At 38.7% G+C, this 288358-nt stretch overlaps 5 protein-coding genes across 7 annotated transcripts; all 5 read left to right on the top strand.

The window, feature by feature from the left end:
- Positions 1 to 48759: 48759 nt before the first annotated feature.
- Positions 48760 to 50534, top strand: LOC129771760 (probable cytochrome P450 9f2). The gene is made up of 2 exons (XM_055775770.1): positions 48760 to 49043; positions 49103 to 50534. The coding sequence occupies exons 1-2, from the start codon at positions 48826 to 48828 to the stop codon at positions 50502 to 50504; spliced, it is 1620 nt and encodes a 539-aa protein (XP_055631745.1). The 5' UTR covers positions 48760 to 48825; the 3' UTR covers positions 50505 to 50534.
- Positions 50535 to 89000: 38466 nt separating this feature from the next.
- LOC129771761 (paired mesoderm homeobox protein 2A-like) lies at positions 89001 to 197746 on the top strand. 3 transcript variants are annotated; one of them, XM_055775772.1, is made up of 6 exons: positions 89001 to 89030; positions 89399 to 90246; positions 127272 to 127468; positions 172002 to 172284; positions 187429 to 187587; positions 196164 to 197746. In XM_055775772.1, the coding sequence occupies exons 2-6, from the start codon at positions 89901 to 89903 to the stop codon at positions 196544 to 196546; spliced, it is 1368 nt and encodes a 455-aa protein (XP_055631747.1). In that variant the 5' UTR covers positions 89001 to 89030; positions 89399 to 89900; the 3' UTR covers positions 196547 to 197746. The 3 variants fall into 3 exon arrangements, with proteins under 3 accessions (XP_055631747.1, XP_055631746.1, XP_055631749.1); XM_055775771.1 differs by lacking the exon at positions 89001 to 89030 and having other exon boundaries at positions 89138 to 90246; XM_055775774.1 differs by lacking the exons at positions 89001 to 89030; positions 187429 to 187587 and having other exon boundaries at positions 89138 to 90246.
- Positions 197747 to 226202: 28456 nt separating this feature from the next.
- On the top strand, positions 226203 to 227798 carry LOC129765573 (uncharacterized). The gene has a single exon (XM_055765980.1). The coding sequence runs from the start codon at positions 226203 to 226205 to the stop codon at positions 227796 to 227798; it is 1596 nt and encodes a 531-aa protein (XP_055621955.1).
- Positions 227799 to 227943: 145 nt separating this feature from the next.
- LOC129765574 (uncharacterized) lies at positions 227944 to 229934 on the top strand. The gene is made up of 2 exons (XM_055765981.1): positions 227944 to 228532; positions 228655 to 229934. Exons 1-2 carry the CDS (start codon positions 227944 to 227946, stop codon positions 229932 to 229934), a joined length of 1869 nt encoding a protein of 622 aa, XP_055621956.1.
- A 7937-nt stretch (positions 229935 to 237871) lies between these two features.
- LOC129767740 (muscle-specific protein 20) lies at positions 237872 to 239379 on the top strand. The gene is made up of 3 exons (XM_055768900.1): positions 237872 to 238031; positions 238120 to 238452; positions 238857 to 239379. The coding sequence occupies exons 1-3, from the start codon at positions 238002 to 238004 to the stop codon at positions 239046 to 239048; spliced, it is 555 nt and encodes a 184-aa protein (XP_055624875.1). The 5' UTR covers positions 237872 to 238001; the 3' UTR covers positions 239049 to 239379.
- The last annotated feature ends 48979 nt before the right edge of the window (positions 239380 to 288358 follow it).

Here is a 288358-nt window from a genome sequence, read left to right on the forward strand (position 1 = left end):
CTTCATACAAAAATGACTCATATACCAAAAACTATGAAAGATAGAAAGTTGATGTCTTCGACAAAAGTTCATATTTTAATAAGATCTAAAACTTTGTCGAATACACTATATCGCTATCTTTTTTTTTATTTAAATCGTTTATTTTTACAGGCTCAGTTACATAGGTTTAAAGGAGCCGAACTCCTTACTGTATTGTTACTAGTATATATACATTTTTCCTTAATTCTAATGTTAATAATATAGGAAACCGATTACTCGCGGTCGACTCGAGTTTAGAAGGGTGACATATTTTCTTCAGGAAAAGGAGGGGATATGAGGATATATTGACAATGATCACACTCACACACTCAATCACACTCATCACACTCAATTCTTAAACCTATCTTATATCTAATATGTATTTACATTTCATCTTATTCTTAAGAAGGGATCCGATCTCTCACAAAGGAAAAGGAAAAGGAAAAACTAAGGGTATAAGGACAATCACACACGAAGATCGATAGCTTTAAGGAATACATATATTTGGGACATGTAATCAAGGTCTAACCGAGCCAACACGTCTCTCACCGGCACCATGGGCTGCCTTCCTCGGGCCCGAAGGGTGACTACTAAATTCGATCTGGCGACAAGATACAGCTCGCACGACCAAACAACGTGCTCGATGTCGTGGTAACCTTGGCCACAAACACAAAGATTGTTGTCGGCAAGATTAATACGAAAGAGTAGCGCATCTAACGAACAGGGATTGGACATGAGTCGGGAGAAGGTGCGAATAAAGTCCCGACTCAAGTCCAGACTTTTGAACCATGGTTTGAGGCTAACCTTAGGGATAATCGAGTGGAGCCACCGGCCCAATTCATCTTCGTTCCATTTGCGTTGCCAGTTAACTATGGTATTTTTGCGGACTAAAGAATAAAATTCATTGAAGGCGATTTGACGCTGATAAATATCGCCTTCAATTGCACCTACCTTTGCTAATGAGTCAGCCCTCTCATTACCCAGAATTGAGCAATGTGAAGGGACCCAGACAAAGGTAATGACATAACAGCGTCTGGATAAAGCACTCAAAATTTCTCGTATTCTCTCAAGGAAGTACGGCCTCATTGTATCCTATCCGTTACAATGTAATAGTGTTCAACAGGTCGTGAGGCGACGCTGTCCAGCGCCCAGTGTATTGCTGCCAATTCAGCAATATACACTGAGCAAGGATTCTGAAGACTGTGGGAGGTGCTAAAAAATTCGTTGAACACTCCAAATCCTGTGGACTCATTCATAGAGGACCCATCAGTAAAGTACATATTATCGCAATTGATACGCCCATACTTTGCATTAAAGATCGTAGGAACGATCCCCGATAGAAGATAATCTGGAATTCCATGGATTTTCTCCTTCATGAACAGATCAAAATGCACAGAGGAATTGATGTAGTCAGGAAAACAAACACGGTTGGGAATATACGAAGAAGGATCAACCTGCATGGAGATGAATTCATGATATGGACTCATGAACCCAGATTGAAAATTTAGCTCGATCAGCTGTTCAAAATTTCCGATCACCAATGGGTTCATAACCTTACACCGGATGAGGAACCGAAGAGATAATAAATTGAAGCGATCTTTTAGTGGGAGTACGCCTACCAAAACCTCGAGACTCATGGTATGCGTTGAGGGCATACATCCCAGAGCAATACGGAGACAAAGATACTGAATTCGCTCGAGTTTAATGAAGTGTGTTTTGGCAGCTGATTGAAAACAGAAACTGCCGTACTCCATCACTGAGAGAATAGTTGTTCTATACAACATTATAAGATCTTCGGGATGGGCTCCCCACCAGGTGCCGGTAATTGTACGGAGAAAGTTTATTCTTTGTTGGCATTTTTTACTCAGATACCTAATATGGGCCCCCCAAGTGCATTTGGAGTCGAACCAGACCCCAAGATACTTGAATGAAATAGCATGAGTGATCGGTTTACCCAAAAGTTGAAGCTTTGGTTTTGCTGGTTTATGCTTCCTAGAAAAAACCACCATCTCTGTTTTCTCCGTGGAGAATTCGATCCCTAGCCCAATGGCCCAGGTTGAAAAATTGTTCAATGTATCTTGTAAGGGTTCTTGCAGGTCGGATTCGTTTGATCCTACGACAGACACCACTCCATCATCTGCAAGTTGTCTTAGGCTGCAATTTTGTGTAAGGCAATTGTCAATGTCGCTTACGTAGAAGTTGTACAAAAGGGGGCTTAAATATGAGCCCTGGGGGAAGCCCATGTAAGAGACCCGACTTACTGCCGAATCTCCGTGAGAAAAGTTCAAATGTTTCTCAAAAGCAAGTTATATAACATATTATTCAATAGAGGCGGCAGACCCCGAGAGTGTAATTTGTCAGACAAAACCTCTATTGAAACAGAATCAAAGGCTCCCTTTATGTCCAAGAATACTGAAGCCATTTGTTTTTTTTCGACGTAAGCCATTTGTATTTCTGAAGAAAGCAACGCAAGACAATCATTCGTCCCCTTGCCCCTGCGGAACCCATATTGTGTATCTGAGAGTAGGCCATTCGTTTCAACCCATCGATCAAGGCGAAACAAGATCATTTTCTCCAACAATTTCCGTATACAAGACAGCATTGCTATTGGGCGGTACGAATTGAAATCGGACGCGGGTTTTCCGGGTTTTTGAATAGCTATAACTCGTACTTGTCTCCAATCATCCGGAACAATATTATGTTCCAGAAACCGATTGAATGAATTCAACAAGCGATGTTTCGCCACATCAGGGAGGTTTTTCAACAAGTTGAATTTAATTCTATCCGTTCCCGGAGCCGAATTGTTATAAGAAAGGAGAGCAAGAGAGAATTCTACCATCGAAAACCCGGAATCAAGATCGCACCTATCTTGTGGTATAACTCGAACAATTTTTTGCACGGGAGCGGAATCGGGACAAACCTTTCGTGCAAAATTAAAAATCCATCGATGTGAATATTCTTCGCTTTCATTCGTTGAAGAGCGATTTCTCATGTTTCGAGCCACTTTCCATAATTTTTTCATTGACGTTTCTCGTGACAAACCTTCCACGAAATTTCGCCAATAAGCACGTTTTTTCCCTTTGATCAAGTTTTTAAATTGATTTTCAAGGTCCAAATACGACTGAAAATTTTCAATGGTTCCACGTTTCCGAAAAGCTTTGAATGCGTTCGATTTATCCTGATAAAGCTTGGAACATTGGCTATCCCACCATGGATTGGGAGACCTTCGGCGAAGAGTGGAACCTGGGATGGGTTTCGTTTGAGCGCGAACCGCGCTGTCATTGATTAAACGAGAAAGGAAGTTATACTCCTCCAATGGAGGTAAACCATCTCTGGAATTGATGGCTAGAGCAATCGCGTCCGCATATTTTTTCCAGTCAATGTGTCTTGTGAGGTCATATGCCATGTTTATAGATTCAGAAGAATTCGACCCAATTGTGATAGAAATTTTGATTGGCAAGTGATCACTACCGTTGGGATCCTGTATTACATTCCACTTGCAATCTAACGATAGTGAATTCGAGCAAAGTGAGAGGTCAAGAGCACTTGGGTTAGCAGGAGGTTTAGGTACACGTGTTGTTACCCAGTGTTCAAAACGGTCATATTGAAGCTGTTACAAAGGTCATATATCAACGATGAACGATTGTCGTCGTACTGTTCCCCCCAGGCAGTTCCGTGAGAGTTGAAGTCTCCCAAGATTAATCGTGGCTCAGGAAGGAGTGAGCACATGTCAACAAGTTGCTTGCGGCTAACCGCAGCTCTCGGAGGCCAATACAAGCTGACTATACAGAGGTCTTTGCCTCTGATGTTTGCCTGACAAGCAACAGCTTCGATCCCTCCAATAGGTGGAAGGTCAATTCTAAAAAATGAGTGACACTTATTGATCCCCAATAGTACCCCTCCGTATCTGTCATCGCGGTCCAAGCGTATTATATTAAAATCGTGGAAAGAGAGATCATTTTGAGAAGAGAGCCAGGTTTCGGACAGAGCAAAAACATCACAATTGAATTTATGAATTAGAAATTTGAAAGTATCCAATTTAGGGATAAGACTACGACAATTCCACTGTAAAACAGTGATATCTCCGACCTCTCTATTTAAATTAGACATCAAGAGAGATAATCATTGCAAGGAGGGGCCATGTTTGCATCAATTGCTGCAAAATTGTCTTTAGTACTGGAAGCATTGCGGTGACAATGGTTCTGATGGAGTCGGAAACATTAAAACACGTGAAGATTTGATCCACAAGGTCAGACAACTTTATAAATCCCGATTGGGAAGTTGAACTGGACGGAAAAACAGGGACAGTTGGGGTTTTTGATGTCCCCTCGAGTGCTGGGTTGTTCGAAGGTGAACTATTACCACGGAGGCCAGGAGGGACCTGATTTTGCTTATCCGCTGCACTCGATTTTTTGGGCAAGCTAACAGGGGGTATCACCGGAGGGACTTGTCCTTGAACTTTGGGAGTGGTCACATTTTTGCGCCGGGGATTCCCTTGAGAAATGAACGGCGTGCCCCCGTTAGCTGTATCCGCTTCCATTTCGTCAACTGGCAACGTAGCGAAGACATTGTGTGTATTGATTGGTTGTTGTTCTTGAGCCAATGGAGAAGCGCCCTTCAAAATTTCTGCGAAAGTGCGTTTAGAGCGTTCCCTCAAAGAGCGATTCTGTTTCTCCCAGCGAATCTTGTATGTTTCACAAGCTGAGAGCACGTGTGGGGATCCCCCGCAATATGGACACTTATGCTCAGTCGCACTGCAGGATTTCCCCTCATGTTGTTCTCCGCAAGTGGCACATCGTTCTTTATTGGCACAATAAGCAGCCGTGTGACCAACTGACTTGCACTTTAGACAAGCCATTGGCTTTGGAATAAAAAGTCGCACGGCTAACCTCAATTTATCTACCATCACGTAGTCAGGTAGAGCTGAACCAGCGAAGGTGACTCGAAACGAGTTGGACGGAGTAAATTTAGTGTCATTTCGTTCATGGGAGACTGTTCCGAGCTGGCGGCAACCCAAGATCTTAACAGTCATCGAGGGCAGTTTTTTAAAACGGCCAGTACCTTCACTCGTAATGTATTCGCACGTCAAGCCCGTTTCGGTTATCACACCCTCAATTTCGACTATGTGAGAGGGAATGTAAACCCGATACTCAATTGTAAAATGCTGATCGACAACAATCTTGTTTGCGTCTTTCCGGTCAGTCACGACAACTCGTAATTTGTTTGGTCTAACCTTCGAAATTTCCGAAACGGAGGTATACCTTGCCAGATCTTTCGCGATCTGCATGACTCTCAACGCTTTTCCATTAGGCTTAGGCCTGAAGAAAACAACCCAGGGACCAATTCCGGGCGCATCTTCTGGATAGACCTTCACACGCGGGGTGGGAATAACAGGAGAGGAAGGCGAAGACGAGGATTGAGAGGGATCAGGGACAGTAGGGTGGGAAGGTGAAGGTTGAGAAGGAGCGAGGAGAACAGAGGGAGAAGACGAGGTTGAAGGTAAAGTGGGATCGTTAAGGGCAGATGGGAGATTTGCTAGTTTTTTGGAGGGAGGCTTGGTAGGGTTAGCTGACTCGTCCCCAGAAGAAGTATCTTCCGTATTTGGTACGCGTTTGAGTGACTTTTTTTTATCACTTAGGAGGGAACTGGAGTCAGAGACCTCCATATCCGAAGGTCCCCCACTCTCTGCCATTTTAAAATTTGCACTTATATTCTAAGTATTTTTTGTTTTTTGAACAATATTTCACAATAAAATAATTCACAAAAACAAAAAAAAACTTATAATTAATAAATATTTTCTCTGAGTATATTTAATCTTATTCACCTATGAACGCACTCCAGTGCAGATGAACGGGAGCGCGCTGAAAGCTCGTTGGTGGTGAGAATGTGCTTACGACACCACTACACACAGTCGTCGGTAAAAGCTTACCCGCACTGGTACTGTTGGCACGATGATTCGGCGAAAACTCCAATGTCGGCGAAGCAGCGACAAAATAAAAACCAATCCTTGGTTTTCCGATGATGAAAGCCTCTATCCGCTTTCATTCAGGGTACTCCACTCACTATCCAGATAGCGAAATGAACTCTTCAGCGGCGAAAAAAACAACAATCACGCGGTAACGGATAACGAAACTTAGACGCGACTTTCCTTCGTCTGGTTACTTCGGGCAATCGGCGAAGAATGATCGCTATCTTGACTTTGAACAAAATTAGGATTAGTTGTATTTTTTTCAAATAAAACATGAAAAAGTTGTTGTTGGAACAACTTTTTCCCTTTAAAAGTGCCCATCTTCCGATGTATGGACGAATTGTTGGAAATTGTAAGAGTTATTCATATATATATTTTTGGGAATTTAAAAAAAATGCGTTTATGAGAAAAATGATTTTTTATTTTTAAAATAACTTTTTTTTCAGCGCAATTTTTTTCCAAAAAATTATTCAATTGTTTAAATTTTTTTGTGAAAACAATTTCTTACATTTTATCCTTTGACAAGAATGTTGTAGATTTTTAAGTTATAAATTTTTGTAAAAAATTTAGAAAAAGGTTTTGGCTTTTTTAAAAAAGTAGTCTAATTCTATGTATGCAAAGTTGCTTAAATGACCCATGTCTTTACACCCACAACGTTATAAACTCGCTACTATCTGACATGGTGTTGCCAACTCCTAAGACGAGTTGGCATGAAATTCGTCAATTATTTCGATTTTTTTTCTCTACTTACGTTCTCGTTTATAATTTCGGTTACACGAACTTGGATATAAATTCCGTTATTTACTCTCAACCATCAACAGTTTACGACTTGTCGTATAGAATTAGGATCATATTTTCATAATGACAAGTTGGTTTGGCTGAATTCCTATCGACTCCAGTTAACAGTCATGTCTCATCTGTACCTTATAATTCATGAATAATTAACAACATCAATGATATTGAAACCCTAAGCTTAAACATGCGGGAGCAAAGGCAGTGCAACGAAGTTAATACTCCCATGTGGAACTAAACTATCTCCAAACAACTCCGCTCGAAGCATATAACGTTAATGCTCATAAGTGCCCGCTAGCATAAGTAGAATTCAATGCACAAAGTTTTGTTTCGTAAGACAATCTGCACCATCTTCAAACTGGTTGAAACGCAGAGTACAAAACAGTTGAGCGAACTGTTATGTGTTATGCTTGTTTTGTGAACAAACTTTTCGCTCTGTCGTAACGGACTATTTGGTTGCAAACCACGGCTATAAATCACACCAAAAGTAGCATCCGTTCGCTGGGATTGGATTAGAAATGGCGTGTTTGTTATCATCGAAAGTGGAAATCGAACCTCGCGCCGCAGCATCCTGTCGAACGTCGCGTCTCGAATCGGCAAGGAAATTCATTAGCCTACAAATTATTCATCATGGCAAACACCATTTTATTATTCAATCTTCATTCTATATTTATTGCCACGCTCCGAAATCGTAAAAATCGTGTTCGTCGTTCCGTTCCGATATTGATCCAAGCCTTCCTTCCCATCCGCATGCATAGTGCTGCGTTATGGTGGTTGTGTGTAGTTTCCTTTTTTCGATCGTTGGTTTCGTTCGTCCACCCATTGGCCATCGTACCGTCCGAATTCCCACTCCCTTTTCTGGTTCCACCTGCTCAGACTTGGTTTCTGCTGGATTAGATAGCCAATGGAAGAGTGGTATCCTTTCGCTGATGTAGGATTTTGGAAAGAGGGGCAAAGTCGAATCCATGACATATGGAACGCTTCTGGTCGCACAAGTCGATGATTACATATCGTTTCTCGTTGCCCCGGATCGGAATATTTATCCTTAGACACCGAAAAGTATGTTAAAATAACACTCTCGTGACAAACGTTGAATTCAGATAGGAGACAATTTTGACACAGCAAATCAATTCCAAACTACCTGTGATTAGGAGATCAACGTTTTTCCTGAATTATTCCTACTAGTTTCGAATCGTCAAACTCAAAATCCTTCCCATTCGTCAGTCAGAGCGCACTCTTTTCATCCGACAAACTATCCCTCGTCAAATGTTTGCACGTTTCCATAAAGGGCCGTCATTGCCAACAGAGACGTCCTTCGATTGATTCGCCACCTGGAAAAAGCAAGGCCGTGTGTGTGTATGCGCTATGTCCATAGACACCGAGAAAAGCAAGTGTCAGTCTATTGAAGTTCCTTTTCACGGATTTGACAGTGGACCAAAACTAGTCACTATAGCTATCGTTGCGTCGAACGCTGCTGGTCGGCGTGCATTTAGGAACGGTTCAAAATGTTCAGAAGACCGGTCCATTTTTTTTTGTTCACAGACGAAACGATACGATACGGCGGTGGTTCTGGTTTCTCCGGCTTCTGAGAGGTGTGTATTAGCAAATAACATAAAATCCTGAATCTGTCGTTTGCGGGAGTGATTTTTGATCGGAGGACGGGTAGTTTTTTCGTGAAACGATGGTAGATAGTTTGGGTGAATTCGATCGAAAAATTGAAAGGTGTCTGTTTCGGGACCGTCTCTGTGAACGACAACCCGTTGCAGAAAGTGGAAAGGACCAGGAACAGACTGTTGATCAGAAAAGCACCTTTGGAGAGGGAAATTTCGGAAACGTAGAACGACTCATTAGCTCTTCAAATATGTATTTTGGGACAATTCCGATGTGTCCTGAGCCAAATGTTGGAAGCGAATTCAGTTTGTGTTTGTGTGTATATATATGGGACAGTCACGTATTGGATAATGAACGAAATTTTATCAAATCGACGAACCAGAAACTTGTGGAGTGATGAGAAGAGAATCATCAAAACAGGAAATTGTCTTTTCGGAATTCGTATAAAATCTACCGGCAAAATCGCGAGCCTGACAATTAATTCATCAAATTCAAGTCTTCCAATTATGATTTAATATCGTTCGAACTGTGTGAATGGTATTCAAATTGAATTTCCGAGTACGTATTCGAGAATTCCAATAGAAATATGAATATGAAATTATGAAATATGAAATATGAACTCCAAAAAGCAACGTCAATTTAGTAAGTAATCGGAGTTTTATCAACTCATCATTCCAAGAAAATGGTTGTTCAGATTTAAGTTGTCTTTATTTCGTTGCGTTCGTCTCCGCTCAAATTAGAATGATAAAATAAATTGGAAAATATTGAAGGAGATTCGTTATTCGGATAGGTTTTAAGGCAGAAACGCAATTTGATAACAACTTAAATTCAACTTGGCGGTGATTCAAACTGAGCGCATTTTAAAATAAATAAACTAGCACAAAATTCAAATCTTGTCGCTACACGTTCTCAACTTTCCCTGTTCTGGGTCACATTTTGAGTGAAGTTAGCGGATAACTTTCCCCTTGACGTATGCGATGAAAAACAGGGTCTTACGGAATTTACTCAACTGTCAAACGAGACTGCCCTGTAGTTTCGTAACAATAGTGAAATTCTAAAAAATCTATTACCCATATGATAGGTGGTTAAACATTTTCTACAGGTGTGCTAGATTTCTTGTAAGATAAATGATGTTGGTTTGTCCATATTTTGTGTGCTGAAAGTTCAGCGCGCCTGTGTCAAATGATGTATTCTAATGTTTCAAAACATATAAATAAAATTGTCATTCCCATGATTTACAATAGTTTTATAGGATAGTTTTACGGATTCACATGTTTTGAAGGTTCATTAAATTCTTTTTCTGTTGGTGTCAATGCGCCCCTCATTCTAGTTGACTTTTAATCAATCACAAGATGATGATTTGATACGTATTCAAACCTTTTCAGGATTGTAACACTTACAAATATTGTAAACATTATACATGCACACAATTTGTATCAGATTTATGTATCTAAATAATGGTATTAATGCATTCCGATGGCCTCAATTCTGATCATGGTTTGTTCAATTGACTGATGTTGGTTTGTCCATATCCACATGTTTCTATGGCAACAACAAAACAACAGTTTGTTTGTTTTGTTGTCCTTCGCGAGTAGCAGAAATAAAGTTTCTCGGTGTTGAGTGATATTCTGAAGAAAGTCTAAACTATGTATGGATCAATGTGATGACAGTAAATTCATACAATGAGAAATGTAACATCTACTTGAAAATTTTTTGACGTAGAACTACGTCTTTCATTAAGGGTGCCAAATCAGAAAACAGGACACGTTTTTATGAAATAAAGTTAACGTTAATAACTATTTTCACTGTGAACGAATTCTCATGATTTGCATACCAATCGAATCGGAAATTCTCTAAGATTTGTTTGATATGCTATACATTACAATTCGCTAATCTCTAAACGTTTTAAATTCATGAAAACTGGAAGAACTTTCTTTTTAAATGGTTTTATTTAGCTTGCCCTGTAATCTGTTTGTATGTTTGTATGTTTGTATGTTTGTAACATGTTTGTCTTTAGCGTCCACATTAATAGAAATTTGACCCCCTCTCTGTTGACCGATTGATCTGAAATTTGGAACACACCTTTATCTCTGTAGTCATTATAAAAGCGCGTATGGTAGTGCCAGCCATCTTGGACCCAATGAAGACCTTGAAGCCATCATGAAGACCTTGAAAACCCAAGATGGCGGCCGCTACAAAATGAAGGATCACATATTTTCTCAAAACCTCATCGATATGTCCAAAACACCATCGATATGGGTATCAAATGAAAGGGCTTGACTAGTAGAACATAGTTATTTATGAAAAATGTAAATCCAAGATGGCTGCCACTACAAAATGGCGGACTATATGTTTTCTCAAAACCATATTAATATGGGTATCAAATGAATAGGACTTGACTAGTAAAATACGGTTATTTATAAAAAAAATGCAAATCCAAGATGGCTGCCACTATTAAATTATGTCAAAACCCCGTTAATATGAGTATCAAATGAAAGGGCTTGACTAGTAGAACACAGTTATTCATGAAAAAATGCAAATCCAAGATGGCTGCCACTACCAAATGGCGGACTACATATTATGTCAAAACCCCGTTAATATGGGTATCTAATGAAAGGGCTTCACTAGTAGAACACAGTTATTTATGAAAAATACAAACCCAAGGTGGCTATCACTACAAAATGGTGGACTATATATTTTCTCAGAACTCTATTATTATGAGTATCAAATGAGAGGGCTTGACTAGTATAACACAGTTATTTATGAAAAATGCAAATTCAAGATGGCTTCAACTACAAAATGGCGGACTACATATTTTCTTAAAACCCTATTATTATGAGTATCAAATTAACGCTATTATTATGGGTGTCAAATCACGTTGGATTTCCATTATTCACATTTAGCGACTTCATCATATGTCCCACGATTTTATTTTAGTCTTATCAATGCCCTAGACTAATGAAGGAGAGGTGTGATAACTGCTAACTGCTACTTGCTTAATTATTTTCTAGCTTTTAGTACATTATTATGTTTAATCACAATTAAACCGTTTAACTTAAAAAGTTTTTTTACTTATTTTTTTCCCATACATTTGTTCTGCCGATTTGTGTCCTAACCATACCCGTATTTCTAATGCTTATAACTCGAGCATTTCTTAATAATAACAGATCGGAAAGTTTGATAGGAAATATTTCTACGTGTCTATCACAATTAATAAAATGTTTTTTGACGTGGGACTACGTCTAACCGGAGTATATGGGGGGGTAAAATGAAAACCTAAGCACAGAGAATGCAGGGAGAAATGAAAGATTCCGAATGCTTATAACTCGAACATTTCTTACTGGATGGGAAAGATGTTTGCATCAATTGATAGTGAATATTTCTACGCTGTTATCGCAATTAATAAAATGTTATTTTTTATTAGATAAACAATTGAATAACTGTAAAATGTTAAGCGTTATCAAAACACCCTAACTGTCTCGTTTTGATTGGCCCGATTTGCGGTTTCCCCAACACAGCCATCAAAATTAAGTAGCCTTGGAGAAATCGGCATTGCAAATACATGAAAGTCGGGGATATTTTTGTTCCGACTTAAACACAGACTTCAATTCCATGGAGTGTGGGGAAATTGGCATTGCAAATACATGCAAGTTGGGGGTATTTTTATTTCGATTGAAATGTGTTTCTCTAACACAGACTTCAAATCCATGGAGCGTGGGGAAACTGGCATTGCAAATTCATGCGAGTCGGAAATTGTTTCATCCAATCAAAAATTTAATCAACACGAACAAATGATTGCTAAGCTGAGATAGTCCCACGTCAACCTTGCGGTTATATCATATATATAACCTACCCATTTTTTTCATGAGATGAACAATTGAATAACTGTAAATGTCAAGCGTTATCTAAACGTCCAAACTGCCAAGTTTTGATTTGCCCGATTTACGGGTTCCCCGACACAGACTTCCAAATTGATGTACCTGTCGAAATACGCTTTGCACCGAGCTGTGTTTCCCTAACACGGACTTCTAAATCAATGTGCCTGGGGGAATCCGTTTTGCACAAACATGCAAGTCGGGGGTATTTTTTGGTGTTGAGTGCTCGCTTGTCGTTGTGCAGATCGGAATATGTTTCTCTAAACACGTACTTTTAAACTGAGAAGCCTGGGAAAACAGTCATTTCAGATACTAGAGGTGAATGAACTTTCACAGTTCGAGAACTACATAAATATGAGGTGTGCAATAATTGCAGAGGGAAAATACAATGATTGTTTAATGATTCTTCCGTTCACGTATTTTGCTAGGTATCATATCAAACATAAAAGGACGTTCATTAAATTTATTTGTAACGAAGAACATAATCTATTTAAAACATTTCGATGTATTCTAAAATAATATTCGAAGTGGTAAACAAGTGGATTGCATAATGTAATTGCGTAGTTCTACGTCGAAAATATGCGGGCGTGTCCTAGATACAACCCCTTACATTTTTTTCATTCAAAAATTGTGATTTACAAAACCGGACAAACCATGGTTATTTTTCGGACAAATTATTATCAGAGGTGGACAAACCACGATCATAATTTCTCTTTGATAAAAATCGTTAAAAAACATAACAAAATGTTCAAATTGGACGCCTTATGGTATTATTAGCAAATAGAGACATGGGGCTTTTCAACAAACCCAAACTCGTCTTGAGTACATGTGATTTCATGGAGAAAAATCGATTTGGGAAATCACCCAAAATCGAACAAACCAACACAATTTACCTTATCAATTGCATCATTTGTATTTGTGTTTTCATTTCATTCCTTCGCCGAGTTCAATTTTGCGTAAAAAAATTCAGAAAAAGGCGTTGCAATTAACATAATTAAAAATTTTACAAATCCTGAATAAAACATCGTAATTCTGCACGTGACGACTTTCAGCCATCTCGACTAGCCATTCACAGGACCATCTCAGATTATCGTGAAACTTTGTGGGTCTAAAACAGAGCATAATTGAAATATATAAAAAGAACTAGAAGTGGGTTATATCTTTGATGTAACCGCAAGATGGACGTAGGACTAACGTTGACTTAGCAATACATAAGTAACAAGCCTATAAATCTTGGACATTTCATCTTTCGAATAAAGTGATTATCATACCACTTCGTTTAGTCGGAAAAGAATTATTAACGCTTAGAGGGGGAATCGATTCCTCCTCGGAAATACCCAGCGCAAATATCATCGATACCTCGGTTTTCGCTAAATGCTCCGTTAGGTCCGACTGCAGAGGAGAAATGGAATTGAAAACGACAAACGGGAAAAAAGAGATGTTGGAGATTGAAAGGGGATTGGCAGAAAACTTTCGCATTTGATCGTTCGAATAATGTGATTATCATACCACTTTGTTTTGCCGGAAAGAGATTATTAATGCTCAAAGGAGGAATCGAGTCCTCCGAGGAAATACCCATCGCAAATTAAAATCGACTATCGATTGCGGCATTCGTACACAAATAATTTTATAACGCAGCTTCCATCAAAGTGATTCCTTCGATATGGTGAAATATCCACTATCATATATTTCGTATTCTTTTTTATGAAATCCATAGTCAATGGCACCCATCGGTATCGAATTATCATCGACACCAGGATTTTCGCTAAATTCTTCTTCCAGCATGGCCTGTAAAAATTTTTCTGTACTCTAATCCATAATATTTGGTGTCCCTGAAAAGGGCCGTTTATTATATGCTAACGCAATAGCACGCTCTCCTCCGATACGACGGGCCAGCTGGGTGTCCTTGGGCATGGTGTTGCGTGGATAGCACACAAATTGGAAGCGCAAGTCGGCTTTGAAGTCCTGGACAATTCCACGAACCAAACGCTGCAATGGTAGCTTGCGGATAAGCAATTTGGTCGACTTCTAATAGCGACGAATTTCACGCAAAGCGATGTTTCTCGGTCGATAGCGATGTGGCTTCTTCACACTTCCTGTGGCTGGTGCGCTTTTCCGAGCTGCTTGCTTTACCACCGGTAGATTTACGAGCTGTCTGCTTGGTCCCAATGAAACGAGTACTCACGGTGCGAGAGTAAAGGTAGAAATGAACGAAAGCAAAGGAAGCGTGATGTTTTATATCCGTTCGGTTCAACTGAAGAAGAGAAATGAAATTTGAAAAGAAGACCATAATGCTCCCGTGGTCGAGTGGTTAGCGTCACACATTATCATGCCGGGGGTTCGGGTTCGATTCCCGTTCTGGTCGGGAGAATTTTTCGTCAAAGAAATTTTCTCCGACTTGCACTGTGGTCACGCGTATTCTACAGCTTGCCACTCAGAATACATTCAAGGAGTGTTATTCGGCATAGAAATCTCAACTAAGTACTAATAAAAATGACGCAAGAAATACTACGTTGAGACGGCGAAGTTCCTCTAGGAACGTTAGAGCCATTTAAGAAGAAGAAGACCATAATGCATAGGCATCTGAGTGCGAGTCCTGATCTCACATCGCCGCATTAACTGAATGGATTTCCAACGTATGCGAGTTTATATAAGGTTTCAATAACCTATTTTGTAAGCAATTTTAAAGCTATTGAAACAAGTTTTCGGGTCAATAATTAAGAACCATATAACTCGTGGACATTTTGTTTTTCGAATGAAATGATTATCATACCACTCCGTTCAGCCGGAAAAGAGGTATAAACGTTCAAAACCTTGCAGTCCAGCGTTACTCTTTCGTTTTCGAAACTTTGAACTTACACCCCGGTACAGAAATGAAAGACGTAGTCCTACCTCAAAACTAATTTTATGAAAAGGATCATCATTTTTTTCTTAATTATGTATAACAAAATCTAACTTTTGTTATGATTATCGAACGAAATGTACGATTTTTTTCACATTTAGGATTGAAAAATATAAAAAATACGCTAAAAAAAATATTTTCAAAATTTCTCAAAAAACATACTTTTGTTCTAATTCTGGAAAAAGAATATATGAATAGCACATACAAAAATGATGAGTTATCCATACATGGGAAGATTCTGTAGGGGAATAGTTTTTCTAACGACATCTTTTTCATATTTTCTTTGAAAAATGTAACTAATCCTAATTTTGTTTAAAGTCAATATAGCGGTGAAGTGTATTCGGGAAAGTTTGAGAGAATATTAAAATATAGACTTTTGACGTACAAGTCAACTTTCTATTTTTCTAGTATCTGAAATGTCCACACTGTATTTACAATTATATACAGTCTCCGTTTGCTTTTCACTGTATATAATCGATATAAATATATTTTGTTTGTTTGTTGTTTATCCATATATTTTTGGTTTTTTGAATATAAAAAAAAAGAAATTAATTTTTAATCAAAGTCAGAAAACAGCTTCCTCACATGACAAAAATAAATTCACCCAGAATCTCTAAGGAGGTGATAGACGATCATATTTGATGAATAAAAAAATTATGCGCATGGTCGAATTTCGGGAATGACAGAGTTATTGAACTTTTTATTTTCCCGGGATCTGTTTGCCTTAAACTGACTCTACCTAAAAAAGCACGCTACGTAGGACGATTCTATTGCTTCAATTTGAAAGATTATAAAATCTAAAATCAAAAACATCTGAATTAGTGGATTCTAATAAAATTTTGGAAGTGAAAAAATTAAAACATAGTGGTTTTGAAGGTGTTATTGTTATTTCTAACCCAAATATTCTTAATAAACTTGATTGTTTCTATCAAACAAATAAAAGTTCTCTAACCGCTCTACAGTTTGTTCTTTGACACCAACTTCTATCTATCTTAATTTAATAATATTGTAATATCATTATGAATAATTTCTGGTGAGAATTCAATAAAAATCTCCAAAAACCACGATATTTTCTCCACTGTACGTTAAAATATTACGTTTTTCCTTGAAATAAGTCATATTTGAAATAAAAAAAAACTTTCTATCTGTTTATAATCGAGTCCAAAACTGTATATAATCGAATCGTATATAGGGTTGGGGAAAAAGAAATGTTGTATTTCTGATCGAAATTTGACGCTTTATTTAACATATTTAAAATTATACAATTTAAGTCAAATATGTGCCGTTTTGCTCGCAAACTTGTTGCCATTTAGAAGGCAACTTCATTATCCCCCCCTTATAAAACCCCCCTCCTTATTTGCAAAAAACTCAGACAGCCAGTTTTCGCAAGCCTCTTTTGAGGCCAACTTAGTATCACCAAGAGCGTTTTGCATGGACCGGAAGAGATGATAATCACTTGGAGCCAGGTCGGATTATACGGTGGGTGCAATAGGACATGCCATCCGAGCTCCCGTAGCTTCTGGCGGGTCATCAAAGATGTGTGAGGCCGAGCGTTGTCCTAGAGGAAAACAACACCATTCCTATTGATCATTTCTGGCCGCTTCTGGTCAATCGCCTGCTTCAAACGGTCAAGCTGCTCACAGTAGAGAACCGAGTTGAGGGTCTGACCATAGTTGAGCAGCTCATAGTGGATGATTCCCTTCCAATCCCACCAAACACACAGCAAAACCTTCCTGGCCGTCAATCCGTTCATGGCGATGGTTTGGGCCGGCTCACCGCGCTTTAACCACGACTTTTTTCGCTTTAGGTTGTCGTACGTGATCCACCTTTCATCATCAGTCACCATCTTCTTCAAAAATGCTCACATGCCGGTCTACTTGGATGATTCCAACGATTTTATCGGTTTCCACGACGATTGGCCTACCAGTACGGGGTGTATCTTCGACAGCCACTACACCAGAACGAAATCGATCAAACCAACGCTGTGCTGTGCGAATCGTTAGGGCGATTACACATTATCCGGTTTCTGCCGGACCGGTTTGAAACCCAAATGGCAAATTTCGACCGTACCAACCTATTTACGGCGCCGTGATGCAGCCGTCTACTGCGACTACAATGTCCGGTGACCGGACAAGCATTAAATGCGATGACAGTAGTATTGTGTCGACATCTTGTGGAGATACCAGTTTGGGAAAGCAAATGATTCTCTATAAGATTATCAGACCTTAACACAGTTTCGAATTGTTCAAACTTTGAATGAAAATTTTTACTTCATATTATGTGATTGTTCAAAACACGTAATACTGACTCTTAATTAATCATTTTTGTATAATTTTGCTGATATTTTCACCAAGACTCATCATTATAATATGAAATTATTATCAAACACAATTCTTGCTTAAGAACTTTTCACAACTTGCAAAAGAATGCGTTACTCTATTACACAAAAGACATATTTCTTAAGAAAAATTTAATTTTCATTAATAATTTTTATTTTGATTATGTGTTAATTGCACCTGAAAATTTATTTTTACTATCACTTCCCAAAAGCGTAGCACGAAGCCCAATGCCATCAACGCGCATTGACAGATGTTTGTCATGTCTGTTAGTATTGGTGCGATTCATGCAATTTTTCGTCCCATGTATTAGCATGTGTGTGCTATTGACGTTTGTTTGTTGATTTTGAAATCATTCCAGAAGCTGCAAATGATATGGATGCCGAAAATTTTATTTCGCTACTGTGGAACAAGTGAAGTGATGCAAATTTCTGCTCAAAGCGAACCAATGGTCACATGCGCACGAGGTTTCATGAAGTGTTTTGCCATGGATTGTGTTCAACGGTGGGTAGTGTTATTATTCATAATTCATTAATTAACTTTTGTTTTTGTTTTGCTTACAGAAAATTTCCCTCATTTGAAATCGATACTGAACAAGTTTTAGGATGTCAACCAAATTTTCAACTGTTTCATCAAGGGGCAGATTTCAAGAAACTTCATCCAGCTGAATGTGAAGGTGAGTTTTTGTTAATTTGAACACACCAAAATCTTCTAATATTCTTATTCGGTATTTCATACAGTTCAACCTGACCCGGAACGTGATCGACGAAGAGGTGGTTAAGGCTCGGCTCGAGGAATTCAAGACCAAACTGTCCGATTAGTGCTTGGTGATCGAGATGTTTCCCTGCCCGACTCTGTCAGAACGCAATCACCCAGCTATCGGTCATTCTTCGCCCAGGATCCGCTGTGCGTTGATGCAAAACGCGCTCAAGAAGCTGCTTCTGCCCCAGGAGTACGTCCTCGAGAAATTACGGCTGAGTGCGTTTCTGGACGAGGATCTGCAGAAGCAGCAATTAGATAGTGTTTGAAAGAAAAGTATGATGTAATTTTAATCACAAAGCATTATTACTGCAATGCTGAAATAAAAAAAAACACTCTAGAATGAATGAATAGGCACACATTATCTTGTAGGCAGATTTCAAGATGATCACAGGAAGTGAACAGACAATACACATAAATAAGTAGTGCCCCTAGCTTGTTAGAAATTGTTATTATTATTGCTTCATAAAATTTTACACTTTTATATAACCGTGTTTCTGGGACTGTTAAAAAATATGTGGCAACGGAGCGTGTGAAATAAATCATGCTGTTTGTGTGTTTAGAAATAAAATAAATTAGTGAGTGGATGAGTACACAGCAACTGGACAAAAGTTAGTTTTTGTAATACTGTTGATGACAGCCATGTTTTTTGTCCAGTAAGTTTTTCATGTTAATTTATCATTGCAAATTTACGTTGCCGTCGTTGTGGGAACTTTTGTAGAACCATATGCGCCTAACATAAACGTGTGCGCTCTGAGAATTACCGAAAAGGTTTGCGAACGTATTTTGAAATGGGGCGGAAAGGTTTATACCTCTGACCGCTCTGATCGCACTTATCGGTAAGTTGAACTTATCGGTAAGAACACCGTCCTGATGTGCGCGTAATGTCTGCGAGGCCTGCACTCACTTTGGCCGTGCTCATGGCGTGCCACACTTTAACATTCGTCCGTATGTACTCTCAAAGGAACGCAAATTTGAGCAGGTTCGTCGTTGCAACCCCAAAAGGCATATCATGAGAGGGTGAATGCCCTAAGCTGCTCAAAAACAATAGTGGAAATTCAAAAAACACGGGCTCGATCAGCTAGGTGCAGCTATACCAAGAACAAGGTACAGATGCTTGATCTTCGCTCACTCATATGCGATCGGAAAAGATGCGCAAGGGAATTGGGGAATTCACCGCTGCCGATAGCGATCGGGAACATCGCACAGAGATGCGATCAACAAAGCGTAAGCGGAAATTCTGCGGAGCAGATACGTCCGACATCGTCCACCATGGAATCAACAATAAATTAAATATTTTATCGGATGTTTTGCTAAATAAATACAGATTGTAATTTTGTGAAACTGTACATTGTGAATATATGTTTTATATAACTAGTGTTTTCATATGAATATAAGTAGTTCTACCAGAACTGTATTTTGTTTGTTGATGTGATGCCGGGTGTTTCTCCGTTTTGTATTTACTGTCGGCATTGCGTGGATAGCAGTTCGAACTTTTGTTCGCCGACAGCAATTTGCGGAAAAGGATTTCCCCATACAATGTTGGGAGCTGGAAATTGTGGGCTGTCGAATTGAGCCAGCCACCCAACAGCAATCAGTTGTATGTAGCAGAAATATTTGCAGCAATATTTACCTGTAAAACCACTGTATAAACAAAGACTGAAAAGGACAATCACAACACTGTCAAAACGACACTTGTAGCACAGATTGTCGTCTTTAAATATAACCGACTCAGTATATAATCGAGTCCGATCTGTATAAGGTAAAGGATGTTGGTTTGCACGATTTTGGGTGTTTTCACGCAATTAATAAATGCAAATCGATTTTTCTTCGTGAAAATCACATGTAATCAAGACGAGTTTAGGTTTGTTGAAAAGATCCAAGTCTTTAGTTGCTAATAATACTATAAGGCGTTCAAATTGTTCAATTTTTTATATTTTTTTACGATTTTCTTCAAAGAGAAATTATGATCATGGTATGTTCGAAAAATGTTCATTATTCGTCCGGTTTTAGAAATCACTATTTTCGAATGAAGAAAATTGAATTTTCAAGTAGATGTTGCCTTTCTCATTGCTTGAGATTACTATCTACATATCTATTCATAATTTAGGCTTTTTCAGAATATTGCCTTTTCTGTGGCATTTTAAAGGTGAATGACACTCAACACAGAGAAACTTTATTTCTGCTCCGCGCGAAGGACAACAAAACAAAACAAACTGCAGCGCGCCAAGCGAATGCCATAGTAATCTTGCGGACAAACCAACATCAGTCAATCGGACAAACCATGATCAGAATTGTGGTCATCGAAATGCATTAATAACAATGATTTAGATATATTAATCTGATACATATGGTGTGCAAGCATCTGGTGATTGATTAAAAGTTAGCTCAAATGAGGGGCGCATTGACACCATTAGAAGGTGGATTTTATAAACCTTTAAAACCTGTGAATCCGTAAAAGTATCCTTTAAAACTACTGTAAATCATGAAAAAGATAAAAAAATTTTTTTTTGAATCATTTGATTACCTGATTTGACAGAGGTGCGTTGAACTAGAGCATCCAAAAAGTGGACAAATCAAGATCACATTTTCGACATTCCTTACACTTCCGATTCTCCTTACACTCTACGATTTATTTGATTCGCATTTCATAGCCATACTCTGGCCATGATGCACAATATGATGATCACGAAACAATCGACCCAATCAAAGTTTAGTTTCCAGCAAAGCAACTCAAGGCGTTCACCCAAACAACCAGGCGACACGTGGCCACGTGGTCACGTGCCTCGCCAGTTGCACCAGCACTCGAGAACTCGCCGCCACCGAATCTGTTTGTAATCCGGAGGGAAAGCTGGTGTTTTTCTCTGTAACCTCATCCACTTGTTATCCCATTACGCGCGACCAGACAAAGCAAACGAAGGAAGTGCGACAACAAATTATCGGATCTCCGGCGGATCATCCCTTGAACCACGGTCGCACCGGGCTGGGAGGGAAAAGTCCCGTTCGATCATCAGATGGATTACATGAATAATTTATCACCGGGGCTGGTGGGACAGCCTGTGTGTGTGTGTGTGTTGAGTAGGCTGTGTGACTGTTGCTCTTTTTTTCTCCTTCACTGTGGGCGGTGGAGGATATGTATGCGTCACAGCATGCGGCGTCTTCTTCGCTTGCCACTTGGCAGAGGGAAAGAGAGAAAAAACATGCGGTTGATCGATTCAGGAGGAAGTCATCCTGAAACACTTACTGCGATAGTATTGAACGCTGCCTGAGGGGAAAATATCGGCTAATAGCTTCCTCTATCCTATGCGAACACTTGTTTTTTCCACTCGAGCCAGAGGGGGATGAGTTGTGAATTGAGGATGAATTAAAAGCGAAGCAGCAGGATGACAATCGTGAAATAATAATAATCAATCAGAGGAGAATGCTGCGCACTTGTTTGCTGGTGCTTCGTGGCAAACGCGTGCGATATATCCTGAACGCACATGTCGCTTTTCATCGGAACTGAAAAGGGAAATTTTGCCCGCTTTATGGCGATCGTAAAACGCTATTTAGGAACTTTTCCCCCGAAATGATGCCGAAGGAAATGGTGATTAAAAAGTGCTTTCTTCCAATGGGTATCGGTTCCACTTGCGGCAGAACCGTCGGGGCGAAGGAATTAATTAAATCTCAACGACTTCATGGGACCTTCATTACGGGACGCTCTTGTCGCATCTTCTTACCTGGCTGCGGGAGAATGGGGTCAAGTAGATGGAGCTTGCCATATCTTCCTTTGTCTGAAAGCAGCAGCGGTGGGAAAAGTCAATGGCAAGGTGACAAGATATTTCATACATTGGTTGCGTCAGTGGTTTGGTTAGGTTGGATAAACTTGTTATTAATAGCCTTCCTTCATAAAAAGGAAGATGAATTCCTGCATAATTAACAGGCGATCGATTAATTCGGATCTAACATATGATCATATAATTCAATGATTTCTATTGACTGCTTTCATTACTACTGTTTTACTGCTTTACGTTGTTATTCGTTTTTGTCGTCTATGAGCTAAAAACTTATTACATATACAGGTCGGACTCGATTATCCGGAGTATTGTTTTTTTTTCACTCCGGATAACCGAATCCTCCGGATAATCGAGTCAAAACAATTTTTTTTCTTTACTTGTTTAAAAGAGGAATTTGATTTTTGATTCATCCCCTCAATGTCAGAAAACACATTTCTCAAAAGAATAATGAAAAAAAAAAATTATCCAGATTCTCTCAGGAGGTGATAGACGATCATATTTGATGAAAAAAATCCACCTACGCATATGTTCGAGTTTCAACAATGACAGAGTTACAGAACTTTTTTTCTACATTAAAAAGTACGCTACGGAAGACAATTCTGATGCTTTGAAAGATGAGAAAATTTAGTACAGTAAATAGTAGTGGAACAATTAGTGAATTTTAATGACATTTTGGAAGTGGAACACACAAAAGTTAATAATTTTTAATGTATTATTATTAATTTTATCCTAAAAATTTATATTAAACTAGATTATTTCTATCAGTTAAAATGAAGTTCATTAACCGCTCCACAATTCGTTCTTTGACGCACAAATTCTATCTTTCTTAATTTGGCTGCAATATCGATACAGGTAAACTTCGATATAACGTACATTTCACTTTCAAAATTGAACGTTGTATCGAATTGTACATTATATCGAAGCATAATAAAGTACTCACAAACGTAGTCTATAATACATTATTGTGTTGCTGTTTTAGTAAAGTTAACGAATAACTTCAATCAGAAGACGAATCCAGCCTTTCTCATGATGTTTTCCTTCTTTGTGTTGATTAAAGCTTGATTCATTTAGAATCCGGAATCACAAAATCAGCTGTATTTCGGGATTGATTGAAGGTACAAAACTTGTTTTAGCATCACAATACATATAATTCATTGTTCTATCAGGAAAAAAATATTGAATTTTTTTTCCTTTACACTTTGGAAATATGTACGTTATATCGAAGTAAAATGTACGTTATATCGAGTGACGTTATAACGAGGGTACGTTATATCGAAGTTTCCCTGTATAAACAATTCCTGGTGAAAATTCAAGCAAAATCTTCAAAAATCACGATTTTTACCCCATCGTACAAGTAATAGCCACTTAAACTTCACCTTAACGTTGAAAGTTTACATTTCTTCATGAAATAAGCCATATTTGAAATATAAAAAAAATATTTGTTTCCAAACTGAATATAATCGAGTCCAAAATTGTATATAATCGAGTCCGACCTGTATTGTATTCTATTAGTCAAATCATTTCATTTGATACCAATATTGAGGGGATTGCAAAAAATACTTAGTCGACCATTTAGTGGTGGCGACCTTTTCGAATTTATGTTGTTCGTAGTGTAGTGTATTCTCCAAATCAAGCCATTCAGCCATTTTTTGCGGCGGCCAAATTGAAATTTTTCAAGATCATGGAATACGCAGTTTTATAATGACAGTAGAATTAAATGTATGTTCCAAATTTCAGATCAATCATTCAACAGGAACGGGGTCAATTTTCTATTAATGTGGGACAACCCAACATTCAAACATACATAGAAATAGGATTTTTCATTATCAGCTATGTTCTACTAGTCGAGAACTTTCTTTTGATATATTTTTAGGCATTTTTTATGAATAACTGTGTTCTACTAGTCAAGCCTTTTCATTTGATACCCATATTGATGGGGTTCTGAGAAAATAGATAATCTGCCATTTTGTAGTGGCCGCCATCTTGGATTTGCATTTTTCATAAATAACTGTATTCTATTAGTCAAGCTCTTTCATTTGATACCCATATTGATGGGATTGTGAAAAAAATATATATGGCACCATTTTGTGGTGGTGACCATTTTGGATTTGCATTTTTCATAAATAACTGTGTTCCACTAGTCAAGCCCTTTCATATGATACCCATATTGATGGAGTTCTGAGAGAATATGCAATCCGCCATTTTTTAGTGGCCGCCATCTTGGATTTGCATTTTTCATAAATAACAGCATCCTACTAGTCAAGCCCTTTCTTTTGATACCCATATTAGCTATTCAATATGGAATTATTATACAAATTATTCAAAATTTCCGAAGATCAAAAATAAAATACTCCGGATAATCGAGTTTAAAATTTCGGATAATCGAGTCTCGGGATAATCGAGTCCGACCTGTATATACTTATCAGCTTGAAAGTGTGAGCTTTTATGTTCGGATTTCGTGTTACTTCTAATGATCAGTTTTGTGCATTCTAATGATTGTATCCAAGACACGACCACATCGTTGACGTAGAACTACGTTGTTATTTTGTTCAAGTCCTCGCCTTGCGCTCTTCTCTATAGAAGCCCTTTCTATTGATATTTCCGATCTCGATTAGCTTAGCTGCCATCCTCGATGGAGATAGTTTTGTTACTATCATGCGAACCCAAATCACATACAAAATTCCTTAACAAATATTTTTCTGGTGAGTCGATGATGGCCTAGTTTGATGATTCCCCACACAATTGTGTAGTTCAGATCCTTAATGGAATGGCGTCAGTTTGATTTAATGATTGCAATGAGAGAGACATCAGCGAGTAAGTAATTTGGTCACCCTCAGCTCAATCCGAAACGAAGACATGTGATGACGCAAAACAAGAAAGAATAAGAGATGTTCATTGCTTCGTATCTACAACGATACAGAAAGTTTGCCTCAGCGAGATCTAATATTTATGCTCTAGGCAAATATTCCCCTTCGTTCTTCTTCTTCTCTTCTTTGTGCACGGAGACTTTAAATCATTCCTCTTCGTCAATCTCCGATAAGTTGCTGGTTATTGACGGCATGGGTAAAAAAGCTCACAAATGACAAATGTATGGGAAAATGGGAACGCTTCTAGCTGTCATCAATTTAAACTGTTTACATACCAGGGAATTTTAATATATATCATAGAAAACAAATCTCAGGGAATTTCCGATTCGTTTGGTATGTAAATCGTCAAAATCCGTTAGCGGCAAAAATAGTTATTAACATTATAACTTACTGAACTTGATGGTGCCGGTTGTTACAAAAATGCTGCTCTTCTCTCCACACGAGCATATCGCCTACCAAACCAGATATGTTTTGCGAATTTCGATAATTTAATGTTTTTAAATATCTCTGACACCTTGCCCCTTCCCGTCGCCGTGTAGAGTTCTTATCCCGGAAGCAGATTAAAGTCGGTTTTGACGTATGTCTCGTCATCCATAACGATACAGTCGAATTTGGTCAACATCGTCGTGTACAACTCCCGTGTCCTCGTTTTGGCCGATTTGTTTTACTTTTCGTCGGGGTTTGGGGTCTTCACCTTTTTGTACGTTGACAGCCCAGCTCTTTTCTTGACGGGTGTGGGACACTCCGACTTTATCTGCCACATCTCGAATCGATAAGTTTGAATTCCTCGTGTATGTCCTCTTCACCGCTTTGGTCGTCTGTTCGACCGTCGGGAAGCGGTTTCCCCCACTTCCAGGCTTCCGAGTTGTGGACAACCTCTCCCCAAACACTCTTATCATTTCATACACCGTCGTTTGAGGTGAATTGAGCTTTTTCGCTAACTAATTATGCAACGAAAGCAAAAATTTTTGGTGCGCGTGCAGAATTTTGAAACGCCCTTCCTCTTGCGTGGAGGCCATTTTGACAACTGAAGAGCGTACGCCGAAGACAAAGTAGGCGCATCATTCTACACACTAGTGCCAGCAAAAATAGGGGTTCCCATTTTTTTTTCAAATAATCGATTATGGGATTAATGCTACGTTGAAGTTAAGCACTTTTTGGTCGTTCCACCCTTTAGTATAAGTACAGTGGAGTAAAAATCGTGAATTGCGAAGATTTTGATTGAATTCTTACCCGGAATCGTTCATAACGAAATTGCAACGAAATTAAGAAAGATAGAAGTTGGATGTCAAAGAACAAATTGTAGAGCGGATGGAATGTTTTAATTTGGTTGATTGAAAATAATCAAGTTTATCATGAAATTTTGGGTTAAAATTAATAATAACAGCTTCAAAACCATTATCTTTTAAGCTCTTTACTTCCAAAATGTTATTTAAATCCACTAATTAAGATGCTTCACAACTACATACTGTACTAAATCTTCTCAACATTCAAATGGAAGCAATATAATTTCCCTGTGTAGTGTACTTTTTGAAGTAGAGCCAGTTCAAGGCAAGCAGATCCCGGAAATTCGACCAAATCTGTAGAAGGATTTTTTCATCAAATATAATCGTCTATCAACTCTTGAGAGATTCTATGGAAAATATTGTATAGGGTACCAAATCAGAAAATTAGGTATTTTTTATGAATCCCTATATGACTACCTATAATAGCTATGGTTAAAAACGTTATTTGTCTTTTTTCTCAATAGCTTGAAAACATGGAAAAAATATTCAAAGTGCATCTTACTATGATGTACCAGCATATCGAAAATTCAAGGAATTACCTTCGAATTTATTCGAAATTGGATAATTCTACAAATAGATCAGATGTAAAAATCATCGATTTCATGAAAATAAAAAAATACAGACGGTGTAAATTAGGGAGAGAAAGTATGTTCAATCCTCGAATCTATTATAAAAAAATATGAATATAAAAAACACGTACGATCATATTTCAAAGTAGTACTGTACCTCAAAACATTATTTGAAAATTAAAATATTTCGAATTATCAAAAAAAATTGTACTGAACAACGCTAAAATTATGGAAAATTATACAAACATTTTTTTTACATTTCAATGGAAATAATGTTTCAATGAATCTAAAAATTAAAAAAAAATCCAAAATTTTATTTTCGGTAGATATCTTTTTACAATTTGTCGCGATACAGTATAGTAGACACACTTCGAGTATTGAGAATGAGGGGAAAAAGAAGAAAAACAACGTTTTTAACTACAGCTCTTATAGTAAACTGTATAGGGATTCAGAAAAAAATACATTATTTTCTAATGTGGTATCCTATACAATATTTTCCATAGCTCTTGTGACAATTATAGATTTCAGGAAAATTAAAAAATATGTTACAAAATTTGTGCTCCCGTGACCGTGTGGTTAGCGTGACACATTATCATGCCGGGTGTTCGGGTTCGATTCCCGTTCTGACTAGAGGATTTTTCGTCAAAGAAATTTCTTCTGATTTGCAACGCGTATTCTAGAGCTTGTCACTCCAGAATACATTCAAGGCGTGTTATTCGGCATAGATATCTCGACTAAGTAGTTCAGCGCGGACTCGATTATATATAGTTTCTGATTTCTTCTCACTGTATATAATCGAGTCAAAAAAAAAATTATGTGTTTTTTTTGCTTGTATTTTTCGTTTTTTGAAAATAAAAGAGGAATTTGATTTTTGATTCATCCCCTTAAAGTCAGAAAACACCTTTCTCACATGAAACAAATTAATTTATCTAGATTCTCTCATGAGGTGATAGATATCATATTTGATGAAAAAAATCCTCCTATGCAAATGTTCGAATTTCAACAATGGCAGAAATATAAAACTTTTTTTTTGTTTCGGACTCTGTTGCCTCAAATTGGCTCTACATTAAAAAGTACGCTACGGAAGACGATTCTGATGCTTTCATTTGAAAGATGAGAAAAATTAGTACAGGATATTGTAGTGGAACATATAAATTAGTAGATTTTAATAACATTTTGCTAGTAAAAAACTTAAAAGTTAATAATTTTCAATGTGTTATTATAAATTGTATCCTGAAAATTTATTTCAAACTAGATTGTTTCTATCAATCAAATAGAAGTTCTTTAACCGCTCCATAATTTGTTTTTTGACGCCCAACTTCTATCTTTCTTGATTTGGCTGCAATATCGATATAAACAATTCCTGGTGAAAATTCAAGCAAAATCTTCAAAAATCACGATTTTTACCCCACTGTACATGTAGTAGCCACTTAAACTTCACCTTAACGTTGAAAGGTTACATTTCTTCTTGAAATAAGCCATATTTAAATTATTAAAAAAAAATTTTTTTTCAAACTGTGTATAATCGAATCCAAAATTGTATATAATCGAATCACATATAATCGAGTCTGTATATAATCGAGTCCGACCTGTACCAATAAAAATGACGCAAGTAATCCTTAACTTGAGAAGGCAAAAGTTCCACTGTGAACGGTAATGTCATCCAAGAAGAAGAAGATTACAAAATTTAAAAAAAATTCAAATTGGAAAAATATTTTTTGATTTTTTTTAATTTCCGTATTGCATTGTTCTTGAAATTTTCTGAAAAATAATTATAATTACCATAAAAACACATATGAACATATTTAAATTCAAATTGAACCAGTCTTAACCAGGTCTTAAAAAAATAATCAAAATTTGGGAATATATTTTTGTATTGCGCAACACTGCTAAAATTTTGAAAATTCTGATTCACACATATCTATAAAAGGTGTAGGAACACATTTAAATATGAATTAGAGTAGTACTGAGTCTCGTAATTTTTTTTTAATATTTCCAGTTTTTTTAGTACTATTTTTGATGAAAATTTTGTTTGACAATATTTCTCGCGTAAGATACATTTTTAGTAGTTTTTTTTTAAATTATTATTTCGAAGCTATTGGAAATTGGAAAAAACGTTTTCACCATAGATAGGCGAACCATTTAGGGGTTCAAAAAAATAGTCAAAACTTCTTTTTTGGTACCTTATACACTATTTTCCATAGACCTGGTGATTTGGTTTGAAGGCATTTTTTCCTTCCTTACCCAGGCAGGTCCTTTAGGTTTATGTTAAGAGACCGTCATCCTTCTGTGCTTGTTCGTCCCAGAACGTAAAATTGATGCATTTATGAAGACTGTACATTTGCTTATTGAAGTGACTTTGAATTCGCAATATGTTTGTACTTGCAAAAAAAAAAGTTCGGGTTGCGGACAATGTTCGATTTTTCGAACAGTCATTTCCCAGAAAATGGAAGATGAGAAATAAATAATTTTGGAACATTTGGGGTTTCTTTAGCGACAATAATCGAAATTACACCAATGGCTTTCGTTCGAAAATATTTGTTTTGTACAGCTTGGACGTTAGTTAGTTAACGAATGTCGACGGGGTTTCTTCGATAAAGCGAATCGTTTCGGAACAGATGGCAAGAAGGCTATCATGACAATTTTCATTTCAAACCAGGAAACCTTTGAATATTTATAAGGGATGATTTTCATTCTAAAAAAGTAAAAAGTACAAAAATCAGGTAAAATCAGTTTCATTTCAGAAAAATTGAAATGAACGTTTGTCAATATATCAGGAAACATGTCGAAAATTCTGAGAAAGCTTGAAAAATCAGGTTGGCATCTCTGGTAAGAGTAGATATTTCTTCATTCAAGATTCCGTTTTAATATTTTCTTTCAGATAGTTAGTTTTTTTTTATTTTTATCTGTATTATAGTGACTTTCAACTCATTTGGCTGGTTCGTCACTTTTACTTCCATTTTTGGAAGAATGTCGGGAGTGAGAATTGAACTCGTGACCTTTAGCGTGAGAGGCATGGATGTTACCACTACGCCAGATCGCCTCCAACACAGTTAGTTATTTGATATTAACACATCCAGTTGTTCGACCATAACTTGTAATAAAGCAAAAAAAAAAATCACTAGGAATAATTTCAACAATATTTTCTCCAGGCATATCATTTGTTAAATGACCAATTGAAAATGCTTGAAACATCCGGCATACGGTTTTAAAAATCAATAAAAACTAATTTTTTGGAGAAAACTTCGCCTTTGAAGACTGCGAATGCGAGTTTTAATGAAGTGTTGTTATTTTAATTTCAAAACTATGATGTGAATGTGAATTAATTGTGCAGATTCCTTTCAATAAATATACTCATGAATAGAGCAAGAGTGTGTAACGATGATACACTTCTTCTTCTTCTTCTTCTTCTTCTTCTTCTTCTTCTTCTTCAATGGCACTAACGTTCCTAGAGGAACTTCGCCGTCTCAACGTAGTATTACTTGCGTCATTTTTATTAGTACTTAGTTAAGATTTCTATGCCAAATAACACACCTTGAATGCATTCTGAGTGGCAAGCTCTAGAATACGCGTGATCACAGTGCAAGTCGGAGGAAATTTCTTTGACGAAAAATTCCCCCGACCAGAACGGGAATCGAACCCGAACACCCGGCATGTTAGTTATGACGCTAACCACTCGGCCACGGGTGCACAACGATGATACACACTCTCTATAATTTAAACGGTTTAAAAAACTCAACCGTAGACTAACATCAAAGCTTGGATACAACATTCAAGAGGTACTAGTTCGCGGTCTCTATCCTGTCGTACCGAAAGACGCCATAAGGGTTTTTGTCAGCGATTTAAATCCACGGTTGTCTGTGTAATCGCTGACGAAAAGGTTGTTGTGATCGGACACAAAATAAACGACGGAAGATGAATTTAACTACTTGAAAAACGTTAATTTCATCAGGAAAATAATGATTCGCGTGCTGCTGTGTGTGGCGTTAACTAAACAACGACAGCTTGTTTTTTTCTCTCTCTCTCTCTCAAAGCCAACACCAGGTTGACCAGTGTTGCCGGGAATACCACAAGGTATTCTCGGGCCGATCGCCATGGCTCAAATTGGCGGATTGAAAGGTTTCTTTCAGTTCGACCAGCATGCAGAACGGATCTAGTGATATTAGTGAGAGAAACAATAGAAGTACGTACAACAGGAAGTGAAGAAAATAAGTGATAAAAATGTTGTAACTTGAGACCATTGTTTTAATTTAAAAATTTAAAATTTAGATCGATATTGAATTTAAGAAATAAAAAACCTGTGGAAAATCTGAAATTTTGTAAAGAGGAAAGTTTTGTTTTTGAGTGGTGTGAGACAAAGAGGTAGTCTGACAAGAAATCTCAAAAATATTGTTCAAGCCTAATTCAGTTCTCGCTTGATAGATTTCCTTCGGGCGAAGGTGCAACTCTGGGAGGAGTTAAAACCAGATAGGTTGGCCGGTTCGACATTTTTTGCCCCAGTGCATCAGGCCATCCGGATTGTGTCGCACGATGCGCGAGAAGTAACGCGACCACCGGAAAACGCACACACCACGACGTGCGTTACGCTCAGCCAGAAAACCAATCAGCAAGTGCACTTTTCTCGACCATCGAGGGATCCACAATACTTGCAAGTAGTAGAATTAAGGAAATTTTGTGAACAGGAATACTTGAATTTAATAGACAAACAAATGTTTGTAATTTATTTAATTTGAGAATTTGTGTTGGATATGTCTCCGGCTACTTAGAGGCCCTTCAGTTGTTCGGTATCGGGTTCGTTGTAGTATAGGCTCTGCAAAGGAAAACCTTCAAAGGAAACCTTTCCATCCTTAATTTTGTTGAAATAGTTTTTTTTAATTCTATTCATTGGTGAGCGCCAAGACGATTCAAGTGTGGGTTGAAGATCGTAGGCAGGAACTCGCCCTGATGTCTCACGGTCGGGCACGGGAAACTGTAGAGACGAATCTCGCTCCTTCACGGCAAGAATATATCATTGCTTGGCGCTTAAGTGAAGGTTGTATCGCCACCTTGTCCTCGATATCCTTCCTCCCGTTTCAAGTGATGAATGAGAAATTAGAAATTTCTAAAATTAAATATTGTTGAACTGAACTTTGCTGATTAGCTCTATTTTGGTGTTATAGATGCAGTCGGGTGGAAGCTGTCGGCATAAATTTTTGAGCTGTTTGGTTTGCTTGTTGCATTTCCGGTGTTTTGTTTTGGGAAACATTTCGGCAAGGTTTCAAAATATGCAATTCACCAACGTTCGAGAAAGAACTCGATTCGATAAGTTTCTATCTATTTACAAAATACGAAAATTTATTCGGTGTGATAGTTGAGAGGATCGAATCGACCGTTCGATTCAATTTACATAATAGGGTAGTTCCGATAGAGGGTCCTTATCCCGCTAGGTAATTGAGTAATATAATAATTATCTTGGGTGATGTTTCATGGGAAATAAATGCTTTGTATGTTTATCAATTATAATTTTTCTTAAAAGAAATCAACGATATTGATTGATGAGATTTTACAAAAAATATATAAAAATATTTTTTTAAAATATATAAATATATATATATATATATATATATATATATATATATATATATATATATATATATATATATTTATATATATATATATATATATATATATATATATATAAATGTTCTGTTCGTTTGTGTACGCGTCAAAAACTCGAAAAGTACGGAACCGATTGATTGTGGTTGCATGCAATGAGGTACATATGGTGGTGGAGCAGTAGGCGAAGTGTATCTGTATTGGCAAGCAAAATATCATGTCGTAATTATTTGCATTCAATATGGAATGTATATGGAAGAAACAAAACAATGTTGAGTGTACTCACGGTTACATGATAATTTGAGCCAAAATTCACATGAAATCATTCAACTGGTTGTTTTTAACAGATGACAATTATATCGTGGCTTATTTCGATTATTCATGTGGTAAAAAGGTCCAGAGAGCAGTTGTATGTTTAGTTTCCGAAAGCAGTACCATTTTCGGTGAAATTTTGATTAATTGGCGATTATTTTCTCACAATATACACACCGACACTGAGAGGCTTCAAAACATCAATTTCATAACGGTAAAATGAAACTTCGTATGTTTCTATGAACGTAGGGGAGTGAAAATGGCACACGAAATCACGTCGTCATTTTTGACGTGATTTCACAAATATTCACTCCACGCTATCACATTAGCCTCATATTCAGAGGGAGCTCTACAAAAATGTACGTTTTTAATTGATAAATTACTTTCTGAAAATAGCATTTTTACATGGATGCGGTGGGAAATCAAAGATAAACACAACGACTGACGTCACTATTTGAGAAATAGTTATGGCAGCGCATGCTATGTCGCTCGAAACTCGACCATATTCATTACCTTTTTTCCAGGGCATTGGGTTGCATGGATCAACTCAGCCATGCAACCACAATGTGCCACAGCAAAGCGTGGCAGGGTACAGCTAGTTGAATATATTTTTCTATATTTTTCCTTTTATTGACCCTGTATAGAGTATAGAATCGAGCATATGGTCTCACAGACCGAGAATCAAAAATTTTGTTTCGAGGAGACCATTAAACTAAATTAAGTTGAAGTAAAAGTATTTTCTGGAGTTTTTTTTATTAATTTATATCATTCATCACTTTGAATAAATACAAACATCGCCTAAAATACACAATACCAAAAGACAAGCACTGTCTGTGACACCGTACAGAAGGAGTACAGGAGGCTTAAAACTTTGTTCTATTCTCCTGTATTACATTCATTTTCTAATGACTTTTTGACGTAGGATTACGTCTTTCGGGAACATTTTGGGGTACAAATTGAAAATCGAAAATCGAGCACATCGTGAAAATTGTCCAATTTTAAACGCTTATTTCTCAGTCAGTTCATGATGGATTGATGAAATTTTTGCTTCAATCGTTTTCAGTGCTTCATAACAATTTTTTATATTGGAAAAAAATAATATATGTCATGAAACTAACTATCGAACAATTGAAAAATCTCAACCCCTACCCTAACGGAAATACCCACTTCTGATTGGTCGAAATTGACGACACATGCGGCGATTCCCTAACAGAGACATCAAAACCAAGCTGCCAGGGGGAAATCGGCATTGCAAATAAATAATAGTAGGGGGAGCTTTTGTTCCTACCGAAATGTGTTCCCTAACAGAGATATCAAAACCAAGGTGCCCGGGGGAAAACGGTATTGCAAATAACGGGTGTTAAATAAAAAATGAGAATTTTTTCAATACCTTTCAGTAACTCAAATAAAGAGCGTAAAATTTTCTTTCTCCAAGAAAATTGCTCTTTGGGCTCCTTAGAAACAGTAGGCGTGTTTGGTTTTGCTAGTTTGAATTTAGTCAAAGCAAAGATGGCGTCGAAACAGCACGTGCTCCGCGAACGCATTGTACGGTTCTACGAAACGCATTTCCACCAAGGAAAAAAGTTCACGGTGGCACATTTTAAGGAAGAAAATATACCTGTCAGTACGGTATATCGTATCCTGGGTTCCCTAAACGTAGAGCGGAAGGTCGAAAGTGGTCGTCCGGACCCTCAAGATGAAGGAATCGTCTGCAGGAAGAAGACGAGGTCGCCGGAGTACACGGAGGAGCAGATTGAGACGGTTAAATCACAGTGTCGGTGGATGACCAAAAAATACCGCGGGACGTCTTTCGTTCTGGACGACGAAAGCTATTTTCCGCTGTCCAAAACGCATATTCCAGGAAATGATAATTACTACTCCAGCGACAAGTCATTCACACCGCCTGAAGGGAAATACAAGTTCAAGCACAAGTTTGAAAAAAAGGTTATGTTGTACATCGCCATTTCCGACCGGGGCATTTCAAAGTCTTGGTTTAAGCCGAGTGGTCTGGCAATCAACCAACAAATCTATCGAGAAGAGTGCCTCGATAAAATCCTGCTGCCGTTCCTGAACGAGCATCACGCGGATGGGAAGTACGTCTTCTGGCCGGACAAGGCGTCTACCCATTACGCCAAGAAGACGCTGGCGTATCTTGAGGAGAAAAAGATACCGTTCGTGCCGAAAGATCGTAACCCATCAAACTTGCCCCAGTGCCACCCAATAGAGGGTTTCTTTGGCTCACTCAGTGCCCTAGTGTATAAAAACAATTGGAGGGCCAAGGACTGCAACTGACTACAAGAATCTGGAATTGTATCCGGAAAATGGACGTAAGTGCCGTACAACGTTCTTGTGAGAGCATCGCGACAAAGTTGCGTCGAACAGCAGACCACGGCCCTTACTCAAACATTCACTGTCATTTTTTTGAAGAAAATACATTATGTTATCAATAAAAATACTGAAAACGATGAAAAAAAAAATTTTGTTTTATATGTGATTGAAAAAATTCTCATTTTTTATTTAACACACGTTATATGCAAGTCGGGGGCATTTTTATATTGCAAGTAAGGATAGTGATACGATTAATTCTAGCAAATAAAATTTAAATTTGGAACATGGTTGCTTCGTGAAATTTTATATCAATGACCAATCGTGTACAGTGAAAAATTTAGCATAAGCACACTCAGAAAGTAAAACTTATAAAAGAAAATTACCTTTTCCATTTCAAATATGTTTTCTCTATATTAAAGTAATATGTTTTTACTGATGAGAAAAATTGATAATTGTGTTCGGTATTTCGGTATTTCGTTCCACTTCGGTATCTTTTATCTGATACGCACCATCCAACGACTGTTTACCATCCTTCTGTCATCATCACTCGGTAAAAACTGGTGGAGTGATCAAACAATACCCAACAACCAAACAAAACGGCCTTTTTCAGGACCACCAAATCATTATCAAAGAGTTTAACGAGATTTGATCACCTCTGTTATATTCAGTGAAAATAAATCAGAGTCTGTATTTAATCGGGTCCACCATGTATATCGTTTGCAATAAGTATTTTATAATATTTAATCTGTGCGAAATAAATAATAAACAAGTTTGTCAAGGGAAGTATTCAAAAATTAACAAAACGAAAGCAATAACTCATATAAAAACATAAAAAAACACTTATTTGTAGCAGTAGTGGAGCTTTTAAATATACTGTATAATGTCCCGAATCGTTATCAAAGATTTTGGAAAGATCGAAGTGCAATGTAGGTCATCTCAATCAATATGTTTCTTCGTTTTGGATATTCTATGGATATTCTATTGGGAATCATCATATAGGAGACGGCGAGACCACCCCTAGTGTTCACTGACTATCTTGAATACCATATTAAATTAATTCCAAAGTTACTCCCCTTCCCGGGCCAAAAATGACACTGATTTATCTAGTCATTTCGAAATTACACTAAACAAATGCCTTCCTCACGCTTGCGAACCACCTTGCACAGCGTGAGAATTTTCCGCCGTCAAAAAACTCACGCTGAGCCGAGAGTGGAATTAATCGGACGAGTCCTCCCAAAGGACCAACAAAAAGAACAAAAAATATCTATCTATACCCCGAAAAATACGTGTCGAACATTTTCTCCGGTACTCCTCAAATCGCGTGTGTTACAATGCCAACATATTTCCGAGGAAAACCCCTCTTCGCCACCAGCATACAGTCAGTCAGTCAGTCATAGATTCAGAGCACCATCAATATTCTCCGTTCGTAACAGGCATATAATGGGCGGCTTTGTTGCTACACTCACAGCCTCCGCAAGTGAGTGAGCAAGGATTCGCTAGTTTTCCCCCTCTCCAAGGCGACGGTTGTTTTATGATATTGTCATGCTGTTGAGTGGGTATATGAATATAGAATATATTTATGACACCGAGTGTGCGATTTGATCGCTAAACAATGTTTTATTGGACGAGTAATGCATTCGAGATGGGTAAGGACCGTGTTGCTAGATTGCAACATAACAGACGGCATTCGAACTTTCAATCACAATCGAAATATGGCAACCCTTCATTCTTTAGCAACCACCCCATCCCTTCCGAAGCATGCTTTGGAAAATCGACCCTTCTGTTACGAAACGTGCCACACTATCATATTTCGGCGGCAAGACGCGTGAGACGGATTTTCCCGCGAATAAAAAGCGCCGTCGATTGTCTCCCGTTTCGTATCATTTACTTCAGGTCAAATACATCACCGAGTCGAGGGAAGTATCGAGGGAACAAGTGCAGAATGCCAAAACGATGCGACCGAAGCGTCGCGTTCTCATGCCGTAATTCGAGTCGTCATTTTTCCGGAATCAAGTGCTAAATAATAGATGAGTGCTAGTTATTCCATTTTTTTTTGCTAGTGCCAGGACAATCGCTAATGTCGCGTATCTGGTGGGAAAAATCTTTCTCCGCTGGAAATTATGCCCTCTCCGGGGATTCACTTGTTCCGATGGGCGATGATAACGAAATTGAAATGGTCCCACGATTGAATTAAATGTAGCAAATCTGCAGGTCGCGTCGGTTTCAGTTCAGAGACAGAGCTACACACAATGGGAGTTTAGCAAATTTACGATTTCATTAGGGTGAGGGCCACTTTCAATTTCTTCTGGCACTAACACTGGGTGGCAGCAATGGTGCGTGGGTGCGCTCACCGAAATTGACAGTAAACTCTGAGGAGTAACGCTGGAGCGCAATGGAAGGACATCGAGAGATGGTTCGCTAGTTGTCCTCCGCTCTCAATGTACGATAATCTAGCAAAGAAGGGTGTAATTGAATTTGGTAGATATACACATTTAATAACAAAAGTATCATCTAATTGAGTAAATTGAGTGCTTCAAGTTTATTGTGTATAGCCGCTCGCGAAGTTCTGGATTCTAACAGTATGATTGTTATTATTAAAATGCTTTAATTGCTTACGGTAACACGATACCATTGCACTGATAATGTAATGTAATTATAGTATATATTAAGTTCTGCGGAGGTTTTGAACATACATTAAAATGGAAATTTATCTACTTATATAAGCAAAGCTCAGTATAATGACATTGACATTTTGGCACTTTTTCAGAATTGAAAAAAAATCAAATAATTATTTTTTCGCCAAAGCCAAAGAAATATTGATAATCAAAGACCAAAGGGCATTCTTCGCCGATTGCCCGAAGTAACCAGACGAAGGAAAGTCGCGTCCAAGTTCCGTTATCGGTTACCGCGTGATTGTTGTTTTTTGCCGCTGAAGAGTTCATTTCACTATCTGGATAGTGAGTGAAGTGCCCTGCCTGCAAGTGGATAAAGGCTTTCATCCTCGGAAAGCCAAGCATTGGTTTTTGTTTTGTCGCTGCTTCGCCGACATTGGAGATTTCGCCGAGTCATCGTGCCAACAGTGACAGTGCGGGTAAGCTTTCACCGACGACTGTGTGTAGTGGTGTCGTAGGCACATTCCCACCACCAACGAGCTTTCAGCACGCTCCCGTTCATCTGCACTGGAGTGCGTTCATAGGTGAATAAGATTGAATATACTGAGAGAAAATATTTAATAATTATAAGTTTTTTTTTTTTTGTTTTTGTGAATTATTTTATTGTGAAATATTGTTTAAAAAAATACTTAGAATATAAGTGAAAATTTAAAATGGCAGAGAGTGGGGGACCTTCGGATATGGAGGTCTCTGACTCTAGTTCCCTCCTAACGGATAAAAAAAAGTCACTCAAACGTGTTCCAAATACGGAAGATACTTCTTCTGGGGACGAGTCAGCTAACCCTACCAAGCCTCCCTCCAAAAAACTAGCAAATCTCCCATCTGCCCTTAACGATCCCACTCTACCTTCAACCTCGTCTTCTCCCTCTGTTCTTCCCGCTCCTTCTCAACCTTCGCCTTCCCACTCTCAATCCCCGTCCTCGCCTTCCCCCCCTGTTATTCCCACTCCCCGTGTAAAGGTCTATCCAGAAGATGCGCCCGGAACTGGTCCCTGGGTTGTTTTCTTCAGGCCTAAGCCAAATGGAAAGGCGTTGAGAGTCATGCAGATCGCGAAAGATCTGGCAAGGTATACCTCCGTTTCGGAAATTTCGAAGGTTAGACCAAACAAATTGCGAGTTGTCGTGAATGATCGAAAAGACGCAAACAAGATTGTTGTCGATCAGCATTTTACAATTGAGTATCGGGTCTACATACCCTCTCACATAGTCGAAATTGAGGGTGTGATAACCGAAACGGGCTTGACGTGCGAATACATTACGAGTGAAGGTACCGGCCGTTTTAAAAAACTGCCCTCGACGACTGTTAAGATCTTGGGTTGCCGCCAGCTCGGAACAGTCTCCCATGAAGGAGAAGAAAAGAAATTTACGCCGTCCAACTCGTTTCGAGTCACCTTCGCTGGTTCAGCTCTCCCTGACTACGTGATGGTAGATAAATTGAGGTTAGCCGTGCGACTTTTTATTCCAAAGCCAATGACTTGTCTAAAGTGCAAGTCAGTTGGTCACACGGCTGCTTATTGTGCCAATAAAGAACGATGTGCCACTTGCGGAGAACAACATGAGGGGAAATCCTGCAGTGCGACTGAGCATAAGTGTCCATATTGCGGGGGATCCCCACACGTGCTCTCAGCTTGTGAAACATACAAGGCTCGCTGGGAGAAACAGAAGCGCTCTTTGAGGGAACGCTCTAAACGCACTTTCGCAGAAATTTTGAAGGGCGCTTCTCCACTGGCTCAAGAACAACAACCAATCAATACACACAATGTCTTCGCTACGTTGCCAGTTGACGAAATGGAAGCGGATACAGCTAACGGGGGCACGCCGTTTATTTCTCAAGGGAATCCCCGGCGCAAAAATGTGACCACTCCCAAAGTTCAAGGACAAGTCCCTCCAGTGATACCCCCTGTTAGCTTGCCCAAAAAATCGAGTGCAGCGGATAAGCAAAATCAGGTCCCTCCTGGCCTCCGTGGTAATAGTTCACCTTCGAACGACCCAGCACTCGAGGGGACATCAAAAACCCCAACTGTCCCTGTTTTTCCGTCAAGTTCAACTTCCCAATCGGGATTTATAAAGTTGTCTGACCTTGTGGATCAAATCTTCACGTGTTTTAATGTTTCCGACTCCATCAGAACCATTGTCACCGCAATGCTTCCAGTACTAAAGACAATTTTGCAGCAATTGATGCAAACATGGCCCCTCCTTGCAATGATTATCTCTCTTGATGTCTAATTTAAATAGAGAGGTCGGAGATATCACTGTTTTACAGTGGAATTGTCGTAGTCTTATCCCTAAATTGGATACATTCAAATTTCTAATTCATAAACTCAATTGTGATGTTTTTGCTCTATCCGAAACCTGGCTCTCTTCTCAAAATGATCTCTCTTTCCACGATTTTAATATAATACGCTTGGACCGCGATGACAGATACGGAGGGGTACTATTGGGGATCAATAAGTGCCACTCATTTTTTCGAATTGACCTTCCATCTATTGGAGGGATCGAAGCTGTTGCTTGTCATGCAAACATCAGAGGCAAAGACCTCTGTATTGTCAGCTTGTATTGGCCTCCGAGAGCTGCGGTTAGCCGCAAGCAACTTGTTGACATGTGCTCACTCCTTCCTGAGCCACGATTAATCTTGGGAGACTTCAACTCTCACGGAACTGCCTGGGGGGAACAGTACGACGACAATCGTTCACTGTTGATATATGATCTTTGTAACAGCTTCAATATGACCGTTTTGAACACTGGGGAAACAACACGTGTACCTAAACCTCCTGCTAAACCAAGTGCTCTTGACCTCTCGCTTTGCTCGAATTCACTATCGTTAGATTGCAAGTGGAATGTAATCCAGGATCCCAACGGTAGTGACCACTTGCCAATCAAAATTTCTATCACCAATGGGTTGAATTCTTCTGAATCAATAAACATGGCATACGACCTCACAAGACACATTGACTGGAAAAAATATGCGGACGCGATTGCTCTAGCCATCAATTCCAGAGATGGTTTGCCTCCATTGGAGGAGTACAACTTCATTTCTCGTTTGATATATGACAGCGCGGTTCGCGCTCAAACGAAACCCATCCCAGGTTCCACTATTCGTCGAAGGCCTCCCAATCCATGGTGGGATGGCCAGTGTTCCAAGCTTTATGGAGATAAATCGAATGCATTTAAAGCTTTTCGGAAACGTGGAACCCCTGAAAATTTTCAGAAGTATTTGGACCTTGAAAATCAATTTAAAAACTTGATCAAAGGGAAAAAACGTGCTTATTGGCGAAATTTCGTGGGAGGTTTGTCACGAGAAACGTCAATGAAAAAATTATGGAAAGTGGCTCGAAACATGAGAAATCGCTCTTCATCCAATGAAAGCGAGGAATATTCACATCGATGGATTTTTAATTTTGCACGAAAGGTTTGTCCCGATTCCGCTCCAGTGCAAAGAATTATTCGAGATATACCACAAGATAGGTGCGATCTTGATTCCGAGTTTTCGATGGTAGAATTCTCTCTTGCTCTCCTTTCATGTAACAATTCTGCTCCGGGATCGGATAGAATTAAGTTCAACTTGCTGAAAAATCTCCCTGATGTGGCGAAACATCGCTTGTTGAACTTATTCAATCGGTTTCTGGAGCATAATATTGTTCCAGATGATTGGAGACAAGTACGAGTTATAGCTATTCAAAAACCCGGAAAACCCGCGTCCGACTTCAATTCGTACCGCCCAATAGCAATGCTGTCTTGTATACGGAAATTGTTGGAGAAAATTATCTTGTTTCGCCTTGATCGATGGGTTGAAACGAATGGCCTACTCTCAGATACACAATATGGGTTCCGCAGGGGCAAGGGGACGAATGATTGTCTTGCGTTGCTTTCTTCAGAAATTCAACTGGCTTACGCCGAAAAAAAACAAATGGCTTCAGTATTCTTGGACATAAAGGGGGCCTTTGATTCTGTTTCAATAGAGGTTTTGTCAGACAAATTACAATCTCGGGGTCTGCCGCCTCTATTGAATAATATGTTATATAACTTGCTTTGTGAGAAACATTTGAACTTTTCTCACGGAGATTCGGCAGTAAGTCGGGTCTCTTACATGGGGCTCCCCCAGGGCTCATGTTTAAGCCCCCTTTTGTACAACTTCTACGTAAGCGACATTGACAATTGCCTTACACAAAATTGCAGCCTAAGACAACTTGCAGATGATGGAGTGGTGTCTGTCGTAGGATCAAACGAATCCGACCTGCAAGAATCCTTACAAGATACTTTGAACAATTTTTCAACCTGGGCCATTGGGCTAGGGATCGAATTCTCCACGGAGAAAACAGAGATGGTGGTTTTTTCTAGGAAGCATAAACCAGCAAAACCAAAGCTTCAACTTTTGGGTAAACCGATCACTCATGCTATGTCATTCAAGTATCTTGGGGTCTGGTTCGACTCTAAATGTACTTGGGGGGCCCATATTAGGTATCTGAGTAAAAAATGTCAACAAAGAATAAACTTTCTCCGTACAATTACCGGCACCTGGTGGGGAGCCCATCCCGAAGATCTTATAATGTTGTATCGAACAACTATTCTCTCAGTGATGGAGTATGGCAGTTTCTGTTTTCAATCAGCTGCCAAAACACACCTCATTAAACTCGAGCGAATTCAGTATCTTTGTCTCCGTATCGCGTTGGGATGTATGCCCTCAACGCATACCATGAGTCTCGAGGTTTTGGCAGGCCTACTCCCACTAAAAGATCGCTTCAATTTATTATCTCTTCGGTTCCTCATCCGGTGTAAGGTTATGAACCCATTGGTGATCGGAAATTTTGAGCAGCTGATCGAGCTAAATTTTCATTCTGGATTCATGAGCTCATATCATGAATTCGTCTCCATGCAGGTTGATCCTTCTTCGTATATTCCCAACCGTGTTTGTTTTCCTGACTACATCAATTCCTCTGTGCATTTTGATCTGTCCATGAAGCAGGATATCCATGGAACATCAGATTATCTTCGATCGAGGATCGTTCCAACGATCTTCGATGCAAAGTATGGGGATATCAATTGTGATAATATGTACTTTACTGATGGGTCCTCTATGAATGAGTCCACAGGATTTGGAGTGTTCAACGAATTTTTTAGCACCTCACACAGTCTTCAGAATCCTTGCTCAGTGTATATTGCTGAATTGGCAGCGATACACTGGGCGCTGGACAGCGTCGCCTCACGACCTGTTGAACACTATTACATTGTAACGGATAGTCTTAGCTCTGTCGAAGCTATCCGTTCAGTGAGGCCGGAAAAGCACTCGCCGTACTTCCTTGAGAGAATACGAGAAATTTTGAGTGCTTTATCCAGACGCTGTTATGTCATTACCTTTGTCTGGGTCCCTTCACATTGCTCAATTCTGGGTAATGAGAGGGCTGACTCATTAGCAAAGGTAGGTGCAATTGAAGGCGATATTTATCAGCGTCAAATCGCCTTCAATGAATTTTATTCTTTAGTCCGCAAAAATACCATAGTTAACTGGCAACGCAAATGGAACGAAGATGAATTGGGCCGGTGGCTCCACTCGATTATCCCTAAGGTTAGCCTCAAACCATGGTTCAAAAGTCTGGACTTGAGCCGGGACTTTATTCGCACCTTCTCCCGACTCATGTCCAATCACTGTTCGTTAGATGCGCTACTCTTTCGTATTAATCTTGCCGACAACAATCTTTGTGTTTGTGGCCAAGGTTACCACGACATCGAGCACGTTGTTTGGTCGTGCGAGCTGTATCTTGTCGCCAGATCGAATTTAGTAGTCACCCTTCGGGCCCGAGGAAGGCAGCCCAATGTGCCGGTGAGAGACGTGTTGGCTCGGTTAGACCTTGATTACATGTCCCAAATATATGTATTCCTTAAAGCTATCGATCTTCGTGTGTGATTGTCCTTATACCCTTAGTTTTTCCTTTTCCTTTTCCTTTGTGAGACATCGGATCCCTTCTTAAGAATAAGATGAAATGTAAATACATATTAGATATAAGATAGGTTTAAGAATTGAGTGTGATGAGTGTGATTGAGAGTGTGATTGAGAGTGTGAGTGTGATCAATGTCAACATATCCTCATATCCCCTCCTTTTCCTGAAGAAAATATGTCACTTTTCTAAACTCGAGTTGACCGCGAGTAATCGGTTTCCTATATTATTAACATTAGAATTAAGGAAAAATGTATATATACTAGTAACAATACAGTAAGGAGTTCGGCTCCTTTAAACCTATGTAACTGAGCCTGTAAAAATAAACGATTTAAATAAAAAAAAAAAAAAAAAAGACCAAAGGGCGATTTTCTATTCAATCCTATATATATTTCAACAATAATAGTATTTTTACGAAGCAAAAGAAATGCGAATGATAAGGCTAATTGCTTTTGGTATTATTTTATTTCATGGACAATATTCTATTTACTCTCAAAAAGCTATATAAAAATAGATTACATCGTTTACACACCATTGAAAAATTACGAAAAATAAAACTTAATATTGGGGGTCTCCGTAGCCACATTGGTTGGGCGTTCGCTTAGTAAGCGATCGATCATGAGTTCAAAACTCAGTGCCCTCATTGACCATCTTTATGCTTACATCGAGCTGCTGTTCTATAAATAACTCAACAATGATCAATCAACTGTCTCCGCTGTCCGGTCTGACTGGATAATGGAAGAACAGAAGGAAAACTCTTACGCCTAAATGGCAACTGTGTAATGTGCTAATTATAGATATGATAAACATGTGACATGTACACGATTGAAATTCGGCTCTGTTACAGCTAAAACGGAGCTACCTGCTCCCCATCTCAATCCCAATATGTCTAAAATTTGAGCTGTGCAAGCTATCAGAAAGAGACACTACGTAGATGACTATTTAGAAAGCGTGGACACACCAGATGAATCTGTTAAAATAGCTTTGGAAGTCAGTTACATACACGCCAAAGCTAGATTCTTAATCCGTAATTGGATTTCTGACGATCGATCGGTATTGAGAAGAATTGGGAAATTGAATCCAGCAGCTGTTAAACACTTTGTCCCTGACAAGAAGAGCACATTCCCATCCGAACGTCTCCTTGGAATGGTCTGGTTACCGGAATTTTTTATTCGTTTCTGCTCGTTTTCAACTTATTTGGTATAAATACGCAATGCGCGAATTGAAATCACAGTCGCGAGCGAGTTCGCAACCACAGCACAACGAGCGGATGTCATTTGTTCCTAATGCTAATATCACACACATATACACATATACAGCTCGATATAAGAATAAAAGGAATGGAATGACATGACACGTCGCATCAAAGAAAGATATAAATCACGTGACTGCGACATATTTTGGTAGACTTTAGAGACGAATTAACTGAAAAGTTCAAAGCCTCTTTAATTCAACATTAGTTAGTTAGTTATTTTGTTAGTGGTGCCCTTAATAGCGTTTAGTCAACGTCATATGTTGAAGCAAAGAGTACATTTGAAAATATTCCTGCTTTGATGGTCGCTCGTGAAGCTCAGTATAATCATTCGGTGCAATGAATTATGCGTTTGAGGAATAGATAAAGATGTTGCTAGAAGTACACTGCGTTTCACAACTATAGAACCACTCATTTTTTCTGAGTTTCCAGAGATATGTAAGAAGTTGGTTGAATTAATGTATATCAGAATCAGAAACTTATTGTAATTAATGTGAAATTGACGTTAATTTTCCAAAGGACTGAGAGTTTTCCCATCTGGTTTTATAGTTATGAAACACTGGAATTTTTGTTTTTTGAATGTTTCGCGCCTGGATACAACAATAAAGTTCAAATGGCCAGTCTTTTAAATGAAGATAGTTGTTACATCATACACTATATACTTCAATTAAACCGACTTCTTACATATCTCTGGAAACTCAGAAAAAAAATGAGTGGTTCTATAGTTGAGAAACGCAGTGTATACATTTGGTTCATTTACCAATTTGGAAGACCAAAACCAGGGCCCGAAATCATAGATGATAAAAAATGAAAATCGACTCTTTTCTCAGTAGCTTCGCTTCGACTAGCAAATGGTTATTCTAATTGACGTGACTAATGAATACAAATCTGCCTCTTCATTCAACCTGACTTCAATCCACACTACTACTCCCTCTGACACGAATCTTGTTGCCCGCAACAAAATCTTATTTTGTCGTCCATATAAAGTGAAACGAAAACATGATTTCTGAGGCAAAAAAGTAGTTACACCATTCATTGTTCGCCCACTGTGAACTCAAACCAACGAACTTAGATAGTTACCCGGTATGCCATAAAGGTTCTCGCTTTAGTATTAACAAACAAACAAAACAAAATTTTAATTCAGTTTGTCTCCGAGTTCAATTTTGTGAAAAAAACATACAGAAAACGGGTTTATATCAACAACATTCACAAATTTTTCAGTGTTTCTGAACACAGCACTGCACGCTATTTTATATGTGTGAGTAATTTTTGTGTACGATACAAACAAATCTAGCTCGCTTGTAGTACAGGGTGGGCCATTTAAAGTGGAAGCATCTGGCAACCCCATAACTTTTGACAGAGATGTCAGATTAACAAATGTCATACCGCGTTGGAAGCGTCATTTCAGTACAATTTTAACGTGCATACGTGATACATGAGAGAGAGAAACGAATCCATTTTGGGGGAGGAGACACTTCAAAATCCATTCGTCCATTTGGCGGGGAAAAATGAAATGAGATAGTCGAGTCGTAGGGCAGAATAGCCACAAAACACCCGAATGACTGTTGAGTCATGTCGACGGAGAAACTGCTGGAAGAAGCCAAAACTCATTTGCAATTGAATACGAAGGCGAGTTTCTTCATAGTCCTCAGTTGAATATAAATATATTAAAACTATAAATAAAATACAAAAAGCCCTGTTCGCAACTATTGTTCATTCTGGTCACTAGTTGTATGACCGATCGTGTCTCGTGTTCGAAGTATGCGTTTCATCACCTTGGTTGAAACTATTTAAATCACAAAAAGTTATCAAAATGGGTACTTGCTTGAAGTTGATCTCAGTCATAATCGGTTAGGGATTGGATGCATGTCCACTGGCTGCGAAAGCAAAGTTTGTTGTTTGCTTTGCGTTTACTCGTCGCCCAAATTTGCATTGTTGCATTGTTGACTTTAATTTGCATGCAATTAGCTAGTATAGCGTTTTGTTTGTCATAAAACACAATTCCACTCGCAATATTCTAAAATATCTGTTCATCCATTCATTAGGGATTGATTTAGATGCAGCCTCAAACAAATTATTACTAAGCTAACGGTAGTCCTACGTCAACTTTGCGGTTATATCACCCATAGTTTTTATATTTTTTTTTGAAAGCTGAGGTTTTTTCACATAATGTATCCAATAATCAGAGAGGCGTTTTTTTCATTTTTGTGTTATGATTTTTCAAAGTAAACTGATGGTCCGAAAAATAATGTTTTCCCCTTTTATCCAAAAATGACTGTTTTCAAAAATTCATAACTTTTGAACTTCTGGTCCAATTCAGATGATCGATATATTAAATTGAAGCCAATTTGCTAGTCTCCTTCAAAAAAATATTACACTTGCAGAAAAATTGGATTCTTGTCACATAGATCTATTCTAATCGCATAGGAATAGTGAACTGAAAACATGTTAACTTTGAAAAACCATAACATTTTTTGATATATTATGTAACCTCAGCTTTTAAGAAAAAATATAAAAAATATAGCGTCCTCTATTCCAAAGCCATGCGAACAGTAAAAAACAAATACAATCAGTATTTACAAAAACAATATCCAAATCTTTTGTAAGTGTAATATTTTTCTAAGAAAGACTGGCGGCCATTTGCCATTTTTGTAAAAAAGGGGAAACACTTGATTTTACGGTTCACCCTAAATGAGGAAATGAATTCTGTAATAAAAAAAAAATATTAAAAAATACGGGTCTTATATTTTACGACACCTACCACTACCACTTTTCACGATAATCTTAGAACCAGTGTGTCGGTTTGGTATGGCTGATATATGAATGATGTGCATATGCTATTGTGTTATGATTTATTTTGTGCAGATGAGATTTTTTTTCCTTTCTAATACTCGGTATCCGGCCCAATAATGCGTCACTATCCGGTATCCGGCAGGTTAGCAAATATTGGTCGGATAGATTGGACAACGGATAGCTATCGGATATCCGTTTTATCTCTCGTTAAAATCAAGTCCGTGTCCTTAATCATCCGACATATTTCGATTTTTCGTTTCTCAAAAAATTTAGATTACATTTAGAGGAATTTATATGACATTTGAATCATTCGAACGATTCCAACTGAAGTATTGAACGTCACATTTAAATCGCTGTTAAACCGATATAAAATTTCATTGATGCTGGAGGAAACTGCTTTGAATAAATGCATCAACAAATGTTGGAAACAAAAACTTGTTTCATAGATTATTTTCATTACTAGTCTTGATACCTAATTAACACATTGTGTCCAACCAAGAAGCTGGCGTCTTTTTTTTAACAATTACTAGTAGTACTAGAATGTCCTTGAATGTATTCTGAGTGTTCTAGAATACGAGTGATCCCAGTGCAAGTCGGAAGAATCCATTTCTATCATGGGCAAATATATTTTTCTGGGTTAAAAAATCGAAAGTAAGAAAAGATAAAATATTTCGTTACAAGATATTATACTTCACCACGTAATTAGTTTAGTACCAAAAGGTACATATTTCGTCTTCGTACGATAATTTTACTCGAAGCGACAGCTTCTGATAGATCGCAAGGCATTCTTCAAACTGCCCGCTACTAAGTCTCTTTGGTAAAAAACTAGCATCGGGTAATTCATCTCGGCTGGTTTGACAAAAATTAATCGTTACAATTTTCACGCTCAAAAACAACATGACAAATATTAGTTTCATGTATGAATCTGTATTTGTGTTTCAACTTTCAACTGTATAGAACTGCTTTGCATGAATCCAAATCAAATTGCGTAAGCATGTTGTATTCATTCACATGTATTCTTTTATCTCGTGCAACGATGTGCAACATTCAGTGAATCAATCACAATTAAATGCCCGGCTATTTAAGCCCAGTCGCTATCTGTGCGAGTGCCATAGCACAAGATAAGCGCACATCATGTGCCAATTTGCTTCAGTCGTATAGTAATCATCACCGCGCACAGGTATGACACAGATGGATCTATTCACGGTAAGCGCCATCGGCGCTTTCATTTTGCTACTGATTCACTATGTACGGAAGAAGCACGAATACTTCCTAACTAAACCGGTACCATGCGTGAAACCATCTTCATTCCTACTGGGGAGTATCGCCCCGTTACTTTTCCGCAAAATGGACATAGCCTCCTTCCTGGCAACACTTTACAAGACCTTTCCCGGATCCAAGTAAGTATCTCAGATTCATCTAGCTGGTGCAAGCTGTTCATCGAGCGATTTCATCGCAGGATAATTGGCTTCTACGATTTTCTGCTGCCGACCTACCTGATATGTGATGCTGATGTGATTAAACAGATCGCTGTGAAGGACTTCGACCACTTTATGAACCACACGGCGAGCCCCAGCTCGGAACAAAACGACGATCGGGACAGTTTGTTCCAGAACACGCTGTTTGCGCTGCGCGGCCAGAAGTGGAAAGATATGCGCGTGACGCTGAGTCCGGCATTCACCGGAAGCAAGATGAGGTTGATGTTTGAGCTGGTGAGGGACTGCGGTAAATCGATGGCGGCATTTGTGAAGGCGGAGTCTGTCGCTGGAAAAAGGTTGCAGTATGAAATGAAGGACATCTTCACACGGTATGCGAACGATGTGATCGCAACGGTTGCGTTTGGAATCGAAGTGGATTCTCTGCGCCATCCGGACAATGATTTCTACACTCGATGCAAGAAGATGATAAACTTTCAGAGGCTGTCGGTGGTGTGTAAAATTTTTCTGCTCAGATCTGTTCCATCGTTAGCGCAGAAGTTAAAGCTACAGCTCGCGGACGCTGAAGCGGCAGAATATTTTAAGGCGGTGATTACCGACAATATGAGACAGAGAGAAGCGAACAGCATTATGCGCAACGATATGATTCATATGCTAATGGAGGTGCGTAAAGGAGCGTTGAAACATCAGATGGGGGAGCACCAGATGAAGGATGCTGGCTTCGCCACAGCGGAAGAATCTGTCCTTGAAGACATTACACGCTCCAGAGTGTGGTCGGAGAATGAACTTCTGGCACAGTGTTTCATGTTTTTCCTAGCAGGTTTCGAGACCGTTTCATCATGTTTATCTTTCACGACGTACGAACTCGCTATCAATCCGAAAATTCAGCACAGGATGTTCGAGGAGGTTCAGGAAACTGAACGTACGCTCAAAGGATCACAGCTGACGTACGAAGTGCTCCAAAAAATGGAATACATGGATATGGTTGTGTCGGAAGCGCTGCGTTTGCGTCCTCCGGTTTCCATCTCAAAGCGCGTTTGCAATAAAGACTATCTGTACGATGTTGGCGATGGAACAAGCTTCATCATCGAGAAAGGTCACGTCCTTTGGATACCAATGATAAGCGTCCTCAGAGATCCAAAGTACTTTCCCAATCCGGAGAAATTCGACCCAGAGCGATTTGGCAAGGATAACAGAGCAAACATCCACACAGGAGCATACTTACCGTTCGGAATTGGTCCGAGGAACTGCATCGGATCACGGTTGGCGTTAATGGAGGTCAAATGTATTCTCTACTTTCTGCTGAAGGACTTCAGCATTGAGCCATACGAAAAAACGCAGATTCCGCTGCAGATGGCGAAGAGTTTGTTCACTGTAGGGGCGGAGAAAGGCATCTGGTTGGAGTTTAAACCCCGTGTGCTTTAAAATAAAAACAATATTTTTTCATTAATCAAATTCTTGTGTGTGTTTATTTCGACTGTCTCGAAATCCTTAAATCAGGACACATTCAAAACTGGGCTAATCAATCAATTAACACGTCTCGAAACTGAGCCATGTTTCTTCATCGCCCATATCTCACTGTCACAATGTTCTGTCAATCAATGCCGGGAGGAACCGAACCAGTGTCGGAGCACAGCACCTACAAAACAAAATCAAAAACAACACTATTCGGCTTCAACCAAAGTCTAATCTAATCCGTACGACAATTAACGTCAATTAGAACCAGGTCTAAATCATCTCAATCAACGGTGCTGGTGCTTGTTGGGAAGTGTGGCTCAACCAGCAGGCGTACGGATTGGACCATTCAAACTGGGATACGTTTCGCAACAAAATATTTTTCGGCCCGCCAAAGCCTACAAGCTGGGACATGAATCTGAAGGGGTTTGGGGATGTGCCGATTCTCATATTGGCAATTTTTCCTCCGAAGCCAGAGCCCAAGGCAATTAGTCAAGCTCCTCCGTTCGGTTCTTCTCTGAGTGGGCGCACATATGCAACACACGTATGAGATTTGGATAAGGCAGTAGCATCCAAATGTGGGAGCGCATATGTAGTCACAATGCAATCACACGCAGCCGACAGCGCACATATTTCAAAGTGGAGGCACACTCGCAACAAAGGCTTGATTTTTTTCCGACGATGGTATAATCCGAGTGGGAAATTTGTAGGGGACATTGAAAAATTCTCCCCCAAATTTGATTTCCCGTGGAATTTTTGGGAGGCTAATATTAAGACGAAATATTGCACCTTGCTGTGGAAGCATTGCATGGAGCGTTGGTTCCTCATGGTCTGAATTGAAAATTGGTACGATAAGAAATGACGTGCTGATTGTTAATCCAGCTTTAGTCCTTGTCGGTTTTCAATACTTACAGTCTTTTGGCGTAATTTCAATTTTTTTTTCTTAATACGGCCGCCATCTTGTCAAAAAAACATGTTTTTGACTTTTCCGACGTTCATGCGATAGCGGGATCTTTACTGATTCAGAATCTGTTTGATTTTTTAGTTTCAGATAATCAGAAAGGTTGGAATCGTGTACGCTATGGTACAACTCCCTCACGTCATAGCTTGTAACTATTCTAAAAATGATTATATTTTTCCTTTCAATTTTTGTTTTGTTATTAAAAGATAGATAAACAAATAATGATTTAATGGATAGTGAAAATATTCTTTTTTTTATTTTTTTGGAGCTCGAAAGAACGTTCAAAATTCGTGCTTCTACACTAGAATACCCCCTTTAATAACTGCTCCTAGATATTTGATTTCTGTAACCCATTCAGTTGTCTCACCATCAGTTTCAAAATGACTTTCGAGTTTCAATTGTTTAAATTTCAACTACCGAGCGAGAGAATGAAGAACTTCGCTAAAATGTACCGCGGTTTCATCTAACTCCATAGATGCGATGAACAGTATCATCCGTAAACAAATTAACATCACAAAAACGTAAAAATCGCAGCATATCATTGATATATAAAATGAATACAATGTGCCCTGTGGTACCCCAAGCGTGTTACCGATAGAAGCAGGAATAAAATCGTTGAAACGAGTCCATTGAGTTCGATCACACAAATAGCTTTCAAATAATTTGTATGAAGTCCCTACAAATTCAATGTTTGTAACAATAAGGCCCTAGAAATTGTTTCAAAATCGCGTTTCAAATCCAAGAACAACCTATCACAAGATAGATTAGGATAATTTTAATAGGGTTCCAATTTAACCTGTTGATAACTGATAATTAATAAATAAATGGATGAAAAGTATCGATGGTTCCATTAGATATTTTGTATTCTTAAAACATTTTAACACTAACCGATGATGCAGATTTCTACATATTTTCGCTTTAGATCGAACATGAGAAGCAGGACATCGCGCTTTATATGAATATCAAAAATGAATATCAAATGAATGACTCTCATTCAGACTGATTCGAATACAATATGAATAAAATAGATAAGATGGTACAAAATATTATTGTCATCAAACTGTACTAATATCGAAGTGTTATTTTTTAAAATCTGTAAATTCTGTATAAAACTCAACAAATTCTTAATATGTAACTACAGATTCTTGGTTTCAGAAAGTCTGAAAAATCTGTAAAAAATACAGATTATTCTGTGGATATGGAAACCCTGTCTTCTGAACCCGCCTATTCAGCGTTACGTAATTTGTTTACCATGCCTAATGGAAATGGGCACCTTAATGAAAAATTAAAACCAAAACCATGCGAATTTCCAATGAAATAATCTGTCCAGTTGATGGATATTATCGGTAAAAAATTGATGGGTCTGAGCCTAGGGACACGGACGGTATCTTGACATAGGACTGTGATTGTGTGTAGTAATTGCATTTAAATTGAGTTTTTCATCGTTCAAAATCTGGATTTTTTTCTCTTTTGATTCATCAAATGGATGCCCTGGAAAAATCGTTTCCTGTATGTACTTGTATCCTTTAAACGGGTTAGATGACATAACGTGGTATAATTCGGTACCGCATTCCGTTCAAAAATGTACCCAAAAATACCATTAAAACCATTACTATCCTTTTCTTCTGTTAATTCAATCATGCAGAAGAAGACAAAGAGTCATCATATATCATTTTTCAACACAAGTCTAAATAGTTAGGACCTACATAAATATAAGCCTGAGTCAAATCAATCTATGACTACAAAAATATTTTATAGATAAAAATAGCATTATCTCCTTCGTGGTAAACGTTGTCCGGAACATTGTTTGTAATAACTTTATAGCCCTGTGAGATCGCGACTACTAAGGCTATCATAATCTGATTTACGTGGGTTAACCTTTTCGATCTACTAAATCAGCAGCCATTTAAATTCATTTAATGCATTTTTACATAACCAAACAGCATACTCGATATTATGACATCCTGGACCACAATTACACAAATTGTTAGTAGTGAGACCTACACGATAAAAACATGAATTGAGCACAAATTGATTAGACAACATACAATATAATATAAAATCAATGCCTATTATCGGTAAATGGAGAATAATTCATTTTACGCATCAACTCACATTATGAACTAACGCCCGAATTCATGCAAAAAGATAGCTCGTTGCGTCGGGGAGGAAGCGAGCGGATAGTGCAATCGAAAGAAAACATACCCAATTAAATCGTCAGATTGTTAACTTTTTTTACTATATTCACTGTTCATGTTTCAAGCAAAAAAATTGTGGATAAATTTCCTGTCTAATGATATACAACACAACATATGTCGCAATAACCATTTTGAGTAATATGCGTTTGAAAACTATTAATAAATCGTTACATTTTTCGTAGAGTCACCCCCCTATATAGAAATCAAAGACATCGTCCTATGTCAAAAGGGGACCTAGGAGATTTTGCGGATTAAAACATATTTTTTCCATTTGGAAAACGCTTGCTATTTATGCGGACAATCAATCGTTTCAATGAACATTTGTTCGCATAGCTAGACGTAATCACCAGGTTGCTCTGTATGTTGCGTTAGTATTTACATTTTCTAAAATAGTCAATACGTCTTCGTCGGTAGTTTCAGTTGTTATCGGATAAAGTCAGAAAGGTTTGGAAGAAATTTATTAAAATTAATGGAAAAGACGCTCTGGATTTATTGCGAGTCTATGATAATATTTTTTCCTGAATACTCTGGGATATGATAAGAACAGCAGGTTCGTGTTTTTTCAATTAACTGAATTTGCAAAAGCAAACTGCAATGTTGGTAATTTTAGCAACATGATTTACCGATATCACGATCAATCGCAAAAAGATGGTGGAGTGACTTACTACGGTATGAGTAAATGAGCTGAGTATGTGGAATAATTCGATTCCGAGGAGTTATAATGCTAAGAACCAATGTTATTTTTATTTTACTACTGATCTGATTGTTTCATTATCTACTTGAAGAATCAAATGCAGAAATTTAGGTAATTATAACATTAAAAAACACAATTGTTTCTTTTGCTCATCGCAGTGCAGTGTAGAGAAGAAAGTAAATATCTGAGCAGCGTTCTAATGGTTTTATAGAACACAAAGTAATAAGACACCATCATGACAGGCATATTTGGACTCTACAAAGAATGTGATTCAAATGTAGATTTAGCTTATAGCACATAATACTTACAATTGTTGATTTTCGAACAATGTATGAAAACTGTATGGAACTACATCTGTTATGCGGACAAACAGTTATTTTTCGGGAACTTTTTTATTCAAAATTGCTCAAATGTTTTAGAACAAAAAATGTTTGTTTGCATGTTGAGCAAACGTATTACATTGCGTAGAATGCATAACGGCGAAAATTCGAATTTGTTCATTTTGTCGCTTACGTCTCCTATACAAAACATGGGCAGTACATCGGTTTGGCATGGAATGGTTGTTAGGCTGGTCCGAACATATCGTTCCAAAATTTCTTTACTTTATAATCATACCCATTATAAGTTGATTTTATTCACATGAAACCTTCTGAGTGGAAATATGGTGAACAAAAAAAATTGGAAATAATATGTTTCATCGTCATATAATAAAACTGTGTTATCTATTTAAAAAAATCACGGTACATCACATATCAAATTTATCTTTCAATTTTAAATTAAGGTCACATAATGGGACACAAACAACGATGTTTATACTTCAAGTTAAACTTTATGACTTATTAAGAATATGACGTTTTTATATTCCTTGCCAAAAAACATTACTATCAGCATTGTATTACATTATCCTTCGTGCAGTTCGATTTCCACAAAATCTGTTCCTTCCTAACAGCTTCCAATTTCGAGCAGTAAATCTGTTCCCTTTTGTTTGTTCGAATGGAAGGCAATAACAAACAAAGCGTGTGTTGCATTTCGTTGCCATTTCAGCCAGTTTTCAGCTAACCCAAGTGTGGGCTACTCGTGGCGGGTGTTGTGCACGTGCAATTTAATTACTTAAGTGTTTTTGTATGCAGACAAGTGAGTAACGGTGCGTACGTCAGTGTTGGTAAATGGTTCAAAAAAGAAAAGACGATATATCCGAGCCTGCCACGAAACCTGCCTTCGTCTCTTGAGTGAAATATGTGCCACCTCGGCGTGTTCGAGCGCTCTTATACCAGATGATGTTTGGCTTTTTCAGAGATATGTAGGTACAACAACACAATAGCGGAGGCAGCAACTGTTGCGACACAATAAAAGCAGAAGGGAGTGGTTATGCGAACTAATGGATTACAATCAACTCTCGTCGGTGATAATGTCCGGATAGGGATGTGTCGTCCTCGTAGCGGCACGCTACAGTTGCTGATGATGTGCTATGTTCCGCTCATCCCTAGCACCGGTAACCACAGGAAGCAGCAACAGTCGTGTGCATAACAACAGAAGCTGTGTGACACCGCCAGTGATAATCCCGAGACCCGAATCGCATTCCCTCCAGTGCTCATTGGTAGTCCATAGCCTTGCTGGATTCCAACCGATAGCGTAATTTGATTAAATTGCATGCTTTAAATCTTATGCCTTTTTTGTGCCCTAACTGAGGTCGGAGTAAACAGTGGACTTGCCAGTCGAATGTACTTCGAAGATATCTAACGAACATAAAAAAAAGAACATTTCCAAACAAGGAGCCAGAGTAACGACTGGAAATCACGTCCGCCAAATTAGCCCAATAAATTTCCATTAATCCGGAGAAAACCGCGCGCAGTGCTTCATTGTGGAATCTTCGGTACTCTCTTCCTGCCTGATGTAAACCACAACATACATTGCCACACAGGGCAAATAGTTGCTTCTTTATTTGGTGGCAAAAGTGCATTCCTCCAGGAACTCTTCGAGGACAGGGGAAAAGAATTACGAGCATCGTAAAAATCTTGCCACCGCTCATTATATGCATAATTACTTCCACTTTGTGTCGGCGGGAAGAAGGATGGCGTTCGGATCCCGAATCGGGCGAACGGGAACGCTAACAATAAGATGTTTTCCAAACAGAAGCATTCACACATTCCTTCCCCGACCATAAACGGGGTTGTTTTGATTGATTATTAAACAATTTCGGTCGAAATCAGGTGTTGGCGGGTTTCGAAATTCGTCACTTTCCGCAAAAATATGATTGATCATCGAATCGCCCACTCCACCCTAGGCTTCCTCCTGTTTATTCAGATCAGCGAAGCTATTATCAAATTATCACCGACATCATTGTTGATTATCGAAAATCCACTTCTGCCCCATTTCCCAGCGCGATAAAATTTGAAACTGATGACAACAGGCTGCTGGAGTGTTGGGATGGAAGGAACATTTTCCAATATTTTCAACTTCTCTATTGACTCTGCCGGGGATCGTGGCCCATCTCGAGAGTCCAAGTGTCCATTCATCGCAAAACGGATGTCACGGAACGTGAACCATAATCGTAAAACTGGCGAAGAAATGAGAGGAATCAGAATGCGCTATTTATGGAGAAGAAAATAGGGTCCGAGTCGGTCAGTCTTGGCTGTCTGCTTGAGGGAAAACCAAAGAAACAAGATAGGACAGTAAAAGATGGCCGATGTGGGTTCTGGAATTGAAAGGCAAATTGTTAGTTATGCTTCCGAATTGTTATTTACCAGCACAAAATTGAATGGCCGACACATTAATCTGTTATGTTGTCCGACAACTTATGCCGATTTTCAAGAAAAAAATAAAGCATAATTTTATTCAATTATATATTTACCATTTAGTTCCACAATTTGTATACATATTTCACGAAGTTTGAAAATTCTTTCCAGAATTTGCTGGGTTTCTCTTCGAAAACCTGTTCAAAGAGCTTTTTTATGCTGATCAAGGGATTGAAGAATAGCTTAAGATGCTCTTAAATGCTCTTAAAACCCCTAAACCCAGCGACCTGAACAAATGATATTTGTGTGTATCGTAGAACTATGAAATCATTTCATCTTATTTGTTTGTGTATCACTTGGGATACTATTTCAAAATGCTCTGAAGTTTAGAAATAACTTCATACACCCCAACTAGCACCACATTTTCCAAATTTCCTTTACACCAACTACACGTGAAGATTCAGTTGATTTTGGCGATCACGACCTCACAGGAGACCTACAATACAATGGAGCTACGTTCACGGAGAATTGATAGAATGCGATCGTCAGAGGAGGGTCTCCTAACTGGAGCTGGTCATGCAACGAACGGAAGAGCGAGTGGCCCGCGGCAGGACGACGAAGTGCAAGAGCGGCCCGCCAGTCGAATTCAACCCGAACAGCTGCTGCCACACGGAAACAGCAGGCATCAATATTACCTAGGAAACGCTGCGCCTACGAGACGTGTTGCGACTGCTAGACGACAGTTTTCCATACTTGGTACCACTAGGCGACTAATCATGTGTACACCAGACATGAAGCAAATTCTTCCGCTGCACTTGGTTGATGCTCAGAACATAGAGGAGCCGCAACTGACAGTTTAGCGTGCTGCTGTGGCGACCGCCAAGAGACGGACTGCTCCAACATTTCCGCGAAAGACGTGAGCCTTCATGGCAAAGGAGATTGAAGCAGCGGATCCAGAACAATCGGCCGCAATTAGAAGGCTGATGGCGTACAAAAGAGCCATCAGATCGGCGAAATTATGTCGCCAAGTTGCTGAGGTCCTGCGGCCTACTGAACTTCGCCAGCTAGGAGCTCACCAGCTGACGGAAAAACTCTACACACTAGTACAGCAATTGAGCGTCCTATCAAAACGGCTGAACGTTACTCTGCAAAGCACCAAGAACAAAATCGGATGTTCAGAGATAACGATAAATCGTTCACGGCCACATAAACGAAGAAAATATTAACAATGTGACGAGCTTCTGGACTGGTATTTGGGAGACGCGAAGGGCAAATGTGGTTAAGACGGAAGGAGGAAATTTTCGGTGAAATTGGAGGGATACCAGCTATCATTGTCGGAAATAACGATGTCTGCGAAGCCTAGCGATACCTGAGGAATTGAGCAGCACCGGCTGGGTGCTTCAAGAAGGTGCTAAGTGATTCCAAAAGACAGCAATATATTGAACCCATCAAAGTACAGATCGATAATGTGCCTAACGAGTCTGTACAAAATACTAAGCAGCATCATAATCGCTAATGTTATGACGTAGGACTACGTCTTTCATTTCTATACCGGGGTGTGAAATCAAAGTTTCGAAAACGAAAGCGTTACGCCGGAGACCGAGATTTTCAGCTTTAATAGCTCCTAAACAACTGAACGAAATGGTATGATAAACACTTCATTCGAAAGATAAAATGTCAACGCGTTCTATACTTTTTACTTTCTGATCCAAAAACTTGTTTCAATAGTCTTAAAATTGCTTTCAAAACAGGCTATTGAAATCACCAATCGGTATATAAGCGAGCGCCGCTCGGAAATCCACTCAGTTCTAATTGAACAGCGATTGGAGCATGTTGTCGCTGTTGTGGTGAAGCTCTTCGTTTATCATGAAAGCGCGGATGAACGGTGTCACCAAGAGCCTGTTTGTGCACCTTAGGCCAGAAGGGAATCCATCAGGAGGAGAGTGATGCCACAAACGGTTCCCCGGGAAGATCTCGAAGCAGCCGCTACACACACACACACATACACTCGTGGAATTCTTTCCGTTTGGATGCCATTCAGCATCGAGAAAGATCCGGAAAATAATCTGCCAGTTCCCCTGGGAATTTAAAAATATATTCATGTGAAAGAGTATATTTGAATGTTTTCTATCCATGTAACACTGTGACCAAATATGTTTCAATCAAGTGCTATTAACAGATGGTTATCGAGTTAGCATTAACCACTGGTGGGCTTCCAGTATCGAGGAAAATGTGGAAATATCTAATCGTTACTGAAAATAATCTGCCAGTTCCTCTGGGAATGTAAAATTACATATGAAAGAGTTTGTTTTAACGATTTCTATCCATGCAACACTGTGACCAAATACATTTGGTTTTGTGATTTTTCAATCAATCGCAATTAACAGAATAGCTTCTGAAGATTATTCTTCCCCATCAGTAGGATATTTCCGTATCAAATATTGTATGCGCCCGCAATCGAATATTGCTCAGTCGCCGAAAGTTCCGAGCTCAGAGAGTTCATTCCCCTCTAGTTTGCCTTCCAAATTGCCATCGTAAACCACGCCTTCTCTCGATTCAATCACGCACAAAAAGCATACTTATGCGATATTCTGGTGGTGAGATGCATTCATTTTTCGTGAGGACATCGACAAGACAACATCGTTGCTGAGGGTGCTGGACGGCGAAGGATCGAGATCTGCCCTGAAACGCAAGCAGTTTGTTTGAAACTGTGAGGAAGCACAGAGAAGCCGATCCTTCAGGAGAAAAGAAGGTGACCATCGAAGCAGCCGCTACACACACACACATACACGCACGGAATTCTTTCCGTTTGGATGCCATTCAGCATCGAGAAAGATCCGGAAAATAATCTTCTAGTTCCTCTGGGAATTTTAAAATACATTCATTTGGAAGAGTTTATTTTAATGTTTTCTATCCATGTAACACTGTGACCAAATACATTTGGTTTTGTGATTTTTCAATCAATCGCAATTAACAGGATAGCTTCTGAAGATTATTCTTCCCCATCAGTAGGATATTTCCGTATCCAATATTGGATGCATAAAAGCTTGTGCCTCCAACGTAACGCTCTCGTTTTCGAAGTCCCCCCAATATTCATTCATTCAGAATGAATTCAGATTCAACTTCAAACAAATGATCTCTAAATCAACGATAGTCCTACGCCACCCTTGCGGTTATACCATAGATATAACCCACCTCCTGTTTTTGCTCACTGCGAACAACACCTCATCCTCGCAGAAGAGCAGAAAGGATGCAAGAGAAATACGCATGGCCGCAAAGGTCAAGGCATCGTCGACACGGAAAACAAGGTATACGCGATCAATACATTCGTGGTTGCCCTGCTGACCTTCAGTTCTGGAGTACTGACCTAGAAGACCACTATGCACTATCCACAATCGGAATTGGAGAAAATAACACTACCACGCAAAGAAAGGGTACATGGAATCGTTGACATATCTGCGCTGTGTGTTGCCCAGTTACGGCACCTGTGCGAATACTTCACGGAACGCGTCAATATTGGGCTGTCTGCGCCGGTAATAGAGGATACAGCTCTCTGCACTTAGCGCAAACGGAGTACCAGCTCAAATGCAATGTGCAGACAATGGAGGAGAAGATTGCAGCTTGGAAACAGAAGGAAGTGCGAGGTGCCTATCTCCATCAATTGGAGTGGCCACACGTCGACAAGGTCGCATCTAATCTGTAACTAACGCGTGGTGAACTCTCTTCAGTAGTATTGACGTGGGACTACGTCTAACCGGAATATATGGAGGGTAAAATGAAAACCTAAACACAGAACATGCAGGAAAAAAATGAAAGATTTCGAATGCTTATAGCTCGAACATTTCGTACTGGATAGGAGAGATGTTTGCATCACTTGATAGGGAATATTTCTACGCATCTATCGCAACTAACAAAATGTTGTTTTTCATTAGATAAACAATTGAATAACTGTAAAATATTAGGCGTTATCTAAACGCCCTAACTGTATCGTTTTGATTGGCCCGATTTACTGTTTCCCTAACACAGCCATCAAAACCAAGCAGCCTTGGGGAAATCGGCATTGCAAATACATGAAAGTAGGGGGACTTTTGTTCTCATCGAAAAATGTTCCCTAACACAGACTTTAAAACCAAGCAGCGAAATCGGCATTGCAAGCACACGAAAGAGCCTAGAGGCGAGTGAACTGAAAAGTTCAAACCCTCTTAAAGCCAAAAAGAAGAAAAAGAACACACGAAAGTAGGGGGAGCTTTTGTTCCCACCGAAATGTGTTCCCTAATAGAGATTTCTAAACCAAGGTGCCTGGAGAAATCGGTATTTCAAATTCTTGCAAGTCGGGGGTATTTTTGTTCCGACTGGAATGTGTTTCCCTAACACAGACTTCAAATCCATGAAGCGTGGGGAAATCGGCATTGCGAATTCATACAAATCGGGGGTATTTTTGTTCCGATTGAAATGTGTTTCCCTAACACAGACTTCAAAACCGAAATTTCTGGGGAAATCGGCTCTGCAAATAAATGCAAACTGCGAGTACTTTTGTCCTCGCTTGCCTTTGTGCAGAGTGGAATATGTCTGTCCTGACATGATCTTCTAAACTTAGGAACCTGGGAAAATCGTGCAGCCACTAGAAGCGAATGAACTTCCCAGTTTCAAGCAAATTCGAGATTCGAGAAGTATGTACACTTTTGGGATGTAAACTTCAGAGGGAAATGTAAAATAAAATAATCGTTTGATAATTTTTTTTTGTCTTTATTGGAAAGATTTTCAGCCTTAGGCTGGTTCATCAAACGTTTGATAATTCTTCCGTACATATATTTTGTTCTAGTCATCATACCAAACGTAAAAGGTTCGTCATTAAATTTACTTGTAACGAAGAACAATCAATCACAATAAATGAATTGACTTTACACGGCATTTGTTCATTTTTTTTCACTCACAGAGCAAATATATTGAACTCAATTGAATTTGGAAACTGTTTCATTCAATCAAGAATTTAATCAATACAAACGAATGATTGCTAAGCTAAGGTAGTTCCACGTGAACCTTGCGGTTATATCATAGATATAACCCACTAATTTTTTTTTATTTATTTCTATAAAAATTAATACTACAAATAGCCTTCTAATGGCTCTCAAAGTATGTATTACTTTCCTTTTTTATGGTGAACTCAATTACATAAATGCTTTTTGCAATCTCTTCTGAATGTAGCTAGTGAAGTTGTTGCTTTAATCGCACGTGGTAGACTGTTCCATAGCGTTATTGCTCGATATTCGAAAGAAACTCTTAAAATATTTGTTTCGCACCTTGAAAATAGCAAATTATGAGTTCGTGGAAGAGATGACGTAATGAGAAAGTTTCCCGCGTATTTTGGGGCGTTTTTTTAGAATTTTTGAATATGTCATTGTACACGTTCGAAGATCTAAATATTCGCTATAACTACAGTTGAGTATTAATTTAGAAAATTCTGTGATATGGTCAAATCTATTAAGTCCATACACAAATCTGGTAATGGAATTAAAAGTTAATTGTAGTTTTCGAGAATTTTCATTCATTGATTTAGCGTAAAGTATATCACCCTATTGAAATAGTGGAATAATCAATGATCGAACATGTTTTAATTTGATATGTTGAGGGGTGAATTGTTTGAGTGCCACCAAGGCCTGCATCGCATAGTAAACTTTTTGACAAACTGTATTAGTCTGAGCTTTCCAGTTTAAGCTACGGTCCATTAAAATGCCAAGAGTAAGTAATTTCCTCGTTGTCCATTTTGATAAACGGTGCTCCGTGTATATTCATGTGTCTAGATTTAAAGATTATAGCTTGAGTCTTACGAGCATTGAGAATCAAGCCATTGTTATTGCTACAAGATATTATATTTTGAATATCAATGTTGATCATGTCTACAATATTTGTGAAATCATTAGGCTTCCCTGATAGGTATAACTGACAGTCATCGGCATACAGGTGAACCATGCAGTAGTTCATTTGATTTGGTAGGTGATTTATGAACATTGATAGAGGGCCTAAGATAGACCCTTGCGATACGCCACTTTCAATCTGGACAATATCAGATTTCGTAGCGTCGAAATCAACATATTGAGAGCGGTTCGTCAAATAGCGTAACATCAACGCAACAGCAGATTCATGCAGCATAAAACAGCGTTCAAGTTTTTTACAAAGTAAAAGATGATTTATTGAATCAAATGCTTTACTAAAGTCGAGCAACACTAGCACAGTTAATTTTTTTTTGTCAAGAGCGCGTCGAATGTCATTATCAATTTTAACGACAGCAGTTGTGGTGCTGCAATTTTTGCGATATCCTGATTGAAAGCGACAGAGTAGTTCATGCCTATTCAAGAATACGTTCAACTGGTTCGAGAGAAGCTTTTCCAAAATTTTAGAGAGTGCTGGAAGTATGCTGATTGGTCGGTATTCTGACTCCTTTACAGGATTATCAACCTTTCCAATCGGAACGACTGGAGCAAATTTCCACAACCTTGGAAAAGTTGATGTAGTGATACAAAAATTCAAAAGATCTGTAATAAATGGTAGTGTTATTGAGATAGACATTTTCAAGGGGATTTCATCATTTCCAAGCGAGTTACACGTAGCAGAAGAAATCTCTGTAAGAACCTCATCTGTGGTAATACAGCGGAAAGAAAATTTTGTTGTATAACTATTTTCCAAGGGCAACTCGGTAAAACTACGCGGAATGTAGTGAGAGACGAAAAAGTTATTCAAACTAGTTGCTGATACGTCACCGCCATTGGCTTTAGTTGGAGTTCGTTTGAGGCCAAGTCGTTTTATATTGTGTCATAATTTATTTGCTGAAAGGTTTGCATTCAGCTGAGAAGTGAAAAATTCTCGCTTAGATGAACGAATTTCACGATTTGTTGTATTTCTTAATCGAGCAAAAGTGTTCCATTTTGTCTCATTTCCGTTATCTTGCTTCCAACATTCGTAAGCATCAGATCTGTTTTTAAATAATTGTCGAATTTGGGAATTAATCCATGGGGCACCAGGATCAGAAATTACTTTTTTCCTAATTGGTGTATGTCCTTGAATCACTGCCAGTAATAAATCATTGAAAACAACCAATTTATTATCCACATTATTGCAGCAATACATTAAATTAAAGTTCGAGTGGCTCAGATCACGTGTGAAGACATGGAGATCAATTTTGTTATAGTCTCGATACCGATGTTCTTCAGGCGGGAGTTTTTTGTTTTTTAATCCACGATACATTTCGTAGTTTTTTAAAAACCGAAAAATCACCGAAAATCGGGGTTTAAAAAAAAAAAGGATACCAAATGTCTTAAAATTGCATGACACGTCGAGATTCATAGTCCCAGAATGCCGATTTTTGACAAAAAAAATTCTTCGAGATGACAATAGATCTCGACGTTTCATGCAATTTTAGGACATTTGACATTCAAACCCCGATTTCCTTTACTCCCTTGGGTGATTTTTCGATTTTCAAAAAACTCAAACTTTGCGCTTTGCGCCACTTTCCCTTAAGTCCGGCATAGGGTGTTTTTTCGATGTGGTGAACATTCTTTATGTGGTAACTTTTTGAAATTCGAGATGACCATTTCCATTCGATCCCTAATATACAGCCATTCCATGCCAAACCGATATAGTGATTCTCAGATTCTAGTCAAAAGTAATTCTGTTCTTTATTGCAAGAGATTAGACCCGTATTTTTATTTTTTTTTGGGTGACCATTTTTATTTTAGGGTGGTCCGAAAAATATGTTTCACTTAAAAAAAAAATCTATTCAAAAATTTATGACTTTTGATCTACTGAACCGATTTAGAATATCGATATATCTAATTGAAGCCAATAAGCTAGCCTTTCAGTTAAAAAAATATTGAACATGCGAAAAAAAATGGATTTTATTTTCGTAATTATTGATTGTAGTCGTTTTTTATTGTTTTCATGGCTTTGGACTAGAGGGCGCTAGTTTTTAAAATATTTTTTCTTGAAAGCTCAGGATTTTTTACATAACATATCTCGATATCAGAGATGCATTGTTTTCGTTTTTGAGATATAATTTTTCAAAGTATCGGTTCTAAAAAACAATTTTTTCCTCCTTTTTTCCACTATAAAAATTCATACATTCATTTTGTGATTTTTTGGATTTTCGTTCTTATAATTATTGATTGAGTTAGTTTTTTTTTCAGCAAAAACGAATCGAGGAGCAGCATGAGAGAATTAATTTGATTGACCAGAACACAATAATGACCATTATCACTTGATATCGCTTACTTTATAGAAAAGGTCCTTGAAGCTTTTCCTGATGCCGCACAAAATTTTCGACATCGACGAAACTGAATGAAGTAACAATGCCTGATAATTCCCACAAAAAAAAACCACAAATCACCTGGATTTCCCTTTCTTTTTCGTTATTTTCTACGCGCTGCAAACTTTTTTGTAACGCTTTGAAGGTAAATAACGAAAAGCCAATAAGTTATAAGATAATGTGACTAATGTTTAGTAGATAATTCTCTCAGTTTTCGAAAAGGATTATTACAATTTAACTAAGTAACGTTTTTTTTCTATTTAGAACGAGCATAAGACCTGCATAGTCCGAGTACAACAAAAGTACAGCCATTTGTTACCTCTCTCTCAATAGATCAGCCAGAAGGGTTAAACCCAAATGCCCTCAATCCCTGGTCTAAGCCGCGGGACCATTGAGGGTGAGTTCTCGAGAGCTCTTTTCGCTAGCTAGCTCGAGCTTGAAACGGGGGGCCTCAAGATCGGCTTATTTCACATCCGTGCACAAATCAAGGGATCAGTTCGCAATTGAATACACACTAGAATGTTTTTTTTTTAAATTTTCTTATTAACTTACAGGGTGTGTGAGTTTGTAGGGTGTCCTTTCCGAGGCCGGCCGACAAGAGTCGAGCGAAGGGTGCTTTTTCTACGGTTGTCGCTAGCTGAGCTGCGCTGAGAGTCTCTAGCGCGTTGACGACTCAAGTTGGTCGAGTCCAAGTATTTCGTCGACTCCTGACTTAGCGATGACACCAATTTTTGCTGTGCTAATCATTTAGCGGATAATATTGGATCCTGAATTATCGGTTCGTTCAGTTCGAACTGCAGTTCCAAAGTCTGACGCGCATTCAGCTGTGATCTTCATCGATCCACGAGCCGAGTTATCCCCTACCCTAGGCAGTTCCAATTGTTTTCGTCGATAATTATTCTAAATTTTTTAAATCTTGACAATGATTTAATTCTAGCTCCAGTTAACGCATTTTTGTAATCGAAACGTTTATTGCGCCAGATAATTTAAAATTTGCTCCTTTCTGATACTAATATTGTCATTGATTGGAAAAGCTTTTGCATGTCATGCAAATTTCTCCCCGCGCGATTGTCTGCGATTGGTTGCTTGAATTTCAATCTGAAAATCTAATTCTGGTGGTAAAAAGTCCCGCCATTCGTTACCTCTCTCTAAATAGATGAAGTATGATGTGATCTTTTCATCAAATATTATTTTCTATTCCATCCTAATAGATTCTCGATAAGCTACCCAACATACGGCGTATAATACTAGAGAATTTAATTATTCTGCAACATAATATTGTTTTAAAATGCCGACTTACGCAAACTTGGATGTTCGTAAAACGAAATGTATATGTCTATCAGCTGTTTTATGTCTTTTTCATAATGAATAATAGGAAATATATATTGCAGATAAGCATTACGAATAAGATTTCGAAATTGTGCAAAGCGGCCGAATAATTTGGCGTCACATTGCTCTATCACAGAAATCATTGATGAACTTGCTTTGGCGTTTTATTCATCCTGAAGGAATGAATGATGATTAATTTAGTTGGCAAAAAATGTGTTTGTTCACAAAATCTTCGAAAAAACAGAAAGAAATCGTTTTTTATATCTTCTCGATATTTAATTCCACTACATCTACACAAACCATGAAATAAATTTGCTCGTAAAATATTACACTACTTGAAAGTTTAAGCTTTAACATGCGTCCCATCTTTATGCGTTCATTCTATGTACAAAAAAATGTATTTTATGCGTAATGACAAAATTGGCAATTGCTTTTCGGGAAAACCAATATTAAAAATAAAGAGAAAATTTGTTGTACAATATTTGAAGGGTGAAGTGAAGAGAATAATACGGGCATTCAAAATGAGTAAATGAAAAGAAATAGCGCTTCCTACTTCAGACCTGTACATCTCATCATATCATTTCGTAAACAACAACTCCGGATTGAACTTAACACGTTGAGTGCCACGGTTTTATAGCGACTCTATGGAAATTTTTAAACGTAAAGGGTGTGTCACATCAAATTGCATCACGGAAAAAACGCTGTAGAAATTCGCCCAGTAGACCGATCCTTTTGAAAATTTTAGACAGTAAAATAAAAACTATTAAACAACTTTTGGCATTTTCTTTTTATTCATACTTCGAGCCCAAGCCCGTATGCTCGCACCTTCCTCTTTACCCCGTCCATAAGGTTCTGTACAACGTCAGGTTGTAGTTTTTTTTGAACAGAAATCCATTTTCTCTTGAAGTTTGGGTTTGGGTTCTTCCGGAGGGCCTGCTTCATAATCGCCCAATATTTCTCTATTGGGCGAAGCTCCGGCGCGTTGGGCGGGTTCATTTCCTTTGGCCCGAAAGTGACCCCGTTGGCCACTCCAACACGTCCTTTGAATAGTGGCACGAAGCGAGATCCGGTCAGAAGATGGTCGGGCCCTCGTGCTGCTTCAATAGTGGTAGTAAGCGCTTCTGTAGGCACTTCTTAAGGTAAACCTGCCCGTTTACCGTGCCGGTCATCACGAAGGGGGCGCTCCGCTTTCCGCAAGAGCAGATCGCTTGCCACACCATGTACTTTTTGGCAAACTTGGATAGTTTCTGCTTGCGAATCTCCTCCGGAACGCTGAATTTGTCCTCTGCGGAGAAGAACAACAGGCCCGGCAGCTGACGAAAGTCCGCTTTGACGTAGGTTTCGTCGTCCATTACCAGGCAATTCGGCTTCGTCAGCATTTCGGTGTACAGCTTCCGGGCTCGCGCCTTCCCCACCATGTTTTGCCTTTCGTCGCGGTTAGGAGCCTTCTGAACCTTGTATGTACGCAGGCCCTCCCGCTGCTTGGTCCGCTGGACGAATGAACTTGACAAATTCAGCTTATTGGCGACATCCCGGACCGAACTTCTCGGATCACGTCTAAACTGCTTAACTACGCGCTTGTGATCTTTTTCACTGACGGAGCATCCATTGATGCCGTTCTTCACCTTCCGGTCGATGGTTAGGTTCTCGAAGTATCGTTTTAGTACTCTGCTGACCTGTGTTTAGTACTCTGCTGACCTGTGGATTGGACGATTTCCAGCATCTTACCGATGTCCCGATGTGACAACTCTGGATTCTCGAAATGAGTGCACAGGATATATTCACGACACTCTTTTTCGTTCGACGACATTTTTCCAAATTTACGAAAAATTGACAGTGATGCATGGCCAACGTGATCTATACACTCTTATCTGATTATAAGCGAAAGCTGAAGATATAATTCCTAAAAATAAAATTTCTACAGCGTTTCTTCCGTGATGCAATTTTATGTGACACACCCTTTATTAGGACCAATGTTTCTTATCTTAGTGGAAGGTATTTTTGTTCGAAAGGAAATGCTTATAAATTTATATGCTTACATTAGTTACCTATGTTATCATAGTCACCGGTGACTGACGCAGCCTGAGCGAAAATTCGGTGTCTGTCACCGGTGACTGACGCGGCAGTCAACGTGTTAATCCTGTATCCTACAACATCCCGTGTACACAAAAATAGACGTTTGTTACCTACAAAAAAACTTTCGTAATAGGGCTGCGCTATTGGAGACTCACATCACTCTATTTTTACTAACCTATAAATTGTATCGAAACACCCCGCACTCGGAAGTTAGTCGGTGCACAACTCGATGCTGAAAATTTCGGTCTCCTTTTGATCCCCTCTTCAAATGAAGCGAGCGCTCCATCGAATGGTATGATGTGGCATGTCTCTCCCAACGGGCGCCCAGCTGCAGTGGTTTGTGACCATTTTGACTCCACCACCGATGCTTCCGGTGGTAAGAGCGCGTGGGGGTCAGAAAAAGTTTTCTTGAGTTGTCTTGCTGCATCCACACAAGAAGATGCTCAAGAGAATCTCGGTAGAATGGGATGTTTTATGTGTTGTGATAGTTGTAGTGTTTGGCGCTGTGCGGTCCCGGAAAAATGTCCGACAGACAAGCACACACACGGGATGTGCGGGAGGATGCAATCTCATGAGGACGTAATGAAATGGAAATGACGATAATGATAATGGTGATTTCACTTATGGTCCTTGATATGTTTGTGCTGCTGCTGTTTATGTTTTGTGGAAACAATTTTGTACGCATTTTGCATTCGCGTTGGCTTTCCGCTTGTGTCTGAAGAAATTGATTTCGAGTCCAATCCGCAGCAATGTTTCGAAGAAACTTGGCCCGTGTTCACCTGACACGTCCGACTTCGATCCCCGTTAAGTGTAATCTATAATTCATTGTCAACAAGCCATAAATCGGGATTTCGACAGCTATGGAGTGTTCGATCGGCGCTATTCTACTCGGTGGCGACCACAGTTTCGGCGCGTTCCGTAGGGTCGCGTGAAAAACAAATAAATTCATTTAATTTGCTTAATTATTTTCAACTGTGAGATTTCGGGAAGAGCTGGATACTCGTGTTCGAACCGTGTGTCGCGGACTCGCTGTCGAACTCAATAAAACGGCAGATTTTGGCAGCGGTTCTCCAAATGCTATCGGATGCAATTTGTCGAACTGCAACGTGCAATCGGACCGCGGATTGTATGAGCTGCAGCGCGGTAAATAGGGTATAATCGAACGCGACGTTTATCCGCTTGCAATGAATCATTCGGTGACACCACGCGGAATTTAGTCCCATCGGTAAGTTCCGAGGTTCAGAATGGTGCCAGTGTTGGCAAAGCTTGCCCGGGGAACAATTGGAGGCACTTCGGGACACTAGCAACACTTCATCCGGGGTCAATTCCACAACCTGATTCACCTTGGCGGATCGAGAACAGAGCCCAAAATCTATTTCATAAATTATGACTCCCAACAAATCCGTGCATCTCGTTGGAGGTGTAAACAGCAATCGTGATAGCGTCAGTGCATTCAACTAATAAATTTGTAAATATGTGACCAAGCCACTTGCTGCCACCCAGCTGCACACCGGCCATCGGTATTGGACCGATGTGAGTCATGCACAACCGCGTGGCGTAAACTGAACATAATCAACATCCACAACTCGGACACATTGGGCTTCAAATTGGGTACAAAATATTATGCAAATTGTAATTGACGTTAATCGAATTTTTCACGCCGAGAGACATCCGTCGCATGGTCGACGTCGACGACGAGATTGGAGACAGCGTCCGGCAAGAAGAAACCGGATGCAGAGACACACGCCCACGTGGGTAAACAATTGTCTACATTGATCGGTGCGCACCAGTCTCCAACGCAGGAGCAATTATGAGTGAGTGCAAATAAAAATAGTAACAATTGTTGCAGTTCTTCGTTCGGACAATAGCAACGGCCTCTACTGTGGGGTACACGGATTGGTGAAAGTTTACCGAGAATATCCCAACCGGAAAGAGTCCAGTGCAGGCGTGCTAATTGCTTTATCAACGCAACACTGACATCCAATTTGTTCGCCATTTGGGTGCGCGTGACTGCGCATCGCTGGCTGAGTAATTTTGTTAATTTCACCTGCGAGCAAGCACGGCGCGAGCTACCAGGATGCAAAAGCCTACAATGCAATGACGATCCTGTCAATAGGAGCATAGAGGACGAGAAACGCCATGCCACCAGCGCCACCAACGCTAACAAAAACAACTTGGATTTAGTGAGCAATAAATCAGTTTACGTTCACTGTGGCGTGACAGTTGTGCAAATATTGGGAAAGAATGGTGTGCAGTGGACGTGTTAGTTGCGCGGAATGTAGGAGTAGCAAAGGGGGTGAATTTCGATCTTTTAATTCTTGAATGTCAAACAATTAGCGGTGCTGTTTGACATCGCCAGTACGAGAGTGTTATGAAAATTTGATACATGATTTGTTCAATATTAGTGAAAAGACCACCAAGTAAAAGTACAAAAAAAATCAAATACAAAGACCTATAGATAGCTAAAGCTGAATTCAACAGGTATGATTTCCGAAAATAAATTGACAAATGTTGACAAGTCTTTCTTTTCTCGACACAGAACACAATATCCAACTATCCGATGAAATTTTTTTTTTCATCAAGATCAAAAGGTGAATCGAAAGAATAACAGGTGGCTTGCACCAGATCGTAATCAGGTTCCTTTCGCCATTAGTGGTAGGAGAACCGTGGGTAAGACGGGCAGTGGGGGTATAATGGACATGTGGTTGATTTATATAGTTGCATTATGAATTTCATATTTCTGTTGATGGGAACCCCTTCTACATGCTATTCTATAATATTTAAACCATCCTATGACAATGAATACTGATCAAAAGTGGAATAGAGAAACAAAAACCGAAAATCAAACATGATTCCGCGTGTAGGGTAGAAGTACCTATCCACGCAATAGTACCAATTATGGTAATGCGAGTGAGTTTTTTGTTAGTTTGGGAAGCATATCTTATTTTTAGAAGCTCTAATACGATTTTTAAACATAAATAATCTCTTCTTTGTCGATTTTGGTACTTGATTCCATGCGAAACATTGTTCTTTCGTTGAAAAATTTAGTTTGAAAATAGTGTGTCCCATTGGTGCTTGCTTCTTAGCATTTTGCTAAGGAATATGTGATCAAAATAATGAGATTTTTATGCTGTGAAGTGACTGTTATGATGCATTATTACCATTACAACCTTCTTGATGTTGTGATTCGACCAGTTTATAGGATTTTATCCTATAAACTATAGGTACAAATTTACATCTAGGGGGAAAGGGAGAATTTGGACCACCAAAGCAAATCGCCTAATATTTCCAAACCAATGCAGTCTAAATAGCAAATGTCACCTTGAACTCTGGGCTACACTTGTTTTCTCTCAATCAATAATGTTTAATCTTTATAAGAAACTTCAAACTACCAAATCTGTCTATCTATCTTCTATCTTCTATCTTCTATATATATAAAAATGGAGTGATGTCTGTCTGTCTGTCTGATTCTTATAGACTCGGAAACTACTGAACCGATCGACATGAAAATTGGTATGTAGGGGTTTTTGGGGCCGGGGAAGGTTTTCGTGATATTTTGAGACCCCTCCCCCCCTCTCTAAGGGGGGGCTGTCATACAAATGAAACACAAATTTCTGCATTACTCGGAAATTAACCAAGCAAACGAAACCAAAGTTGGCATGTAAAAGTTTTAGGGTGCAATAAATGTTTCTATGATGGTTAGACAGTCCTTCCCCCACTCAAAGGGGGGGCTGCCATACAAATGAAACACAAATTTCTGCATTACTCGAGAATTAATCAAGCAAATGAAACCAAATTTGGCATGTGGAGGTTTTAGGATGCAATAAATGTTTCTATGGTGTTAAGATACTCCTTCCCCCTCTCTTAGAGGGGGCTGCCATACAAATGAAACACAATTTTTTGCATTACTCGGAAATTAATCAATCAAACGAAACCAAAGTTGGCATGTGAAAGTTTTAGGATGCAATAAATGTTTCTATGATGGTTAGACAGTCCTTCCCCCACTCTAAGGGGGGGCTGCCATACAAATGAAACACAAATTTCTGCATTACTCGAGAATTAATCAAGCAAATGAAACCAAATTTGGCATGAGGAGGTTTTAGGATGCAATAAATGTTTCTATGGTGTTAAGATACTCCTTCCCCCTCTCTTAGAGGGGCTGCCATACAAATGAAACACAATTTTTTGCATTACTCGGAAATTAATCAATCAAATGAAACCAAAGTTGGCATGTGAAAGTTTTAGGGTGGGCTGCCGTACAAATGAAACACAAATTTTTGCATTACCCGAGAATTAATCAAGCAAATTAAACCAAATTAGGCATATGGAAACTTTAGGGTGCAATGAATGTTTCTATGGTGGTTAGATATCCCCTCCCCCCTCTCTTAGGGGTGACTGCCATACAAATAAAACACAAATTTCTGCATTACTCGAGAATTAATCAAGTAAATGGGCGGGACGAAGTTTGCCGGGTTAGCTAGTATATCATAAAATAAATAAAAATAATGTCAATAATGTTTAATCATTATTAGAACCTTCAAACTACCAAATATATCATAGAATAAAAATGATGTATTTTAGACATTAAAACTTGATGCGGGGTGATTTGGACCGTCTGTAGGGTGATTTGGACCACTGTGTGTTTCATCGAAAAAACATACTTATGTTTATGTAAAGTATTTTGGGATAATGCTACAATCAGTAACAGTGTTCTGGGATCGATACCAGGTGTCTTGGACAGATTCCAGACCAGAAAACTTGGATTAAAACCACCTCGAATTCTGTATGGATTTTTTCACTGTTGTTCGAGCATTTTCAAACCCTTTCGATGCTTGGTCAAAGAAAATCTGCTCTTGATGGCATGCGTTGCACTTTCAAACTTCTCCTTCTTCCAACGTTGTCTGCCCATCCTCTTTTTGTAATTCAGCGGCATCTGGAATCTATTAGACCAAAGAAAATCCTCAAACCTGTAGGACCAATTCACCCCACAGAAACGTGTCCATGTTACCCCACACAACATGCAAATATTAAAATGCATTTTTTTTTTCATTTATTGTTATCAAAATTACAGTTTCGCTGCATCAAATTGTTACTCTTCTGTAGACGAACAGAACATTACTGCACAATACACGAAAAGTTTGTTTAATCAGCGGGAAAAACCTTAAAACCACGATCGGAAAACTCACATTATTTGGCAATCAATGTGCTTACCGTGTTCATGCTACCGTTTCCTTCCACCCGTCGAATTTTACCAAAGTTTTTTTTACGTTAGGTACATACAGTTCAACCATAAAAGGAGATGACATTATAGAAAATCTAAGTTGAGTCGTACTTTTTGAGATAAAGGGGTGGTCCAACTCACCCCGTGTTACCCTACGTGCCATTTATAGCAGCAGTGAATGTTACCTTGTTCCTATTATAATTGTAGGAAATCACTGCAAAGCTGAAAAGCAGAGCTGCTATGCTCCTATTATGGTTGTACGTTGTTATGTTATGGTTGTTCTGCTATTATGGTTGTACCTCACGTTTTCACGCTGTGCAATTGCTCAGTAGTGTTGTGAAATAGCACTATGTGTGTCCTACCGAAGCATATTTGCTAGATTCACTCTGTTGAAAATTAAATCTTAGGTGAATGTGCTAATATCCTTCGTTTAGTTCCTGAAGAGAAGCGAAAACTGCATCACAACCTCACGCCTTTGGGATTCTCTTGTCAGCTAGCAAAGAGACCTGGCAACGAGGAGCAGGCAGTTATTTTACAACTTGGAAGCACATAACAACAGTCTAATCTAGAGATGAGACGGATATTCGGTATCGGTATTTGATATCCGGCCGGATATCGGATATTAGAAAAAAAAAATCTCATTAACAGAAGATAAATCGTAACCGGAGCTTGTAATGCTTGTTAATTCTTTTTTGATTTGTAGTTAATTAAGTGTACTCTCTCTCAGATTATCATCCCGGAAGTTCTTAGTTTTTTTTTAAATTTTGAATACAAATAATTGGTTGATGTTCTTGCATATTGAAATTATGTGGCACAAAATCTGTCTGGAAAGCCATGGTTATCGTAAGAGAGAGTCAATTAAGAGAATCGATCAAAGCAAAAGCAAAAATTAGGCACAAATTGCGAATAATGAATAATAAATAATTAGCCTTGTACAGAATTTATAGGAATTTTCAAAACTGAATTGTGATTTGGGAATAACCGTATTATTGAAAAAGTATTCATTAGAAAAAGGGAAATTTTTCATTCTATCAAAACTTTTTCTTGTAGTAAAATAACCTACAGGAGATTTCTCGGAATCAAATGAATGCTGATTGATAAGGATTTTTTTTATTGGATTTTCTATTGACTTGGTTAATAAAACACTGCGGTAATCTACAAAATCGATTTTTTTTCTTTCCTCTATTGTTATCCACTACACCTGCACACAAAAAGATAGAAGCATTCAAGTATCACACCTCGAAACTTGAAGCTTCAAATGAAACTTTAAAATGATGTACATCCCATCTTCATGCGTTGGTTTTTCACAAAGTTACAGGGTTTCTAGAATCACTCAAAAATCAACGACATATTATTGTACCTAAAATTTATATAATATATATAGACGGCTAAATTTATAAGTGCTGGGTCCCGATCATGATTTTCGGAAAACGCCTTTTACATTTTCCGTCTGCCATGGATTGTGATAAAAGATTTAGATCACCACGTAGGCAATGAACCATGTTTGTGGTAACAATATCGAACTGTAACCCATATTCCGGAATCCTTTGAATCTCGATCGGATCTCGAATCGTATTTTGCATTCTGTAATCCGATCGACCTCAATTCATTCATGCTATGAAATGTGGCAATCTTGCCTTGGTCCAAAATAAACATCAAAATAATTAATCAGTATTCGTAGAGCAATTTACTCTCTAACAGCTTAGCAGAAACGAAAGCAATTCTAAATTGCTAAAATTTGAATGAAAATCATTACTCGATGTTGTTTAAATACTTTGTTTAAAAATATTAATTCAAAATGAGTAATGATGTTCCCAATGATTGAAGTAGCTGTGGCGCATTGGATCTAGAAACGTGTTCTCCATGTTTTTTTTTATCAGGATTGACCACAATAGCGTGATTGTTACTTCGAATTCCGAACATTTGTGTGTTTAGAATAATTTTAATAATTCATTGTACTCATTCAAAAAGAGTTTCAGCTTCGCTGGCGATACGCCTAGCTTTAGTCGAATTGAGGTTACTTGGGTATGTATAGGGTGAAAGCTCGATGAAGAGGACGAAGTGGCATCTGACATTTAACAACATAAATAAATTCTTCCTGTTTAAAAAACTAACGACGGATCATTTATTTGGTATCGTGTATATAAAAATACAAATATTGCGATTAAAAATAGGAGATAGGGGTGAAAATTGGTTAGATATGTAATTTTTCAAACCAAATTTATACAAAAAATACAAAAAAACAAAATTGTTCAAAAAAAAAATTCTTGCATAGGACCACCTAAATCGATTTTATATATACCGTAATCGGTATCCTATCGGTATCATATATAGCTTACGACCTATTCTAATGCTTACCAAGTTTTTTGAGTACATCGTGACACGAGATTTTTATATATATGGGGATAATCACATCCAACACATGATGGAAAGTGAAGGGAAGAATATTCAACTCTTTTTTATATTGCTTTCTCCTTTTGTTCTTTTTCAGTTACTGGACACACCAACACTGAGAGAGAGCGAAATTATTCCTCTCGCGAGCGATAAACTTCTACGCTTCGTATATTATTAACCTGTCCATATTCCCCCCACTACATGTCCATTATACCCGCATCGATAACAATGTTCTACTTTTCGGCTTGTTTTAATTCCAGTAAAAAACATGGAAAACATCTTTTTATAAATCATTTGGCTAATCATTTCGAAAACCAGTATATTGAACTGTAAGAAACTGCTATTTAGTTTTGGAGAACATGAGTTTCCCAAGATACAATTGAGGTTCTTCTTAACATGTCCGTCTTACCCCCATTTCCCCTAATGGATAAGAAAAATCAGGCTTCACTGTGGTGACTGATGTGATTAGGGGTCTATTCATTTTTTCTTTGCATAATAACCTTGGATAACAACTATTTACTTCTAGACACTTCTGCTCTGATTTCAAATAGTTTCAGATCCTGTTTTGGACATGCTACCATAGAGATTCGACATTCGCAAGCGGAGTTTCTTTGTAGTTTTAGAAATTGAAAAAAATGCGCTACATAACACAATTCCAATACTTCCGCTATAAAAATTGATATTATAGAGAAAATTGAGCACAATCGAAAAAAAAATCCTATTCATAAACACAAGTCATTACTACAGCGTTTGTGACGAATTTTTGCAGTAAACGACATGTATCAGAAAATTAACGCCAGCTAGTCATATATGCGATAAATGTTTTGTGGTATATTTTCATTCATAACATATGGGAATTATAAATTATTTCGTTCAAAAAAATCGCCTCCTTTTTCGATGGCTCTTGATAGAGCCTTCCGGAAACGGCCGCATGTACGTTTTACCATGTTTCGATTCATAGATGTCATCATCTCCATGATCTCAGCTTTGAACGACCTAAGTGTGATGTGAGGCGTTCTATTGGCGTCCTGCTCGATGACGCCCCACACAAAATAATCCAAAGGATTGATTTCGAGACTACCGAATTTCCTTCTCCCAAAACTCTCGAACTTTTTCAGCAAGCCATTTCTGTGTTTTCTTGGCATTATGGGCAGGTGCTCCGTCTTGTTGGAAGATTAAATTACGGAGAGCGTTCTTCATTCACAGGACAACAACATCGTGCAGAACAAAAAATACATTGACTGTTACATTTAGACCTTGATTAAAGACATACGGGGGCACTACTACTACCCCTCGCTGGAGACACATGGGTCACATGGGTCTGAAACATCGTTGATACAGTTTTTTCTTCAGTGATAATCACTTTAGAGGCGACCCTTCTGGCTGCGAATATCATACTAACATTCCTTCCCTTCCTCTGGTGACTATAAGGACGTGGCTGGCGTCGTTATTGACTATTAAAAGCTCGAATAACCGAAACATGCACAATGAGAATGATTTGGTACTCCCAAGCATCATTCAGTGTGTTCTTTGTGCAATCTCGCTGGTGCAGGTCAATCAAGAAAAGCAATTTCGAAGTGTACAGTCTACCGAAGCTCAAGCAAAAACTCATGGTCTAAAACTACAAAAGTGCGATGATTCTGTGATGGTTGAGATTTCATGATAAATCACACCCTAAGGTGTTCTCCGAAGTGAAGTTTATTTGACACACCAAGTTCCCAAAGAAGTTGCTGCTGTTTGCTGGGGTTTAGAGATTCAGTACTTCTCTAATTCATATTGAAATGCGTTTCTATGGCTTTTCTAGTTATATGTGATTTTTTTCATATTTTTTTTTAGTGTTGCGCGGCACAAAAAATATTTTTTATTATATTTCCAAAGGGCCTGGCTGGGTACGGGAGTGAAAAGTGCCCCTGGACCAAATCACCAGCTGTATGGGAAATATTGTATTGTAATTCTGACAGTAGTACCATATATTTGAGTTTTTATATGGTACAACATAGGATCTATGGTGAAAAACAGGAAGTGGGTTATATCTATGGTATAACCGCAAGGGTGACGTAGGACTATCGTTGATTTAGAGATCATTTGTTTGAAGTTGAATCTAAATCCATCCTGAATGAATGAATAAATAAATATTTGGGTGGCTTAAAAAACGAGAGTGTTACGTTGGAGACTCAAGGTTTTATGCATCCAATATTGGATACAAAAAACCTTGTTCTGAAGAATAATCTTCAGAAGCTTTCCTGCTAACTGCACTTGATTGACAAATCACAAAACCAAATGTATGTGGTCGCAGTATTATATGGATAGAAAACATTAAAATAAACTCGCTTGAATGTAATTTTCAATTCCAAGGGGAACTGGCAGATTATTTTTCAGCAACGATCATTTCTTTCCAGGTTTCCTCTCGATAACCAGCAAATGAAAAGAGTTGCGCGCGTGTATGTGTGTGGGTGTGGCGGCTGCTTCTATGTCTTCCCGAGGAACCGTATTTCGATGCTGATACTCTCTTGGTCACGAGAGTATCAGCATCGGCTTTTCTGCGCTCCCTCACAGTTAAAACAAACTGATTGCATTTCAGGTCAGGTCAGGCCAGGTAATGAATCCCTCGATCCCTCGCCGTTCAGCTCGTTCAGTAACGATGTTGAATATCATTTCAGTATGCTTTTCGTGCGTGATTGAATCGAGAGAAGGTGTGGTTTACGATGGCAATTTGGAAGGCAAACTAGAGGAGAATGAACTCTCTGAGTATGAAAATTTCGGCGACTGAGCAATAATCGATTGAAAATTATATAATTTTCGCGATACGAAACATTTTCCGTTTTTCATGTTATGCATCCAATATTGGATACGAAAATATCCTACTGATGGGAAAGAATAATCTTCAGAAGCTTTCCAGCTAATTACACTTGATTGAAAAATTACGAAATCAAATGTATTTGGTCGCTGTGTTCGCCATATAATTTGAAAACATTAAAATAAACTCTTTCGCATGGATGTATTCTTCAATTCCCAGGGAACTGGCAGATTATTTTTCAGCAACGATTAGATCTTTCCGGAATTTTCTCGATGCTGTATGGCATCCAAACGAAAATTCTCGTTTTAGTTTGGCCTGTAAAAAACTTTTCTAAACTCTAATCCATCAAATTTGGAGCCCTGAAAAGGGCCGTTGATTATATGCTAAGCTAATATAGCACCCTTTCCTTGGATTCGATGGGCCAGCTGAATGTCCTTGGGCATGATGTGACGCGTTTTGCGTGGATAGCACACAAATTGGTATCTTCGAATGAGCCTCCTGCAGCGTCATAACCGCGGAACTTTGGAAGCGCAAGTCTGTTTTGTAGTCCTGAGCAATTCCACGATCCAAGCTGCAAAGGTAGCTTGCGGATTAGCAATTCGGTCGACTTCCGATAGCGATGAATTTCACGCAAAGTTCCCGGTCGATAGCGATGTGGCTTCTTCACCTATCCTGCGGCTGGTGCGCTTATCCGAGCTGCTTTCATGTGCCTTACCACTGAAAGACTAACTAGCTATCTGCTTGGTCCCAAACAAACGGGTCGTCACGGTGCGAGAGTAGAGTAAGAAATGAACGAAAGCAAAGGAAGCGTCATTTTATAAACCATAAAAGTATAGAATCTAAACCCCACCCTTCGTTGCTTACCCTGAGAGAGAAACGAATAACATCGAAGTAAGTATACAGTAATGTATTTGAATCCGGACACTTTGCGTTACATTTAATACCATACCGCAGCCACAACATTTTCTGCATGTTGAATTAATGCGATTGTTTAGTAACTATCAAGAAACTATCAGTAACTATATTAGCAACTATTAATCGCATAAATTCTACATGAAAAAAATGTTATGGCTGTGGTATGATATTGAATGTAATGCAAAGTGTCCGGATTCAAAAGCATTACTGTAAAAAAGAGTTAACTCGACTGAATTTTTTTCGGTTCGGCCTGCAAAAACGAAATTAAGAGCCCTCGCCGACTGCAGACTGACTTGTCGACCGATAGTTCGGTCGGCTTCTTAATCAGTACGGAAAAAAAGTCTGTAGTGTACAGCATAATGCATAGACGTAAGTATGAGCTTCCCCATCTTACATTCCAATAAGATTAATGGGTTTCCAAGTGGGCGCGCTACATACGGATACGAATGATTTCAATAACCTGTTTCGAAGCTATCATTAAGCTATTGAAACAATTTTTCGACTCAATAAATAGCAATCATATAACTCTTGGACATTTTATCTTTTGTACGAAATGATTATCATACTGTTCCGTTGATCCGAAGCAGAATGAATCACGCTTAAAGAAGGAATGGATTTTTTCTTGGAATTTAGTCAGCAGAAATAATGCCCTTTCCCAACAATTAAAAACGACAAACGGTAAACAGTTTCATCAAAGTGATTTCTTCGATATGGGGATATATTCACTACATCATGTCATATATTTCATATTTTTCATTATGAAATCCATATCCATGGCACCTATCGGTATCGAATTATCATCGACACCACGATTTTCGCTAAATACTCCTTTCAGTTCGGCCTGTAAAAAACTTTTCTGAACTCTAATCCATCAAATTTGGAGCCCTGAAAAGGGCTGTTGATTATATGCTAAGCTAATATAGCACGCTCTCCTCGGATACGATGGGCCAGCTGGATGTCCTTGGGCATGATGTGACGCGTTTTGCATGGATAGCACACAAATTGGTATCTTCTAATAAGCCTCCTGCAGCGTCATAACCGCGGAACTTTGGAAGCGCAAGTCGGTTTTGAAGTCCTGAGCAATTCCACGAACCAAATGCTGCAAAGGTAGCTTGCGGATCAGCAATTCGGTCGACTTCTGATAGCGACGAATTCCATGCGAAGTTCCCGGTCGATAGCGATGTGGCTTCTTCACGCTTCCTGCGGCTGATGCGCTTATCCGAGCTGCTTTCGTGGTGCCTAACCACCGAAGGACTAACGAGCTGTCTGCTTAGTCCCGATGAAACGAGTCCTCACGGTGCGAGAGTAGAGTAAGAAATGAACGAAAGCAAGGGAAGTGTCATTTTATAAAACATAAAAGAATCGAATGTAAACCCCATCCTCTTTATTGTATAAGCTTACTGTATACTCACGAATATAATAAGGGTGGGATTTAGATTCTATACTTTTATGGTTTATAAAATGACGCTTCCTTTGCTTTCGTTCATTTCTTACTCTACTCTCGCACCGTGAGGACTCGAGCTCGTTAGTCTTTCGCAGACAGCTCGTTAGTCATTCGGTGGTAAGGCACACGAAGTCAGCTCGGATAAGCGCACCAGCAGCAGGATAGGTGGAGAAGCCACATCGCTATCGACCGGGAACTTTGCGTGAAATTCATCGCTATCGGAAGTCGACCGAATTGCTGATCCGCAAGCTACCTTTGCAGCATTTGGTTCGTGGAATTGCTCAGGACTTCAAAACCGACTTGCGCTTCCAAAGTTCCGCGGCTATGACGCTGCAGGAGGCTTATTCGAAGATACCAATTTGTGTGCTATCCATGCAAAACGCGTCACATCATGCCCAAGGACATCTAGCTGGCCCATCGTATCCGAGGAGAGCTTGCTATATTAGCTTAGCATATAATCAACGGCCCTTTTCAGGGCTCCAAATTTGATGGATTAGAGTTTAGAAAAGTTTTTTACAGGCCGAACTAAAAGGAGCATTTAGCGAAAATCGTGGTTTCGATAATAATTCGTTACCGATAGGTGCCATGGATATGGATTTCTTAATGAAGAATATGAAATACATGACATGATGTAGTGAATATATCCGAAGAAATCACTTTGGTGAAACTGCATTATAAAATTATTTGTGTACGAATGCCGTAATCGATAGTCGACTCTAATTTGCGCTGGGTAATTTCCTCGGAGGACTCGATTCCTCCTTTGAGCATTAATAATCTCTTTCTGGCAAAACGATGTGGTATGAATCACATTATTTGAATGATAGAATGAAGAAGTTTTCTGCCAATTTCCTTCAACCTCCAAACGTATCTTTCTCCCGTTTGTCGTTTTCGCGTTCGCTAATCCTTTCTCACAACACCCATTTCTAGTTTGAGAAATTGTTGAGTAAACATTGTTTGCCAGTGCGCGTAGAGCGGGAATTCCTAAATATTCATTGCACCTCTAATAAATTGCCGAAAGACGTGGTCTTACGTTGATCGCACTTGATTGAAAAAATCCAAAACGAAATGTATTTGGTCGCAGCATTATATGAGTAGAAAGCAAATAATCGCTCGAAAATGACTTGATTTTCGCGATGTAAAACATTTTCCGTTTTTCATGTTATGCATCCAACATTGAATACGAAAATTTCCACTGATGGGGAAAAAAATATTCAGAAGCTTTCCTGTTAATTGCGATTGATTGAAAAATATCAAAACCAAATGTATTTGGTTGCAGTGTTATATGGATAGAAAACATTAAAATAAACTATTTCGCATGAATGTATTTTTCAATTCCCAGGGGAACTGGCAGATTATTTTTCAGCAACGAGAATTCCGCGCGTGTATGTGTGTGTGTGTGTGGCGGCTGCTCCGATGTTTCAAGCGGAACCGTGGCATCACTCTCCTCCTAATGGATTCCCTTTTGGCCTTAAGTGCACAAACAGGCTCTTGGTGACACCGTTCATCAGCGCTTTCATGATAAACGAAATTAGCTTCACAACAACAGCGACAACATGCTCCAATCGCTGTTCAATCATAACTGAGTGGGTTTACGAGCGGCGCTCGCTTATATACCGATTGGTGATTTCAATAGCCTGTTTTGAAAGCAATTTTAAGACTATTGAAACAAGTTTTTGGATGAAAAAGTAACAAGTATATGACGCGTAGACATTTTATCTTTCAAATGAAGTGTTTATCATACCATTTCGTTCAGTTGTTTAAGAGCTATTAACGCTCAAAATCTCGGTCTCCGGCGTAACGCTTTCGTTCTCGAAACTTTGGTTTTACACCCCGGTATAGAAATGAAAGACGTAGTCCTACGTCAAAACGCACCTTTTCGTTTTTTTTCACGCCATTCTCAATAGCTTTAAGACAAACATATGAAGAAAAAATGAGAATACATCTTGCTAAGGTGTATCGATTAATATTTTCAAACAATTTTTGCATAAAAAAATGAAATACTGAAACATTTTTAAATTAATATTTATTTTAATTTTAAAATCAATTTTATTTTTTTTAATTTTGAGATTCAGTACTACTCTAGTTTGTATTCAAATTTCTTCCTACGTCTATTTTAGATATATGTGTTTTTTTTTCAGAGTGTTTAGAGTGTTTTTCGCGGTACAAAAAAATGATATATATTTTCAGGCATTCCGAAATTTGAGAAAAAATATATATCTCTTTGAGACCCAGTTTTGCTCTAATTTTTATTTAAATGCGTTCGTATGTGTTTTTCTCCACTTGTAGCGTTTTTTTTTTAATTTTTAAGAGCTTTAACCACCACAGCAAATTAGTATACTAATATTATAATTTATGCAACAATATACCAGTTTACAATTTTTCTAAATAAATTTTAATGTCTTGTGACTTTATTTTCGAACTAAAACGTTGCTTCTATGAATAATAGATAACGGTACGCAGTATAAACAAAAAATATCATTCCTGCTTGAGGAAAGGATCAATGGAAAACTCTATGTATTGCGGCACTGTGTAGTTGTAACGAGCATTGTTCTGTATGTTCAAACAGAAAAATAAAAGGCAAAAGACGGTAAACTAATTATTTTTGTGATATATGCGAAAGATATCACACGAAGAAGAATTATGGAAATTGTTCAGTAAATACTTATCAGAAGTTTACAAAAAATTAATTGAATCTTATTCATCTTTCATAATCTTGCAAAGTTATATATCATGTAAAAAAATGGGACTAGTATGACACACATGTCGTAATTTAATACAACCGCAAAGGGTTATATTTACAAGTTCAATTTTGAAGCATAATCTTAGCTTTAGTATCATTTATTGGCATAGTTATTATGAATTTGACGAATGAATGATTGTTGAATGTTTACGTGGATACCATCAACCACATAACCATTCGTATTCACTATGCTTTAGTAGGAAAAAAGTAAACAGTGAAATTTATTTATTGTAAAGCTAGCTAATGACGCAGACTTTTGCATCTTTTCGCCTTAGATTGAGCAAGAGAAAGCAGTACTATAGTACCATATCGTTATTTTGAAAAATCTGCAAATCTGTATTAAAACCAAAAAAACTGTAATCTGTATCTACAGATTCTTGGTTTCAAAAAGACTGAAAAATCTGTATAAATACAGATTATTCTGTAGATATGGTAACCGTGCCCAGTAATGCTCTAATATTTATTTAAATTTTGTTGTTTATATGTCTAAATTTTGTCGGTATATTTGGAGCATTGCGCTGTACAAATATTTTTGTTTCGTATCCTAAAATATATGAACTTATCTTTACATTGAATTTAGATGGTTTACCAAATTCATAGGAGTCAGAAGTACGATAGAGCTCTGTGAGAAAAAATAAAAATAAAAGATCATCAATGAGAAGAACACTTTAAAAAATCCAAATTATTATATATTTTTTTAAATTTAATCTTCAAAACCACGAATACAATAAAATAATCGATTTCATGGAAATAAAAATAATAATGCAGACGATGAAGAACATTATTTTTGTGTCGTTGTGCAACGCTCTTAAAAATTCAGGAAAAAAATACGCCACATATAGGAAAAAAAGACACATACGAACGCATTTAAATAAAAATTAGAGGAGAAGTGGGTTATTTTCTTTTCAAAATTTTGAAATGCCAGAAAATATTTTTTTTTGTACCGCGTATTTAAAACTTTTTTTCATTATTAGATTTGTTGATGCAAAAATTTTTTGAAGATATTTATCGATACAGTTTTCCATTATCATACAGTTCTATTATTTTGGAAAAAATATCGATACAGTTGTAAGTAAGATGCACTTTCAGTATTTTTTCTTATTTTTGTCTCAAAGCAACTGAGAATGGCATGAAAATACGAAATGGTGCGTTTTTCACCATAGATCCTATGTTGTACCATATAAAAACTCAAATATATGGTACTATTGTCAAAATTACAATACAATATTTCCCATACAGCTGGTGATTTGGTCCAGGGGCACTTTTCACTCCCGTACCCAGCCTGGCCCTTTGGAAATATAAAGAAAAATTGTTGTATCGCGCAACACTGAAAAAAATCACAAATATCTAGAAAAGCCATAGGAACACATTTAAATATGAAGTAGAGTACTACTTTTAGATAATTTTTTTTGTATTTTTTTTTATACAAAGCAGTAAGATGCACATTCAATATTTTTTTCAATTTTTCATCTCGAAGCTTTTGAGGAAGGCGTGAAATAAACGAAAAAGTTCGTTTTTCACCAGAGATCCTATGTTAAATCACATAGGGTTTCAAAAAAACCGCCAAAATTTCTTATTTGATATCCTATACAATATTTGCCAAACAGCTAGTGATTTTGTTTGGGGGTTCTTTTTACTCCCTTACCCGGCCAGGCCCTTTATAGTACGAAGTGCCTGCAAGAAGTTGCGTCGTTCATCAAGAAATACCATGAGGACAGAGACGCGATGTTCTGGCCGGATCTGGCGTCGGCCCACTACTCGAAGCGATCGTTAGAGGAGATGGAGTGGCTGAATATCGAGAATTTCTGGGCAAACTTGAAGCGTGAGATCTACTCCAACAATTTTGTCGCGAAAACTGAGAAGGTATTGATACTTGAAAGAACTCAAAAACATGCTTACACACATGTTTTCGCCCGCCATGGCGAATGTTCTGGTTAACTGCCGGAAGGCCGCTCGCAAGTGCGTTGAATTTTTTTGCAAGTTAATTTTTTTTAATGCAAACGTTAATACGACCTTGACACAAAACTTCAAACTCGTTTTTCTCGAAACTACGTTTTCCAAACTGGCATACGTGACATCTTAAGTTTTACTGAGCCGATTTATTGCTAATTTAATGTGAATTTTTTGTAAAATTTTGTTTTCGAAGGGCCACCATTTTGTGAAACAAAATTGTTTCACTCGTTTCAGGTTCAAACCATAGCGGCACATTTACTAATTCAGGATCTGTACGATTTTTTTTTGTTTCTGATAACCAGAAAGGCTGGAATGGCACAACATTTTTCGAAACCCCTCACTTCACCAGCTTGTAACTATTCTAATTTTGAAAAAAAAATCCCGTTGTTATATTGTTAAAACATAAACAAACAAATAATAGATCAGCCATTCCATGCCAAACCGATATAGTGGTTCTGAGATTTTCGTGAAAATTGGTAGTTTTGTTCTTTAGCGCAAAACATTAGACCCGTATTTTTTATTTTTATATTAGGGTGACCATTTCTATTTTAGGGTTGTCTGAAAAATCAACTTTTTCCTCTTTTTTTCCACAAATGATTTTTTTTAATTCATAACTTTTGAACTACTAAACCGATTCGGATAATCGATATATTAAATTAAAGCCAATCACCTGGTATTTTTTGAAAAAAAAATACTATGCCTGCAAAAGATTCGAATCCTGCCATCGATACTATTGATTGTATTCGTTTTTTATTGTTTTCATAGTCTCACGCATAAAAAAATATTAGACTTGCGAAAAAAAAAGGATTTTGATTTCGTAATTATTGATTGTATTGGTTTTTTATAGTTCACATGGTTTCGGGACCAAGGATTCTATATATTTTTATATTTTTTCTTGAAGGATGAGGTTTTTTACATAACATATCCAAAAATCGCAGATGTGTTTTTTTTTCGTTTTCAAGTTATGATTTTTCAAAGTTAACATGTTTTCAGTTTTCGTTTAATATTCCTATGCGACTAGACTGGATGTATTCGACTAGAATTCAATTAATTGGTAAATGTGTCATTTTTTTAAAAAGGCTAGCTAATTGACTTTAATTTCATATATCGATCTTCTGAATCGGTCTAGTAGTTCAAAAGTAATAAATTTTTGAAAAAGGCATTTTTGGAAAGAAAGTGAAAAATAATTTTTGGACCATCGGTTAACTTTGAAAAATCATAGCTCAAAAACGAAAAAACGCCTCTCTGGTTTCGACATATGTGATGTGAAAAATCCTCAGCTGTTCAGAAAAAAATATAAAAATCAGTGCCCTATGAAACCAATGAAAACAATAAAAAACGAATACAATCAATAATAACGAGAACAGAATTCGAATTTTCTGCAGGTGTAGTATTTTTCTTAAAAAGACCAGGTGATTGGCTTTAATTCAATATGTCGGTCATCTGAATCGGTTTATTAGTTCAAAAGTAATAAATTTAAAAAAAGTCATTTTTGGAAAAAAAAAAAAGAAAAAAAAAGAGGAAAAAGTTGATTTTTCGGACAACCCTAAAATGGAAATGGTCACCCTACTGAAAAAATAAAAACAAATACGGGTCTAATGTTTTGCGATAAAGAACAAAACTACCACTTTACACGAAAATCTGAGAACCACTATATTGGTTTGGCATGGAATGGCTGAGATAGTAAAACTATTCTTTGTTTTATTTGTTCAGAGCTCGAAAAAGCGTCCAAAATTTTTGCCTATACACTAGAATACTACCTTAATCCACAACTGCAGTAAATGACTTTGTTTCAACTAAAAAATACTATTCCATTGATCATAGGCATCAATTGCAAATATTCTGTACGGTGACGTAGATTAATTCAATATTTCCTCCTCATACTACTAATTTTATTTTCCAAGTTATTCTGTATTAATTTTTTTTCGGCTTTTTTCGCCGTCTTTTCACCACTCAGCAATAATTTATTGATTGAAAAGTCCGCATGCCGAAAGATAGGTCACATGCAAAATTACTCCTCTCACTCAAGAATCCTTTGAATCCACCGGTCACCAACATAACGAAAGTAAAGATCTTATTTCATCCAAACAATCGATGGCAATTGGCGAAAACAGAAAAAAAACAAAAACAACAAACCAACTGTGTCAGTGACAGCGCGGCGACTGCAAGCGAAAAAGCAACACCGCGAGATCAAATGCAAAGCAGAAAAACCCAACCAAGATAACCATAAAAATCTGAAAACGTGTCAAAAAATAAAACTGCACTTTTGCGCCATGCGAGATTTCCTCTTGTACTTGGTGTTGTTTTTGTGCCCTCCGCTGTTTCGTCATCGATGAGGGAGGGAAATGCGTGAATCGTCCTCGTCGTCCAGAGCCTGCTGCATGAGGGCTCTGCATGTTGTTTTTGCAGAGTTCTTCTGCCATCGTTTGTATGGGTGGTGTTGAATAGCAACAAGGACGACTCGAACGAATTGTCGCCACCAACACAGCGATGTTTCGTGACGTCATCGATCGGATTCCTTTTTCGCTCGCCGCTCATTGGCCGGTGTGCTTCGCGATGGCCACGCCCAACCAAACGGAATTTGCCTGTAGAATGGGAAAAGCTGCTAGGGATGCTGCAGGGTTTGTGCTGCTACCACGGATGTGTTGTTGTTCTTCGCAAGGGGTGAAAACAACCCCGGTTATCGCTGCTAAACGGAGGCAGCACTTCAAGCAAGCAAGCAAGAAAGCAGTAGCAGCAGGTTTTGAGTTCACGTTATTGAATTAGGCTTATCATTTGATTTTGGCTACGGAAAGCAACCGGTCGCGTGCTGTGCTTTTGTGGGTGCGTTCCATTTCCAAAAATCTCACCAAGTTCCGAAGGATCTGATTTGAGGCGAGGGTTCTGTTTTGTGGTTTGTGAAAGTTTTCTTCGTCCTAAAACACCCATAACTGGATGGAAGGCTAAGTCTGAGTTGTGATCAAAAATAACATTCGAAAAGAATTCCGTCTTAGTGTTTGCGAATGACAGGTGCGTGTGTGTTTGTGTGACGGAAAGGAACCGAAAGATATGGTATAATTCGATTCCGATCTCCGCAAGACTAATAATCGATTCCTGATACGATAACAGTAACGATGATTTCGATCTGATTGAAACGATTTCCGCCGATTCAGCAGGTGAGATATTGAAAAAATCATTCGACGTATAAAACTTGAATTGCGCGTAGAAGTGAGTGTTGAAAGCTTATTGCACATTGGTGCGAGAGAAGAGCAAAAAAAACAGTGTTGTGATACATCCAGCTTCATAAAAAAGGCATGAACCCCAGCGGAGGTGTTGAGCGATAAACTCATGGATAATAAAAATAAATAACCCGAAATATAGAAAAAAAAACCTTGGTGAGAATCGGAAGCTGCCGAGAGCACAAGTGAAAATTAATATTTAATTTCATTTTTGGCAGTTTCCCTGCGTTGCCATATCCGCAGAGGTAAAAACGGGCCGAAAAACGCAGCCCGAAAACCCATCACCAATCAGCATTATCGTAATCGAACTCCCGGAACGAGGAAATTGTTGATTTTTGTGTGAAGCAGCGGACTATCGCGCTAAAAAAGCCGCCAAAATTTATCCCCACGAGATGGACTACTCATACCTGAACCAGGCGGCGGCTGGATTCGATTCCAGCTGCCTCCAGGGTGGGATGGATCCGACGGGTCTCGGCAACATGCCCTGTTCGTACGGCGACCTAACGTCGTGCAGTCAGATGTCCCAGGCGGCCTACCGATACACGGCTGCGGCGGCCTCGATGGCTCGGTCCTACAACCCCGTTGGAACTGGCGTGGGTCCGGGAAATGTGAGCATGAGTGCGCTACATCACGCGGCCGCAGCGGCCGGCCCGGGCAGCCAGTGCTCGGTGATGGGCGGCCGGACCCATCAGGATGTGCACCGGGCGTCCATGTTCCAGACGTCGATGAATTTGCAGAGTGAGTAGTACTAATTTGCGGTGGGGCTTAGGAGCTCGGGTTTAATGTATTTTAGTACGATTTGGAGATTATTTCGAAAGATTTCCTGAATACAATTCGTCTCAATTGATTCCTATGATTTGAATGAAATATAAAAATCGAACAGACAGATTTCCATCTAGATTGTATATCTGGAAATGAAAACGTTTTCAATCCTGTTTTTTTTTATATTTTACTTATACGGCTACGGGTTATTTTAGCGAATTGATTAGAAAATAAAAAGTAAACCTAATATCACAATCGTAGCATTCATTGTTAAAAATACAACTAGCGGTAAGCAATATGGTTGATGGAAATGAAATATTGCCATTGACATCGGGATATTTTCGAAATATGAATAATTTAAATTTAAATTGTCCCATTGCCGGATACACTCGCTTACAATAGAGTTGGTTTTATTCTAATAATGCTATATGGATTATGTTCAACCCTTCGTTGCATTGGTCATTTTCACAACAATGTTTCTAAAAAGTTGGATGTGTTTGTCGTTGTTATGGATCAACTTTTTATGTTGGTTATGTTTTGACATGTTCTTTTTTCATTATTTTGTGTTCATTGTTATGTCAATTAACACAATGCAGGAAATTTGCGGGAGCGTTTTTCACATAATTCATTTAGATGTTTTCACTGGAGAACGTTTGCTTTATAAATGTAAATTTTGAGACCAGAATGATTCCTAGGTCTCTATTTTACATTTTTCCACAATTTCGTTTACGTTATTCAGCAGTATTTTCTGACATTCAATTGAGATAAAAGAATCTTAACAACATGTATTTCGATTTGGAATACTTCAATAACCTTATGATTTCCAAATTCCAAATTCCAAAGAGCTTCGTGCGTTCAAACGATGTCATTCACTTTAAAAAATAAAAGAAGAGGGCCAAAATGGGATCTTGAAAGATTCCTAAATTGATTTCTTTTGGATTCGAGAGCATGTTTGAGGATTTTCATTATTTTATACATAACAATAAAGTCAAATCTAAAGTCTATGTTTAATTACATTTTTGCAATTTGAAGAATAATATTGGAATGTAGTTAAGATCAAACGTTTTATTGAAGTCAGTGTAAAGAGCATCTACGTATTTACAATTTTCCATTGCATTTTTTTTCATCAGTTACAATTCATTACCTGTCTTCTGAACTAGCATTTTCGCTTGCTAAAAAGAGTAGAAAACCTTAACCTAACTTAACCTACCTTAACCTAATCGAAACCTAAGGTTAGCAATACCGATTACCCGCGGCAACTCGGGGTTAGTTATGAAAAGTATTACGAACCAGTGAAACCCAATTTCTCCAAGCAAAACCTAACCGACCTTAGTAGATATTGGAAAATCCTTTGATTTTTTATTTCATGACTAACATATAACGAACTAGCGAAACCCTATTACTCCAAGCAAAGCCTAATCGACCTCAGCAGATATTCAGAAACCCTTTGAATTGTTTTTAAAATTTTATCTTATTGTTCCATCGTACTTCTTGTATTCCATCTTTGAACGCTATGAAATAATCATTGCGAGTCTTACCAAAATTATCTGTAACATTTTTCAGAAATTTGTGACGCAATCAACTCCTCTGGATCACTGATTTGTAATTTCATTCGCGAATGTATTATAGACTTGATCCACGACCATACCGTCAAAGCTGAAGTACAAAGTTTTATCCTGTGTTTCAGCGTGTCGAGACTACCACAAATGCTGCAAAAAGAAGAATCTATTCCTGCTATTCGGTGTTTGAACATTTTGCTACGCGTAGGAACTAAGTCGTTATGCATCACAAATAAGGTCGTTTTTTTATCAGTTGAGAGGAAGGTTTACTGAAATTTTCGTACAGAATTTCCCGTTGTACGTTGGGCAGTTCCGTTTGCAAACGAGGTTTAATATTCATCGCGTTTTGAAGGTGGTGATATATATCCCTACTTGTATTCAAATTGGAATCCCCTTCTAAACGTCTAGCAATAACCAGCCATTACCTAGCGTTTCTTGTTAAGTATCTATTGTTAACGTTATTCAACATAAATTCATCGAGGTGATCGCGGTATGCGTGTGGAATGTTTTCTATAAAAAGACTTTTAGATTTGGTTTCCACATATTCCAATCCTAATGAACCCTTGAACGATGGCAGGTATAATTCATTTTTCGCTACACTATACATTTGTTGCACAATTTTTTTATCTCTGCAATATGTTTGTTCGCTGGTGGAAATATTTGAACAATATACCATTATTTAGAGAGAATGTAAATATTCAAGATAAACACTTTTTGAATAAGATTAAGTTTTCTCTGTGCATGCAGGGAGATTATAAATTTCAAGTTGGACACTAAGTTGGTACAGTTGATTCCAACAGTTTGCTTAGTTTGTTTTTATGCAAATCTATTCCAAAAATTTTTTAATTATCAACTTTCTTAATCATATGAGGCCCAGAACGACAGTTTTTAAATCGTAAAAAGTGCGATTCAGAGAAAATCATTCTATTTTTACCATAAATACTAAAATAATGAACTCGATCAAATTCGTGATTGTTACGTATGAGAATGTTGATATCGTCCGCATAAGCAATTATTCTTACGAAATCATTTCCAATCAGACAGCCAAAACAGAGCCTCACTCAAAAGGCAGTCTTGCCATACCGACGAATTGATTGCAAGAGCGTGTGTTCGAAAACCATTGAATAAAACTCTAGAGTCCAGAGAGCGTGCATAAAACTCTAGAACTCTAGAGAGCGTATTTATGTAACCTTTTCAAACAATCAATAAACATAATTGGAAATTGGAATTTTTCTAGAATAGCCCACAAAAAATCGTGATCAACTCGATCGAAGGCTTTTTCCAGATCCATACTAAGAAGAATTCCTTTGAAATGACGTGTTTGTTATGATTTTAACAGCGTATTTCAAAGAGTGCGCAGATTGTCATTCAGGAGAAAAGTCAAAATTTTTGTGCCCGATAAAAAATGTAGTACATGTCGGACCTGATTATCGATTAATGGACCCTATTTTATACAGTTTGATTTTTTTTTTATATTTCAAATAAGACTCATTTCAAGTAAAAATAAATTTTTCAACGTTAAGGTGAAAGTTAATTCGAATAATAGTGGAATCAAAACAGTGATTTTTTGGATTCTCACCAGAAATTGTTTAAAAAGATATTGCAACGAAATTAGAAAAAAAAATGCGTTGGGCGTCAAATTGAGAAACGATGAGAGTGCTTCAATTTAATTGATGGACACAATAAAGTTTATTATGCCTTTTAGAATAAAATTAATGATAACCACTTAAAAATCACTAACTAGTAAGTTTTTTACATTGAAAATGTTACTTAAATCCACCAATTTAGATGTTTCACAACTGTATCCTGTATACAATTTTCTCATCTTTCAAAAACGAGCAACAGAATCATCTTACGGAGCGTACTTTTTGAAGTACAGTCAGATTGAGAAAAACAGAGCCCGATACAAAGAAAATAGTTCTATAACTCTATCATTGTTGAAACCAATGTGCATAGAAAGATTGTTTACATCAAATATGATCTTCTATCATCGCCTGAGAGATTCCAGATACATGTATTCTTTTAAAAGGGAAAGATGGTTTCTGGCTTTTAGGGGAGTTAATGAAAAATTAAATTCTTCTTTTATATTCTGAAAACGAAATACACATGCATGAAAAACGAACGTAATTTTTTTATGACTCGATTACCGCTCCGAATCATATTTCGGACGCTAAAGGCATATGATGCAGAAAACCGATCTAAACTTTATGCACATGTATTATTTGGAAGATATTTTTAATAAATTAGTTCAATATGCTTTCAAGCTTTCTACTTTGCTACTTATTTGATTGAAAACATAATAAAATCATCGAATAAAATGCATTTCAAAATAAGCGAATTAGAATCAAACTTCGGACACTAAATCAAATTTCGGACAGAAATTTGAAATTTCGGACACTTTATTTTGTAATTTTATGGACGAAAATTACATTACACTTCATTATATTTTATAGTCAACTGCGAAACACTTACCAAGCAATCACAGTAAACTGTTAAAGATGATGAGAACTGATGAAACACCGGAGAAATTTGAACATTTATGAACGGGTAAATTCTACGTGCTCACGCGAAACAAACATCAAACACAAACGATAATGAGTGGTGCTGTTGATTTTTTTCCTACTATGTGATAATTCAAATGTTATTCTCAAACGAAGTGATAGTGAAACCAAGGGATCACTCAGAAGAAGCAATTGTGATATTAAATTTATAGTTATATCATCAGTGCATGAAGCATTTTAAGATATTAGAACAAAGTGTCCGAAATATGATTCAGAACGGTATATACAGGGTCCGATTTAACACAGTGGGCAAAATTGGAGACTGTATATAATCGAGTCCTCCTTGTGTATACCTCTTAGATAAAATAGTAATGATCGATGATTTCCGCACAATTCCATCGAGATGTGCTTACGATGGAATGTTATCGATAATTTTTATCAAATTGCTTCAAAAACTTCTATTGAAAAAAAAGGTTTTTGATTTGTTACTGGAATTCACTGCTTACATGACTGTTGGATACTGAACAAAAAGGAAGTTTTACGTTTGTCACCAATATTCAATGTTATGATGATTTGCGCGAAAATTCTCATAAAATCTTGCAATCCTTTGTTTTTAAACAGTTGACAATTGCATCGTGACTCATTTCCATTGTTTAGGTGGTAAAAAGGTCCAGAAAGCAGTCGCATTCTGAATCCTTGAAAGAAGTGGCATTATCGGTAAAAGGCTGCTTAATGGAAGACTACTTTCCCATATAACAAAGACCGACACAGTGAACCTTCAAATATCAACTTGGTATCGATAAAATAATGAAAGTGCATTTGTTTCTACACCCAAACTAGCGTTGCCAGAAAACAGTTCATCTTCGACAGAAAAAATTCCGTCAAAAAAAGCGTCAAATGAGCAAATAAAATCATCTGGCTCAGAAACTATAAAATGTTTGTATGTTAGGGAGCAGACATCTAGTTCTTTTTTCTTCTTTCATCTCTTTTGGGATTGCACAAAAAATCCGAACGATGTTAGCGGGGCTCGAACCAAGGAAGGCTGGAATGCAAAAAGCTGTTTTACACGACCACGCAATCCACATAGCTACTGGAGCTGTTGGGTAAATGTGTGATGATATTATCCCTCTTTATAAAATGAAGTTGGAAAGTGTTTCTAAGAGTAAAAAAGAGAGCATAAAGGAGATCTATACCAATCTCGGTTTGGGACGTGTATTTGGCAAACTATCTTCTTCTTGAATGGCGTTAACGTTCCCTGTGGAACTTTTGCCGTTTCAACGTATGCATTAACTAGCGTCATTTATTAATACTTAGTTGAGATTTCTTAAGCCAAATAACACGTTTTGAATGTATTCCGAGGGGCAAGCTCTAGAATACGGGTGAGTCGTGCAGTGCAAGTCGAAGGAAATTTCTCCGACGGAAAATTCCACGGTCAGAACGGGAATCGAACCCGAACACCCGGCATAATAATGTGTGACGCTCGGCCACGGTCGTACTTAATTGGCAAACTATACGAAAAGCTTATTTGCAATGTGTCTCGTGTTTCGCTCGATTAAATTGATCTTATATTGAAATAGCATAAATATAATACAAATGTTATACAAGTATTAGAGAGTAGCACATTTTCTGTTATTTCAGGTTTATTTAATGTAACAAATCGATATGCTAAACATGTGCTAAAAATTAATTTTTGGTGTACGAACAAGGGGAAGTGAAAATGACGCGCAAAAATAATACTTTTATGCATCTTTTTCGACATGATTTGCACGTTGTCACATTGTACTTGTAAGAGTGAGAACTCCAATAAAGTGTATGTTTTTAATTGATAAAACACTTTCATTGTGAGTGTGTGCATGAAAATGGTATTTTCTAAAAAAAAATGATGCAGGGAGATTATAAATTTCAAGTTGGACACTAAGTTGGTATAATTGATTTCAACAGTTTGGTCAAATTTTTTTGCAAATCTATTCCTAAAATTATGAAAATTATCAATTTCCTCAATCATATGAGGACCAGAACGACAGTTATTAAATCGTAAAAAGTGCGATGTAGAGAAATTCATTTTAATTTTACCATAAACACTAACATAATGAACTAGTTCTAAGACTCGATCAAATTCGTGATTGTTAGGTATGAGAATATTGATATCGTCCACATAAGCAATTATTCTTACGAAATCATTTCCAATCAGACAGCCAACAATAAATCAATAAATCGAATAAATCATTCTAATCAAAGGCCCGATATAAAGACAAAACAGAGTCATACTCAGAGGGCAGCCTTGCCGTACCGACAAATTGATTGCGAAAGCGTGTGTTCGAAAACCATTGAATAAAACTCTAGAGTTAGCGTATTTATGTAACCTTTTTAAACAATCAATAAACATAATTATAAAGTGGATTTTTTTCTAGAATGGTCCACAAAAAATCGTGATCAACTCGATCGAAGGCTTTTTCCAGATCCATACTAAGAAGAACTCCTTTGAATTTGTCTTAAAATTGCATGAACGTTGGAGATCTATCCCGACTCCAACGATTTATCCCGAGAATCGACTTTCTGGGAATTGGTCTTTTCATCGTAAAACGAGGCAAAATGTAAGGTTTAGGGTGCCGATTAAAATCGTCATCACGATTTTTCATATGGAACTTTGCGCGGAATTTTGATTTGCACGATGTTGATTTGCACGCACGAAATGTTAATTTGCACGATATCGTAGACGTTAAACTTTGAGTTCGTATTTAAAAATACGATAAACTTTGTATTATCGTATTTAAAAAAACGATTACGATTATGTTATACAAGCAATCGGAGTTTTTTTTATAACAAATGTCTTAAAAGTACATAAAACGTCGAAATTTATTGTTTTCTAGAAAATTTTTTTTTGTTCAAAATCTACTTTTCAGACGGAAAAACAACCGAGTGCCAAATAGTTCGTTTTTGACAATAAAAAAAATCGAGATAACAGTAAATCTCAACGTTTCCTACAATTATAATATATTTGACATAAAAAAAATTGAAAACCCCGATTATCTGTACACCTCCCTTGGGTTATTTTTCAATTTCCAAAAAACTCAAACCGCTTTGCGCCACTCTCCCTTAAGAACGCTTGAGCTAAAAATTTTCATAGGATGTTTTTTCGAGGTGATGAACGGGACATGTACATAAGAGTGCCAATGAAAATGGCCATCTCGAATTTTCAAACGGGACTTGATAAATGTGGATTACCACAAAATTTCTATGCAAAATATCAACTCAATCGGACTTCATACACTAGTGTCGCACAGTCGTCAAAGTTTAAGTTTTTTTTTTTGAAAAATAGAAAAATAACCAAAGATGAGAGTAAAAAAAATCAGGGTTTTCGAAAAAAAAATTGACGCCAAACGTCTTCGAATTGCATGAAATTTTGAGATCTACTGTGAGTTTTTTTGGTCAAAAATCGACACTCTGGGTTTTTCTGAATACGAAGCAGAACGTGGATTAGTACAGGGTTGCCACATATGCAGAATATTCTGTATTTTACAGATTTTTTGCTAAATTTCAGATACACAATCTGTAAATACAGAATTAAAAATTTTCAGCAAAGATACAGATTTTACAGATTTTTTAAAATTCATTTTGGCAGTACGAAAACAAAGAGAAACAATGACTTTATAGGAGATGATCTACCGACCAAAGCAGTCAGAAAACTCCGACCGTAGTGGTCAGGATGATGGACAAAGAATATGTGTCTTCAAAAGATGTTTTTTATACTGCTATTGAGGTGGCTGATCCCGTTACCCGTCACTTTGCTATTATCGAGCAATTTGTGAAAGCTTTTTATTTATTTATTTTGGCTTAACGTCTTTACAACATGGCCTGATTCACAATTTTTCTCCAATTTACTCGGTTCGTGGCTATCTCTTTCCAATTCCGCGGGCACCCCGTGCTCACCATGTCATGCTCCACTTGGTCTAACCACCTTGCTCGTTGTGCTCCTCGTCGTCTCATACCAGCCGGATGAACCCCATTTTTGCAGGATAGTTGTTCGACATTCTTGCAACATGTCCTGCCCAGCGTATCCTTCCAGCTTTGATCACTTTCTAGATACTGGGTTCGCCGGTGAGCTGCATGAGCTCGTGGTTCATCCTTCGCCTCCATACGCCAAACTCCTGTACACAGCCGAAGATGGTTCTTAACACCTGTCGTTCAAAGACTCCGAGTGCTCGCAGGTCCTCTTCGAGTATCGGCTCTTAATCCTTAATCTGTACATTCTTGGGTTGATTGGCCACCAATCAATCACTCGCTTCTGCATATTGCCCATCACGATGAAAGCTGTACCTAGCTCGTTAGTGTTGCCGCAGCTCTGGTAGATGGTATGACCATCGTGAAATGTTCGTACTGTAGATCCTCTCCAACATACTTCCTGCAGCGCTATGATGTCAAACTTGCGGGTTTTCAATAGTTCGGAAAGCACACGAGTACTTCCGATGAAATTGAAAGATCGACAATTCCAGGTCCCGAGTTTCCAATCGTTAGTCCGTTTTCGTCGCCTGGGTCTGTGTTGATTAGTCCGGTTCAAATCTTCTTGTGTATTGTTCGTTGCTTGGTGTTTTTAGTGGTGCGGTTTGCAAGGCTTGCGACAAACCCCACTATTTCGCAGGAAGACCATCGTGATACTGCTGCTTCACGTCCCGAGTACCACCAGAACTGGGCAAAGACGCTTATAATAGCGGCGTCAATTCGCTTAGAGGAGCTGTTTCCGGGTTTTTGTGGCTTTTCTTGGGTACTGGCAATGTCCAATGCTCATCCCACCACACCCTAGACAGTTCTCGTTTACCAGTGCATGCCAGAAAAACGATCTATGACAATAGAATTTCTGACCAGAACGGGAATCGAACCCGAAGCCCCCATCTTGGCAAGCGCAACGCTTACTAAAGGGTGTGTCACATCAAATTGCATTACGGAAAAAACGCTGTAGAAATTTAATTTTTAGGAATTATATCTTCAGCTTTCGCGTATAATCAGATAAGAGTGTATAGATCACGTTGGCCATGCTTCACTGTCAATTTTTCGTAAATTTGGAAAAATGTCGTCGAACGAAAAATAGCGTCGTGAATTAAACCTGTGCACTCATTTCGAGAATCCGGAGTTGTCACATCGGGACATCGGTAAGATGCTGGGAATCGTCCAATCCACGGTCAGCAGAGTACTAAAACGATACTTCGAGAACCTAACCATCGACCGGAAGGTGAAGAACGGCAAAAATGGATGCTCCGTCAGTGAAAAAGATCACAAGCGCGTAGTTAAGCAGTTTAGACGTGATCCGAGAAGTTCGATCCGGGATGTCGCCAATAAGCTGAATTTGTCAAGTTCATTCGTCCTGCGGACCAAGCAGCGGGAGGGCCTGCGTACATACAAGGTTCAGAAGGCTCCTAACCGCGACAAAAGGCAAAAAAGGGAAGACGCGAGCCCGGAAACTGTACACCGAAATGCTGACGAAGCTGCATTGCCTGGTAATGGACGACGAAACCTACGTCAAAGCGGACTTTCGTCAGCTGCCGGGCCTGTTGTTCTTCTCCGCAGAGGACAACTTCAGCGTTCCGGAGGAGATTCGCAAGCAGAAACTATCCAAGTTTGCCAAAAAGTACATGGTGTGGCAAGCGATCTGCTCTTGCGGAAAGCGGAGCGCCCCCTTCGTGATGACCGGCACGGTAAACGGGCAGGTTTACCTTAAGGAGTGCCTACAGAAGCGCTTACTACCACTATTGAAGCAGCAAGAGGGCCCGACCATCTTCTGGCCGGATCTCGCTTCGTGCCACTATTCAAAGAACGTGTTGGAGTGGTACGAAGCCAACGGGGTCACCTTCGTGCCAAAGGAAATGAACCCGCCCAACGCGCCGGAGCTTCGCCCAATAGAGAAATATTGGGCGATTATGAATCAAGCCCTCCGAAAGAACCCAAAAGTTGTCAAATCGGAGGCGGACTTCAAGAGAAAATGGATTTCTGTTCAAAAAAAACTACAACCTGACGTTGTACAGAACCTTATGGACGGGGTAAAGAGGAAGGTGCGAGCATACGGGCTTGGGCTCGAAGTATGAATAAAAAGAAAATGCCAAAAGTTGTTTAATAGTTTTTATTTTACTGTCTAAAATTTTCAAAAGGATCTATACTGGGCGAATTTCTACAGCGTATTTTCCGTGATGCAATTTGATGTGACACACCCTTTACTAGGCCATGGGGACCAGAAAGATATAATATATAATAATCGTATAATAATGAAAGATATAATCGTTTATAAGAAACGAATAAAGGAATTTGGCTTTGATAGGGCATCGGTTGTGATGGGGCATATCAAACTCGGTAATGTTATTGCCATAGAAATGAAATAAAAATTTCTGCATAACTCGAGAACTAATCAAGCAAATCGAGCCAAATTTGGCATGTGGCATGTTAGGGGACACAAAACGTTTCAATGGTTAATTGACACTCCTCCCCCTCTCTAAAGGGGGCTGCCATACGAATTAAACGCAAATTTCTATATACCGTTCTGAATCATATTTCGGACGCTAAAGGCATATGATGCAGAAAACAGATCTAAACTTTATGCACAGATATTATTTGGTTGATATTTTGAATAAATTAGTTCAATTTGCTTTTAAGCTTTCTACTTTGGTACCTATTCGATTGAAAAAATAAAAAAATCATCGAATAATGTGCTTTTCAAATGAAGCGAATAAAAATCAAAATTTCGGACACTAAATCAAGTTTCGGACAGATTGAATTCAAATTTCGGACACTTTATTTTGCAAGTTTTTGGACGAAAATTACATTACACATGATTATATTTTATAGTCAACTGCGAAACGCTTACCAAGCAATCACAGTAAGCTGTTAACGATTATGAGAACTCATGAAACACGGGAGAAATTTGAATATTTATGAACGGGTAAATTTTACGTGCTCACGCTAGGGAAACGTCAAACACAAACGATAATGAGGAGTATTGTAAGATTTCTGCCGATTATGTTATAATTCAAATGTAGTTCTCATGTGAAATGATAGTGAAACCAAGGGATTACTCTAAAGAAGCAATTGGGATAATAATTTGATAGTTATATCATCAGTGCATTAAGCATTTCAACATATTAGAACAAAGTGTCCGAAATATGATTCAGAACGGTAACTCGAAAACTAATCAAACAAATGGAACCAAATTTGACATATGTAGGTTTTAGGGAGCAATAAATAGTTTTATGGTGTTTTGACACTCCTTTCTTCTCTCTCAAGAGGGGGAGGGGAGGGTGCTGAACAACTCGAGAACTAGTCAAACAAATGGAATTAAACTTAGCATATACAGGTTTTAGGGATCGATAAACGTTTCTATGGTAGTTTGACACTCCTCCCCCCTCTCTAAAAGGGGGCTCGCAAACAAATCGAACACAAATTTCTGCATAACTCGAGAACTAATCAAGCAAATCGAGGTTACCATCATGGTTACTTTCCAACCTTCTTTTACTAATAGCTCCCAATTGCTAGTAAAGGTCGCACGTTTTTTCTGTCACTCAGTCGACCGTAGCTTTGGTTCGAATTGACCATTTGAGTAGTCATGAGTATGAAGTAATGCATTACACACCATAATACTATTTTTTAAATTAAATTTGCACTTGAAAATGATTATTCACGAACTCAATATAAAACTCAAAAGTTCCTAACCGGTGGTCCGCGGACGACAAAGTCTTCTCAAAGTTAGGATTGGGTGATTCTTAAAAGAAGATCGATCTTGACGGATCGATTGTCTAAACGGTGTAAAGATCGATTCACTGATTAAATCGAAACCAGAGAATCGACCTTTGCCGAATCGAGCTTTGAAAAATCGAATGCCTTTTATCAATTTATTTACTTATTATATAGTAACTAAAGTTACGAAGATAGTAAAACTTGAAAACACTTGACTCGGTCATCAACTTTGTCACGACTTCTTCTGTTCTAACAGGAGATTCAGAAACATTTTTAATGTATTAGAGAACCAAAATATAAATTTTGCCCACAGCTTGTCATTTCATGTCGTTTGTTTCGTTCAAACTTATAATTATTAGTAATATCAAATGATAAAGTCAATTTTTTGAACCTGGTATCGGTATAAACAATGGAGAATACTAATTTTTTTCGAAAATCTCCACCCATTATTGTTGGGCTTAGGCTGTTTCCGTAGAACATACGGTATTTTTCCGATCTTTGTACACAGTTTCAGTGTGTTAGTTTGGAGACACGAAGTTCTCCAGAAATTATAAGAAATGCAAAAGTACCAAAAATAGAGTGCGGGTTGAGCATAGAGATGGGCAAATCAGCTCATCATGGTGAGCGGCTCAGAGCCGTTCAGCTCATACAAGTGAGCTGCTCATTTGGAACAGCTCTTCAGCTCAGTTGAATTTGTCCACACAATCGCATATGAAACGTAATCACCATGGGACATTGCATAGTGTGCATTTTTTTAATAGACGGAAAGCAAAAAATAAACGAATTTAATTCGTAATTGTACAAAAACTAAAACTGATATGAATTCTAATAATATAATATACAACAAATACTGAATGCTGAAATCCAACATAGAAGATGCTTAGGATATGCTGAACTTAAACAACAGAAAAACCAGCAGTAGCCAAATAGAATGCCTCCAGGAATATTGGCCGAGACAACGTTTTTTGAAAAAAAAACCATCGAGATTTTTTTTTTGCATCCGAGGATATAAAAATAAATCCACTAATAGGCAACGAGAAATAATTATTCGCGATCACAAAGGTAACAAAAGGACCAGTATCAATCATCAACATTAATGCCGGGTGGTTTTCTGAATTGTTTTGATTCAGCACGCGGAAATAAATGTATGTGTTTCCATAGTAATGTTTAAATAACAATGTAATATATTAAATTTATTTACAAGCATATAATAATGTGTATTATTTATATAAGAAAAATTTAATGAAGTAACGAACGATTGAATATCTTCAAAACAAAAACCTTTTTTCCTATCTGGCATCTCTGCTAAAGCTAAAGTACGAAGAGAGATACACGAAAACAAACTGACGTCATGCCATGAAGCGCGGGAGACGAAAAATCCTTTCGCGTCTCGCAATTCACACTCTCTGTAGCTTTTGCGCTCCACAGTTATGCAGCTCAACAGCTCAACAGCTCAGCAGCTCAACAGCTCAACAGCTCAACAGCTCTTCAGCTCAACAGCTCAACAGCTCATCACCTCAACAGCTCAACATCTCATCAGCTCAGCAGCTCATCAGCTCAACAGCTCAACAGCGCATCAGCTCAGCAGCTCATCAGCTCAACAGCTCATCAGCTCCAGCTCCGTAATGAGCTGATGAGCTGCGTTTTTTTTATTGCGAGCCGATCCGAATCCGCTCACTATGATGAAGCGATTCGAATGAACAGCTCATGAGCGGATGGCACCTCTCTAGTTGAGCAGCGCACTGGAGTGGACGCGTTCTTTTTCGCTCTGTGTTGTGCCCTTTTGGTGCTTGAATTTTCTGTGGTTTGAGTTTTTTATAATTCGCGAAACTAATGAAAATGTTCTATCTATTCAGCTAAATTGAAAACCAGTGGAATTTGATTGAATTAATTGAAGTGGTCGTGAATTTGTGATGAAATACATTGATGTGACTCATCAAATCAGGTGAAGCCATCTTTTTTTAGCTCGCCTTCTCTCCGATTATGGTGCTCTTGGTGCTCTCGCTCTCAGTGTGCTCCTAATCGGCGCGCTCTCGGTATCGCATAATGCTTTTGGTCCTTTTGGTCGCTGCGCCTCGGTATCGCGATGTGACGTTTCTCTTTTCGACCGGTGTTTACATTTAGGATTTGTTCGCCGTTATCTTCAATTAAAAATGCTAATAGCAGTAGAGAAAAAAGAAAGTCTTTTTTTTATATGCTGTGTGTTGAAAAATATATTGTACACCCAGTGTTAATCACATAAAACAATTGTGTGGTATTTCATCATTATGTTTGAAGTGCCTTCCCTAGTTTTGTTTTCGAATGAGATTCTGTCCTGTGCCTGCAGTCGGCATGAAAAACTCTCGAAGTGCAAAACATAAAAAGAAGAAAAGTGCCCATTCAACGTTATTTCGCGTCCCGGGACGCATATCTATGTATGTGAGTGTGTGTTACACAGTTTTGTAAGCGAGCACCGGGAGAGAACGCGCTACGCAAGTGGAACAAAAAAAGGAAGCTAAGTTGATAATCTCTAACATTTTTATTTGTACTCGATTCTCTCCAGTGGATTGTTTTCTATTCTCTTCTTCTTCTTTTATGCCAACATTAAAAAATACAATAAGAAAGATAGGTGAAAAAAATAACGAGGCTTTATTAGTTTTCTTGTAATTTCGTGAAGACATATTAATTTTTAATGAATTCGAGATAAGTGAGACGAATGAAGGCAGTGCCCTCTCGATTATGAACAGGTAGTTTGTGTGTAGATATGTGACGTCATTATAATGTCCGACGTGATTCTTTAATTCTTTAAATTTTTAATGCTTTCTTTCTTTAATACTTTGATAAATTAATCATTTAATTCTTGAATATATTATTAACTTTAACTAATCCAATTGTGACGACGGGTGGTTGTCTTCGGGGTGGCCTGGAGGGGGTGGGTCGCTGAGGGAGCTCGTCTTGGATAAATAGGGGCGATGGTTTTCCTGTTGCTTAGCGCGCGTGCTCTTTGGATGTGTCTGGTCGAGGGAGCGGAGGGCTGTCTTTGGGTAAAAATTTTAGGAGAGTTCTCTCTGTGACCTTCTCAGGTTGCCTAAAGATAGACTTTTTTCGCCGTGATTGGAGTTATACGAGGGGTACACACGTTGAATAAGATATCGTTGCTCCGATTCATTTTAGAGAAGCCCTCTCGGACCTTCCCAGATTGCCCAAGAATGGCTCTCCTTTGTCGCGATTGGAATTATATAGTGAGTGCGCGCGTTGGATGAATCAAAATTAATGGATGATTTTCGGAATTCCATTTCATCGAATGGTCAAGAGTTCGCGCTTAGATAATCACATCACTTACCGCAGTGAATCCTGATTTCTCTTAACCATTCCCACTAACAACTATCCCTTCCATGATAAACGCTAGGGAACCACGCTATAGACCCTTCTGGTCTTCGGGCGGCGAATATCATACTAACATTCCTTTCCTTCCTCTGGTGACTGTAAGAACGTGGCCGGCGTCGTTATTGACCATTTAAAGCTTGAATCGCCGAAAATTGCACAACGAGAATGATTTGCTAGTCCCAAGCGTCATTCTGTGTGTTCTTTGTGCAATTTGGTTGGTTCAGGTCAATCACGGAGAGCAACTACGAATTGTACAGTCTACCCAAGCTCAAGCTCAAATGCAAAAGTACTAAAAATAGATCGGTAAGATTTTTCTAATGCCTAATGAATTACTGAATCAACTGTTCGTGATCTCACGCTCTTCGGACGTAGTCCAGTGGCTGATTGAAAATCCATTATCCTAATTAATCGTCCATGAAGTCAAACTGCGGCGAACCGTATCTCCGTCGTCTTAGTGCGTATCGGCCGGGAAACTCTTCGTTTACAAACCGATTACAGCCAGCAAGCAAGACAACAGATGGGCCGAATCCAAATGCTCCGTTCAATCGACCAGAAGAAACACAACAGTTGCCCAGCAGCCACAACGCTGCCAGTAACCGACGGTCTAATCGACACTATTTGAGCATTCCGCAAACACCTTCCGACGCGGTGCCGTGATTTAAAGTTCAGCTGAGAAGTAGTTTGCCGCCACTCGAGGGAACATACGAGAAATGAATCATTCATCGCCTAGACCACGCGAACCGAAACTTCCGCAATTAAGCTGCATTAGCTTTCTAAAACGGCGTCTAATTGTGTTAATAACACAAAGCATTAAATTTCGCACCCTCCCACCCTCGGGATTCACACATACACACGCACAGTTTGGGCCCATCTTGGATGGTTTGCTGGTTGCCAGAGCATGGCAATATAGGCGCAGCATCAGTAGCAGCAACGAAAGCAGGAGATTATCAGGCAATGGTGCTTATGCATGCCGGTCAGGTATATGGTTTGAGGCTGTTTTTGCCGTTTTCTGGAATAATTGAGCCCCCCGAGGAATGGGACCGGTTGAGTAAGCAAGTGCGAATGAAATAGTCACTCATAAATAATTCCTCCGGCAGGATATCTTGGCGAACAGTTTCCAGGCGACACATGGTGTTTCGGTAGTGGGAGACGGAGGAGAGCACAAAGTGGTTCCACATGTGGAGAATGAACACTTTGTTATTTTGTTCCAGCGAGGGGTCAGAGGATGAGGCTTCGGTGGGTTTACTAGGGTTGACTTCGAACGTTTGATGTCAAAATTTCGCTCGTTATGGCAACAATCCGAAAACAACTGCTGGTGCAAAACCCTATTGCCTGAGGATTAAACTATCGTGCACATATGTACGATCCTAAACTCCGTAGGGATGACGATGATTATCACTGACGCCATAATTGCTAGTGTAATAATAAATTAACAGCCTAGACCATAATTTTATACTACATAAGTCACCTCCAATCCTTGGTTTATGTGGTTCTGCGTTCCATCTATTCGCTCATCGAAGGTCCTGGCGTGGTTCAGGATGTGAATCTTGAAATCGTTTACCACCGGACCACAATGTTGCTATCGGAGAAGGATGTTCGGGACGTTTTGACGCAGCCTTCCTTCGCATTCGCCAGCCTATAAAGCAGATCACAGACGAACCGAGCTTCCAACGGAATAGACTATTTGGTGCACACTATAATCCTCCCATATACACCCACTTGGGCCGGAGTGTGACTATCGCTATTGCCAAGTCATAATAAATTCAACAGCTACCGCATACACACTCCAACATACCCACATACATACCTTAAACCGAAACACGGCGTCGGGATTTTCAAGATTCAAATCTGGTTCTAATTCGATTGCTTCTGGCGGTAATTGTTGATAATTGAGAATGATTTCCGAAATTGGATTACCCGGCAATTAGTAGCCACTTAATTGGATATCATATTTCATTATCCCCAGCTGGATTCGGATGGGTCCGAAAGGACGAACCACATCCGCCACCACCAGCACTATATAGTGAATATATCGCAGAGGCTGTTCCGTAGGAGATTGATTCGCATGCAGATGTAGCAATGGTTGCGGTTTGATATGCCTTTTTTTGCAGACGAAAACAGACAGCTCAAGATGAATAGTTTGGTAAGGCGAGGAGAGGTGTTTTCCCTCGATGATCGGAAGCATCAGTTTTTTTGGGATTGTCATTTTGAGATGACAGTAAACAGTTCAATTATTGATGCTCGTATGAATAAATGCAGACATCTTATTCGGCATGCATTATATTACAGCCACATGAGAGATGAGATAATTGTTCATACTTAGTAAACTATCAATCAAGATCCTTCATAGCGATGAATTTATATGGCTTTTCATAAAATACATAATCAATTACAGGTGTCAAATATCACTATACAGAGTGTGAGTGGCTGACCCGGAATCATTCAAGGGGGAATAGATGATCATTTTTGATGAAATAAAAATCCTTCTTGACATATGGTCAAACGTCAACTAAAACTATTGAAATTTTCCTGTCTTGGGCTCTGCTTGTTTTAAGCTGGATTCAATTTATATAGTACGCTACTTAGAACGATTTTGTTGTTTTCATTTGGTCGGTGTTAAGTCAGTCCGGACCATGTGACATTTTTATGATTTCGAGAAAAACGAACATAAAGTTTATTGCTCTGCAATTTTTCAAAAAAATTATTTTTTTCGTTCAATATTGTTTTCAGAAATGTTAGCAGCTACTCTCTGGCAATACTTTGACGTATGATAGTTGTAAAGAAATATCAAGTATCATTCCAAAAGAGGCAGTTATTTGGCTGCCTATACGTAAATAAAGGGTGTGTCACATCAAATTGCATCACGGAAAAAACGCTGTAGAAATTCGCCCAGTAGACCGATCCTTTTGAAAATTATAGACAGTAAAATAAAAACTATTAAACAACTTTTGGCATTTTCTTTTTATTCATACTTCGAGCCCAAGCCCGTATGCTCGCACCTTCCTCTTTACCCCGTCCATAAAGTTCTGTACAACGTCAGGTTGCAGTTTTTTTTTGAACAGAAATCCATTTCCTCTTGAAGTCCGCCTCCGATTTGACAACTTTTGGGTTCTTCCGGAGGGCCTGCTTCATAATCGCCCAATATTTCTCTATTGGGCGAAGCTCCGGCGCGTTGGGCGGGTTCATTTCCTTTGGCACGAAGGTGACCTCGTTGGCTTCGTACCACTCCAACACGTCCTTTGAATAGTGGCACGAAGCGAGATCCGGCCAGAAGATGGTCGGGCCCTCGTGCTGCTTCAATAGTGGTAGTAAGCGCTTCTGTAGGCACTCCTTAAGGTAAACCTGCCCGTTTACCGTGCCGGTCATCACGAAGGGGGCGCTCCGCTTTCCGCAAGAGCAGATCGCTTGCCACACCATGTACTTTTTGGCAAACTTGGATAGTTTCTGCTTGCAAATCTCCTCCGGAACGCTGAATTTGTCCTCTGCGGAGAAGAACAACAGGCCCGGCAGCTGACGAAAGTCCGCTTTGACGTAGGTTTCGTCGTCCATTACCAGGCAATGCGGCTTCGTCAGCATTTCGGTGTACAGCTTCCGGGCTCGCGTCTTCCCCACCATGTTTTGCCTTTCGTCGCGGTTAGGAGCCTTCTGAACCTTGTATGTACGCAGGCCCTCCCGCTGCTTGGTCCGCTGGACGAATGAACTTGACAAATTCAGCTTATTGGCGACATCCCGGACCGAACTTCTCGGATCACGTCTAAACTGTCTCACTACGCGCTTGTGATCTTTTTCACTGACGGAGCATCCATTTTTGCCGTTCTTCACCTTCCGGTCGATGGTTAGGTTCTCGAAGTATCGTTTTAGTACTCTGCTGACCGTGGATTGGACGATTCCCAGCATCTTACCGATGTCCCGATGTGACAACTCCGGATTCTCGAAATGAGTGCACAGGATTAATTCACGACGCTCTTTTTCGTTCGACGAAATTTTTCCAAATTTACGAAAAATTGACAGTGAAGCATGGCCAACGTGATCTATACACTCTTATCTGATTATAAGCGAAAGCTGAAGATATAATTCCTAAAAATTTAATTTCTACAGCGTTTTTTCCGTGATGCAATTTGATGTGACACACCCTTTAGTCCAATCTGACTGAACCAAATGAAGCATTTTTAAGAGTTGGTTCACTATGACTGAACAATTTCGAAATATTTCTCAATTAATTAACAGTTGTGAGTCAAAGTGTGCCATTCTGCTATGCAAATTAGAGCGAGAAAGATTGTGAGTTTGGAACTGCATAAATATTTATTTGTATTCAACATACTAGTCTCTGTCATCTACTGCTGGCATGAATATGATCACATGGCAAACATGTTAAGCATAAACTTCCCATTTGCAATCATCTTAGACAGTATTCATCAATATAATCCTCAAATTTGAATTCATTGTCATCGCTACAGCCTAAATCGCACTCTGAAACAGTACATTTTGCGATCATTCACACTGAAGACCAGCATTTTTCACTGATCCGTTCAGTCAGAGTGGACCAAGTTTTGTTTTTAATATACTTAGAATATGCACATTTTACACTAACGGGTTCAAGCACATTTCGACAAGGTACCTATTAGCTTCAAGAAAATGTTTTGTTGGTTCGAATTCGGCGGTTGGATATTGTATAAATTTAATATACAAATTATTGTCACATGGTGCAGACAGAGTGGCACATGATATAGATCCATTTTGCCAGAGCGGACCATGTACCATTCACACATGGTCCGCTCTGACGGCATACTATGAAGGGTTGTCGTAGATCAATCATAACAATTTTGATACGTTATTCCTGCTGTATGCGTGATTTTCCAAATTTGATGAATGGGGTATGTAGCTTACATAATGCTTAACCAAATGTAATCAATAACTCAAAATTTTCAATTTTGCGACCCTCTGAATTAACACCGACCATTTGAAAGATGAGAAAATTTGGTACAATAACTTTTCTTGCTAATCCTCGGTTAATCGGGGTTCTACTGTAATTTTTTTTTCTAGAAATTTGTGTTTTCTTTGGCACTTTTGTTTGTTTTCTCCCAAAAAATACCTGAAGATATTGTTTGTTTGGAGGATTTGGCGATCTTGAGTCGATATTTGAAAGATCGTTTTCTTCCATTCTGATTTCTATTTTTTTATCGATTCGTTTTACTCGAAAAAATCTCGAAAATCGTTCCGTTGTTTAGATTTAAGAAAAACTTTAGAAATATTAAGACTGCTTAATTATAACCAATCTACATTTGGTAACGTATAAAAATCGATAACAATGTGTGCATTTGATGCAAAAATACACAAGAACTCTCCGCTCGACGGCATGAAAACCGTCGCATTGTATCATTCAATCGAAAGTCACCTTTGATTTGAAGTTAGGAACAAAATCGCACCGCGATTTGAAGTTGATTGCTAGCTCTTGGGAGCAAGATAGGGCAATAGAAAATGGCAAGAGCTTTGCTTTTACGCTCTGAAAAAGTTGCCATCGGGTGGGGCTTAAATTGCAAATGTTCCTGCACATTTTTTTTATCCAAAATATATATTTTTATTAAGGCTCATATGGCATCAGCCTAACGGGGCCGGGAGTTCAATATTTCGACAATGTTTGCTTACAACTATGTTAGTAATATGTAACCGATTACTCGCGGTTGGCTCGAGGTTAGTATTACGAGTGTACCATTAACCATTAATCAGCAACGCCCCCTGGTTTGTACCCAGACAGAGAAATTGCAAAAGTATGGGAAGCAAACTTGATTGGAGATGCCCGGTGAAGGGTGCACTTCATGGGTAAGGTACTCATGGTATAAAGACATAAAACTTGACTGAGGAGTCAGTTGGAGTAGATTTTTGAAGTTATCAATCACCAATGGATTAATGGTCTTGCAATGAATGAGAAATCTGTAGGATAATTCTGTGTATTCTGAGTAAGCGGAGATACTCCTGCCAAGACTTCGAGACTCATCGTATGTATCGAATGCAAACACCCCATGGCTATACGCAAGCAACGGTATTGTATCCTCTCCAGCTTGAGAATATGAATCCTGGCAGCTGATCGGAAGCAAAAACTGCCATATTCTAACACTGATAATATCGTTGTTTTGTACAACTGAATGAGGTCTCCTGGATGGGCACCCCACCATGTTCCGGTTATTGTTTAGAGAAAATTGATTCTTTGCTGGCATTTCTGTTTCAAATACGCAATATGTCTCCCCCAGGTACATTTAGAATCAAAATATACACCTAGGTATTCGAAAAACTTACAGTGCATGATCGTTTTGCCGGATAGGTGAAGCTGGAATTGGGCGGGTTCGTGCTTCCTAGAAAAAATAACTATTTCAGTTTTCTCCGTAGAGAATTCGATATCCAGCTTAAGGGCCCACGTGAACAGATTATTCAGGGTATCTTGCAACGACTTTTGTAGAACGATGGGATTAGTACCCGTGATGGAAATAATTCCATCGTCTGCAAGTTGTCTCAGCGTGCAGGCTTTAGTTAGACAATCATCCATATCATTGACGTAAAAACTGTACAAGAGGGGGCTTAGGCAGGAACCTTGCGGTAGGTAACAGTATCGAGAAGATTTCGAGATGCCATGAGAGAAAATCATGTGCTTTTCTGGCAGTAAATTGTACAGGAAATTATTCAGAATTGGTGAAAGTCCACGATTATGCAGCATCTCTGAGAGAATTTCCATGGAAACTGAATCAAATGCCCCTTTGATATCGAGAAAAACGGAAGCCATTTGTTCTTTGCGAGCAAATGCTATTTGGATTTCAGAAGATAGCAGCGCGAGACCTGCACATGTTATAGTGTTCGTCCTCTGCATGTGTAATTCGGGCAACCGATTTACATGCGATTCATTACAACGGTATCGGTGTTGGCTATTTACAGACTAGATTCTATTTTGTATTGTCTGTATTATAGTGATTTTCAACACTTTCGGCTGGTTCGTCACTTTTACCTTCCATTTCGGAAGAATGTCGGGAGTGAGAATTGAACTCGTGACCTTTAGCGTGAGTGGTATGGATGTTACCACTACGCCAGATCGCCTCCAACTAGATTATAAAACCGATTCGATTGAGTTTGGATAACCATCATAATCAGTTCGTAGCAAAATAATATTAACGTTTACATTATTCCGAAAGAGCGTGATTTTGTTTTTCTGATATGGCACTCTTATTGGAAGACGTATTCCTACGTCAAAACCGAGAGATATATGAGACCTATACCTTTGCTTACGTTTTGTGGGATTTTACACTGTGAAAAAAGTCTCAGTCTCAAAAACTCAAAAACTTTAATATATGTAATTTTGTTTCCATTTATTAAGATCAAAATATGTCCCCACAACTGGCGTACTATGCGTAAAACGGCAGTTTAATTGCATAAAATAGTAAACACAATTGATGTCGTAGTAAGTAGCATCGGTATGTAGTACACTGCGTTTCATAACTATAGGACCACTCTATTTTTCTGAGTTCAGAGATATTTAAGAAGTCGGTTGAATTGGTATTTAGCGGTAGAATACAATAACTATCTTCATTTATAAGACTACCCATTTGAACTTTTTTGTTTTTGGCAGTGTTATAAATGATGATAGTTATTGTATTCTACACTATATACCTCAATTCAACCGACTTCTTGCATGTCTCGGGAAACCCGTAAAAATGAAGTAGTTCTGTAGTTATTAAACGCAGTGTATATGGTAGTGATATCGCTTGTGAATCGCACAGGGGTGCTAGCGCAGTGAGGGAGCTCCAACACCTTTGCAGAATATTAATCTCATTGTTATTAGGTATTCGCTAACAAGATGTACAGGTGTTCTATTTTGTTTGTTTGAGGAATTAGATCGTTCTTCCAAACCTGAAAGGATTGCATTAGCCTGGCTGGACATAAATGACATAAAATTCTTGTACTTTAACCGATTCACCGATACATGGTGGGATAGTTATGCCTAGAATACCAACATGGGACAATTTAGCTCGATGTTGTTTCCTCAAACACTGGGAATAAATAATAAGTTTTTCTTGTGTTTTCCGGAAGATTATGGATGAAAACATCGGTTTATAAAGAAAAGTGGAAATTAGAACCCTCATTAGTGCTAGAGACCTGAGCAGTTCTCGGTTACATTTAGATTTAATAGATATAATTTTATATGCAAACAAATATCCATATGTGACTTGTTTTTGGAAAAATGCTCGCAACTGTATCAAGAATAACGAAGATTTCAGAAACTTTCTGGATGACCTCATTTATTCTACCTTACGCAACGGTTAGCGCTTACTTGTAGAACTATATTTTTACGAATAGTTTTGAATCCATTTGCTTTTTGCAACGGAAAACACATTCATAGCACTTACGTGGGGAAGATGAACACGACTTGAAAACGTTTCGTGCAAAAGATTCAGAACCAATTTCCTGGATGTCCTCCTAATATTCTACACTGTGACTATTTTTTATAGCCGCGCACATATTTCAGACATTACTCGAGAATCAAGTATAAGATTGTAGAAATTAATGTCTCACAATTTATTTCATATATATTTGAATATACAACTCATGAAATAATTCACAACATGATCGAATGATACATTTATTTACGCTTTTCATGAAGTTCAGTAGCTATATACCATAACCGCATTTGAGCCTTGAATTATTTATTTGTTATTTTATTCGAATTTTTAAATATTTCTAGATTTTAAATAATCAGTTGAATTAGGTTCCACCTGATTATTTAATATCTAGAAATGAAAGTTTCATAAAAAACTTAATTTACAGTAGGAAAACATCAAAACGATTGAAAAATGAATATAATTTAATCTAGTATAACCTTGATTCTAGATGGTGAAATAGTGAAATTGCTGACAACTTTGATTCTTTTGACTTTCGTTTGATCGTAGTATTATTTTCTCGATTTCTCGAATTGATACACCATCCTTCTTACAGGCTTTAAACATTTATTTTTCTTTCTCGTTCAAAACTCTTCTTTTTGGCATCATAAGTTGTTTGATTGAGTGAACTTTTAATAACCAACATAACCAGACGAAAAAGTTGCAAAACACACCGTACGGCTATAGCAAATGGACACCCAATTTATTTAAAACACGTGTTGATAGGTAAATTCCCTCAGTAACCCATGGAAAATGTTGTATGTTGTAGTAATACTATCGTAGATCAATGGTTATTCATATTGATTCCTTTGCAAACATCGTTATGACTGGAGAATGACTTGCGGTTATAGAAAATAGTGGACTTTAGGACAGGGGACTCATTTGTTCGGATGAAGAGGAAAGTTTGTGGGAGTCTCAAATCAATTTGTCTGAATCACAGATTTCTTCAAACTGAGATAGAAGGTGGATTTTAGAATCCTTTAAAACATGTCAATCCATAAAAATATACTATAAAACTACTGTACATCATAAAAAAGACACTTTCATTTATATGTTTTGAAACATTCGAATATCTGATTTGACACAGGTGCGCTGAATTATAGCATTCAAAAAAGTGGACAAGCCATGATCATATTTCCGACTAGACAAACCAAAATCATTTACCTTATTTGAGTCGCAGTTTATTGTCAGATGGAACCACATCATGCTGGTTGTTGGATAATATTTCTACGGTTTTTTTCCAAAAACCCATCCACAATGATTGCCTTGCCTTTTATGAAAATTGAGGACATTCGCAACTATTTGAGCGGAAACGCGCTTTATTCTCGATACTATGACATGCCGCAACAGCATGAAATGGGACTTGAAACATAGAATGTCTAAGGACTAACTTTCTTCAACTTAAGGTATAGTTTTCAAACATATTTTCCTCCTATTCAACCGTGTTAACTCCGATTGATAAACGACCAGAGTGAGAGGAACTTAGAACGCCTTTCAAGCGGCTTCAGATTATCAACCCCCGGTACTTTTTCGACAGAATATACATTCGAAAATGTGATACATTTTCATTATCATATCAGAAATCCCAATTGTTAGTATGCTCCTATGTTTTGGCTTCTGGCATTCAAAATAAAGCTAAAATAAAACAGGGGGATCGGAGTCTAGGATTGGCTTTTTGAATTCATAATATGTGCACAAATAAAAACCTATCAGTCAGAAAAGAAAGCAAATTAATTCTTTTACAAATCCTCTAAATAATAAAGAGTTTTTTTTTCTCCCCAGGCCATCTATATATATATATATATATATATATATATATATATATATATATATATATATATATATATATATATATATATATATATATATATATATATATATATATATATATATATATATATATATATATATATATATATATATATATATATATATATAAATGGAGTGATGTCTGTCTGTCTGTCTGATTCTTATAGACTCGGAAACTACTGAACCGATCGACATGAAAATTGGTATGTAGGGATTTTTGGGGCCGGAGGAGAGTTTTCGTGATATTTTGAGACCCCTCCCCCCCTTCTAAGGGGGGGGGCTGCCATACAAATGAAACACAAATTTCTGCATTACTCGGAAATTAACCAAGCAAACGAAACCAAAATTGGCATGTGAATGTTTTAGGGTGCAATAAATGTTTCTATGATGGTTAGACAGTCCTTCCCCCACTCAAAGGGGGGGCTGCCATACAAATGAAACACAAATTTCTGCATTACTCGAGAAATAATCAAGCAAATGAAACCAAATTTGGCATGTGAAGGTTTTAGGATGCAATAAATTTTTCTATGGTGATAAGATACTCCTTCCCCCTCTCTTAGAGGGGGCTGCCATACAAATGAAACACAATTTTTTGCATTACTCGGAAATTAATCAATCAAACGAAACCAAAGTTGGCATGTGAAAGTTTTAGGGTGCAATAAATGTTTCTATGATGGTTAGACAGTCCTTCCCCCACTCAAAGGGGGGGCTGCCATACAAATGAAACACAAATTTCTGCATTACTCGAGAATTAATCAAGCAAATGAAACCAAATTTGGCATGTGGAGGTTTTAGGATGCAATAAATGTTTCTATGGTATCAAGATACTCCTTCCCCCTCTCTTAGAGGGGGCTGCCGAACAAATGAAACACAAATTTTTGCATTACCCGAGAATTAATCAAGCAAATTAAACCAAATTAGGCATATGGAAACTTTAGGGTGCAATGAATGTTTCTATGGAGGTTAGATACCCCTCCCCCCTCTCTTAGGGGTGGCTGCCATACAAATAAAACACAAATTTCTGCATTGCTCGAGAATTAATCAAGTAAATGGGCGGGACGAAGTTTGCCGGGTTAGCTAGTCTAAAATAAAACAGGGGGATCGGAGTCTAGGATTGGCTTTTTGAATTCATAATATGTGCATAAATAAAAACCTATCAGTCAGAAAAGAAAGCAAATTCATTCTTTTACAAATCCTCTAAATAATAAAGAGTTTTTTTTCTCCACAGGCCATAGTCCATAAATCAAAGGTTTTCCACTTTCCACAGATTTTCCATTTTTCACAATTGAAAAACAATCAGATTCAGTGTACCGTTATGTCTCATATTCCGAACACTTAAGCTTTGATGGCCATTAAACAGTGTCTCATTACTCAAAATGGTACTCTATCGCGAAATTAGTTTGATTTTTGTATACAATAGAGCTTTCTTTTTCACTTGACTACAATAAAATTGATTTACAAATACATATTCATGGTGAAAAACTAAAAATATGTTCAATCACTTTTGTCCCAAATTCCGAACACCTTTTTCGTCACTGACTCATAATCCGAACACTTTTGTCTCAAATTCCGAACAGCAAAAATGCTATTTTTTAAAAATCATTACTTTTAATCTACTGGACCGATTTATATGATCGATATATCTTATTGAAGTCAGTTAGCTAGTCTTTTTTGGAAAAATGTTATGCTTGCAAAAAAAAATGGATTTTGCTTTTGTAATTATTGATTGTATTTGTTTGTTATAGTTTGTTATACATGGTTTCAAGACCAATGGCGCAATATCGGTATCGATACCTGTATATTATGTTAAAATGAAGTCTATAACCCAAAGAATGTCAGGATTATGGATATTAAATTATTTATAACATTAAAATTCAGTAAATTCACATTTAAAAAAGAGTTCGTAATTTGAATCATGCGTAGAAACTTGATTCATATTCGGAACACTAATTTTCATGAAGATTTTTGCAGAAAATATCATTATATTTCATCTATTTATTGTAGATTCTTATCATTTCTAGCACATAACATGAAAACTACAAACAAAATAGTTGAAAAAACTACAAAAACTGAAAAATTAACGATGCTTGTTTTTTACAGAATTTGCTAACATTTTATCATTGGTTTCGACTGTCACTTTTTTGCAAATGCTTAATATTATAATTTATAGGCTGTATACCTGTACATGTAAATCATGTTGAAATGAAGGCTATAACCCAAAGGATTTCAGGGTTTTGATTATTCAATTATTTATAACATCAAAGTTCAGTAAAATTACATTTGAAAATGAAGTGTTCGGAATTTGAATCATGCGTAGAAACTTGATTCATATTCCGAACACTACTTCAATATTAATTTTAATTAAGATTTCTGCATAAAACATCATTTTATTCCACCCATTTATTGTAGGTTCATTCATTCTCTTGCACTTAACATGAAAACAACAAACAAAATAGTTGAAACAACTACAAAATCTGAAAAATGAACGATGCTCGTTTTTTACGGAATTTGCTAACGCAAACATTCTATCATTGGTTTTGACTGTCACTTTTTCGCAAATTTCTAATATTATAAATTATAGGCTGTATCGATACCTGTAAATGATGTCAATATGAAGACTATACCTCAAAGAATGTCTGTGTTTTCAGTATTCAATTATTTATAACATAAAAGTTTAGTAAATTTACATTTAAAAATGAATTGTTCGTTGTTGTTGAAATTTGAGACTGTTCGGAATATGAGACAAAACGGTACGTATCCGGATTGTACACGAGAAGTCACACAAAATTGACCATATGATATGTAAATATTCATCCAGTATGCTCTCCAACAATATTGTTTCTCAACAATAAAATCGAATTCGAAAAATCAACTATCACAATTTTCCATGCCACATAAATTATTTTCCAAATAAGCATTCTTTACCCGAGTCTGCCTTCATCCTGTACCATTTTATTCACAACCGCTCAACGACAGAAAAAAAACCCGGCAGAACACCACCATCTTATTTTTATGAATTATTTACAAAGTATTATTGTCTTTATTATTAAGTGAATGGAATTTATCTTCTGTCCAGATTTCGCTCATCCCAAACTATAACGCTCACCGACACGGCAAGAGTGGAGCGGATGGTACGAAGCAAAAGACCCCTTCGCAAGCGAAGGGACATAACTGTCGCTTCATTTTACGATTCCATGTCATTTTTTCGTCCCGCCACTAGTTTTCCTCGGAAGCCTTTCCAGTCCCCCACCCTCACAATTGACAGGCAAAAAAATGGACGAAAAGTTTATCCAAGTCATGTCCTTTTCCCTATCCGGCTTATTGCGGTCCCAGCTCGTATAGTCTCTCTCTCGCTCTCACTCTCCGTCGTATCACCCCAGCATATTCTTTTTGAAGGTTATTGCCAGATTCGAAGGACTCTCTGAAAGCTTCGATTCTAATTTCGGTCCGGCACATCGAACGTCGGAAGATGATGAAGATGGCAGAAAGTCTGCTGCGTTGTGCGCGGATTATGGGGGCGGCACAGTCATTGATTGATATTGGATGGGACGGGGGCGCAGCTCCCTATTTCTGGCATGGTTTCTTCGTTCGGGTCCGGGACTTCGGACTAAACAAACAAGCGCCAGAGATGCTAAGCTTGGGAAAACATTCACGTAATCCCGCAAGGATTTGGAAGCCCGGAATCGATCGATAGAGATGAGATGGAGGAAGAAATGAAACAATGCAACAACAAAAAACGAGCAGCATAACCAGCGGAGGACGTCTGTCGGGTTTAATTTGGCTGACAATCGTTCATATACTATGAGGGGCAGTAGTTGAAATATGATACTCAAAAAACAGGCAGGGATCGTGCTACAATTGCCATATAAACCAAGTGATTGAGAACCGAAGAAACGGAGCGCATGGTAATTTGTTCATTTTGCTCACCTTGCCACAGCTTTCTGAACACGAGCGGTGATTTGCTCGGGTCTTTTCTGCACAACAGACACGTGACACGTGAGAAACGACTCCAATTTAAGCTTTCAACACATCTGGTTGAAGGTGAAAAGTTATCTTGCATTTTTTTGTCGAAAAAAAAATGAGTGATATGTGCTGGGAGCAGCGAATTTCTCCTTTGCTCTCTAAACAGTTTATATATTATTCTGACGTTGAAAATGTGGAAAAATTTATATCACTGTTTCCACTGAAGGCACAGCTTTAAAAATGTACCAGTGTGAGTCGGCTTGAATAGAGTGAGAATTATGATTTTTTTCAAACGTAGATAAATAATGTTGTTATCAATCTATGTCAAAACTAATTTACAATTTTACAATATCATATCAGTATTGAACGAATATAATGCATGATTGTAAGAAACATACTGACAAATTTAAACAAATTTGAAATTAATGATAAGACTATATAGATTGAATTTGATTTTTTTTTCCAAAAACTCAATCTTTGCAGAATATACTCCGGTTCTCTTCAAACCTTCTATCTTTATTTTTTATTTATAAATTTCATACCTGTATTTTTATTTGGTCCTTAGGGTGCATCTTCCGGAATCAGATTTTTTTACTTAACCTATCAAAAATTTCAAAACATATGGGAAAAGATGAACAAACAAGCTTTTTTTTTTGTATGGAGTTCAAAGTTTTCAATAGAAAGCTCATTTGAATACCTTTCATTTACTGTAAAAGAATCCACAATCGATCCCTAATCTTTTATGTACTGCAAGGTGCATGCGTAAGTGAATGTTATGTTTTTTAAGCGAGCACATTTCTTTGCCCAATGTTAACACATCTGATAGACAATTTAGTCATTAGAATGCACATTTTCTAGTTTAAGTCCCAAACTCAGATATTGAAAACAAGCTCTGAATATATATTTAAACTCCAGATATCGAACGAACAATTCTTATGAATGTTTAGTTTAAGATGATGCACCTTGAACTAAAAATAATAGCGAGCGTGTGATTTTCTTAGTCTGAACTAAATATAACTATAATATGTACACAAAAAATGTCGTTTTCTCGTCTTTGATTAAGTACAAGGCGCAAACAGTCATAAAATAGAATGAGGAAGTAATATCCGAAATTATTAATCACTAGCTGACTCGGCTAGCTTCGTCCCGATCAAAATTTATTTTTTGTTATCAACACCTTAAAACATTCACGTTTACTTACTAAGCGCACGTTCATGGGTCCAATCACAGAACTGTTCATTGATTAATCTCCTAATCGACCCTTTGAAATTACCTTTTACTATTCAATTCCTACCACTTCTACCAAAACTCGTCCTTATAATGTCAGATTATTTTCAGACACGATTCTCGTTCAAGATTTTTCAACCACCTGCAAATAACATGTTTCTCCGTCACATGGAATAAATGTTTGATACAGAAAATATGATAGAATAAAGACAGCCCTAAATCGGTCAATTCCTTTCTCGAGCTTTGCTCTTATTAACACATTCGGCGATCCATTTTTATTTATATGGATAGAAGGAGATATAGAAGTGCATTTTATCACACTAAAATCTATGTTCGCTTTCGAACAAAGATCAATTGCGCTAACACAAACATCAAATGGGGTAACAATGCTTGTCACTATGTAATTGTAGAACATATGGGAATTTAATTTTCCGAATTTTCCCATTTTACTTCAAAGTTTTTCGAAAATTTCCAATAGTCATGTTTGGTTGAAATATGTGTAATATTTTTATGGGACCCCCTCTCCATTCCAGAGAAGGGAGGGGTTTCATACCATGATACAAACATATCTCGTTCCCAAAAACCCTCACATCCCAAATTTGCTTGATTAGTTCTCGAGTTATGCAACCCCCTCCTCCTTTACAAACACATAAAGACACATTTCGTGCCCTCTAAAACCTCCACATGCCAAATTTGGTTTCGTTTGCTTGAATGTTTCTCGAAATATGCAACCCGCCTTTAGGAAAGGAGGCGGAGTGTCAAACCACCATAGGAACATTTATTGCCCCCTAAAACCTCCATATACCAAAATTGGCTCCATTTGCTTGATTAGTTCTTAAGTTACGTAGAAAGGGCCTGGGCGGGTATGGAAGTAAAAAGTGCCTCCAAACCATATGAGCCGCTCTATGGAAAATATTGTCTAGGTTAATTAATAAGAAAGTTTGACTATTTTTTAAACCCCTATGAGGTTTAACAAAGGATCTATGGTAGAAAACGTACTTTTTAATTTTTTTTAATTGAAATTTGAATAAAAAATCTGAAAGTGCATCTTATAATGATGTATCGAGAAATATCATCAGACAAAAATTTAAGTACCGTTTTTCTCAAATTCCGAAGAATTAAGCTTTGATGGCATTTAAACAGTGTCTCATTACTCAATATGGTACTTTTTCGCGAAATTCATTTGATTTTTGGATACAATAGAGCCTTCTTCTTCATTTCACTACATAAAAATTGATTTACAAATATGTTTTCATGGCGAAAAACTTAGAATTACACGAATCGCATTTGTCTCAAATTCCGAACACCATTGTTGTCACTGACTCATACTCCGAACACTTTTGTCTCAAATTCCGAACAGCAAAAATGATTTTTTTAAATCATTACTTTTAAATTACTTATAGTTTACATCGGTATCGATACCTGTAAATGAAGTCTATAACTTAAAGAATGTCAGGGTTTTGAATATTAAATTATTTATAACTGAACTTTAACAGTAAATTCACATTTAAAAATGAAGTGTTCGCAATTTGTATCATGCGTAGAAACTTCATTCATATTCCGAACACTAATTTTAATGAAGATTTCCGTAAAAAATTGTTGAAAAACTACCAAAACTAGTAAATTTTTCATACTATGCTTGTTTTTTACGAAATTTGCAAACGCAAACATTTTATCGTTGCTTTTGATTATCAATTTTTGCAAATGCTTGATAATATAGATACTAGGCTGCATCGATACCTGTAAATGATGTTAAAATGAAGCCTATAACCCAAAGAATGTTAAGGCTTTCATTATTCAATTATTTATAATATTGAAGTTCAGTAAATTTACACTTAAAATGAAGTGTTTGAAATTTGAATCATGCTTGAACTTGAACTTGATTCAAATTCCGAATTTTAATGAGTATTTCTTTCATCCATTTATTATAGCATCATACCTTTTCTAGCACTTAAAATGGAAAAAGACAAACAAAATAGTTGAAGTAAGTAAAAAAAACTGAAACATTAACGATGCTTGTTTTCTACGGAATTCGCTAACGCTAACATTTTATCTTTGGTTTTGACTGTCACTTTTTTGCAAATGTTAAATATTATAAATTATAGGCTGTATCGATACCTGTGAATGATGTTAAAATCTAGCCAATACCTCAAATAATGTCTGGCCTTTATTATTCAGTTATTTATAACATTGAAGTATAGTATACTTACATTTAAAAATGGAGTGTTCGGAATTTGAGACTGTTCGGAATATGAAACAAAACGGTACAAAAAATTGTTTCTAAATATTGGATTTTTTAGGGGATTTAGAGATTCACTACTACTTTTATTCGTACTTAAATTTGATTCTGCACCTTTTCTAGATATGTGCGATTTTTTTAAAGAATTTTAACAGTGTTGCGCGATACAAAAAAAATTATATATCTATGCTTTCTAAATTTTGATTTTTTTTAGAATTTTGAGACCCATTACAGGTTTAATTTACAGGCAAACCTTTTTTTGTGCGGTAGATAGAGACCGCATAAAAAAGTTTCCTCCAAGAAAATAACTCAAATCCACGACATTCACGATTCAATTTTTGGCAACAGTTTGAGGCAACAGAGTCCGAAACAAACAAAAAAAGTTGTATAACTCTGTCATTGTTGAAATTCGAACATATGCGTAGAAGGATTTTTTTTCATCAAATATGATCGTCTATCACCTCCTGAGAGAATCTGTATAAAATTATTTTTTTCATATGAGAAAGGTGTTTTCTGACTTTAAGAGGATTTTTATTTCTTTTTTATAGAGACTTTTAGCCGTACTTTAAGGGGATGAATCAAAAATGAAATTCTTCTTTTTTATTCAAAAAAACCAAAAATACATGCAAAAAAAACTATTAAAAAAATTCTTTTTGACTCGATTATATACAGTGAAAAGAAATCGAAAACTGTATATAATGGAGTCCGCCCTGTATTAACAAAATATTAGAAAATGAAAAAAAAAAGTTTTTTTTTAATTATTGGATGTTTTCAATAACAAATATCAAATATCACATACGAACATATTTAAATAGAAATTAAATCAGTACTAAGTACTCAAAATTCTAAAAAAAGCCAAGTTTGATTCCATTTGCTTGATTAGTTCTCGAGTTATTCAGCCCTCCTCCCCTTCAGAGAGAGAGGAGTGTGGATAGTGGAAACGTTGTGATATAGAAAGAAAGACGTATCTGTCTCATCATGACTGTGACTGTCGTATTTTTTACAAGTGTCCGCTTAAATACTAGTTTACATTTACTTTCCTTAACTCTACACAAAACAGCTAATGTATATTACTGGGCGGAGCATCACGGCGGTAAAAATGGAAAGAGAAAGAATGAGGATGAGTGGAAGTTATTACGCTTTGCCTTCAGGCTTCCGCCTTGCTTGGGCAAGCGCAACTTAAGTGGGTCATGAATAAAAACGACCGACTCTTGCAACTTGTGAAGAAGCGTACACATGTTGGTACAAGTGTGGTGTTTGGTTACAACATGGGCAATGTTTTCCGGATAAGTCATAAAGCGGGTGATTCATACTTTATGACATGCATATGGATATGAATTTGGGATGTTTGTTAACTGCATTTCACTGAGTGAGAAATGAGATAATTTGAATTGTGATAATAGGTTTGAATGTGGGAAAGGAATAAGGGATTCACGCTACAGGCGGAATGTCAAACCACCATAGAAACATTTATTGCACCCTAAAACCTCCACATGCCAAATTTGGTTCCATTTGCTTGATTAACTCTGGAGATGTGCAGAGAACTTGTGTATGATTGTGTATGGCAGCCATCCCCCCTTAGAGAGGGAAGGGGTCTCGAACTATCAAAAGGGACTTTTCTGACCCCAAAAACCCACACATACAATTTTCATCTTAGATTTTGTTTACTTCCTTACATGACTTCTTTAAAGTGTGTAAATATTCGATGACAAAACTAAAAGCCCGTCCCTCATAAAATAATATTCTTTGTTTATATCACTTTATTAATATCGCTTCAATATCGATTGCTAACAATGACGCACAGCTCTAGCTGTCATAACATGAAGAAACGAGGGGTTACCCAAAGGTTTCGAGTGAATTTAATATTATTTTTTGGAGGTGGGCTTTTATTTTTGTCAACGCATAATTGTACACATAAAAGAAGTCGGGTAAGGAAGTAAACAAAATCTAACAAAAATAACAAAACTTGTTAATTACTTGAAAGGGTAATAGTGAACAAACAATACTATAAAATTAGGGTAGTAGTCTTTGATAAAGTAGTCCAAAAATAGAGAAAAAAATTCTAGACTAACAAGGTAGTGAGAGAGCACTGTATGTAACGTTATACTACCACCTAACATGATGAATGTATCATGAAATTACAAATTTGATATTGAAAATAAAGGTCAATTGACGATTCTCAAAATACAAAAAGCAATATTACAAGTTAATTTTGTGTCAATTGACACATAATCCCCGGCAAGACTAAAAAATCCCTGAGCCCAAATCCAACGAAACAAAAATTAAATCCGCTTTAAAGGCGGCGAGCGCTTCACCGTATAAAACACCAACCAACCCATCCAGTATAACATCGGCTTAAGTACGTGCAGACATTTTTATCAGCTCGTTGAAAATCCCACCTTCTGTTCGCGAGATCTATCGTACCCTCGTGTCGTTTGGTGAAGGCAGTCAAATAGTACACCCAAACACCCACACACATAACACACACCCACGCACCATCTACAAGCTGCCATTTTCCGTGGAAAAAATCCCCCCCCCCCTTTAACTCTTGTTTTCTGTTGGGTTTTGTTTTTTTTGTCTTCTTCTCGGTTCGGCCATTATTCATTTGAGCATAAGATAAATGACGACATCGTTTCGTTTTCCCCCTCAAACTGGGTTCTGTGCCAACCCCACACAAAGCGAGGAAGCGGAGTTTTCCTTCGATGTCGCTTTGCTCTGTTCGTGAGGATTTTTCTCATTTTCATCGCGCCACCCCACGCTAAACCCAAACTGTTTGTTGTTGTTGTTTTTGTTCTTCGTCCTTTGCTGGAGCGTGTTTGCGTCTGTCCGTTTTCTGTTTGAATGTATATGTGTCTGTTGGTGTGTAAAGGGAAATATTTTATGGCTTTCGGCGCATGATCTTAAATTTTTTGACAGAAAAACTTCATTGATGATTTTTAACTGGGAAAAGCATAAAGTTTTTAAAATAATCACGGTGAAGCCGAATTGCAATTATCCTGTTTTCAACATTTGAAAGGCGGTTTTCTTGTCTGCCCTTCATTCAATTGCGTTAAATCCACATTTTACTGACAACCAACCAAAGCAGGCCGCATGAAACGGCGCATAATAACAAAGCTCATGACCATTGGATGCTGACGGAAACATTGATTAAAATTAGAAGCGCTAATAAAATAAAAATTACCGTATTATAGGGGGAAGTCTGCGGCAAGATCTGGCGGCGGAACAAGGCAGCAGCACAAAATAAAACTTTATCGCGTCTCGACCCCTCGGGGGCTTATGTTTACTGCCCAAAATGGGTCATATACTTTTATGGGTACTTTTCACTTTGTTTTCTGTTTACATCTGGCTTTTCAAGGACTGCTTGGACGCTTGTGTGGCTCGAAACGGCACTCTGGACCGGAAATGTCGCAATTATTGCTTCAAATTAGCTTCAATTATCATTTGATTTAATGTATAATTAGGTTGAGAGTGCTGGCTTTTTTCGATTCAATATTTTTCCCGCACAAAAACCGCACGATCAGACAGCGATTTAACAATTCAAATATCCCACTTTCTTCCCTCTTCTTACGATTGCACTGGTAGCGGAAAGACAAACATTGCCACATTCAGGAAGGTGGAGAAAAATGTCTTCAACAAGCGAACGTGAAGCCCGGAAACCTGTTGAAAAATCAATAAAGCGCAAACGGAGTCACGATTGGGGCAACGCTTATCTACTCTTGCTGCATTCGTTTGCGGAGGATGAAGGAAAAAAAAGAGTTTGGGGAAAAATAAACCACAAAAGAGTAAACGCGAGCATCCAGTCGGATAAAATCTGTACAAAATGGATCCGAGAAAGTTGCATCGGGGCTTCCTCACTTCCGGTGCACCGCTGAGGAAATGTTTAATTTCCAACCGCCGTCGGCGTTGTTTTTCCACCTGAATAGGTAGCGAACATTTTCCTTGAGTTTGCTAACATCCACCGGCGGTGTTTGCCATTTTGTTAACCGAAGAGGATGCGGATAATTCAAAAGTTTGCATTCGTACTGACAGTGGGAGGTTCTGTTTTCATTAGAGTTCGTTTGCACAAGAACACATGAATTCCCTGTTCAAGTTTTTCTATTTTTATGGATCCTACAACTTTAAATGAATGTTAGATTTTGATCTTCATCATTAGAAGCCCTCTTCATTCTAGTCTAATAATCCTTTTTTCTCTCATGCACAGCTGGCCTGCCGTACAAGGTCTACTCGGGACACGACTCGGTCCTGGCGGAGAAGCGAAAGCAGCGGCGGATACGAACCACCTTCACGTCGGCTCAGCTCAAGGAGCTCGAGCGAGCCTTCCAGGAGACACACTACCCGGACATTTACACCCGCGAGGAGATCGCCATGAAAATCGATCTCACCGAGGCGAGGGTTCAGGTAAGCTTCCATATTGTTGCCTTTTTCCTTCAAGCAGTCCGAACCAAACAAACGAAGCAATCGTCCCTCTACCGAGAATCCATCATGTGTAATCCATTTGCCATCCTTTATCCACCCCCACAACAAACGGTCTCACAGAAGAGAAGAAGACAGAAGACAACCGAAAAAAAAACACTGGAAGACTTGATTGATTAAATTCGCTTCACCAGTTGCGCTGCCAGCCCTGTCTCTCGGTTGGGTGCCTTTTTGTCATGGCCTACTCGTGCCATGTTCTCCCCCGGGCTCTCTCAAGTCTCCTCCCGAGGAGGATGGACGAGACGCGACGGAAAATCAACCGGTCTGAGCACGCATCCGAGACGGGTTCTCCTCCCGCTCCCGCAGAACCCGAAGGCCGAAGGATGCTGCGTGCGTGAGAATGGGCAGGAAAACACGAATAAAAATTCATTATTTATGACACGTGCCCTATTCAATATTTCATAGCTATGGCACCTCGTTTCGAGTCTTCCTAGCTCCAGAAAGCGAAGTGGGTGGGAAGGGGCGCACCATATGAGTCAGGTGTCCTCGGATTGTAATCTAGGCTCGCAGCAAAATTGAAACGGCAACGGAACATCGACTTGATTGCCTGTTTTGGGGACAATATGTGTGGTCCATAAAAAATACGACTGCAACCGATGGAGGGTCGCAAATTTGTCACCCTCCCCCTCTCTCTCTCTCTCTCTCTCTCTCTCTCTCTCGCAGGCGTATGAAGTCACGAATGATGAAAAGATGGGCCATTTTGGGGGACAATCACGAACAGATGACTTGGCGTTCGCCGGGATGAGCAGCAGTAGAGCTGTCATTCGTTTTCTCGGGCAGGGACGACGGAAGACATGATTTTGATGGGTAGGGCAATAAAAATCATGTCATATGAGGGTGCGAAAGGATCAGGTGTTTTTTTTACTGTTTGTGTGCCACTGCTACCTTTCGTGTTATTGGGTTGAACGTTCCGCATGAGTGATTCTCGTGATTCCATTGGAGACCCGTAGAGCAGAGAGATGAAATTGGGTGTTTTATTTTAAGTGGTGTGCTATAAAACCAGGATGTGAGACCATCAAAGGGCGGTGATTGTGACATTTTTTGTGTGACGAAGGCATTTTGCATTTTTTCTGCCGCAGCTATTGAAATTGGTATGAAGGAAACTAAACTTATTATTATATCTCTGGAAATATTTAACTAAGAATCAGTTTGGCATTATCATGAACTTTACCAACAAAACAATTGTAATATACTCAACAGGTTTCGTTATGCCAAAACTGAGAAACTTATCGTATAAAATTAAAAAAAAATAAAAAAAAAATTTTTTTCAATGAAATCAATAACATAAATTTGGAGCAACAGCTATTTTATTTATATACAAAAGAAATCTCAATTTTTTTTCATTACCAAACAATTACTTCTGTTCATTCGGTACATCAATTTTCTGTGCTCAATTTTCACTATCACTAGCGATCGTTTTTTAAGAAAACATCAAACTAAAATGAAAAGTTATTGTTCCAATTGTTTGATAGTTAGTTTCGTGAAATAGATAATCATCTACATTGTAATAAATTGTTAGAGAGTACCTAAACCAACTGATGCAAATATTTCGTGAATTCATCGATAAACAACTGAGCAATAACCGCTTGAAATTGGACAATTTCAGCTGTGCGATCGGTTTTCCGTTTTTCAATTTGTACACCCAATTAGTTCCCAAGAGACGTAATCCTACGACGTATTTTTGGTTGAATGTGGAAAGCAATATTTGTAAATTGCGATAGCGATAATAACACAAATGTACTCACCAACTGTTCAGCTGAATAGAGCTACAAATATAAACATAATAAACGAACAAGAAATAGCAATTCTTCTTTAATGAAGGATTTCAATGATTTCTACCGGAGAGCTAACTTATTTGATAACTGAACTTGCTTGTCTTCCGACGATAATTTATGTTAGAAATACTTTACACCAGCATGATAAATAATCATACTAAAAAAAATTTTTGAATGATAACTATACTATGGGAAAAACACGATACTTAATCGAATATGATGATGATCCGTAATATTGGAAATATACTTTTTATGAACATTTTGGAGGTTCTAAAAAGAATCTTTGGCATTGTTATTGGTGTTGATTAATCATAACTGTGCTGTGGATAGTTTTAATTATATTTCTACACAATTTATCAATTCCTTATCACCTTCTTTTGGATTATTTTTTTATTATTTTTCTTTTTCTTCTTCTTTCTCTTTTTCTTTTTCTTTTTCTTTTTGGCAGACTTATCTCACTTCTTAACTACGCGAACCTAGCCAGAATTTTCACCTGCCCCCGGGCTTCTGAATGCCAAAGGGGGACTAGGCTCTGCGGAATGCACGTATCTGCATGCTTGTGCTGTTTCAGTCCTGACCGAGAAATTGTCGGACAATCGCGCAGGTGCTAAGGATGACCGACTTTTGGATGCCGGCCAATTCCTTCTCCATATTCAACACCTTTAGCGCTTCCAGAAGTGTCTTCGGGACAATTCCAGTTCCAGAGAGAACGACTGGAACAATTCTTGGGACCTCCCTTAGCCCCCATAGTTCCTTGAGCTCCACGGCCAATGGTCGGTACTTGCAGATTTTGCGACCGTGGGTCTGCTCCAGATTCTGGTTCAGTGGAATAGCGACATCAATGATGGTGACTTTGCGGTCGCTCTTGTCGTAAATCATTATATCTGGGCGGTTGTGGTGGATCGAGTGGTCGGTCAGAACAGTGCGATCCCAGAACAGCTTGAAAGGTCATTTTCCAGGACAGGTGCAGGCAGGTACCGGTAGTTTGGTACGTTGTCTTCCAGTAGAGCACATTGGAGCGCCAGTTGTCGATGAACAATACGGGCCACGTTGTTGTGGCGCTCGGTGTAGGCTGCGTTGGCCAAAACGGGACAGCCTCCCATAATGTGCTCTATGTTTTCACCTGGTTGATGGCACATCCGGCAAATGTCATCAACGTCTTGATGCCAGACGTACCGCCTGCAGTTTCTCGTCGGCATTATCCTGTCCTGGATGGCTATCATGTCGGATTCTACTACTGAAGAGAGTTCACCACGCGTTAGCCACAGATTAGATGCGGCCTTGTCGACGTGTGGCCGGTCCAGTTGATGGGGGTGGGCACCATGCACTGCCTTCTGCTTCCAAGCTGCAATCTTCTCCTCCACTGTCTGCAGATTGCAGTTGAGTTGGTACTCCGCTTGCGCCAAGTGCAGAGCGCTGTATCCTCTGTCGGCGGCGCAGACAGCCCGGTATAGCGCGTTTTGGTTGGCGCGTTCTGCGAAGTACTCGCGCAATTGTCGTACCTGGGCAACACACAGTGCAGATATGTCGACTGTTCCAAGTCCCCCTTCTTTGCGTGGTAGTGAAACTCTCTCCAGTGCCGATTGAGGATGGTGCATTCCGGCCTCTTTGAATGCTTTCCTCATCCTCCTCTTAAGGTCCTCTATGTCAGTTTTGCTCCATTTGACTACACCAAAACTGAAGGTCAGCAGGGGAACCGCGAATGTGTTGATCGCGCGTACCTTGTTCCCCGCATTGAGGAAAGTCCTCAGGACACAGTTCACTCGACTCAAGAACTTGTCTCGCAGCTCCGTCTTGATGTTGGAGTGGCGAATCCCGGTGAGCTGTCGGAATCCAAGATATTTATAGGATTCGCCACGAACCATGTCTCTTATAAACTCGCCGTCATAGACCTCGTAGCCTCCGGATTCGGTAAGTTGTCCTTTCAGCAGGTGGACACAGCGGCACTTGTCGAGGCCGAACTCCATGCAGATGACCCTGCTTATTTCTTCGACAACCCGTTTAGCTACACCTAGACGCTGACGTGAATCAGCGTAAACCTTGAGATCGTCCATGTAAAAGGTATGGATCATTTCTTGGTGGGCGCCGTCGCCATACCTTATTTTACAGCCATTACCGTCTCTATTGAGCGTCCTACTGAGGGGGTTCAGTGCCAGACAAAACCAAAGCGGGCTGAAAGAATCGCCTTGGAATAACCCCCTCTTTATCTGCAGCGTTCTAGACTGCAACACATTTTCCCCATCACTAAGGTGCACAGACGTACTCCACTGCCTCATCGCATGCTGCAGGAACCTAACGACGACGGGATCAATTTTGTAGAGTTCTTTTTCTTTTCCTTTTTCTTTTTCGTTTACTTTTTCTTTTTCTTTGTCAATCAATTAGAAAAATAATGATGACACATTATGACACAATTTCTTAGAAATTGTGACTTTTTGTACAACTTATTAATACTTATTAATCTTATTAACCCATTTCAAATTGAAAAGCAGTCGAAATGACTTATTTGAGCAATTTGGTGTTAAGGGGGTATTCTAGTGTAGAGACACGAATTTCCGACGCTTTTTCAAGCTCTAAAAGAATAACAAAGAAAATTGGTACTATCCATTATACCATTATTCGTTCATCTAAACAATAAAAAAAAATTGAACAAAAAAAATATTTATAATTAGAATAGTTATAAGCCCATAAAGTGATTGGGTTCAAATTTGCCATGCCGTACACGATTCCAGCCCATCTGATTATCTGGAACAAAAAAAAAACCGTACCGCTACCACATGAACCTCGGACAAGTCAAAAACATGTTTGTTGACAAAATGGGGGTCGTTTAAAGAAAAAGATACTAAATTCGACATAACGGTTCAGTATAACTTGAGATTTCGTGTACGCCAGTTTGAAAAAGTAGATAAACTCGATAAATCGGGGGTTTTCCGGAAAGTATTTTCTAGGGTATGTCTGAAGTACAGAAATATGAAGAATTTTTGTATTTTTTTCAAATTTCTAGACTAGAATACACCCTTAAAATGTTTCAGATCATTCGCTTTTACCCGTGAAAAAGGACAGTTTAGAAAACATAACCTAAACTCCCTACCTTGAGAAAGGGCATTTTGGACGCCCTCGTCGCTGCCGAAAGTTTGCTAACTGGATGATTGCCGAATTGTAATCGAAGTTTTGTTGATTGATTGATTTTTTCTATCAAAGAGGCTTTAACACGTCGAGCCCCGCGTCGGTCCCTGAGGATTGACACTGAATTTTCCGTCTTTTTCGCACCATTCTCATCGGACCGACAGTGGACTTTTCTTTTGGAGACCAAAAATTCGTCGGTTCCGTAATTCGGTCGGCGCTCAACGTGTTATACTACAATGTTCTAGCCTTGGAAAAGGCCTATTAGAAGATCGATTAACAGAGAAAATTGAACGTTTTTCGTGAAGGTATCGAAGTTATGTTCTGTCCAGAAAGACGCGATCGAACGCCAGAAAGAGCGTCTCGATCTAGCAGACGTTTCCTTTTTAGGATACCTAAAGATAATCTCTGCAGCGTGTATTGACATATAAGATATTCGGAATTTCGCTTCGTTGAGTGGTTGATAATTCGCATCAATGTTTGCCGATTGATCCATTCGCTGAATAATTCGCTTTCGTTCGCTCAAATATGATCTTACAGAAATCATTTCCCCCTGCGGTTTTCTTTTGTTGTTACGTGCTACAAACCACGACACAAAAGAGAACATGACCTACGAGCCAACTAACCAAAACCGTTAGTTGGCTCGTATGTCATGCAGTGCGAAGCGAAGCGAGTTGTTACGATCTCTTTTTTTTCTAATCAAAACCGTTTAATTCAGATAAGTTCGGTACAATTGTATTGGATTCCTGGCCATTGCGGTATAGAGGGCAACGAACGAGCAGATGAACTTGCCAGGAACGGCTCAAACCCACCATTCACTGGTCCAGAACCATTCTGTGGACTCTCCGACTGTGTGTTGAAAAGCGAGTTGAAAAAATGGAAAGACTGGGAAGTGACAGCCACTTGGATGGCGGCAACACTTAAACAGGCGAAAAAAATTATTACGCCGAGTATTAAAATTACTCAACAGCTGCTAAGCCTTAATAAGAAAGACTTAAGCACATTCACTGGTCTTGTAACAGGACACTGCCCGAGTAAATACCATCTTAAGAACATAGGTTTAGCACAAGATGATATTTGTCGCTTTTGTAATGCCGAAAGCGAAACCTCAGAACATTTGCTCTGTAACTGCGGAGCTCTAACTAGACGCAGACTTCAACACCTTGATAAAGCTATTCTGGAGCCCAAGGAATTTGGTCTGCGTCGCCGATCAGGATTTTAAATTTTATCAAACAAATTATTCCTGATTGGCACCTGTCACGCTATAGCTTTCAGTCTACTGATTCATCAATAAGTAATAGATAAGCTTGAAGTCTAGTATAAAAAAGGGGTATACCACAATAGTTCAAAATAATGGACGCAGTGGTTCACACCCAACAGGGGAAAAAAAACAAAACCGTCATGTACGGTTTCGGTGCAGAAAGTTTATTCAAAAGTCTCATAGAGTGCCAATTATATGATTATTTTGCCGGATAGAAGCTCAAGGAAGGGTAGTCAGATTATGTTTTTTTATTTTTAATGTTGCTATCGCTCGTAATATATATATATATATATATATATATATATATATATATATATATATATATATATATATATATATATATATATATATATATATATATATATATATTGATATAGACCGATATAGACCGCATAGTTTCACTAGCAACACCGCTCCAGTGAGAAACAAAAATCCTCTCGTTTTAGCTCTTTTCTCATTCGCTGCTCTCCGCAATTTTTTTCTTTTATATTTCTAGCTCAGCACTTGTCTGTGCAGCGGTTTTCGGTAGCACGGGACGATATATGCGGTTCAAACTCGTATGCAGGGTTCGAAAATGGTGTGCGATGTTTGGTACAGTCCGGATATGCAATCAACAGTCTTCGTTCTTCTATTTGTTTAATCATTTAGTGTAACACAAGTGATTACTGTCATTCATACAAGTATTTGAATGGATCCACTCATGTTTGGTTATATGTTCGTTAGAGGTTACTTACATGACACATTGTGTATCATTCGATATTGATCGATATCCAGAACACTGTTTCGCGTTTACATAATCATATCACTTACCTCAGTGAATCCTGATTCTTACCTCCCCCATTAAGAACTATCCCTTCCATGATAATCGCTAGGGAACCACGCTATAGAGGCGACCCTTCTTACCTTTGGGCGGCGAGTATCATACTAACATTCCTTTCCTTCCTGTAAGGAAGCTGTAAGAACGTGGACGTGACTGTAAGGACGTGACTATTTAAAGTTCGAATCAACGAAACTTGCACAATGAGAATGTATTGCTACTTCCAAGTGTCATTCAGTGTGTTCTTCGTGCAATTTCGTTGGTTCAGGTCAATCACGGAGATCAACTACGAAGTGTACAGTCTTCCCAAGCTCAAGCTCAAGAAAGACGCGATCGAATGGCTAAATATATATATATATATATATATATATATATATATATATATATATATATATATATATATATATATATATATATATATATATATATATATATTTGTTACAGTGAAGTGATAGAGGCGCGTAGAAACCAATCAATTGATACAAGTATTTCTACGATCTATCAAGAAGTTGTCGAGTTATAAGCGTTCGAAATCATTCATTATCATCTTACATGATCAATTTTCATATTTACATTTATTAACCCGATACATCTCTGTCAGGCATAGTGCTACGTAAAAAAAACAGTAGCCGATATAAGAGCTGTCAGAAATTTCTTGGTTTTCAGCCGATCAAAACACAGCAGTTCCAAGCAGATTATTAAATGAACCTGGTGGAAGGTTATAGGTAATAGTGGCCAATGTATACTTGAATAAATTGAATAAAATGATCATCCAAAATTGAACAATTGCGAGAAAGCTAGATGAATTCATCACATTTGATGTGGTTCAGTGCAGCCAGGATAAATGAATCTTTTTTTCATATACAGCGGCTTTATATGCTAACTGGGCGCTAGCTAGGCTAACTTTTCAAAAGTCAAGAAACACTGAAGGGTACGTCAATGGATGCATTCAAAAAATATTAATTGTAATATGGACATATAGTAGGGAGGATATGGGCAGGTTTGTAATAACGAAGCGTAGAGGTTCATCGATCGTATTGAAGAAAACGGTGAATAAAAGATATAAATTTTTGATAAATGATTTGCAGAAAAACACATATTTTAGTCCGTCGAAAAAGTAGATATCAGTGGAAAATGGCATGTCGAAAACCTAGCATTAAAGCAAATGAAACGATGTGAAGAACAGGCATTCTCGACATCCACAAGAGTGAAACACTACAACTACATTTGCGTATATCGAAGAAATGGAAAAAAAATCAACTACGATAGGTATTTGAATGATCAACGCACTGGTAGCAAAAAAAATACATTTTTTCGTATTTCAACAATACTTGTTAAAGAACTTTAAGTTTGTGAATTTTAAAAAAATCCAACGCAATTTATTTAAAGTCGTTCTCCTCAACGCACGCTATATTCGATAGGTATTCTGACCACGCTATATTCGATAAGTATCCTGACCACATTTTCAAATTCATTAAAACTACGAATTAATTTGTGCAGTCGGTGAAAATTGATCATAGTTGTGTTCCAACAGTGAAGGAACGAAAACATGTTGCATAAAACGTAAAATCTTTCTATCTACATTTGAATACAAACATTTCAATGTACATCACACAATCTTCGCAAACAAACAAAAAAAGCTAATAGAAAGTCCCCTCGAGGACACTCTCCAATCATCCCAAAAAGTTGAAAAACACATCGATCGTGCTAGCACTTCACCTCCCCATATTTTGTAAAATTCCACTAAAAATCAGCCAGCAATTGAATTGAAATTTCAATTCAATTACGCTACATTATATCGGAGGCTGGAAGTGACTATCCGAAGTGAGCACCGTTAATCAATACGCATTATTGTTTGTCAACAGCGAGCAGCGAATCGCGACCGTATTGCGGAGAGATGAGGTGTGGGAGGTATTGGGTGCCGGGGGCTCTATCCCGCGCAGAGCCTCTGCCGGGCTTCTGCCAGTTTGGATGAGTTATGATGCGCTGATGCGAATCGATTATTGATATTAAAATTTTCGGTGCAGTGCACTGTGCTCGACACGCATACAGACAGGAGGGAGGCTCTAAGGCCCACCTGATCCGAAAATATATTTCCATTTGGGAAATTAAATTGGAACTTTGGGAAAACAATTCAACAGTTTTTTGTTTGTTTCGATGCCTGTCTGGGCTGGCGGGATTGCCGATTGCGCCGAAAAGTGCATTCAATTTGTGGGTGTTGACGCGGGGAAGGTCGGGTGGTGTCACCACTAGTTGCATTTGTGTGTAGTTTGTTGAAGCGGACATGTTGCGAGCCGAGCGTCCAATAAGTTGACGGCGAGTCAATCACACTTATTCATTCGTGTGTCCTTTCTCGTTGTCACGCTTTTTCAATTGGTACGGTAATAATTATTTGTGAGTGCACTTTGGTGAGCACATTGTCACATTTGATCGGAAAGTTTTGCGGAACTGTTGATGTTCGATTCCGAACTGCACTGTGTGAATGAATATTTAAAATCAAATCTGTGTTTATTTGCGGAGTGTGGTTGAATAACCACTCCAAGGGAACAGATTGGTGCTGGGAAAATATGACAATTGATATAAATCAAAATCGAATGAATGGCGGTGCGCTTGGAATAACTTTGGTGATTTTTACCGCATGCAGTATATTTAGAAGTATTTAAAAGTAGACATTGTTACTTTTGCAATGATCCGACTTGCACTCGTACTCAATTTTCTTGAAACCAATTGTCCAAACCTAGATAAAGATAATTCTTACGGAGCAATAAACAACTCTGGAATCTAGTTTCGACTATTCCATCCCAACTTTGAAATGTAAGTGATATGAACTCCCACGGTACTAGTGAATCGATCTCCTTGTCTTTCTATTTTTCTCGGTCTCGGAAAAAGACTAATACCTAAATCATCCTTTTCTCTCCGTCCCACAATGCAAGTCCCTCGTCGAAAGCCTCTCTCGAACGATGGGATAATCGTCTGCATTCAGTTCACACGCATCTCATCTATCAAACGCCACCAAGTACCTCACGCCAAGTGCCTCACGAATCGATTTGCAGCACTTGTTGTTCGTCCGATCATCATCACCCCCTTTTTTATCGCCCATCTATCGATGTGCAGAAAGAACATCAAGGGTGTCGTCCTGAAGTCCGTATTGAATCGAAATCGGATACACTTGTTGGCACGAGGAGCTTCCTCTAGGCCTTTCAAGTGACATATTGACATCATAATAATTGCACCTAAGAGAGAGAGAGTGGACCGAGGGATGGGATGGGATGAAGTGGCTTACAATGATATCGCAGCGAAGCGATGTGAGATAAGATCTGCAAGCTACGACCGGTGGAAGGATTCCTGCATTTCACTGTGGGATAGTGGCAAAAGTGATCAGGAAAAACTGGTCGTGCGACCAAAGTGGGCGGGAGTGGAAAGACCCGAAACAAAGCGTCCAATTTGCTGCGGTGAAATATTACCCCAAGAGAAGTAGGCTGAAAAGTTGCCGGCAATCAATCATTTTTCCTTCCAACGCAGAGAGGAAGGAACTCGTCTATGTTTGTTTTTTTGACGTAGAACTACGTCTTTCATTAATGGTGTCAAATCAGAAAACAGGTCACGTTTTTATGAAATAAAGTTGACGTTAAAAACTATTTTTGGCGCGAACGGATTTTGGCGATTTACATACTAAACGAAACGGAAATTCCGTAAGATTTGTTTAATATGCCATACAATAGAATCCCCTGGTTAGTAAATGGTTCAAATTCATGAAAACTTTAAGTGTTTCTATTTTCCCATACATTTGTTCCGTCCATTTGAGTGCTTTCCCGAACAGAGATATCAATAACGAGCAACTTATCGACGACCAACGGAGGGGAAATCGTAGGATTTAAAGTCTCCGTGAACAAAGGAAAAGAGGAAAAATGAAGTGGAATACTTGCCTAGAGTATAAACAGTGGATCTCGCTGAGGCAAACTTTCATTCGGCATCGGACTGTTGAGCAATTCAGTTCACTTTGCTTTCGCTGCGCTTCGATCTAAGATTGGACCCCACCAGTGGTAATTCAACTTGGAAATCGTCGTTTGATTTTTCTGTTCGTTTTTCGCGTTATTTGTATCGTGTGTTCTTCTTTCCGCGTCATAAATTGGACGCTTCGCGTAGTGTGCGATGAGCAAGAAGAAGCGGAAGGCAGGCTCTAGCCCTGCAAAAAACGAACGCATTGCCAGGGGCAATAAAATTTCGAGGTAAGCGTCATCTAATGATGCAGGCGGTGTTGGTGCAGTGAAAAGCGCTCGCACTGAACCGAGCCTTCGCAAATGTGACACCGCACCGAACAACAGCGAAATAGGCGATTTCGGCGCGTCGGTCGAAAATGTAAACGCCCAGGCAGCAACCAAAATCAAGCTCCCCCCGTTGGTGGTGAAGGCGGTCGCTCTTGACAAACTCATCAGCGAATTCGCATCGATGGGTGTTACAGCAGAGTACAAGCTGTGTGGCATAATTCAGTCTTTCTCCAAGCACTTAACATTGTTTATTTTCCGTCTTCATAAGGGCTTTGTTGGTGCCTTTGAGAATGCATCAATGCATTAAACTGACGTCATGGCGAAGCAGACGTTAAGGTTGTGCACCAAAAAATTATTTGGGAATACCAAGCATCTTGAATGTCTTACTGGAATGTTATAAGTTATTTGGGTTTGCATGCCAGTCGCAAAACTGCCTTCAACTAGGATTGCATTTGCGCTAATATTGATCATAATGAAGCATTGCTACTGTTTTCGAGGTTGTTATTAAAAAAAGAGTTTATTTCTCTTGTTTAGTCATCAAGAAAGTAAATATTCTGGAATTTTTTATGTGATTAGGTTTTGCTTGCCAGTAGCAAAACTTCCTCCACTAAGGGTGACAGCTGCGCTTCTCTAGCATGAGAAAGTAATGCAACTTTTTCGAGGCCAGTCATATTAACAGAAGCGTTTCTTTTGAGAATAGCGCAAAATGATGAGAAATGTTTATATTGCTAGTAGTTTCAAGCCACCAATGTATGGCTCTGTATGCATGCTATGGTGAACGCTTGTTTGGCGCTTGGTTTACGCTTAGTTTGTACGAACGATATCTAGAGGTGCGATTCCTTTGAGGCAATACTAAATAACATGTAGCATGATATTTGATACTTGCAAGTGTTGTAATTGTTGTTGTTTACATGCGGTGCCAAAGATATATTGATGTAGTTATGAGATATGGAATAATGGTGCTGGTGCAACATGTATATAATCAACTGTAGTCTATATCAATTTCGAAAAAGGCCACCGGAATAGTCTTCGAGGTAAATTTTCAATGCATTGACATGAAATAAATTGCGACATACGATTGTTTTGCGAGGGCAAGAATGAATCACCAATCAATTATCGTCAACTTGATTATTCTACTAAGCTGTTGTTTCTATAATTTCACAGCATTATAGAATAATATCCGAAGGTAAAAACAAGCGACTTATATGAAAAAACAGCGTAGTTCTACGTCAATAATGCGGTCGTATCTTGGACACAACCTCCTATAATTTTTTGTGTGCTTCTGATGATATTTGATGAAGTGTGAATGCAAGTCAGTGTTCATTTGACAGAAAAGTTCAAAAATTCTAGATTCAGGGATAACAATGAAAATCGTATCTCTACAAACAAATACGTTTCCCGTAACATCCGAAATCCGTTCTATTCGAGAGAATTGGCTGCCGCTCGGAAAAGGAAGAGTCACCAAACGATTCACTGTCGCTGTTGTCCAGTGTCCTCTTATGATGCGACTGATGGCGACCAGAAAACGAGACGACCACTGTGAACCGATTCTCTTACAGTTCAATCAATTATTCATTTCATTAGGAAATGAATTTTGATTTCCACCGCCTCCGTGCTCGTTGCAAAAAAAGGGACCAAACTTTTTTTTGTCATGAATTCTCATTGGGAACCCAAACGCTGCCGCGGGTATCGGCTTTAAGAATCGAGTCTCTTTAACTCCGAGAGAAACGATTTTTCTTCCCTTTACGGGGTAAGCGAGAGGAGGTAGCAGTGGATGAGGGAAGCGTAGACGTCGTCGTTACAGACGTCTTCCATGATGAATTAAATTGTTCCAATGTTCTGACATTCGCTGGGGCGTCGTATTTTGGATTGTTGTTTGGTATATGCTTGGGTGGCAGGAGAAGTAGTTGCCATAATGAAGCGTCTCGCACAAACAATCCTATCGTTTGGAAAGATAAACAAACATTAGTGCCGATTGTCCGTTGAAGAACTATTGCAAATTTATTGAGAAAATCTTAATGTTGCTGAAGATGAAAATGAAAGAAAAGTCACAGTATGCTGTGGCTTTTTCTCACTATAGTGGAATGTGGGACCAAATATACAGTGACTCAAATCCGTAATCGTACTCTACTATGCAGATCTCTTTTCCCTTATTTTGTAAGACGAAAACAAGCTTTCGAAACATTCTATTTAGATAAAATTATAGTGTCATGTGAGAGTTAAAAGGTTTGCTATCTGTTTTCAGAATAATGGTTTTTATTTCTCTAAAAATGGCGAATGTATGTGCTAATGTATGAAAATTGACTCAAACTCATAATCGCACACTGGTTGAAATCTCTACTCGATTTCGAAGACGTTGGGCAATTTCCTAATTCCATCATTAGTATGGTATCCCTTGTTCATTGCAACTATCTTTAGCTGACTTTAGATTTGTCTACAAGTTTTTTGGTGTATTCGGAAGGTATATTTATCAATTTGTTCATTAAGTGGTTTTTCAAAATCGATAAAAACCAAAAGTTTGTAATGTGCCTAGGAAGGGCTGCTTGAATGCCCGAGCACAGAGAGACAAACCGTTTCTCAGCGAAAAAAACAGGGACTCCAATATGATTATTCCAAACAGCATCAATGTCTTACTGGTAAGATGGTATTTCCACAAATGGGTCCTAATTTGATATATTTGGCTCCGATGGTTATCGTTTCGTATGGAGGAAGCCAACGATGAATTAAACTTAAAAAAAACTGGAAGCGACGTTTAAACATGGTGGTGGTGGAGGGATGGTATGAGGGTGCATGTAGGGGCAATTCGATTTTTATTGGTGGTGTATTCGATCAGAATGTTTACTCGATCATCCTGAAGGGAAATATGAAGCCAATCGTCAACAAAATGGGATGGAATCGAGGATTCAAGTTTTGACAATGACTCAGAGCTCAAGAGATATAAAGTTCGCCCATGGTTACATTCCAATTACTCTAAAGTTAATGATATTCCTCCACAATTTTCCGACATCAAGCCCAGTGAAAAACTAAGGAAGTTATCTTTGTAGGAAATTTAGAAACCATTAAATTTCTAAAAATAACGATTTTGAAAACCACTTAATAAAAAAATTGATGAATATACCTTCCGAATACACCAAAAAAACTCGTGGATAAATCTAAAGACAGCTAAAGATAAATAGTTGCAATGAACAAGGGATACCATAATAATGATGGATTTAGGAAATTGGCCAACGCCTTCGAAATCGAGTAGAGATTTCAACCAGTGTGCGATTATCAGTTTGAGTCAATTTTCATACATTAGCACTTACATTCGCCATTTTTAGAGAAATAACATATTCTGAAACAGATAGCAAACTTTTTAACTCTCATATGACACTATAATTTTATCTAGATAGAATGTTCCGAAAGCTTGTTTTCGACTTCAAAAGAAGGGAAAAGAAATCTGCATGGTGGAGTACGATTACGGATTTGAGTCACTGTAAATACATAAATACATTGCAAGCTGGGCATGTGCCTCAAGTATGGGAAGAATCTTAAGTTGTTCCGATCCAAAACGTTGCTGGAACGATTAAAACCGAGGAGTTTCGTCCCATCAACATGTTACACACAGAGAAAATATTGGAACTTGTTGTTAACGGCCAGCTGTTGGAATATTTAGATTGTAATTCTTTGTAATACCAGAACAATCGGGAAGGTTATTCCTGTGAAACCGCATTGAACTTGGTACAGTGATAGACATTCGTTTAGCCACACTTGAAAAAATACTTGAAACACTTGAAAACAACTAGGAATGTTCTTTTTATCGGGTTTGATTTTGCTGTAGTGATAGCATATATAAGTCATTTTTATTGAAAGGACGTGCGTCACAATCACATACACAAGGCGGCATCGGTGGATATAAACATTCAAACGTCGTTTTTTCTCGAGACATACGTTTAGCCGCAGGGCATAAAAATCGAGTTTTCGCATAATCACCAAGCCTTTATCTGTGTTTTTTGAAAAAATACTTGGGAATGTTCAATTTACAAGATAAATATTAGAGGTGCAACGTAAGAAGTTGGTCAGATTAGTGATTTACGTAGAATTTAAAGGAATGAAGAAAGGTATTCTATTGACGGAAGGGGGGCGGAAAATAATAAAGATATTCAGTGAACAAAAGTTTTCTAATCGTTCGATCGTAACAAAAATTGGTCTATCTGAGCAAGTGGTACGGAATTTCTTTAAATAGTACCAGAAATATGGGATATAACGACCAACAAATTTGAACACCAAAGTTACTTTGCGTCTTAAAGGTCGAATAAGACACGAAGCAACCAGGAAACGATGTCTTGCTCATACATTAAGGCAGAATCGGTTGTTCCAGTATCGAACAGGTATATTGCGCGCATCTTGAATGAGTCACCAAACATCATGTGGAAGAAATCTCAAGGGAAGCCGAAACTGACCGCCACCCATAAGCAGAACCATCTCATTTTCGCCCGGCAATATATGGAATGGAAACTAGAATGGACAAATGTTGTATTTTCCGGCGAAAAAAGTTCAATTTGGATGGTCCGGACTGTTACAGTTGCTATTGGTACAATTTAAGTCAACGGCATGTCATGAGATCGAAGCGAAACTTTGGGGGCGGAAGTTTGATGGTGTGGGGAGCCGTTTCCTATCACAGCAAGCTTCTCATTTGTTTCATTTTCACCCGAATGAACTCCGAAAAGTATCTTCAATTACTGGAGCACGTTTTGATTGGCCATATTGAGAATAACGCTACCAAGGATGTCGTTTTTTCAGTAGGATTATGCATAGATTCACGTTTCCAAGCAATCGAAGGCATAATTTGCCGAGAAGGACATTCCGCTTCTTGAATGACCTGCTGGCAGTCGATTGCAATCCCATAGAGAACCTATGGAGAATCTTGGCCGAGATGTTCTATGCAAACGGATGACAATTTGACAACATTTCCAGTCTGAAGGCAGTAATTCAGGAATGTTGGGCTATAATCAATATGGCAACACTTTGAAAGCTGTCTGACTCGATGCCAAATCGAGTTTTCAAAGTGATCCGAAATGGAGGTGGACATACTAAATATTAGCTACCGGTTGGTCTCGAAATTTGCCGCACAAATTATCTTTTATTGAAGTTTTAGGATGCGGCTAAACGAATATCCACCCAGATTCCACATGTTTGAATTACTTAGAAGACAAAAAGTGAATTTATACTTTTTTTTAGAATGAATTCGATGAAAATAAACAATAATCGTCTCTTACGAGTAAAACTGTACAAAGAATTGACTTATTTAGAAAAATATTGATGAAAAATAGGGTGCGGATAAACGAATGTCTACCACTGTACCAGAAAAATCGAGATATCGGGAAGGTTATTCCTGTGGAACCGCATTGAACTTGGTATTCGCAAAATGGAATGAAAAATTAGAAGATATAGAAACCATTGCTGCTGTTTTCTTGGATCTAAAACGCGCTTTCGAGACGATTTCTAGGCCCTTGTTGTTGAACACGATTAAGCGCTTTGGAATCAAGAGTACATAAGAGTGCATATAAATTGTTTGAAAGCTATTTGTATGACAGAACTCAACGGACAGCTTTTAACGATTTCATTTCCAGTCCTGTAGAGAATAATCTTGGAGTACCTCAGGGCAGTGTATTAGGGGCTCTTTTGTTTATTATGTATATCAATGACATGCGGAGAGTTTTACGATTTTGCGATATTAATCTTTTCGCAGATGCCACTATGTTATTCATTGCAGCTAAAGATGTATATAATGGGGGGGGGTCTCCGTGGCCACATTGGTTGCGCGTTCGCTTAGTATGCGATCGATCGTGAGTTCAAAACTCAGGACCCTCATTGACCATCTTTGTGTTGCTACAGAATAACTACGTCCACGCAACAATCATCAGCGATGGAGATCGATCCACGGTCGAAATAAGATCGAATTCATCCATACAACTGCTCTGCTCTGCAAGACACATCGGGCTGCTGTTCTAAAAATAACTCAACAAAGATGATCTATCAACTGTCTCCGCTGTCCGGTCTAACTTGTGGATAATGGAAGAACAGAAGGAGAAAACTCTTACGCCTAAATGGCTACTGTGTAAATGTGTACCATATGCAATGGTATAGAAGGGCATACTCTAACGCCGAAAAATGGCAACTGTGTAATGTGCTAATTATAGATATGATAAACATGTGACATGTACACGATTAAAATTCGGCTCTGTTACAGCTAAAATGCTAATGAGCCTAAAATAAACAAAAGGGATTAAAAAAAGATGTATAACAGGCCGTTTTGAACTTGAATGAAGATTTGTGTTTTCTAAGTAGATGAATGAAGTATAAACAATTGAAATTGAACATAAGTAAAACAAAATACATGATAATCTCGCGAAATCGAATAAATGAGAACGTCTCTATTGTTATTGATTATGAGACTATTGCCCGCGTTCGGGAGATTAAATATCTTGGCGTGATTATTGATGACAAATTTAAGTTCAACATTCATTTCACATTGACAATGTCAACGAGAAAATTGTCAAGAAGTATGGAATCTTATGCCGATTGAAAAACGATTTAACTATTTGCAGCAAAATACAGCTATGCGAATCAATCATCTCTCCTCATTTGGACTTTCGTTCTTCCATTCAGTTTCTAGCCAATGGAACACAAATTTCGAGAATACAGCGTTTGCAGAATAAAATAATGCGATTAATACTAAAATGTAATAGGTTCTCTTATCTTTGATGCTAGACGCTTTGCTATGGTTATCCGTGAAGCAAAGAATTGTTTATTTAACTATGGTGTTCATTTTTAAAGTAATTAACGGTTTGCTACCTCGATGTTTGTGTGATCGAGTTGAAAGAGGAAGTGACTTTCATAGTTATAACACTAGAAACGCGAATGAATTAAGAACACCCGATTTTTTGACATGTGCTTCACAAAATTCGTTGTATTTCAAAGGAGTAAATGTTTTCAACTCGATGCCAAGACACATGAAACGTGCAACAACATTGGCAGAATTTAAGAGAAGCTGTATTTCACACGTGAATGCTGTGTTTTCATAACAGCTGAATGATTTTTTTTTTACTTTATGACAAAAATTTTAACTGACGAAGTTTCTATTGAACGGATTATAATGTGTAGACGATTTAATTTTTTTACATTATTTTTTTCTCTATTTTGTATTTATCTGAATGGACTATTTTTATTTTTATTTTGATGTTTTTATATTGTAGTAGTTGAAAAAAAAAAAGTTTGAGCATCGCGTGGTGCAGATATGAAGGATAAAAATTTAAAAGTTTTGTAAGAGCCGGACTAGACATTTTTCGTGAAGGAAAATTTCTCGATTTCTCTGGATGGGGATATTCGTGTTAACCCAAAACAAGGCTAGCGGTTGGACTTGTGTATTGGGGAGCCATTTGGCTGCAAGGACCTTGTCGGGACCGTATCGGACAAGACTGAGTATTGGCTTGTCTTTTGACATCGCAATTTTTAGAATTTATATCTGTAAACAAAATCAGTTCGTTTTTTTTGCTAAACTGATTTCAATGCTGAGAAAAAAATATATCTTTTAGATAACTCGTCTTGCCCAAATCTCTGTAGGGGAAGGAGGCGGGATCATCATCATCATCATCATACTGTTATAGATGCGTAAAAATATTTCCTATTGATGCAAACATCTCCTCTTCGATCTATCAACCCATTCGCTGCCAAGGACGAGTATACTCGTCCTACTTTAAATATATTATAACATGCAGGCTTTTTGGCAATTTTTTTGTGGTCACAAACATAAATATAAATATGTAAAAAACTTTTAAATATACTACAAATAATTTTTTTTACAAAAATAGAGAATGGTCAAGACATACCATGGTTTTGGTAAACAGTAACACTCAAAATATAAATGGCAATGGGGATGACTCAATATAATTTAGGCTTGGCAGCGAATGGATTAAGAAATGGTCCAGCTATAAATGTTCGAAATCTTTCATAATTTTGGTACTTTTATTATTAATTTTTTATTTCCATTTGAAACCCAGTCAAACGTAAACATGTTCAGTGTGAGAATATTAATCCATGCAGAATATAACGATCCAAACCACTTATTAATGATCTTTAGACACAGTGTAAAGTATTCCCTAAAGACAGAATCTATTTGACAAATATTGCCTTTCAATTGTTTTCGACGAATGTGTAACTCGCGAATTGCGTTAATTTGTTTGGATATAAATTGCAAACCACTTCAAATTTCCACCACGAAAATTACCATTGTTTTCCCCGCAAAGAAGGCTCCAATGTCGTCCTCTATTTTGGTTGATTCGGAAAGAGCCTTCTTGGACCGAATCGGCTTGTGTCGCGAAGAAAGCTATAATTGGAAATAACATTATTTCAGTGTAATTAAAGATAACAGTGCATCGATATTGTTCAAACAGTGCTGACTGTGTGCCGAATGGAAATAGGCCTTGCCAAATGTGGCGGTTGGTTTATTCTGCTCTTTATTGAATGTTGGAACGCCCAAACCCTCTCAAACACAGTGAGTATTTTTCATACGAATAGAAAATTAAACCGCAAATCATACGCCAGCAGTTTTTGGAACCGCAACAAAAAATACCGACAGTTTCCCATCACACCACATAATGGACCAACGAACAGACCATCCGCTGGAGCGAATGTGCGATTTGTGTGATTATTAAAATTTATTTCCACAAGCACGGAAAACCACCGGTGGAAAATTATAATTTCTACAATGGCGAGAGATGATGATGTTGAGTTTGCTGATGTCGGTGAGGGTTTTTTTTCCAAGTGCACCGTTGTTTTGCATCCGTTTAGAGGCGAACGGTCAAATAATCGTAACTTTTCGGAGCATATGTGCAAAACGGCACTCCAGATGCTCCCGCTAGTGAGAGTGCTCCTCTGAAAGTAATGAGTGTAATTTTACAGCAATAACAGTTCAACCCGCGAGGGTGCAGACAGCGGACAGAAACCAAACTCATAAACTTTAATGTGGTGCCGGCAAATTGACCACCGCGAGTGCAATCCGGCAGTCCGGGCTAGAGGTAAAGCTCTCTAAAATTCATATTCAATTATTTATCGAATCCAACCTATGGAGGGGTAAAACATGGCGTCTGGTCCTGTTTCTACATCGTGACCACAGAGCCCGTAATCCTCCGGATCAATAAATTATGGAACCACAAGTCGGACGACACACCATCCTCTCTGATCCTAAGCACCATCCAGACCAACTCCAGCGCCAGCGCTCGGCCGGAAAACATTGACATCAAATAATCTCTGAAACAATTTAAATAATTAGTTTATCCACTGGGAGCTGAAAATTTGTATAGAAAATGACACACGTCCCGAGGATAGAATTTTTTTCCTGTTGTTGTGTTGCACAGCAATGCGGTGCACAGAATCTCAAACAGGGCGGCCAATTGGAGAAGGGATGAGAGGTGTTAGAAATGAAGTGGACCCGGATTATGGGGTGCCACCGGAATTGGCAATAAATTTACCACCGACCGACGGATCGACAGTGGATTTTGTTGTAGTGCAAAAAAGGGGGAAGGACTTTCAGGCTAGACTAAATCGGACACGTGAAAACTAAGCGAAACCAATTCGGTGTTCGGCTCGGTTAGGCAGACAGAGAAGGCGAGAGAGTAAGTGTGACAGCGAGTGTTGCATAAATAATGACGAGCATCAGCTCCAATGAAGCTTTAAAATTCATGCACTTGTGTGATGAAAAAGCGTATAATTTTCATACTGAAACATTGATTAATGTCAATTTGTTGGACGACCCTATTGCTAGGTAAGCTATCTTCTTGCTACCAAAACAGAAACTATCCCCTAAAAACAACTCCGGAGTGATTTTCCGATCCTCATCTTGATTAGCTTGATGCTTGCGCGAAAGCCGAACAACAAACAACATATGAAGGAAATTTAGTCCCTGCGACTGGTAAATGGAATTGAATAGTCTCTTCCGCCGGTGCTGTTTGCTGTTAATCGTCAAATAATACAGTTACTCACCACCCCAGCTGGTTTCGCTGACAATGGACTCGAATCCAACCCCGGGCCTAGCAGGGGGAACAGGTTGGTTGGCACTATTAAGTCGTTACGGCAAAATGAGCGTTGCAAATCCGACACGGCCCCGAGAGAGGGCGAGGGTTTAGAACATCATTCACCCCGAGCGATGCTTTTCGATGTTTATTCAATTAACTTCGGGCGCACTCAGAGTAAACGCTAAAGGTAGGGGATGAACACCATGATTATACATTTGAGGACCAGCAAAAAAAAACAGACAACAACAAAACCATTACCCAAGTGTGAAAGATCATTAAAACTATGTTTTTTATTCATTGCCGGTCGTGTTTACAAGCAGATTTTCGGACGATTAATGTCAACAGCAAGGTGCCGACAGGGGTGGTTAGTGCTTTTGTTTGACATCTGACACCATCCATCGCCGGAAGGTGGTGCACCCATATGGCGCAAATTGGTGGATGTCCAATTCCGATAACGCTAGAATGGATGTAAATTAGAAATTCATAACAACGCATTGCAAAACATGAAACTCTTATTGATTTTCATTATCTATACCAAGTTTTTTTTCGGTTCCCGTCGCCGGGTGTTATTTTACAAATACTGTTCAATTTCCGTTCTGATAGTGTTTTGACGTAGGATGACGTCTTTCGGGAACTTATGGAGAGTACAAATTGAAAAATTAAATATCGGTTCAATGGGATTATCCCATTTTGAACGCTTGTTGTTCAGTCCTTTCTTGATGGTTTTACGAGATTTCCGTAGCAGTCGATTGGATGACAATTTATTAAAATATAGATGATTAAAAAATTTTCGATGGGTAATATGCTAAAAAGGGGTGACATAAAAGCTTCAAAATTTCCAAAAAATTGTGTAGACCGCTAGAAGTCAACGTAACACGTGGTTGACTGCGATTGCATCACGTTAGAATATTATTAAAATCAACTTGCAACAAATCATGGGCCTCCCTCAGGGCTCATGTTCAAGTCCCCTTTTGTACAACTTCTACGTAAGCGACATTGACAATTGCCTTACACAAAATTGCAGCTTAAGACAACTTGCAGATGGTGGAGTGGTGTCTATCATAGGATCAAAAGAATCCGACCTGCAAGAACCATTACAAAATACTTTGAACAATTTTTCAACCTGGGCCATTGGGCTAGGGATCGAATTCTCCACGGAGAAAACAGAGATGGTGGTTTTTTCTAGGAAGCATAGACCAGCAAAACCAAGCTTCAACTTTTGGGTAAACCGATCACTCATGCTATGTCATTCAAGTATCTTGGGGTCTGGTTCGACTCTAAATGTACTTGGGGGGCCCATATTAGGTATCTGAGTCAAAAATGTCAACAAAGAATAAACTTTCTCCGTACAATTACCGGCACTTGGTGGGGAGCCCATCCCGAAGATCTTATAATGTTGTATCGAACAACTATTCTCTCAGTGATGGAGTATGGCAGTTTCTGTTTTCAATCAGCTGCCAAAACACACCTCATTAAACTCGAGCGAATTCAGTATCTTTGTCTCCGTATTGCGTTGGGATGTATGCCCTCAACGCATACCATGAGTCTCGAGGTTTTGGCAGGCGTACTCCCACTAAAAGATCGCTTCAATTTATTATCTCTTCGGTTCCTCATCCGGTGTAAGGTTATGAATCCATTGGTGATCGGAAATTATGAACAGCTTATCGAGCTAAATTTTCGTTCCGGATTCATGAGTACATATCATGAATTCAACTCCATGCAGGTTGTTCCTTCTTCGTATATTCACAACCGTGTTTGTTTTCCAGACTACATCAATTCCTCTGTACATTTTGTTCTGTTCATGAAGGATAAAATCCATGAAATTCCAGATTATCTTCGATCGGGGATCGTTCCTACGATCTTCAATGCAAAGTATGGGGGTATCAATTGTGATAATATGTACTTTACTGATGGGTCCTCTATGAATGAGTCCATAGGATTTGGAGTGTTCAACGAAATTTTCAGCACCTCCCACAGTCTTCAGTTTCCTTGCTCAGTGTATATTGCTGAATTGGCAGCAATTAATTGGGCGCTGGACATCGTCGCCTCACGACCTGTTGAACACTATTACATTGTAACGGATTGTCTTAGCTCTGTCGAAGCTATCCGTTCAGTGAGGCCGGAAAAGCACTAGCCGTACTTCCTTGAGAGAATACGAGAAATTTTGAGTGCTTTATCCAGACGCTGTTATGTCATCACCTGTGTCTGGGTGGGTGCGATTGAATGCGACATTTATCAGCGTCAAATCGCCTTCAATGAATTTTATTCTTTAGTTCGTAAAAATACCATCGCTAACTGGCAACGTAAGTGGAACGAAGATGAATTAGACCGGTGGCTTCACTCGATTATCCCTAAGGTTAGCGCCTCAAACCATGGTTAAAAAGTGTGGACTTTATTCGCATCTTTTTCCGACTCATGTCCAATCACTATTCGTTAGACGCGCTACTCTTTCGTTTTAATCTTGTCGATGGCAATATCTGTGCTTGTGGCCAAGGTTACCACGACATCGAACACGTTGTTTGGTCGTGTGAGGTGTATCTTGTTGCCAGATCGAATTTAGAAAACTCTCTTCGGACTAGAGGAAGGCAGCCCAATGTGCCGGTGAGAGATGTGTTGGCTAGGTTAGACCTTGACTACATGTCCCAAATATATGTCTTCCTAAAAGTTATCGATCTTCGTGTCTGATTGTCCTTATACCCTTATATTCTCCTTCTCCTTTACCTTCGCGAGAAATCAAATTCCTTCTTACTAACAATAGAATAAGGTGAAATGTAAATACATATTAGATATAAGATAGGCTTAAGAATTGAGTATGATGAATGTGAATGTGATTGTGAGTGTGAAGGTTAGTGTGAAGGTTAGTGTGAACATTATCAACATATCCTTATATCCCTTCCTTTTCCTGAAGAAAATATGTCACCCTTCTAAACTCGAGTAGACCACGAGTAAACGGGTTTCTACATCACTAACATTAGAATTAAGAAAACATATTTATATATACTTGTAACAATACAGTGAGGAGTTTGGCTCCTTTTAACTTATGTAACTGAGCCTGTAAAAATAAACGATTAAAAAAAAGAAGAGCACTATCGCGCTCCCCTCACTTTTCGCATACAACCCTGTATTCAAACGGTTAAATATGGCCATGACTGTTTGACCGTAGGTATTTGAATAACACGAAGTAATAATTTTCATTCATATTTCAACAATTTAAAACTGCATTGGGGCATGTCAATGTGATAGAGAGTAATTAGAATGCAGAAGTCAATCTCGTTCGGGTTGCAAAATTAAAAGTCGCTCTTGATCGAATTGAGAAATTTCAAAACTCGTTCGGATTGCGGAATACAGGAGAATGTAAGAGCACCACAAGCTATTTTAGCCATAGGGCAATGAAAAAGAGTAAAAAGCCAGTTGTCAGATTTTGTTTTTGGTGTTTTTGAACGACGTGTTGTAAGTGTTACCATCGGTCAAAAGTTCGAGTTTGAATACTTCTTCGTTTCCAAAGATGCCAATCGATACATCTTCTCACCCAATTCGGGCAGTTGCAGAAACTCGTACCCCGAATGCCATCCTCCGGGTAGCTGACCCTATTTCCGCACATCCGCCGCCCAAATCAAACACCGAAATGATGAAGTAAAAATATTGGCACAAGTGCTTCGTTATTCCCGGCTAAGAGGATAAACATTGCTTGCTAACTTCTGTATTTAGTTTATTGCTTCCAGTTTCTCTCCCCCTTCGAACGCTTCCTTCATTGATTATGACATCGCATCGCACCGCATCCAGAGTATGGTATTTATTTTTTCCCCGTCTTCTAATGAGCGAGGGGTGTCAAGGGTAACTAGCTGCTGACATTTATTGTTGGTGCTGCGGCTACAACACCACCTTTGGGTGTGTGTGTGTGTGTGTGTGTGTGTGTGTGTGTGTGTGTGTGTGTGTGTGTGTTTGCACTCGCGCTTACGCTTGCAACATCTGTCAACTTTTTGGTGACACTTGCTGAATCGGTCCATTCCATACAAAGTTTGAAACGGGTGAATGGCAACTCAATAAATAACAAAAGCAAGCAGGATCGGATCGTTTCCGCGCGGTACGGCTCCTTTTTATTACCACGCGTACGTGTGTGAATTTTAATGGTCGTAAAAATATTTACTGCCACTTTGACGATTCACCACACGATCACACATGAGGGGACGGGAAGGCGATATGCCGAATATTTTAAACATCCGAAGGGCAGCTTTTGACGGTTGAAAGATAGAAACTTTTTTCCCTCGGCCAATAATTCAATCAGCTTTCCCCGAGACCAAAAAAGAAAAGCTATAAACTATAAAAATCGGTGTGGTTTTTCTTTACGACTTGCTTCGGATTTCAGTTGGAGTTGGATCCAACTTTGCAGCAGTCCCCGTCTCGATTGGGATCCCTAGCGTCTCTGCTGAATGCAAATCAAATTACGATCGAATTAGTACGATTGGGAGAGTTTGCTACAACCCACCCACCATTATCCCCACCGTTCGGGAGGGTAGAAAGCTGCAAGTGAGGGTTCGGTATTAATTATTTATTTGGGTTACGGATAAACGGTCGCGGTCGAAAAGATTTGCACATTCGAGACAGCCGTGGAAATGTAGAATCGAGTATTCTCGATAGCGATTAAGCGCTTTGATGTGTCTCTCTTATTGGAGAGGTGGGAGGAACAGGCTTTGGAAAAAAATAATTTGTATGCGCTTGAGGAAGTTTGTTTTTTATTGCTTTCGAGGTCATAAAAATTGATCCAATAAATCGTTTGGCACAGTTTTGGAATTAAATTAAAATTTTTACCCAACTAATCGTATCAGAGGGAGAGATCGATTCACCCTTCGGAAATCGCGTTGCTGTCAAAACAAACAACAAAACAAATCCGGTCAGCCAATAAGAAACAGTGAAATTTAAGTGGTCTAGTCAGAACAAATTGTAGAATTCAACCCCTTTTTGTGAGCTTTTTGTGTTGAATCTTAGATAATCTTAGGTCATTCAGTGTTCAGTGTATTCTGTGAGAAAGTAGATGATTTTGCTGCCTAAACTTTGTTTGCTTAAGCTTTGTTTTGAAATTTCAAGTCCATTTTACCCCAAATTGGCACATTCAGTTAGGGTAAAACCGATACCATTTGGAGGCGATCTGGCGTAGTGGTAACATCCATGCCTCTCACGCTAAAGGTCACGAGTTCAATTCTCACTCCCGACATTCTTCCAAAAATGGAAGTTGAAGTGACGAACCAGCCAAATGAGTTGAAAGTCACTATAATACAGATAAAAAAAACGATACCTGGTTTGTATCATTGACAAGAAAACTGCGTCCTTATTTCTTGTAGATGTATCGTGTTTATATTTGGAAGACAAAACGGCAGAGCTGGACTGATATGCAGCACAAAACAGCCGAAATCAAAGTTGAGAAACTCATGTCAACAAAAAAAGCCAGCCAGAGCTTATGATATCCTTCCATCAACGTACATCAGCCATATCTCCGATGGATACTCACTGGAGTGCCAATCGATGTATGGGAAAAAAGTGACCTTCGAATATTCAAACGGAACTTTCTTAACACGTTGAGTCCCGATTTTTTCTTGCTGCGCTTTCCATTCAGCCCGCTTCAAAAGCGTTTGCACAATATCAGTGTCGGTCTCAGCTCCCGTAGATACTTATTGTTTACATAGAAAATAGCCATAAATTCAACTAGAAAGTAGTCACGTTTGGTAAAATACCCGAAAACAAACCATATATATTTTAATTTTCATATTTTGTAACTGTCAGCCCCAGTCAGTCAGCACTTTTCTACCAAAAAGCTCAATGTCGGCCCCTAGGGACCAACGCGGGGCTCAACGTGTTAGAAACGTCCATTCCCACGAAAAACTACCCTATGCAAAATATCAACCATTTTCATTGGCACTCTAATGCTTACACAAACTGGAATCAAAATTCCCATTACTCCAGACAAGGAACAGAAGTTTGTTCGTCTCCTACTTGATCTTGCGAACCGTTTTTTGTGAGTTCCATATTACCGATATCCGTCATCTGACTTATGGATTGGCAAAATAACGGGAAATATTCTTTTAATATGAACAAGATTGCTGGCTGAGATTTCTAGACCGGAATCCGAAAAAGTTCAATGCACTCCAGAAACGATATCATTATAGCATTTTCAAAACAATAATTGGAGAGTGTGAAGTGAATGTACACCCAACCTAGCGTTGTCAGAAAGCATTTCATTTTCGACAGAAAACATGCCATTTCCTGCCTTGAAGCGTCAAATAGGCAAGTAATGCCATCTGTCCCCCAACGCAACGCTTTAAAATGTTTGTATTATATGTATGGAAGCAGACATTTCTTTCTTTTTTCTTGTTTCATCTTTTTTAAACTTCCTCCAGTCCCCTGCAGTTCCCCCCACCTCTTTTTCGGTATACCCTTCAAAATCGACCGGTATTCCTCAAAACGCCTTAGCTCCGGTGAATTGGCTGGCTTCCACTACTTGAGAACCATAGTCACACCATTGTCGGTGTACCAATCGATACATGTCGATACTGACTGCTTGTCAGATCGGGTCAGGAAAGGCTGCTGCCCAATAAAACGTAATGAACCTCTTCTGAAGGCAGTTCATTTGAAAAAAAAAATTCTAGTTAATAGTTCCAGAAGTTACGAAAGCGTCACTTCTCAGTCTGCGACTACAGATAACATGTCCAACGAAGACCTTTATTATATTTAGTAAATCTTCCGGGTACTCTGTTGATCGAATAGAGTGTAAATTATTGTCTAAGAATTTGTCCGAAAACGGCTTTATACGTAGTTTCATCAACCATAATGGCGTTTTTTGATTTCGTCAGAAAATTTCCGTCGAGCTTTCTTGAGCGTTTCTTTGTCTCCGGACGTTGCTTCGCGTTACGATCCGTTGTAACTTGTACCATGAAACTCAAACCAGCCCTCTGGATGTAGGATTATTCTACTCGTCGCGGCTTTTTAAACCTGTTGAAACTTTCACGTTCTTCAAATAGTTTCAGGTCAACCGTCAACCGTGGGTTCAGAATAATTCTACATTTCAGCCACCGCAAGAATGCATAGTTTTTGCGAGCGTGCGAAATCGGCACGCTTGTTGTGATAATGCCATGGTCAGTGTTGTAAACGGTCGACATTTCTCTCAACCATCACATACTGCCCTTGCGCGAGAGTTACAGCTCAATATGTATTGCGAATGTGACCAAAAGAGGTGAAAATGTGCTTTTTCCACTCTACTAATCGTACTCATAACCATCCTTCAACCCCGGCTAATATGACTATAGTTTTAATTCTCTCTTGATTGATTGATTCTTTGTTTTTGAGAGGCTTTAAACTATGCAACTCATTCGCCTTTATATTTCTCTCTTCATTCTGCATTCAAGCGTAGCTGCACACATACATTCACCTCCTCACTCACACATCCATACACGATGGATGATATTTAGACGGATTGCTTATATCAAAGCAACCGTAAAACTCTCGCCTATCAAGTGCGAATGTGTTGAATGAACGTTTTAAGCGGTGAGCGTTCCCCGTGAACACTGTTGCCTAATTACAGGACGATGAATATCTAATGAATAAAACGAAAAAAGGCGAAATGTCATATGACATTTTTAGTTCGACGGTTGTTTGACTGTTCATTTAATGATGTTTATTAATGACACAGCTCATACGTTTCCATAAATAGTCATACGATGGTGACCATCAGCGAGACTGGCCATCGTGTCCACAAATGAACTCATCTCGACAACAAATATATACTGTGACTCTGTACAATCTTCACGTAATTCAGTGAAATTAAAAAAAAAATCATACTCCCGATATTCCTCCATAAATGGAAAAAAAAAATCATGTCATAAATAAATGGCAGTTCTTTTGTGTGTCAGGATTATTTCATTTGCAAACCTATATTTGAGACTAGCGATGTTTAACGATATTGTCACAAATGTCGACGAAAAACTATCCATTCACGCTTTATTTCATATATAGAAAGTCCTCTCGCCATTTATGCGGGATAATAAATATTAGAGTTCTCCTTGGAAATGCCTCTCACTTCTACCGACATCCACGAATCACGATCCACTACATATTTTCTCCATCAAATAGATAAAAATATTCATTTTTATCAGTGTTTGATTGAGAAGAAATTAAGTAAAGGAGTTTCTTCTTTGTTCATTTATATTGTAGTTTCGTGTCAGTTTGGAATGCATAAACTTTCATCGATGATTGAAACCAGGATTGCCAACTATAATTCTCAACTATCAGGAAGAATGGAAATGACAATCAAGAAGAAATCAAGATAGTTCATATTGTGTTGTCCAGAAAGTTCGTGCCATTTTTCTGGGGGAACAAAAGCATCATTTTCAGAAGACAGGCATACATTTTATAATTATATATTACATTTTAGAAGAGCATTCATATAAGATTTCAGTTGCACAGTTTCGCCATCTTTGAGCACAGTTTCGCCATCTTTGAAACTCAATCCTCCCGAATGTCTTTGAAAGCATCGTGATTGAAATAGGATTCTAGAGTGAGAGAAGAAAATATTTCGCAACACTAACCTCAATGTTCATTTATCGTTTTGTCTCAAATTCTGAACACTAAAGCATTATTGGCCAACTCCAACTCAAACTCACATTACTCAAAATAGTACTGTTTCGCGGAATTAATTTGATTTTTCAATACAATAGAGCCCTTTTTTCACTCGACTACAATACAAATCATTTACAAAAACATATTCATAGTAAAAAACGGAAAATATGTTTAATTACGTTTGTCTCAAATTCCAAACACCATTTTTATCATCAACTCAAATTCCGAACACTTTTGTCTCAAATTCGATACAACAAGAATGCAAATGATATGTTCTTCGTATCTCCCTTTAAAAACAAAATCATAACTTTTGAACTACTGAACCGATTCAGTCGACTGATATATCAAATTAAAGCCAATTAGCTAGTCTTTTTTAGAAAAATATATATCACACTCGGCAAAAAAAAATGGAATTAGTTTTCGTAATTATTGGTTGTATTTGTTTTTTATAGTTTACATGGCTTCGGAATTAAAGGGGCTATATTTTTTAATATCTTTTCTTCAAATCTGATATTCTTTTACTAGTGATATCTATTTTTGGATTTTTCCGTATTTTCCATCGTTTTTGAGTTATGATTTTCCAATGTTAAGATGTTTTGGTTGCGGTAATTTATTGGACAACAAAAAGGAACATGGAAATTTTTTACAAGTGTAATATTTTTCCAAAGAAGACATTTTTTTTCAAAAAAAAAGAACAAATGGCTCTAATTTGATATATCGATCATCTGAACCGGTCCAGTAGATAAAAAGTTTTGAGTTTTTCAAAAAAGACATTTTTGGAAAAAGGGGAGAATTTGATTTTTTGGGTAATCTCTTAGTTTTGCAAAATCTTAAATCCAAACGATAAAAATCACATATCTAATTTTGGGTGTATCGTGTGAGATACATCAGCTTGTAAACTCAAGCCTATGCAAAATAAATACAATCAAAAATTACGAAACAATAAAAAATTACGAAAGTTTTTGAGTGTAATATTTTTTCCAAAGAAGATAAGCTGATTGGATTTGATATTTCGATCATCTGAACCGGTCCAGTAGTTCAAAAGTTATGAATTTAAAAAAAAAATTGTGAAAGAAAAAGATTTTTCGGACCACCCTAAAATATAAATGGGCACCTCATGAAAAAACAAAAAAATACGGGTCAATTATTTTGCGATAAGGAACAAAACTACCACTTTTCACGAAAATCTGAGAACCACTATATCGGTTTGGCATGGAATGGTTGTATATTTTTCGTTTTTTTTTAATATGAATCAGAACTCATTTCAACAATGATAGAGTTATAGAACATTTCTTTTGTTTCAGGCCCTGTTTGTCTGAAATTGGCTCTACTTCAAAAATTACGCTACGTAAAACGATTCTGTTGCTTCCGTTTTAAAGATGACAAAATTTTATGCTTTATATTTATATATTTTATATTTTTCTATTTCATATGAAACATCTAAATTGTTAGATTTAAGTAACATTTTGAGAGTAAAAAACATAAAAGTTAGTGGTTTTTAAGTAGGTGTTATCCAATCTATCCCAAAAAATGCATTATAAACTTGATTGTTTGCTTGAATCAAATTGAAGCCCTCTGAACGCTCTAAAATTTGTTCTTCATCATTCTACCTAGACTGCAATATAATTTAGACAATCCCTGGTGAGCCTTCAATTAGAATCTTCAAAAATCGCGATTTTTACTCCATTGTACTTATCATTGCCAATTAACTTTCACCTTACCGTTGGAATATTACTTTTTTCTTGAAATAAGTCATAGGGTAAATCATCTTGATCTGTCCTATTTAGTTCTCACGCAACTAGTAAATGCAAATCTATTTTTCTTCAAGAAAATCACATATAAAGGGTGTGTCACAACAAATTGCATCACGGAAAAAACGCTGTAGAAATTCGCCCAGTAAACTGATCCTTTTCAAAATTCTAGACAGTAAAATAAAAACTATTAAACAACTTTTGGCATTTTCTTTTTATTCATACTTCGAGCCCAAGCCCGTATGCTCGCACCTTCCTATTTACCCCGTCCATAAGGTTCTGTACAACGTCAGGTTGTAGTTTTTTGACGTAGGACTACGTCTTTCATTTCTATACCGGGGTGTAAAATCAAAGTTTCGAAAACGAAAGCGATACGCCGGAGACCGAGATTTTGAACGTTAATAGCTCCTAAACAACTGAACGAAATGGTATGATAAACACTTCATTCGAAAGATAAAATGTCTACGCGTTATATACTTGTTACTTTTTGATCCAAAAACTTGTTTCAATAGTCTTAAAATTGCTTTCAAAACAGGCTATTGAAATCACCAATCGGTATATAAGCGAGCGCCGCTCAGAAATCCACTCAGTTCTAATTGAACAGCGATTGGAGCATGTTGTCGCTGTTGCGGTGAAGCTCTTTATTTATCATGAAAGCGCGGATGAACGGTGTCACCAAGAGCCTGTTTGTGCACCCTAGGCCAGAAGGGAATCTATCAGAAGGAGAGTGATGCCACAAACGGTTCCCTGGGAAGACATCGCTACACACACATACACGCGCGGCTATTAACAGGTGGTTATCGAGTTGGCATTAACCACTGGTGGGCTTCCAGTATCGAGGAAAATGTGGAAATAACTAATCGTTACTGAAAATAATCTGCCAGTTCCTCTGGGAATTTTCAAAATATATTCATGTGAAAGAGTTTAATTGAATGTTTTCTATCCATGTAACACTGTTACCAAATATGTTTCAATCAAGTGCTATTAACAGGTGGTTATCGAGTTGGTATTAACTACTGGTGGGCTTCCAGTATCGAGTAAAATGTGGAAATATCTAATCGTTACTGAAAATAATCTGCCAGTTCCTCTGGGAATTTTCAAAATATATTCATGTGAAAGAGTTTAATTGAATGTTTTCTATCCATAAAATATCCATATAATACATTTGGGTTTGTGATTTGTCAATCAAGTACAGTTAGCAGGTTAGCTTCCGAAGATTATTCTTCAGAACAAAGTTTTTCGTATCCTATATTGGATGCATAAAACTTTGTGCCTCCAACGTAACGCTCTCGTTTTCGAAGTCTCCCAAATATTCATTTATTCATTCATTCAGAATGGATTTAGATTCAACTTCAAACAAATGATCTCTAAATCAACGATAGTCCTACGTCACCCTTGCGGTTATACCATAGATATAACCCACTTCCTGTTTTTTGAACAGAAATCCATTTTCTCTTGAAGTCCGCCTCCGATTTGACAACTTTTGGGTTCTTCTGGAGGGCCTGCTTCATAATCGCCCAATATTTCTCTATTGGGCGAAGCTCCGGAGCGTTGGGCGGGTTCATTTCCTTTGGCACGAAGGTGACCCCGTTGGCTTCGTACCACTCCAACACGTCCTTTGAATAGTGGCACGAAGCGAGATCCGGCCAGAAGATGGTCGGGCCCTCGTGCTGCTTCAATAGTGGTAGTAAGCGCTTCTGTAGGCACTCCTTAAGGTAAACCTGCCCGTTTACCGTGCCGGTCATCACGAAGGGGGCGCTCCGCTTTCCGCAAGAGCAGATCACTTGCCACACCATGTACTTTTTGGCAAACTTGGATAGTTTCTGCTTGCGAATCTCCTCCGGAACGCTGAATTTGTCCTCTGCGGAGAAGAACAACAGTCCCGGCAGATGACGAAAGTCCGCTTTGACGTAGGTTTCGTCGTCCATTACCAGGCAATGCGGCTTCGTCAGCATTTCGGTGTACAGCTTCCGGGCTCGCGTCTTCCCCACCATGTTTTGCCATTCGTCGCGGTTAGGAGCCTTTTGAACCTTGTATGTACGCAGGCCCTCCCGCTGCTTGGTCCGCTGGACGAATGAACTTGACAAATTCAGCTTATTGGCGACATCCCGGACCGAACTTCTCGGATCACGTCTAAACTGCTTAACTACGCGCTTGTGATCTTTTTCACTGACGGAGCATCCATTTTTGCCTTTCTTCACCTTCCGGTCGATGGTTAGGTTCTCGAAGTATCGTTTTAGTACTCTGCTGACCGTGGATTGGACGATTCCCAGCATCTTACCGATGTCCCGATGTGACAACTCCGGATTCTCGAAATGAGTGTACAAGATTAATTCACGACGCTCTTTTTCGTTCGACGACATTTTTCCAAACTTACGTAAAATTGACAGTGAAGCATGGCCAACGTGATCTATACACTCTTATCTGATTATAAAACCAAAGCTGATAATATAATTCCTAAAAAATAAATTTCTACAGCGTTTTTTCCGTGATGCAATTTGATGTGACACACCCTTTAATCAAGACGAGTTTGGGCTTGTTGAAAAGCCCTAAATCTCTAGATTCTAATTTCAAATTTATTATTCAAAAATTTTTAGGTTTTTGAATGATTTTCCTTAAAGAGAAATTTTGATCATAGTCATGGATCATGGTGAATTGTTCATAAAAATGATCATGGTTTGTCCAGTTTTAGAAATCACTATTTTTGAATGAAAAAAAATCGAATTTAAAAGTAGATGTTGTATTTCTCATTGGTTGAGTTTACTATCATCTTATTCATCCATTCATAATTAACGCTTTCTTCAGAATATTGCCTTTTCTTGGGCCTTTTGAAAGCGTTCACCTCAACACACTAAACACAGAGAAACTTAATTTCTGCTATGCGCGAAGGACACAATAAATATACTGCAGCGCGCCAAGCGGTTTCCATAGAAATCATGTGGACAAAACAACATTGAATTGGACAACTCATGATCAGAATTGAGTTCATCAAAATGGGTTAATTTAATGGTTTAGCTATGTAAATCTGATACAAATGGTGTGCAAGCATGATGTTTACAATATTTGCAAGTGTTATAATCCAGAAAAGGTCTGAATACGTGCCAAATAATCATCTGGTGATTGATTAAAAGTTAGCTCAAGTAGGGGCGCATTGAAACCAATAAAATGTGTATTTTATAATCCGAAAAAAAAATATATAGGAGGTTGGGTTCAAGACACGACCGTATTGTTGACGTAGAACTACGCTGTAGTTTGATTCAAGTCGCTTGTTGATAACTACGGATATTAATAGTAAAATCATTTGACGATAATTGTCTGATGATTCATTCTTGTGCTCACAGAACAATACATGCTCGAGATAAGAGCAGCTGTCATCCCTAGTGCAGAAAGTTTTGCTACTGGCAGGCGAAACCAAATCACATAAAAAATTTCAGAACGAAATTTACTTTTTTGGTGATTAAATAAACTCTATCTGTTAATCTCAACAGCCTAGAAAAGAGTAACACTGCTTCATTATAATCAAGATTAGCGCCAATGCAATCCTAGTTGAAAGCAGTTTTGCGACTGGCACGCGAGCCCAAATAAATTAAATACTTAATATAACTTATTGAATAACACGGTACTCCCCGAATAATTTTCGGGTGCACAACCTTAACACCTGCTTCACCATAGCGTCAGTTCATTGCATTGATGACAGAAAACAAACAATTTTAACTGCTTGGAAAAGAGGCTGAATATTTCCCTCAGCAGAGATTCATTACTAATACTCTAGCCTAAATATTTCCCTCCCACTATCTCCCCTCCTCGCTTATATTTATCATTACGACTGCATAATTTGCAGCACTAAACAATCGTCAATCATAGCATAAAAAAATTATGCGGGCGCTACACTCGTTTCACTCGAACGTTGGACTCAAACATTTGACTCGATGAATCGACAAATGTTGTAACGAATGTGCTGCTACACGGTGAAGTAAATGTTCGATTCAATGCAATCGGTTCAAAAAATCGAAGAGTATTTGGATCGAATGTTTATTGTTTTTATTTACCATCAAAAACGGTAGGAAAATGTATGACGATGCGAGTATTGAAATTGCTGCCGTAACAATTGTACTGATATCGGGCTGTAAACTAAAAATGCTTGAAATCAACATTATTAAACTGCAATATTTTGCCGAATATTTATGAATCAATTTCATAGTTCCTTCATCTAAAACTTGTAAACAAACCAATCTGTCAAAGATAGATTCGGACGAATTGTGTGGCGGTGTATCGAATGTCATCGAGTGTCGAGTCAGCGAATGATAAAAATCCTTTGAATCGTGCCACTCGCGTTGGAAGGTAATCCATAACGAACGGATTACCTTCCAACGCGAATGTTCGACGCTCGACATTGGAGGTTCGTAGCTCGTCAGTCGACTACACGATGCGTCGAATCATCGAGCGTCCAGCATTCGGGGGTGTTCGTAGCATCGTGTAGCGCCAGCATTAAGCGCACTATTTTTACGATGCACTATTTTTACGTACGGGTTAGGGTAAGGTTACATTGGCTCGGAGCACGCACGAAAACTTGATTGTGCGATAACTGACGAAAAGAAACAAACAATTTTGTTCAATAAAAGCTGACGAATTTGAACGAAGCAAGTGGGGATCAATGTAACCACACCAATACAATTCTATGTGGTTGTTTACTTCTCACGATTGTATGCGTTTCGTGCAGCCTTATTTTCTTAATAAGCTGCAGGCAGTATCATCGTGGCCTTATGAATCACGCACGTATGCGTACAAATATCCATATATCGATGACTTGAAGCAACTAAATATACACACACTTATCTCCATTTTACGCTCTTCTCAACAGAAGCCCTTTCTGTTAATATTACCGGTCTAAATTAGCTTAGCTGCCATCCTTTGTAGAGAGAGTTTTCCTACCGCCATTCCTAGCTTGATGATTCCCCACACAATTGTGTATCTCAGAACCTTAATGCATAGCGTCAGTTTGATGCAATGATTGCAATGCCAAAGACATCAGCGAGTGAGTAAGTTGGTCGCGTCCACAGCTCAATCCGAAACGAAGACATGTGATGACGCAAAACAAGGAAGTGATATTCATTGCTTTGAATACAGAACGATACTGAAAGTTTACCATTGTTCCTTGCTTGAGACTTTAAACTTCTTCAGTTCATTCATTTCTAACCTCCAAAAAGATCCTTGAAAAACTTTACTTTATCCATAATATTACTCCTCCACCCCCATTGCCTTGAGAAAGACATTCGATCCCTCGCCGTCCAGCTCACCCTGCAACGATGTTGTTCAATCGATTTCCTCCCGATGAATGAAAGTTTGCCTCAGCGAGATCCACTGTTTATACTCTAGGCAAATATTCCCCTTCGTACTTTTTCTTTTACTTTGTTCACGGAAATTTAACATCTTATGATTTCCCCTTTGTTGCTGGTCGATAAGTTGCTCGTTACTGACAGCTCTGTTCGGAAAAGCACACAAGTGGATAGAACTACCGGATTATAATGTATAGCATATCAAACAAATCTTAGGGAATTTCCGATTCGTTTGGTATGCAAATCGCCAAAATCCGTTCGCGGCAAAAATAGTTATTAACGTTAACTTTATTTCATAAAAACGTGACTCTGATTGTGTTTTCTGATTTGGCACCCTTAATGAAAGACGTAGTTCTACGTCAAAATATACTATAACACTACTGTATATCATGAAGAAGACAATATTATTTATGTGTTTTGAAATATTCGAATGCCTAATTTGAGATAGGTGCGCTGAACTAGAGCATTCAAGAAAGTGGCCAAACCATGATCATATTTTCGGCTGGACAAACCAAAATCATTTACCTTATTTGAAATAAAAAAACAAAATTCAATTCAGATTCGCAGCATTGGGCTTCGTGTTATGTCGTTGTGAAACGAAAATCATAATGAATTTTTCAAGTTTCAACGTACTTTTAAAATAAAAATTATGAATGAAACTTCACTTTTCCGTATCCGAATGTGTATTTTACGTAATAGAAAAATTGTGAAAGGAAATTAAACGAATAAACCGTATGTGACAACTATACCGACGAGTTTTAATTAAGATATTATTTAGCAAAATCAGGCAAAATTGAGTGTTTGTCAGGATACCAGGGAACGCGTCAAGAAGCCTGATAAATACTGAAAAATCAGCAAGGTTGGCATCTCTGATTGAAACTGATGTATTCATGGTCATTAGGGTGGCAATGGATGTATGGAAAAAATTTCATTATCAAATTTCAAAAACCGACTATGTACATTTTGTTTATTGGCCCAAAAAAATGATCTGTGCACAGTTTCAGCTCAATGATTTAGGGGTACCTCGAAGCGCTAAAAGTTTTTTTTTGATTCTCGAAAATCTTCCAAGGGGGGAGTAAAGGAAATTTGGAAAATCGAATTTTTTTTCGATTCCAAATGACTTAAAAATGCATGAAACGTCGAGATTGACCATTTTCGAGATTTGACCATTTTCGCTGCCACCCTAATGGCCATCGTCGAAGAGTTTCGATTCGCACGCGAAACGAAACTAGCAAATTGAATGTTTCATTGCACTGAAATAGATTGGCCTAGACCAGGGTTTCTCAAAGTGGTCGATATCGACCCCTTGGGGTCGATTTCGGTTTCCAAGGGGTCGACACAAACAAAAATTGATTTTGGGGGTCGACGAGGTCTAAAAATCGACCCCTATTCATTAACACTAGTTCTTATTTGAAACTTTCATGATACTATATAAGTTGTATCACGTAAAGCAATTTGTTACAATAATATTTTAGTAAAACGAATGAAGTCATGATCAAATTCAAGTCCAAACAAACATAACAAGCTTGCATTTAGGTTTAGGTTGGTTTATTTGCGTTCTAAAATTCGTTGAATGATCAGGGTGACAACTTGATTTGTGTTTTGAAATTCCTGTTTTTTTTCCTGGTTTTCCTGGTAATTTTCTCACAAAATGTCCAAACGTTCTTCTTTTCAACGATAGTTTTTTAGCATATCGAACGAACCCGAAGTATCACAAAATTCGAGGAATTCCTGTTTACTTTTGTCCGCCACTGATTCTATTTTTCTCGACGAAATGTTCGAGAGTGAAATTCATGCGCTTTTTTGCAAACTATTTACGAAACTATCGATGCGAAATCGATTAATTTCGATTTCTTGTATCCAGCGATAAAGAAATATACAAGAAATATATTGTGTCGTGTCTTTGTCATGGATACGACAAAGGCGATCGTTTCCTCATTTTTCGAAGAAATTAAATGTAGTACTCTTTACAGTTCTGTCAAAAATCAAGATATTTTTCTCAGAAACTTTATTTTTTTCCACCACACTATTGTTTGCGACTTTTACAGCGAATCCTAATTCAATTTTAGCTATAGACAGAAACGAATCAGCCTCTGCAACTACTCTAAAGGTTCTGGCTGTGAAAACAGCAGCAAAGCTCCTACGGAAATCTGGACGTTTACTATTTATGCCACCGATTGATTTTCGATCCATCTTTCTTCGCAAAACTTCAGGGGGAACATTGCCGATCCAATAGTTTGAGAATACTCCGCACATCTTAACGGAACGTTCTCTAACAGGCTGTACAAGCACTGGAGGAATTCATAAATTGTTCAAACAATCTTTCTCATTCCTTCTTTGAATGAATTGTGAAAACAAGCAAATCGCAACTACCTATATTCGTGAGCTCGTAGTTTTGGCTGCTTCGGATTTCATGAATTTCTTCATTCAACTGCTTCACTACTCTCTAATTAACATGGGGACCGTCAATGCTGAGTTGACTTACTTCAAACTAGGTTTAGCTTCAAGATATTTCTTCAATCTGTTGAACAAGTCCAGTGCGCGCGTCGAGCTTAGAAAAGCTGAGCCAATGTACCTGAATTCCACCGTTCCCTTCGTTACATTCCAGTAACGGACGTTAACTTCCATCTGTTGCTTTTGAGAAATCTTATTTAACGTTTCGAGGAATCCGATAACGATATCCTTGCAAATTTCGAGTAAACGAAAAGTAAAAGTAAAATGTAAAAAAGTAAGGCGCAAACCGTATGTGATCAGGTAGTTCTTCATTTTAGTTCTGCTGAGCTGCATCTTTGGTGCCATTCCACTGTCCGGAAACATATGCGGAAAAAGCTTAGCAATAGAGTTTCTTGGGATCAGATTTGGCACTTGCTGAGGAAGATTGCCCAAATGAGCTCACGACCTGACTCGTGTGTGTATTCTGCGTTTCAGTGGAAATGGACAAATCACAGCTGTCTTGAATTGTATCCACGACTGCGATTTTCATTGCATCTTTGGCAGCACCTATTTGCATTTTTATTATTTTTACTATTTTCAGTGATTGATTTCTCAATACTCACGTTTCTCAGCAGCCTGAATTATAAATCAATCGAAAGAAATTGTTTTATGGTTGTGTTTATTGGAAGATGAAAAATCAATCTTGCGCCGACTAGAGACTCTGATTCTAGACGGGACTTAAGTGTCGACGAAAACTCCGTTGATTCTCTGATTGAAGTACAATGTATATAAAACATACAAGTGCACTACATTTAAATAATAATTGAAAACATTAATCCATCTGATTTTTCCTGGTTTTTAATGAAAATTCCTGGCGAAACAAAATTCTTGCCTATTTCCTGGTTTTCCTGGTTGAGTTGCCACTCAGAATGATAATACACTCATCGACTAATTTGATTCAAGAGATTACAACGTGATTACACATTGAAAGTGAACCTAAATGAAGTGATTAAAAAATAATTTCAAATATATTTAGTTACCTACGCGCGTAGCGTTTTTTTTTATTACTTCAGGATACTTGCTACCGAAAATTATGGACCTTCGGATTTCTTGGTTTCGTTTTTACGCTGATTGATGCCTTATGCAAATTTTCTATACAATAGTGACTATATCCAAGTTTATCAATGAGTAGCCTCGTGAGCATACCTAAAACATCCAGTACTTAAACTCACTAAAATGCGTGGTAAAATAAGCTACAAAATTTTTGGTAAGTACTTTCTACTAAAATTACTTTGAGCAATGACATCGTTCAGAGACGAAATGACGAGATGTTATTACAGACCAACAGATCCTCTCTCTCCAGTTGGACGAGTCTGCATTACCTGGCAATGGAGCTCTGTTGGCAGGGTATTTTTTTATCCCATTTATTTACTAGGCTCATTAGCATTTAGCTGTAACAGAGCCGGGTTTAATCGTGTACATGTACATATGTTTAAGTTTCTATAAATTGAGAATTACACAGTAGTTAGTAGTAGCCATTTAGGCGTTAAGTTTTCTGTTCCATTACATTATGGTAAATTACACAGTAGTAGCCATTTAGGCGTAAGGGTATTCTTTCTGTTCTTCCATTGTTCAGCAGACCGGACAGCGGAGACAGTTGATATTGATCATTGTTGAGTTATTTATAGAACAGCAGCCCGATATTTCTTGCAGAGCAGAGCAGTTGTATGGATGAATCGATCTTTGTTCCACCGTGGATCGATTTCCATCGCTGATGATGGTTGCGTGGACGTAGTTATTCTATAACAACACAAAGATGGTCAATTGAGGGCCCTGAGTTTGAACTCACGATCGATCGCTTGGTAAGCGAACGCGTAACCAAGCGGCTACGAAGACCCCCTGTTGGCAGGGTATGTTCGATACATAAAAGATGAACAATGAAACCGTTCGAATGCGGAGATTTAATTTTTCAACTCACCAATATTGAATCGGATTTAGATAGATTGGTAGAAAGTCACCAGGTTCATTCACCACATTAATTTGATGCAAGGTGAGGCCACTTGATGAGTTTCCCCAACACAGATTCCAGAACCAATGAGCTTGGAGAAATCGGCATTGCGAAATAGATGCAAGATGCGGGTACTTCTGTACTCGCATGCGTTTCTGCAGACCGGAATGAGTTCCCCAACACAGACTTCAAACCAAGGAATCTGGAAAAATCGGCATTGCAAATACAGTAGAACCCCGATTATCCGCGAAACAGTTGGGCTAGCTCACCGCGGATCACGAAAATCGCGGATAACACAACAAATGAATAAAAATGAGGTGCAAACACAAAAAAATAGATTTTTCAGCATGAAAACAATGTTTTATCAATACAGGAATCATTGAACTGTCCACCTGTAAGGTTGTGTATACCAGTCGTCAAGTAATGTGAATGTCATGACCAAAACAAAAGAACAAAAATTTACCACTCATTGACAAATTTAGGGTAGGTTCATAGAATTACTATGGAAATCGCTTTCGCGGATAAACTGCACCGCGGATCATCCGCTCGCGGATAATGGGGGTTCTACTGTATATGCACGGTGCGGGTACTTTTGTACCCGCATGCATTTTTACACTCGGGAATATGTGCAGACTTCAAAATCGGTATGAACACAATGGTTAGGCTCTATTATTCAAGACTGCATTAGAAGATGTCTTCAGCTAACTGAACTTCTACCTATACCGTTTGACAAAATTCTGATAACATATTTTGATGCGATAACGTCGCTAACGTCGATTGAACAGTATGCGTTCAACTTACATGTCAAAATCAAAATTGACTGCTTGAAGTTTTTGCTATGGGGGTCTATGGTATCACTTCATTCTGGAAAAGGGGTCTCTTGCCCAAAAGAGTTTGAGAACCCCTGGCCTAGACTGTCTTCCAAAAAAGTGGTAATAGAAAAGATCGCTTTATAAGATAGTTACATTAATCACATTCGAACAAATTCGTCGTTGGAATCAATGGAAATTGCTCTCCGTTTCAGAGAAAACTTAATCGCAACTCGTTTTTAACCCAAGATAAAACTTATTGAGTGTAATTAGTTCTTGATTCCTCATTATTCATTGATCTAGGCTGTCTGTACGGAAGATTTCCACGAGCATCTTGCTTAAAACACACACACAATAGAATGAGGGGGAAGTATAGCTCACACCCTCACAACATCCCCAACAAATTGTTCGGCGGAGTGGCGGTGCGAATATTTTGTTTACTTATCTAAAGTTGTAGCCAACACAGGTTGTTTAATTTTCCCCGCTTGGTTGCAGTCATTTTTCTTGTGCCATTCTGTCAGTCGCTCGCAATATCAACAGAAGGGACATCAGCCGATCTGCTTCCTGAATTTTGCGAGGCATCGTCGTCAGTAAATGAAAAATCATTGGCGTAACATTTGTCAAGCTCGGACCGGCTTCACCCTCCTCACATGCTTTTGGGGGGAAGCAACCCATCAGATCTAGGGCTAGGAAGCACTTTGTTGCCGACGGCAGAATCATTCCATTCATTGTTGTTTGCGCTGTGAAAATAAAACAAAGTCAAACACGACACACAGCCTCCCAGCGTCTCTGCCTCATTTTTCCACCATATTCCGGCTCTCTCGTTGATGCCATGTGGCGGCTTTGGATGGCAGCCCCGAGTCAGTGTGAGGGCGTGTGATTGTTGACACTCGAAAGCTACTGTCATTTTCGCTTTGTTTGTACTCCTAAATGAAGCTGCCTGCCAACAATTTCAGCCGTTATCATCGTTGATTTGAGCAATTATTGATTGTTTTACAATTTTTGTTGTTGTTTTCCCTGTTTTGTTGCTGTCGTTGCCGTCGCAGTCTTGCCCCGGAAATCCAATAGGTTTAGATGATTCCGTTCTCCCCAAACGAGGGGATCGTTAAACATGCCAACAAACGAACTACTTGACCCGAATCCAGCTGAATTTTAATGCAATTAGCAGCCAATCGTTGTCGCAGGAAGCGAAGCAGAGGATGTCCACTCACTTTTTTTTTCTTAAATTTTTTTCCACCCGATGATGGTGTGCTTTTCCTCCGGTTGCGATCGTTGCGTCGGGGTGGAAAAACTTTCCGGGTAGAGAAAGAAACTTTTGCCTCAGCTGCTGTCGTCTTCCAAGATGGCGTCTTAAACAACTGTCAACTGTCATACACACAGCAGAGCGAATGGATTCAACCGCTCCCCCTCACCGCTGCGAATGTGAGTACGTTCGTATGTATGTTCTCGGTCTGATTTCGGGGAGAACACAGAAGAAAAGAATCTCAAAATAAAATGGTCAGATACGAAACGAGTTCAACTTTCTTAATTCATTATTTGATTATAAATGATTAAAATAAACAATTCATTCGAAGACCCGAACAGGGGAAGGAAAAAATAGAGGTTTGGAAGCGAATGTATTTGCAGGCAAAGAGAACGTCGCATGAAAATGGACATCTCAAAGTGACCAAACCCTTCGGTCAGTCCCTCCCTGGACGTCCGGGATGCTTTCTTTGGGATTGTTTGGCTCCCAAGTATTTTGTTTTTCTTTCCAATTGCAGTTAAATAGATATTTACGGTCAACAATGTGCACCGGAGCGGACCGATTGAGGCAACACACATTCACATTCGGGGAATTTCTCCGGTTGGTAAAGCTTGAGCGTTGTGTGGCTTAAAGGTTGGCCCTCTGTATTGCCTGAAACCAATTAAATCTGAATTTCCCGCAACTCATTGTCGTTTTACTAATCTGAACGTGAATTTTGGCTAATTAATTTGAAAGTTCCATTCTCCGCGTTCGCTTCGGTGGAATTGCTTCCCCTTGCTGCCTACTCGGCGGCGGAGAAGTTCGAAGGCGAAAGAACCTGGTATCTTCAGTGCCACCAACAAACAGACGCCTAACCGCAATCGAAGGAACGAGCGAACTGCGATTTGAACTGAAATTATAATTAGTTGTTATGAAAGTTGGGAGATTGTAAAACAATCAAGATAACTAACGATTCCCTTGTTCGTTCCATTCCAGGTGTGGTTCCAGAACCGACGGGCAAAATTTCGCAAACAGGAGCGGATCGCCCAGCAGAAAGTGTCCAGCAATAACAATAACAACAACAACAACAACAGCAGTGCCAGTAATAACAACAATAACAATCCGGATTCGTCATCGGTGAAGAGTGAACAAAAGTCCAGCGCCGGAAGTACGACACCAAAGGATATCAAACCTGGTTCTCCGCTATCGACGGTTTCCACCACGCCCAACTCCAGCGCTTCCTCGCATCAATCCAACGGAGACATAAAACCCATCAATGGTGAGTTTTGGCAGCTTAAAATATTCGTGCGTTGATTGTGTGCAAATGTAGCGGAAAATATCCAAACATATTCTCTTTAAGTTCTCGTGGAAGAGACGGGGAAGCTCACGTATTAAATTGTTTAATCAAGGAAATTGCTTGTTACGTCGTTCATTTATACGAATTAGTGTCACGCTATTTCGGGGAAATGTCGCGCCTCGAGCCGTCACCATATCGCTTACGAGCGCAAGAACCATCGACCCACCCCAAACGCAGGGCATCATTCCCCTCCCGAATGCGAACACATCGTTCCTTCCCCTCAGAGTGCGTGTGTGTGTGTCGAGCAAAATGAAAGAAACGAGAAAAGAAGTGCCGTCCCCCATCGTAGTAGACTGAGAAAAAGCTCTATCAGATGCACATTAAATAGGGTGTACGTATCCGGGCGCCTGTATATGTAATGGGAAAAATGGGGCACAATACGTTTTTCTCCGGGATTTTTCTGGATTGTTCCTGTACGCCAAAAATAAGGAAGAAGGACAAAATAGTATAAAATGAAACGACTGCTTACTAAGAAAATATGTGCCCTGTTAGCGTGCTTTTCTCTCTGATAGTTTTTCGTATGTCTTTGAAATGAAAAATTTATGTCCGTTACTATCCTCTTGTTGATACCAAATGTGACCGTTTGGTTTGGTCGCCGTCATCTAGTTGTTCGTGATCTCAAGAGTTTTTTTTTTAAAATTGTGCATTTTGAAAATTTTATCAAATAGCTCGCAATAAAGTACGAGTAATCATTGCTAAAGGGTGTGTCACATCAAATTGCATCACGGAAAAAACGCTGTAGAAATTTATTTTTTAGGAATTATATCTTCAGCTTTGGTTTTATAATCAGATAAGAGTGTATAGATCACGTTGGCCATGCTTCACTGTCAATTTTTCGTAAATTTGGAAAAATGTCGTCGAACGAAAAAGAGCGTCGTGAATTAATCTTGTACACTCATTTCGAGAATCCGGAGTTGTCACATCGGGACATCGGTAAGATGCTGAGAATCGTCCAATCCACGGTCAGCAGAGTACTAAAACGATACTTCGAGAACCTAACCATCGACCGGAAGGTGAAGAAAGGCAAAAATGGATGCTCCGTCAGTGAAAAAGATCACAAGCGCGTAGTTAAGCAGTTTAGACGTGATCCGAGAAGTTCGGTACGGGATGTCGCCAATAAGCTGAATTTGTCAAGTTCATTCGTCCAGCGGACCAAGCAGCGGGAGGGCCTGCGTACATACAAGGTTCAGAAGGCTCCTAACCGCGACGAAAAGCAAAACATGGTGGGGAAGACGCGAGCCCGGAAGCTGTACACCGAAATGCTGACGAAGCCGCATTGCCTGGTAATGGACGACGAAACCTACGCCAAAGCGGACTTTCGTCAGCTGCCGGGCCTGTTGTTCTTCTCCGCAGAGGACAAATTCAGCGTTCCGGAGGAGATTCGCAAGCAGAAACTATCCAAGTTTGCCAAAAAGTACATGGTGTGGCAAGCGATCTGCTCTTGCGGAAAGCGGAGCGCCCCCTTCGTGATGACCGGCACGGTAAACGGGCAGGTTTACCTTAAGGAGTGCCTACAGAAGCGCTTACTACCACTATTGAAGCAGCACGAGAGCCCGACCATATTCTAGCCGGATCTCGCTTCGTGCCACTATTCAAAGGACGTGTTGAAGTGGTACGAAGCCAACGGGGTCACCTTCGTGCCAAAGGAAATGAACCCGCCCAACGCGCCGGAGCTTCGCCCAATAGAGAAATATTGGGCGATTATGAAGCAGGTCCTCCGGAAGAACCCAAAAGTTGTCAAATCGGAGGCGGACTTCAAGAGAAAATGGATTTCTGTTCAAAAAAAACTACAACCTGACGTTGTACAGAACCTTATGGACGGGGTAAAGAGAAAGGTGCGAGCATACGGGCTTGGGCTCGAAGTATGATTAAAAAGAAAATGCCAAAAGTTGTTTAATAGTTTTTATTTTACTGTCTAAAATTTTCAAAAGGATCGGTCTACTGGGCGAATTTCTGCAGCGTTTTTTCCGTGATGCAATTTGATGTGACACACCCTTTAGTTGTTGCTGAATTCTGTATTCAATTCTGAATTATATTGGCTCATTTGTTCGTATTTTTATATTATTCAACATTGCTTTACAACAGCTTTACCCTACGTCTTATAGGATAGAAAATGTATTAGAATATAATGATCACGAAAGATATCTCTATTTTTTCTATATCGGAAATGAAAAAAAGTGGGTTATATCTGTGGTATAACCGCAAGGGTGACGTAGGACTATCGTTTGTTTAGTGACCATTTGTTTAAAGTTGCATCTGAATCAATTCTCAATGAATGGATGAATGAATAAATTGCAAGATTGGTGAAAGTTCTTCTTGTAAATCTGTGAGCGGTGAGTATATGTATGAAATTATCATATATATTCAGAAAACTTCAATTCAACTCTTACAAAGTTGTGAAGTGGTCATGAAAAGAATCGGTTTGGTGTTATGTGGACCTGAAATGAGTGATTTCCGGATGGTTTGAATGGTGAGCCCATGTGCTGATCTGAAAAGAAACAATTGGTATAAATAAAGTCATAACAAGATCTATATAAAATGTGTGTGTGTGTGTGTGTGTGGCGGCTGCTTCGATGCATCCAGTTGATGTTCTCACGAAGAATAATGCGTTTCCGGTTAGTTTAGGTTTTGTATTATAGAGACTTTAAACTATTTCAGTTCATTCGTCTCTAGCCTTGAGAAAGACCCTTGGAAAACTCTACTCTACTCCTGCACTACACCTCCACCCTCATTGCCTTGAGAAAGGCACTCGATCCCTCGTCATCCAGCTCGTCCAGCAACGATGTTGTTCGGTCACTGTTCACACAAAAAATGATGCGTTTCACCACCAGAATATCACTTAAGTATGCTTTTTGTCCGTGATTTAATCGAGAGAAGGTGTGGTTTACGATGGCAATTTGGAAGGCAAACTAGAGGCGAATGAATTCTCTTAGTTTGAAACTATCGGCAACTGAGCAATAATCGATTGAAAATTATATGATTTTCGCGATGCGAAACATTTTCCGTTGCCCGCGAAATGGCAGATTATTTTTCAGCAACGGTAACATCTTCTCGATGCTGGATAGCAACCAAATGAAAAGAATTCTGCGCGTGTATGTGTGTGTGATTGGCGGCTGTTCCGATGCCTCAAGCGGAACCGTTTTTCGATGCTGATACTCTCTTAGTCGCCTTTTCAGTGGCATCTCACTCTCCTCCTGATAGATAGATTCTGGCCTAAGATGCACAAACAGGCCCATCAGCGCTTTCATGTTGAACGAAGTTAGCTCCACCACAACAGCGACAACATGCTCCAATCGCTGTTCAATCATAACTGAGTGGGTTTCCGAGCGGCGCTTGGTTAAATACCGATTGGTGATTTCAATAGCCTGTTTTGAAAGCAATTTAAGGCTATTGAAACAAGTTTTTGGATCAAAAAGTAACAAGTATATAACGCGTAGACATTTTATGTTTCGAATGAAGTGTTTATCATACCATTTCGTTCAGTTGTTTAGGAGCTATTAACGCTCAAAATCTCAGTCTCCGGCGTAACGCTTTTGTTTTCGAAACTTTGATTTTACACCCCGGTATAGAAATGAAGGACGTAGTCCTACGTCAAAAATTCTCGGATTATCTGTGAACTATTGCACATGAAATTATTAGGTTGAAGGTTCAGGTTCAGCTTGGTTGTAATGAACCAATTCAGTTCAAATATGCTTGATTGGCTCTTGTAGCGTAAAACAATCAACTCTATTCACATTTACAGGTGCCTGGCTTACGTTTTTATCTTTATCGACGTGAAACTGTGAAATATAGCGCAAATAAGCCAAGCAATAATCAAATTTTCCAAGTTGTCGAAATAAAACCTTTTGTTTACGGTATTTCATGGATGGTTTTGTGTAATTCCTCATAAATACAGCTTTTTGTGGGATTTTATTACTAAAATCATACAAACCAATAACACAAATAATAAAATCGCACAAAATGGATCGCACCAATGAGGAATCGCACGAAAACAGTTTTTTATTGAAATTATTTTATTGGAATATTGTTTGAGAATGAATCGAATCGAAATATCAAAATCAACTATTTATTAGACAAACCAAAACTATTAAGGGCAACCAAAAATTTGTCCTGAATGGAGCCGATGGTTTCCGTGTTTTTGCACAAACAACTGAACGAATTCATGATTCATTGAATACACATCTCTCTTCTCCTTCTTCTCCTTATCCTTCTTTTTTGTAGTCTACAGAGCAGCGGTACTCAACCTTTTCTTCATAAGGGCCACGAGGGTTTGTCATGGTGTCGCGGGCTGCAAAAGACAAAAAAAATAAAGAAGGAAGATGTCCAAGACACGACCGAGTTGTTAACATAGAACTACGAAATTATTGTCGGCGAGAAATTTAATAATACAACTCTTTGATACAAATATTTCATAGCAATCAAAGGGCCGATAAATGAATGCTTTCACTGAGTGATGAGCGCGAACGTTTCGCGAATTTCGTCAAATTCATCCTAAGCATTAACATGTACTGTTGGTTGCTCGCTGTCTAGAGCACTTAAACTGAAATACAGATCTTTTTAAATATCAAAGTAGTTTTCAGTATCTTTTAGCAAACTTACATCTCCAACGCAGATTGTCGCCAATTGTCGGCGAGAAATTTAATAATAGAACTCTTTGATACAAATATTTCATAGCAATCAAAGGGCTGATAAATGAATGCTTTCACTGAGTGATGAGCGCGAACGTTTCGCGAATTTCGTCAAATTCATCCTAAGCATTAACATGTACTGTTGGTTGCTCGCTGTCTAGAGCACTCAAACTGAAATACCGATATTTTTAAATATCAAAGTAGTTTTCAGTATCTTTTAGCAAACTTACATCTCCAACGCAGAAAGAAACATCTCAGAAGACGCAAAAGGGCAACGAAAAACCCGAACAGAATCTGTTGAGTGGCGCCGGCGTAGATGTAAAGAATAACTTCGAAACAAATTTTCATCTTCAGTCATCAATCAAAAAACACAACTCTCAACGCAGAAAATACTTTACATTTAACCAGAAAGCAATGATTGAAATCACGAAAATTTAATTATCGATTGAAAAAAAAATCCCAAATAAGTCATTAGCGATTTATCAGTAATCCAGCTATCGACCGGACGGCAACAAAGCTTTTTAAATAGCATTTCTCAAGGCCGAGTTGCTTAGTTTATTTTTACAAATTGGATTTTTCTTCAATGCTAGAGACGAATGAACTGAGAAAGCTTGATGCCTCTATAATTCAAAACAACACCATTACACCAATAAATCCAACACACTCCTGAATTTACAGAAGCTCCCTTTAGCCAAAAATAATCAAAAATACATTTTTGGATTTTGACCAATGCTGATAATGGTTGATTCATGATTCATTCTTGTTCTCGCGAGAACAATACACGCTCTCAGAACAATACACGTAACGCACTCATCGCGACATTCTTCTCGTATTACACACAGTGCGGCTCTAGGTGATTATTTGTTCCCGCACTAACGTTAGCTATTTGATAGCGCATAAAATCAAGAATTCGTACAACCACCACGGTATGAAAACCGACAACGTACATCCTATTCAATATTTTTTTTTTCTCTATTATAGTGACTTTCAACACATTTCGGCTGGTTCGTCACTTTCACTTCCATTTTTGGAAGAATGTAAGCGCAAAACCCGAGAAAGGAAAGGTTCAATTTGAGTCATCTATATTTCGTTGTATTCGTCTCTTCCCGTAGATCAATATAGCGGAGAGAAAAATCGGAAAATTCGGAAAATTGAATTCCCATATGTTCTACAATTAGCTAAGCGTTGTTAGTCCATTTGATGTTGGCCCTAACGAAATTGATTTTTGTTCGAAAGTTGAAAAGGATTTTCAGACGGAATAACGCATTCCTATATCTTCTATCTATATAAACAAAAACGGAAGGCCAAATGTGTTGGTGTGCCCTAAACCCGAGGAAGAAATGGTCCGATTTGAACTGTCTTTATTTTGTAATATTCTCTGTATCAAACATGTATTCCATGCAACGGAGAAACATGTTATTTCCAAATGCGTGAAGAATCTTGAACGAGAATTGTGTCTGAAAATAATTTTATATTATAAGGGCGAATTTTTGTAGAAGTACTAGACAATTTATAGTAAAAGGAAATTGTAAAGGGCCAAAGTGTAATCAATCAATTAAGAGTTCAGTGATTGGACTCACTAACTTTCACTTAGTAAGAAAACGTGGATGTTTGAAAGTATTCGAATCAAAAAATTTATTTTGGGCGGGATGAAGTTCGTCGGGTCAGCTAGTTTATAATAGAAAGTACGCTTTTTTCTGTAAGGCATTTATACCCATCATGTTTTTTTTCCGCACCACAATATTTCTAACCTACAACACTTTTTCTGAGCGGTTTTCTCTATTGCAGTTGTTTTTTGTTGCGATTCATTCCGGTCACGGGTTCACTGTTGTCTCCTTTGCACGTATCCTTACACTCGTCCTCTCATCGTCCCTCCACCCTCCACCATCCTGTCGATCATCCATTCAGTGCGCTGCGCTCAACAGTGCCCTGTTTAGACAAATATTCTACAGAAATTGAATTGTTTGTAAACTGGATAACTGGATAACCATTAAAAAATGGGTGAGTTATATATATGACATAACCGCAAGGTTGACGTGGGACTACCGTTGGCTAATCAAGTAATCATTTGTTTGTATTGATTAAATTATTGATTGAATAAAACAATTTTCGAATTCAATTGAATTCAACACATTTGCTGTGTCAGTAAAGAATTTGAACACACGCCATGTAATGTAAGGCACCTATGTTTTGTTGGCTGTGTTAGGGAACATACTTCGATGGGAACAAAACTTTTGAATTGATATGAATCTTATCAACATTACTCAATCGCTATATTCAATGCTATTTTCCTCAAATTATGGCAACAATCTAATGTTTCTGACTGTTCAAGAAAGAGCAAAACACACTTTTGAAAAATTACCGCGGAATCGCTTGTTTATGTGTCATCTCTAAACTCCTCGAGATAATCGTTCTTAATTTAATCCACCACGCATGTACGAATTACATAGTTGAAGAATAACATGGATTCATGCCTAAACGCTCCACTTCAAAAAACATTATGCCTTATACTTTATTTATTTCTAAAGTATGTAAACTTAAATACTAAGTCAACACAAAATACCCACATTTCGATTACCTTTACGGATTACGGATTGTGTCTACTATAGCTGAAATTTGTTTGAATATAGGTTAACTTTATGATTCCACCATCCGAAGTTACATATGGTATTACACAGGGAAGTCATCCTGTGCCGTTAATTTTTCTGCTGTGGCTCAACGACCTTTATCCTAATTCTAGAATATAAGAAGCCTACGGAGATGCCACATTTAATCGGAGATAATTGACACTACCAACTCTCTTTGCAGCTCTGTTAGCTTCTTTTCTGGGAAACGATTAACGGTAAAATTCGAGAAAAAGATCTGTAGATCTTTGCTGAATAGAACTACCAATATTATAAACCTGCAAAACCTTCTGGATTCCAAGTTATATAGGCAGTTCCCAAAGCATCTAAAGCTTTTGGTTTCACCGTTTATGTCATCAAAAATTCACGACACAGAGTGCCCCAGTGATCAATACTGTTCTAGTGCTCACGATCTTGAAGTAATCTTTCGTAATTTGTGACCATATCAGTCTTGAAAATTGTCACCATCATACGATTATTTATGGAGATGTATGTGTACACTTCCACAATTGTTTTTTTTAAATTCATATTCATATTTGAATCATATTTCGGAAACAGATCTCAACTTTATGCACAGGTAGAATTTGGTTAATATTTTTAAAAAATTAGGTCAATATTTTTTTAAACTTTCTGCTTTGGTACCTATTTGATTGAAAACATAGAAAAATCATCGAATAAAATGCTTTTCAAATCAAGCGAATAACAATCAACTTCGGACAATTCGAATTCAAAATTCGGACACTTTATTTTGTAATTTTTTGAACTAAAATTACATTACACTTGATTATATTTTATAGCCAAATGCGAAACACTTACCAAGCAATCACAGTAACCTGATAACAATGATGAGAACTGATGAAACACGAGGGAAATTTTAATATTGATTTTTTTTTTCCAAAATATATATTTTTATCAAGGCTCATATGGCGTTAGTCTCACGGGGCCGGGAGCCCAATACTTTGACAATTTTTCTTATTATCTATGTTAGTAATATGTAACCGATTACTCGCGGTTGGCTCGAGGTTAATATTACAAGTGTTTTCGTAATTCGGATGTTGCTGTCTCCAATGCTCTGTACGTGTGCCCGACACGGTATACTTCCTATTGGGATGCAGCTGACCATTAATCAGCAACGCCCCCCTAGTCTGTACCTCATATCTAGCGTGGTGCGTCTTTCTCGACTCGAGGAATCCAGGATAGAATGGTCACTAGCCGGCGCAATCATCAGTTCGTGTAAAGTTGTCATGAGCGATACAACCTTTGGCTCTTGTTGCATGATCAGTGGACTGCACAACCTTTGGCCCGTGCATCTGTAAAGAGTGTGTGTATGTATTGCCGCGACTAAGTAAAAGTTTATCGATCGGATAGGAGGGATATGAAACGGGGACACAACGAAGGAAACATCATTAAACGTTGACATCGGCGTTTCTGAGGAACAGGTATAGATGAAGCAGAAGATCAGGATCACGGCTACCTAAGATATCCCGGACGGGGATATCCGATTGTCTGCCTTGTGCTCTCAGTGCTCTAGAGAGCTGAGAGCGAGCAGCATGGAACCGGATACACGACCAGACAACATGCTCGATGTCGTGGTAGCCATCGCCACAATCACAAAGATTGTTTGCTGCGAGCCCAATGCGATAGAGATGCGCGTTTAGGTTGTAGTGATTGGACATAAGCCGAGATATCACGCGAATGAAATCACGACCTACATTCAATCCCTTGAACCATGCACTCGTCGAGACCTTAGGGATAATCGTGTGTAACCAACGACCGAACTCATCTTCGCTCCACATACGCTGCCAACTTACGAGCGTGTGCTGACGAGGAATGTGAAAAAATTCGTTATAAGCAATTTGCCTTTCAAAAAGTGTGCCTTCTGAAGCGCCCACCTTAGCTAGCGAGTCCGCCTACTCATTCCCCGGAATCGAGCAATGAGAGGGAACCCATGCTAAGGTAATCTTGAATAATTTTTCGACCAAAACACTCAATAGTTGTCTTATACTTGTTAGGAAATAAGATTGAGCGGATTGCCTCTATTGAGCTGAGACTGTCTGAAAAAATAAAATAGTGGTCGATGGGCAATGTTTCAATGATCCCTAATGCGTAATATATCGTACCCAGTTCAGCGACATACACGGAACAAGGATCTTTGAGTTTGAAAGAGGCACTGGAATTTTCATTGAAGATGCCGAAGCCAGTGGACCCGTTTATGAATGAACCGTCAGTAAAGAACATTTTATCAGATCTAACTTTACCCCCATATTCTGCCGAAAATATCGGCGGAATAGAATCTGAGCGTAGATGATCTGGGATTCCATGGATTTTTTGTCGCATGGACAGATCAAAAATGACAGAGGAACTGCAAAAGTATGGGAAGCAAACTTGGTTGGAGATGCCTTGTGAAGGGTGCACGTCGTGGGTAAGGTACTCATGGTATAAAGACATAAAACTTGACTGAGGAGTCAGCTGGAGTAGATTTTTGAAGTTATCAATCACCAATGTATTCATGATCTTGCAACGGATGAGAAATCTGTAGGATAATTCTGTGAACCGAAGAGTAAGCGGGGGTACTCCTGCCAAAACTTCGAGACTCATCGTATGTATCGAATGCAAACACCCCATGGCTATACGCAAGCAACGATATTGTATTCTCTCCAGCTTGAGAATATGAATCCTGGCAGCTGATCGGAAGCAAAAACTGCCATATTCTAACACTGATAATATCGTTGTTTTGTACAACTGAATGAGGTCTCCTGGATGGGCACCCCACCATGTTCCGGTTATTGTTTGGAGAAAATTGATTCTTTGCTGGCATTTCTTTTTCAAATACGCAATGTGTCTCCCCCAGGTACATTTAGAATCAAAATATACACCCAGGTATTTGAAAAACATAGAGTGTTGGATCGTTTTGCCGGATAGGTGAAGCTGGAATTGGGCGGGTTCGTGCTTCCTTGAAAAAACGACCATTTCAGTTTTCTCCGTAGAGAATTCGATACCCAGCTTGAGGGCCCACATGAACAGATTGTTCAGGGTATCTTGCAACGACTTTTGCAGAACGACGGGATTAGTACCCGTGATGGAAACAACTCCATCGTCTGCAAGTTGTCTCAGCGTGCAGTCTCTAGTTAGACAATCATCTATATCATTGACGTAAAAACTGTACAAGAGGGGGCTTAGGCAGGAGCCTTGTGGTAGGCCCATAAAACTGTATCGAGAAGATTTCAAGCTGCCATGATTGAAAAACATGTGCTTTTCTGACAGTAAATTGTACAGGAAATTATTCAGAATTGGTGAAAGTCCACGATTATGAAGTTTCTCTGAGAGAATTTCCATGGAAACTGAATCAAATGCCCCTTTGATATCGAGAAAAACGGAAGCCATTTGTTCTTTGCGAGCAAATGCGATTTGGATTTCAGAAGATAGCAGCGCGAGACAATCGTTCGTCCCTTTACCTCGGCGGAAGCCAAACTGCGTATTTGACAGCAAATTGTTCGCTTCAACCCACTTGTCTAAACGAAGTGGAATCATTTTCTCTAACAATTTACGAATACAGGATAACATTGCAATCGGCCTATACGAATTGTGATCGCAAGCCGGCTTGTTGGGTTTTCGTATGGCTATCACTCTCACTTGCCTCCAATCATGTGGGACAATATTCAGCTCCAGAAACTTGTTGAACAAGTTCAGCAAACGCTGTTTCGCCAAGTCTGGAAGATTCTTCAACAAGTTGAGTTTATTCTTGTCCGACCCCGGAGCTGAATTGTTACATGAGAGGAGAGCAATTGAGAATTCTACCATCGAAAAATTCTCATTGTCGCATTGGAGCGGAATGTCGCGTACGACGTTTTGTGCAGGAACGGAATCGGGACAAACCTTCCTTGCAAATTTGAAAATCCAACGGTCAAAGTATTCCTCACTTTCATTTGTATGGTTCCAGCCACGCATTCTCCTAGCCGTATTCCAAAGAGTGCTCATAGCGGTCTCCCTTGACAAACCATTGACGAACTTCCGCCAATATCCACGCTTTTTTGCTTTAATCAGACCTTTTAGTTTGGCTTCTAGAGCTTGGTACTTTCGAAACCATTCCACTAGTCCAGTTTTCCGGAATTTTTTGAAAGCGGATGATTTTTCAAGGTAGACCTTTGAACACTCCTTGTCCCACCAAAGTGATGGAGGACGACGTCGGAAAGTAGTGGCAGGTACACGTTTCCTTTGAGCTTGAAGTGCGCTTTCGTAAATCAAACTCGATATAAAATTATACTCTTCGCGTGGAGGAAGTTCATGCATTGAAGTGCTTCAGATATTATTTCTGCAAATTTTCTCCAGTCAATATTTTTCGTGAGGTCATACGCAATATCAACTGACTCACGAGAACCTGATACATTGGCGATCGATAAAATTAATGGCAGGTGATCACTACCGTGGGGATCTTGGATTACCTTCCACGTGCAATCCAGGGATAACGAAGAATAGCAAAGTGATATGTCTAGCATGGTTCCCGGAATAAATCGCCACAGAAAACGACTGCAACAGAAACCACCGCTTATAAAATGTGTAGTAGGCTATAAATATTGTGGCGCGGTATTGTATTTCAAAACAAGAATTAACCGGGCAAACGTATCGCCCCAGGCAAACGTAACGCCCCGGGCAGACGTATACCGTCCGACGCTCGCTAGAGCTCGGTCGGACATTGCTAAAGGATCGTATCCTATGTTTCAAACTAACCGGGCAATCAGTGGATCCCAGGTTTGCGTGCGAGACACCGCCGCTTCCGACGGCGGGTCGGCGGTGGACTCGGATTGCGTCATCTTGGCGGCATGGGCCGCCTCGATTCCTTATCCTCGCCAAATGGGGACTTCGTCCCCATTACATTGTCCTCAGAATAAATTTCGAAAAACGAGAACAAGAGAATAAATTTATAATAGAAATGTGAGGCACATGATGTTTTTCCCGCGCCAAATATTTCTAGCCTACTACACTTTTTCTAAGCGGTTGTTTCTGTTGCAGTTGTTTACTGTGGCGATTTATTCCGGTCACCGTCTAGCATGCTTGCCCGTGCAGGAGGGTTGGCTATTCTAGTTGCTTCCCCAGTATTTAAAACTGTCAATTTGAAGTTGTCGCACAGATCATAAATCAAAGTGGCACGGTTGTCATCGTAGAGTGATCCCCATGCTGTTCCATGTGAGTTGAGGTCACCTAAGATTAGCCGCGGCTCCGGCAATGCCTCGATGATATCAAAAAACTGATGGCGGCCAACCATAGTTCTTGGAGGAATATATATCGAGGCAATGCAGAGGTCTTTGCCATTGAATTGTGTTTGACAAGCGACAACTTCAATGCCTGTCATCGATGGGAGAGTGACTCTATAGAAGGAGTGACATTTTTTGATCCCCAATAGTACGCCACCAAACGAGTCATTTCGATCGAGGCGAATAATGTTGAAATCGTTGAAATTCAGCTCGCCGGCTGAAGAAAGCCATGTTTCACAGAGGGAAAATACATCACAGTTAGAACTATGAACTAAAAATTTAAATTGATCTAGTTTAGGGATGATGCTTCTGCAATTCCACTGTATTACAGTGGTCAAATCCTTGACCTCTTGCACTGAATTAGGCATCGAGGGAAATGAACGCTGCTAAAAAACCACATTTTTCTTTCAAAAATGTTCTCACAATCGGAAGCAAACATAATACTATGCTTTTAAGAGGGTCATTTATATTCAAAGCATTTAAAATGTTGTCCACCAGGTCAGAAAGCGCAAGCAAGCCAGATTGTGACTGTTGCCTCGACCGCGAAAAAGGAACAGACGTGTTGGATTCTGCTCCGGGGAGTGCTGAGGACCCCTGGTGCGTAGAAGAACCGCTTAAACCAGGAGGTACTTCCTTCGGTCTATTCTCAGCACGTTTGATACGAGGTTTCATTCCAACTTGGGAAGTTTCGGTCTTCTTTCTGGGGAGTGATGGAAAAGAAGTAATTTTTCTTTTCCTGATGGCACCCTGCGATGTACCGGAACTTCCTGCATTGGGAGCGTCAGCAACAGGCTCGTCGTTCTGCAGAATGGAGTAGGGATTGTCTTGAGTCGTTGGAACGGAACTCTTAGGCATTTCTGCATAAGTCCGCTTGGAACGTTCATTTAAGGAACGCTTGATTTTTTCCCCTCGTTGTATGTACACCGGGCATTGAGAAAGATCATGGGGGCCCCCGTCGCAATGAAGACACTTGCGCTCTTTCGCGCATGGATTCTCATCATGACTCTCTCCACAATCTGCGTTGTTTATTGCAACAAAAGGCGGCCGTGTGACCGAGTTGCATACATTTGTTGCATTTCATTACCCGGGGTACAAACAACCGAACAGGTAAACGAAGTGCACCTATTGCAACGTAGTTTGGAAGGGCGGAACCCTCAAATGTCACACGAAAAGAGTTTGTCCGATTGAGAACTCGTTTGTCATTTTTAAGTGACACAGATTTCAGTCGATCGCATTCAAGAATCTTCACATTTTTAAGTGAGGAGTTCTTGAAGCGACCGACACCATCGAGTATCTCTTTTCGAGTCAAACCCTTTTCGTTTATTACACCGTCTATTTCAACATTGCAACAGGGTACGTATACGCGATACTCGATCGCAAAGAGATCACAGCGCGTTATTTCATTCGCTTGGGTTCTGCTGAAGACGACAACTCGTAATTTGTCTGGCCCCATCCGAGTAATTTCAGTAACATTGGAAAATTTCTGCGTTAGTTCTTTTGAGATGCGAATGACATTAAGAGGTTTTGATTTTCGTCTAAAGTATACAATGAATGGACCTTTGAATCCCTCCGGGTATTCCTTTAGACGAAAATCGTGTTTTTCATCAATTTCCTCATCTTCAGAACTTTTTACTTCATACACAGAATTTTCCTCCTCATCGTCTACTTCATCCTCCTGCTCTTCAGGAGGTGGGTCAGCATCAGAAATGTGAACAGTATAGAATAATAATAAAAAAATTTAAAAAAAGAGTAAACAAATAATATTTCTATTCAAGGTATATATGAATTATATTTATTTCAATTTTTTATTGCATAAAATTCAAAAATGAAAAAAAGTTTCAACAAAAGTTCAACGGTAATGTAAGAAAAATGTACACCCCTAATGCCAACGCTTGCCGATTCGGTAAATACAATGTTGGACAATGGTGTAAATCGTACACAGGAGGTTGAAGGAATGATATATGGAACAATAGAAAAATAAACTTCTACTTGCCGCTGCTGTGTAGCGTGTGATGAATGTGTGTACTGAACTGGATCCTCAGCGTCTCGATCGTGCACCACTTTTTATTGTGCTCGCTTCACTCGCAAGCGCTGATGAAAAAAACACAATATAAATCTGAGTGAAAAAAAAACACCGTTATCGGATCGATTCTCAGACTTGTCCGATCAGCTCGCGATCAGCTTCACGGAAACACGGGAGAACTAGAACACTTGGAAACAATGAAACAGAATTGCGAAGGTTAGGCAGCTTTTAGGCTGTTTTACAAATCCAAAAATAAAGGGGAATCAAAAATCTGACTGAAATAATCTGATTTATAGTGTAAATTTGTAGAAATTGTGTAAAATTCATCGAGCATCTAACTTGTTTTAATAGAATCATCTTGTGTTTAAATTGTTTAAATTTTCATTATTAACAATTGTTAGAATTTAATGAAAAAAGTCCGCTCTATTAGTCTATTCGACGGACTGATCCAACCATATCATGCGCTTCATGCGTGCATTTCCTGGCGAGACCTATCATCAAAGATTATGCTGAACCACTCTAATGCTTTCATCCGCCAGATATGCCCTGCGTGCTTCCAACTTTGCGAGTGGCTGCTTACCACGAGCGTTTCCAGTACCATCCTGGCCATCCGGGAATGTTCGGGCTAGTTCCTCTGCGGATGACTGAAGACCCCTCGCAGCAAGGAACAAGCACTAGCGTGCCGGCAGAATTGGCAGGTATGGAATCATCACTGCGTTCATTTCGTTTTGTTTCCGGGTACACTAATTGTGAAACCATGGAAAAGTGGTGCGTTGAATAGTCCACGTAAACCAGTTTTTACGTAAGATTGTATTAAAAATCGCGTCTTGTTTATATGAAATGAATTTAACGTTATTAACTATTTCTACTGCGTACAGATTTTTATGCATAGCAATCGAATCAAAAATTTTCTAGGATTTGTTCGATATGTTATACATTATACTTCCCTAGTTCTCTCATTCTACCTTACATTTGTTTATTTATTTTCGTACATTTACCTAACCGTGCTTTCAATAACAAGCATCTAATGTAGGAGCGATTCACAATTTTAATTCAGTCAATCGTTTCCCTGCATCACTTGCATCACTAGGTTTGTTTACATAGTGTCTCTGAATTTGTGGTGATACCGTTTATCACTGATCTTCTAACAGAAAATTTATCGGTAAGCGACAATTCTCTTTTCGTTTACTTTGTTCGAAAGTAACATATTTATATTGATAACCCGGTGGGTTAATTAACTCAGCCGTCAATATGGCGGCAAAAAGCAGTGGTGGTTCTATGCCACCTGATATACACAAACAAAGTTTAATTTAGTAAGTACTGCTCCAAGATGGATGGTGAGTTCGGGCAGACACAATTCCTTTCGCTTCAAGCAGAAGAAGGTTGCACTCTCCCAAAGAACCCGTTTATCGTGGGAAAATCCATACAGGGTGCTATCAAGGGAGAAATTGAGAATGCACGTACGGAGAACAATCGTTCTAGATATGTTCTAAAAGTACGAAATCCGGAACATGTTGACATACTTCTATCCCGCAAAATATTGGTTGGCGGAACAAAAATTAAAATTGATCTCCACCCAACACTTAACATTACCAAACGTGTTGTGACATGCTGGGAAGCCATCAAGCCGACATGTCTGAAAAAGACCTCATGGTTAAGCGAACAAAATGTCATTAAAAATTTTCCGTATGACAAGAAAGAATGGTAAAGATGGAACAATAACCTCTCTACCAACTTTGATAATAACTGTAATGGGAGCAGTAGCACCTGAATTCCTCAAATTTGGACCGATTAGAGTACCAACTCGACCATTTACTCCATTTATTCTGTCACTCACAACGTATAATTTTTAGAAATGGCTACTAATATAAATTTCATAACTCTAATATAAATTTCAAAGATTTCAATAATCTAGCCATCCAATAGAATGTTAGAGGTCTTAGAAGCAGACTTACTGACTTGAACCTTTTAACTTCAGAAATAAATCCCATTGTTTCATGCATTCGGCAAACAATGACTACTGGTAATTTTTCTTCAGGTTACAAAAAAATTATGTAACTTAAATTAAGGAAGGCCCCACCCCCTCTTCAAATGGGGTTGCAATTGCAATTAAAACCGGGACCCCCACAAACTTCTTAAACTTGATACTCCATTGCAAGCAATAGGAATTTTAGTTAAATTCCCAATTCATTCATTCATTCATTTCATCACCCCGTTTATAATTGAGGGGCTTAGAATGAAAGGGGTGTAAGTGATTTGATTGATTTCTCTACATCGACTCTCTCTTCGGGTCATAACTTAGCTGCAAATACATTCCCAGCTGTATTTACCAACGTGCAAAAAAAGGTCAGAACTTCATCTATCGGATTCTATAGCAAACATAAATTGGAACGTTTTTACAGTTGAGTTATTAACTAAATAAAAAGTTGATGAAGAGCCCCTTACACCCCTTGCATTCTGAGCCCCTCAATTATAGTTGACCTTAACGCTCACTCCCATACTAGGGGTAGCACATACCTTGATAGAAGAGGAGCAACAATTGAAGATTTCACTTCAGATCACTCTCTTCACATTTTGAATAATGGCCAACATACCAGATAACATTCTTCCACTGGACTTACTACCGCCATTGATTTGACTATTATTTCTAGTCAACTTGTTTCGAAGCTATTATGGAATGTCTATGTCTGTCTATAGTGATCACTTCCCCATTATTATTTCCCTTGGCCAATCTTGTCATGAAGTCCCTGCTAGACCAAGCTGAAAATTTGAATTTGCAGATTGGACTAGCTATCAGTTAGAGACTCAAAACCGCCTCTTAGCCAGACAGGATTGGTCTGTAGAAAACTTTTCTCAGCCAATCCTTGAAATTGCTTTACAACAAAGTGCGTCCCTTGGTGGACCCCTGAGGTAAAAACTGCTATTAAATGCAGAAGAAAGGCACTACGAAAATTAAGGAACACCAACTCGAATAGTCCGCTCAAGCCCATTCTGTTGAAGGAATTCCAGAAGGCGCGTAGCGAAGCTAGGTCTGCCATATTTAAAGCCAAACAAGACAATAGGACCAAGTTTGTTTAGGATATCAATCTTCAAACGTCATCAAAAGACTTATGGAATAAAATTGGTAGGCTAAATGGTAAAAAGAGAACAAACCAATATAATCTCTTTATTGACGGACAATACACTATTGACCATAAAACAATAGCAGAAGCTTTTGGGGAACATTTGGTCAAAGCCTCATCCAACCATAACTACAAAATCAATTTCCAAACCAGAAAATCGGAATACGAAAATGAGCCCATTGATTTCAACTCCGATTCTGAATTTGATTACAACAGGGACTTTTCCATTATTGATCTTAAATGGGCACTTAGTAGAGTCAACCAAGGCTCTGCAGGACCAGATGAGATTTGCTATCCTATGCTAAGCAACCTGACCTACCTTGGAAAAAAGTTTTATTGAAACTTTACAATTAGGTATGGTCCAGCGGGAATATCCCCATTTGCTGGAAAGAAGGTTTGATAGTTTCACTCTCGAAACCAGACAAAAGCCAACATCTTCTAGACAATTTCCGACCTATAACTCTTTTGATCAAAAGTGTTGGAAAAGTTCTAGAAAGGATAGTAAATCGACGCTTAAAGACCATCTTAGAGTCTAATAAGCTGCTCGATCCAAGATAGTTCGCTTTTCGTGAGGGAAAATACACAGAAGATCACCTCGAAGAATTAGACGCTATTGTACATGACGTTATTGAGAAAGATCACCACGCAGATGTGGCATCACTTGAATTAAGTAAGGCATTTGATCGAGCATGGAGATATCCAGTATTGAAGAGTCTCTTCTACTGGGGGATCAGTGGAAGACTAGCTTTTTATGTGAAAAGTTTCCTAGAAAATATAACTTTCTGAACCATAATCAACAACACAAAATCTTATCGAACTCAAAGATCCTTGTTCCGTGTATATCGCTGAACTGGGTGCGATATACTACGCACTGGGGATCATTGAAACATTGCCCATCGACCACTATTTTATTTTTTCAGACAGTCTCAGCTCAATAGAGGCAATCCGCTCAATGAAGGTTGATAAACGCTCATCTTATTTCTTAACTAGAATAAGACAACTATTGAGTGTTTTGGCCGAAAAATTATTCAAGATTACCTTAGCATGGGTTCCCTCTCATTGTTCGATTCCGGGGAATGAGAAGGCGGACTCGCTAGCTAAGGTGGGCGCTTTAGAAGGCACACTTTTTGAAAGGCAAATTGCTTATAATGAATTTTTCCACATTCCTCGTCAGTACACGCTCGTTAGTTGGCAGCGCATGTGGAGTGGAGATGAGTTCGGTCGTTGGTTACACACGATTATCCCTAAGGTCTCGACGAGTGCATGGTTCAAGGGATTGAATGTAGGTCGTGATTTCATTTGCGTGATATCTCGGCTTATGTCCAATCACTACAACCTAAACGCGCATCTCTATCGCATTGGGCTCGCAGCAAACAATCTTTGTGATTGTGGCGATGGCTACCACGACATCGAGCATGTTGTCTGGTCGTGTATCCGGTTCCATACTGCTCGCTCTCAGCTCTCTAGAGCACTGAGAGCACAAGGCAGACAATCGGAGATCCCCGTCCGGGATATCTTAGGTAGCCGTGATCCTGATCTTCTGCTTCATCTATACCTGTTCCTCAGAAACGCCGATGTCAACGTTTAATGATGTTTCCTTCGTTGTGTCCCCGTTTTATATCCCTCCTATCCGATCGATAAACTTTAACTTAGTCGCGGCAATACATACACACACTCTTTACAGATACACGGGCCAAAGGTTGTGCAGTCCACTGATCATTCAACAAGAGCCAAAGGTTGTACCGCTCATGACAACTTTACACGAACTGATGATTGCGCCGGCTAGTGACCATTCTATCCACGCACCACGCTAGATATGAGGTACAGTCTAGGGGGGCGTTGCTGATTAAGGGTCAGCTGCATCCCAATAGGAAGTATCCCGTGTCGGGCACACGTACAGAGCATTGGAGACAGCAACATCCGAATTACGAAAACACTTGTAATACTAACCTCGAGCCGACCGCGAGTAATCGGTTACATATTAATAACATAGATAATAAGAAACATTGTCAAAGTATTGAACTCCCGGCCCCGTAAGGCTAACGCCATATGAGCCTTGATAAAAATATATATTTTGGAAAAAAAACACAAAATCTTCATTAAAAATCCAAGAAAATGGAATTCCCCAAGGCTTGGTTGTATCGCCAACCCTCTTCATAATTATTATGCAGTCCCTTTTTGCCAAAATTCCAGAAAATGTAAAAATCCTTCTATATGCAGATGACATTGTGCTAGTTTCAGCGAGCGTCGCTGCATCAGCAATTTTCGAAAACCTTTGTCAAAACTCTCAAAATACTTGGAGTAACTTTTGACAAGAGACTGAGTTTTATACCACATGCTCAGACGGACAAAAAAGATGCCCGCAATAGATTAAATCTACTGATGGCGATTTCTGGTAACCTAGCTTCCGGTCATAGGGAATCTCTTTTACGGATAGTAAATGCTTGGTTAATACCAAAAATCCTCTATGGAGTTAGCATCTTCAGCCGAGGTGACGAAAAACCACTAAAAACGATTGAACCAGTATATAACAAGGCAATAAAGATCGGTGCCTTTGTTACAAGTCCGACCGTCGCTGTTATGGCAGAGAGTGGGCAACTAAAGGGTGTGTCACATCAAATTGCATCACGGAAAAAACGCTGTAGAAATTCGCCCAGTAGACCTATCCTTTTGAAAATTTTAGACAGTAAAATAAAAACTATTAAACAACTTTTGGCATTTTCTTTTTATTCATACTTCGAGCCCAAGCCCGTATGCTCGCACCTTCCTCTTTACCGCGTCCATAAGGTTCTGTACAACGTCAGGTTGTAGCTTTTTTTAACAGAAATCCATTTTCTCTTGAAGTCCGCCTCCGATTTGACAACTTTTGGGTTCTTCCGGAGGGCCTGCTTCATAATCGCCCAATATTTCTCTATTGGGCGAAGCTCCGGCGCGTTGGGCGGGTTTTGGCACGAAGGTGACCCCGTTGGCTTCGTACCACTCCAACACGTCCTTTGAATAGTGACACGAAACGAGATCCGGCCAAAAAATGGTCGGGCCCTCGTGCTGCTTCAATAGTGATAGTAAGCGCTTCTGTAGGCACTCCTTAAGGTAAACCTGCCCGTTTACCGTGCCGGTCATCACGAAGGGGGCGCTCCGCTTTCCGTAAGAGCAGATCGCTTGCCACAACATGTACTTTTTGGCAAACTTGGATAGTTTCTGCTTGCGAATCTCCTACGGAACGCTGAAAATTTGTCGTCTGCGGAGAAGAACAACAGGCCCGGCAGCTGACGAAAGTCCGCTTTGACTTAGGTTTCGTCGTCCATTACCAGACAATGCGGCTTCGTCAGCATTTCGGTGTACAGCTTCCGGGCTCGCGTCTTCCCCGCTGGACGAATGAACTTGACAAATTCAGCTTATTGGCGACATCCCGGACCGAACTTCTCGGATCACGTCTAAACTGCTTAACTACGCGCTTGTGATCTTTTTTACTGACGGAGCATCCATTTTTGCCGTTCTTCACCTTCCGGTCGATGGTTAGGTTCTCGAAGTATCGTTTTAGTACTCTGCTGACCGTGGATTGGACGATTCCCAGCATCTTACCGATGTCCCGATGTGACAACTCCGGATTCTCAAAATGAGTGCACAGGATTAATTCACGACGCTCTTTTTCGTTCGACGACATTTTTCCAAATTTACGAAAAATTGACAGTGAAGCATGGCCAACGTGATCTATACACTCTTATCTGATTATAAGCGAAAGCTGAAGATATAATTCCTAAAAAATAAATTTCTACAGCGTTTTTTCCGTGATGCAATTTGATGTGACACACCCTTTACCATTTGATCGCCTGGAAGATTGTAACAAATATAACTGTTCGTTACCTATCAATTCCTGGCCGTGACCATGATGTCCCATTAATATCTCGAACAAAGGACCGATTCAAAGAACACACGAATCAAGATCTCGGATTTTCTTTGACCAAGCATCGAAAGTGTTTGAAAATTTTTCTGGTCTGGAATCTGGCCAAGACACCTGGTATCGATCCCAGAACACTGTTACTGATTGTAACATTACCCCAAAATACTTTAAATAAACATAAGTATGTTTTTTTCGATGAAACACACACTGGACCAAATCATCCCACAGACGGTCGAAATCATCCCGCATCAAATTTTAATGTCCAAAAATCATCTCTTTTATTTTATGATATATTTGGTAATTTGAAGCTTGATATAATGATTAAACATTTTTGATTGAGAGAAAACAAGTGTAGCTCAGTATACAATGTGACATTTTTTATTTAGACCGTATTGGTTTGGAAATATTAGGCGATTTGCTTAGGTGGTCCAAATTCCCCCCTTTTCCCCTACTACTGGATTGCCAACGTACGAAGAATGCTAGAATTAGGAATACAGGTCGGACTTGATTATATACAGACTCGATTATATGTGATTCGATTATATACAATATTGGACTCGATTATATACAGTTTGAAAAAAATATTCTTATTTATATTTCAAATATGGCTTATTTCAAGAAGTAATGTAACCTTTCAGCGTTGAGGTGAAGTTTACATGTACAGTGGCTTAAAAATCGTGATTTTTGAAGATTTTGCTTGAATTTTCACCAGGAATTGTTCATATCGATATTGCAGCCAAATTAAAAAAGATAGAAGTTGGGCGTCAAAGAACAAGTTGTAGAACTTCAATTTAATCGATAGAAACAATCTAGTTTAATATAAGTTTTAAGGATAAAATTAATTTTATCCTAAAAACTATAAGTTGAACACATTGAAAATTATAAACTTTTAAGTTTTTCACTTCCAAAACCTTGTTAAAATCCATTAATTTAGTTGTTCCACTACTATATCCAGTACTAATTTTTTTCATCTTTCAAATGAAAGCATCAGAATCGTCTTCCGTAGCGTACTTTTTAATGTAGAGCCACTTTAAGGCAACAGAGTCCGAATCAAAAAAAAAAAAGTTCTATAACTCTGTCATTGTTGAAATTCGAACATATGCGTAGGAGGATTTTTTCATCAAATATGATATCTATCACCTCCTGAGATAATCTGGATATTTTTTTTATGTGAGAAAAGTGTTTTCTAACTTTAAGGGGATGAATCAAAAATCAAATTCTTCTTTTATTTTCAAAAATCGAAAAATACATGAAAAAAAAGAAATCAAAAAAAAATTTATTTACTCAAATATATATAGGATTCGATTATATACAGTGAAAAGAAATCAAAAACTGTATATAATCGAGTCCGCGCTGTAATATTGGACAGAAGCTAAGGGACATATTAAGTAATTATGAAACTCAGGAGAATAACCTAATTGATTTTTTGAAAGAAACAGAACTTTACAAGAAAATATAGAACATTTAAAAATAGAATAATAGTAGTAGAATAGTAAAAAAGAAAATCGGAGACGAATGAATCGAATAATTTAAAGTCTCCGTAAACAAAGGAAAAGAAGAAGAAGAAGAAGAAGAATTTAACCGGAGACGAATGAATCATTAGATTTAAAGTATCCGTAAACAAAGGAAAAGAAGAAGAAGAATAATTTAATCAATACAAACAAATAATTACTAGGCCAACGATAGTCCCACGTCAACCATGCGGTTATATCATAGATATAACCCACCCATTTTGTTACTTCATTTCGTATGATAGGAAGGAAATGCGAAGCGGAAATATATGTAATCGAATATGACCGAATGTTTGCCAACTATCAAAAGAATTCCGCCATAACTGTTATATGAAATAAATAGCTGTGACATCAAAAACGTTCCTTTTTTCATTCTGTGATAATTGTTAATAATTAAAAACCGCTTAGAGTACAATGATACCCGAAATAGAGTCCATAAATTTAAAAACAACAGTTTGAGCAGAAAATATAAATCGTTCACAAACAAATTGTCGTAACTTTCTGCGTCCGGAAAGCGATAAATTACGATAATATGAACTCGCCCACTAGTCGATATAAATTATGAGTTATGATACATGCTGAACACACTCACTCGTACGAGAACCCAAAACGACGGTCGTCATCTACGCTCCCAAACATCATCCATATCTGTCGCATCATCTTCCCAATGCCACTAATATTTTCGATTCCCTTCTCATGATTTTTTTTTCTGCTTGTCCTTTCTCTCTCTGCTCTTGCAGGCAAACTCACCGACTCGGATCTGAATGGCACCGTCACCGGCAGTGGTGCTGGCCTTCTTGGCAGTCACGTTGGCAGCATCGGAAATGGCAGCAGTCTTAGCGCCACCAACAGCAACAGCAGCCACAGCCACAGCAACAACAACAACAACAGTTCCAACAAGTGGAACACGTCCTGCAATCCGTTGCTGCAGAGCCAGAAAGGAGCGGCCAACCATTTGAGCATGAATCACAATCTGCAGAATCACCATCACCACCATCACGCCGTTGCCGCGCTGTCTTCGCCGTTCTCTTCGCTGCTGGGAGCCGGCGGTGGAGCCGCTGGATACTTGCTGGATCCGTTGGGAGGACTCAACAAAACTACCGCCGCCAATCATTTGTTCTAATTCGCGGCAGGTTACATCAGGACAACGGGAAAGTGGAAAGGCGGTGGGTTTCTTTCCACAGTTTAGAAGGATTAGGAAAGATAAGTTAAGAGTGTTAGGCTTTGTAAATATGATAGAGATGGAACTATTCGATGCTTGTAGCAGCAAAGGTTTCGAGAAAACGCAACTGAAATTTAGTTCTCTCGGCAAATTCTTGGTCGCATGGCGACCTCAATTAGATGGTTGATCAAATATTCTGTCCGACACTTATGAATTCCATTTTCGCATCTGGATATTTGGAGACGGGTGACGTTAATTAACTTGAAACGCTCTGCGAAAAAAAAATCCCAAAAATCGAGCTGTCAGCAGCAAGCTTGTCTATCAATCATCGGCGAACACGTGGCTGTATGCGTGAATATTTTGAGTTGAATGTTTAAATATACACTAATTAGCCATGACTAGCAGAATTATAAAAATAACTTTCTCATCGTGCGAAAATTTTGTAACAAAACCAAATAAAGCAAAAACACACGTAACGCTCCAGTGGTGCTGCTGACGAAATCATAAATGTCACCCACTTTTACATGCGCTCCAATGCCTGATCAGGTCCGAAAGTTTGTTAATTTGAGCAAGGTGACAAATACAGGATGCAGACTAATTAAGCAGTCACTCAGGGCCGTAATAAGTGGTACAATTTTTCCCGCAGAAGCTCCCACATCCACACGAATGCACACCTAATTAAAACCAGAATTCAGTTGCAACCAAAAACGTCCATCACCGAGCCGAGTTTTGAGTAACTATTGGCTAGGTTCCGTTGCAGTTAATTGGGGAGAGGTGTTTCACTCGTCCCACCTACGCAGCACACGTTTTATAGAGACGCGAGACGCGAGAGAGAAAAAAAAAACACAAGATTATTATAAACCAATTGAGTGGAAAGAGTCGCTATGTGATGTGATTTGTTTCCGATTCCGGGCGAATCGAAACACTACAGTATACGGAACGATTATCGTCCAAAATATCAAACGAATCAGTAAACGATATAATGAAAAGATACAATAAAGAAGTATATAACGGAACAAAAGTAATAATAATAAAACCGCATTTTTCCAATCAAATCGCGCTAGTCAAAAGTAAAATGTAGACAGAAAAAAAAGGAAGAAGCCAAATAATATGATTAATACTTTATATGATTGTGAAGCTAACAGCTCAACCGAATCTAATACGACAGATGTTATTCTGCATTAATTGTAACTGTAAATACTATCCCATATTCGAGCATTTTAGGTCGTGTATATAGGAGAAATTGAATAAATTTTCGTATAATGGCACGTTTCCGATCATGTTCTCTGTGTGTGAAACATTTTTATTACCACATAATATACCCACGGAAATTTGGTCCAGCTGATGGACACGCTAAATTCGTCGGTGAATGATCGCTCGGAAGATCACGCCGCTTTCTTATGGCTGTCGGATGGTTATTTTTAAAGTCATCTCATCATTTCTGCGTCCTCCGTGCCGGTTGGTACCGACATGTTTTTTTTTTTTGCTGTAATTATTCATATACATGGAAGTGCTCTGTTTGAGGCAATTTTTAAAGAATTGTCTATGCGTTGCTCGTTATGGCCAGACAAATAGCTCGTTAACTCAACAACAAATGAGAATATTTGGTTACTCTCTTGCTCTGACATAAAATACACATACAGAATTGATTTCGTTTTAGATTTTTCTTAGATATTGAATAACTTGATAGAAACCTTTTTGCGTTCCCTTTAATACAGCACATAGGCTGGTCTTATTGTTTGCCTTTTAATGTCTTCAGTGGAATTACGTCAAAATAAAACAATTATCTTAATTTCATTGTTTCGAATTATTTAAAATATTTCCTATTGTATTATCTTTTACTAGCTGACCCGATAAATTTCGTCTCGCCCAAAATTCATTTTTCGTTATCACATTCACGTTTTCTTTCAAAGCGCACGTTCGCGGGTCCATTCGCAAAACTGTTCATTGATTGATCTTCTAGTCTACTCTTTAAAATAACCTTTTACTATAAAATTCCTAGTACTTCTACCAAAATATTGCACGAGAATTGTGCCTGAAAATAATCTGATATTATTATATCAGATTATTTTCAGGCACAATTCTCGTGCAAGATTTTTCAATCACTTGCAAATAACAGGTTTCTCCGTTACATGGAATAAATGTTTGATACAGAAATATGATATATTAAAGACAGCACTGAATCGGACAATTTCTTTCTCGAGTTTTGCTCTTATCAACACATTCGGCGATCCATTTTTATTTGTATAGATAGAAAAAGATATGACAGTGCGTTTCATCACATTAAAATCCATTTTCATCTTCGAACAAAGATCAATTTCGTTAGCACAAACATCAAATGGACTAACAACGCTTGTAATTGTAGAACATATGCGAATTGAATTTTCCGAATTTTCCCATTTTTCTTCAGATTTTTCCGAAATTTTCAATTGTCATGTCAGAATATATTTGGTTCAAATATATGTATTATTTTTATGGGACTCCCTCTCCATTCCTTGATTAGTTCTCAAGTTATGCAGAAATTTGTGTTTCATTTGTATGGCAGCCTCCCCTTAGGGAGGGAGGCGGAGTGTCGAACCACCATAGAAACATTGATTGCCCCCTTAAACCTCCATATGCCACATTTAGTTCCATTTGTTTGATTAGTTCTCGAATTATGCAGAAATTTGTGTTTCACTCGTATGACAGCCCCCCCCCCCTTAGAGAGGGGGGAGGAGTCTCGTACTATCATAAGAACCTTCCCCGGCCCCGAAAACCCATACATACCAATTTTCATGTCAATCAGCTCAATATATATATATGTATATGTATATATATATATATATATATATATATATATATATATATATATATACATACATATACATATATATATATATATATACATATATATATATATATATATATATGTATATATATATATATATATATATATATATGTATATATATATGTATATATATATATACATATATATATACAAGCTAACCCGGCAAACTTCGTCCCGCCCATTTACTTGATTAATTCTCGAGTAATGTTTTATTTGTGTTTTATTTGTATGGCAGCCACCCCTAAGAGAGGGGGGAGGGGTATCTAACCACCATATGCCTAATTTGGTTTAATTTGCTTGATTAATTCTCGGGTAATGCAAAAATTTGTGTTTCATTTGCATGGCAGCCCCCCCTTTGAGTGGGGGAAGGACTGTCTAACCATCATAGAAACATTTATTGCACCCTAAAACTTTCACATGCCAACTTTGGTTTCGTTTGATTGATTAATTTCCGAGTAATGCAAAAAATTGTGTTTCATTTGTATGGCAGCCCCCTCTAAGAGAGGGGGAAGGAGTATCTTATCACCATAGAAACATTTATTGCATCCTAAAACCTCCACATGCCAAATTTGGTTTCATTTGCTTGATAAATTCTCGAGTAATGCAGAAATTTGTGTTTCATTTGTATGGCAGCCCCCCCTTTGAGTGGGGGAAGGACTGTCTAACCATCATAGAAACATTTATTGCACCCTAAAACTTTCACATGCCAACTTTGGTTTCGTTTGATTGATTAATTTCCGAGTAATGCAAAAAATTGTGTTTCATTTGTATGGCAGCCCCCTCTAAGAGAGGGGGAGGGAGTATCTTATCACCATAGAAACATTTATTGCATCCTAAAACCTCCACATGCCAAATTTGGTTTCATTTGCTTGATAAATTCTCGAGTAATGCAAAAATTTGTGTTTCATTTGCATGGCAGCCCCCCCTTTGAGTGGGGGAAGGACTGTCTAACCATCATAGAAACATTTATTGCACCCTAAAACTTTCACATGCCAACTTTGGTTTCGTTTGATTGATTAATTTCCGAGTAATGCAAAAAATTGTGTTTCATTTGTATGGCAGCCCCCTCTAAGAGAGGGGGAAGGAGTATCTTATCACCATAGAAACATTTATTGCATCCTAAAACCTCCACATGCCAAATTTGGTTTCATTTGCTTGATAAATTCTCGAGTAATGCAGAAATTTGTGTTTCATTTGTATGGCAGCCCCCCCTTTGAGTGGGGGAAGGACTGTCTAACCATCATAGAAACATTTATTTCACCCTAAAACTTTCACATGCCAACTTTGGCATGTGAAAGCTATATATATATATATATATATATATATATATATATATATATATATATATATATATATATATATATATATATATATATATATATATATATATATATATATATATATATATATATATATATATATATATATATATATATATATAAGTGACCCAATTATGGAGCAGATATGTCACGAACTAGCAGAAATTTGCGAATAAATACTCTATTTTTGTTTAAAAGTATGCAAAAGTATATTTTTTCTAGCAGTTTGAACTCTGTTCTTAAATATTCTCACTGATATTTGATGATTAATTGACTAAATTCTATAAAAAAAAACTTGTTTGAAAATGCCACCTCCATGTACCTATTATGGTAATAATGTTCCTGGAGCTTCGTAAAAAGTGTACCTATTATGGTAATAGTCGGTGTCACATGGAAACAGTATTTCTAGAATTCAAATAATACTTCGATAATAATTTTTAAATAAAACTATGGCTCCAAATCTTATTCCTTGTATGCAATACTATGTCGTTGATTCTACACTCGACAAAAATTGTGGGAACGGAGCGCGAAGTCGAAGTTTTTAAGTGATTCTAGAAACGCTGTAACTTTGTGAAAAACCAACGCATGAAGATGGGACATGCATCATTTTGAAGCTTCATGTTTTGAAGTGTGATACTTGAATGTTTCTATCTTTTTGTGTGTAGGTGTAGTGGATAACAATACTGGAAAGAAAAAAATCGATTTTTTCTGCTTTTTAAAGATTTAGCAGATTAACGCAGTGTTTTATTAACCAAGTCAAAAGAAAATCCAATTAACCTTATCCATCAGCATTTATTTGATTCCAAGAATTCTCCTGTATGTTTTGATAGAATTAAAAATTTCCCTTTTTCTTATGAATACTTTTTCAATAATACGATTATTCCCATATCAGAATGCAGTTTTGAAAATTCAATAAATTCTGCACAAGGCTAATTATTTATTATTCATTATTCAACATCAACCAATTATTTGTATTCATAATAAAAAAAAACTAACAACTTCCGGGATGATAATCTGAGAGACGGTACACTTAATTAACTACAAATCAAAAAAGAATTAACAAGCATTACAAGTTCCGGCTATGATTTATCTTCTGTTAATGAGAAATTATTGATTTTTTCTAATATCCGGTATCCAGCCGGATATCAAATATCGACCGGATAGGCAGGATACCGAATATCCGTTTCATCTCTAGATTAGACTGTTGTTAAGTGCTTCCCGGTTGTAAAATAACTGCCTGCTCGTCGTTGCTAGGCTTTTCTGCTAGTTGGAAGAAAAATTACAATGGCGTGAGGGTTGTTATGCAGATTTCGCTTCTCTTCAGGACCTGAACAAAGGATATTAAGACATTCACTTAAGATTTAATTATATGCTTCGGTCGGACACGCATAGTGCTATTTGACAACACTATTGAGCATTTAAAAACGGCCTATGATATGCAATTGCACAGCGTGAAAACGTCAGGTACAACCATAATAGCATAACAACCATAACAGAACAACGTACAACCATAATAGGAACATACCGTTCTGAATCATATTTCGGACGCTTAAGGCATATGATGCAGAAAACAGATCTAAACTTTATGCACAGGTATTATTCGGTTGATATTTTTGAAAAATTAGTTCAATATGCTTTTAAGCTTTCTACTTTGGTACCCATTTGATTGAAAACATAAAAAAAATCATCGAATAAAATGCTTTTCAAATAAAGCGAATAAGAATCAACCTTCGGACACTAAATCAAATTTCGGACAGATTGAATTCAAATTTTGGACATTAATTTTATGGTTATATCATCAGTGCATTAAGTATTTCAAGATATTAAAAAAAAGTGTCCGAAATATGATTCAGAACGGTATAGCAGCTCTACTATTCAGCTTTGCAGTAATTTCCTACAACCATAATCGGTACAGGCAGCTTTCGATATTGCGATAATGTGCACGTAGATGTGAAATTGTACCAATTATGGTAATACAAAAATACATGTTTAAATAAATAAATTGGTCGAATCACGACATCAAGAAGGTTGTAATGTATGCGTCAACACTGTGTTTGCATCAAAACAACCATTTCACAACATAAAAATCTCATTATTTCGATCGCAAATTTCTTAGCAAAATGTTAAGAAGCAAGCATCAATGGGGCACACTATTTTCAAACTAATTTTTTCAACGAAAGAACAACGTTTCGCATGGAATCAAGTACCACAATCGACAAAGAAGAGATTTCTGATATCGTAAAAAGCATTGAAGTCTTTAAAAATAAGATATGCTTTCCAAACTAACAAAAAAAACTCACTCGTATTACCATAATTGGTACTATTGCGATGATAGGTACCTCTACCCTAAAGGGTATTTCAATAGGGACGCTACGAAAGTAGACCGATAGGGACAGCAAACCACGCCATATTTTTTCCCGCTCTCTTGACATTTCTCTTCAGTAAGGTTTGCCATTTCATAATGGAAAGATATACGATCCATCAACGAGTCACGATAATTAAAATTCACTACCGAAATTCGGAGTCAATGACCTCAACTTTGAGAGCGCTTCGTCATAATTGTCCTGCCAGATCAACAATTGAGCATCTAGTGGAAAAATTAGAATACACAGGCACAGTACAAAATGTTCTCGCGCCAGTGAGACAAATAAATGCCCGTAGTGTCGAGAATATTGCTGCCACTAGCGCATCAATTGAGGAAGACCCAAATCAGTCCCTTACATGTCGTTCTCAAGCGTTGGGCATCTCTGTGACGACGTTGAGTCGAATTTTACAAAAATATCTTGGTCTACATCCTTACAGGATCAAATTGACTCAAGAACTGAAGTCGCTTGACTACCAGAAGCGTCGAATGTTCGTGAATTGGGCTGAGCAACAACTTGAAAATGATCCGGATTTTCATCGAAAAATCATCTTCAGCGATGAGGCTCATTTCTGACTGAATGGCTTCGTCAATAGGCAAAATATGCCTTATTGGTCAGGCAGCAATCCACACATACTTCATGGGTCACCATTGCATCCCGAAAAAATTACGGTTTGGTGCGGTTTATGGTCCGGTGGCGTCATTGAGCCGTACTTGTTCCGTGATGATCAAGACCGGCACGTTAATGTGAATGTGAATCGCTACTGCTCAATGAGAACCGAATATTTTTGGCCCAAATTAGATGATATGGACTTTGACAATATGTGGTTTCAACAGGACGGTGCCACAATCCACACAGCGAATTTCACAATCGATTTATTGAAAACCAAGTTTGTGAGCTTGTTATCTCACAAAACGGCTCAGTCCATTGGCCGCTACGGTCGTGCAATTTGACGCCGTTAGGCTATTTTCTGTGGGGCTACGTCAAGTCTTTGGTCTATGCCAACAAGCCAACGACGATTGATGAACTTCGTACAAATATCAAACCTCGAAAACCGTCAAAAATTGGGCTTAGCGTCTGGACTTCTGCAAGCGTGCTCGTGGTGGCCATGCAAAAGAAATCGAGTTCCATACATAATGGCATCAAATGTACTTTCACATGAATCAAGAATTTCATTCATATCCAAAACCGTTTTTGTTTTATTTAAAAAAATTTTTTGTAACGCCCTTATACAAAAACCCTTTATTGAAAGATATCGACAGACGTTCATAAATTCCATTGTATTAGAAAACACTTTACATAAACATAAGTATGTTTTTTCCGTGAAACACACACTGGACCAAATCACCCCGCATCAAATTTTAATGTCCAAAAATCATCTCTTTTATTTTATGATATATTTGGTAGTTTAAAGCTTGATAGAATAATTTTTTTTTATTAATTCGTTTATTTTTACAGGCTCAGTTACTTAAGTTTAAAGGAGCCGAATTCTTAAATATAATTTTAAAACTATATATATAAACAATTTTCTTACATCTATGGTTAGTAAGGTGGAAAACCGATTACTCGCGGTGTACTCAAGTTTAGGAGGGTGACATATTTTTAGGAGAAGGATGAGATATAAGGAAATTGTAACAATGTTGATGAACACTCATTTGTTAAATCTATTCGTATATCTATAGTGTATTTACATTTCAACTTATTCTACTATTTATAGCAAGGGGACGAATTACCCGCAAAGGAAGGAAAGGAGGGTACAAGGATGTAGGGACAATCACACACGAAGATCTATAGCTTTAAGGAAAACATATATATGGGACATGTAATCAAGGTCTAACCGAGCCAACACATCTCTCACCGGCACATTGGGCTGTCTTCCTCGGGCCCGAAGGGAGTTTTCTAAATTCGATCTGGCGGCCAAATACACCTCGCACGACCAAACAATGTGCTCGATGTCGTGATAACCTTGGCCACAAACGCAGAGATTGCTGCTGGCAAGATTGAAACGAAAGAGTAGTGCATCTAACGAACAGTGATTGGACATGAGTCGGGAGATCGATAGAATAATTGAACATTATAGATTGAGAGAAAACAAGTGCAGCTTAGTATACAATGTGACATTTTTTATTTGGACCGTATTTGTTTGGAAATATTAGGCGATTTGCTTAGGTGGTCCAAATTCCCCCCTTTTCCCCTAATTTGAATTTCGGAAATAGGAAGAAGTCACACGGGATCACATCTGGAGAGTTCTTGTTCGACCACATTCGTGCCATTTTTGGTCAAGAATTCATTCATAATGATCGATCGATGGGCAGTAGCAAGCGGGCTTCATTTGGGGCCCGCGCCACTACGGACCAGATTTTTGCCCTTCGACAAATCCTCCAGAAATGTAGGAAGTAGAACGTGACCACTCATCACATTTTCATAGACTTTAAGGCAGTTTATTATACAGTCGATCGAGAACAGCTATGGCAGGTCATGCACGACTACAGTTTTCCGGACAAACTGACACGGCTGATCAAAGCTACCTTGGAGCGAGTTATGTGCTACGTTCGTGTTTCGGGGGCACTCTCGAGCCCTTTTTAAATCACGCAGAGGTTTGAGGCAAGGGGATGGACTATCCTGTATGCTATTTAATATAGCCCTTGAGGGTGTAATCGGACGTGCGGGCATCGAAACGAGGGGCACGATTTTCAACAAAAGTACTCAACTCCTGGGCTTCGCAGTTGGTATTGACTCAATAACAAGAAACCCAGCGACGGCTGAGGCAAACTACTGTAGCACGGTACTGATTTCAACTTTTGGAAGCCCCTCGTTTCGTTGTTTTGGAATTCAGATCCAACACAATCTCATCTGTGTGGATCTGAGATTCTCTTTTCTTTTTCATGTATTGGATGTTTGGCAACGCGAGTGTCGCTCCGGATTTGAGATTTAAGCAACTAGCCATAATGGGTGCTGGATGTGACTGGGCGGCTGTTTTAGCTAAGACACCCACATACCAACACTCCGAAAGGCTCATGCTTTCTTTTTTGCTATTTTTTCATTTGGATATTTCCCCCAAATAGCAGAGTCTTTCGGCGGGGTTTTCTTGTTCTTCAAATATCAAAACCCGGCGAGTGCTTCGACTTGAACTCTGCTCGGGAGGTTAAAGGGTATCGCCCGCGAATGCTTGAATGCGCGACCAATGAAAGCGCAGGGGAATTTCAGTGTGAATACGGAATAGTTAACTTCGTTAACTATTACGTAATTCCGGTTCCAATGAATGTCTCGCTAATCTGAGGATCTTGAAACATGCTCCTCCATTCCGTCTTCGACCGTAGAAGAGGCAGGGCGGACCAGTTTTTTTTTGCATCGCGAGTGGACGGTAAGAAGGTACCGTTGGTGAAAGGCTACACGTGCTAGTCAGTGTGCTAAAGTTTTTTTGTTCTTTTTTTCTGTGTTTTTGTTCCTTGTTTAGTTAAATTAAATTATTTAAAGTTTTCCCAAGGAATCGAGAGAAACTAATTTCCCGCTTGTGTCCCCCTTAAGAGAAATCAAAGGTGAGCTTCAAGATTCATGTGGCGGATAATAAATTAATTGTGGCAAATGTGTGTTGTTTTCAATCTTTGTTGGATGTAGGAAGGAGCCGCATCCTGACCCCACGATCAGAGATTGGAGCTTCGCCACTACGACCGTCAAATCCAAGTTGCCGCGAGAAGCGCGAATCGTCACTCGCGCATCAAAGGAAGACGCAGCACGGCACCACTACACGTCGTATGCGCGAGTTAACGATTGAACCCTAGACACAACCAGCCCATCGTCAGCATAATCGCGTATCGCATGAGAAGCAATATGAGCCGCCGCAGTTAAACAAACATCATTTCTGCTGAGTGGACAACCACCGCGGGACTGTCATCAGTTAGTTTACATATAGCCTGGAGAGATGAAATAAAATAGTCTTAACTTCATCACCGACAAGTGCAGTCGAACTTTTATTTTTAAAAAGAAAACCCTAGAAAATATTTAACTGGCGCCCGAATAGGGACCTCGCCAGTGTGGGAAGAGTATAAGGTTTTGTGTTGTGAATTCGTAAAAAAGTGAAGAAATCAAATTCAACAATTAGGTTCAACGAGCCTTCATCACGAAACCGAAGCGGAACCAGGACACCGAGTTTGTTAAACTCAATCGCTATTAGGACCCCGAGTAGCAGCCCATCAAGGACGGCAAAAGGATTTACCCCGACGTAGCTGCCTGGTTTTCCCCCCACCAAGCGAGGTTAGCGAGGAATCAACACAAAAAGTCCAACTCTTGTTTCGACATGTTGGCATTTATACTGTTACTGACGCAAATCTCTGGACCTGTCACAACGATTTCGGTACATAAGGCAGACAACCTACCTCTTTTCATATACGACAAAGGATTCGGCCGAATACAAATCAACTATCATTACTACATCCATCATTTTAAATTAGAGCCGTTCAAAGTTCACGTAAAAGATTTAAAGTCGAAATTCAATGAAATAGAAGCAAATCAGTTTACTAATCTTATACTAGATAAATTCAATGAGTTAGATACAAACATAAAAAATCTTTTGCCAATAAAGAGAAGAAAACGATGGAATCAATTAGGAACAGCATGGAAAAACCTAGCAGGAAGCCCCGATGCTAACGATCTCAAGATTATCAATAGTTCTATCAACGGCCTTATCAACAATAACAATGAGCAGGTTAGAATCAACAGAGAAATTTCACTACAAATGAAAGAAGCCGTGTTTATTGTGATGTTTTTGCTCTGTCCGAAACTTGGCTTTCTTCGCGAGATGATATCTCTTTCCACGATTTTAATATTATACGCTTGGACCGTGATGACAGATACGGAGGGGTGCTATTGGGTATCAATAAGTGCCACTCATTTTTTAGAATTGACCTTCCACCTATTGGAGGGATCGAAGCTGTTGCTTGTCATGCAAACATCAGAGGCAAAGACCTCTGTATTGTCAGCTTGTATTGGCCTCCGAGAGCTGTGGTTAGCCGCAAACAACTTGTTGACATGTGCTCACTCCTTCCTGAGCCACGATTGATCTTGGGAGACTTCAACTCTCACGGAACTGCCTGGGGGGAACAGTACGACGACAATCGTTCATCGTTGATATATGACCTTTGTAACAGCTTCAATATGACCGTTTTGAACACTGGGGAAACAACACGTGTACCTAAACCTCCTGCTAACCCAAGTGCTCTTGACCTCTCGCCCTTCTCGAATTCACTATCGTTAGATTGCAAGTGGAATGTAATCCAGGACCCCAACGGTAGTGATCACTTGCCAATCAAAATTTCTATCACCATTGGGTCGAATTCTTCTGAATCTATAAACATGGCATATGACCTCACAAGACACATTGACTGGAAAAAATATGCGGACGCGATTGCTCTAGCCATCAATTCCAGAGATGGTTTACCTCCATTGGAGGAGTATAACTTCCTTTCTCGTTTGATCTATGACAGCGCGGTTCGCGCTCAAACGAAACCCATCCCAGGTTCCACTATTCGTCGAAGGCCTCCCAATCCATGGTGGGATAGCCAGTGTTCCAAGCTTTATGGAGATAAATCGAATGCATTTAAAGCTTTTCGGAAACGTGGAACCCCTGAAAATTTTCAAACGTATGTAGCCCTTGAAGATCAATTTAAAAACTTAATCAAAGGGAAAAAACGTGCTTATTGGCGAAATTTCGTGGGAGGTTTGTCACGAGAAACGTCAATGAAAAAATTATGGAAAGTGGCTCGAAACATGAGAAATCGCTCTTCAACGAATGAAAGCGAAGAATATTTACATCGATGGATTTTTAATTTTGCACGGAAGGTTTGTCCTGATTCCGCTCCTGTGCAAAAAATTGTTCGAGATATACCACAAGGTAGGTGCGATCTTGATTCCGAGTTTTCGATTGTAGAATTCTCTCTTGCTCTGCTTTCATGTAACAATTCTGCTCCGGGATCGGATAGAATTAAGTTCAACTTGCTTTCTTCAGAAATTCAAATGGCTTACGCCGAAAAAAAAACAAATGGCTTCAGTATTCTTGGACATAAAGGGGGCCTTCGATTCTGTTTCAATAGAGGTTTTGTCGGACAAATTACACTCTCGGGGTCTGCCGCCTCTATTGAATAATATGTTATATAACTTGCTTTGTGAGAAACATTTGAACTTTTCTCACGGAGATTCGGCAGTAAGTCGGGTCTCTTACATGGGCCTCCCCCAGGGCTCATGTTTAAGCCCCCTTTTGTACAACTTCTATGTAAGCGACATCGACAATTGCCTTACACAAAATTGCAGCCTAAGACAACTTGCAGATGATGGAGTGGTGTCTGTCGTAGGATCAAACGAATCCGACCTGCAAGGACCCTTACAAGATACTTTGAACAATTTTTCAACCTGGGCCATTGGGCTAGGGATCGAATTCTCCACGGAGAAGACAGAGATGGTGGTTTTTTCTAGGAAGCATAGACCAGCAAAACCAAAGCTTCAACTTTTGGGTAAACCGATCACTCATGCTATGTCATTCAAGTATCTTGGGGTCTGGTTCGACTCTAAATGTACTTGGGGGGCCCATATTAGGTATCTGAGTAAAAAATGTCAACAAAGAATAAACTTTCTCCGTACAATTACCGGCACCTGGTGGGGAGCCCACCCAGAAGATCTTATAATGTTGTATCGAACAACTATTCTCTCAGTGATGGAGTATGGCAGTTTCTGTTTTCAATCAGCTGCCAAAACACACCTCATTAAATCCGAGCGAATTCAGTATCTTTGTCTCCGTATCGCGTTGGGATGTATGCCCTCAACGCATACCATGAGTCTCGAGGTTTTGGCAGGCGTACTCCCACTAAAAGATCGCTTCAATTTATTATCTCTTCGGTTCCTCATACGGTGTAAGGTTATGAACCCATTGGTGATCGGAAATTTTGAGCAGCTTATTGAGTTAAATTTTCATTCTGGATTCATGAGCTCATATCATGAATTCATCTCCATGCAGGTTGATCCTTCTTCGTATATTCCCAACCGTGTTTGTTTTCCTGACTACATCAATTCCTCTGTACATTTTGATCTGTTCAGGAAGGAGAAAATCCATGGAATTCCAGATTATCTTCTATCGGGGATCGTTCCTACGATCTTTAATGCAAAGTATGGGCGTATCAATTGCGATAATATGTACTTTACTGATGGGTCCTCTATGAATGAATCCACAGGATTTGGAGTGTTCAACGTATTTTTTAGCACCTCACACAGTCTTCAGTATCCTTGCTCAGTGTATATTGCTGAATTTGCAGCAATACACTGGGCGCTGGACAGCGTCGCCTCACGACCTGTTGAACACTATTACATTGTAACGGATAGTCTGAGCTCTGTCGAAGCTATCCGTTCAGTGAGGCCGGAAAAGCACTCGCCGTACTTCCTTGAGAGAATACGAGAAATTTTGAGTGCTTTAACCAGACGCTGTTATGTCATTACCTTTGTCTGGGTCCCTTCACATTGCTCAATTCCGGGTAATGAGAAGGTTGATTCGTTAGCAAAGGTAGGTGCAATTGAAGGCGTTATTTATCAGCGTCAAATCGCCTTCAATAAATTTTATTCTGTAGTTCGCAAAAATACCATCGCTAACTGGCAACGCAAGTGGAATGAAGATGAATTGGGCCGGTGGTTTCACTCGATTATCCCTAAGGTTAACCTCAAACCGTGGTTCAAAAGTCTGGACTTGAGTCGGGACTTTATTCGCACCTTCTCCCGACTCATGTCCAATCATTGTGCGTTAGATGCACTACTCTTTCGTTTCAATCTTGCCAGCAGCAATCTCTGCGTTTGTGGCCAAGGTTATCACGACATCGAGCACATTGTTTGGTCGTGCGAGGTGTATTTGGCCGCCAGATCGAATTTAGAAAACTCCCTTCGGGCCCGAGGAAGACAGCCCAATGTGCCGGTGAGAGATGTGTTGGCTCGGTTAGACCTTGATTACATGTCCCATATATATGTTTTCCTTAAAGCTATAGATCTTCGTGTGTGATTGTCCCTACATCCTTATACTCTCCTTTCCTTCCTTCGCGGGTAATTCGTCCCCTTGCTATAATTATTTGAATAAGTTGAAATGTAAATACACTATAGATATACGAATAGATTTAACAAATGAGTGTTCATCAACATTGTTACAATTTCCTTATATCTCATCCTTCTCCTAAAAATATGTCACCCTCCTAAACTCGAGTACACCGCGAGTAATCGGTTTTCCACCTTACTAACCATAGATGTAAGAAAAATTGTTTATATATATAGTTTTAAATTATATTTACGAATTCGGCTCCTTTAAACTTAAGTAACTGAGCCTGTAAAAATAAACGAATTTATAAAAAAAAAGAAGCCGTGTTTAAAACAAAAGAATCTATTCAACTGCTTAATCTTGAGTCATCTGAATTGTATTCTGTAAACATACTCTTGAACTTAAAATTCCTGAATGACAAATTAAATCAAATTATACAAACAATAACGCTATCAAAAGTAGGGATGCTTAATGAACAAGTACTGAGCCAGAATGAAATAGAGTTAATTATTGAAGATCTAAGTAAAGAAAATGTAACTGTTTGGAACACCGCTGAAGCATTAACTTATGTCACTACATCTATTGTAACCAACGAACATGAAATAGCACTTTTACTCAAACTACCAAAGCTAGACCCGAGAATCTTCAGAAAAATCTTCATTCTACCAACATGGTTCAATCGTCAACAAATCCACATCTCCAACCATAATTATCTTAATCATGAAGACCAGTACTATATTGTGAGCAGCCTGCAGCCAAGAATTTTCGATGCCAAAGACATTCACCTGACTCAACAGTATGCGTACCATACCTGCTTAACGGAAAACCAGCAAAATGCGATTATCTAGCCAACCCAGCGGAAGAAATCATTTCAATTGACAGCCAACATCTCATCACGAATGTGTTAGACAATTTCACCCTGCACACCAACTGTGGCTTATCCGAGAGGAACCTGTCGGGTACTTACTTTCATTCAACAACTGTGAGGTAACAGTTAACAACCAAACGTTTTCAAACTATAACCGGAACATAACTGGAGAACCTATTCATTTGCCGATGTATGGCATACCTATAGAAAAACAACGTATTGTTGTTAATCTGAGCTTACATCATTTGCATAATCTGCACCTAGGGACAAGAAAAGAGATGGAAGAAATCCGTTTAAATGCCACTAGTATACAATGGCCACATTGGACAATTTTTGGAGGACTATCATTTACTCCCATTGTCATAAGCATTATTTTCTTTTTGTTCATTTCCTGCCATAGAAGATCAGAAGTCAAAATCCAGATGAATCACCAAAAGCAGGCCCCAGATGAAGCAAAGAGATTCCAAATATTACCATTAAGTGAAATTCTTCGTATGGAACCTCACACTTAAAGGGGGAGAAGTTAACGATTGAACCCTAGACACAACCAGCCCATCGTCAGCATAATCGCGTATCGCATGAGAAGCGATATGAGCCGCCGCAGATAAACAAACATCATTTCTGCTGAGTGGACAACCACCGCGGGACTGTCATCAGTTAGTTTACATATAGCCTGGAGAGATGAAATAAAATAGTCTTAACTTCATCACCGACAAGTGCAGTCGAACTTTTATTTTTAAAAAGAAAACCCTAGAAAATATTTAACTCGCGCTCAACGTAGACGGATCACTACCTACACCTACGGACTCCCCATTCATCGCCTGGCGTGGAACGGCGATAAGGTAGATTATCCACGTAAAACCTAGGTAGTGTGAGTAGAAACCCTTTTTAGCCCTGGGTTTAACATGCGCATGTAGGGTTCATATCCAAAGAATAAAACCACACACAACGCCACACAACAATGCCACACGCAATCGAAGCGTTGAATAATATCGACAGCCCGCATATGCTGATCGCTACAAGTTCAGGGTAACACAAGTTGCGGAATTAGGCTCGAGAGGAAGATCGCTGGACTTGAATTCACGGGTCCGATTTTCGAATCCCGCATTGAATAAAATAAAATATATTTTAAAAGTCATTATTTTTCGTTGGATGTAATGGTACCGCATATAAGTTAGATGTTTAATTATATAGATTTGTGGGAATATATGATATGTGTGAATTAATTGAATAAATGTTGCCGTGATTAAGTGTAATGTAAAATTGACGAGACTTTGTGCCATTTACTGGCTAGCGGTGTAGCCTAAAAATTCGATTAATTTTCAGATAGGTCACGAGCCCAGGGTTGGGGCTCCTCTTCTCTGTTGCTGACAATTTATCAACCCCCGCACCTCGCTCCGAAGCTTCAAGGTGGGTGGGTTTGACATCATTGCCTAGGTGGTCCAATGATGAGAAGTTTGGCATAAACGGCGTTCATTGGAAACAACCGTAGTGCCTCTGTTGCTTGAATTGTGGAACGCGGACAAACGGTGTCGCGGGTCCTTCTTAGCGCAGGTGCAAGTCGCGGAACAAACCGGGGTTTGGAAACAAAGGACAAACCCGCCCTCAGGTGTTGGGTGTCTCATTGCCGGGCAAAGCAAGATCACGACGGTTGGTCTCCCTCGCGGGAGTGGCGCTTAAGCCAACCGCTTACCCGCGGAAAACCCTCCGGTCGCGACAAACTCGCGCGCTTTCCCGGCGTCGTCGGGTTACACTACGTCAGACTAAAAACGGAGGCCAGGAGGGTGAGACTACTAATTAATGCGTTCAAAACCAAGTACATGTTTGAAAGAAGCTCAAAGGAGAAAACAGTGAGCCTCCCACGGACAGTGACAGTGGACGGCGATGAACTGGAAGTGGTTGATGAATTCGTGTACTTGGGATCTCTGATCACCGCCGACAACAATACCACGAGAGAGATCCAACGACGCATTCAAGCTGGAAATCGTACATACTTTGCGCTCCGCAAGACGCTTCGGTCAAGGAGAATACGGCGTCACACAAAGCTAACGGTGTACAAAACCCTAATAAGACCAGTGGTCCTTTATGGAGTCGAGACTGTGACGCTGCTCATGAAGGACGCACTCTGGCCGTCTTTGAGCGGAAAGTGCTGCGGACTATTTTTGGTGAAGTACAAACGGAGAGTGGAGAGTGGCGCAGACGTATGAACCACGAGCTACAGGCACTACTTGGAGATATTCCCATTGTACACCTGGCAAAAGTCGGGAGGTTACGGTGGGCCGGGCATGATGCGAGGATGCTGGACGACAGTGCAGTGCAATGAAATCCATTCTCTTCAATGACCTCGGCGGCACCAGAAATAGAGGGGACCAGATCGAAGCCGACTTGCGAGTGACGGGACGCATACGGAATTTGCGACGAGTGGCCCAGGACCGTGTAGATTGGAGACGTATAATTGAGACAGCACGAGCCACCACGGCTCTCAACTGATTATGATGATGATGATGATCGATCGATGGTGCAAAATCTAAGTTATCCTTCCACAAATCTGACCGCTTGCGAGATTTTTGAGAAAAAAAGAGCTCTTTTGGCATCAGTCGTGCTGCGATTTTTCTCATGCAAAAAACACATCAACCAAAATATGACGAACGGTTACGTGAGGGATATTTCATTTACGGGCTAGCTCTCTCAAACTTAAATGACGATTTCCGCCATTCCTTTTGTTTTGTCGACGTTTTCATCAGTTGAAAAAGTGGATGGACGTTCTTGACGTGCCAGATCGCTGCCTTATACCATTCATACACCCGTATTTTCGACATAGTTGAATCACCAAATGTATTCTGCAACATTTTCAACATTTCGGTACAAGAAATTTTGACTACAACACAAAGTTTCACACAATATGTTGACCAATAGAATTATCCATATCAAAAATCACCGAGACAAAAAAGTTATCTTGTTCTCAGCGACGTTGTAAACAGACTAATTGACAGATCGCGCTCAAAATTGTCATTTAGAACACTGACAGTAATGCCAATTTAAAAAAAAATGAAAAATATTCAACGGGAAGTTTTACTATTACAAATTCCCGGCATATATTTGAATACTATTCGCTCTGAAATTGTTTTGCTGTAGAATTCCAATGCAATACCATTTCGATTTACTGATATTTCTCTATTACCAATTAATTAAGCAATTCATTATACCGTAATAAACCAATGACATTGGCGAAAATGTTTACACACCACAGCAATGTTGTTTGTATCACGTCCCGGTAAACGCACTAACCTCCCGCTAGAACATTCTCCAAGGTGTTTTAATCGCTAAATATAGCCCGTCCGTTCGAATGGGTTTGATTGCAAACATCTACCCCACGACTCATTAACACTTTCGTCGCCCAGGGTGATTCGGTCGAGATTCTTGCGGGGCCCAAATTCAACTGTTGGTGAGAGAAATAGAGAAATTAGCGGGAAACGGTAACTATGAATTCGGGTACGATGCAGGACTACTTTTCTGTTGAATCCGAATGAAATCAACCGACTGCTGATTAGAAAACTTATAAAAATAATTTTTCAGTCAATTATACGAGGGTCACTATTTATATTTCGGGAATAGGAACAAAAACAAATAGTTAAGCTGCGAATATATTTTTATTGTTTTTCAAAGTACTCGCCACGATGATCGATACACTTTTGCATGTGCTTAAACCAATTTTCAAAGCATTTATTCCAATCGACACGAGCCTTTTTTTGAGCGATTGTCAAATTATGTGGGATCCAACGTGAACATAATTTTCGCACAACTAAGTGTTCATGTAAAATCGCATATATGCTGGTGGAACTAGTGCTTAGGGATGCCTCAATCTCACAATGTTTATCATATCTATAATTAGCACATTACATTACACAGTTGCCATTTTTCGGCGTAAGAGTATTCCTTTCTATACCGCTGCATATTGTAACAAAGGCCTGTTACGCCCTAGCTGCCTGCATGGACTCCTCTAGTCCTCTCAGGGTCGGCTCAATCACAGCCAGTAAGATTAACTCGAAAAGGGGGAACACACGTGGTTTATGTTGTTCGACGGCTTTTATTCAATTAATCCTATCGTCCCTATTTCCCTAGCTCGTTTACACTTTACTCACAGGTGTTTGGTGTAGTGTGTCTGGGCCCGCCGTTAACTCCTCTGGTCGCTGCTGCGGTTCCTGTCCTGGATGTCGTTCTGGATTTGGGTCTGCCGCTTACCGGAATATCCTGTTCGGTTGACTTCAGGTTATGTGGATTCTGCTTTACGGGTTTATGGATTCTGCTTCACGAGTTTGTTGCGATTTCTATACCAGGATGTGTGTTCACTGGAGTATCCTACTCTGTTCTGTCCGGGTAGTATCCGGGTTCAATCCGGGAGCTCACCTGCTCGGTCGGATGCCCGAGCAACAGGAGCACGGACGACGACACAGACAAAATGATCTATCGTCACTAGATGATGTGGGTGGGTTTAGTTTCGCCACACCATTTGTAGCGCTATTCGATGTTCGCGCAAATTCCAATAGATGGACGTTCGGTCCTTATAAGACTAAGCCCACCAATGGTCGCTAAACCGCAATTCGAGCACATACAGCAACGAATACCGCAACTTGACAGCGCACCAACGGTTGCTTAGTGCGTCGGGGAAATAGTGTTCGAGCAGCAGAGCAGCAACGAGTTCATAAATATGGCGACTCGATAGCAACCCAAGCAATCGTTGCTATCGATGAAAACAAAAATAAAAACAAACGACGTAAGACGTAAGACGTCAGTCACAACAGTTACGCGAACGGACATCGTTGTTTTGTTGAGTTTTGTGGTATTTTTACACTTCGCCGATAATGAGTGCTATGAAATCGCGAGGAAAAAATTGGTGTCCAGATGAAGACGAAGCTCTATGCCGGGCTTGGCTTGATGTGTCGCAGGATGCAGCCGTTGGAATTAACCAGAGAGCGGACAATCTGTATGACCGTATTCATACCAAGTTTTTGGAAATTTGCGTGGATAACGGTGTCATATCCATCCCGGAACGTAATTCCAACAGTTTAAAAAACCGGTGGCATCATACTAACAAATGTGTCAGCAAATTTGCTGGTTGTCTGGCTCAAATTAATGGCCGACAGCAGAGTGGCGCTTCTCCGGAAGATGCTTTCAAAAAAGCGCTGACCCTATATGCAACATCAGAAAAAACTCCGTTCAATCTGGTCAATAGCTACCGGATTTTGGAAAGTGCCCCGAAGTGGCAACAATATCACAGTGGAAAGGTAATTTGTTTTTGTTTCCCAAGAAGGTAGTTTCAACATATTTTTCTTCGACTGTATTTCGCTTGTCCCGAGGGAAAAATCTTTTTATTAGAAACTTCCAAGAAATAGCTCGGTGAAATTTATTAAATCATCCATTAATTTCATTGCTTTCTTGCAGGCTCCAAATAGATCACAATGTATGAATGACCTCGAAACTGAAGAATTCCGTGATGAAGTAACTACTGGAGAAACATCATCCTCAAGTGCGCTCCGTCCAGTAGGCAGGGATGCAGCCAAGAAGCAAAAGTTAATCAGAACTCGATTTGGTCAAATCTGGTAGGCTTTTAGCAGCAACCGCTCAAGCAAAGCTGGCCGATAGCATTGAAAGAACCAAGATATTAAAAAGATTGGTTAACCATTCGATAATATCTGTGAATCTGAACGTATTGAGTGATGTAGCGAGGGAGTATTACGCTTTAGAGCAGCAACGTATTTTGTCAGAACTGCGAAGCGAAGAACCTGGTTCCTTTTCAGAAGCTGGTTCTCAGGAAGACGTACTTGAAAATATATCCGATGAAGATGTTGTCAATGAAAATATTGATTAATTTTCTGATGTTTGTAGCTATCTAACTCTCAATGTGTTGAGAAATCTTTTTCGAATGTGTTATAATTTATTTGTTTGAATTTAAATGATAAATTTCAGAATTAAAATAATATATCAGACAGCCATGTGACAATAAAAACAAATAAAAGTAAAAATAAGTAATAAGTCCGTTTTATTAATTTCAATTATTGCTCTTCTCCCTTCTTGCTCCACAAATGCTCAATCAAATCATTTTGAAGCTGGTAGTGAATATTGGAATTGTGTACGTATTCAAAGCGTGTTAAAAATTCTGCATATACTGCTTCAGATCTCTCTGGAACAATGGAGTTTTCATTTTCATGCCTCTCAAATAGATGATCTCGTTCGTCTTCAATAACCATGTTATGAAGGATGATACAGGTGCGTATGATTGAAGCTAAATCTACTTTATTCCAGAGCCTAGCAGGATTATAAATTATGCCAAACTGAGACATCAAGACTCCGAATGCGCGTTCCACATCCTTCCGTGTTGATTCCTGCATTGCTGCGAAGTGCTGGAAAATGCGGGAAAATGAATGATTAAAGTAAATATATTGTGTTATTGTGATGAGGAATGTCGTAGATAGTCAAATCATACCTTTTTCTTCTGACCTACTGGCGATGCAATGGATTGTACAAGTGTGGCAAGAGCAGGATAAATGCCGTCGGCAAGATAGTATCCTGTGTGGTATGAACGCCCATTCACTACAAACTCTACAGGAGGAAGTCTATTGCTGTAAAGGCTGCCGAAAATCGGAGATCTTTCCATGACATTTATGTCGTTATTTGACCCCGGCATTCCGAAAAAAGCGTGCCATATCCAGAGATCATAAGAGGCAACTATTTCAAGAATTATAGTTGGCTTTTTTTCTTTCCCTTTATACTGCCCTGCCCAAGCAGTTGGACAGTTCTTCCACTCCCAATGGCAACAGTCCACCGAACCCAACATGCCAGGAAAGCCTCGTTCCTCTCCGATTCGCAACAGTCGAGCAATGTCAAAAGCTGTTGGGGAACGCAAATACTTTTCTCCAAAAATTTCATTCACGGTTCGGCAGAATTCTGTTAAGCATTTGCGGGCAGTAGATTCTCCCATCCGGACATATTCGTCAATAGCATCAGATGGTGAACCATAAGCCAGTTGACGAATAGCTGCTGTGCATTTTTGGAGATTTGTTAATCCCCACTTGCCTGTCGCATCAGGTTTTTGGACGAAAGACTCATTCTTTTCTTCAACTGCCGTAGCTACAGTTACAAATAAACTCCTGTTCATGCGAAACCGGCGACGAAAATGCTTATCTGTGTACACAGGAGCTTCTGAAAAGTAATCAGCGAATAGTCTCTGGGCACCATCATGTGCTTGCCGATCAATATTTGGACGTTTTCCGACTTGCGATCCACCTCGTCTTTCAGATCCTACATCGACTGCATTCTGTGCATTCGTCATCCACTGTTGCACGACCTCCATTTCTTCATCACTTGAATCTAGAAAAGATTGTAACACAACTTCGTCCAGCATTTCACTTTTAATTTATACGAATCGACGCGATGAAGAGCAAAACACCTAACTGTCACAGTCGTCGTTCAATCGATAGCAACGAATGTAGCAACTGCCGGTGGGAGAATCAAAACATATTATGGCCACCTTGGATGGCAACAACGAGTGTGAGAACTGGTACATTGGTAAAATGGCTCCCTGTCAAAACCGCTTGAAAACCAATTCCAAAAGCAACCATTGGTGGGGTTAGTCTAAATCCGTATAACAAAAACTTCTACTTTACAAGTTGAGGTTGAATAGAAACTCTTTTTGTGAGCGCGTCTGGTCTTGTTCCGGTGGCTCAAGCAAGTGACCGAGTCAATCATGGCGAAACTCCGAGGAGCCCGCTGAGTCACATTCGGGTCGAGTCACCATGCATCTCGTACAGTCGTACCAACCGTTGCGATGAATATGTGTGTCGTATTGTGTTGTATGGGCTGTGTATAACACCTAAGTTTGTGTTGTATGTATCTCTCCCTTATGCCGTCTTCCTAAGATCTAAATAACTTTTTTTTAATTTATCTATTATTTTCATTTATTATATTCATGTTTTCCTTATCAATCGTATATATTTGTATAAGTGTTCTATCTAGCTATGAGTGTGTTCCACCGTTTTTTGATGAAAAATTGAATTTATTTATAATCGTGGGAGGAGACGAAGCCTCGAACAACCCGAGCAAACAGGTGACCTGTCACAATATGGTACACATTTACACAGTAGCCATTTAGGCTTAAGAGTTTTCCGTCTGTTCTTCCATTATCCAGTTAGACCGGACAGCCGAGACAGTTGATTGATCATTGTTGAGTTATTTATAGAACAGCAGCCCGATGTTTCTTGCAGAGCAGAGCAGTTGTAAGGATGAATCGATCTTATTTCGACCGTGGATCGATCTCCATCGCTAATGATTGTTGCGTGGACGTAGTTATTCTGTAACAACACACAGATGGTCAATGAGGGCCCTGAGTTTTGAACTCATGATCGACTAAGCGAACCCGTAACCAATGTGGATACCCATATTGATGGGGTTTTGAAAAAAATATGTCCGCCATTTTGCAGCGGCCGCCATCTTGGATTTTCAAGATCATGGAAACCGCAGTCTATAACGACAGCAGAGATAAACGCGTGCTCCAAATTTCAGATCAATCGGTCAACAGGAAGAAGGTTAAATTTATTTATGTGTATTGATGTATTGATGTGGGGCAACCCTACAGATACACATTCAAACATATTTACAATAGGTAATGCTAAATAAAACCGTTTAAAAGTATAGTATAAAAACTATATTTTTATGCTTTTGATTTTTTGATTATTCTACATAACCCATATTTACATTTAGGTGCCTATTCTATCAAATTCCGTTTGAAAATCCTATTCAAATTGAACGAGAAAAGTGTCACCCACATCTGGGTGACGGGGCGATCAATGTGTTAATAGCATGTTCGTGATGGCACAGGTACTCGGTGCGTCGAAAATAGTTCTATTTGTGAGCAGTGTCTCATCCGTTCAAACGTTCGCGGTGTGCCCCCGCACTTGACAACATCAACGGTTCCAATTTTGGACAACAGTAAGCCAACATTTTTGCCCATTAATCACCATCTCGGGACTACCAATGTATTATTACAAGCGAGCGGGGGTGCAAAAACAATTTCTCCCACAACTAATAGACGCAACCGTCGTCAGACGGAGGAATGCCAAATCGCCACCTTTCTTTGTCGGGTGGAAATTCCTCGGGAAATCTCAATCGTTTCCTCTCTCACTTTGTTGGTGGGAATTTCCACCGAATCTACGCCCACCTGGACCCTTCTTTTCGCGAAGTTGGAAAACACAGAGATTGATTACAATGTTGCGTGCAAGGCATTATTGAGTGTGCTCTTGTTCGATGTCGCGTAGAATTAGATATCTAACAAATCTCAGCAAAAGCAAAGAATTGTTTACAGATCCATATGAATCTTCTCTGATTCAAATTTTACATCATTCGTGCGTTCCTGATTAATTTAAAGTGATATTTTATCCAGCCTCTTAGCCAAAGTGGATTCCGTTTCTGACCATACGCAATGTATCAACACACTTCAAAACCGAAATGATCGCACTTCTGCTTCAATATTTTGATGGTTTACTTCTGTTCGACTTACGCCTTTGCCGCCACGATTCTTCCGAATGGTGGAGAATTGGGTCAATGGTCAATGGATGGAAAACATATTGTGTCGCGATGGGGGATGGGGTGCTCCTGAACTGTTGGGTAGGTTGCACCGGATGGTGAAATGCAGTGTGGAAAAATACTAAAATTCGACTAAATGACAACCCTGATGACGCAACCATCTTGGTTGTATGTAGCTCAACTTAATCCGTTTATGAGTAAAATGTATAAAAAACAAACGTTGAAAAACCATTAAATCATGTGTGAAAAAAAAACGCTCCAAAACAACATTTCCAAATATCGCAACTTGGAATTTTCCCGAAGCAATGCCGCACGATGATGAATATTTTTTATTGTAAACATTTCCTTTTAGGTTATGGTGAAATTCCTCACTTCTTTTCCTTACCCCAATACACGCTTTCCATGGAAATCGAAATGATCCGAGCGAGTTGTCGGGTAGATTTCACCATCATCAGTGTAACGAAGTGTATGTGTCGAACGCGTTGCCGTATGCACTTTTCACTGGAGGCATAAACGTCCGTTTTGCGTTTTCCACTTGACGATAGTAGCGCTTTCAGCTAACTTTAAATGTGTGAGGTACGCTTGGGAAGCATTGTGAGAGTGGTCAACGTCTATTACTTTGTTAAGAATCCTAATAATTTCTTAGTGGAATATTTACAGTGATCATTTCTGACGGTGGCACAGATGTGTAATGAGTGTTATTAATCGCTTCATGATTTGTATTTCAACAATCACTAGCACCACAGTCGATACTGAGTACATACTAGAGGATTTTATCATAAGCTTCATCCCAATAGTTAGTAAAATGACAGCAATTCCGTGAAAAAATGTAAGGGGTTGTATCTATAACACGTCCACATTTTCGACGCAGAACCACGGAATTATATTATTTTTCACTTCAGATATTATCATGAAATGCATCGAAATTTTTAAAATGACGTTTCAGTTATTTAGTTATTTTTACTACTACAGTAGTAGAAATTTTAATTTGAAATTTGAACAATGAATAGAATCGTCGAAAGCTATCAGCGCTTTTACTTTATTAGGTTCCGGCCTCACTTTACGATTGAACTGCGCTCTATGTATGTGAAATCAGAATTAGGTATAAGTGATGTCCGCTCGTTTTGTTGTACTTGCTTATCCGCTCGCAACTGTGGTTTCATTCCATTCCATCAGTGGAAAGAAACTCTACTCCATACTGCTCCTTCCCTTGTTTTTCCCAACAAGGGAATAATCCTTTCTTGACCACCAAACGAGAAGTGGTGTGGGTTCAACTTTTTTTCACTTAAATTCTTTTAATATCTTAATTTGTGATATAATCAACCTTGGGTTCTACATCTTTAAGTTGCAACGTCAATTTCTGTAATGATTTTTATCATACACATAATCCGATTGTTTCATGTTCCTATTGTAAAATTAGTCTAAAGTGTTCTAGTTTTTTGTTACCTTTTCTTTTTCTTAAGGTTTTCTTAAATCTAACTTATAAGATACCCTCCCCAAATTATTTACATTGTCCCAAATTAAACTACTTATCTAACTGAAAAAAAAAATCTACCCTAATCCGAAGCCGTTACCTCGAAAGGCAACGACTAGAAAGTCAGGTAGCAAAATCATACAGATTTTATATTATTCCGTGTACTTAGAGAGCGAATTTCGCGTTCTGGGTGGAGAGCTTAGAATCATACGAAGAATTTTGTTTTGCATGCGTTGAAGTTTTAGTTTGTGTGTTGGAGCACAGCACTCCCAAACAGCCATCGCATATGCGATAACTGGAAATATTATTTGTTTGTATACTGCAAGTTTATTCGTTAGAGATAATCGAGAGTATCTATTGGTCAGGACCTGATTAAAATGGTGCATCTTGTATCTGTTTTGTTAGTGAGTGCTCTGAAGGTAAACTTTAGATCGAAAGTTAGACCCAGATACACTACTTCTGAAGACCATTAAATACTATTGCCATTAAGACTGACTGTCATCTTTAGAGGAGGAATAAGCTTTGGAGCATATTTTCCAATTACTGAAATATCCAGACAAAGCGTCTAATCCTCTTTGAAGTTTAGATCTTAGTTCTGTGATACATCTGCCCTTGTAAATGATGGCAGTGTCATCTGCAAATAGTGACAGTTGCTCATCAGATGGGAGTTCGAGAATATCTGAAGTGTAGATATTGAAAAGAATTGGTCCCAAGACGGATCTTTGAGGAACACCTGCATTCACGATGAATTTCTCTGATGGAATATTGTTTATAGAAACATTGAACGCTCTATCAGAAAGATAATTTTTGATAATTTTTATCAAGTATGTAGGGAAACCAAAGTTCTGATGCTTGTAAATGAGACCATTATGCCAAACATTATGTTGTATACTCTACGAAGCTGGTTGTTGCGGATCCTTACACCATACTTACCTTACCCTAGAATGAAAAGAAAGAAAATCAATACAAATATACTTACCTTTATTAAAACCTAGAATGAAAACAACACGAAATCAATATGAAAATGTACTTACCTTAACTATATACTTACCTTATACACTATGACAGCTGAGAAAGTGAGGAAACACACACACACACACACACACACACTCACATTCATGCATTGTCAATCATACGTTGTGGAAGAAAGAACCGAGAGGAATAAATTGAACTACTTGCCATTGAGAGTTCATCGAGTTAACATCTTTGTTAAAGGGTATCCGAAAAGTGTTTTTCTATTGTTATATTCGTGTCCGCCATCGTGAGTTTTAGACCGGAACATTTCCGGCAAACCGTTACCGTACACAAAGTTGGTGCCGAAACCCGGGACAATCCCGAAAAGTGAATTTTGTTCGAATAACACTACGTGTTCTCGCTAACAAGGTGCAATTGTTCGCCACAAAACCAACTCCGCCATTTTGGTCGTTCGTGCATGCCGATTGAAGCCAACTCGGATTGCGTAGTTGCTCCAGAGTGAACGTAATCTTCGCAAAGACACCGGAAGACAAATTTATTGCGGAAGAAGGAAGAATCGATGTACCATTGCTGTTGCCACTACAAATTGCTGTTGCTGATACAAGTTGCTGTTGCTGGTATCTACTGCTGTTGGTGATATCCATTGCGGTTGCTGCTTCAAGACGCTGTCACTATTGCTGCTTGAAGGTACTGTCGCTGTTGCTGCTTCAAGTTACTGCCGCTGTTACTGCTGCCGAAGATCTTGGTTGCTCCTGGAATCTGGTTGTTGTTCCCCATTCATTGCTGATTCCAAAGCGATTCTGAAAGACGTCCACGACGTAGCGATTGAGGTTAAGTACCTGAAAATAAGGTGGGTGCATATTTCTATATCTTTTGAATGCAAAATAGAATGGCGATGACCACACGGAGTAAAAAGGCAAAGCAACTTAAACTTTTGCATGCCAAGCGTGCGTATGTCATGGGATCTATTGATTTGATACGTGAGTTCGAAGAACATTATGATGAATCGAAATCAGCCGAAGTTCCCTTTCGTATTCAGCGGCTAGATCAATTGATAGAAGAACTGGAAAATATTGAAACCGAGTTGGATTCAATACGCTGCGGAGAACCCATATTTTCGGATACTTGTGCGGATTTTCAGACCTTGTATTTTCGATTGAAGGGTTCTTTAACCAGAAAAATAATTTCTCTACCACCTTCTCCTATCGCACCAGTGGCAGATGCAAATCACGTACCCTCTGGAATACGTCTTCCAGAGCTGAGACTTCCTGAGTTTGATGGGAGGCCGGAAGAGTGGGCGGGCTTCCATGATTTATTTAAAGCGATGATCCATGATAATCCTTCGCTTTCACACATCCAAAAATTGCATTACCTTCGAGCATCTTCAAAAAGGGGATGCAGCTCGCATCATTTGCTCACTCCCAATAGCATCAAATAGTTATGCTGTAGCTTGGAAGCTAATATACGATCGCTACGAAGATAAAAATTTGTTAATAAAGCAACATATTTCGACATTGTTCTCCATTAAGCCTCTACGTAGTGAATCAGCGAGTGCATTGTCGGATCTTGCCGACGAGTTCGAAAAACACGTTCAAATTTTGGACTCCTTAGAAACAAAGGCACAGCATTGGGATTCTGTGTTGGTGGAGCTATTGTTCAGTCGAATGGATACCAACGCGCAGAAATTGTGGGAAAATCAGCGGGATAAAACCCAACGTCCCTCATACGAAGGATTAATAAAATTTATCCATGAGTACTCAAGAACTCTCCAATCACTTCAGCTCTCCCAAACTGCTATCTCATTTGGGGAGGACAAAGAGCTTAAGCCTCGCACGGTTGTCAGTCATTCCCCTTCAGAGCATACTACGAAATGTGTCGCATGCAAGCAATCACATTATTTGTTTCAATGTGAGTTATTCCGATCACAAACTCCTCAACAACATTTCGAGTTAGTAAAGCGTAGCGGACTGTGCATTAATTGCTTGAAGGCCACCCACCTGGCCAAATATTGCTCTAGTGGATCCTGCAAATACTGTCAAAAGAAGCATCACACGTTGCTGCATCTTTCTGCTTCTCCCACATTGATCGCAACGGAAACTCCACAATACATGCAACCTGTCTCCAGCAGCAGCCTCAGAATGCAAACCAAATGTCGCATCCCTCCGTAGCTTTGTTAAGTGACTTCGTTGGCACTTTTGGTGACCGTTCGGTTTCGTCGTCGTCGCCGTCGGTTTTTGCGCCCTTCCCCGCTTCGTACGGTACAGTCGCATCTTCCTCCAAAACCTGTCAGACAGTCACACCAGTTCCAGTTAGCGATTCCACTGTTTTGTTGTTCACTGCTCTTGTCAAAGTTCGAGACAATCTCGGCCAATACCAGGTCGCCCGTGCTCTTCTGGACAGCGGATCACAGTCAAATTTTATTTCCGAGTCGTTATGTCAACGCCTTGCATTGAGTCGCAGTAAAGTGAATCTGCCAGTAAGCAGCATCGGCCAAGCCGTTGTGAACGTCCGATACTCAGTGTCAGTGGAGTTATCATCTCGACATGGCTTATTCGAGCAGAGTATGGAGTGTCTAGTGTTACCGAAACTGACCAGCAGTCTGCCAACTAGGACGGTAGACGTTCATACCTGGAAAATTCCCAACAATCTACCATTAGCGGACCTACAATTCAACGTTAGCAATGGCATTGACATTATCGTTGGAGCTGAGCTGTTCTCCATGATTCTACAGGCAGAGCAAATCACTTTCAATGAACACCTTCCAGTACTTCAGAAAACGAGTCTGGGATTCGTCATCGCCGGAAAGGTTCCCACCAGTACACCTTCACCAGTTACGTGTCTTATTTCTACTCTTGACAATTTGGACACACATATCAAGAAGTTTTGGGAAGTGGAAGATTTCGATCATTGTAAAGCTTACACTGCTGAAGAACAGCAGTGTGAAACTCATTTCATGAATACTCACAGCCGGAATGCTTATGGACGTTACGTGGTCCGCCTGCCCGTTCGTCTAGAAATGCTCCCTCTTATTGGCGAAACATGGAGCGCAGCTGCTCGAAGATTTAGTTCTGTGGAGAAACGTTTCCGAAACGACACTTTTTTTCGCTCTAACAACGTTCAATTCATGGAGGAATATATACAGCTCGGCCATATGGAGGAGGTGCAGACTCACGTCGCGTTGTCCCAGTTCTTGCCCCATCATGCAATCTCTCGTCCTGATTCAACAACGACCAAAACCAGAGTGGTCTTCGATGGATCGTGCAAAAGCACCAACCACTTGTCGCTGAACGATCTCCTGCTCACAGGTTCCACGGTACAACCCACTCTTTTGTCCATAGTTCTCAATTTTCGTTTTCATCGGTACGTTATGACAGCAGACATCGAGAAAATGTACCGCCAGATCATGGTACACCCTGAAGACCGCCCATTACAGCAAATTCTTTGGAGGCAGCTTGAGTCCGATCCAATAAAAGCATATTTTTTGAATACCGTCACTTACGGAACCTCGTGTGCTCCATTTCTTGCGACACGGACCCTTAACCAGCTAGCTGAAGATGAAGGAGAAGATTTTCCATTAGCAAAACCGATTGTGAGGCAGGATTTTTATGTGGATGATGTGTTGACGGGATCCGATAGTTTGGACAAACTGGTAGAATCTAGTAAACAGCTAATCAGTCTACTTGGCCGCGCCGGATTCTCTCTTAGGAAGTGGAGTGCTAATCATCCGAAGATTCTAGAACATTAAAACATTAAACGTACTTGAACTTGATCAAACATCGTCTATCAAAACTCTGGGTCTCTTCTGGTTTCCAGCAGAGGATATGTATGGCTTCAAGGTTCCGCAGTTACCGACGATTAACAGAATAACCAAACGTATTGCTCTCTCAGAGATGTCTCAGATCTTCGATCCTTTGGGTCTCGTAGGACCAGTAGTCGCCAGTGCCAAGATGTTTCTCCAGCGATTATGGCAATTAAACCTGGATTGGGATGATGAACTTCCGGACCAGTTGCAATCTTGGTGGCTGTCCTTTCGAGCATCACTTGCAACAATTAAGGGTCTTCGTATACCACGATGGATTCGAAGCTTCGAATCGGATGAATACGAGCTGCATTGCTTCACAGATGCATCCGAAAAGGGATACGGCTGCTGCATCTACGTAGTATCTGCTGCTGCTGGTTTCAAGACCAGTCATTTGCTGATCGCCAAGTCTCGTGTAGCTCCTACAAGTGGGCTATCCATTCCCCGTTTAGAGCTATGCGCAGCCGTTCTGGGAAGCCAGCTAGCTGACAGTGTCCTTCACACAACAAAGTTTGCCGGAAAATTAACATTCTGGACAGGTTCCACTATCGTCTTGCACTGGATAAATACACCGTCTTCCACATGGAAAGTTTTTGTGTCAGATCGCGTTGCAGAAATCCAACGACTTACCAAGGGCTTCCAGTGGCGACACGTCCCTACCACGGACAATCCAGCAGATTGTATCTCGAGAGGAGCTGAACCACAACACATCTTGCAGGATAACCTATGCCACCATCGTTTCTGCTGTTTCCACCCCAAAACTGGCCAAATGAAATTGTCACATTGTCACCCTCACTGCTAGATCTGCAAGCGACCGAACGTAAGGTAACTGTGGCGCTTCATGTGAGTGTTCCTGATGATTCTCTGATCCATGCATACTCCGAACTTGCGCCTCTGCTCAGAATCACCGCGTACTGCAAGCGATTTGCCTTCAACTGCAAAACTACAAAGACTAAACGCAATACGGGCAATATAACCGTAGACGAATACGACAGCGCTTTGAAAACTCTCGTACGTCTCGCACAACACACTGCTTTCAATGCAGAACTGCAATATTTAAAGAGAAAAAACCAAGCAAAACCATCGCTAAAAGATGTTCAATTCAAATCGCCTATCAAGAATCTTGATCTTATGTTCGATTCAAATGGACTTCTGCGCATTCATGGTCGTCTCGCTGAACTCTCAAATTCATACGACAGCCGTTTCCCGATGGTACTACCGGCAGATCATCAGCTCTCAAAGCTAATAGCTAGATCGATTCATCATGAAACTCTTCATGCTGGACCCACACAGTTACTCGCAACAATTAGGCAGCGCTTCTGGCCTATCCGTGGCAGGGATCTAGTTCGAAGGACAGTCCATCGTTGCGTGACATGTTTTCGTTGCCGCCCGAAAGCAAGTGAACAATATATGGCGCCACTGCCTGCTTCACGTATTACGCCAGCAAAGGTTTTCGAACACACGGGGCTAGATTACTGCGGGCCGTTTCTCGTTCGACCTCTCGCGGGAAGGGGTGCTTCGGTTAAAGTCTGGGTCGCAGTGTACGTGTGCTTCGCCGTGAAAGCCGTTGAGCTAGACATCGTTGCCGGGTTGTCAGCAGCCGCGTGTGTGAATTCGCTTAGACGCTTCGTTAGCCGAGTCGGTCGTGTTCGTGTCGTTCACTGCGATAACAGCACCTCGTTTATTGGCGCGATTCACGAAGTTAAGGAGATGCGACAAAAGCTCATTGAACAACTAAGATCCAATCATTTAACAAACGAGTGTTTGGAGAAAGGCATCGAATTCCAGTTCATTCCGCCTCGAGCCCCGCACTTCGGCGACTTATGGGAGGCGGCAGTAAAGGCCTTCAAATACCATTTTCAACGAATAATGGGGTCTTCACCGTATCACATGGACGATCTGCGAACTGCCATCGCTCAAGCCGAGTGTATGATGAACTCTCGACTATTGACACCGCTTTCCAACCATCCAGAAGACTTATCCGTGCTCACGCCAGCTCACTTCCTATTAGGAGAACCCGCCTTCCGTCTCCCGGAACCAGACTACTCAAACACACCAATTAATCGACTCTCCCGATTCTAGGCATCTCAGCGATCCATTAACGATCTTTGGAAGCGCTGGTCAAAGGAGTACATAAGCTTGTTACATCAACGGCCAGCCAAATGGAGGAGCACCCCAACCCTTCTTACAATCGGATCCATGGTTCTATTGAAGAAAGACAACGCGCCTCTCAAGCAATGGCCTCTCGGGCGCGTTGTGGCTGTCTATCCGAACGTTGATGGGATTATTCGTGTTGTAGATGTGCGCACGCAAGCTGGCATTCGTCGTCGTGCTACAACCGAATTATGTTTGCTACCCATTGATGTTGATAATACGTACCGTACGGATTGCATTCAACCGAATGCAGAACAACCACCTTCAATTATTTGCAGTTGAATGCTGCGCTTCAACGGGGGCCGGTATGTTGCGGATCCTTACACCATACTTATCTTACCCTAGAATGAAAAGAAAGAAAATCAATACAAATATACTTACCTTTATTAAAACCTAGAATGAAAACAACACGAAATCAATATGAAAATGTACTTACCTTAACTATACCCTTACCTTATACACTATGACAGCTGAGAAAGAGAGGAAACACACACACACACACTCACATTCATGCATTGTCAATCATACGTTGTGGAAGAAAGAACCGAGAGGAATAAATTGAACTACTTGCCATTGAGAGTTCATCGAGTTAACATCTTTGTTAAAGGGTATCCGAAAAGTGTTTTTCTATTGTTATATTCGTGTCCGCCATCGTGAGTTTTAGACCGGAACATTTCCGGCAAACCATTACCGTACACACTGGTGAATGGTAGAGTGGCCTTTTCGGAATCCAAACTGCTCATCCAAAAATATATTATGCTCATCTGCAAAAGCAAGAATGCGCGTTAATATGAGTGTGGGTTCAAGTCGTGGATGGCTTATTCATACCAAATAAGTTGAAAACGTATGTATTAGTTGCTCGTTTCTGACGGTGCGGTATGGTAAGCACACAAATCGGCAGAACAAATGTATGGGAATATGGGAATGCTTCCAGTTTTCATTAATTCAAACCTATTAGGGGATTATAATGTATAGAATATCAAACAAGAGAATCTTAGAGAATTTACGATTCGATTGGTATGCAAATCATCAGAATCCGTTCGCTGTGGAAATAGTTATTACCGTTAATTTTGCTTCATAAAAAGTGATCTGTTTTCTGATTTGGCACCCTTCCCGAAAGACGTAGTTCTACGTCAAAAGATCTACTGAAAAAATTGTTTCGATTTTACGTATATTTTCAATACTTAATTTTATCCGAAAGTTGTTAGGCCCGATTTCTCATTTCACTCTTATCATTCAGAACTAAAACGGGCTGAAAAACTGGCTGCTTTACCAGTATGGGATGCCTACTTTAGGACAAAGTGTTTTAAGATGTTCGTTCTTTGTGGTTTTACAAGCGTCGAAATCTGAAAGACCCTAGCTATCTTTTTTAAAAAGCTGAGTCTTATTCACCTGAAGTATCAAATACGCGAGAACACTTTTTTTTTTCTTTTGAGATATAAATTTTTATGCCAGTTTCGAAAAATATAATCAACCGGTCAATTTTCGATTTTGCAATGTCCAATGAAAAATATGTGACTGATCTTCATAGGAAATGCATTACTGATCTCGAGAAAACCGCGAGTAATCGTTTTTTTTGCAGTCACCAGCGGTTTGTTAAAAATTTAGAGAACTGGCTCGAACTGTTCATTGATCCTTAATTAATTGGTGTGATACCGATATTTTTTTATGATTTGAAACGTCTAGCTGATTTCTTTAATTTTAAACAAACAGTGAATGTCTTTACGCGTATTTCCCGGCACAATTAAATTTTAATTAACCATGTGTATTCCAATTTTGATAGTATTCGTTCATTAACGAATGTTAACTTCAAAACAACCGAATCTGATTCTGATTCTCGAATACACTTTCACGGTGAAAACGAAATGAACGGCACGCTACTGAACTACATTTTACGAGTGAGTGAAGTGTCAAAGATAATAATGGGTTCTAAGGCAGAATCAGCACTTTTCAAATAAAAACTATCAATGAAAATTAACTTCTCCGTTTCAAATTAGTGTTCAATGTTAATGGAAAACTTTGTTTTCTTCATGTGGTACAATAATTTCATACAAAAATTTCATCTGAAGATAATTTGATATTATAATGATAGGTTTTAGTGGGTAAATAATTTCGTCTCCAGATGTCGATACCGTACCATTTTCATCGCGGATACACTTCATTACGTTTCCACCGTGAAGTGTATTCGAGAATCAGGCTCCATAATTATTAACATTTTGGATAATTTCATGAACAACGAAGATTTTGTGTTGATAAAAAATGTGTGTCTATGAAAATCTCTAACAGCTTGTACAATTTGGATCTTTTACGCGGTAGACGTTAGAAGGGCAAATGATACAATAGTTTTTGTAGAACAAATAGTGATAATCATTGAAACATGTAAAGTAGGGCGGGGCTAGTTGGTCATTTTTGAATAAATTTGGCTATAACTTTGTAGTACGAAGTTTTGCATTAGAATGTTATGTACCACAATGAAGCTTACGTTTTACCCTTTCAATGAAAAATAACCAGAGAATCAAAAATTTGACATTTTTCTTTTATTTAACGTCTTTATATTTCAGAATAAATTGACCAACTAACCCCACACATGGGTTGAGTTGGTCAATAATAGGCATATTTTTTGAGCAAATAATAAACATTTTTCTATTAGAAGTTTCCTTCATTATAAATAAATTAATTAAATCAAAACAGCTTTAAACTTTCCAGTTCATTCGCCTCTACCATGAAAATTTCAAATTATCATCGTTGTTGAAAATTAGTCAGGCAATCTCTTCTAGCGATTTCGTCTCTCTTCCACTTTGTGGCGAACCAGAGATGCCAGGTTTGTAGACATGTCTTCATTTTGAAGACATTTTAAAGACATTATGAAATATGTGAAGACATTTCTGTATGATAGCGTACGTGGATTTTTAAAAGATATTATTTCCATGAAATTCCAACTATTGGCCGAAAGTATCGTCAAAAAAGTAGGGCTTTAGTCTCAGCGAACGAAGCGGTCTGGATACATATTGTCTCTAGAAGACATTAGTTCATTTGCGCTCAAAAATTCGAATGATTGTGACATTGAATTTCTATTATTTTGGCCCCACTATACAATAGATTAACCTAGATCTTTCAAACGACCACTTCACAAATCGAAGGTTTTCCGGTTACATACCTTTTTCACAATTAGTTCCATGGATATGGTTTGAGTTACAACCAAAAGTTCAAAGCTGAAATAAACAAATAGAGTTATCACAGTTCCGTTTTTTTGTGAAGAACTTTCCTCCGATATTATGGTGAAGACACCATGTCACCATGTCAAGACTTCTGAAAAAAAATCACCTGGCATCCCTGCGACGCACAACCGCTTGCATTTGTTTTGATGACATTTGTACCGTTCGCCCCAAAGTATATAGAAATCCTCCTCCAGGTATGCTACACTACTCAATGCAATATTGTAAGTTCTGATATTCAATGTGAACGTTTATTATATTTAACGAAAATTTTGCAGTAAAAAATATAAATATGATAATTATACGAGGGTCGTTCAAAAAATAAGTTTCAGTGCCTCAGAAATCGTGGAAAAATAAAGTTAGGGGCAGTCCACATACCACGTGGACAACCTTAGTGAGGGTAGAGGGTATGAAAATGTCCACGCTTGTACACGGAGAGGGGGGAGGAGGTATAGACTATGTCCACGTGGACACGAATAATATATATTTTTTTCAAATACAATCACCGATACATTCTAAATTAAATAAAAACTTTCCGTATTCAAGATTTTAAAAACATTCTGCCAAACCTATGAAAATTAACTCGTGAACTCGTTGAGTTTTCATGATATTACGCATATAGATTTTTCATCGAATATAATTTTCTATAGAGTTTTTTCTATCTCGAGAACAGTTGGTCTTAGGATAATAATGCCTGCATAGTTTTTCATACCAAATTACGTGTAAAATCAATTTTGTTTTTTCCGAAAAGTTTCCATTTCGTTGATTTCTAGGAATTAATATTTACATTTGCGTAAAATGATCCATGCACTACTAGTCGTCAAACTTTAATCAATTGACCTAGTATTCTAATATTTATTTTTCTGAAAATTTCGCATAGAGTGCAGTTGTAAAACATTTAATTTGATGGATTAAAGTACCCTTTAGAGGTGAACATAAACTTGATTTTGTTCGTTTTTAATGGTTTTTATTAATTTTTTGCCAAGAATACATGATAAACTTGATTGTTTTTATCAACAAAAGTTATTCCCGCAATTTTTTCTCATCTATCGAATGAATGCAACTAAACCGTTCTAAATAGTGTCCTTTTAATTTGGGTCAATTTAAGGCAAAAAATAGGTCTAAAGAAATGTTCAATAGTTGGGAATGAATGAATTGTGAGTTGCTTGATGTCATTTATCCAAACTTTGGAAGTCGTCTAGACACTCAATGTAGAATGTTAGATAAGGATTTGAAAAACTAATAAAATATTTGAATACCCTTAGAAAATTATCCGAAATATGTCGGAAAAGGTTTCGTATTGCGTTACCGACTAAAGATGAATCGGAAATACAGAGTGAAGATTAATCGACATTTGCAGTGATCGATCATATTCCGGAGTGGGCAAAGAACTGCACTCAACAAAAAAAGGAGCGGGATGCGACATCGTAAATTTTGCGTGATTTTTGGAACGCTGCACCTCTGCCACGAAACAATGCATTGGTCAAAGCAATGACTGTATATTGTATAGAACATTTTCTAGCTTCCACAACTGCCCATGTTCATCTTTCACAACTACGCGATCATGAAACATTCATAACCCAAAGTGAAAGGATAATTTTTCATTCGATCAAGAATATCTCTGTAATGAAAAGTTCTGCTGAAATTTAACATGAATCAAATATGAATCGAATTAATCAGGTTATTTGCATTATTACTGACGAAGTTGTTAAGGGATTTCCAGATGGAGTAAGTACTCTTCTGAAATAAAGCCGTGAACGTAAATGGATTTCTTGTATCAAATATACGAACAAAAGTGACTTCGCGGTGAAAACGAAATGAATTGTATGCATTTCATATCGTTTTCACCGTGAAGTGACATTCGTGATCAGGCCCGTATGCCATGTGACATCAACACATTTTTTACAAGTGTTTAAAAAACGGGTACTGAAATTGTATGAAAAGATGATTTTAATAAATTCATTTATTTGTATTAGATTGGCGTTTGCAATCATAATTAGTAAACTCATGATCAATCTTTGAAGTTGTGTAGTTTATATTCAGATGCGGTTTGTTCCTCACCTGCTCAACTGTACATTGCGTGTTTCTGTGTTGGCAAACCAGATAACCTTTATATCTTCGCTGATGATGACAAAAAATATTGTATACTCATAAGTATTTCAAAATTAAACTCATATGAAACATATGATCTGTACTTTGTACTTGCTAGTCATTTATCTACCATACAAAAAGCAATGGGTCACAGCAAAGCAGGTACAGCAGAATACAGCTAGTAAAATTTGATATAAATTGAAGTTATATGGAGTTAAAATGGAATTTAGGAGCAATTCAGTTATTGCCTTAATCGTTTTAACTAAAAAAAAGAAAAAATGTCCACGTGGACAATAAGGGGTAGGGGTAAAAAAATGTCCACGCTTGTTCACGGAGGGGGAGGGGGAGTCTAAAATTATGCTTTTTCTGTCCACGTGGTATGTAGACAGCCCCTTAGGAAAAAAAACAAGGGAATTTTCGTAATCTACGTTTTATATTCTATTTTTCTACATAATCGCCGTTATGAGGAGGCATTTTTCATAACATGGCACGGGTTTTTCTATTCCGAGCGCGAAGTGCGTAGCGTCCAACTTTTTTAAGTACGATGTAACTGCGTCACGAATTTCTTCAATTTCTTCAGCTTCTTTCATCACCGTACCATTGTGAAGTTTTGGACCGATTAAGAACCGCGATTATGAACAAAAGGTAAAGAAAGCAAACAAAGAGGACTGGTTCAAGAAATTTCAAGACACAAGTTGTAACAGACCGTAACATGAAACAATATTTAGAATCAAAGGAACACTCAAGAACGCTACTGACGATATAGTATGGTGTGGTTATGATGCAACGAACTGCGAAGCAAGTAACGTAGTGGTGAAACACATTTCACCTTTCGCGAACAACCGACAACTTATGTTGAGGCTGAGAATTAATTTTAAAATGCAGAATGCACCGAGCAAGAGAATAAAAGGTCTCATTTTTAATTTCTATCCCATTATTATAGAGGCGAATGAATTTATTTTGATTCAAAGCCTCTCTAATCTAACAAATAGTCCACATTGTCATCATTTCTATTCCAGTATCGCTTCCGCCAGTCGAGCAGTCAACAGCCTTTGTTAAGCCTTTCAGGACCATAAGATGTGCATGACTAAATATGCCAAAACAAAACAATATTTTAGCTATTGTGGGTGTAAAGTAAAGTGTCACCAAAAAAACATAGCAGGGTGTATAAGTTTCCTATAATTTCAAAGAAAATATTTTTCCCCATGGACCCTAAAAATAAATAAATGAAGAGTTAGGTTTATTATATCGGTATCTTATTTATTGCTTTGTAATACAAAAAAAATAATAAAAATTATCAGAAAAGTGAAATAAATAGTTAGTTATGACATTCTACGAAAAAAAATCGTTTACTTATGAAGCACAAGTGAACATTGCACATAACACATTTTTTATGTGCTATGTTAAGTCAGACCGGACCATGTTCGACAGTTATATTTCTTATTCGTTCAGAAACACATTTACTGCCTTGGACATACATTTTATTTTGAGATTCAGTAAAAAATATCGATTCAATAATAATTGAACAATCGATAACGATTTTTGAAGAAGGGAAAAATATTTCCCTTTGGGCGTGAAAGGGTTAAGAGTTAGTATTAATGTTCATGTTTTCAAATTAACTTTTTGAAGCCTACGACACAGTTACGACAAATGACGCATCAGACTCACAAATAATTTCAATTGAAATGTTCATTAATACGTTTCGTTTCTTCCTAATATGACATCGAAAGTGACGAAAAAATACGTATTGTATAAAATAATTTCTTAGTCCTACGGTAACTTTGCGGTCTTGTATTGGATATCACTCTGCTATTTTTTTCTTTCCTAAAATTGTTTTGCACTTTTAAAATGTGATAAGTTCTGACGTCGAACAACAACATGCAAATATATTTGAGCGATATGTTCTAAGTCATTAAAGTGCTAATTTTTGTACAAATCAAGCAATACCCTTTATTTTCAATCCAACTTTAAGAATCTAAGGACGACAGCTCCTGTGAGCCAAAGAAGATATTTGTGAAGAACGTTCACTCGTACGTTTATGATATTGAGGAAGAGTTTTTTTTGTGTAGTAAAATCTGCGGTTTGTCTTTACCCATAAAGTAAACCAGTAAACCTGAATAAAACGTTAGAATGGCATTCCGAATGGTTTCATTAACATCAGCTGAAGTTATCCATGATTTCTTCCAGAGGATAGTGAATTATATCTATTTTCAATTGACCAAAACAATATCCTGATGTTTTCCACAAACCTATGAAAATCAATGACGAATCCACCTATTAAAATCTCTATTCGTCACTCTTGCGATCACCTAATGCTACCGACGCCACCGAAAAACCTATTAGGCTGCGCACAAAATTTCCCACCGCCACCCGACTCCGGACAAACAAAGCTATTGCGTTTTCGTGATACGAAGACGAAATCCGTTGGAACTGCTCGACGTGCGCGTGTGCGAATCCTTCTCCATAACCCCAAACGCAGCGAAGGAACGTTCGCGCACGTTATGCGCATGGTCGGCCCGTTAGTCACCATGTCGCAACTTGGTCGACGCTTAAAAGCGATTCGTTTCATCACCATGGACATCAGTTCCGAACAGTGAATCAACGGGAGTAGAGTGCCCTGGCAAGCGACCGGTGCAATATCTATCGAATCCATTCTCAGTGAATTTGTTCCACTTCAAGTGACTTAGAAATGGCTTTGGAACGTCAAGTTCGTGCTAAGGTAGGTTTGTTCTCGGTGATGGGAGGAGTTCCAAGCTGGATCGAAGAATGGATACTTACCGTGTGGGGTGATTTGTGATTGTCCGCAGATCGCCGGCAAACGTGACCTGGAGAAGGACAAGGAAGCCCAGCGATGGATCGAAGAAGTCATGGAGGAGAAATTCCCCGCTGGAGTCTTGTACGAGGATGCCCTCCGCGATGGTTACATTCTGTGCAAACTGATCAACAAGCTTGCCCCCGGATCAATCGCCAAGATTAACACCTCTGGCACTCAGTTCAAAATGATGGAGAACATCAACATGTTCCAGAATGCGATCAAGAAATACGGCGTTCCAGACCTGGACGTGTTCCAAACAGTGGATCTGTACGAGAAGAAGGACATTGCGCAGGTCACCAGCTCAATTTTCGCACTCGCACGGGCGGTAAGTGCAATTTTTTGTATTATTTCGAGTGCATCCTTCCATTTTCGGTCTGATGCGATCATCTTTCCTATATAAGCAATATTTTAGTGCTGCATTTATCCAGATCATATTCGACACGCCCCGATCTCGAAGTTTCTCGAACAGGATTCTTTGAATTTGATTTTTATTTTCAAATGCAATCTTGCCCGATGTTAAAATGTGTAAACAAATCACCAAAATTTTCCCAACTTGATTTCAATTATGATGAATTGTACACACAATCATCGTTATACACACTCAAATTGTGATACATCAAAAACTCATTTTTAAACAGATATAGACCGCATGCTTGACAATAAATAATAATACGTAATGAAATTAATACATAGCTAATTACGTTACATTTCTTCCCTCCTCCCCCACAGTGCTACAAACACCCAGAGTTCACCGGTCCCTACCTGGGCCCAAAACCGTCCGATGAGTGCAAACGCAACTTCACCGAGGAACAGCTGAACTCCGGCCAGACCATTATCGGTCTGCAGGCGGGTACGAACAAGGGTGCCACCCAAGCCGGTCAGAACATAGGTGCCGGACGCAAGATCATCATCGGAAAGTGAAGACCCCATAGACCTACCAACAACCTCCTTTTTTGTGCTTTCGTTCCCCGTTGGTCTTTGACTTCAGCTCAATGCGCCTTTCCCATAAATGGATGAGAAGAACAACAATTTCTAACTGTTAATAGATATAATGAAATTTCCAATCGCGTTCATCTCCCCTCCCCCATCCCTGTCGACCCACATATGGTATGCAGCCGGACGCAGTATGATGATATTAGATATAATGTCAAATTATCAGTTTTAAATTTGTCTCGTGCATGTCGAGTACGATTTTTGTACTTACGCGTATTAAAAGCGAGAAGATTTTTTCTTGTTTTCTTGAAATTTGAAATATGAACTATTTTTACAAAAAAAAACTTCGTTATTCTTCTAGAGAAAAGAAAAAAGGGGTAGCAACAGAACGATGGGTATTGTTTTCAATCATTCGATCACACATTCGGACAGGTTTATGGTGTCACTTTGGCACGACAATTGCGCGGCACGCCCGGTTAAAAATAGCTACACACACGCACATACATCACCGTTTTCACTCTTTCCTGGCAGTGACCTTGGAGACTGGTGCCATTATCGGGTTATTTGTTTTGGACGGAAAAATGACAACCGAGAGGGAGAGAAAAAGAAGTTGTGATTTGCATCACATTCCGACGTATTTCGCAACATTTTCCAGCCTACATAGCGTGTGCGATTCGCACACAAACACACTCAGACCCGTTGTGCACATACGAATGTTATTTTCGACGCACGAGTCATAATAATCTTACCCGAGATTCGGTGATTGGAGGCCAGATTCGAGGTAAGCTGGCGAGTTAGTTATAAGAGAATGTGGGCGTAGAAAATTCTTTCAGTCGACGAGATGTGGAAACGGCGTGGAACAAAAAAATGAGGGACTCAGCGAAGGTTCAAAATAGCTTGTTTCCAAATGAACAAGTCAAAAAAAAATTTCATTATTTTGTGCCATATGATTCAGGAATATGACATCTTGTACTGTAGTACTGGAAAGAACATTTGCAAGTAATTCAGCACAACCATAAACTGTGTATCAATTGATAATAATAAGACAATAAAAAATTGCGATATTTAGAAACAGTGTCAAATATTTAGAAACAGTGTCAATCGGATTTCTTCGAATTTGAAATTCGCCATTCGACGTGATTACCAAGAATTAAAAAACAAACTCTTTTTCGTCCTGAACAAAATAAATGCAACTTCAACATGCAACATATAGTGCACCAAATTATATTTGGTTCGTAGTTCGTAAGTATGCATTTAGAAATGACATAATTTCGGATGATAAGATGAAAAAACAAACTTCAAAAAATAACTCAATGAAGCAAATTTTTATTACTTGCCGGGGTGCTTTATGGCAAATGGCCGGTACGTTAGCCTTGACCGATGGAATGATAAATGTTGGTATACTCTGCAGCTCTTTTGTGACCTTGGCGATCAGCTGTTTCTCCGTTTTGGCCGCAAAATGAAGTAGATCCTCCGTTTGAGGTTCGTCCAAAAACTTCTAACGTTCGCAGATGGGAACGTTTGGTGGGTTGAAGTCTCCGGTAGAACAATTAATTTAGGCCGGTCCATCCCCTCCAGTGATCTTTGAGCATAATGGCCAAAAGCCTGGACTTGAGGAAAGCGGCATTTTCTGGCAAGCAGTTTGTACCGTATATCTCCCCGTTCACCGCAAGCCCGAAGGAAGAAGAATTAAGTTTATTTTTCGAAGCATTAAGTTTGTAGTTTACTTGTCAAGTTTAGCAAAATTTTTTAAAGCATTTTTTCCCTCGCACAAGAACAGTACAGTGCGGACCTGATTATATATAGTCTCCGATTTCTTTTCACTGTATATAATCGAGTCAAAAAAATTTTTTTGTTTCATTCGTTTTCATGCATCTATTTTTCGTTTATTGAAAATAAAAGAAGAATCTAATTTTTGACACACCCCCTTCAAGTCAGAAAAAACCTTTCTCACATTCAAAAATTTTTTTTCTTTTCCATAATCTCTCAGAAAGTGATAGATGATCATATTTGATGAATAAAATCCCTCTACGCATATGCTCGAATTTCAACAATGACAAAGTTATAGACCTTTTTTTTTTGTTTCGGACTCTGTTACCTCATATCTACACTAGATAGTATGCTGCGGGAGCCAATTCTGTTGCCTTCATTTGAAAGATGAGAAAACTTAGTACAGAATATAGTAGTGGAACATCTATATCAATTGATTTAAATAAATTTTTGGAAGAGAAAGTGGTTTCGGAAAATAAGCTGAAAATTATTTTTCCCGCATAGCTCTGAGCTTTTCAACTTATCCCATCTTTTCTTCAGCCCTGGGGTAGGTTGAACAGCAGTGAAAATCGACTATTTTTTATCTTTATTTATCGGTGATTGCTGTATGACTGAATGATGATAATTTCAAAAAATAAGAATCATTCATTATTTCGTTCCTCAGTATGTTCTACGTTATATATGAATACACAGACATGAGACAAGTCTAATTTGTTAATTTTGCAACTGGGGTCGTTCAAATATTACGTAACGCCTTTTTGCTATTTTAGACTCCCTCTACCCTACATAACATGTAACAAGTGGTCATTTTCAAATGTTTAGACTTTTTTGGACTTATTTCTAAACAAGTTTCTACAAAGCATCCCCTCCGCCCTTCCTGAGTGTGTTACGTAATACAGGTCGAATTCGATTATATACAGACTCGATTATATATGATTCGATTATATACAATTTAAAAAAAAAATTTATAATTCAAATATGACTTTTTCAAGACAAAATGTAATATTTCCACGTTAAGGAGAAATTTATTTGGCTACTTCAAGTACAGTTCAGTAAAAATCATGTTTTTAAAGATTTGGATTTGATTCTCACCAGCAATTGTTTATAACGATATTGCAGCGAAATTGAGAATGATAGAAGATGGGTGTCAAAGAACCGATTTAAGAGCGGTTTGTAAACTTTAGTTTAATTAAAGGGTGTTCGGATCAAAAAGTTGTCAACTTGAATTCGCCGTATTTTTTCTAATCATTCATATAAAAAAATCTGATCACCCCTCATTTTGTAGGTGTGTGTGTGTAGGATGATGCCTCTATTTGGATTTTGACATTAGATCTTTAGTTATCAAAATGGCGTCAAAGCAAGAGGAGCGACGAATCAAAATTTTGTACATGCGTCGTGAAAATCCAAACTACACGCACGCAGAAATAGCAAAATCGTTGAATGTGGCCAAATCAACCGTCACCAAAGTAATAAAAGAGTTTGGGGAACGTTTGTCGACAACTAGAAAACCTGGATCTGGAAATCGAAATCGAAAGCCGGGAGCCGCAGTGACGAACAGAAGAGTGCTTTCAAGCGCAACCCCAACCTCTTCGTTCGAGATGTCGCAAATAAGTTGGGAATATCGTCTACAACCGTGCATGAAGCTAAAAAACGATCCGGACTATCGGCTTATAAGAAGGTAGTGACTCCAAATCGCAACGATAAGCAAAACCTTACGGCAAAAACAAGATCTCGGAAGCTGTATAGACATTGTTGACAAAGTATGATTGCGTGGTAATGGACGACGAAACCTACGTCAAGGCAGACTTCAGACAGCTTCCTGGACAAGAGTATTATACAGCAACCGGAAGGGGAAAGGTGGCAGACATTTTCAAGCATATTAAACTATCAATGTTTGCTATCTGTACGTGTGGCTTGAAAAGCGACATTTTCGTTGCAACCGGGACCGTTAACCAGGAAATTTACGTGAAAGAGTGTCTTCAAAAGCGTTTGCTGCCTTTCCTGAAGAAACATGACTTGCCTGTGCTGTTTTGGCCGGATTTGGTATCCTGCCATTATGGAAAAAGGCCATGGAGTGGTATGCTGCTAACAAGGATGCAGGTTGTGCCCAAGGATAAGAACCCTTCCAACACACCAGAAATTCGCCCAATCGAAATATATTGGGCGATAGTTAAGCAGAACCTTAAGAAGACCCAAAATACTGTTAGCAGCGAGAAGCAGTTCAAAGCAAACTGGCGTTCTGCGGCGAAGAAAGTGGATAAGGTGACTGTACAAAATCTGATGGCAGGCGTCAAACGAAAGGCTCGCCAATTTGGACTAGGTCGACCGGAATCTTAACTGAGTATTTATTCCGTCTTTTATACATATTGAACTTCAAAAAGAAAGATACTTTGATTTTTTTAATAAACAAATAATCAATTTACACGCAATTTAGTTTGACCACTTTTTGATCCGAACACCCTTTAATAGAAAAAATCGAGTTTATTGTGAATTTATGGGTTTTTTTTTAATCGTTTATTTTACGTTTATTTTTTTAGTTACATAATTTTAAAGGAGCCAAACTCCTCACTGTATTGTTACAAGTATATATAAACATTTTTCCTTTATTCTAATGTTAATGATGGAAAGGAAAAGGAGAATATAAGGATAATCAGACACGGAGATCGATAACTTTTAGGAAGACATATATTTGGGACAAGTAATGAAGGTCTAACCTAGCCAACACATCTCTCACCGGCAAATTGGGCTGTTTTCCTCTAGCCCGAAGAGAGTTTTCTACATTCGATCTGGCAACAAGATACACCTCGCACGACCAAACAACGTGTTCAATGTCGTGGTAACCTTGGCCACAAGCACAGATATTGCTATCGGCAAGATTAAAACGAAAGAGTCGCGCGTCTAACGAACAGTGATTGGACATGAGTCGAGAGAAGGTGCGAATAAAGTCCACACTTTTTAACCATGGTTTGAGGCTAACCTTAGGGATAATCGAGTGAAGCCACCGGTCCAATTCATCTTCGTTCCACTTACGTTGCCAGTTAGCGATGGTATTTTACGGACTAAAGAATAAAATTCATTGAAGGCGATTTGACGCAGATAAATATCGCCTTCAATTGCACCTACCTTTGCTAATGAGTCAGCCCTCTCATTACCCGGAATTGAGCAATGTGAAAGGACCCAGACAAAGGTAATGACATAACAGCGTCTGGTTAAAGCACTCAAAATTTCTCGTATTCTCTCAAGGAAGTACGGCCTCATTGAACGGATAGCTTCAACAGAGCTAAGACTATCCGTTACAATGTAATAGTGTTCAACAAATCGTGAGGCGACGCTATCCAGCGCCCAGTGAATTTATGGGTTAAAATTAATAATAACACCTTCGAAAACCACTTCCAGAATGTTCACAACATTTTTCACTTCTCTTCGCCGTGAAAAACTGTAAGGGGGGTCCCGTGCGGGTCTGCGAAATCGCCGACTTTTGCGCCAGAGAACTAATGTCCTCTGTCGGGATTCGGATTAATCGTTGCCCGGACTAGCGCGTACTGTAGGCCTCGCTACAGGATTCTGCTTCAAATCGCTTCTCCCACACTCTCCCAATTTATTCACCGAAATTCGAAAAGCTTTTATTTCGATTTAGAAAAAAATCGATCTTTTCTTTCTAACCGAAAAAACACTAATATTATTTTCTAACACTAAACTACTAATTAATTTTAGAATTACCGTTCAAACTTTAATCCAAAATTTATTAAATTTTCCAGAAATTTTCTTGCTTTTCGTTCTTACTATCGTCAAAAACCTATCTCCTAATTCTCAACAAATTTACGTTTGTGACGTCACTCTGTTATGCGTGGTTACTGGAATTTTCCTACTAATACAGTGTGGTGTCCCTAATAAATTGTTGTTCTGTGTAACGGTGGTGGTGGTCCGTGCTATCACGTATTGGTTTCTCAGGGTACTCACGAATTTTCAATTTCTTGCTGCAACGGTGAGGCATCCAAAAGGTGGAGCAGCGTGGTGGAGTAAATGTGCAACATTCCCTTACACAATTACCCCCTTTTAATGACCAAATTCCCCACTAGGGGGGAATTCTCCACCGGTTGAAAATCACTGTGCTAGCCGAAGCTAATTTTCAAATAATACACAAAAAAAACCGTTTCGAATACTGCATTGGATTCAAACTGTTTTTCTGGAAGATCAGTTTTACGAAACAAGGATATTCCCAAATTCTACGCCAGTTCATTTGTACCCAGTTCAACCGCAGAGAAGGCACCGTCATTGAAGAAACTGGCAACGAAATTGAAGCAACGTTCAACAAAACAATCTGTCAAATATTTACGGGGTGTTTATAATTTTAAATCTTCCCGCTGAACGTTTTTCAAATATTTTTAAAGTAGGTACATTTTTTAATGATGATGATCGCACCTCATACCCCTGCAAAGGTTTGAGCGGGACGTGTTATCTTATTGATAATAATTATATTACGGTATTTATATTTTTCATCAACTAACCAGTATTCAAATTAAATTGTAAAGGAAAACGGAGTGGTTATCTCGCAGACATACTTTACTATCTAAAGAACAATTTAAGCCATTATCTGAACGTATTTATTTTATGGCATGTCGAGAGAATGTCCAACCAGGCAAGACCCTAGGCCGATCGGGAATTGAACCCAATACCTATGTCAGTATTAGCCAAGAATTTACAAGGGAAATCTCGCTTTACTAGATACCCGACAGCGACCTACTAATTCGATCATTTTCGAGACCAGACAGCTGAGCAACCTGAGTAACCTAAGCCTTATTCAACATTCAATCTGGAGTATCGTATCAACCTGAATTTTAAATGAGATCTGCCACAACACAGAAAAATATTCTTATAATTATCTGTTCAGAAGATGAATTCACGAGTACTCCGGTTGAGCTATCCCTAGCGTCACTCTGGTTTCCACATTAAACCCCTTGGAATGCTTTTATGTTATTTGCGAAAAACTGCTTTTGCTTATGTTCAATCTCATGCTTCTCTGTGTGTGTCAACGCGTGTGGGCTCAAACTATTGTTTAAAGTTATATTTAAGTCTACGACTAAAGGAGAAAAAATATATTGCTAAACTAAATAAACAAATAACATACCATCATCACCATAGTATTAAGATATAAGATAAGAAACACAAATATCCCCTATAACTTCGTCATCTTACATACTAACAATGGTTAACATTGATTCTATGCTGGGTTCAAAATTTAAATCATACTTGAAAAACTCTTTACAAATACTACGGAACATCCGAAGGATTGTTGCTGTCTTTGATGGTAATGTGTTGTATAGTATATATCTTTTATATAAAAAAAAATGAGTTTTGAGTGCACAACATTCTAAAATTCTAGGTTCTGAGGTCACTTCCTTGTATTGTGTTATATCGATGCATATCTATTCCATACGTTATCGCGTTTCGTAGATAATTCGGTGTCATGCCGTTAGTAATCATATATATGAACGTAAGCGTGCAATATTTAATACGCTGTCCCACTGACATCCATTGCAGGCATTCGAGTATAAATCTCCGCGGACTTAGTCGATCACATCTCACTATCAGGCGCATCGCCTTGTTTTGCATTCTTTGCATTTGCCTCTTATCTGCAAGAAATAGCACAGAGGCACAATAATCAAAATGTGAAGCGATCAGTGCCTTGTGGATTGTGATTTTACTTTCAAAGGTCAAGAATCGATTAATTCTACAAAGCACTCCATATTTTTGAACTGAAGTGGAGAATGAGCAGAATTGAACAAGTACAGCCTGGAGAAAACGGAGTTGTAGAGAAAATTTGTGTACTTCCAATGTCAGACAACACTGATCTACCGAAGCGAATCATAAACATTGTTTCCTTTTTCATCCCAAGTCGAGGGGAGTTTTTTGACGTAGAATCACGTCTTTCGGGAACATATTGGGGTACAAATTGAAAATCGAAAATCGAGCAAATCGAGCAAATCGTGAAAATTGTCCAATTTCAAACGCTTATTGCTCAGTCATTTTATGATGGATTGATGAAATTTTTGCGTCAATCGATTTCAGCACTCCATAACAATTTTTTATATTGCAGAAAATAATATATGTCATTAAACTAACTATTGAACAATTGAAAAATCTCACCCCTATTCTAACGGAAATACCCACTTCTGATTGGTCGAAATTGACGACACATGTGGCGGATCCCTAACAGAGACATCAAAACCATACTGCCTGGGGGAAATCGACATTGCAAATACATGAAAGTAGGGAGAACTTTTGTTCGTACCGAAATGTGTTCTCTAAAAACAACATCAAAACCAAGGTGCGCGGGGGAAATCGGCATTGCAAATATACCCATACCTCGCTATACGGCCGCTCTTTATACGGCATTTCACTACAACAGCCCTCTTCTATTGTGGCACGTTTTCGATTTACGGCCTAAAATGTTCCGCTATAATGGCCAAAAAAAAATTATTCGATATCGATATATCTAGTAAGGTTTATATTGGGTTGGGGAAAAAGAAATGTCGTATATTGTCAATATATGGCAACACTTAAACATATCGTGTGTTGTACTTATCGCATCGGGTTTATACGGCTATTTAAAGACGACAATCTGAGCTACAAGTGTCGTGATTGTCCTTTTCTGTCTCAAGTTATAGCGCGTCAAAGATGGAGTCCACCAAGCAAGAAATTCGCCATATTTTACGTTTTTACTACCTACGAGGTAAACCTGCAACGAAGGCGGCCGAAAAAAATCGTGTAGTTTATGGACCCGATACTGTAACGATTCGCACAGCACAGCGTTGGTTTAATCGATTTCGTTCTGGTGTAGTGGCTGTCGAAGATACACCCCGTTCTGGTAGGCCAATCGTCGTGGAAACCGATAAAATCGTTTAAATCATCCAAGTAGACCGGCATGTGAGCACTCGCTCGATTGGTCAGGAACTGGGTATAGACCAATGAGGTACATATAGAGGTGGAGCAGTAGGCGAAGTGTATCTGTATTGGCAAGTAAAATATCGTGTCGTAATTATTTCAATATGGAATGTATATGGAAGAAACAAAACAATGTTGAAAGTACTCACGGTTGCATGATAATTTGAGGCAAAATTCTCATGAAATCATTCAACTGGTTGTTTTTTAACAGATGACAATTATATCGTGGCTTATTCCGATTATTCATGTGGTAAAAAGGTCCAGAGAGCAGTCGTAGGCTTAGTTCTCGAAAGCAGTAACATTTTCGGTGAAATTTTGATTAATTGGCGATTATTATCTCACAACATACAAACCGACACTGAAAGCCTTCGAAACATCAACTTCATAACGGTAAAATTATGAAACTTCGCACATGGAAATATCACTTTTATCCGTCTTTTTAGACGTGATTTCACAAATATTCATTCCACGATATCACATTAGCCTCATATTCAGCGGGAGCTCTACAAAAATGTACGTTTTTAAATGATAAATTACTTCCTGAAAATAGCATTTTTACATGGATGCGGTGGGCAATCAAAGATAAACACAACGACTGACATCACTATTTGCGAAATTGTTATAGCAGAGCATGCTGTGTCGCTTGAAACTCGACCATCTTCATTACCTTTTTTTCCAGGACATTGGGTATAGACCATAAAACCATTTGGAACCATTTGCAGAAGATTGGATTCCAAAAAAAGCTGGATGTATAGGTGCCACACGAGTTGACGCAAAAAAATCTTTTAGACCGAATCAACGCCTGCGATGCATTGCTGAAACGGAACGAACTCGACCCATTTTTGAAGAAGATGGTGACTGGTGATGAAAACTGGATCACGTACGACAACCTAAAGCGAAAAAAATCGTTGTCGAAGCGCGGTGAGCCGGCCCAAACCATCGCCAAGCCCAGATTGACGGTCAGGAAGGTTTTGTGGTGTGTTTGGTGGGATTGGAAGGGAATCATCCGCTATGAGCTGCTCAACTATGGCCAGACGCTCAACTCGGTTCTCTACTGTGAGCAGTTTGACCGTTTGAAGCAGGCGATTGACCAGAAGCGGCCAGAAATGATCAATAGGAATGGTGTTGTTTTCCACCAGGACAACGCTCGGCCTCACACATTTTTGATGATCCGCCAGAAGCTACGGGAGCTCGGCTGAGATGTCCTATTGCACACCCACCGTATAGTCCGGACCTGGCTCCAAGTGATTATCATCTCTTCCGGTCCAACGCTCTTGGTGATACTAAGTTGGCCTCAAAAGAGGCTTGCGAAAACTGGCTGTCAGAGGTTTTTGCAAATGAGAAGGGGGGTTTTATAAGGGGGGGATAATGAAGTTGCCTTCTAAATGGCAACAAGTTTGCGAACAAAACGGCGCATATTTGACTTAAATTGGATAATTTGAAGTATGTTAAATAAAGCGTCAAATTTCGATCAGAAATACGGCATTTCTTTTTCCCCAACCCTATGTCTACTGTGAATAAAATTATTTTAATGCGAAAAAAATAGTCCGATTTTAAGTCAAAGCTTCTGTAGGAACATTATTAGTTTGGTAATAAAAAATATAAACAACTAAAGGAGAACTACATTAATAGAAAGAAATTGTTATCCATTACCATCGGTTCCTCTGAGCCTCAATTTACTTACATCTACTGAACCGAAATCCACCATTAAAATAAAGCTTATTACTGATAACTACAAATATTAAAAGGAACAATATTGTTTACTATTCTAAATTTAAAACAAGAACAAATAGAACAATAAGTTAACTGCTACAGTCTTGGTCCAGGTTCGATCACTAACATCGGTTTCATTATCAGCGTATCTCTCAGGTTACAAATAATGATGAAGTTTGTTTCAACGTAAAATAAAAAATACTGAATTCACTTGTTGCAAGTTCGAATTGTTCTCCTTAATTGTTAAATTTAAGAAAGTACGATAAAAAAATAGTTTTGAAGGCGCTATCATACACGCAATTATATAATGTAACAGAATTTAGTACAATTTTCCACTCATTACCAATCGCCCAATAACCACAATGGAAACAAGATACTATAAATAGTATCACATGTTTTGGAAGCCGTTTGGAGAAAGCAACATTTCAATAATAAACAAAGATCTCCAATCAGTCTATCGATTTCATATATTCTGGTATTGTGGAATGTAAGGTAAATGATTTTGGTTTGTCCAGTCGACAATGTGATCATGGTTTGTCCACTGTTTTGAACGCTCTAGTTCAGCGCACCTGTGTCAAATTAGGTATTCGAATATTTCAAAACATATAAATAATATTGTCTTCTTCACGATTTACAGTAGTTATATAGTATATTTTTACGGATTCACATGTTTTAAAGGATTATAAGATCCACATTCTATCGGTGTCAATGCGCCCCTCACTTGAGCTAATCAACAGATGATTATTTGGCACGTATTCAGACCATTTCTGGATTATAACACTTACAAATATTGTAAACATCATTCCTGCACACCATTTGTGTCAGATTTACATAGCTAAATCATTAAATTAACGCATTTTAATGAACTCAATTCTGATCATCAGTTGTCCAATTCAATAATGTATGGCAACTGCTCGGAGCGCTGCAGTTTGTTTATTGTGTCCTTCGCGTATAGCAGAAATAAAGTTTCTCTATGTTGACTGTCTTGAGGTGAACACTTTTAAAATGCCCAAGAAAATGCGATATTCTGAAGAAAGCATAAATTATGAAAGGATCAATATGATGACAGTAAACTCAAGCGATGATAAACGCAACATCTACCTGAGAATTCGAATATTTTCATTCAAAAATGGTGATTTCTAAAGCCGGACAAACCATGATCATTTTTTAGGCAATCCATGATCAGAGGTGGTCAAACCATGATCATAATTCCTCATTGAGGAAAATTGTTAAGAAACATAAAAATTTGAATAATTTCAACGCCTTATGGTAGTATTTGCAACTAGATTTGGAGCTTTTCAACAAACCCAAACTGGTATCGATTATATTAGGCTGTCAAAAAAGTCCTGCGGTATTTTTTTAAAATTTTAATTTGTTCATAAAATTAGTTACAATCATCTGTTTTAAGTCAAATATACGCCGTTTTGTTCGATGACTTGTTCCCAACGAGATGCCAACTTCATAACACCTCTGTTATAGAAGCTCGTTTCTTTATTGGCAAAAAACTCGGACAGCCAATTTTCACAGGCCTCTTTTGTGGCTAACTTCTGACTACCTAGCTCGTTCACCATGGACAAAAACAGGTGGTAGTCACTTGGTGCAAGGTCCGGACTATACGGCGGATGCAAAAGAACCTCCCATCCGAGCTCCCGGAGCTTATGGCGCGTCACCAATGAAGTGTGTGGCCTGGCGTTGTCCTGATGGAAGACAATGCGGCCTCTGTTTATCAAAGATGGCCTCTTCTTCATGAGTGCTACCTTCAAGCGGTCCAGTTGTTGGCAGTACAGGTCCGAATTGAGCGTTTGGCCATAGGGAAGCAGCTCATAATAGATTATTCCTTGACAATCCCACCAAACACACAGCAGAACCTTCCTGGCCGTTCATGAGGGCTTGGCCACCGTCTGAGCCGCTTCAGCGGGCTTCGACCACGACCGTTTGCGCTTCACGTTGTCGTAAGTGACCCCCTTTCATCGCCAGTCACCCATCCGCTTCAGAAACGGGTCGATTTTGTTGCGATTCAGCAGCGATTCACATGCGTCGATACGGTCAAAGATGTTTTTTGCGTCAACGTGTGTGGCACCCATACATCAAGCTTCTTTGTGAATCCAAGCTTCTTCAAATGGTTAATAACGGTTTGATGACTTATCCCCAGCTCTTGGCCGATGCTACGGCTGCTACTATGCCGGTCTTTCTCGGCTAATTCAGCGATTTTGTCGCAATTTTCGACGACAGGTCTTCCGGAGCGTGGCGCATCTTCGACGACCTCTACACCAGAACGAAAACGTTGAAACCATCGTTGTGCGGTGGAAATGGAAACTGTATCGGGTCCATAAAATGCACAAATTTTATTGGCAGCTTGAGATGCATTTTTGCCTTTGTCATAGTAGTACTGTAAAATATGTCGGATTTTCTCTTTATTTTGCTCCATATTTACGACACTATAACTCTCGAACGACTTAACCAAACAAAACACTGTCAAGGACTATATTATAGCGCGAAAAAATACCTTTCCAACAAGCTATAGTATGACTCGATACAATGAATACAACTAGAACTACGCGCTTACAACGACAACTCGTGGAGATACCGCAGGACTTTTTTGACATCCTAATATGCGATTTTCATGAACAAAAATCGATTTGCATTTACTAGTTGCGTAAAAACACCCCAAATTGGACAAACCAATATCACTTACCCTACTATTCGGGATTGTTTCATATTGTCTCTACCGAAATGATTGATATGAATATTTATTCATGAGAATACAACAGTAGGAAATATAAAGATTGGTTTGTTTATATCTGCACAACGCACCGCAAAATTCATCACCGAACAGATAAGGGCATGTACCCACTGAACGATATACAGTAGAACCCCGATTATCCGCGGACTAGTCTGGCTAGGTCACCGCAGATCACGAAAATCGCGGATAACGCAATAAACGACTAAAAAAGAGATGCAAACACAAAAAAGATATTACATCGTGATAACTATGTTTTATCAATACAGGAATCATTAAACCATCCATCTATAAGCTCGTGTACACCAGAAGACAAATGATGTGAAAGCCATGAATAAAACAAAAAAAAATAAAAAACCTTCCTCTCACTGGTAAATTCCGGGAAGCATTACTATGGAACTCGCTTTCGCGGATAAACCGCACCGCGGATCATCCACTCTCGGATAATTGAGATTCCACTGTATTCAATAAGAAAGATTTTATATGAAAGTTTTTCATTCACGCTGCGTGAAATACACCCACATTAAATGAGGAAGTTCGAATTATTGTTTCTTCTAGATGAGTTGTTTCCTGGCTAAACTTTCGGATGAAAATTAAACGCTTTGTCGCATTCGGATCATTTCAACGCGTGCGCATCGTTTTGCTACGACGTACTTGGGAAGCTCCAAGCACTAGATCACATTCGAAAGCATGAACATGCTTCGGATGCTAGGTAACTAGGTTTGAACCAAAGAAGCTTCCACAAAAGGCCAATTTTTATGGTGAATTTCTAGGAGACATGATCGAAATGACAGATGGAGCCGCTGTGGATATATGATGAGAGAATCAGCAGCATTCGAACGGTGAAATAATTTGTAACAGCTGGCGAATTTGTTAACAGGCCCATTATATTGTTCACAATAAACATATATAACTTCGATGTAAAAACCTGGAGATGCTGTGCTACGAAACAACAATCACTAAGAGGGGCTTATTTATAATTTTGCACGAAAAATTCTTTCGTCTATTTATAGGTCTCCCAGACAAAAGATTTCGAACCATCTGCAGCTGCTTCTGGAGTATGTTTCAATTAAAATTAGAATATTATTCACGCTATTATTCGACAACTAACAACCTGTCCATCAACGCAAATGGTAAATAGCTATCGTGGGATAAATATCCAAAAATAACTGCCCGTTACTCATTGGATAGCAAAAAGTGTGTAAATTTAGAAGATTTTGCACACTCACCTGCGATAAAATTTTGCTCGTGTGTTTATGTTGTTAAAATGTGAATTCGTATTATGGGTGAACACAGCTAAACGAGCCAAGTTGATCATTTGGTCGTAAATTTCGCCACATCTCCCGCTCCAATAAACACCTCATGAAGCATTGCAAAAGCGGTCCCTAGAGTAGACCATAGCCGCACGCGAGGTGACGATGGAAGTATTGAAGGATTGTTGCGCAGGTGCAAGCTAACAAGTGTCAATACCTCTTGTGCAAATCAACACCCCCCCCCCCCCCACCCGTCGGATACGAGGCGCAATCAATTGATTCTTGTCAATTTAAATTCGTATCCGCTGACCAGTGTCGACAAATAGATAGGTAAGGATAATCAGTTCCGCGTGATTTACTCTGGAAAATTCCTTCCTCCGATCTATTTTAGTCCGATCTAGCGCAACTAACATGAACTGATCAACGATCACCATCATCGGTCGCCCTGGTCGCCGATGACTCCCAGGTGACGGTAACTGTGGTCGGACTACTCTTAATGCTGCGGTTTTGTGGTGGAATCATCGAAATAAAAATAATTCTCAAAAGTTAGTGTGAAAGCAGAGTAAGCGAGCGTAGGAAAGGAAAATACCCGACGGCATCTAGCATTTACCTGTCCAATTTATCACCCACATTAGCGCACGGCACTCACCGAATTTTCCATTATTCTAGGGTAAAGCAAGCAACAGTGGGAAGCTAATCGATCAGTTCGGCGATTAGATGATATGAGAATTTGAGTTGGACTTGATCTGATGCTGATTTACCATACATTATTCATACAAAAATACAATTGGGTGGTAAAGACGGACACCTGAAGTAAAAGTTGAGTTTTTTCTTGAATTTCACAAAAAAAATAGCTATCTATAAAGCTATAAATAAATAATAAAGCTAGCTATACTGAAAATTGCCGCTGAGGCAGAAATTTCGCTAAATTGATGTGTCCGGCATCTTTGAAAAAATAAGAAAGAGTCGCGAAAGACGGACACTTGAAGGGAAAGATGGACACTAACTGAAAACGTAATATTTTGAAATTCAAGTTGATGTACTCTACAAGTTTTGGAGGTCTTCAAATAGGCCTTACAAATGATTGAACAAAAAGGCTTGATTGAAATCACCTATAAGCATCTACAAGGTCTAGTAATGTTTCTCATTTTTTCATGTCTTAAATAGCTCCCGGCATCTGAAATGACAGATTCGGATGGCGTTTTAAAAACCGCTAAGCTAGGCTTTTCCAGCCATCTGAGTTGGTTTATAAAACGAATACCCATTTTTTTCGGTCAGCCAATTTTCTGGCTTCCGTCATGGACTTCCCATAGAATCTCCTTTCTAGGTCGAGGAGATGATGATATCTACAAAGATTCCGTCACTTCCATTTAAATTTTCGTTTTGAAACTGACTGACTGAAAACTGCAGGAAGTGGTCCTAGTTGTGGTGAAAAATTAAAATTTTTAAATTCCGTATGAGTGTTGTTTTTGGAATGTTGGAATTCAACACAGCTATGCACCCTCTCTTAACAGTTACTTCCATCAACTGGTTCGACTTCCGGTTGATGTTGTAAACGTAGTTAGTGGGAAACTATTTAAAAAGAAGGGGATAATCAAATTGTTCTCAAAAACAACATATATCTTTCCCTTCGGTGGAGTGTCCGTCTTTCCCAACTTGATTAGTATTTTTAACATCAATATTTCGGGAGTAAAAACGAGAAAACTTACCGCAGATTCAACAAAAAAGGAGGGAAAGTAATGATAAAACAATTACGTAATGAAAAATCCCCAAAACAAAATTACTTGTTATTTTCTGCAGACGTCGAATTGTTCTTCGCAGATAATTTTTAAGTTTTTATTTAAAATTTTGATAGACTAGCTGGTCGGAGCACACTGTAAGTGTCAAAAGTATTAATACACTGTATTGCAAGTTTGAACATCATTCCAATCTATATATATATACATATATATATATATATATATATATATATATATATATATATATATATATATATATATATATATATATATATATATATATATATATATATATATATATATATATATATAAATGGAGTGATGTCTGTCTGATTCTTATAGACTCGGAAACTACTGAACCGATCGACATGAAAATTGGTATGTAGGGGTTTTGGGGGCCGGGGAAGGTTTTCGTGATATTTTGAGACCCCTCCCCCCTCTCTAAGGGGGGGCTGCCATACAAATGAAACACAAATTTCTGCATTACTCGAGAATTATTCAAGCAAATGAAACCAAATTTGGCATGTGTAGGTTTTAGGATGCAATTAATGTTTCTATGGTGATAAGATACTCCTTCCCCCTCTCTTAGAGGGGGCTGCCATACAAATGAAACACAATTTTTTGCATTACTCGGAAATTAATCAATCAAACGAAACCAAAGTTGGCATGTGAAAGTTTTAGGGTGCAATAAATGTTTCTATGATGGTTAGACAGTCCTTCCCCCACTCAAAGGGGGGGCTGCCATACAAATGAAACACAAATTTCTGCATTACTCGAGAATTAATCAAGCAAATGAAACCAAATTTGGCATGTGGAGGTTTTAGGATGCAATTAATGTTTCTATGGTGATAAGATACTCCTTCCCCCTCTCTTAGAGGGGGCTGCCATACAAATGAAACACAATTTTTTGCATTACTCGGACATTAATCAATCAAACGAAACCAAAGTTGGCATGTGAAAGTTTTAGGGTGCAATAAATGTTTCTATGATGGTTAGACAGTCCTTCCCCCACTCAAAGGGGGGGCTGCCATACAAATGAAACACAAATTTCTGCATTACTCGAGAATTAATCAAGCAAATGAAACCAAATTTGGCATGTGGAGGTTTTAGGATCCAATAAATGTTTCTATGGTGTTAAGATACTCCTTCCACCTCCCTTAGAGGGGGCTGCCGTACAAATGAAACACAAATTTTTGCATTACCCGAGAATTAATCAAGCAAATTAAACCAAATTAGGCATATGGAAACTTTAGGGTGCAATGAATGTTTCTATGGTGGTTAGATACCCCTCCCCCCTCTCTTAGGGGTGGCTGCCATACAAATAAAACACAAATTTCTGCATTACTCGAGAATTAATCAAGTAAATGGGCGGGACGAAGTTTGCCGGGTTAGCTAGTTTTAAATAAATGTGTAATTTATCAATAATACTAAAGTGTCTATCGTACCCACCCTGTCCGTCTTTCCCGACTTTCCCCTACATGTTAATTAAAACCGATTGAGTGGGTCGGGCTAATATAAATTATTGATAAGACTCTTGTTGCTAACCTCATTTCTAATCGTTCGAGGGATAATTTATTTTCAAATTATCATTAATTCTCACATGTAATGGCATTTAATGGCAAGATTCAAGGAATAGAATGAAAGAAAAATTAAATCTGGTTTTTATTTTTTGTTTTGCTTCGCGTTTCGAACCACAAAATGGAAATCAAATTTTGTATTTGACGGATTTCACGCCAACTCAACTGGTCATTGGCAGCACCATTTCAGATTGCAGTGAAACGTTTTGGGTGTAAAGATATTGGTCATTTAATCAACTTTGCATACTTGAAATATGCCAATAATAATTGGACCACTTTTTGAAAAGGGCCAAAGTTTTTTTTAATTTTGTTTTTCAAAGATTTGTATCTTAAAAACTATAAGACTTACAATATTTTGGTCAAAGAAGAAATTATAGGAAATCGTTCAAATTTTCATAAAAAAATATTTAAAAATTTATTGTTTTTAATTTACACTAAATTTTTTTTTTTCCAAAAACTAAAATTCAATTTCCTCAAAAACGTATTTTTCTTAAATTTTAAAAAAACTGTGTGAATAGCCCGTACAATTATCAACAAGTCGTCCATACATCCAAAGATGGGTACTTTTACAGGAAACAAGTTTTTCTCACAACAACTTTTCATGTTTTTTCCTAATCCTATTTCGAATCCTAATTTTGTTTAAAGTCAAGATAGCAATATAGTTTAATCGACAAAGTTTTAGATCTTGTTAAAATATAAACTTTTGTCGAAGACGTCAACTTTCTATCTTTTATAGTTTTTAGAATATAAGTCAGTTTTGTATGAAGACCCCTGAAAATAATAATGTTTTGCTCGAAACATTTTTGTGTGTAAATTCTCACGTTTGACATGTTCTTGACATGTTTCTAAATAGAGAAAAGTTTGCAGAGCATTCAAAATGCGATAATTTATACATAAAAATGTAACAAATTGAACATTAGTAGCATTTTTTCGAAAAAAACATGAAAATGTTTTTGTTCGAAAAACTTTTTCCATGTAAATGTGCCCATCGTCCGATTTATGGAAAACTTGTTGGAAATTTTGAAATTTTTAAGGGCTATTTATATTTTTTTTTTCAGAATTTTAAAACCATGTGTTTGCGAGAAAAATGAATTTTAACTTTAAAATTTTTTTTCAATCAAATTTTTTTCCAAAAAAATCTTTGATAACTTTTAAACAAAACCTAAGTAATTTTCTAAATTTCATTCTCTGACCAACTTTTTGTAGATCTTATAGTTCTTCAATGAAGATTATTCAAAAACTGAATGATTCAATTCGGATGAATATTATTTCGAACCAAAACTTTTTCATGTTTTTTTCGAAAAAAATGCTACTAATGTTCGATTTGTTACATTTTTATGTATAAATTATCGCATTTTGAATGCTCTGCAAACTTTTCTCTATTTAGAAACATGTCAAGAACATGTCAAACGTGATAATTTACACACAAAAATGTTTCGAGCAAAACATTATTATTTCCAGGAGTCTTCATACAAAACTGACTTATATTCTAAAAACAATAAAAGATAGAAAGTTGACGTCTTCGACAAAAGTTTATATTTTAACAAGATCTAAAACTTTGTCGATTAAACTATATTGCTATCTTGACTTTAAACAAAATTAGGATAAGTTGTATTTTTTTCAAAGAAAATATAAAAAAGTCGTTGTTAGAAAAAAAAATTTCTGTAAAAGTGCCCATCTTTGGATGTATGGACGACTTGTTGATAATTGTACGGGCTATTCACATAATTTTTTTGAGAATTTTAAAAAAATACGTTTTTGAGAAAATTGAATTTGAGTTTTTGAAAAAAAATAATTTTGGTGTAAATTAAAAACAATAAATTTTCAAAAAAAAATTTATGAAAATTTGAACAATTTCCTACAGTGTATTCTTTGATCAAAATTTTGTAAGTCTTATAGTTTTTGGGATAGAAATTTTAGAAAAAAAAATTTAAAAAAACTTTGGCCCTTTTCAAAAAGTGGTCCAATTATTATTGGAATATTTCAAGTATGCAAAGTTGCTTAAATGACCAAATCTTCACACCCAAAACGTTTCACTGCAATCTGATATGGTGCTGCCAACTCCTAAGACGAGTTGGCGTGGAATCCGTCATTTATAACATGAATTCCTATCTTAGACAGATTCTATTGAACTTCTTTTATCAAACGAGCTCGTTCACATGGAGTGTTAGGACAAATTACTCAATTTTCTTTCAATGTAAGAAGTAGATGATAAAATTTAAATCAAAACTTTCTAACAATTATTATACCGTTATGTCGCCATTCACCGTGCGTTTTCGAAATATGTTCCAATAGTTTTTTCGAAATAGTGAGAAAATACCCCACTTTTGCATTCATGTTACCAAAAATAGTGTAAAAGCTTTGATATGGGGCATAGTTACGATCAAAATCCTTTTAAAGTCTCGTTTTGACGTTTTTGTTTATCTACATCCGAAGCAATTAACTCTCCATCAGCGTCCCTACGAAGAAAAGTGGCAAAAACGTTTTTGAGATTTTAGTGTTTAAAATACTTGTTGCTTGGGTTTTTCTCCTGTTTTACCGTACAATCGCAGCATCATATATGTTTTTTGTTTAGGCTGCGTATCAAATATAGAAGAAAATTGCGTTTACATTGACTTTTCATCAAAACAAAAATGCACGGTGAATGGATCCTTCATAAACAAGAATTCTTCATTCACCGTGCATTGAAATCTCGCAATACATAAACGACAATTTGTCTAATTTTTTATAGAATGAGCCAATATAAACTCCAAAATAAGCACTACTCCACAGATGATTTGGAGAAAGCAATCGATTCTGTTCAACGTGGAGTATCGATGAGATCCGCGAGCCGGGAATTCAAAATACCGGTACAGACGATTTGCAACAAGCTTCAATATAAGTATCCTCCCGGGTCAGAACCGGAAGATTTTGGAGTGGATTGAAAATTCTGCTCATTATGGTTTTCTAATTACAATTAAAAGGCTCCATATCTGTGGGGGATAATGTGGACGCCTTATGAAGTTGAAAACTCTAGTCAACTTCAACCCTGAATCCTTGGAGAAAAATCAAAAATTCATCGAAAGACATCCTCAAATCTCCGCCAGTAACAAAGCATCAACTAACTAATTGGTTCCAGGGAGTGCATAAGCAATTCCTAGCTCACCAAAGTTTGGATAGATTTCTTTTGAGACAATATTCCACGATTAGTTTTAACAGATTTGAATTTGATACTCTTTAAATAAAGGTCATACATTGTTTATTCACAAATAAATTCTACGACTAAATATAAAACATAAACCATAAACTTCATTCGATGATTTTATCTTTCCTATTGGAACTAGCATAAAAACTCTAAATGCACGAAGAACCGAGCCCTAGGTGCACGGTAAATGGTGACATAAAACGGTGATAGGCGATAATAAGATGTTTCGGAAATATGTTCAAAGCAACTTATTTTTGATCAGAATTCTTAAATGTATTATTTTTCTATGAATTTTTATGCGAGGAAGGCATTCTATGGTATCTGTAAGTGCGATTAGCATTTTGTTATTACATCAATGTCTAGAATTACACAAAATTTGCTTAAATGCACGGTGAATGGCGACTTAACGGTATTCAAATCCAATTCAATTGCATTTTTTATGTTAAGTGATCGTTGGTATCGTCCCTTTCGATTTTTAGTTTTCATCGACTTATTTAACTTTTCACGGACTTTCCAGGAGATGCACTATAACAAGTACTTGATTCAGTTTCTGGAACATATCCATTCCCCAATTTGAACGAACAGAGCTGTTTTTCAATTGTCTAAAAATACAGCTTCAGTGTCGCACGGATCCGGGAGTCTATGTTAGTAATACATTCTGTCAAATATTAGGCTGTCAAAAAAGTCCTGCGGTATTTTTTTTTGAATTTTCATTTGTTCATAAAATTAGTTACAATCATCTGTTTTAAGTCAAATATACGCCGTTTTGTTCGATGACTTGTTCCCAACGAGATGCCAACTTCATAATACCCCTGTTATAGAAGCTCGCTTCCTTATTGGCAAAAAACTCGGATAGCCAATTTTCGCAGGCCTTTTGTGGCTAACTTCTGACTACCTAGCTCGTTCGCCATGGACAAAAACAAGTGGTAGTCACTTGGTGCAAGGTCCGGACTATACGGCGGATGCAAAAGAACCTCCCATCCGAGCTCCCGGAGCTTATGGCGCGTCACCAATGAAGTGTGTGGCCTGGCGTTGTCCTGATGGAAGACAATGCGGCCTCTGTTTATCAAAGATGGCCTCTTCTTCATGAGTGCTACCTTCAAGCGGTCCAGTTGTTGGCAGTACAGGTCCGAATTAAGCGTTTGGCCATAGGGAAGCAGCTCATAATAGATGATTCCTTGACAATCCCACCAAACACACAGCAGAACCTTCCTGGCCGTTAATGAGGGCTTGGCCACCGTCTGAGCCGCTTCAGCGAGCTTCGACCACGACCGTTTGCGCTTCACGTTGTCGTAAGTTACCCACTTTTCATCGCCAGTCACCCATCCGCTTCAGAAACGGGTCGATTTTGTTGCGATTCAGCAGCGATTCACATGCGTCGATACGGTCAAAGATGTTTTTTGCGTCAACGTGTGTGGCACCCATACATCGAGCTTCTTTGTGAATCCAAGCTTCTTCAAATGGTTAATAACGGTTTGATGACTTATCCCCAGCTCTTGGCCGATGCTACGGCTGCTACTATGCCGGTCTTTCTCGGCTAATTCAGCGATTTTGTCGCAATTTTCGACGACAGGCCTTCCGGAGCGTGGCGCATCTTCGACGACCTCTACACCAGAACGAAAACGTTGAAACCATCGTTGTGCGGTGGAAATGGAAACTGTATCGGGTCCATAAAATGCACAAATTTTATTGGCAGCTTGAGATGCATTTTTGCCTTTGTCATAGTAGTACAGTAAAATATGTCGGATTTTCTCTTTATTTTGCTCCATATTTGCGACACTATAACTCACGAACGACTTAACCAAACAAAACATTATATATATTATAGCGCGCAAAAATACCTTTCCAACAAGCTATAGTATGACTCGATACAATGAATACAACTAGAACTACGCGCTTTCAACGACACCTCGCGGAAATACCGCAGAACGTTTTTGACAGCCTAATATATACCGGAAATTTAAACACTTTTAATTTTTTAATTTTTTATTTTTATTTTTTTTTGCTATACTTTAAGTGGTCTTAACGGGTCTGTCATAAGCAGTGGGACTAAATGAAACATGTGTTCAAAAAAAAAAGTTTTTTATTCAAATTCAATTCTTTATTGCATTTTCGCAAGTCCATACAATATGCGTTTGAGGTGTGAAACAATTAGAAAGTAGAGGAGAGGGGGGACACACTTGGACACTTTTTTTCCTTGATTTTTAATATTTTTAGTACACGTCAAGAAACAATCCTGAATTCATCCTGGTTGATATCTGGACTTCGAGTATCATATGAGCGTGCTAGAGGTGATGCGATTACGAATGGTTTTTTCTAAATTTGAAAATTGTGCTCCATGTGCGGGGCAGTTTCGGACAGTCCTGGGGCACTTTCGGATATCAAAAAAAAACTTATCTAGCTCAATGAAAATGTAGTGTTGATCAATAATTTCTTCCATATAATCAGATACTGAGATCAGATGCATTAACCAAGCCTGAAACGTATTCATTTATTCAAATTTAATTCAAAACAGAAAGAACTGGCTAATTATTGATTACAAAAAGTATTAAAAAAATACCGTGACTCAGCCGTAGTCCTCGAGTCTCAGCCTTTTTGCTCTCTTGTTTTTAGTTGCCGTTTACTCTTATTTTCAGCATTTTCTGCATTCTTCCGTTTATCAGTATTCATCTGAACCGAATCTGCCTGCTATAGAGCAGTGGTGGCCAGGTATAGACATGGTGCGGGCCACATTAGAATTTTCATTATAGCCGCGGGCCGCAATGATTTTTTCTTACTACTGTTCCTAATGAAATGTAAAATATACGTATTTAACTGGCCTTTTTTTTACTCACTTTTCATTTCAAATTAAAGAGCATTCAGTTCTATACAAGTAAAACTCATATCTCGAGAATAAAATGAAATGAAAACCCAAAACATTTATTGAAGGTATAAAAGTATTCAGAATTAACATTTTTGGCAAAATTATTCGAACATCTCTTCTTCACGCAGAGTCAAAAACGCTAAGGCTAATCGTTAATCGCTGCAGCTTCTCGATAGAATTTTTTTTGACGATTTGTAATTCCAAAGAGAACTGTGAATAATCCGATGGATTGGCAAATGGCCAATCATTTGCGATAGGTTTGTTGCTAGTCTCTATTTTTAGCCGTTCTAGAAGCTTTTTTTTATATCGTTCCAAACATATTCGCTTCAATCTGGGCGTCAGTGAATAACTCACACATCGATGTACGCTTGATTAGTAGAACACAGTAATTTATGAAAAATGCAAATCCATAATGGCTGCCACTACAAAATGGCGCAATATTTTTTTTTTCAAAAACTCAACAATATGAGTATCAAATGAAAGGGCTTGGATAGTAGAACACAGCTATTTATGAAAAATGCAAATCCAAAATGGCCGCCATCACAAAATAGAGCCATATATATTTTTTAAATCATATCAATATGGGTTTTAAATGGAAGGGCTTGACTAGTAGAATACAGTTATTTGTGAAAAATGCAAATTCAAAATGGCGGCCGCTACAAAACGGTGAAACGGTTTTTTTAATACCCCATCAATATGGATATCAAATGAAAGTGCTATTAGAACGTAGTAGATCATTAAAAATATGCTAATGATACAAATAATGTACTAAAAACTAGAAAATAAAATAAGTAAAAAAAAGTTGATGGGTCTGAACCTAGGGGCACGGACGGGATCTTGACATAGGACTGAGATTGTGTGTAGTAATTGCATTTAAATTGAGTTTTTCATTATTCAAAATATGTATTTTTGTCTCTTTTGATACATCAAATGGATGCCCTGGAAAAACCGTTTCCTATATGTACTTGTATCCTTTAAACGGGTTAGATGACATAACGTGGTAAAATTCGGTACTGCATTCTGTTCAAAAATGTACACAAAAATACCATTAAAGCCATTGCTACCCTCTTCTTCTGTTTATTCAATCATACATAAGAAGACAAAGAGTCATCATGTATCATTTTTAAACACAAGTTTAAATAGTTAAGACCTACATAAATATAAGCCTGAGTAAAATCAATCTACTACAAAAATATATTATAGATAACAATAGCATTATCTACTTCGTTACCACGTTGTCCAGAACATTGTTTGTAATAACTTTATAGCCTTGTAAGATCGCGCCTACTCAAGCTATCATAATCTGATTTACGTGGGTATACCCTTTCGATCTTCTAAATCAGCAGCCATTTAAATTCATTTATTGCATTTTTACATAACCAAACAACATACTCGATATTATGACATCCTGGACCACAATTACGCAAATTGTTAGTAGTGAGACCTACACGATAAAAACATGAATTGAGCACAAATTGATTGGACAACTTGCGATATAATATAAAATTAATGCCTATTATCGGTAAATGGAGAATAATTCATTTTACGCATCAACTCACATTAGGAGCTAACGCCCGAATTTAGGCAAAAAGATTGCTCGTTACGTCGGGGAGGAAGCGAGTGGATAGTGCAATCGAAAGAAAACATATCCAAATAAATTGTCAAATTGTTAACTTTCTTTTACTATATTCACTGTTCGTGTTTCAAGCAAAAATTTTGGATAAATTTCCTGTTTAATGATATATGACATAACATATGTCGCAATAACCATTTTGAGTATTATGCGTTTGAAAACTCTTAATAAATCGTTACATTTTTCGTAGAGTGGCCCCTCCTATATAGAAATCAAAGACATAGTCCTATGTCAAAACCTTTTAAGTTAAATGGTTTATTCGTGACTAAACATAATAATAATACAGATCATCATCAATGTCCTTGATTAATGAAGGAAGGGGTATGATAACTGCTAACTGCTACTTGCCTTATTATTTTCTAGTTTTTAGTACATTATCTGTATTATTATTTTGTTTAATAACTAAGAAACCGTTTAACTTAAAAGGTTTTTTACATATTCTTTAATAATTGTGTGTTGTAATATAAATAGAATAAGTGTTTTGCATGCCACACAAACTATTTTTGTTCCATATATCCAGCCGAATTCAAACAATTTATTCAGTGCAGTTAAACTGCAACCAGCGGTACTTAAAACCATATCGTCAAACTGTCCTCATTGGCGATGAGTGTATCATCAGATGCTGACACTTGACCAAAGCCGTAATATTCCGCCAAGGGAACGGTTCGTTACGCGTTATACTCATTTAAATTGCTTTTACGTAATTTGCCTCCGCAGAGCGTCCCCACCGTCCGAGAAAATTTTCTCATCTTCAATAAAATTATTCACCTTTCCTAAGGGGAGAGGATGAAAACATCTTCAAAATAAACAAATAACATTTTCCACTTGTTCCACCGCCTGAGAACTGGGGTCTATTTCGGTACCATATCGTCATGTTTCGTTCGTCCGAAAATAGCACATGACACTTTTGCGACCTGTCCATTCGCACCTTAGCGATGGGTGGCGTGGAAATCGGAACGGTGTCCACCGGGAGCCACCGTCTCGCCTCGTTCGCATCAATGACGAACCCATGCTGAAGGTTCGGACGTTCGAACAGTCACCGCTGATGCAAAACATCATCGTTACAATATTTTGCCGAAATGAAAAGATTCACTTCTTGGGAGTCTCGCTTGCGAAAAATTACACAAACATGAATGAGCTCGTCTTTCGTGAAGGATCTATTCAATGAATATTTTATGTTGTTTTTGAACTAGAACCTTCAAACAGTGCCGACATGTCTTTCCGTCTCACAAAGCTTGGTCATTGTTTTCGCGACTCGCTAATACTGACGTAGAAATTATCTGCCGACGTTTCGGACCTAAACCCAACAATGAATCATCCGGCCGAGAGGATTTTGTTGTTTGTGGCTACAAGAATAGCACGGGTGTTGATATTTTTGGCAAAAATATATATTAATATATAATATATTCACCCATTAGACACGGCTGAAGAGAGCAGCCGATATGGGGAACGGTGAATATAATGAGGAGGCGTGACGTCATGAGTCATCAAAGAACATTACAAAGCATCGTAAAAAAGACATGTGCTTTTCCTGCACCCCTCCTTCAGTCGAGGGTGGAAAGTTTCGCATCTGCGCATTGAAACGTTTCCTTTTTAGCGCATGGATATACACTTTCCCGTTTGGAGCGATGAGTCCACCATTTTGACTATGTGAGTAATGCAATACAATGTCATCTTGCGGTTCAATTCATATTTATGGGGTATTTTATTTTTATGTACGTTAATAAGCGAAAGGTGTAAACCGGTGCCTTTGAAAGAATGTTTCAGGTGATTGCCAAAAACACCTTAGGATTTTTTTCGTTGGCATGCCCATATATGTTGATGTCGGATAAAAATAGCCTGAAGTGGTTTTGATGGCAGAAATTGATGACTACAACTGCAATTTTTGAATTTATCAATTTGTTGGATTCAAATGGAATGAGTATATTCAAAAACGATAAGAACGCGCTGAAGGACACAAAAGTTTCCTAAAAACTGAGACGAAGGCCTGAAGGTAAAGTGACTAAATCCTATGCCTCCCTCGGTAGAGAGTTCGAAACAGTTATTAAGGATGATGAGATCTATTTGATGTTGGATGGAAGCGAATGACAAAGAACTGGCTATTATGCGAGGTCTGTTGAAAAAGTATGGCGACTTTCGAATTTACGCGAATTTATTCGATTCTAGATTTTTGTTGTTGTTGCATTATGTTGGTAGTCATGTCTCTCACTTATGCTGACAAGTAAGGTTATTTTGAATGTTCAGTTAATTTTTGACAACTGCATTTTTTACACGTGTTTTGGTTCATCTTTGATTTTTGCCTATTTCAAAAATGGATCAAAAAATCTGTATCAAATTTTATGTGAAAAACTAAATTAAGTGCGCGGACACATTCCGAATGTTGATTGTGATATCGGGTGAACCTACCTTGGAACGAAACAACGTTTATCGGAGTTCGAGAAAATGTTCTCGGAAGGTCGAAAAGATGTAAACGACGCAAAGCTTGCCGGAAGCCCGAGCATGTCAACATCTGAAATCGAATACAACACTTGTTCACTAACTGGATGTTCTTCAACTGGACGCACGCTAACTGGGCTATACTGCCGTTCTAAGCATAGTTGTCCCATGTTACTTTATGACAATTTTAACTTTTCTTCATCGAACGATGTTTTGATTCCTGGTCTTCCGGAAAAACTGAAAATAGTTGGTTTGTTCCCAGCTTTTAAAAAACAACATCAAGCTCAATTGTCCCATGTTGATATTCTATTCATAACTGTCCCACCATATATTTTTTGTAGATCCATATAAAATAAATCGGTTCAAGTACAAGGATTTTATGTCACGCTCTCATCAGTGCTAATGTACTCATTTCTGATTTTAAAGAACGAACTAATTCTCATACAAATAAAAAAAAAGTTTTACAGAACACGTGTACACTTTGTTAGCGAATGCCTAATAACAACGAGATTTTTATTTTGCAAAGTATTGCATATCACTCTCTTCTTCATAAAACCATGTTTTTATGTATACTCTTTCGGAAAAAAACGCAAAAATCTTATTATTTGTTCCTAGTATTTCAAAAAATAACATAAAGTTCAATTGTCCCATGTTGATAAAGGGTGTGTCACATCAAATTGCATCACGGAAAAAACGCTGTAGAAATTCGCCCAGTAGACCGATCCTTTTGAAAATTATAGACAGTAAAATAAAAACTATTAAACAACTTTTGGCATTTTCTTTTTATTCATACTTCGAGCCCAAGCCCGTATGCTCGCACCTTCCTCTTTACCCCGTCCATAAGGTTCTGTACAACGTCAGGTTGTAGTTTTTTTTGAACAGAAATCCATTTTCTCTTGAAGTCCGCCTCCGATTTGACAACTTTTGGGTTCTTCCGGAGGGCCTGCATCATAATCGCCCAATATTTCTCTATTGGACGAATCTCCGGCGCGTTGGGCGGGTTCATTTCCTTTGGCACGAAGGTGACCCCGTTGGCTTCGTACCACTCCAACACGTCCTTTGAATAGTGGCACGAAGCGAGATCCGGCCAGAAGATGGTCGGGCCCTCGTGCTGCTTCAATAGTGGTAGTAAGCGCTTCTGTAGGCACTCCTTAAGGTGAACCTGCCCGTTTACCGTGCCGGTCATCACGAAGGGGGCGCTCCGCTTTCCGCAAGAGTAGATCGCTTGCCACATCATGTACTTTTTGGCAAACTTGGATAGTTTCTGCTTGCGAATCTCCTCCGAAACGCTGAATTTGTCGTCTGCGGAGAAGAACAACAGGCCCGGCAGCTAACGAAAGTCCACTTTGACGTAGGTTTCGTCGTCCATTACCAGGCAATGCGGCTTCGTCAGCATTTCGGTGTACAGCTTCCGGGCTCGCGTCTTCCCCACCATGTTTTGCCTTTCGTCGCGGTTAGGAGCCTTCTGAACCTTGTATGTACGCAGGCCCTCCCGCTGCTTGGTCCGCTGGATGAATGAACTTGACAAATTCAGCTTATTGGCGACATCCCGGACCGAACTTCTCGGATCACGTCTAAACTGCTTAACTACGCGCTTGTGATCTTTTTCACTGACGGAGCATCCATTTTTGCCGTTCTTCACCTTCCGATGGTTAGGTTCTCGAAGTATCGTTTTAGTACTCTGCTGACTGTGGATTGGACGATTCCCAGCATCTTACCGATGTCCCGATGTGACAACTCCGGATTCTCGAAATGAGTGCACAGGATTAACTCACGACGCTCTTTTTCGTTCGACGACATTTTTCCAAATTTACGAAAAATTGACAGTGAAGCATGGCCAACGTGATCTACACACTCTTATCTGTTTATAAGCGAAAGCTGAAGATATAATTCCTAAAAATAAAATTTCTACAGCGTTTTTTCCGAGATGCAATTTGATGTGACACACCCTTTATTCTAAGCATAACTGTCTCACCATCAATTTCTAAGCCTGTAATCAAGTTTGCTTGTTTCAAATGAGGGGATCTTTTCACATTTCATTAAACAATAATGCTCTGCTTATAAAAAACCCCGTGTATTGCTAAACCGAAATGCTCAAAGCTTCTGGTGGACAAATATGCTACAAAACTTTGAATGCGTCTCTCTTCTTCTTCTTCAATGGCACTAACGTTCCTAGAGGAACTTCGCCGTCTCAACGTAGTATTACTTGCGTCATTTTTATTAGTACTTAGTTGAGATTTCTATGCCAAATAAATGAATGCCTTCTGAGTGGCAAGCTCTAGAATACGCGTGATCACAGTGCAAGTCGGATGAAATTTCTTTGACGAGTTGCTGATTTTTGAACATGGGACAACTACACATAGGACGGCAGTATAGCCCAGTTAGAAATCAGTCAAACTGTTTACCAAATTGGTGAGAGGTATTCCAATGCATCACGGATCATCTATAACCATCAACACGCTGTGAGAAATAATTAGTATTTATATAATAAATATAATAGTGACTAGTACCAATTCGATAGTCATTTTCTACGGTACTAACTATTTGTACATTCTACGTGAGTAAATACAAGGTAACTACAAGGGTCAACATTTACAGCAAAATATCGACTTCGGACTAACATCCAACGTACCAATATCGGGTTGCTTTCGTATTGTTATTGTATGTTCAGTTCTTGCAATAATGACGAAAAATATTATGTTTGGTTCATCTATTTCCATCAAATAAAATTTCAACATACAAAATGTAATCGATTAATTTGAGAAGCAGAAAATCGGAACTTGCAAATGAACTGTGTGGCGATGGTCCAAGAATTTTCGAACTTGGGCACTTGTTTATGCTGGTACATTTTGGCATGATTAGCGAGTTGGTAATGCATTTCTGCACTGGTATTTTGTTTTTCTTTCTTTTTGTTCCCGTCTAGAGTGTTTGATTAGCACAAGAATTGGATGAATTTCGCTGGCACAATATTTGTACAATAGTGCACAAACAACAAGGTGCACAAAAGTGGACCAGCTGAAGACTTATTGAAGAATACATCATCATTTATCCAATATTTTGGGTGGTATATGATGCACCTAACTGGCATCTACATTCTTGGTAAATGCTTGCGAATTAGATTGGATAAATGAACGATTAGTATATGCATCATATACGACTACTGTCATACGATTATACGTTTTATTAAAAATAGCGAAACATATTTACCGTAAAAGCGGCTATCTTTGATAGCTTTTTTAATCATTATCTAAATGTACATCACATTCTTCGGCATAAGCTTCGAGTAACCGGTCATGTGCTGTGAGCGTCTCCGTTAAAGCATTGTTTTCGGTTACCGTTGGCTGTTATTTTTTTTTATCGCCCGGGTGTGCTTTTTTCGCGCGTTTTCGAACTGTTCGAGATATCGTAAAACGCAGTGTGAACTCGGAATTAGAGAGAAAAGCAGAATCATCAAAGCCTGGCAAGGCCAGCCGGCTTTCAGTTTTCGCCGATTTGTCGCCATCGCAATCGAAGTCGGACATCGGTGCTCAGTTGCACGCACACAATACCAGCGCGATTCGCTGTTCACTTACAGCAGTGTGAAGGAGAGCATCACTTCTTAGTGGTGTGTGATAGTGCCGAGCGCTCAAGCGCTCCGATTGAGAAGCAAGCAGCGGTTGCCAGTTCATCAGCACTGGGTGCATTGTGGTGAATAGAAATAAATAAGATATAAGATTTTTTTTTATTATTATTTTTTTTTTAATTATTATTATTATTAAAACAAAATATTAGATTATAAGTACCAATTACAGAATAGCAGAAGGAGGGGGAGGATCTCCAGATATGGAGATCTCTGATGAAGACTCCCCTCTGGTTGAAAAAACAAATAAAGGAACAGCGAAGACACTTAAACGCGTTCCTACATCAGAGGATGTTTCGTCCGGGGACGAGTCTGCTAACTCTAGCAAGCCCCCCTCTAAAAAACCTGCAAATATCTCCTCTCCAACCCCCCTCGCTCCTACCCCAGCTCAGATTTCGCCTCCCAATCCTGTTGTCCCCGATCCCCTTCAATCCTCGTCATCTCCTTCTCCTCCTGTTATCTTCTCTCCACGTGTCAAGGTCTATCCTGAAGATGCACCTGGAACTGGTCCGTGGGTTGTTTTCTTCAGGCCTAAGCCAAACGGAAAAGCACTTAATGTTATTCAGATCATGAAAGATCTGGCAAGATACTCCTCCGTGACAGAAATTACGAAGGTTAGACCGACCAAACTGCGTGTTGTCGTGGCTGATCGGAAAGACGCAAACGGTATTGTCGTCGACCAGAGGTTTACCCTGGAATATCGTGTCTACGTGCCTTCCCATGACGTAGAAATCTCGGGGGTGATAACCGAAACGGGTCTGACGTGCAAATCAATTATGGAAGGAGATGGCAGATTTAAAAAGCTGCCTTTGATTAAGGTTAAAATCTTAGAATGCCGACAACTCGGCAAAGTCTCCCAGGAAGGGAAAGAATCGAAATTTACGCCGTCCGACTCGTTTAGAGTCACTTTTGCTGGCTCCGCCCTCCCTGACTACGTTATGGTGGACAAATTGAGGCTACCGTTGCGACTCTTCGTGCCAAAGCCCATGACTTGCCTGAAATGCAAGTCAGTTGGTCACACAGCAGCTTACTGCGCCAACAAGGAGCGCTGTGCCACTTGCGGAGAGCAACATGTGGACAAATCCTGCAGTGCGATTGAGCAAAAGTGTCCATATTGCGGAGGAAATCCGCACGTGCTCTCGGCTTGTGAAACTTACAAGAGTCGCTGGGAGAAGCAGAAGCGCTCTTTAAAGGAACGCTCGAAGCGCACTTTTGCGGAAATTTTGAAGGGCGCTTCTCCATTGGCCCAACAGCAACAACCTTTAACCGCAAACAATGTCTTCGCTTCGCTGCCAGTTGACGAAATGGAAGCGGATACAGCTAACGAGGGCACACCGTACATCTTCCAAGGGAATCCCCGGCGCAAAAATGTGACCACTCCCAAAGTTCAAGGACAAGCCCCTCCGGTTATACCCTCTGTTAGCATGCCTAAAAAATCGAGTGCAGCGGACAAGCAAAATCAGGTTCCTCCTGGCTTCCGTGGGAATAATTCACCTTCGAACGACCCAGCACTCGAAGGGACATCAAAAACCCCAACTGTCCCTATTTTACCGTCCAGTTCAACTTCCCAATCGGGATTTATAAAGTTGACTGACCTTGTGGCTCAAATCTTCACATGCTTTAATGTTTCCGACTCCATCAGAACCATTGTCATATCATTGCTTCCAGTATTAAAGACAATTTTGCAACAATTGATGCAAACATGGCCCCTCCTTGCAATGATTATCTCTCTTGATGTCTAATTCAAATAGAGAGGTCGGAGATATCACTGTTTTACAGTGGAATTGTCGTAGTCTTATCCCTAAATTGGATACATTCAAATTTTTAATTCATAACTTCAATTGTGATGTTTTTGCTCTGTCCGAAACTTGGCTTTCTTCGCGAGATGATCTCTCTTTCCACGATTTTAATATTATACGCTTGGACCGTGATGACAGATACGGAGGGGTGCTATTGGGGATCAATAAGTGCCACTCATTTTTTCGAATTGACCTTCCACCTATTGGAGGGATTGAAGCTGTTGCTTGTCATGCAAACATCAGAGGAAAAGACCTCTGTATTGTCAGCTTGTATTGGCCTCCGAGAGCTGCGGTTAGCCGCAAGCAACTTGTTGACATGTGCTCACTCCTTCCTGAGCCACGATTGATCTTGGGAGACTTCAATTCTCACGGAACTGCCTGGGGGGAACAGTACGACGACAATCGTTCACTGTTGATATATGATCTTTGTAACAGCTTCAATATGACACTTTTGAACACTGGGGAAACAACACGTGTACCTAAACCTCCTGCTAACCCAAGTGCTCTTGACCTCTCGCTTTGCTCGAATTCACTATCATTAGATTGCAAGTGGAATGTAATCCAGGACCCCAACGGTAGTGATCACTTGCCAATCAAAATTTCCATCACCATTGGGTCGAATTTTTCTGAATCTATAAACATGGCATATGACCTCACAAGACACATTGACTGGAAAAAATATGCGGACGCGATTGCTCTAGCCATCAATTCCAGAGATGGTTTACCTCCATTGGAGGAGTATAACTTCCTTTCTCGTTTGATCTATGACAGCGCGGTTCGCGCTCAAACGAAACCCATCCCAGGCTCCACTATTCGTCGAAGTCCTCCCAATCCATGGTGGGATAGCCAATGTTCCAAGCTTTATCAGGATAAATCGAACGCATTCAAAGCTTTTCGGAAACGTGGAACCATTGAAAATTTTCAATCGTATTTGGACCTTGAAAATCAATTTAAAAACTTGATCAAAGGGAAAAAACGTGCTTATTGGCGAAATTTCGTGGGAGGTTTGTCACGAGAAACGTCAATGAAAAAATTATGGAAAGTGGCTCGAAACATGAGAAATCGCTCTTCATCCAATGAAAGCGACGAATATTCACATCGATGGATTTTTAATTTTGCACGGAAGGTTTGTCCTGATTCCGCTCCTGTGCAAAAAATTGTTCGAGATATACCACAAGATAGGTGCGATCTTGATTCCGAGTTTTCGATGGTAGAATTCTCTCTTGCTCTCCTTTCATGTAACAATTCTGCTCCGGGATCGGATAGAATTAAGTTCAACTTGCTGAAAAATCTCCCTGATGTGGCGAAACATCGCTTGTTGAACTTATTCAATCGGTTTCTGGAGCATAATATTGTTCCAGATGATTGGAGACAAGTACGAGTTATAGCTATTCAAAAACCCGGAAAACCCGCGTCCGACTTCAATTCGTACCGCCCAATAGCAATGCTGTCTTGTATACGGAAATTGTTGGAGAAAATTATCTTGTTTCGCCTTGATCGATGGGTTGAAACGAATGGCCTACTCTCAGATACACAATATGGGTTCCGCAGGGGCAAGGGGACGAATGATTGTCTTGCGTTGCTTTCTTCAGAAATTCAAATGGCTTACGCCGGAAAAAAACAAATGGCTTCAGTGTTCTTGGACATAAAGGGGGCCTTTGATTCTGTTTCAATAGAGGTTTTGACAGACAAATTACACTCTCGGGGTCTGCCGCCTCTATTGAATAATATGTTATATAACTTGCTTTGTGAGAAGCATTTGAACTTTTCTCACGGAGATTCGGCAGTAAGTCGGGTCTCTTACATGGGCCTCCCCCAGGGCTCATGTTTAAGCCCCCTTTTGTACAACTTCTATGTAAGCGACATCGACAATTGCCTTACACAAAATTGCAGCCTAAGACAACTTGCAGATGATGGAGTGGTGTCTGTCGTAGGATCAAACGAATCCGACCTGCAAGGACCCTTACAAGATACCTTGAACAATTTTTCAACCTGGGCCATTGGGCTAGGGATCGAATTCTCCACGGAGAAAACAGAGATGGTGGTTTTTTCTAGGAAGCATAGACCAGCAAAACCAAAGCTTCAACTTTTGGGTAAACCGATCACTCATGCTATGTCATTCAAGTATCTTGGGGTCTGGTTCGACTCCAAATGTACTTGGGGGGCCCATATTAGGTATCTGAGTAAAAAATGCCAACAAAGAATAAATTTTCTCCGTACAATTACCGGCACCTGGTGGGGAGCCCATCCCGAAGATCTTATAATGTTGTATAGAACAACTATTCTCTCAGTGATGGAGTATGGCAGTTTCTGTTTTCAATCAGCTGCCAAAACACACTTAATTAAACTCGAGCGAATTCAGTATCTTTGTCTCCGTATTGCGTTGGGATGTATGCCCTCAACGCATACCATGAGTCTCGAGGTTTTGGCAGGCCTACTCCCACTAAAAGATCGCTTCAATTTATTATCTCTTCGGTTCTTCATCCGGTGTAAGGTCATGAACCTATTGGTGATCGGAAATTTTGAGCGGCTGATCGAGCTAAATTTTCACTCCGGATTCATGAGTTCATATCATGAATTCATCTCCATGCAGGTTGATTCTTCTTCGTATATTCCCAACCGTGTTTGTTTCCCTGACTACATCAATTCCTCTGTGCATTTTGATCTGTCCATGAAGCAAGATATCCATGGATATTCAGATTACCAACGATCGAGGATCGCTCCAACGATCTTCGATGAAAAATATAGGGGTATCAATTGTGATAATATGTACTTTACTGATGGGTCCACTATAAATGAGTCCACAGGATTTGGAGTGTTCAACGAATTTTTTAGCACCTCACACAGTCTTCAGAATCCTTGCTCAGTGTATATTGCTGAATTGGCAGCAATTCATTGGGCGCTGGACAGCGTCGCCTCACGACCTGTTGAACACTATTACATTGTAACGGATAGTCTTAGCTCTGTCGAAGCTATCCGTTCAGTGAGGCCGGAAAAGCACTCGCCGTACTTCCTTGAGAGAATACGAAAAATTTTGAGTGCTTTATCCAGACGCTGTTATGTCATTACCTTTGTGTGGGTCCCTTCTCATTGCTCAATTCCGGGTAATGAGAGGGCTGACTCATTAGCAAAGGTAGGTGCGATTGAAGGCGATATTTATCAGCGTCAAATCGCCTTCAATGAATTTTACTCTTTAGTCCGTAAAAATACCATCGCTAACTGGCAACGCAAATGGAACGAAGATGAATTGGGCCGGTGGCTTCACTCGATTATCCCTAAGGTTAGCCTCAAACCATGGTTCAAAAGTCTGGACTTGAGTCGGGACTTTATTCGCACCTTCTCCCGACTCATGTCCAATCACTGTTCGTTAGACGCGCTACTCTTTCGTTTCAATCTGGCCGGCAGCAATATCTGCGTTTGTGGCCGAGGTTACCACGACATCGAACACGTTGTTTGGTCGTGTGAGGTGTATCTTGTTGCCAGATCGAATTTAGAGAACTCCCTTCGGGCTAGAGGAAGGCAGCCCAATGTGCCGGTGAGAGATGTGTTGGCTCGGTTAGACCTTGATTACATGTCCCAAATATATGTTTTCCTTAAATCTATCGATGTTCGTGTGTGATTATCCTTATATCCTTATACCCTCCATTTCTTCCTTTGTGAGTAATTGGTCCGCTTGCTATAAACAGAAGAATGAAATGTAAATTCACAACTGATGTACGAATAGATTTAAGAATTGAGTGTGTGTGATTATCAACATTGTAATAATTTCCTTATACCCCATCCTTTTCCTGAGAAAATGTCACCCTTTTAATCTCGAGTCCACCACGAGTAATCGGTTTCCCACATTACTAACCATAGATTTAAGAAAATTGTTCATATATATAGTTTTAAAAATATATTTAAGATTTCGGCTCCTTTAAACTCATGTAACTGAGCCTGTAAAAAAAAAAAAAAAAAAAAAAAAAAAAAAAATGTACATCTCTTGAACGGGTTTTCCCCACTTTTTAAATTTTTAAAACAAGTACTGGATATTATAGAATGCATGTACAACAACAAAACCCATCCGTATTGTTTTAAGTTTGCTATTGATTTTGTTTTGTAATCAATGGTCAGTTTTCTGTTTTCGGGTAACTTTGATAATGCTGAAATAATAAAGGAAAATATTAGAAAAAAACACTACTTTTATTACGATAGATTATATTGAGGTAAAGTTTCATAAAAGGGCTGTTCATAAACCATGTGGACATATTTTTCGTGGGTGATCCCAAGGTGGTCATCCACATTCCACGTGGTTAGAAGACTCTGAATTTCTCTCCCTTTTTTCGACAGTCTTCTAATTATATCATAAAATACTTTTTATGAATTGTGGACGTTTGCAAACTACTCTTTCCCACTTGGCTGGCCACGTGGAATGTGGTCCTTTACGTAAAGTATGAACAGTCCCAAATATTTCTGACAGTCCAAGGGGTCATCCGTAATCCACGTGGACTTGTTCTATTTTGTGATTTTAGGTTTTCTCCACTCTTTGACAGACATTTGCCAATTTCCTTCTTTCTCATAAACCGAAAATTTGTATAGAAGTAGGCAGGCTTTTCCTAAGGAGACGTCTACATTCCACGTGGGCATTTCAGGATGAGGTGGAAATGGTTCAAGTAAAACACCAAATATAAAGAAACGAGCATTGCTCTAATTTTTATTCAACAAATTACAAACAAAAAGAAGTTTACAAAAAGCAAATTCAACGTTTAGTTTAAAAGAATATTTCTTGAACAATTTATGGTAGGTATAGTAATTAAATCAAACATATTCAGGTTTTGCGTGATCTTGTTAATTTGTCACGACGCTTCTTGATATCTTTGGCAGCCTGATTCGGCTATGAAACATTTATTTGATTTTCAATCCGTTCAAGGTTGCAGAGAGACGGTTCCTTATTCCTTCCTGTTCGTTAGATCTTTCAACGGACGACGGTTACGAGTTGCAAGCTTCGGCACTTTGCTGGTAGAGTTGGTCTTTGCTTTGCCTTTAGCATTCGGGTGGCGCACTTCATTAGCATGGGCATCATCTTCGACTTCGGGCGCAGTTTCAACTTTCAGTTTTTTGGCCACCAACTGCTGAACTTGCTCTCCACTGATACTGGAACCTGGCTGAACATCAATCAATTGACGCTTGCGAGGAATGGTTCGCTCCTCAGCTTTTCCGAACCGTTCTTCTTTCAGCATAATCACTAGCTGTTCTGAGAAGGATGAGTTAGCTGCAGTTTCTCCAATAATAGACTCATCTCCGCTGCTAGGAAGATTCTTGAGGACTGCATTTTTGTTCAATGGATGAATTCCAGATGCTTTAAACCCAGCTTTCATACTCTTTGCGCTGTTTGCCTGAATTTTCTCCAAAGCCTTCTTCAACTGCAACTTTGTAGAACCCGGAAGCTCAGGTGTGAAGCAACATTGTCGCCGATGATGATACGTTTTTGACGTAGAACTACGTCTTTCAGGAAGGGTGCCAAATCAGAAAACAGGTCACGTTTTTGTGAAATAAAGTTAACGTTAATAACTATTTTCACAGCGAACAAATTCTGATACTTTACACACCAATGGAATCGGAAATTCTCTAAGATTTGCTTGATATACTATACAGTACAATCCACTAATACCTAAACAGTTTAAATTAATGGAAACTGGAAACATTCTCATTGTCCCATACATTTGTTTTTCCGATTTGTGTGCATTCCCTAACAGAGCTGTCAATAACGAGCAACTGATGCATTCGTTTCTGCCGTTTTCAACATATTTGGTTTAAATAAGCCATCCGCGATTAGAAGCCACACCACTTCTCGTTTGGTGGTGATCGAAGCAACATGGTTGCCGGAGACGGTCGAGCGGGAGAGGATTGTTTTCTTGTCTGGTGTAGGAGGAGTATGGAATAGAGTTTCTTTCCACCAGAGTCCTTCTCAGGGCTAGAGACGGAAACCAAAAATAGAATAGAAAAGAAAGTGTTCATAGTTTGTAATCGATATCTGAGTGGAAAGGATAAAGTCTGATGCGAGTTGAACCAAATAAACCAGAAGTACTGATAGCTTTCGACTCGACTCTTTCGAGCCTACTGAAGTAATAAAAAATTAAATAGCTAAAAAATTATTACAAAAATTTTGATGCATTCTAAAATAATATCCGAAGTGATAAACAAGTGGATTGAATAATAAAATTCCGTAGTTCTACGTCGAAAACTACATCGCTAAAGTTGGTTTCGTCGTAATTTATCATGTTTTCTGACGGAACATCATCCACGGTTTTCGCCAGATTGTCAAAGTATTCATTGATCGTTCGTGGATCAACTTTGGCACGACTTCGTTTGATGTTCTGGGACAAGCGCGATACTAAGTTGTGCCGTTTCAGGAATGAGTTAACCCAATCTTTTCCGGGAGAATTGTTCTTCAGTTTGGTGTTCATCTTGTTGTGATCGAGGAATTGCTTGACGAGCTTCTTAATGCAATCCGCAGTCAGAGGGAATCCCCAGATTCCGGCCACACGAACGGTATCAGCAAGATCCTTTTCTTGTGCATCGGTTAGAACGTTAGGGGAACCTGATTTCTTGTCATGTAGTCCGTGCACCTTTTGGTACAACGTACCGTACGGTATGCCGAAGCTCCATGAAGCCGCGTATATAGATGCTCCTTTTTTCTGCACTTCAGCTACAGCTGCCTGTAACTTTTCGGGTGTGTAGTCTGTATAGGTTCTTTTCTCATTCTCTCGCGACATTTTAGACGGTTTAGACGGCACTACAGTTATCAGAAAACGAATAATAACTTTGTTAAAAAATCACGAATATGCACCGCAGGAGGAACTCGTTGGTTTGTTTACAAACAATGCGTGGGTATGGTAGTTTGCTCATTCTGTCGAAGGTAGTCTGGATCTTATCAGTGGAGCAACCTGAATGAACAAATCATGATCCGATTTTTGAAACATTGGATGTTTCTTAGAAAAATGCACATTTAACGCACATATTGACATTTATATGAATGAATATTTGAGAAAATATTGAGAGTAGTATACCAACATTAAAAAATCTATATTGGATTATAGCTCCCTGGGTTAGTTATATAAGAAATATGTGATTGTTTTAATGGCTTATAAGATAGCTCAAAATCAGTAAAAATGTTTATTTACTTTCTTGATAAATGAACGACGCAAACAGCACAAAATCATAGCTGTATACATAGAATATCACTTCATTTACGAAATGGTAGCATATGTGCTATAGTAAATATAACGAGAATAATGTGATAGGTAGTTATTTGCAGGTCATCATGCGCTATCAATGTTACCCGCACTATCAAAGTTAGCCGCTTTTACGGTACGTCAACTGTGATTATAACCTCACGAATTGTCATTTGTATGTATGAGAATATTTAAGGGATATACCCATCTGTGCTTTGGTGGTTCCGTCTGAACGAGGGCATGATAGGTGCATCCAATGTGGTCACAGATGTTGAAAGCAAGGTGGAGCACAGTCTTGTAGCCTGCGTAAGAAGGGGAATACGATAACGCACATGATACGGTACCAAGTGGCCTGCGTTAGAGTACTATCGTACGCACGCATAGAGGTTGCATGCGATGCGCTCGCCGAATGTTGGAACGCAAAGCGGAGCACAGTCTCGTAAGCCTGCATGACGGTCTACTGCATACGATAGGTCACCGAGTGGACTGCGTATGATAGCGATAACGATAGCGCATGATGGGTGCAGTTGCTTCATGTGAGCATATGCTCGACACAGTGTATGCCGGGTATTCCAACCCGTACATGATGAGGCGTCTCTTTTTTATGAAAAGCATTAGAATGGTGATGAATATGCTATTCAGCATTGAAACAACTTGATATATAGTGGGAGTGGGATATAAATGATTAAATTCAATGGTGGCAATGATTAGGAGATACAATCTAATGCGTTATTTGGGCCGTCTATTGTAGTTTTGGTGGAAATGTCTTGAAATGTATATAGGAAATGGTCAATCCAAATCAAATTCCAGTGTTTCATAATTATAGAACCAGATGAAAAAAACACTCACTCAACTCACTGAATAACAATAAGTTTCTAATCAGTAGGTCATCTTTAGTTCTCAATCAGTTCCAATAACACATTCGGGGTGGTTTCGACCAAGCTGCGCCATGTTGTAATGTGTATCTCGTTTTACGCAGATGATACTGTTCGTTTCTCCTTGAACCATAAAAATCTTATCTCCAAAACTGCAGGTTTTGGAGATAAGAACTAAAGAGGAAGGTAATCTCATGGGTTTCACTATACTAGGAGAACTTCTCGATAAAAAGAAATTCAACTTGAATAGAATTTCATCATACTGGAAGGAGTTTTGCAGGCGGCAGTTTGATGGTTTGAGAAAAATGAACTAAAGATGACCTACGAATTAGAAACTTATTGTAATTCATCTGAAATCGACGTTAATATTGTAAAGGAGTGAGATTATGAAACACTGAAAGATTAGTTTTTTGAATGCATCATGCCTGGACACAACAATGAAGTTCAAATGGCCAGTCATATAAATGAAAATAGTATTATATCCTGTCGTATTTCTGATCGAAATTTGACGCTTTATTTAACATACTTACAATTATCCAATTTAAGTCAAATATGCGCCGTTTTGTTCGCAAACTTGTTGCCATTTAGAAGGCAACTTCATTATCCCCCTTTATACGATTTTATCGGTTTCCACGACGATTAGCCTACCAGAACGGGGTGTATCTTCGACAGCCACTACACCAGAACGAAATCGATGAAACCTACGCTGTGCTGTGCGAATCGTTACAGTATCGGGTCCATAAACTACACGAATTTTTTCGGCCGCATTCGTTGCAGTTTTACCTCGTAGGTAGTAAAAACGTAAAATATGGCGAATTTCTTGCTTGGTGGACTCCATCTTTGACGCGCTATAACTTGAGACTGAAAAGGACAATCACAACACTGTCAAAACGACACTTGTAGCAAAGATTGTCGTTTCTAAATAGCCGTATAGTATGACCCGATGCGATAAGTACAACACAAGATATGTTTAAGTGTTGCCTTATATTGACAATATACGACATTTCTTTTTCCTCAACCCAATATGTTACAGTCAACTGCGAAACACTTACCAAGCAATCCCAGTAAACTGTTAACGATGAAGAGAACTGATAAAACACGGGAGAAATTTAAATATTTATCTGACTATTTGCCCGCATTGTCATTCGACAACAGACGCTGTAATGTGGATCTATTAGAATACATCGTACCGAACTGCTGGTCCAGCCTGCACCTGTCCTGGAAATCATTTTAACTGTACTCTTACTGTCCTAACTCTCGACCCACCACAACCACCCAAATATTATAGTTCATGACACGAGCGACCGACAAGTTGCTATTCCTCTGAACGAAAATTTGGAGGAGACCGTGGAATACGAGGATCTGTGGAAGCTGAAATAGAGGTCTGAAGAATGATTCCAGTCGTTCTTCTTGGACTGTAGAAGTCCTGGATACACTACTGAGGGCGTTGGAGGTATTTAAAATAGAGAAAAAATCGACAGGCTTAGTTATTTCAACATTGAACTTCGACTGAAATGGTGTGCAACAAAAAAACACATTCGACAAAAGAACGAAATGAGCTGAAACTTGAGAGCACCAATTATTTGCACAAGGAATTTCCTTGAAAATATTTTTCACCTCTGCACAAATCTGACGCACGATTATATTCGTGTTTGAGGCATTTCCCCTGTCGAAAATAACCATTATCGCGGAAAGGCAATCTTTCTGCTCATTAGAGCATCGTCCGTTGCGGGAGAAAAGACAATGACTCACGGATGCCGTGACGGAACGCACGACAGCAAAAGGCCACGACAGGCAACCTTTTTAGCACGTTCCGAGTCCAACACCCGTGTCAGTTGGTGGAAAACATGAACTAGCCGTTGCTATTATTAGCATCCATATTCCTCTCCGGCGAGCTTCCGAAACCTCAATACCAAACACTCCTACCTTCGCATCTTCCGCCAGCATTAATCATCCGACACAGGGCGAATTTAAAGTTGGGAGCAAACTCGTGCAAAAGTGACCACTTCAAAATTTATCTTGCACTTGTTCGTTCAGTTTTCAGTTCTCTATCTCTCGCTCGTTGATGCTCTGCCCTGGATGGCCGATGCTTTTGATGTACGAATAAATATGAGTGGGCGCGTGAAAACACCACCCGTACCAAACAAGCTGACAAAACACCACCGCCTGACCGCGTCCCGACGCCGCTTCGTTCGCCATTCTCTCATTCTTTGGATAGTTTCACCACGAAGATTCGTCTTTCCCTCGCTCTTTTTCTCATCTTGAGCAATTCCAACGCCCACGGTTGGACACGGGGAATCTTCGCTGAGACCAGCGACTTCCTTCGGTGCGAGATTTGGAAATATCAAACGAACAGCTGGATGGACGAAGTGAAAACCACGCTGAGAAGATTAATCTCGAATATAAAGTGAAAATTATAACATTCACACGCGCTTGATGAATCACTCTATTAATATTAGACCCAAATAGAGGTGAAGCCCTGGGTGAGAAAAATTGTCCGAAAACAAACATCTATCAAAGGCGATATTTTTGTAATGACAGGATACATTTTTGATCAGCTCCAAAATGTTTCGGGAAGACTAGGAATCCGTCAAAATCATCGTCAACCGATTTTTTCTTCCAGCTTCGCTCGAAAGGGGGGAAAAGTTATGTCTCGCTTTTCCAACACTGATCTTAAAATATAAGACACCTTTCTCCCAGTGAGCGGACTCAGGTTTTCGTGTGCACCGTCGGAACTATATTTAGCGGCACCACAGCAGCAAACATTTGCATATGATATGCTTGAATCCAACCGCCGAGCAAAGGTGCCACACCGGTGGAATGTTATTTCCCGTGCCACTGCCACGCACAATTCCACATTCCAATCCGGAGTTGTGTTGAAGTGAAATTTATGATGTGTGTACACATTTCGGAATAAAGTTCGATGAAGCCAAGGTTCAATCTAGATGAAAGGGTACCAAAAATACTCAATTAAATTCAAATCGATTGTTGATATTGACCACTCATGATCATTTGAGACAAATGTGTATGAACAAGACAGCAAATCAGCCATGTTTACTGAAATACACAAACACAATGAAAAATATCCATGTGAAATTTGCAATTCTACTACAATGCAAAAAAAAATCGGTTCGGTAAGTAATTTATTTTTATGATTCAGCATATTGGCTACTGAACTCAAGCCTCGTTTTTATGATTTGATTAGTAGATGTTTTTGTTGCCGTATGTTGAATAATGAAAGCCATAGATTTTCAGCATTTTTTTATTTTTCTATTGAAAATTGATAAAAGTGAAAAGCCTTTTAGTACTTTGAAATTATTGCAACAGGTTTTCATTCGTTTCTCTAAAGGTGTCGGTTTTATACCGACATGTTGTCGACCCGCACTCTCATTTACTTAATATTAAAACAATTTTTGTATTCTATCAAATTTCGAGTACTGCTCAAAAAATGTTCTACAGATCCTGTAGAATGGTTGATGTAGAGTTCAGGAGAGGTTCTGTAATGATTTGAAGCCGAAGGAAATATGTGGAAATCCTCAGGGTGTGTAGAGGCGAATGAGCTCTCAGAGTTTAAAGCTTAAAGAGGCACGATAAAAAAAATTGTAAGGGATTGTATCTAGGACACGACCGTATATTTTCGACGTAGAACTACGCAATTATATTATGCAATCCACTTGTTTACCACTTCGAATATTATGCATCGAAATTTTTGTAATAGATTATGTTCTTCGTTACAAATAAATTTGATGAACGTCCTTTTACGCTTGACATAATGCCTAGGACTACCAAAATATGTGAACGGAAAAATTGTCAAATGATCATTGTATTTTACATTTCCCTCTGAAATTGTTGCACATCTCATGTTTACGTAGTTCTCGAACCGCGAAAGTTCATTCACATTTAGTATCTGAAATGACGATTCTCCCAGGCTTCTCAATTTAAAAGTACGTTTTAGGGAAACATACTCCGGTCTGCACAACGACAAGCGAGTACTAAAGTACTCAACACCATTAAATACTCCCGACTTGCATGTATTTGCTAAGCAGATTCCCTCAGGCACATTCATTTCGAAGTCCGTGTTAGGGAAACACAGCTCGGTGGGAACAAAAATTCCACCGTCTTGCATGTATATTTGCAAAGCGGATTTCCACAGATACATCGATTTTGAAGTCTGTGTTGGGAAAACCGTAAATCGGACCAACCAAAACTTGGCAGATAGGGCGTTTAGATAACGCTTGACATTTGACAGTTATTCAATTGTTCATCTCATGAAAAATAACATTTTATTAATTGTGATAGACGCGTAGAAATAACTGCTATCAATTGATGCAAACATCTTTCCGATCTATTAAGAAATGTACGAGTTATAAGCATTCGAAATATGGGTAGGGTTCTTCTTCTTCTTTAATGGCACTAACGTTCCTAGAGGAACTTCGCCGTCTCAACGTAGTATTACTTGCGTCATTTTTATTAGTACTTAGTTGAGATTTCTATGCCAAATGACACGCCTTGCAATGCATTCTGAGTGGCAAGCTCTAGAATACGCGTGATCACAGTGCAAGTCGGAGGAAATTTCTTTGACGAAAAATTCCCCCAACCAGAACGGGAATCGAACCCGAACACCCGGCATGTTAGTTATGACGCTAACCACTCGGCCACGGGAGCACAATGGGTAGGGTTAGCAAACACATATCGGCAGAACAAATGTATAGGAAAAAGGAAATTCTTCCAGTTTTCATGAATTTATACCGTTTAGAGATTAACGAATTGTAATGTATAGCATATCAAAAAAATCTTTTTTTGAAATTTCCGATTCGATTGGTATGCAAATCATGAGAATTCGTTTACAGTGAAAATAGTTATTGACGTTAACTTTATTTCATAAAAATGTGACCTGTTTTCTGATTTGGCACCTTTCCTGAAAGACGAAATTCTACGTCAAAAAACTCTTAGGGTATCGGTTTTACCCTGAGTTCCTCTAACATCCTCGTATGCAATTCGTACATTAGCCTACATAGAATGGTTTTTATCCTCAACTAGCTAACCCTGCAAACTTCGTCTCACTCAAAATGGTTTTTTGTTATAAATACTTTCAAACATTCACGTTTTCGGCAACTGTTACGATATTTTAGTACCGAAATACAAATTTTCCCGCCCTAAAATATTTTCATATTCAGTATTCAATATTCAATTACAGTTTTGCATATTTTAATTTGATAACAATTTATTGAAAAAATATGATTCTCAGAATACGGTACAAATTGATGGATAGACGGAACAATTAAAAATGGTCCCAAAACGGTACTGTCCCGTTCAAAACGGCACGGCCTAAATATAATAAAGGACTGTGGTATGAAGTATCTTTGCTATTTCTCTATGAGTCGATTCCGCTCATTTCACGTTGCATTAATTTAAATTGTTTTGATCTGAGGTTTCAATTTTTAGCAGCGATTTCGATTCGACAGTTATTCCCTTAATAGTCAGTTAGGGGCGGCGGCAGCGAAAGCGCCCAAATATCCTTTCTCTAAAGGCTGAAAATTTAGGTTCAGTTTTCTAAACTGGACTAGAGGAGACTAGACACGAAGGAACTGCAAAAGTTCAAAGCAAACGTAATTTAACTCTTTTTCTTTTTGATTTCTAGTTTCACTATAGACAGCGATTATTCAACACCATGTGTTAGAGCTGAGAGTTGATTCGGAATTTGTTATTTTATTTTATTTTTCTACGGAAGGTACTGCATAGTATAATTTGTGGATTATTTCTATAGGAACGTGAGTTATACCTTATTTTAAAGCTAAAAATTTCCAGATTTGGAATATTTTTCGTACATATTTTTTTTAATTGAGGTATATATGCGTAATGTCTGTTATCGCAAAATACAAGGGCCACCCTATAACACACACCCCAAACAGCATAATTAAATAAAAAAACACTAAAAAATATTTTAAAAAATTTCAAAATTATAATTATAAATTAACAAAAAAAATAATTGCCCGTATTTTACTGTTATAATATTGGCACCATAAACGACATTCACAATTTCAGCACTTTCGCATTTATAAAAAAAAACAAGAAGTAGGTTATATCTGTGGTATAACCGCAAGGTAGACGTAGGACTACCGTTGGCTCGGGAATCATTTATTAGAAATTACATCTGAATCAATTCTTAATGAATGAATGAATGAATATTTTGAAAGATTGCTGAAAGTTTTTCTTATTAGTGTGTGGGTGGATGAGTATAAGTATGGAATTGTTATTACCATAAAATTTAACTCTTCCGAACTTGTTGGTGGCCCAGAAACGAACCGATAGAATTTGAGTGGCCTTGTGCAACTGAAGATGTTTGATACATGATACATTTTTGTTTTCGTGAGAATAACACGAGATTTTTCATGATCACTCCATGCGCAGAACAGAAACTGAGGGCGCCTTTTCAGGGTGAAAACGAAATGAAGTCTATATAATCTTGCATAAAATAAATTTCGTTTTTATCGTGATGTGGCAATTTTTCATGACTGTTTCATGCGGAAGCAGAACAGAAACTGATGCTATTGGTTTCATCACAGGAACACCAAGTTGAATGCGTAAATAAGTGCGAATATTCCTTCGCTCGGACGCATTCACACGCAAACAATTTTTCATGATTGTTCCATGCGAGAGCAGAATAGAAACTGATGCGAGCAAAATAACTCACGCCTTACATGTGTCCGCTATGGTTTCCCAAACACTAATGCAGGCGAGCAAAAGAAATCACAGCTTGCATGTATTCGGTATGACGGTTTCTCCAGGTGCCTAGATTTTGCGTCCGTGTTCGGGAACACATTGCGATCACCAATCATGATCAATGAGCTAGATTGTTATGATTCCAAAGTAATTTTTAAGCTATTGAAACGATTTTTTGGACCAATAAGTGACAATCATATAACTCGTTGACATTTTATCTTTCGGATGAAGTGATTATTATACCACTCCATTCAGCCGGTAAAGAGGTATTAACGTTCAAAACCTTGCAGTACAGCGTCACTCTCTCGTTTTCGAAAATTTGAACTTACACTCCGGTACAGAAATGAAAGACGTAGTCCTACGTCAAAAGTGTAATATGTACCAAATTTTCTCTTTGTTAACCTCCATCCTGTAACTCACAACTTAATAGAACGAATGTCAGCTTTACAACGAGCCTAAACTTGAAATTTTATGATCGATAATACGCGAGATATTTATCACTAAAGCCAGCTACCGAAAAAATAATGGATAACGTTTTTCCCACCCTAATAATTACAATTGTGCTTTTGAGTAGCAGCCACCATATGTACATAGTTTCAAAAACATCGACGAAGGTCGTGTCAAAATCCGCTGTTTTTCGGCTGATTTACCGTGGAATTGCTCTATAATAATAAATTCCGTAGCAATTTTTAATAGTTCCACCGTATGTACAAAATTCGAATAAATCGTAGATAATCAAATTAGAATTGACTGTTTTCAGCTAATTATGTCTGGAATTGCTCAATAGTGGCTGTAATGACCAAGTGTTTAGTGTTGATGATTCCTATTACGTGACTCGTGATTAAAATTATTTTTAAGAGAAGTGTGTTCATCAAAAAATGGGTGAGTTATATCTATGATACAACCGCAAAGTTGACGTAGGACTAGCTTAGCTTAGCAATCATTTGTTTGTGTTGATTAAATTTTTTATTTGATTTTCCGAAATCAATCGAATTCAATATATTTGCTTTGTGAGTAAAGAGATTGAATAAATGCCATGTAAGATCAATTCATGCATTGTGATAGATTATGTTCTTCGTTACAAGTAAATTTGATGACAGTCCTTTTACGTTTGGTGTGATGCCTAGGACAAAAAATGTGAACGGAAGAATTATCAAACGATTATTTTATTATACATACTCATCTGAAGTTTGCATCACTCAAGTGTACGTACTT

The sequence above is a fragment of the Toxorhynchites rutilus genome, chromosome 2, assembly GCF_029784135.1.
Source record: "Toxorhynchites rutilus septentrionalis strain SRP chromosome 2, ASM2978413v1, whole genome shotgun sequence".
NCBI classification, from domain to species: domain Eukaryota; kingdom Metazoa; phylum Arthropoda; class Insecta; order Diptera; family Culicidae; genus Toxorhynchites; species Toxorhynchites rutilus.

Excerpts from the sequence above, each read along its gene's own strand:
- LOC129771760 (XM_055775770.1), top strand. The coding sequence starts at position 48,826 with ATGACACAGATGGATCTATTCACGGTAAGCGCCATCGGCGCTTTCATT. Across the intron at positions 49,044-49,102 it reads AAGACCTTTCCCGGATCCAA|GATAATTGGCTTCTACGATT; the intron begins GTAAGTATCTCA and ends ATTTCATCGCAG.
- LOC129771761 (XM_055775772.1), top strand. The coding sequence starts at position 89,901 with ATGGACTACTCATACCTGAACCAGGCGGCGGCTGGATTCGATTCCAGC. Across the intron at positions 90,247-127,271 it reads GACGTCGATGAATTTGCAGA|CTGGCCTGCCGTACAAGGTC; the intron begins GTGAGTAGTACT and ends TCTCATGCACAG. Across the intron at positions 187,588-196,163 it reads CGTGCCGGCAGAATTGGCAG|GCAAACTCACCGACTCGGAT; the intron begins GTATGGAATCAT and ends CTGCTCTTGCAG.
- LOC129765573 (XM_055765980.1), top strand. The coding sequence starts at position 226,203 with ATGTCGCATCCCTCCGTAGCTTTGTTAAGTGACTTCGTTGGCACTTTT.
- LOC129765574 (XM_055765981.1), top strand. The coding sequence starts at position 227,944 with ATGTCTCAGATCTTCGATCCTTTGGGTCTCGTAGGACCAGTAGTCGCC. Across the intron at positions 228,533-228,654 it reads CACGGACAATCCAGCAGATT|ATCTGCAAGCGACCGAACGT; the intron begins GTATCTCGAGAG and ends CCTCACTGCTAG.
- LOC129767740 (XM_055768900.1), top strand. The coding sequence starts at position 238,002 with ATGGCTTTGGAACGTCAAGTTCGTGCTAAG. Across the intron at positions 238,032-238,119 it reads AACGTCAAGTTCGTGCTAAG|ATCGCCGGCAAACGTGACCT; the intron begins GTAGGTTTGTTC and ends GATTGTCCGCAG. Across the intron at positions 238,453-238,856 it reads TTTTCGCACTCGCACGGGCG|TGCTACAAACACCCAGAGTT; the intron begins GTAAGTGCAATT and ends CCTCCCCCACAG.